This window comes from Myotis daubentonii, chromosome 5, assembly GCF_963259705.1.
Source record: "Myotis daubentonii chromosome 5, mMyoDau2.1, whole genome shotgun sequence".
Classification (NCBI taxonomy): domain Eukaryota; kingdom Metazoa; phylum Chordata; class Mammalia; order Chiroptera; family Vespertilionidae; genus Myotis; species Myotis daubentonii.
The window spans coordinates 10,986,153-11,223,557 of record NC_081844.1 but is presented as its reverse complement, the minus strand read 5'-3'; the positions used below and the strand labels follow the sequence as shown (position 1 = coordinate 11,223,557).

The 237,405-nt window shown below is 49.4% G+C and overlaps 10 protein-coding genes and 3 pseudogenes across 33 annotated transcripts; 5 read left to right on the top strand and 8 right to left on the bottom strand.

Annotated features, from left to right (window-relative positions):
* Positions 1 to 5,306: 5,306 nt before the first annotated feature.
* Positions 5,307 to 9,181, bottom strand: CCL25 (C-C motif chemokine ligand 25). Of its 2 annotated transcripts, none has more exons than XM_059695884.1 (6): positions 9,037 to 9,181; positions 8,749 to 8,850; positions 6,578 to 6,695; positions 6,362 to 6,480; positions 5,936 to 6,055; positions 5,307 to 5,819 (listed from the first exon to the last, which is right to left on the bottom strand). In XM_059695884.1, the coding sequence occupies exons 2-6, from the start codon at positions 8,819 to 8,821 to the stop codon at positions 5,791 to 5,793; spliced, it is 459 nt and encodes a 152-aa protein (XP_059551867.1). In that variant the 5' UTR covers positions 8,822 to 8,850; positions 9,037 to 9,181; the 3' UTR covers positions 5,307 to 5,790. The 2 variants fall into 2 exon arrangements, with proteins under 2 accessions (XP_059551867.1, XP_059551869.1); XM_059695886.1 differs by having other exon boundaries at positions 5,307 to 5,790.
* A 7,759-nt stretch (positions 9,182 to 16,940) lies between these two features.
* Positions 16,941 to 46,391, bottom strand: LOC132234670 (small ribosomal subunit protein uS5-like; annotated as a pseudogene).
* LOC132234088 (26S proteasome regulatory subunit 4-like) lies at positions 30,255 to 31,757 on the top strand (annotated as a pseudogene).
* A 129-nt stretch (positions 46,392 to 46,520) lies between the features above and the next one.
* Positions 46,521 to 88,491, top strand: ELAVL1 (ELAV like RNA binding protein 1). The gene is made up of 6 exons (XM_059695883.1): positions 46,521 to 46,666; positions 59,963 to 60,150; positions 72,865 to 72,968; positions 74,571 to 74,724; positions 80,548 to 80,773; positions 83,628 to 88,491. Exons 2-6 carry the CDS (start codon positions 59,979 to 59,981, stop codon positions 83,950 to 83,952), a joined length of 981 nt encoding a protein of 326 aa, XP_059551866.1. The 5' UTR covers positions 46,521 to 46,666; positions 59,963 to 59,978; the 3' UTR covers positions 83,953 to 88,491.
* A 35,917-nt stretch (positions 88,492 to 124,408) lies between these two features.
* On the top strand, positions 124,409 to 141,662 carry TIMM44 (translocase of inner mitochondrial membrane 44). Of its 5 annotated transcripts, none has more exons than XM_059695879.1 (13): positions 124,409 to 124,562; positions 128,498 to 128,599; positions 130,944 to 131,114; positions 132,052 to 132,132; positions 132,876 to 133,004; positions 134,529 to 134,668; positions 134,954 to 135,039; positions 135,708 to 135,800; positions 135,908 to 136,032; positions 137,469 to 137,519; positions 139,764 to 139,853; positions 140,643 to 140,753; positions 141,112 to 141,662. In XM_059695879.1, exons 1-13 carry the CDS (start codon positions 124,518 to 124,520, stop codon positions 141,229 to 141,231), a joined length of 1,344 nt encoding a protein of 447 aa, XP_059551862.1. In that variant the 5' UTR covers positions 124,409 to 124,517; the 3' UTR covers positions 141,232 to 141,662. The 5 variants fall into 5 exon arrangements, with proteins under 5 accessions (XP_059551862.1, XP_059551859.1, XP_059551863.1 ...); XM_059695876.1 differs by having other exon boundaries at positions 141,086 to 141,662; XM_059695880.1 differs by lacking the exon at positions 140,643 to 140,753.
* Positions 141,663 to 141,801: 139 nt separating this feature from the next.
* Positions 141,802 to 143,681, top strand: CTXN1 (cortexin 1). The gene is made up of 2 exons (XM_059695882.1): positions 141,802 to 142,238; positions 142,577 to 143,681. Exon 2 carries the CDS (start codon positions 142,597 to 142,599, stop codon positions 142,843 to 142,845), a length of 249 nt encoding a protein of 82 aa, XP_059551865.1. The 5' UTR covers positions 141,802 to 142,238; positions 142,577 to 142,596; the 3' UTR covers positions 142,846 to 143,681.
* A 2,400-nt stretch (positions 143,682 to 146,081) lies between these two features.
* Positions 146,082 to 148,552, bottom strand: SNAPC2 (small nuclear RNA activating complex polypeptide 2). 2 transcript variants are annotated; one of them, XM_059695872.1, is made up of 5 exons: positions 148,172 to 148,552; positions 147,585 to 147,704; positions 147,382 to 147,450; positions 146,824 to 147,082; positions 146,082 to 146,732 (listed from the first exon to the last, which is right to left on the bottom strand). In XM_059695872.1, exons 1-5 carry the CDS (start codon positions 148,544 to 148,546, stop codon positions 146,401 to 146,403), a joined length of 1,155 nt encoding a protein of 384 aa, XP_059551855.1. In that variant the 5' UTR covers positions 148,547 to 148,552; the 3' UTR covers positions 146,082 to 146,400. The 2 variants fall into 2 exon arrangements, with proteins under 2 accessions (XP_059551855.1, XP_059551856.1); XM_059695873.1 differs by lacking the exon at positions 147,382 to 147,450.
* A 318-nt stretch (positions 148,553 to 148,870) lies between these two features.
* On the bottom strand, positions 148,871 to 152,836 carry TGFBR3L (transforming growth factor beta receptor 3 like). 2 transcript variants are annotated; one of them, XM_059695875.1, is made up of 7 exons: positions 152,467 to 152,836; positions 151,503 to 151,639; positions 151,127 to 151,423; positions 150,380 to 150,500; positions 150,121 to 150,279; positions 149,841 to 149,991; positions 148,871 to 148,976 (listed from the first exon to the last, which is right to left on the bottom strand). In XM_059695875.1, exons 1-6 carry the CDS (start codon positions 152,534 to 152,536, stop codon positions 149,846 to 149,848), a joined length of 930 nt encoding a protein of 309 aa, XP_059551858.1. In that variant the 5' UTR covers positions 152,537 to 152,836; the 3' UTR covers positions 148,871 to 148,976; positions 149,841 to 149,845. The 2 variants fall into 2 exon arrangements, with proteins under 2 accessions (XP_059551858.1, XP_059551857.1); XM_059695874.1 differs by lacking the exon at positions 148,871 to 148,976 and adding an exon at positions 149,169 to 149,435.
* A 142-nt stretch (positions 152,837 to 152,978) lies between these two features.
* MAP2K7 (mitogen-activated protein kinase kinase 7) lies at positions 152,979 to 164,894 on the bottom strand. 3 transcript variants are annotated; one of them, XM_059695869.1, is made up of 13 exons: positions 164,664 to 164,894; positions 162,777 to 162,824; positions 157,903 to 158,044; positions 157,662 to 157,728; positions 157,439 to 157,552; positions 157,212 to 157,331; positions 156,674 to 156,781; positions 156,419 to 156,598; positions 156,237 to 156,317; positions 155,982 to 156,124; positions 155,390 to 155,435; positions 155,142 to 155,272; positions 152,979 to 155,063 (listed from the first exon to the last, which is right to left on the bottom strand). In XM_059695869.1, the coding sequence occupies exons 1-13, from the start codon at positions 164,785 to 164,787 to the stop codon at positions 155,009 to 155,011; spliced, it is 1,359 nt and encodes a 452-aa protein (XP_059551852.1). In that variant the 5' UTR covers positions 164,788 to 164,894; the 3' UTR covers positions 152,979 to 155,008. The 3 variants fall into 3 exon arrangements, with proteins under 3 accessions (XP_059551852.1, XP_059551853.1, XP_059551854.1); XM_059695870.1 differs by having other exon boundaries at positions 152,979 to 155,272; positions 164,664 to 164,893; XM_059695871.1 differs by lacking the exon at positions 162,777 to 162,824 and having other exon boundaries at positions 152,979 to 155,272; positions 164,664 to 164,892.
* Positions 164,895 to 166,242: 1,348 nt separating this feature from the next.
* Positions 166,243 to 174,351, bottom strand: LRRC8E (leucine rich repeat containing 8 VRAC subunit E). 5 transcript variants are annotated; one of them, XM_059695864.1, is made up of 3 exons: positions 174,239 to 174,351; positions 170,912 to 171,054; positions 166,243 to 169,383 (listed from the first exon to the last, which is right to left on the bottom strand). In XM_059695864.1, exons 2-3 carry the CDS (start codon positions 171,047 to 171,049, stop codon positions 167,140 to 167,142), a joined length of 2,382 nt encoding a protein of 793 aa, XP_059551847.1. In that variant the 5' UTR covers positions 171,050 to 171,054; positions 174,239 to 174,351; the 3' UTR covers positions 166,243 to 167,139. The 5 variants fall into 5 exon arrangements, with proteins under 5 accessions (XP_059551847.1, XP_059551850.1, XP_059551848.1 ...); XM_059695867.1 differs by having other exon boundaries at positions 170,912 to 171,050; positions 174,239 to 174,291; XM_059695865.1 differs by lacking the exon at positions 174,239 to 174,351 and adding an exon at positions 171,383 to 173,957.
* A 4,794-nt stretch (positions 174,352 to 179,145) lies between these two features.
* On the top strand, positions 179,146 to 184,393 carry PRR36 (proline rich 36). 2 transcript variants are annotated; one of them, XM_059695863.1, is made up of 6 exons: positions 179,146 to 180,135; positions 180,676 to 180,932; positions 181,049 to 181,148; positions 181,432 to 181,544; positions 181,638 to 183,434; positions 183,601 to 183,960. In XM_059695863.1, the coding sequence occupies exons 1-6, from the start codon at positions 180,113 to 180,115 to the stop codon at positions 183,807 to 183,809; spliced, it is 2,499 nt and encodes an 832-aa protein (XP_059551846.1). In that variant the 5' UTR covers positions 179,146 to 180,112; the 3' UTR covers positions 183,810 to 183,960. The 2 variants fall into 2 exon arrangements, with proteins under 2 accessions (XP_059551846.1, XP_059551845.1); XM_059695862.1 differs by having other exon boundaries at positions 179,155 to 180,135; positions 183,621 to 184,393.
* A 2,258-nt stretch (positions 184,394 to 186,651) lies between these two features.
* EVI5L (ecotropic viral integration site 5 like) lies at positions 186,652 to 219,795 on the bottom strand. Of its 10 annotated transcripts, XM_059695861.1 has the most exons (21): positions 219,633 to 219,792; positions 208,252 to 208,435; positions 205,629 to 205,704; positions 203,642 to 203,831; positions 202,985 to 203,209; positions 202,795 to 202,869; positions 202,008 to 202,133; positions 200,431 to 200,574; positions 200,221 to 200,310; positions 199,025 to 199,122; positions 198,881 to 198,941; positions 194,880 to 194,933; positions 193,982 to 194,014; positions 192,805 to 192,945; positions 190,908 to 191,036; positions 189,079 to 189,276; positions 188,823 to 188,978; positions 188,584 to 188,730; positions 188,406 to 188,501; positions 188,233 to 188,328; positions 186,652 to 188,096 (listed from the first exon to the last, which is right to left on the bottom strand). In XM_059695861.1, coding segments are annotated over exons 3-21 (2,340 nt in total). In that variant the 5' UTR covers positions 205,631 to 205,704; positions 208,252 to 208,435; positions 219,633 to 219,792; the 3' UTR covers positions 186,652 to 187,817. The 10 variants fall into 10 exon arrangements, with proteins under 10 accessions (XP_059551844.1, XP_059551834.1, XP_059551836.1 ...); XM_059695851.1 differs by lacking the exon at positions 205,629 to 205,704 and having other exon boundaries at positions 208,252 to 208,431; positions 219,586 to 219,795; XM_059695853.1 differs by lacking the exon at positions 205,629 to 205,704 and having other exon boundaries at positions 189,079 to 189,219; positions 208,252 to 208,431; positions 219,586 to 219,795.
* A 5,071-nt stretch (positions 219,796 to 224,866) lies between these two features.
* Positions 224,867 to 225,410, bottom strand: LOC132234087 (large ribosomal subunit protein eL36-like; annotated as a pseudogene).
* Between the last annotated feature and the right edge of the window lie 11,995 nt (positions 225,411 to 237,405).

Below are 237,405 nucleotides of genomic sequence, written 5' to 3'. Positions count from 1 at the left end.
GTGCATTCATATATCCAACATGCATGTGTACAAGCACACGTTGACATCCCAGCATGCATGCAGACTTGCACATGCACTCGCCCCTGGGTACACTCAGGTACATTCATATACTCTGAGTGCATGCAGGTTCACATGTCTCCGCCCAGTTAAGCCAACGATGCATGTTCCCATGTGTACACACACACACACACACACACACACACACACACACACACACGTGCATGCCTGGAGAGGTTCACACATAGCCACACTGACACATTTGCATGACACCACTTGTGCCCAGGGACACTATGGCTACAGATGAATTATGGGGGTGGCAGGGGAGGCCTGCTGCCTCCACCTCCATCCTGGTGTAGGCACTGTGTCTTCCGCCTGAGCTTCAGCCCCAGATCTCAGAACACTCTGGATGAGGAGAGCTGCTCTCACCTAAGCCTGCTATGAGTGTAAGATCAAGGGCCTCCCCAGCCATAGCACAGCATGCACAGGGACCACCAGGTGCCATGGAGAATGCACTAGGTGTGGCAGTACAGTCAGTGGCGGGGACAGTCGGAGGATGTGCCAAAGGTGGAAACACCAGACTGTCCAGCTTGTCCCTGCGTTGTGGTACCTGCCTAGGCCTTCCTCCACTTCCTCAGCTCCTGGATTTCCCTTGGGCTCTCTGAGGTAAACAAGCCCCACAAGCGCCCCACTTCACTCCTGGTAATGAGTCAGGTACCTCCCACATAGACTCTGGCCAGGCGTGTTGCCCCTCATGATCCCTTCCATGGCACTTGGATGCCCCCCAACCTTATTTGTACCCCAGAACTTGTCACCCCTCACCTCGTTGCTGGCAAAACCTTCCCTCAGAGATCCTCTGAATTTAGCACCAATGGGGCCCAGAGTAGCCAGCTTAATCCCTTTGTTCATTCATAGGCTAGTGGTCCTCCATCACTCCTCTCCTCTCCCCCTTCAAACCCTCCTCCTCTGTACCTCTTTCCTGCATCTTTGATGCTTGGGACTCTTGAGCCCACCTCAGCTCTAGAAATCATCCCCATACTCTCAGGGACAGCAGAGCACCTGGAGCTTTGTCCCGCTTGTCCTCTGGGGCCACTCCAGCCATAACCCTGACCCCAGGTTGTGTAGAACAGTGATTTTTGTCCCTGAGGCCACTGCTGGCCAGCCTTGCCACCATCCCCCAAAGGATCTGAAGCTAAACATTTATTAAGTGCCTGCTGGATGCACACACTACTCCAAGCACTCTGCATTCATGGCCTCTCAATGTTTACAACAGTCTTGAGAGGTGGAGATGCCACTATCCCCATTTTACCAATGAGGAAACTGAGGCACAAAGAAGTTAGGTCACATTGCAGATCTGCTCACATTGCAGAACTTAACAGCGGCAGAGCAGGGGATTCCAGAGCAATATCACATGGCCTTTTCTTTACAAGCAGCCTTGGTCTTCACAACCAGGCATCCTAGGCCCCTCTGCAGTCATTACCCTCCGAGACCATCACTTTATGTTATTTCAAAAAATCATTGAGCACAGAGGCCATTACCCACATCTGGGACCAAACGTCTTCACTCCAAAGATTTTTCTGAACACTTACTGTGCACTGGGAACTGTAATGGAGCCACAGTAAACAGCAAAAAAGTCTCTGCCCCCATGGGGCTGATACTCTAAAAATAGGGAGACAGGTAAGAAACAAGTAAAACATTGTATTTTATAACACATGATAAATTATGATACATGATAAATGCTGGGGAAACAATGAAGGCAGAACTAGGATAGGAATTGGATCTGAGGGGCTTTTAATATTAGATTAAATATGAGTGGATTATTTTGCCCTGTTTTTTCCCTTTTGTTTTTTTTTTTAACCTCTTGCTGGAAAAAAAAGTGACTGTAAATGTTATCCCATTGGTACCATTATTTTCTGTAAGCTTTGCAAGGGCAGGGCCATGTGTCTGTAGGGTTTGCCACTGTGTCACCAGCCCTTGATCCTCTCAGAAGGGTGTTTGGGTTCTGTGACTTTGCCTGCAATACCCACAGACTGCCAGTAGGTGCTGGTAGGAGCACATGTCTGCAACACTTAATGGGAAGGACTGAAATCTCCAGAACTCAGGGGTTAGGAAACAGGAACAGCTTTCACTTTTAATGCAACAGCAAAAACACCCCAGCAGCATATCAATTAGGCAAAACAAACACAGCATTGCCCAGAGCAAAGGAGAAGAAAACAGTTAACCTCCTGTGTGACTGGATATGGCATTCAGCCCTGGTTAGTCTGCCATGGCGGCTGGCTGACTTACTCAGAGCCCTATCTGGCTGCCAGGACCAGGAACACACTCACAGGAGCTCAGATAAAGCAGAGTTTGTCATCCGCACACAGGGGGCTCTCAAAAAGCCCAGATGCAGAAAGTGCAGCGGGCCTCCAGGAACCGGAAAGCTATCTGGCAACTCCTCTCGAGTCCAGCCAGATCTTGTGTTTCTCTCACTGTGTTGGGTCTGGCATCCTCTCTTAGGCTGGCTTCTGCTACAAGGCCCTTGGTCATAATTCCAGCCACCCCATCCACCTTTGGCATCTGATGCTGTCTGAGTCTTATATAGGACTCTTAGGTCATATCCTCAATCCCCTCTGCCAGACTGGCAGGAATCTCACGAAAGCCCCTCTGCTGAGATTCGGGGTCTGGAGTAAGTGTGTAAAATTGGTTGCCTACCTTCCCTCTTTGCTTTCCATCTGAGAACCAGCCTCTTATGTCATGCCTCCATCTATAGCCCATGTGCTGTCCATTGACCTTGTGGATGGAGGGCTAGGACAGAGGCTGTTCTGTGTTTTCTTCCTCCTTAGAGATTGGCTAAAACCTACCCTTGGCCATGACTCCATGGCCCCCTATTTACCGCATTCCAGTTCTGCCAGCCTCTAACCATCATCCACTTGGTTTTTTCTCCCCAGGTGAGCCTAGCCAGCTTTGATGTGGAGATCCCGCTGACCTTGGACTTGAACCTCTCATGCCTAGGCTGGGCCGAGCACATCCTGGCGCTGCAGCTAGTGATGGAGAGTTTAAGAGGCCAGGTCCACTATGTTATTGTCCCCAGCAATAATCAGCTTCCTCCGCATGCATCACCTCTGTGGTCGCAGGTCCCTGCGGCTGCGGCGTCAGAGGCGAGAGCCTGGAACCTACCAGCTGGAGGTGGTGAGCATGGCAGGCGCCTGGTGCATTTGTGCAGAGGGACAGCCAGGGCCAAGGGTCCAGGCCTCGCGGCTGAAGGTTTGGCTACAGCTACTATAGCCTGGTCCCAGGCCCCTCCTGCAGCCCCCTGTCCAGACTCACCGCCTGGGCACCACCCAGCCCCAGCCTCATTCCATGGGTTTTGGGGAAAACTGATGAAACTCTGCTCGCTACACACTGCAGGGAGACCCTGGTGACGAGCTGGGGCCTTACTAAGGCCTCCATGCCTCCTCCTCTCCAGAGACAGGATATTTTGGAACTGTTGAGAATCCATCCCTGGTTGCAATGGCTGACCAGGTGGAACCCCGAAACTCAGGAAGAGTGACATGCTACGTTATTACCTCAGGCGAGATGAGTCTCTCCCCAGCAGTCTTTCCTGGAGACAACTGGAAGTTGTGGCCTGCACCTCCACCTCCCACATTAGGGTCAAGCAGGGCCCTGTGATTCACTGTATCTGGTCAATCTCAGGCTAAACTTCTGCACTGCACCAGAGGTGGGCATAGGGCTCATCCCTCCAAGCAGAAGGGCCCACAGGGCCCCAGCCAGAGCTGGTGTTACACAGCCATGTTCATGCCCCCTAAGGTTCCAAGGATGCCTTATATCAGAAGTGGAAAAACAATAGTTATTTTCGGGTTACGCCTGCCTCCTTAGCACGTTCTTGAGGTAAGTAGACACTGAGGGGCTACATGAAGAATCGGAGACCCTAGGAGGGCAGAAGCTATGGGGTGGGGGATGAGCTACAGTGCAGGGCTCTGAGCAGAAAGCATATAGGTGAGAGGTGGGTGGAGACACCTTCCACCTGGTGCTGGAGACACAGTCCTGGGCTACATACAGGCTCTGCCAATTCTCAGGCTTGTGTGTTTGGCATCAACTGAGCCCTCATGGGTTCACTCCATACTGATAAAAATGGCCTGGCTGTCGTGGCTCCATGGTTGAGCATCAACCTATGAACCAGGAGGTTGGGGTTTGATTCCCAGTCAGGGCACATGGCTGGGCAGCCTATCAATGATTCTCTCTCATCATTGATGTCTCTCTCTCTCTCTCTCCCTTCCTCTCTGAAATCAATAAAAAGTATATTTTTTAAAATATTGATGAAAATGGCTCACATTTCCAGACCACATACTACATATCAGACACCATTCTAAATATTTTCCAATTATTGACCCATTTGTTACTACAGCCTCATGGAATAGAGACTGCTATCCTCGTCCTTTCAATCATATTGCAGATTGAAAAACTGAAGCTCAGGGAGGTCAAGCAACTTACTAAGGTGACTCCAGGTTGGAGGCAGCAGAACTGGGTTCAAAGTCAGACAGCTGTGCCGTCACCTGCCTGGCCCTAGGTTGGGCCAGATCTACCGAGTTTGATGGCTGAGATTCTCATCCTGTTAACATGTAGTCAGTATGTGTGTGTCTACAACACAGATAGGAAATATTTAGTCCCCACAAACTTGTATGAGGCAGGCAGTGCTATCACTACATTTTATAGATGGGGTGGGGTGGGGGACTGAGGTTTAGAGAGTTTGTGGAATCTGCCTGGATCACAATAGCATAGTGAGGCCTGGATGTGACCCCGTTTCCTCCAAGTCTGGCTCCTGGCCCCAAACTACCTCTTCTCCTCTAAAGATGGTACACTTGCTTTCATTCAGAACATTCTTTGTCATGGATATGAGCTGCCTGAGGGCAGCACATTTGGTTACATTGAGTTTGAGTGGTGACCTGGACCCTGAAACTTGCCCCTTCCTCCTCCTGCAGAGCAGTCACTGAACTCTGTCCTAGCTGGGGTCGGGTTCACCCAAACTATCAGGAGCTTCTGGGCACCCATCAGCGCTTACAGAGGCTTCATCCATTAGCCGGTTATGACAACCCAGGGACCTGGGCAAAGCAAGCATGTGACCCCACTTTATAAACCAGGAAGGAGGCAGCAAGAGAGTGGCGCGGTTTGCTCAAGGTCACCAGCTGAACATGCACCCGGTCCTAGATCTAGCAATCCAGTGCTCGGGCCCCCGGAGATGTCTGCTATCCTGGAGTGAGAGGGGACCATGTGGAATTCAGCACAGGTTGGGACTGGCACTCCATAATGAAACGTGACAGAGACAGGAATGATGTCCCACCAAAGTTTTATTTTTAAAAGCACAGCTCAAGAGGGGTGTCCGTGGATGGACTAGAGCTTTGCAAGGGCCCAGAGGGACATAGGCAGGTGTGGCCCCAGAGTAGATGACAAAAGACTGCAAATGGGTGGTGATCCTTGATGATTGTCCATCAGAACCATTGGCCAGGGCAGGCTCTGGTTCTCAAAGAAAACAAAGGGCTCCCTCCTTACAGCTGCCTAAGGAGCAGGAGGTGGCGGGGTGAGAGACCAATGCAGACTTGGGTACAGGCTTGGAGAGTTGGCTTGAAGGATAGAGCAATTGGGGGGCTGCAAGGCAACAGTCACGGTGGAGAAACTCCAGCCCATCTTGAGTTGATTGATCCTGGAGATGTGGTCTCACAGTCCTGCAGGAGAGATTGGAGAGGACTGGAGAGGACGGTAGGTGACAGAGTGGAGTGGAGCTGAAGTTTCCTGGGCTGGGTCAGTTGTGGACACCTAGGACGCTCTCATGTGAACCTGTGGGGCTGACCACCGAACCAACCCTCCTTGGTCCTGCTGATGAGTCCTCGACCCAATCTGGGCTCATTATGAGCCCTCATCATGATGAGCCCAGAGATGGTAACATGATCCAAGTCCTTACCTGGATTAGCTATTGTTGGGAGGGAGGCATTCCTCTTGCTGCTTCCGATGCCACCTCTAAACAAGGAGTGGGGAACCCTGTAGGTTCCAGAGCTCAGCTTCTTCCCAATAGTGTGAGAGCCTGTCAGAAAGATGGAAATAGAAACAGATAATAGATTCATCAATTCCCTTTGAGCACCTGGATCCAGCCAAGCCTGAAGCCATTAGCTGGTCATTTGAACTGATGAGTTTCCCATTTGCTTGACTTTCCCATCTCTGGCAATTGAAAGTGTTTTGACTAAAAGAATTGCTCATTCACTCAGTCTCCCACTCCCCAGCAACTGGCTTTCTTTGGGGTGTGGGCAGCTGTCAGCGTGCTAGGCTGCAATCCCCTCCTTTGGGGGTTGAGAAGCTCAGTAGCCTGCAGCTGGGCTGGGGTCTCACCCACCTTGGAAGTTTCCCGAGGTGCCTTGGTGATGCTTTTTCCGATGATTCAGTAACCTCATCCCTTCTTGTACCCACTTGGCCTTTGGGTTCCCACATACCATCTTGCGAGGGAAGTGGAATCTGTGCAAGTGGGAGTGAAGTGCAAGGTTAATGTGTAAGTGGGAAGCAAAGTTATGTGTGAGCTCCCACCCACCTTAGCCCCCATTGTCCCACTCACATCACAGCGGGTAGGTTACAGCTCCCACTCACATCCTGGTGATGGTAACTATGGGCCCGCCGGAGCACAGTCTGCTTGATGTAGGGATGGTAAGCCAGGCAGCAGTCCTCAAAGACACCTGCAATCACACAGTCACCCAGGCTCACTTTTCTTTTTTGTATTTTTATTTTTGTGGTTAATCCTCACCTGAAGATATTTTTTCCATTGATTTTTGGAGAGGGAGGAAGGGAGGAAGGGTGGGAGGAAGCAAGGAGAGAAACATCAAGTTGAGAGAGACATTGGTTGCTTTCCCGCATGTGCCTGCAACCCAGGTATGTGCCCTTGACCTGAAATTGGTGCACAGGCCATTGAGTGACACAGCCACGGCCAGGCTCAGTTTTCTATGTATCTGTGTGGCTGCATTTGCACTGGGTGTGCAGGCACAGCCACCGATGTAGGCGCCCTCAAACATATCATGACTGTCCCAGGCCCTATGGAGGCTGAGGGACAGCCCAGGTGATAAGGAAGCCGTTAGGCTCACCTTTGGTCCTTGATATGGGGACAGCTGGCAGGGGTTGGAGAGGGCCTGAGACCCTGGCTAGGAAGGGCCCAGGACCTCAAAATGAATGGGAGACCAAGGCCATTTCTACTCCTGCTCTGGGACAGAGGGCAAGGAGGGCAGATGCAGTACCCTGAGGAGGGGCCAGGGGCCACCACTGCCATCTGGGTCCCTCTTCCTAAAATGAGTGGGCTGGCCTGCTGTTCCTGATGCCTGGTTCCTGCTCCAGATTGGCCTTTCCCCACCTAGGTCTACCTCAGGTACCTCCTCTCTGTTCCCATCAGAGTCACCTTTCTGAGTCACCTGACCAGAAACCAGGAGGTCTCTGTTCATTTACCCTTTAGTTGAATAAAAGCATTTAGAGTTCCTACTCAGAGCCAAATGTCTGGATAAACAGAAGGGAATTGGACCTAGTGTTGTCACCGGGGATGTCCTGGCCTAGCAGGAAGACCAGTAAATTGATCTATGCTGGGAGGGGGAAGTTCAGAAGGGGAGGCACTCAGAGGAGGAGGTGCTGGTGCCAGAGGGTCTGGAAGCAAAGGATGAATTGATGCAAAAGATGGTACAGAGGCCTTCAAGGGATCTGTCCCTCTACTGGCCCTTGGAGTGACCATGACTAAGCCCTGGCAGAGTGAAGCCAGAAGGAGGGGTAAAGGAGAGGGCAAGAATGGTCCCAGAGAGCAAGGGGCAGTGGAGTCAAATGGATCCTGGGGCACAGTGTCAGGCAAGCAGTTCCTCAGGCTGGGGGCCAGGATCAAAGGGCCTGGGCTTGCCTGCCTGCTGGAATGGACCTCTGATACCAGGGCAATGGAAACTAAGCCCAGCCCCCTCTGGGGCAAAGGCTAAGATCTGCTGGGGGACAGGAGAGAGCTAGTAAGGGGTGGGTGGGGCAGGTGGACCTCGACCCTGCCCCGCCAGCTGCTGGGGTTCGGTTGGCTCCCCTGGGCCCACTGCGATGGAGGGCACCGTGGCGGGTTCCTCTCCTGGGGTATTGCATGCCCAGAACTGGCTTTTAGTCGCCAAAATCCTCAAGTGCCTAATCTAGGGAGAGGAGGGAAGATATTTCCCAATAATAACAGTAATTACTGTTGGTGCTGCAGGCACTGGGCCAAGCGTTTTGCAGGCATTAGTCCGTTGGATCTTCATGGCCCCTCTCTCTACAGGGGGAATTTGGAGCCCCACTTTGCACATGAGGAAACTGAGGCCCATAAAGGCTGAGTAGTGACCCTCAGCCTGACCATCCAGTTAGCCCGGGTTGGGGGAAGCTGGGAAGAGGACCCTTTCCTGCTAGTCTCTGGGGCCCTACAGGGTGAGATCACTGCAGTGTGTCCCTGGTGACAAGGGGCTAGGCCACTATGGGAGCCACCCTCTGCTTCCCACACTCCCTGGGCTGACTGGAGTCCCTGCAGGAAAGACTCGGGTCATGGGCTTTGGTGGAGGCACCACAGGGACTGCACAGATGCCAGGAGTTTCCGCATGCCTGGGGATGGGGTAGCTGTCAGAGAATCTGATGGTGGAAATCAGCTCAGACTTTTAGAGGAGGGGATAGGCAAATGGGAGGGGGGCAGACGGATGGATGGATGGGAAGGGGGGGACGTGGGGGGAGGAGAGTAGGTATGGCCCCAGACAGTACCTTGAGCTTGGACAGCAGGGGCCCAGGTGCCTATGAAGCAGGTCATTAGGCAGGCCAGGAGCCACAAGTTCATGGTGCAGATTTGTTCTCCTCCTCCTGATCCTTGAGGGATAACAGGGGAGGTGGGAGGGGGGTAAGGACACCAAATGGACAGTAGCAGGCACTGGGATCACCCCCCTCCCATCTCAAGCCAGGACCCTCTGCAAGGGAGGCAGGCAGCACAGGATCGGGCCCAGTGGTTCCTGGGAGATCAGCTGCTGGTCTCGGTTGCAGCGAGGGGACACTTACCAAAGCCTACGGGGCTCCTGGTGCCTCTGGAGTATGTGGCAAGCTCTCCTGCCCACTAGCCAGCAGGCGTTCTCGCTTTATAGATGGAGCCCCACCCTGCCCCACCTGTCCTCCACCCTCTTCCTCCTCCTCACCTGTTCTCCCACTCCACCTCCAGGCTTCTCTCTCCTGCCCCGCCCTCCTCTCTTCTGTTTCTCTTTCTAGCTCCTTTCTCCGAGGTCAGGACACATATGGAGGGAGTTGGGGGCAACTGGGGATGAGAGGATCCAAATCAGGAAACAATGACTCCCTCAACTAACTACTCAGAGGTGGAACCGACAGAGGTTTGGCTTCCTTGGCAATAAGAGGCTGAAGATGCATGCAGATGGACAGCCCAGCCCTGCCAGGCCACTTGAAGGCTGGCTACCCTGTGACCCCCCACGACTTCCTTCCCTATCCCAGGCCTCTCAGCCAGCACCCTGCTTTCTCCCTGAAGGACCCTTTCTCCTCCTCCTATTCCCTCTCCTCTCAAACACCTGGGTGGCTTCTTGGGGACAGGTGTCAGGCTGCCTAGAGCCCAGGAAACAGACTTCACCTCTGCTCCCCACTCCCAAGCCACCTGTTCTCTTGGGACCCTGACTTCACATGGCTTTTCTCTCCTTCCACACAACGGGGTGACTAATGTCACAGAAATGATCTGGTGTTGAGAACAGGAAAATCTATAGAAACAGAAAGTAAAATTAGTGGTTGCCATGGGCTGGGAGGAGGGGAGACTGAGTGACTGCCAACGGGTTGTTGGTGGTGTGTTGTTTTTTTGTTTGTTCTGAAATTAGACAGTGGTGAGCCCCCAGCGACTGAGAATACAGTAAACATTACAGAATGGGCCACTTGCAATGGGTGCAACATACATATGTGAATTTTATCGAATATTCTTGAAAATAATCTCAATAAAACTATTAACTACAACAAATAGATGTTCTGGTTTTGGAAGAAAAGTCAGGAGCCCCATGTAGCCACACCACCAGGAGTAAACGCCACACTAGCAGTGTTACAGAAGACCGGGAAAACCAAGCAATGCCTAAGAAATGGAGTTACACTGTTTTACTATGCCTGTGGTCTTAGTGGAGTCACCTCCAAAAAAAATCTGAGCCAAAAACATGGAGGAAGCTTTACCTTTTTATATCTTTCCAGCCCTTTGCCTCCCAAATAAGAGTTTTTCCAGACCTTCTGCAGACTTTACAAAGAGCTCTATGTAAGTTATTTTTGCAGGCAGTTTGTAATCTTGAGCACAGCACAACTTAGTAGATAACTAACAGGCACCTGGTATGGGGGTGGGTAGAAACAGCAGCAGAGCGGCTTGCAAGGCCAGACAGTTGAATTCCTAGAACAAGACTATTTATGCAAAGTGGAAAATTCAAACAGCAGTTTTTACAAATAGAGGTTAATATATTATAGAGAGCATTAGCCTTTAGCCTTCTCAGTAGGCATCTCTTCTTTCCCTGGGTTCTATGGCCCAGCTGAAATAGGGATGCGGGTGAGGGAGGGAAGATGGGGTGCAGGTAGGGGAAAGGGAGCTCTGCAGAGCACTCACAACTGATCGCTTTTAACTTTTTAAAAAATGTTTTTATTGATTTTAGAGAGAAAAAGAAATAGAAACATCAATGAGAGAGAAACATCAACATGAGAGAGAAACATGAATTGGCTGCCTCCTGAATGCCCCCTACCAGGGATCGAACCCACAATCCGGGCATGTGCCCTGACAGGGAATCAACCCGATGACCTCTTGGTGCATGGGTCGATGCTTAACCACTGAGCCACAAGGCCCGGCTGCTTTTAACTTTTAGTTTCCGGCATTATTAGCTGTAGACCACTCTGGGTATTTATAACAGCCTGCACCCCTTTTTCATTTCTCCTGCTCCACCGGAGTCCGTGGTGGGGCAGCTCCTCGCCCCTGCCCTAGCTGAGTCGAAGCTGGCTGGTTGGGGCTTGGCGTGGGGCGGGCCTTGATGAAGGCGCTGGACTAGGGGCAGAGCTTTCTGGGTGGGGCTTACACCTCAGGGCGGAGCCGACAGCCCTGCCCCGTCCCATCCCGGTGCCGCAGTCCCGGGTGGGTGAGGCTGGGCCCCGCCGCGGCTCCCGCGTGGCTGCGGGCGTGGGGACGCGGCGTGGCGAGCCCGGGCCAGCCTCCGGCCCACTGCCCCTGCCTTCCCCGCTCGTGGGCAGCGGCCAAGACGTGTAGTTTTCCAGACTTAGCCCAGGTCCCGGGCGAGCGAGTCCCTCTTCCCGCCCACTCTCAGTTTGTTCCAGCGCAGCCTTCACAGGAGGGCGGAGAAGTGAGGACCCAGAACGCCTATCAGACCGGGATTTGCGCGGTCTTGGACTTGGCTCAGGACCCAGGTGTCTGGGCAGGAGACAAGATGTTCGGAAGCCCTGAATGAAAACCCCCAGTTCTAAGGACCACAGCTGCCGAATGTGAGGAGGACCACACATTCAGGTCAAGGCTCAACCGGCCTCTTCCGTCGTCCAGAGACCTTCTTCCTCATCAGGTGTGAAATGAGTGCAGCTGGGAGACAAAAGCATCCCCCTGCTTCCTGGTCACCAGTTCTGACCATGGAAGCCGATGGGGGTGTCTCCAGCCTGGAGCTGAGCCAAACTCGGGGACTGATTACACCCCAGGGCCTGCAGGGTAGGCTGCAGTACAAGGGTGGTGGGCAGGGCCCCTGTGAAAAGCACCCTAGTGGGTATACACAGGTGGCCCTGCTGCAGAGCTGGGTGGGCAGTGGGTCTGTGAGGAGAAATACCAACTGCTCCCTCTGGAGCAAACGCCTCTTCAGCTGAGTAATTCTTACTTCCCTGCTGGAGGATCTTCCCGGGGGCTCAACATTGGCCCACTTTATGGAGGAGGTGGTGGAGGGTCTAGGAGGCCAGTCATTTGCCTCTTTTTGGCCAGGAAAATTAACTTTTCTTAAATACTCTGAAGGAACGGGGACAATCCCCTCCCTAATGGCAGAGAGCCATGAGCAGAGGCCTAGGGGCCATCAGGAAAGATACTGGAGAAGTATCACCAGCTGAAGTGGGGGTCCTTCTGCAGTTGCTTTTGCATATCAAATCCCCCTCATCCCCAGGTGCTGCCTACAGTTTTCTGAACCTCTGGTGCCTCAAGGTCCCACCAGTTCAGGTGGCCTCCGAGAGAAGCAGCTAGGGACCATTCTCTCTCCTCCTCCCCAGGTCATGCAGCTCTTGGGGAGACGGGTGTCCTGTCTGCTGGGCCTGAACTCCTGTTATGCCGAGTTGCCTCTTGCTCTGGTCCAGAGCCACAATGGTTGCCAAGCAACTAGAGGTAGGTGGGGAGGAGGGAGGGGGAGATGTCTTGCCAGCCTGACCTGACTTCCAGGGACTTGGTTTACAGATTGTTCTGTGTGTTCCCAATATGGTTGGCCCTGGTCCCTTCTGCAAGTCCAGCTTTGAGGGGCTTCCATCCCCAGGCTAACCAGCTACCTTTGTGTTCCAGAGGGCAGCCACACTGATGGCCAGGGTGAGGGAACTCAGGCTACTGGCACTGGTCTCAGTCTTGGCCTCAGTTCTTATGCTTCTCCTGCTCTTACTGCATTTGTGGGGGCCAGGTGAGGCTGGGGCTGGGGTAGGGGTGGCTTCAGAAGGGAGAGTGGTGGGTCCTGAGGAGAGGATCTTATCCTATCCCAAGAACCTCTAGAAGCTGCTAAGCTCTATTCACCCCTTCCACAGAATTTTTTGGGGTACCTCTTACATACCAGCCCCTGGGGCGACGGCAGTAAGGAAGCATATATGTCCCTAACATGAAAGATGACAAGGATGTCACTGATCCTCACTGGACACCTATGTTGGGGCCACTTGCTATCTCATTCATTCTTCACTGAGCAAGCAGCACTTTCTATATGCCAGGCACTGAGCTTGTTGCTGGGTCAAGCAGTGAAAAAGACAGACAGTCCCAGTGTAGAGCAGACAAGACAAGCAGCAAAACAACAAAGCAACAAACTAGGACTGAAGGGTCCTGGGTTCGATTCCAGCCAAGGGCACATGCCCAAGTTGTGGGCTTGATCACCAGTAGGGGGTGTGCAGGAGGCAGCCGATCAATAATTCTCTCTCATCATTGTTGTTTCTATCTCTCTCCCTCTCCCTTCCTCCCTGAAATCAATAAAAATATATTTAAAAAAACAAAAATGAAGCAAGATGCTGTGAGGTTAGAATCACTGCCTCTAATCCTGAGTAACAGGGAGATGCTAGGGATGAACTTCCCTCCCCTCACCTCCCCTCCCCTCCTCCTCTTCCCTTCCCTTCCCTTCTCAGGTGTAATTGGAAGCTGCTGCAGATCGAGAGACAGGGCCAGCTTTTATTTTGTGTAATTGGCGGGGAGCTGAGGAAAGGGAGAAGAAAAACAGACCCACTTTAGACCTGCTAAGAGTGGGGAAACTATGGACATTCAAAGAGAAACACTCTAGGGCCAAGGGCAGAATCCTGGATCTGCCCAAAGAGCCGTGGCCATTGGGGCATGGAATCACAGCCATGATCCATGTTTTATGTTGGAGGGAGGTGCCCCCGCCAATCCCACCAAGCTGAATTTCTTTAAAGAGAGCGGTTTGAATTAACAATAACCCTAGAGCAGTGGTCGGCAAACCGCGGCTCTCGAGCCACATGCGGCTCTTTGCCCCCTTGAGTGTGGCTCTTCCCCAAAATACCATGTGCGGGCGCGCACATACAGTGCGATTGAAACTTCGTGGCCCATGCGCAGAAGTCGTTTTTCGGCCTGGGCGAGTCTATTTTGAAGAAGTGCGTTAGAAGAAGTGGGGGGTGTCGGTCCGGTGATGGGAGACACAGCGCAGGCGGGCCACGGGGAGACGCAGCGCGGGGGAGGTACATTGTTTTGAGGAGCGTTCGCTGAGGTCGACCCCTTCCAACTCTCCCATCCACACTCGTCTATCTGAAACAAGCATACAAGACGAGTGTGGATGGGAGAGTTGGAAGGGGTCGACCTCAGCGAACGTACCTCAATCAGATTGAGGACGTTTTTAGCAAAGGCCAGCTTAGGAGTCCCCTAATTAAGTTAATAACAATGTACCTACCTATATAGTTTAAGTTTAAAAAATTTGGCTCTCAAAAGAAATTTCAATCATTGTACTGTTGATATTGGCTCTGTTGACTAATGAGTTTGCTGACCACTGCCCTAGAGGATTGCTATTTATTCCCATGTTATAGGAAAAAAACAATCAACTGAGGCCCAGAGAGGTTAAGTTGCCTGACCAAGTAAGTGGGGTACAGATTCCAAGCTTAGGTCTGACTGCTTCATTCCACATATACATACTATTGAGTGCTGTATTAAACATGTCCTTTAAAAAATCTTAATAATGTAGCCCTGGCCAATGTGGCTCAGTTGGTTGGGTGTTGTCTGTGCACCCAAAGTTTGCCGATTTGACTCCAGGTCAGGGCACATGCCTGGGTTGCGGGCTTCATCCCCCATGGAGAGCATGCAGGAGGCAGCTGATCAATATTTCACTCTGGCATCAGTGTTTCTCTCCCCCGACCCCTTCCTCTCTCCCTAAAAATCAATTTCTTAAATTCTTTAAAATTTTTTTAATAATGTATTTTGTTTAACCCTATCTATCATGTTGAAATTATAATACAGGGGTGGGTAAAAGTAGGCTATAGTTGTGAGTACGCAATACTTTTTTCTTGTATTATTATTATTAATTAATTTATTATGTATTACTAACCTACTTTTGCCCACCCCTGTATTATCATTTCAACATGTAACCAAATAAAAATGACTGAGATATTTTCCTTTTTGCATAGTAAGTCTTCAAAACGTGGTTTTTGGTACACCTGCAACTCATTTCAAGTGCCAAATAGCCACATGTGGCTGGTGTTCACCTTACTGAACAGTGCAGTTCTAGCCACAGATAATGGTCAGCTCATAATTTTTTGTTGTTCCTTTTTTATTGACTGTTTTTTAAAATATGGTTTCATTAATTTTAGAGAGAGGGAGAGGGAGGGAGACCCTTTGATGTGAGAAACATCAATAGGCTACCTCCTGCGTGCACCATGAGCCTGCAACCTGGGCATGTGCCCCAACCAGGAGTCAACTGGTGATCCTTTCAGTATGAGGGGCAATGCTCAACCAACTGAGTCATACCTGCCACTGAAAGACTGTTTTTTATTATTTTTAAAATATATTTTTATTGATTTCATAGAGGAAGGAGAGGGAGAGAGAGATAGAAACATGAGTGATGAGAGAGAATCATTGATTGACTGCCTCCTGCATAGCCCACACTGGGGATCAAGCCCACAGCCTGGGCATGGGCCCTGATCAGGAATGTGCCCTGACCAGGAATAGAACCATGACCTCCTGCTTCATAGGCTGATGCTCAACCACTGAGCCACGCCAGCTGTGCAACTGTTTGGTTTTGTTTGTTTGTTTGTTTGTTTGTTTGTTTGTTTGTTTTAGAGCAGTTTAATTTTCCCAGCAAAATTGAGAGGAAGGACAGAGTTTCCATATACCCCATCTCCTACACTTACACAGCCTTCCCCATTATCAACATCCCCACCAGAGGGTATATTTGTTGCCACTGATAAACCTACACTGACACATCATCATCACCCAGAGTCTATCGTTTACATTACAGGTCACTCCTGGTGTTGTACATTCTGTGTACAGTACGTGTACCCATCGTTATTTCACTGCCCTATAAACTCTGTGCTCCAACATGTCTTTTTTAAAAATATATTTTTATGGAATTCAAAGAGGGAGAGAGAGAGATAGAAACATCGATGAGAGAGAATCATTGATTGGCTGCCTCCTGCATGCCCCCTACCAGGGATCAAGCCTGAAATCCAGGCATGTGTCTTGACCTGGAATTGAACTGGTGACTTTTTGGTACATGGGACGACACTCAAACAACTGAGCCACATTGGCCAGAGCAGCAAAATGTCTTTTTAAGGGCAACCATCTCCCGACAGGTTGACTTCACCATACTTGCATCATAATAAAATACACACACACACACACACACACACACACACACACACACGCACACACGCTAGGGGCCCAGTGCACAAAATTTGTGCACGGGGGGGGGTGTCCCTCAGCCCAGCCTGCCCCCTCTTACATACTGGGCGCCCTCAGGGGATGTCCTAGTGATGGCTTAGGCCCGCTCCCTGCTCTCCTTGGGGAGTGGGCCTAAGCCACAGTCTGGCCTCCCTTTGTGGGAGGTGACCGGGCTGATCAGGGGAAGGCACCAGCCCCATCACCCCGCTGCTGCAGCCACTGCCAGTCACCGCAGCCAGCAAGGTTTTTTCATCAACATGGACTCCAGTCCCTTCACCACAAAAGAATGACAACTTTATTTAGGCATTTTCAAGATGTGTCTTTCATATAATAATAATTTCTTTATTATTATTTTTTTATCCTCACATGAGGATATGTTTCCATTGATTTTTAGAGAATGTGAAAGAGAAAGGGAAAGAAAGAGAGAAACATCAAAGTGAGAGTAACACTTTGATTGATTGCCTCCTGCATGAGCCCTGACTTGGGTCCCGGCCAGGGAGGAGCCTGCAACCTAGGTACATGCCCTTCGTCAGAATTGAACCCAGACCCTGCCATCAGCAGGCCAAGGCATTATCCACTGAGTCAAACCGGCTAGGGCAGGATATGACATTTCTTAGCCCTCCAGCAGCGGACCTTCGTTTTTTTCACCAGGAGTGTGGTGAAAAACCCTAGATCACCTTTATTGGATTCTTATTACCCAAGTTACTAAGAATATTGCCAGTGGCATACGGGGAGCTTAGCCAATGAGCGGTCAGAAAAGGTGTTTCCTCTGTAGTTCACACCAATCGCCAGTTTGCCCCCCAGGCCCAGGCCTGACACCTCTGGCCCAGGCTTTAGTCCTGGGCAGGGGACCCCCATATCCCCCCGATCACTGGCTCCACCCTCGCCCAGGCCTGACACCTTGGCCAGCGCGTCGACCCCCATCACCCTCCGATCACCTGATCGGCCCCTTGCCCAGGCCTGACACCTTTGCCAGAGGTGTCAGGCCTGGGCAGGGGACCCCCTTCTTCCCTCGATCACTGGCTCTGCCCCCGCCCAGGCATGATGCCTCTGGCCCAGGCGTCAGGCCTGGGCAGGGGACCCCCAGACCCCTCCAATTGCCAGCTCCACCCCCCGCCCAGGCCTGACGCCTCTGCCAGAGGCGTCGACCTCCATTACCCTCCGATTTATGAATCAGCCCCCCGCCCAGGCCTGACGGCTCTGCCAGAGGCGTCGACCTCCATTACCCTCCGATTTATGAATCAGCCCCTTGCCCAGGCATGATGCCTCTGGCCCAGGTGTCAGGCCTGGGCAGGGGACCCCCATCTCCCTCCCGATCACCGGCTTCTGGGGCTTCTGGGGCCAGCCTGCGGCCCAACGGGCGGCAGGCAGGCGGCTTCTGGGGTCACACACGGGGGCCTGGATGGCGGCTCTCACGTTGGCGGTTGTGCTGTCCTGCCCTGCCTGCAGTATGCAAATTAGCCGCCATCTTTGTTGGCAGTTAATTTGCATATCATGCTGATTAGCCAATGGGAGGCGTAGTGAAGGTATGGTCAATTACCATGTTTGTCTATTATTAGATAGGATTTTAGCAGGCTTAATTCACTTTATTTTTCTTGTATAAAATTATGTGGTGGTCACAGCTGGAGCCTGGGCCCTCTGCACAGAAACTCTGGTGTGGGTCTTTACAAGATGGTTAATGAATTCCTGATAGGGAGACTTGGTGAACATAGTCTCTCTTTCCAGAGATCTGGGGTGAGATAGCTATAGGTCTTAGAGATGGCATCGAAGGTGGCCTTGGCAAAGTTGCCCAGGGTGGCAGTGCAGTCCCTGGCCAAGGTATAGCAGTCGTCAATACCAGCCATCATCAGCAACTTCTTAGGCACAGGGGCTAAGACAATGCCAGTACCCCTGGGGGCAGGGATGAGATGACAGCGGCCAGTCACCTTGCAGGAACAGTGTGGGGCTTGCCGATCTTGTTTCTCGGGAACAATAGAGAGCTTGGCCAGGATAATGGTGCCACAGATGGCAGTGGCTACTTCCTTTGAGCACTTAACACCCAGACCAACATGTCCATTGTAGTCCCCAATGGCGACAAATGCCTTGAACCAGGTCCTCTAGCCAGCACGTGTCTGCTTTTGCACAGGCATAATCTTCAAGACCTCATCCTTGAGGGATGCCCCCAAGAAAAAGTCAATGATCTCAGATTCCTTGATGGGCAAGGAGAATAGATAGATTTCCTCTAGGGATGTGATCGTCATGTCCTTGACCAGACGGCCCAGCTTGGTGATGGGGATCCACTCCTTGTCCTCGGCCTTGTCCTCGGCCTTGCTTCCATGAGCTCTGTGGCCTCAGCCCCTGCCCCAACCTGGCCGCGACCCCGGCCCCGCTTCACAATGGGGCTTGAAACCAGTGTGTGGGGGGGGAGGCGATATTCATAGGATGTTGCAAGACTGCATGGTCAGTGTTCTAGAGGAACATCTATACAGAGGCTGTGGGGTACAAAGGGCACCTCACCTGGTCTCTGGAGGAAACAACCACTGAAGACCTGAAAGACATGCAGGTGTCAGTCAGAGGCCAGATCAGCTGAGGATGTCCAAGGGACCTACAGGATGGCCGAGGTGGGATACTGAAAGATGGAAGGGGGACAGGTTACCCAGGGCCTCACATGTGGAACTAAGAAGGGTGACCTTTATCAAGGGCACTAGGGAGCTGCTGAAGGATTTAGCCAAGGGAGAGTAGTAGTCAGGTCTATGTTATAGCTCTGCCAAGGTCATGTGGAAGATGCACTGGAGGGCCATCAGCTCAGGCAAAAGAACATTCAACAATCAACAGTCTCTCTTCCCCGGAGGGCTACAGGGAAGTCCCTTTCCCAGTTCTTTTCCGGCCCTACATCAGCGAGAAATAATTCAGGAAACATTTACTGAGGTCTACTATATGCCAGGTTGGGTAGCCATTTTTATTTTTCTAACAAAGGGGTTATAGTAGCAACTGATGAATGCTGAGAGGACAGAAAACAGAGACCTAGAAGAGAGATAAAAAAATAACTAAGATTAGAAATCAAAGTGGGAACATAACTACCGTCCTTATAGAAATAAATAAAAAGGATTTTAAGAGAATATTGTGAACAATTTTATGCTAACAAATCAGATAATCTATATGAAAGGGGCAAATTGCTAGAAACAAGCTATCAAAACTGACTGGAGAAGAAATAGAAAATCCGAAAAGACCTATGACACATAAGGAGATTGAAGCAGTAATCAAAAATCGTACAACAAAGAAAAGACCAGAATCAGATGGCTTCATTATCAAACATTCCAATAAAAATATAGAAGAGATGGAACACATCTTAGCTCATTCTTTCTAGGAGGTCAGCATTATTCTGATACCAAAGCCAGACACTTACACACACACACACACACACACACACACACACACACACACACACTATTAGAGCTTATGAAATCAGCAGTTTTACTATATACGATTAAACAAAAAATAGTTGCATTTCCATAAAACAGCAATGAGCAATCTAAAAAGGAAATTTAAAAACAATTCCATTTACAATAGCATCAAAAATAATAAAATACAGCCCTGGCCAATGTGGATCAGTTGGTTTAGCATCATCCCATGCACCAATAGGTGTCAGGCTCAATTCCAGGTGAGGGCACATACTCAGGTTGCAGGTTCAATCCCTGGTTGGGATATCTCTCTCTCCAACTCCTCTCCTTCTCTTCCTCCTCCTTCTCCTCCTCCTCCTTCCTCTCTTAAAAACAATTTAAAAATTTTAAATATAATGATACATATGCATGCTAAATAACATGGTGCTAAACAATGAATGGGTTAACAATGAGATCAAGGAAGAAATAGAAAGACATCTTGAGAACACAACAATCCAAAATCTGTGGGACACAGAAAAAACATTCCTAAGAAGGAAATTCAGAGCATTACAGTTCTATCCCAAGAAACAAGAAAAAGCTCAAGTAAACAATCTAACTTTACACTGAAAGGAACTTGAAAAAGAACAACAAAGTCCAAAGTGAGTAGAAGGAAGGACATAATAAAGATCAGAGCAGAAATAAATGAAATGGAGTCTAAAAAAATCCAAAAAAATCAATGAAACCAAGAGCTGTTTCTTTGCAAAAATAAACAAGATTGACAAACTTTCGTCCAGACTCATCAAGAAAAAGAGAGGACACATATAAATAAAATCAGAAATGAAAGAGGAGACGGAACTGATACAAAATAAAATAAAATACAATACAATACAATACAATACAAAGCATTGTAAGAAAATATTACGAACAATTACATTCCAACAAATTGGACAATCTGGAAGAAATGGATAAATTCCTAGAAACATACAACCTTCCAAAACTAAATGAGGAAGAATCAGAGCATCTGAATACACAAATTACAACTAGATTGAAGAAATAATAAAATTTTTTTAAAAAAACCTTCTACAAACAAAAGCCCTGCACCAGATGGCTTCACAGGTGAATTTTACCAAACTTAAAAGAACTAACACCTATTCTTCTCAAATGATTCCAAAAAATTCAAGAGGAGGAAAGACATTTATGAGTTCAGCATTATCCTAATTCCAAAACCAGACAAAGACACTACAAAGAAAGAAAATTATAGGCCAATATCCCTGATGAACATAGATGCTAAAATCCTCAACAAAATATTACCAAACTGAATCCAGCAATATATTAAAAAGATCACACACCATGATCAAGTGGGGTTTATTCTGGGGGTGCAAGGTTGGTACAATATCTGCAAAACAATAAACGTGATATATCACATAAACAAGTTGAGGGATTAAAACTACATGATCATTATCAATAGATGCAGAAAAAGCATTTGATAAAATCCAGCACATATTTATGATAAAAACTCTCAGCAATGTGGGACTAGAGCAGCGGTTCTCAACTTGTGGGTCGCGACCCCTTTGGGGGTCGAACGACTCTTTCACAGGGGTCGCCTAAATACATCCTGCATATCAGATATTTACATTACGATTCATAACAGTAGCAAAATTACAGTTATGAAGTAGCAACGAAAATAATTTTATGGTTGGGATTCACCACAACATGAGGAACTGTATTAAAGGGTCGAGGCATTAGGAAGGTTGAGAACCACTGGACTAGAGGGAACATACCTCAATGTAATAAAGGCCATATATGACAAATCCACAGCCAACATCATACTCAATGGGCAAAAACTACAAGTGTCCCCCTTAAGACTAGGAATAAGACAGGGATGTCTGCTTTCACCACTCTTATTCAACATAGTACTGGGAGTCCTAGCCACAGCAATTGGACAAAAAGAAGAAATAAAAGGCATTCAAATTGGAAAGGAAGAAGTAAAAATGGTCATATTTGCAGATGACATGATATTGTATATAGAGAACCCTAAAGAATCCACCAAAAACTACTAGAACTGATAAATGAATTCAGTCAAGTACAGAACACAAAATAAATATCCAGAAATCAGATGCACTTTTTAAAAAAATCCTCACCCGAGGATATTTTTCCACTGATTTTCATAGAGAGTGGAAGACAGAGAGAAATACTGATGAGAGAGAAACACATAAATTTGTTGCCTTCTGCATGAGCCCTAACCAGGGCCCGATATGGGGAGGAGCCTGCAACCAAGGTACATGCCCTTAACCGAAATCGAACCCAGGACTCTTCAGTCCGCAGGCCAATGTTCTATCCACTGAGCCAAATTATCTAGGGCTCAGTTGCATTTTTACACACCAATAATGAGAAACTAAAACTAAATACACAATCCCATTTACAATTGTTTCAAAAAGAATAAAATACCTAGAAATGAATTTAACCAATGATGTAAAAAAAATGTTCTTAGAAAATTATAAGACACTGAAGAAAGAAACTGAGTAAGATAAAAATAAGTGGAAACATATACGGTGTTCGTGGATAGGAAGAATTAACATTAAAATGTCCATACTATCCAAAGCAATCTACATAATCAACACAATTCATATCAAGGTACCAATGGCATATTTCACAGAACTAGAACAGATCTTTCAAAAATTTACATGTAACCACAAAAGACCCCAAATCGCAACAGCAGTCCTTTTTAAAAAATATATGTTTTTATTGATTTTAGAGAGAGAGGAAGGAAGAGGGATAGATAGAAATCAATGAGAGAGAGACATATCCTGTGCACCCTGCACTGAGGATAGAGCTTGCAACCAGGGCACGTGCCCTGACAGGGAATTGAACCAGGGACCTCTTGGTTCATGGGTAATGCTCAGCGACTGAGCAACACTGGCCAGGCACCAACAGCAGTCTTGAGAAAGAAGAACAAAGTTGGAGGAATCATGCTGCCTGATATCAAACTATACTACAAGGACACAGTAATCAAAACAGCATGGTACTGGCATAAAAACAGACATATAGACCAAGGAACAGACTAGAGAGCCCAGAAATAAACCACGCCTTTACAGTCCATTAATATTAGATAGAGGGGGCAAAAACATACAATGGACTAAAGACAGTCTCTTCAATAAATGGTGTGGGGGAAACTGGACAGATACATGCAAAAAAATGAAACTAGACCATCGTCTTACACTGCACACAAGAATAAACTCATAAAAATCCTAGAAGAAAATGCAGTAAAATCTCGGACATTTTCTGTAGCAGTATTTTCTGATATATCTCCTCAGGCCAGGGAAACAAAATAAAAAATGTAAAAATGGGACTCATAAACTAAAGAGTTTCTGCACAGCAAAGGAAATCATCAACGAAATTGAAAGACAACCCACTGAATGATACGTCTGATAAGAGGTTAATATCCAAAATTCATAAAGAACTTACAAAACACAACACCAAAAAACTCAAACAATGCAATTAAAAAATGGACGAAGGACATGAATAGACACTTCTCCAAAGAGGACATACAGATGGCCAATAGACATATGAAAAGATGCTCACTAATCATTAAATACAAATCAAAACCACAATTAGATATCACATCACACCTGTCAGAATGGTTATCATCAATAAATTAACAAGCATTTGTGAGGATGTGGAGAAAAGGGAACCCTTTTGCAGTATTGGTGGGAATGCAGATTGGTGTGGCCACTGTGGGAAACAGTATGGAGTTACCTCAAAAAATTAACATGGAACTGCCTTATGACCCAGCGATTCCACCTGGGAATTTATCCAAAGAAACCTGAAACACTAATTTAAAAGAATATATGTATCCCTATGTTCATTGCAATGATATTTGCAATAACCAAGATCTGGAAGCAGCCCAAGTGTCCATCAGTAGATGAGTGGATACAAAAGCTGTGGTACATTTATACAATGGATACCGTTCTGCTGTAAAAAGGAAGAAAATGTTACCCTTTGCAACAGCATGGATGGACCTGGAGAACATTATGCTAAGTGAAATAAGACAGTCAAAGAAAGACTAGTACCATATGATTTCACTCATATGTGGAATTTATTGAACAAATTGAACTACCAAGCAAAATAGAGACAGACTCAGAGAGCAGGCAGACAGCGCTAGTGGTGGTGGGCTTGTTGGAGGGGTGGTGCGGGGGAGGGGATTGAGTAAAAAAGAAAAAAAAAAGAGAGAGAGAGATAGAACTCATAGACATGGACAACAATGTGGTGATTGGGAGGGTGGAGGTGGAAGAGGGTATAGCAGGGATAAACAGTGATGGAAAAAATAAAATAAGTTAAAAACAAAAAATAAAAAAAAACAATAATAAAGTACATAGTAATAAATGTTAACTAAGGAAATGTAAAACTTACAGACTAAAAACTATAAAACATTGCTGGAAAGAATTCAAGAAAAGCTAAATAAATGGAAAGACAATCCATGTTAATAGATTGGAAGACTTAACATTGGTAAGACAGCAATACTGCCCTGGCTGGTGTGGTTCAGTTGGTTGAGCGTTGTTCCATGCACCGAAAGGTTGCCGGTTTGATTCCAGGTCAGGACACCTACCCAGGTTGTGGGTTTGAGACACCAATCCACCTCTCTCTCTCTCTCTCTCTCTCTCTCTCTCTCCTCTCTCTCCTCTCTCTCTTTCCCTCTCTCCCTCTCTCTCTGTCCCTCCCTCCCCCTTCCTCTCTCTCAAATCAATAAAAACACATTTTTAAAAAAAAAGATGGTAATACTCCCCAAAGTGATCTATAGATTGATTCAATGAAATTCCTATCAGAATACCAATTACCTTTTTTGCAGAAATGGAAATGCAGATCCTAAAATTCATATAAACTTACAGGGAACCCTCAATAGCCAATCAAACAGGAGCCCATGCTAACTAAGAGTGGGACCAGCCCTTTTCCTCCTTCAGAGCCACAGTGAAGGCCTGCCCAGCCCGGCAGGGCTTTTGTCAGAAACAGCAGCTCCCTCTGGCTGCCACAATTGGATATGTCCTCCCTCAAAGCAGGCCCAGCCAGGCACTGCCCCTCACTCAATCAGCCCGAGTCCTCATGTCTCCACCTCACCAGATTCTTCTTCACAGGATTATCAAGGTCAAATCCAAGGGTATTCAACTCTTTAAGAAATTCTGGGGGGGAAAAAGAAAAAAAAAGAAATTCTGTGCAGAATCTTTCATACCCCGCAACAGAAAACAAATGAAAATATAGTTGACCTTTGAATAACACAGGGGTTAGGGTGGAAACTCCCCTCCCCCGCTGATGCAGTAAAAAATTTGCATATAGCCCTGGCCAGTGCTGCTCGGTGAAGAGAGCCTCAGCCCTTGAATCAAAGGGTCGTGGGTTTGATTCCCAGTCAAGGGCACATACCTGGGGTACAGGTTTGTGTTAGGTCGGAGAGAGCCCAGGATCAGACACATGCAGACATATGATGAGACAATGGACTTCCCCTGGAATTTCTCACAGATGAACGTGCCAGACACAGATACCGGCTTCTTCTCCCTGAATCCACAACGACCCCCACACAGATACTGACCCATTCCTGAATACCTGGCTGACCCCTGAAGCTGAAACTTCCTCAACTGAATACCTCAGCTCATGTCCCGCCCCTTACCCAACTGCAGTATAAAAAAAGCGCCCCCCTCCCTGTTGGTGTGAATCCACGTGCCCTGTCCTTGGGGTACGTGGGTCTCCCGGGGACGCAGAAATAAACCTTTTCCTTTCCTTTCTTTTCTGATTCACTGGACTCTCTATTTCTTGCGCCGCCTCCTGAGCCACCTAACCTAACAGTTTGATCTCCTTTGATCCCCATATGCAAGAGGCAACCAATAGATGTGTCTCTCTCACATCGCTGTTTCTCTCTTCCCTTCCTCCCTTCCTCTCTCTCTAAAAAATATCCTCATGTGAGGATTAACAACAAAAATCTGCATGTAATTTTTGACTCCACCAAAATTTAACTGCAGTGACCCCTCAGTATCCACAGAGGATTGGCTCTAGGACACCCCTCAGATACCAAAATCCTCTCATGCTTAAGTCCCTCATATAAAATGGCATAGAACAATGTATACAGTTGGCTCTCTGCATCCATGGATTCCCCACTGTGGATCAAAACTACTGTTTTTAATGTGCAGTTGGTTGAATCAGCGAATGTGAAACCTAGGGACACGGAGGACCAATTGTATATTTATTGAACAAAAACCACATAAGTGGACCCACACAGTTCAAACCCATTGTTCAAGGGTAAACTGTAAATAGAGCTGTGTGGTTCAACCAGGACCTGGGGGCTTGAAAGCACTCCCACCTCATCATCCCCATCCACTCCAGATACGTGGAAACCCTTGGGCCTCTGAAAATACTTTGAAAACCGTCTGTTTAGAGAGAAAAGTAAAACCACAGAACTTGGATTTTTCTATTTTCTTCTTGAATCAGTTTTGGTAGTTTGTTTCTCTGAATTTGTTAACTTCATATAGGTTATCTAATTTGTTGCCATACAATTGTTCATAGTTACTCTTATAAACCTTTGTATTTCTGTAAGGTATTGGTTTTTTCTTTCTCAGTCTAGGTAAAGCTGTCAATTTTATTAATCTTCAAAACACCAACTGTTGGTTTTTTGATGCTCTGTATTATTTTTCTATTCTCTATTCCACTTATTTCCACTAAAATTTTTATTATTTCCTTCTTGGTGGTAGCTTTAGGTTTAGCTTACTCTTCTTTGTTTAGTTCCTTAAGGTAGATCTTCCTTCTTTTTTAATGTAGGCATTTACAACTATAAATTTCTCTCTGAACACTACTTTTGCTGCATCCCATAGATTTTTATATGTTGTGTTTTTGTTTTTATTCATCTCAAGGTATTTTAAAATTTCCTTTTTGATTTCTTCTTTGACCCATACATCCATTGGTTATTTAAGAGTATGCTGTTTTCCAGTTTTCCCTCTGTGATTGATTTATAGCTTCATTCCATTTTGTTCAGAGAAGATACCTTACATGATTTCAATCTTTTGAAATCTATTGAGATTTGTTCTGTGGCCTAGCATGTGGTCTATACTGGGGAATGTATTATATGCATTTGAGAAAAATGTGTATTCTACTGTTATTGGGTAAATTTTTTTTAATATCAGTTAAGTTACAGCAATATTGAAAGTGGAATATTAAAGTCTCCAACTATATTGTAGAACTGTCAATTATGCCAGTGTTTGATTTACATATTTTGGGGCTCTGTAGTTTATTTAGTACATATATGTTTGTAATTAGTATATCCTCTAGATAGATTGACCCTTTATCCTTCATTGTTTCTTTTAACAACTTTTAACTTTAAATCTTTTTTTGTCTGATATTAGTATAGCTATTCCAGCTCTTTTTTCGTTAATATTTGCATAGAATATATTTTCCTGCCAGGGGAGGGGAGCAGGGGATGGGTAGAGGTAGGCAAAGGTGGGGGGGAAATGGAGGACATCTGTAATAGTGTCAACAATAAAAAGATATTCTTTTCCCACTCTTTCGTTTCAAACTTTTTGGATCTAAAATGAGTCCCTTTTAGACCTGGAGAGTATCATGCTAAGTGAAATAAGTCAGTCAGAGAAAGACAAGTATCACATGATCTCACTCATATATGGAATCTAAGTAATAAAATAAACTGATTAATGGAGTCGATCCAGAGACATGGAAGCATGGAACAGAGTGCGGAATCTTGGAGGGAAGGCAGGGGAAGATGGGTGAGTGGGAGGTAATCAACCAAAGACCTTGTATGCATATATGTATAACCCATGGACACAAACAATAGGGTGGTGAAGGCCTAGGGTGGGGGGTTAGGGGTGAGCTGAAGGGGGTCAATGGGGGGGAAAGGGGGACATATGTAATACTTTCAATAATAAAGAATTATTAATAAAACTAGAGGCCCGGTGCACAAAAATTTGTGCACTTGGGTGGGGGGAAATCCCTCAGCCCGGCCTGTGCCCTCTCACAGTCTGGGACCCCTCAGGGGATGACCACTTGCTGGCTTAGGCCTGCTCCCCAGGGAATTGGGCCTAAGATGGCAATCAGACATCCCTCTGGCAGCCCGGCAGCCCTCGGGGGATGTCCACTTGCCAGCGGGGAACAGGCAAAACTGCAGTCGGACATCCTTAGCACTGCTGAGGAGGCAGGAGAGGCTCCCACCACCACTGCTGTACTGGCAGCCATCAGCCTGGCTTGTGGCTGAGCAGAGCTCCTCCCATGTGAGAGTGCCCTGACCACCAAAGGGCAGCTCCTGCATTAAGCGTCTGCCCCCTGGTGGTCAGTGTGTGTCATAGTGACCAGTCATTCCCAGTCCTTCTGCTGTTAGGGTCAGTTTGCATATTACCCTTTTACTATATAGGATAGAGGCCTGGTGCACGGGTGGGTGCCCGCTTGTTTGCCCTGAAGGGTGTTCCGGATCAGGGTGGGGGTCCTGCTTGGGTGCCTGGCCAGCCTGGATGACGGGATGATGGCTGTTTGCAGCTGGTCACACCCCCTTCAGGGTGGGGGTCCCCACTGGGGTGCCTGGCCAGCCTGGGTGAGGGCCTGAGGGCCGTTTTCAGGCTGGAGGGCGACTGAAGCTCCCAACCTCTCCTTTTTTTCTTTTTTTTTTATTCTGGGATTTATTTACCTTCTATAGCTGTCACTGGAGCTGAGAGCCGGCTCCAGCTGTGAGGGCTCAAAGCAGGTTTCTGGGTCTGTTTGGCCTCTATAATTGAAACTCTGTTGCCATCACAGCAGCTCTAAGCTCTAAGGCCGAAGCTGGCTGAAAGCAGGTCTCTGGAGCTTGTTTAGCTTCTATAATTGAAACATTGTTTCTTAGAGTGTAGCTTAGAGCAGGCCGGCAGGCCGGAACGTTGGCTTCCTCCGTCACTGGAGCAAGCAAGCCTCCTGTTTGCTTTAGCTGCTTGGCTGCCGGCTGCCATCTTGGTTGGCAGTTAATTTGCATATCCTGCTGATTAGCCAATAGGAAGTGTGTCAGGGGTATGGTCAATTTGCATGTTTCTCTTTTATTAGATAGGATAAGTTCCTTTTAGACAGCATATAGTTGTCACATTTTTTACCCATTCTGTCAGTCTCTGCTTTAAACTTATTTGGAGAGTTTAATCCTTTTACACTTAAAGTAATTACGATAAGGAAAAACTTACTTCTTACTACTTGTTTTAAAGGAATATCTTATACCTTTATTGTTTCTCAATTTGTCCACTACCACCTTCTTTTGTGTTTACTTGATTTTTTAAAAAATATATGTTTTTATTGATTTTAGAGAGAGGAAGGGAGAGGGATAGAGAGATAGAAACATCGATGAGAGAGAAACATCTATGGGTTGCCTCTTGCACATCCTCTACTAGGGATTGAGCTTGCAACCCGTGCATGTGCCCTGACTGGGAATCAAACCAGCAACCTCTTGGTTCATGGGTTGATGCTCAACTACTGAGCCACACTGGCCGGGCCGTTTGATTTTTTAGTGTACTATTTGATCCCCTTATTGTTTCCTTTTCTGTATATTTTTAGTTATTTTTTTACTGGTTACCTGGGGATTACAGTTAATGTCTTCAATTTGTAACAATCTAGTTTGAATTAATACCTACTTAACTTCAATAGTATATAAACTCTGCTCATATACAGCTTCATTCCTTCTTCTTTGTGTTATCACAAATTACATCCTTATATGTTGTATTACCATTAAAATAGCTCTATAATTATTGTTCCATGCCTTGTCTTTTCAATCATATAGGGAAAAAAGAGGAGTTACAAACCAGCAATACAATAATACTGTCTTTTGTACTTACTTATGTAGTTACCTTTACCAGTGTTCTTTATTTCTTCATATGGCTTTGAGTTGCTATCTAGTATCCTTTCATTTCTCCTAAAAAAAAGAAAGACACCTCTTAGCATTTCTTGTAGGGAAGGTCTACTAGCCACAAACTCTCTTAACTTTCGTTTATCTGAGAATATCTAAGCTTCATTTTTGCACATCTGTTTTACCAGATACAGAACTCCTGGTTGACGTTTTTTTTCTTTCAGCACTTTAAATATCATTCAGTGTTTGCTGGCCTCCATGATATCTGATAAAAAATTGGCTGTTAATCTTTTTGGAGATCTCTTGTTTGTGATGAGTTACTTCTCTCTTGCTGCTTTTAAGATTGTCTTTATCTTACAATCTGATTATAATGTTTCTTTGAGTTATCCTGCTTAGAGTTTGTTGAGCTTCTTGGATGTATAGACCCATGACTGTTATCTGGGAAGTTTTCAGCTATTATTTTTTCAAATAGTTTTTCTCTTTGCCTCTTATTCATCTGGGACTCCCATTACCTGTATGTTTTACACTTGATAGTATCCCAAAGGAGTCTCATGTTCTGGCATGTATCTTCATTGTTTTTCTTTTGACTTCTCAAATTGGATAATTTTAATTGACTTTACTGCAAGGTAAGCATATTTGAAATTGGCTAGTGTGAATAATTTTAGCAGGCTCTGGGGCATAGGTGCTGTCCCTAATTGCCTGATACCTGGCCCTGGGGTGAGTAGGGCAAGGGGATATTGCCTCCTGGAGTGTGAGAGCCTAATAAAGAAGGTGGTTGGAGTGTGAGTTCTAGAGTGTGAACTCTGGATTGGTTGTTTGAAAAGCCCAGTCCCAGGAGAGTCATTTGCTATCTCTAGGAATTAACTAGCCTTGGGGCAGTCAGTCCCAGATCAGCAAGGCCTCAAGATGTTGAAGAAACATAAAATACTGAAAGTAAAAAACACGATTGAGCAGCTGAGTCAAGATGGACCAACGTCAGAGTGATGGTCATGGTCTTCGAGGTGGCAAGAAAGATGACAGGACAATAAAAACACACACGAACCTCCTGCCCTAGCTGGTGTGGCTCAGTTGATTGGAGCACCGTCCTGTATACCAAGAAGTTGCAGATTTGATCCCCAGTTGGGGCACATATGGAAGTCAGCCAATTGATGTTCTCTCTCTCTCTCTCTCTCTCTCTCTCTCTCTCTCTCCTTTCCCCTCTCTCTAAAATCAATAAGCATATCTTCCAGTGAAGATTTAAAAAATAATAACCTCCCGTACCAACTAGTAGGGTAAAAGAAGAAAACAAAGGGACCAGATGCTGCCAGCAAACTGCCACTGGTGATACCTCACATTCAGTGCTGGTTAAAATTATTTAAGTTAGAATTAAACACTATCTTCTCATGGAGGAAGAATTCATTAGAAATCAAGAACAAAGGAAGCATTTAGAAGAAGAGCAAGAGGAGGAAAGAGCAAAGATAGATGATCTGAGGGGGACCCCAATGTCAGTTGGAACTTTAGAAGAGATCATAGATGACAATCACACCATACTGTCTACATCTGTGGGCTCAGAACACTACATTAACATTCTTCCATTTGTAGACAAGGATCTGCTGAAACCGGGCTGCTCTGTCTTGTTGAACCACAAGGTGCCTGCCATGATAGGGGTGCTGATGGATCACACAGATCCCTTGGTCACAGTGATGAAGGTGGAAAAGGCCCTGATGATGACATTTGGTTGAACAACCAAATCCAGGAAATTAAGAAATCTGGAACTTCCTTTCACTCACCCTGAATATTATGAAGAGATGGGTTTAAAGCCCCCTTCGGGGATCATTCTCTATGGTCCACCTGGCACAGGCAAAACCTTATTAGCCAAAGCAGTAGCAAACCAAATCTCGGCCACTTTCTTGAGTGAGGCTGGCTCTGAACTTATTTAGAACTATGTAGGCAATGGGCCTAACTCATTTTGAAATTGTTTAGAGTTGCTGAATGCACCATCCACTGTTGTTTATTGATGAAATTGATGCCACTGGGACAAAAAGCTATGACTCAAATTCTAGTGGTGAGAGAGAAATTCAGCATACAGTGTTGGAATAGTTGGAACTGTTGGAGAGTTGGGTGGATTTGATGTAAGGGGAGATGTAAAAGTTTTCATGGCCACAAACCAAATAAAAACTTTTGATCCAGCACTTATCAGACCAGGCCATATTGACAGGAAGATCGAGTTCCCCCACCCAGTGAAAAGAACAAGAAGCGCATCTTTTAGATCTGAACAGGCAGAATGATGCTGGCTGATGATGTAACACTGGACAACTTCATCATGGCTAAATACAACTTCTCTGGTGCTGACATCAAGGCAATCTGTACAAAAGCTGGTCTGATGGCCTTGAAAGACAGAATAAAAGTAACAAATGAAGACTTCAAAAAAATCTAAAGAAAATGTTCTGTATAAAAAACAAGAACCCTTGAGGGGCTCTATCTCTAGCAAACCACAGTTGCCTTCAAGGAAATGGTTGGGAGCACTTTGACCCCTTGGAGGTTGGAGAATACGGGTGGGGAAGTTGCCCAGAGGAACCAACGTTACTGTTGATCATTAGCAAAATATCCTGTATACTATGTACCTTTCTCAGCATGATGTGTAGAATGCCCATCATGCAGTGCTCTCTTCTCATTAAAGTGTGCTCTTTCTAAAAACACACACACACACACACAAAAAATTACAAAGACGCAAACATGATTAATATGCTCATCAGCACTCTTCTCTCACCACGCATCTCTTTTCCCTGTTTCCACAGTCACCCCTTTTGGCAATGGATAAATGCCAAGAACAGCTCTCAAGTCTCCCCAACCCCAAGAAACCCAGAATCTCTGATCCCTTCTTGCCTTACTCCCCGCCCCTCTTTCCCTGTCACCTCCCACTCCTGAACTCCTGCACTGGCTCCAGATTGAAACCTAACAGCAGCCCGTCACCTCAGCCTCCCTAGCATTCCTTCCATTAGGCTCTCTCCTCCACTGTTTCAGAGATACAGCCCCTTTCTGTCCTGTTCCCTCTACACACACACTTTTCATCATCTGTGAGACAAGGACATTTTTTCAAGGTTCAGTTCCTGATCCCTTTCTCTTGGATCAGGCAGAGACCACACAAAACCTCCTGTGGTATTTTAGCCACTGGTGAAAGGTTTGAAGATGCTTCATATATTGTATCCATTTGACAGTGAATTTCTGCAACAAAAAACTCATTTTCCCTTTAACGTTGGCTATAAAAATCAAAGATGTCTTCTCTTGGGGGAGGGAGGTAATTGGCCCAGGGCATGTTGAATGTGGGAAGCTTCAAAGTCATCTATGTGAAGCAACAATTGGGGCTTTTTGGTCTTTATAAGCATAACTTTAAAAAATTGCTTCTCTTTCTAAGCCTAGGAAGTCTGGTTCACTCAAATCCTGACCTCCAACCTTTATACATTGAGTCCTCCCCACCTAGTGGGAGACAGCACCACTGTGCACCATAGCTCATGCCAAGAGAGGCAAATCCATCCTGACCACCTAGCAGCTCTTCCTGACTCAGAGTTTCAGAGTAGATACCTGTATGAATTCCCTGCATTTGCTGTAACAAATTACCACAACTTTAGTAGTTTAAAACATCACAAACTTATTATCTTACAGTCTCGGAGGGCATAAGTCCTATAATTGAGGTATTGGCGGTGCTATCTTCCTTCTGGAGGCTCTAAGCAGTGGTTCTCAACCTTCCTAATGCCGCGACCCTTTAAAACAGTTCCTCATGTTGTGGTGACCCCCAACCATAAATTATTTTCGTTGCTACTTCATAACTTTAATTTTGCTACTGTTATGAATCGTAATGTAAACATCTGATATGCAGGATGTATTTTCAGGGGTCGCGACCCACAGGTTGAGAACCGCTGCAAGGGGCAATCCATGTCCATGCCTTTTCCGGCTTCTAGAGGCCATCAGCATGCCTTGGCTCACAGCCTTTTTCTCCATCTTCAAAGTGAACAGTGTAACATCTTCTAACTTCTTTCTCTGACTCTGCTTCCATCCTCACATCTCCTCTAACCTGAACCCTCCTGCCTCCATCTCATAAAGACTCTTGTGATAATACTGGGCCCACCTAGAAAATCCAGGAAAATATCCCCATCTCCACTGCCTTAACTTAACCACACCTGCAAGGTCATACTCCCAAGTCCTTGGGGTCAGAACATGGACATCTTGTGTGCGGGGGGACATGCATTATTCAGCCTGCCACAGCACCAATGAGGCCACGTTCCTCATATGGGAGCCCTTTGGGAGGAGCAATGTGTGGGCTTGGTTCTGGAAGATGGCAGGTGGGGCTTTGGGTTAGGGGACAGAAAATGAATACCTGAATGGATGTGACCTGAATGTGAGGCTATTAACCTCAGCACAAGGACCAGTGCAAGGGAGAACCTGCCCTTTCCAGGCTCGGTTCTGCAAAGTGGGGGTTCTTCCATGGGTCACTTTTGCCCCCAGGGGACACCTGGCAAAGTGTGAAGACATTTCTGGCTGTCATAGCTGGGGAGGGGTGGCCAGAGATGCTGCTAAATAACCTACAATGCATAATATTGTCCTCACCACAAAGAATCCTCCTGCCCAAAGGTCAGTGGCATTGAGAGTGAGAAGCCCTGCTTATAGTCACTTTCTGGCTGTTTCTCCAGACCCAGAGGGACTTCCCCACTCCTTCATGGAGGGTTTCTGCTCAGTGACCTTTAGCCTTTCTGCCCCATTCTGCCTTTCTTGGCAAAAGCTGTTTCTAGTGACCCTTGGCCTGCCTTTGTGGAGGTTGATAGCTCCTACCTCTGGAGTGTGAAGGCTGGGCTCACATGGGCCCCATGAAGATGGATCTAAGAATAGTGTTTCCTCCCCACCATCCCTGCCCTGGGCCTGACCAGCTCTGACCTCTGTGTCCCTGCACTGGGCAGGTGAGTGAGGCAGATGGTGTGCCTGTTGAGACTGTGCCAATCACTGGGTGGGGAAAGTTTGGGGAACTCAAATTCACTGGGAAGCAGGTGGCAGGGCCCCTGACAGCAGGAGGACGTGATTGGGTTGGGGCATTCCCTTTCAGCTCATTCCCACAGTGCTCCTGTCAGTGGTGTCCCTGCAGTTAGACATGTTCTCCTTGGCCCAGGGCAGGAGTGGGGTGCCCACCTCACCCACAATGGAAGGTACCCCAGCCTGGGTGGCCTGACCCAGTGTGTGTAGTGGGGAACAGGGTAGGCTCTGTCAGGATGTGATAAATCCCAGCTAGTGTCTTACTGCTGTTGGTCCCTGCAAGAAGGTTCTGCTGCTTGTCTATTTGGTCAGCAAACTATTGACGCCTATAGGCTCCATGCTTTGCGCTGGGGATGCAAAGATGGACAGGACCAGCTGTCCCCTCTAGGAACTCACTGCGACTGGGGAAAGCAGGGCTCATGATGGCTGACTGTTTAACCAAGAACCAGCCCCTGTATTGGGTGTGCCTCATCTCTCAGTAGGAGCAGAACAGCTACATTTCTGGAGGAAGCAATGGGGGTAAGGGTCGGAAAGAGGTCAGCAGGGATATGGGTAGAGAAAGCCCTGATGCAACTCAGAGAGGAGGAGGAAGGTGAACATGTGTCCAGTGGGACTTCCCTGGGGTAAGCCCAGGAAAAACCCTGCTCCTGGGAGTGGGAGGGCTGGTCTGGGGAGATGGCCTATCCTGACTACTACAGGCTCCTGAATTGCCCCCTCACTGCCCCTGTGCTGGTTGTAGCTGCTTGGCTAGCCTCTGTGCATTTCCAGGAAGCCCCTCACTAAGTCAAAGCCCTTGGTGTATGGTACTGTCCTCCTGTTGGGGTCCAATGTCAGCCCTAGGTGCCAGAGAATGGGGTGTCCAAACCTCAGAATCCTGGCTCCTTGACCTATGGAAGGCCAGGCAGTACCCTCAGGTGGCCAGGGTCACCTGAGCTCCTCTACTCAGCCCTGCTGATACCCAGTGGGCTGCAGCAGAATCACATATTCCCCCAGTGTTATATGTGGGCTGCATTGTGTCCTCCCCAAATTTGTATGTTGAAGTCCTAAACCCCAGGACCTCAGAACATGACTACATTTTAGCTCGCAACTCAAAGCAAAAAATCGGCCAAGAGACGGCTCGTATCTTGAAAAACTCGTTAGTCGGGACACTCGTAAGTCAAGGCCTCACTGTATTTAGAAATCGGGCCTGTAAGAGGTAGTCAAGTTAAAATTAGGTCATTAGGGTGGGCCCTGATCCAACCTGACTGGTGTTCTTATAATAAGGGGAAATTAGGACACACACACACAGAGGGAAGATCATGTGAGGACATGGAAAAGATGGCCAAGGAAGGGGGCCATAGAAGGAACCAACCCTGCCAACATCTTGATCTTGGAGTTCTCACCTCCAGAACCGTGAGACTAAATTTCTGTTGTTCATAAGTCACCCAGTCTATGCTTTGCTATGGCAGCCCTAGTGAATTCATACACCCAGGATACACCTGAGTAAGACGGCAGCACATCTGGAAGTGGGAAGGTACAAAGATGAAGGCAAACCTTTCTCCAAGCCTTCGTATTTTCTCTCCCCCATGTGGATCTGAAGCCATCACTTGAACTGCACTACTGAGGCAACACCTTCCCTCAAACTCAAGCATCTTAAGCCACTGGGCGCTGGTTAGGTGGGGGAGTGGAAATAACACCCACAGATGCCACCACAGACAAAAGACTCCCACCAGGCTGTGCCTTCCGAGTGGTCCATGTAAATCTCCTTCCCGCTCCCACCAACCCCTCCTCTCTCCCAGGCCCCCACCACCTCTTATCCAAATACTGCTTAGTCCTTTCTCCTGCCCATTGGTCCTAGGGCTGGGCCTCCCTCAGCACTTGCTGGCCCATCTCTTCCCTTTCTCTGTCCCCCCACACCTGTCCAGCCATAGGTGGGAGACCCTCAGAGGATAGGTACAACTCTAGATCCTACACTTATCTCTTAAATCATGAGCACTTTAGCATCAAGGTTCCATGCATGAATTCTGCGTTCCATTGATCCTGGCCCTTGGCCCCTTTCTGCCCCTCTTCTAGGAGTGTGTGACCTTGGGCCCACTTGATCCTTCTATAAAATGAGGCTAATAGGACCCAACTCACAGGCTCACCATGAAGATTAAACTGCATCCCCAGAGCTCAGCCTAAGGAGCTACTCTTACTCTATATGGTTAGGGGCCTCCTACTGTCATTTTTAGTGCATGAACAATTCACCAAGCTAGGTTCATCGCTGGGTGTTTGGACTGTTGCCAACCCAAGGGTACCTTATTAAAAATTGTAAGAAATGTCTTACTTTGGATACACCTTCCCTGGGTGATGCAGGATAATTTCAGTGGTATAACCACAAGGTCAGACTATGAGCCCTTTCATATGCTGGCAAGGATCTTCCACAGGGTCTTTCAGATGAATATGACCCCGCCCCTGAGGAAAGCTGATGTTGGGGTCCTGGCAGCACTGCGATAATCTTCACCTTGACCAGCCCCTGCCCATGGCCTCACTGTTATAACTCTGTGCAGACACTGATGTTTGTTGACTCTCTTCCCCATCCTGTGAAGTGTCTATTTCTGATCTTTTCCCCTTTGGTTCTTATCAATTTGTGTGAGTTTTTAGTAGATAACAACTGACTTAATCATCTCAGGAAATTCACAGCACATGATCAGAGTTTAGTATGCCTGGAGGCTCTGAGTAATGCTGCTGAGTGTGATTTTGGATCTTCAGTCTGGGAGGCTGGGAGGTTTGAGGGTTTTGTAATACAGGGAGTTATGGGAGTTGCCAGGATCAGGCAGAAGCTGGGAATGGGAACACCCATCCTTGGTGCTCCTATCTTAGCACATAGTGAGCAAGTGAGAGGCACCTCACAGGGAGAGCTGGCAAATCTGTAGGCCTCTGGCCTGTTTCTCTTGGGATGCTGGACCAGGAGCAAGGCTGGAGAATCGTCACAGTAAATTGACCACCTGCCTTCAATAAGCATGAAACCTCTCTCTCATTCATAAAGAAAATATTGGGGGAACAGTGATCAGCTATACTCAGTGAAAGAAGCCAGAAACAAAGGGCCACATATTGTAAGATCCCACTTCTATAAAGCAATCAGAAGAAACATATCCATGGAGTCAGAAAGATTCGAAATTCCCAGGGGCAAGCATGTGACTACTTATGAGCAGGGGGTTTATTTTGGGGGTGATAAAAATGTTCTGGAATGATACAGTGCTGATGTTTGTACAACTTTGTAAATATACTAGAAACCACTGAATTTCTGCTTAAAACTTTTTTTGTTTGTTTGTTAATCCTCACCTGAGGATATTTTTTCCATTGTTTTTCAGAGAGAGTGGAAAGTAGGGGTGAGGAGAGAGAGAAACATTGATGTGAGAGAGACATCAATGTTGCCTCTAGCACATGCCCCGACTGGTGGTGGAGAGTGAACCTGCAGCCCAGGTACATGCCCTTGACTAGGAATTGAACCCAAGACCCTTCAGTCCACAGGCCGACTCTAACCACTGGGAAACCAGCTAGGGCTGAATTTCTGCTTTAAAATTTTTTTAAAGCATTGCAAAAAGCCCAACAAATACATGTAAAATATTTAGAGACAAAGCAGAAAAGAGAATGTATATGGCATGAAAAAGAACAGTTGGATAAAAAAAAAATCTTTATTTTTTTTTTTTTTAAAAGAAGGTAATTTTATTTTATTTTTATTTATTTATTTTAATATATTTTATTGATTTTTCACAGAGAGGAAGGGAGAGAGATAGAGAGTTAGAAACACCGATGAGAGAGAAACATCGATCAGCTGCCTCCTGCACATCTCCCACTGGGGATGTGCCCACAACCCAGGTACATGCCCTTGACCGGAATCAAACCTGGGACCTTTCAGTCCGCAGGCCAACGCTCTATCCACTGAGCCAAACCGGTTTTGGCTAGAAAAAAACACAAATCTTTAAAAAAAAAAAAAAGTGATACTGGCTACTATGAGTCACTGGTAGGAATGAGGAGGGTGACAAAGTGACAGACAGCACCTGGAAGGGAAAGTGGTCACCATCCATAGTGCTCTGGGACAAAAGGAGCAACCAGGCCACTCTGTGACCCTGGGAATCAGAGTTGTGAAGCCTCTTCTGATCTTTGACCCTATGGGAGATAAAATGCCCACTGCTGTTCTTGCCAGAAAGATACTGGAATCAAAGGGTAATGGGTCAGATCCAGGAAGATAATTCTGGAAAACAAAACTTGCCAAACTCGTTCAGGCCAGTGCTCCATGTTATCTCACGAGGTGGTGTTCAGGTAGCCGTGATTCTAAGACAAGAAGCAGAGCCCTTCCCGCTCTCTGGGGCATTAACCACAGAACTTTCTTTATGGGCCTACTGATACAACGGTAATCCTGACGTGTTAGATGTTCTGCTCAGTGCCTGCTTTACTCATGTTGCCAAGGTGGTAGTGCCACATGCCTTTTGCAAACAAGCAAAACTTTGCAGAGATTCAAGAAAGTTATTAGTACAGCAGTTCCTGGAGGGCAGCCTTGCACTGCTGTGCCCCTCCAGGGCCAGGCTTTCTGGGTCAGAAATAGGAACCATAGGTGACCCCTGCCCTGAAGGAGCCACTACTTTTATAGCTCCAATTCTGAACTAATCAGGGGCATGAATTCCAAACTGTTGCTAACCTGAAAATAAACTCAGCTGCCTAAGAAAAAAATAAAGCTTCCTGGTTTTCTATATGACTGACATACTTGGCACTTGAGGTGGAATCAGACTGAAGTAGGGTCCCCAAAACACTCGAGTGCCAGAAGATTCTTTTGGCTTGTTTGGGCCTGCCCAGCTTCTGTTCTCAGAATGAGGGTTCCACTTTGATGCCTCAGCTCTGTTAGGGACTTAAACCCATTTCTTATGTCCACAAAATAAACCCGCCCACATATGAAGCCCCGTAAATGGTTCAGATATCATGGCTTTCCACCACATCAGATGTCAGCATGGCTACAGTCCTTGTTGGAGGCTCTAGAAGAGAATGTTTCCTTGCCTTTTCAAGCTTCTAGACCAGGGGTGGGCAAACTTTTTGACTCGAGGGCCACAATGGGTTCTTAAACTGGACCGGAGGGCCGGAACAAAAGCATGGATGGAGTGTTTGTGTGAACTAATATAAATTCAAAGTAAACATCATTACATAAAAGGGTACGGTCTTTTTTTTCAATAGTTTTATTAATTTCAAACGGGCCGGATCCGGCCCGCAGGCCGTAGTTTGCCCACGTCTGTTCTAGACTGCCTGCCATCTGTGGCTGGTGGCGCTTTCCTCCATCATCAAAGCCAGCAATGGCATTACTGACCTCTGCTTCCATTGTCACATCTCCTTCTCTGACTCTGACCTTCCTGCCTCAGTCTTATAAAAACCCTTGTGACCACGGGCCTCATGCAGGTAATCCAGGATAATCTCCCCATCTTGATACTTAACGTATCTGATCTGCAAAGTCCTTCTGCTAAGTAAGGTACATAATCACAGGTTCCGAGAGATTAGGACATGGACATCTTTGGGCTGCTATTATTCTGCCCACCACAGGAGGACCAGCCTACACTTTCTGAAAAGGGCTAGTCATTGTGGAGCTGCCCTCTTAAACTGGTCCCCATAAGCTGTAACTTCCGTGGGGGCAGATACACAACTGGCATGGTCACTATTGTATCCACAGGGCCGAACACCTGAACTGGGTGTGTTGTGGGCAATTAAAAAGGATTGATGACCTAAAAGAAACAACAAGCACTCCTAGTGCTCACATCTTAGTTTCCAACACCATCTATATTATAAAAGGCCTGTGGCCCTAACGCCTTAATGACCAAAGACCAGTGCAGGTGGATGGGGCGTGAGCGGGTGGGTGAGGCCACACGATTTCGCACACTGGGCTTCTAGTTGTCTAATAAAAGGAACCAGTCTCAAAGAAATGGCTGACTTTAAGACTGGGGAGGAAATACACGAGACGAGCCTGATATCTTATAGTACCATAGAAAAGGAAGTGCTCCAAAGAAAACAAAATGAAAAAAGCCAAAATACATAGATGGGGGGGGTGGGTGTCAAGGGGCCACAGGAGCCAACTGGAAGAGATCCCAATGGCTAAAGTCAGAACAATTTGAGCAATGAAAGAAATAAAGTTAAAACCCAGAGTATAAAATATGCAGGAGGCCATAGGGATATAATTAAATGACTAGATAAACTTATAAATGGGGGAGAAAAGAGAAATCTCCCATGCAGAATTCTAAATAATTTAAGTAGTTTTCCATCCTTAAGGAGGAGGAATATAACTCTCTGCTCTTCAAATGTGGGCACATAGTGAATTCCTTCCAAAGTATGGTGGGGGGGGGGGGGGAGGTTGCAATGAAGCCAGGGGTTCAAGGCCAACATCAACAGGCATAGATAATGTGCCCTTGACAGGATGTGATGGGATGACCACTTTACCTCTGTGGTCTTCCTCCTCTAAACCCATCATCCCAGTCTTATCATGAGGAAAACATCAGACAAATTCCAATAGAGGGACATCCTACGAAATATCTGACCAGTTCTCAAAACCGCCAAGGTGATCAAAAACACGGCAAGTCTGAGAATCTGCCACAACCAAGAGAAGCCTAAAGAGACAGGGCAGCCCTAGCCGGTCCAGTCAAGGGCACAGACCTTGGTTGCTGGCTCCTCTCCAGCCCAGGCCCTGGTCAGGGTTCATGCAGGAGGCAACCAATCAATGTGGTTCTCTCACATCAATGTTTCTCTCTCTCTCTCTCTCTCTCTCTCTCTCTCTCTCTCTCTCTCTCCCCCACCCTCCCTAAAAATCAATGGAAAAATATCCTTGGTTGATACAAAAGAGAGAGAGAAGGGGGCAGGGAGAAGAGATCAACCAAAGAACTTATATGCATACTAGAGGCCCAGTGCACGAATTCGTGCATGGGTGGGGTCCGGCCGGTGGCCCCGATCAGGCAGGGTGGGCCAGGGGGAGGGGACACAGGAGGTTGGCCAGCCAGCCCCGCCCCCAATCGGGGTGATGAACTCCTTTAGCTTTTTCTTGTCTGTGAAGCTCTTTATGTGGCCTTCAATTCTAAATGAGCTTTGCTGGGTAGAGAAGGGCGTGACAAGAAATATTCAAAGTGCCGAAGAGCAAGGACCCGCAACCAGGGTGACCTTCCTTTTGAAAGGACACAGCTTCTCCAGGGGCGAGGGTTCGGTCTCCATGAAACCCGGGTCAGTCTTTGCATTGGGCAAGTGGAATTGCTGAGGCCTATTTGAGAGTCGCCAAAGCTGAGAGCGTGATCTCAGAACAGTTAAAAACACATTTGTGAGGGGATGTCATGGGTTCTCTCTCATCAAAAAGCCCACATGTGTCTGTGCTACACTAACAGGGTTACTTTAACACTGAAGCCTCCATCCGTAAGCCCACCCCCCTCCAGGAGCTGGCGGGAGGTTGAAAGTGGCCGTGTGGGGCCAGGCGACCTGGCAGGTGCCAGTGGAGGATTTGACAGCTTCGGCAGGGGCTTCAGAGCTTGTTGCTATTTTGTTTTATTTTTTATCTCCTTTTCCCTTTAAACCTCTCCAGACTGTGTGCGTTCGAGAGAGGAGCAGCCTTTGCAGCCTCCTTGGTGGAGAGCACACCTTCGATCTGGGTTCACACACAGCCGGACAGAGTCCTGTTTAGAAAAAGTGTGAGTCTTGCATTATTTGTGCTATTACCGATAAAGAGGTGTTTAGATTCTGGCACATAAATATGTTTCCTGCTTATCCATAAGGGCAAGAGGCCGAGTGCAGCCACAGGCACAGCCACAGTTCTTCACTCACTCACAGGCTTCCATCCAAGGGCAACGATGCAGGCGCTTTGCACACAGAGGGGGCAGGGGAGCAGAGTCGGGCAGCAAACGCAGAACACGGCCATCTGCAGCCCTGCTTTTCCCAGACCTTCTGTCTTAGTCCCGATCGGCCTGCTCTGGGTCTGTAGTGTCTTATTCTTGAGGCAGATTCAGGCATCTGCGGGACATGATGTTTATCACACAGTTTCTCCGTGTGGGTGGTCAGCACGGGGGTCCTGAATCAGGCTACCTCAGCATTGTGGTGGTGGTGGGGGGACAGCATGAAGGTGTGAACACAATCCATGCAGACTCCTCACTGAGCGCCTTCCGTATACCTTCTGTATACCTGGCGGGCGTCTCCCGTCAGAAGGGGTGCCAATAGCTCAATCACGTGTTCCCTGTGCCCGCGACCAGCAGGTGGGGGGGGGGCTGAACAGGGGTGAGGCCAGCAGACGGGAGGGGCTGCGGGAGATTAGGGGGGGCCGCGGGAGGTTGGGGGGTGCCAATCAGGGCTGGATCAGACTGGTTGGCTGCTGCAATGCACGTCATGGCCACCAGTAGTTCCAGTTGTTCTGGTCGTTCCACCTTAATGGTCGCTGGACTTTTATATATATAGACTAGAGACCCGGTGCATGAAATTCTTGCACTGGGAGGGGGTCCCTCAGTCTGGCCTCACCCTCTAACAGTCCGGTACCCCTTGCTCCTTACTGCCCGCCTGCTTGCTGCTCCTTAGCACTGCCGCAGAGGCGGGAGAGGCTCCTGCCACCACCGCTGTGCTCACCAGCCGTGAGCCCGGCTTCTGGCTGAGCAGCGCTCCCACTGTGGGAGCACACTGACTACCAGGGGGCAGCTCCTGCATTGAGTGTCTACCCCCTGGTGGTCAGTGTGCATCATAGCAATTGGTCGTTCTGTCATAATGGTTGCTTAGGCTTTTATTATATACTAGTACCGTGGTCGGCAAACTGAGGCTCGCGAGCCACATGCGGCTCTTTGGCCCCGTGAATGTGACTCTTCCTAAACCTTAGGAGTACCCTAATTAAGTTCATAACAATGTACCTACCTATATAGTTTAAGTTTAAAAAATTTGGCTCTCAAAAGAAATGTCAATCGTTGTACTGTTGATATTTGGCTCTGTTGACTAATTAGTTTGCCGACCACTGTACTAGTAGATATGCATAACCCATGGACACAGACAATAGTAGGGTAAAGGCCTGGGGAGGGGGTGGGAATGGGGAAGAAGGGGGGGTCAATGAGGGAAAAATGGGACATCTATAATACTTTAATAAAGATAAAATTTTTAAAAATTCTCATCACAAGAACAAAAAAATTATAACTAGGTGTGGTGATGGATGTTAGTATGTTAGTTAAATTCATTGTGGTGACTATTTTGCAATATATAGATATATCAAATCATTATGTTACACAGCTAAAACTAATATAATGTTATATGTCAAGTATTTTTTAAAAAAAGAGAAAGATGGGGGAGGGGAGAATAACTAAATGTAATATGATATCCTGGATGGGATTCTGGAAGAGAAAAAGAACATTATGTAAAAACAAAGGAAATTAAATTAACTATGAACTTTGGTTGATAATGCTGTATCAATTTTGGTTCATTAGTTATAACAAACTAGGGGCCCGGTGCATGAAATTCGTGCACTGGGTGTGGGGGGGGGGCGCGGGGGGGGGAGTGTCCCTCAGCCCAGCCTGCCCCCTCTCACATACTGGGAAGCCCTCAGGCGTTGACCCCCATCACCCTCCAATCGCAGGATCGGCCCCTTGCCCAGGCCTGACGCCTCTGGCCTAGGCGTCCGGCCCCGGCAGCGGGGACCTGCAGTGGCAGTGGGGGGTGCCGCGATCACGCAGGCTCTGCCCCTGCCCCTGCAGGAAGCCTCTGGCTGAGGCATCCGGCCCGGGCAGCGGGGACCCACAGCTGCAGCGGCCCCGCGATCGTGGGCTTCGCTTTAGGCCCAGGCAAGGGACCCCTAGCTCCCGGGACTGCCAGCTTCGACCGTGCCCAGCTCCCATCGCTGGCTCCACCCCTACTTCCTGCTATCACTGGCCAGGGCGGCAAAGGCACCTGATTCTCCGATCATGGTTGGGGGGCAGGGCAAAGGCGGCCCCAGGGCCGCCTTTGCCCTGCCCCCCAGCTCTTAGCTCCCCCCTGGGTTTCAGATCACTGTCAGTGGCAGGGGGCTTCTTCCTGCTTTCCCTTTCGCCTCCCTGCATTGTGCCTACATATGCAAATTAACCGCCATCTTGTTGGCAGTTAACTGCCAATCTTAGTTGGCAGTTAATTTGCATATAGCCCTGATTAGCCAATGAAAAGGGTATCGTCGTACGCCAATTACCATTTTTCTCTTTTATTAGTGTTGATGTATCATACTAATAAGAGATGTAATAGGGGAAACTGGGTGTGGGGAAAATGGTAGCTCTGTACTTTCTTTGTAATAGTTCCATAAATCTAAAACTGTTCTAAAAGATAGTTTATTAATACCAACAATAAAGTATAGATGAGTAAATGAAGGACTTCATTTTTCATGGTGACAATGATCATTGCTCCCTTCTCACAGAGATGTTTCAAGAATTATACGGGAGAACCTGCAAAAGCATTTAGCACACAGTACATGCTCAATTCAGAACACTTGCCACCATTCTCATAAATCTATGTCATCTGCTATGGAAGCCATTGGCCCTATTGTGATTATTTAAATTTCAATTAAGTAAAAATTAAAAATATTAAAAATTCAGTTCTTTTCTTTTTTTTTTTTTACATGCCCTTAACCGGAATTGAACCTGGGACATTTTAGTTTGCAGGCCAATGCTCTGTCCACTGAGCCAAATCAGTCAGGGCAAAAATTGTTCTTTAGTGTAATCAGCTACATGTCAAATGCTCAAAAACCACATGGAGCTAGTAGCTACTAAATTCGTGCTGATAAAACACATGCCCATCAGCATAGAAAGTTCTACTGGACCAACACTGCACTAAACAATGAATACCATAGTTCTTTGTTCAGTCTTTTCAACTCCTTCCAGTCCTTGTGCAAATGCCATCTTCTCAACCATCCTGACCACTATCTTTCAAATTGCTACCCCACATTTCCCCTGCCCTTCCCCAATTTATTTTTCTCTTTACCACTTTTCACCACTTGATGTGGAACCCCCTTGATTTCTTTTCTGCCTCCCCTACATAGCACTGCAAGGTCAAACACAGTAGCACTGGCAACATGTGGCTGTTGAGCCCTTAAAAAGTAGCCAATCCAACTGTAAATGGGCTGTGAGTGTTCAAAGAATGTGTGAAGGGAAAAAAAAGTAAAAGATCTCATAACCTTTTTTTTTAATCCTTACCTGAGAATATTTTTTCCATTAATTTTTTGAGAGAGAAGGGAAGGAAAGAAAGAGGGAGAGAAAGAAATATCAATGCTAGAGAAGACACATCAATTGGTGGCCTCCTGCATGCGCCCGGACTGAGGCAGGGGATGAACCTGCAACCCCAGGTACGTGCCCTTGACCAGGAATCGAACCCCGATCCTTTGGTGGGCAGGATGACGCTCTAACCACTGAACCACAGTGGCCAGGCATCTTAACTTTTTATATCGGTTACACGTTAAAATAACATTTTGGACATAAATTGGGTTAAATAAAACACATTATTAAAATTAACATCACTTGTTTCATTTTATTTTTCCCTTTAACATGGCTACTAGAAAATTTAAATTATGCATGTGGCCAACATTTGTAACTTCCTTACATTTATTTCTACTGGAAAGCGCTGGTCTAAAATGTGAGCCCAGTAAGGGCAGATATTTTTGTCTATTCAGTGCCTGGCATATAGTAGATGCTCAATAACATTTTAATGAATGAATGTTGGGCTGAGCTTCTGGGAACCCAAGAGCTATAATAGTCAACACTGTTGAAATGCTGACACGTCCATGTCCCGCCTCCACACCACACCAGATAAGGAAACTGAGGCCCATCGAGATGATGACATCAAGCCTTGTCCAACCGCGCGTAGTGCGGAAACGTCGGGGCCAGGATTCGAACACGGGTTCTGTCCCCATAGCCCAGACGCGCTGACCGTTCCTACCTCATAGGGCGGTGGACGCCGGGGACATGACAGACAGGGGCGGGCACACAACATGCGCTCCACAAGGTGCGTGGCTCTTCTACCACCGCCTTCAGGTGGCCTCCGTGATCCGGCCACCACCTGGACCATACCGCAGCCATCGCTGCCCACCCGGGTCTCACCTGCCTTCTAGCCCTTCGTAGGCAGCGCCAGACGGAAATCCCTCCTCCACCGCGCGCCTCAGGACGCCGCGACAGCCACGCTGGCCAATGAGAAGCGCGCCGTGGCGAACGCCGGCCAATGGGTGCGCGCGCCGAGGGGGCGTGTCCGGGCCGCGGGCCGGAGCGAGTCGTGCGCGCCGAGGAGGAGCTGCCGCCGCCTCCGTCGCCGTAGCCGCTGCCGGTGCCTCCGCCACCGCTAGCGAGGCCGAGCGGAGCCGTTAGCGCCGCGCCGCCGCCCCTCGCCCACCTCGGAGCAGCCCTGGGCCCGCCCGCCCGTGTCCAGGTGAGGCTGGGGCCTTCGGTGGTGCTGGACTAGGTAGGCCGCGGCAGGCCAGAGCTCGCCTCGCCGGGCCGCGGGCGTCCGCGGGCCTGCACCGGCCGAGGCCCAGGCCGCGCAGAGCCGGTCGGAGACGCGCGCGTCCGCGGCTGGCGGGCGGGTGCTGGCGGGTGAGGGCGCGGGCGACAGGCCCCGGACCGGATTCCTCGGCCGCCGCGAGGAGCGGGCGAAGGGGACCCAGCGTGGGCACGCGCCTGCCGGGCGGGCTCCACGACTCGGGCCTGGACAGTCTTGGAAGCCAGGGATCCGGGGGCAGGAGATCGAAGCCAGAGGCGAGGTAGTGGGGTCAGCGCCTTCAGCACCCAGAGGTTACGGCCCGGGGCTCCGTCCCTGGAAATCCCGCAGGTTCTTTTGTGGTCGTTGTCAGATGACCGCGGCTAACCTGAGGTCCTTTGAGAAGTGTGCAAACCCTTCAGTACGAATGGGAGCCCTAGAAAAGTATATGTTTTTTGCACGCCATCTCTAACAAGGCTCTTTAGGGGGCGGGGGACATTTGGATTTGTAAAGAGTGTGTGTGTGTGTGTGTGTGTGTGTGTGTGTGTGTGTGTGTGTAAAAGACAAACTGCAGGCAGTTGAACAATGGGGGATGGATACTCTTCCTTTCTTTTTTGGAGTCCGTTCTGCTAGGCTCGTTTAAAACCTACTCTGTGCACAGCAGGTGGGGAAGAACTGCTTGCGCTGCCGCAGGGGCGAGAGTAGAACCCCTTTACCCAAAGTGTCCATGTGGGATCCAGGTGGCCAGTGCTCCAGAAGTGGGAAGATGGGGAGGATGATTGCACAGGAGAAGGGTTCTCAGCCTTGGCATTACTAACATTTGGGCCTGATCACTCTTGGTTTCGGCTGTCCTGTGCATTGTAGAATGTTGAATAGCATTCCTGGCCTCTACCCACTAGATGCGGACACCCCCCCTTGTGAATATAAAAAATGTCTCACATTGCCAAAAATCTGTCTTTCTGTCTGTCTGTCTCTCTCTCTCTCTCTGTCTCTCTCTCTCTCTCTCTCTCTCTCTCACACACACACACACACACACTCACTCACTCACTCACTCACTCACGTGCGAGAGCCGCCACTGGACTAAGTAATCTTACACTAAAGATTCCTCCAGCCCTATCTCTGACACCTTGAGATCTAAGACCCCAAAGACCTTCAACAAACTCATCTGTGGGGGGGCCTTAGATCTTCTTATATGTAAACTAGGGTTGACAGCAATATTGCTGTGCAGACTTAAGAGTGTGGGAAGCCCCTAGCATCGTGCATGGCCTGTGAATGGCCGGCACTGAATAACTGATGTTATAAAGTGTCAACAGTTTTTATTGAGGATTCATTTTATGCTTGACACTTAACAGACATTTATCTCTAGCCCTTGAGGTAGGTACTGTTACAGTGTTCATTTTATTTTATTTATTTGTTTCATTATTTTTAGTCCTCACCCGAGGATGTTTTTCCATTTATTTTTGGAGAGAGTGGAAGAGAGAGGGAAAGACAGAGAGAAATGTCTATGTGAGAGAAACACACTGATTGGTTGCCTCCTGAACGTGCCCCCAACCAGGGCCCAGGCAGGAGAGGAGCATGCAACCGAGGTACATGCCCTTGACTGGAATAGAATCTGGGACCCTTTGATCCACAGGCCGATGTTCTATCCACTGAGCCAAACTGGCTAGGGCTACAGTGTTAATTTTAAGGACAAAGAAACTGAGGCTTCGAAGGGTCACTTGATATGACCAGCATCACACCATAAAGTGGCTGGAGCAGGATTTGAACTCAGACCCTCTTACTCAGAGTCCTTATTGCTCTTAACCACAGGGTTCTACTGCTCTTATCATTTCAAAAGTCCAGGAGACCCCTGAGGAATTCCATTCAGTTGCCATTGAGCATCTCTGTGTGCAAAGCCCTATGCTGAGATCTATTATAAAACTCTGCAACTTCAAGATCCTGAAATATATGAACATCTCAAAATGTGGACATAAATGTTTATGTTGAAACACTGGTTTTGACGGGGCAGAATTATGAAAATAGCATCTTCCTAATGCTTGCTTTGTTGCTTCCCTTAATCCCTGCCTCCCATTTTGTTTGTTTGTTAATCCTCACCCAAGGATATTTTTTCCATTGATTTTTAGAGAGTGGAAGAAGGGAGAGAGAAAAACAGAAACATCGATGTGAAAGAGACACACTGATTAGTTGCCTCCAGCACCTGTCCCAACTGGGGCCAGGGATGCAACCCAGGTACATGCCCTTGATTGGGAATCAAATCTGAGACCCTTTGGCACGCAGATTGATGCTCTAACCACTGAGCCATGCCGGCCAGGGCTGCCTCCCATTTTTTATCCTTTTTCCTCACTCTAGCAAGAGTTGTCATAAACAGCCCTAGTGGTATGGCTCAGTGGAGTCGGGTTCAATTTTGGTCAAGGGCACATACCTCAGTTGCAGGCTCCTCCCCAGCCCAGGCCCTGGTCAGGGCTCATGCAGGAGACAACCAATCATTGTGTTTCTCTCACATTGATATTTCTGTCTGTCTTTCCCTTTTCCACTCTCTCTAAAAATCAATGGAAAAATATCCTTGGGTGAGGATTTAAAAAAAAAAGTTGTCGTAAACACAGATCTGATCATGTCACTCCTGATTTAAAGTCTTTGGGCAGATAAAAAAAAAATTTAATTTTTTAAACCTCTTTAGGTGGCTTAAACGCTAAAGTTTGGGATTCCAGATCTTGCATATTCTAACCCTTCCTTTGTGATTTCACCTGCACAAACTCCAACCCTCTCTCTGCCTGTTTCCCCCACTGCCTGGAATGCTGTTCTCCTCTTGCTGTGTGGCCCAGACCAGAGCTCATTCACCACTTGAAGCCTCTGACTGCCTGCCAGAATCAACTGTTCCTAGTTTGTGTCCTCCCTATCCATTCAATATATTGAATCAAATTACCAGTAAATGGTGAATGGTGAGAGGTGCAGTTACTGTCTTCTCCCCTAGGTGGCAATATGAAGCAGCCAGGCCGACCTCTGGCTTTGGGTCAGGGAAAGATGGGAGGAAGCCAGCCTAGGAAGGGAATTGAGTCTTGCTTCCCTCCTTTAACCAACTCTCCCTGCTGTGTCCCAGGGCCTGAGCAAGGCTCTGGGGAAGCATTGGTGGTTATATCCTGTGCGGAGATCGTTTTGGCCCACTCTGGTTAGTGCATTGATGATTGTAAATGGTTGCTGTGAAAGCACCAAAGGGGACACTGTAACCAATGACAGAGTGTTTCCTGAAGGAGGTAAATTTGTGCTGGGGAGGAATTATCCAGGTAAAGACCTGGGGAAGGTCTTTGCAGGATGCAGGAACAGTATTGGCAAGGGTACAGAGGTGGAAACATTTAGGTTTGTTCAGGAACCACATGGGGTCTGGTACTTCAGGGGCAAGAAAGGTGAAGTGAGTAGTGGCCAAAGAACTCACGTGGCTCGTGTGCAGAGGGTTTGGGTGTTGTCCTGTAGCCGCCAGCGTGGCTATTAGGCAGTTTTAGTCTACAAAGTGAGGGAGTCAGATCTGTACAGAGGAGGAAGAGTTGGAGGGGGATAATGCTGAAGGTCAGCAACCCAGTGAGAAAGTGATTCCTTTCCCTTCGATAAGGAAAATTGGGAATATGACCCTGGAATGTAGTAATATGACCCTGGAATGTAGTAATAGGGAAAAAAGAGGGGGTGGGTTTGAGATGTGATTAGGAGCTAAAAGATACAGAACTCAGTGGGTATTTAGATGTGGGACATGAGCAAGAGATGAATGATTCCGGGTCTCTGCCTGAGTGACCGGTAGATGAACAGAGGAAAAGAGAGAAAGTGGGAGTAGCTGTTTAGAATGTGGACATCAAAGGGAAAGCAAATCACTCAGGTAGAATGCGTGTGCATGGGTACACAGACAGTGAAACAAAGGTAGCAGAAAGCAATCTCTTTGTTCCTAGGTGTTGGGGGGATTCACTTATATGATCATTGTCCATCCCCACGCAACCTAGAGAGCCTCCATGTACTGGTATATTGGCCAAGTTCATGATCACACTTTTATAGCCTGAAAACATGAAGCATAACTGTCCAATGTCACAGGGAATGGGGAGAAGTGGAAGAATTTGCCTCCTCAAGAAACTTAGAACCTGCCCTACCCAGTTTGGCTCAGTGGATAGAGCATCAGCCTGTGGACTGAAGGGTCCAGGTTCAATTCCAGTCAAGGGCACGTGCCCAGGTTGTGGGCTTGATCCCCAGAAGGGGGTGTGCAGGAGGCAGCCGATCAATAATTCTCTCTTATCGGTGTTCCTATCTCTCCTTCTCCCTCACTCTGTGAAATAAAAATATATTAAAAAACACACACACACACAAAACAACAACAACTTAACAACCTGAGCTAGGGAAAGTAGAGTGTGTGAAATTCAACAACGAAAAGTTGAAGCAGCAGGTCATGACGGTATTGAGAAAGTGTGGAAAGAAATGATTGCCCGTTTTTTGGTTTTAGGTTTTGATGAAAGCATTGGTGTCCAAACTGTGTCTTGTGATTAGAGAGTTGTTGGCAGGAGTTTCCAAGTGCAGCCAGAGGACTGAGTGAATAAGAAAGGAGAGTACAAGGAGGTTCAGAAGCCCAAGTGGACTGGTTTGGGCAGGCAGAGGTTCAGAAGGTGAGCTTGGAGATAAATCTGGAAAAGCATGCCAAGGTCTGGTGATAGAGGCACAGTCGAGGTGATCTTGGAATATTGCTTTTCTAGGGAAGAGATAAGGATGGATTGACTGGTCAAGAGGCTTTTGCAGTACTGAGGTGGCCTGGTAATGGCCTGAACTTGAAGGTTAGTGTTGCACCTGATCTGCTTATGTCCCAGGCATCTCAGCCTGGCAGATACAGATTTGCCATGACTTAGCTGGAGCCACCCCAGCCAGGCGACTTTCCCCTCTATGAGCTGTGGGAAGGGGAGAATAAGAAAACATGTACTGTGTCCACTTAAGCCTTTATCTCGCATACCAGTTTTAATTGGGTCAGGAGATACATTCAGGGTTTGGGGGTTGTTTTTTTTCCTTTTCTGGCACCAGAGTATTTCCTGGGGGACCTTATATTCCTAAGACTTTTACCCTGAAGAACTCCAAATTTTACATCAGGAATAATTGATTCCTGGTCTCTCTACATGATATATGAAGTATCAAGATTGAGCCTGCAGATATATTTGATTGTTCTAGTTTTCTTCTTAAGTAGCTTAGAAAGTCTGCTCTGTAACCATAAAATGAGACAGATTCTAAGGGGTACCCAGCAGAAACCAGTCTTACTGCTTTATGTATGTACCACCTATGTATATTTTTTTGTTTGTTTGTTTGTTTTAATATATTTTTTTATTGAGTTTTTACAGAGAGAAAGGGAGAGAGATAGAGAGCCAGAAACATCGATGAGAGAGAAACATCAATCAGCTGCCTCTTGCACATCTCCCACTGGGGATGTGCCCGCAACCCAGGCACATGCCCCTGACCGGAATCGAACCCGGGACCCTTCAGTCCGCAGGCCGACGCTCCATCCACTGAGCCAAACCGGTTTCTGCCCTATGTATATTTTGATGTCATTTCTATACATATCTCTCCCTTATACATGCAGTAGGTATACTACTGATGTGAACAACATTGCTGAAGTCACACAGACAACCAAGACTGTTTAAAATACTCAATGGGGCTGAAAACCCTCAGATCATCTCAAGAAGACATCTTCTGGATACATTCAGTTTATGGAAATGTTTTTAAATCAGCAGAAGTCATTTTGATAAACTCAAAATCTATTTTTTGTTCCTTGCAATTGACTTTGATGCTGTGGGATAGGACGGTACTTATTGATAATCCTAAAAAAGATACTGAATGTGTTAACAAGCTGTCAGGACAATTGCCAACTGCCCTTCTTTAATATAAAAGAATGCAACAAATGTACATGATTCCTGGGTGAATTGAGACCCAGTGTCTGTCCCACCTCTGCTACTGTGTGTACCTGTGTGATGGACCTATAGTTTGCTAAGTACCCTGGGTTTGCTTGGCGATCCTTAGGTGATAGTGATGTAGCCTGGCCCCCAAGACTTTCACCAATGATATAAGTGAAAAACAATATAAGTCAGAGTGATTCATGCAGTGATAAAGGTTTATACCAGTGGTGTATGGGCACAGAACAAGAGCAACCTATTGTCCTGGGGGATTTTTTTAAAGATAAATGAGGAGATGATGGAGAGGTGTACCATCTGCAGAGGGAGCAGCTATGATAGAGACATGGGGCTATGAAGGTCTGTGATATCCTGGGGGAGAAGCTAATGAGGGAAGTAAGGACTGGAGCCGCAGGCCAGCCCCAAGATGAAGGGCCTTATGTTTCATCCTTGCTCTGTGACAAGCTTGAGACCTGACTCTGCCACTTTGTAACAGTGTGATACCTGACCACAAGCAATGAAATCTCTGAGCCTCGGTGAGTGTTGACACCATGGAGGGGAAGGGCTAGCTTGGTGAGGCTGAACGTGCTGACTTGGAGGGGTCTCCAGGACATCTGCATGGAGAGACACACTAAGTGAGAAGAGACAGGGTCAGGTGAGCTGAGACAGCCAGAGATGGTCACAACTTGGAAGTCATTGATTGTCAGGTTGAAATGAAGGCCGGTTGTGGTTGGAGATTGTGGGGACAGAAGCTGGTTTGGAACAGGTTAGGGGAAGGGACCCAGAGAGCAGGATGGAGTGGCCACAAAGCACCAAGGAATTGTGCCAGCCATGGGCAAACTACGGCCCGCTGGCCGGATCCGGCCCGTTTGAAATGAATAAAACTAAAAAAAAAAAAAAAAGACCGTACCTTTTTATGTAATGATGTTTACTTTGAATTTATATTAGTTCACACAAACACTCCATCCATGCTTTTGTTCCGGCTCCAGTCCAGTTTAAGAACCCATTGTGTGGCCCTCGAGTCAAAAAGTTTGCCCACCCCTGAATTGTACTCTTGGGATTTTAGTGTCTACCTTGTTGCCAATTGACCAAGAACTGGGCCTGGTGGGAGCTGCTCAGTCCCAACTGGGCATCAGAAAGAGCTAGCATGCTGGGGAACAGGGCTGCAAAGCAGAGTGCACTTTTTTATATACATATATATATAGGTATATATATTTATATAGATATATATATTTATTTATATTTATTTATATATAAATTTATGTATATTTTATTTATATATATTTATTTATATTTTAATAAAACACATACAGTGGGGATTTACTTTTTATATATTTATTTTTTTTTTAATCTATTTCATAGGAGAAGGGAGAGGGGAGCAAGATAGAAACATCCATGATGAGAGAGAATCACTGATTGGCTGCCTCCTGCATGCCCCCTACTGGGGATCGAGCCTGCAACCCGGGCATGTGCCCTTGACTGGAATCGAACCCAGGACCCTTCAGTCCACAGGCCAACTCACTATCTACTAAGCCAAACCAAGCAGGGCAGAAGATGCACTTTTTAAACCTTCAAATTTTATTTTTAATTCACTCTCTTTGGTGTAGTTTTTTGAGTTTTGACAAATGTAGAGTCAAGTGACTACCACCATGATCAAGATATCAAAAAGTTCCGTCATCTTGCCCTGACCAGTTTGGCTCAGAGGATAGAGCGTCAGCCTGCGGACTGAAGGGTCCCAGGTTCAATTCTGGTCAAGGGCATGTACCTTGGTTGCTGGCACAACCCCAATGGGAGTGTGCAGGAGGCAGCTGATCGATGTGTCTCTCTCATCGATGTTTCTAACTCTCTATCCCTCTCCCTTCCTCTCTATAAAAAAATTAATAAAATATATATTTTTTAAAAAGTTCCGTCATCCAAGAAACAAAAATACAGTTGACAATGAGGGGGTCAGGTGTACCAACCACTTGTGCAATCAAATCCTCATGTAACTAAAGTAGGCCCTACATATACGTGGATTTCCAACTGTGGATCAAAAATACTTATTCCTCAGTGTTCCCCCTGTGTAGTCAACTCTTATGCTTTCTGCCCCTGGCAACCACTGATCTAACACCCTGATTTTGCCTTTTCCAGAATGAAATCATGTACGTGTCTCAAAATCGTACAGCAAAAACACTCAGCAAAATGTTTTTGAGATACATACAAGTTGCATGAATTAGTAGCACCTTTTTATTGCTGAGCAGTATTCCATTGTGTGGTAGTTTATCCACTAACAGCTTGAAGGACATTTGGGTTCCAGTTTTTGGTGGTTATGAATAAAGCTGCTATAAACACTTGTGTATAGGTTTTTATATGAACACTAGAGGCCCAGTGCACAAATTCGTGCACGGGTAGGGTCCAGCCAGACCAGCCCAAATCGGGGCGGATCGGTGCTGGGCCTGTCAGGAGGAGGATATGGTGGGAGGTTGGCCAATAGGCCCTGCTCCTGATTGAGGCGGGAGGGGGGGGGGCGCGATTGGGGGCCAGCAGCCTCAAGGAGGGGCCATGGATGGTTGGCCAACGGGCCCTGCCCCTGATGGGAGTGGGGAGGCTGGCTGTGGGGAGGGGCCGCAGGCCGATCAGGGTGGTGGGGGCCCATCGGGGGTGGGGCCAGGTGGGAGGAGGGGCTGCAGGAGGTTGGCCAGCTGGCCCTGTCCCCTATTGGGGTAGGGGGAGTAATCAGGGGCAGGGCTGGCTGGGGGAGGGGCCGATTGGGGTGGTGGGGGCCCATTGGGGGCGGGGCGGCTGGGAGGAGGGACTGCAGGAGGTTGGCTGGCCCCACCCCCTATTGGGGTGGGGGGGGCCATCAGGAGAGGGCCAGGGGGGAGGGGCTGCAGGCTGATCAGGATGGTGGGGGGCTGGTCAGGGGAAGGGGCTGCATGAGGTTGGCCAGCTGGCCCTACCCCCTATTGGGGTGAGGGGGGATCAGAGGTAGGGCCAGCCAGGGAGGGGCCTCGGTAGGTTGGCTGGCAGCCCCAACCCCGGATCCTGCTGGTTCGCTGGCCACAGTGGGCGTCATAGCAACCAACTGGTCATTCTGGTCATTCCAGCGGTCCAGTCGCTGGCTTTTTTTTTTTTTTTTTAATATATTTTATTGATTTTTTACAGAGAGGAAGGGAGAGAGATAGAGAGCTAGAAACATCGATGAGAGAGAAACATCAATCAGCTGCCTCCTGCACATCCCCTACTGGGGATGTGCCTGCAACCCAGGTACGTGCCCTTGACCGGAATCGAACCTGGGACCTTTCAGTCCACAGGCCGACGCTCTATCCACTGAGCCAAACCGGTTTTGGCCAGTCGCTGGCTTTTTATATATATATAGATCACTTTCATTTCTCTTGTATGAAGACTAGGAATAGGAACTGCTAGTCTGTTTTCCAAAGTGGCTGTAGCATTTTTACATTTCCAACAGCAATGTATGAAAGTTTTGATTTCTCCACATCTTCACCAGAAGTTGATATTGTCTGTTTTGTTGTTTGCTTGCTTTTGTTTGTGTGTTTTATTAAAATATAGTTGACATACAATATTATATTAGTTTCAGGGATAGTTTGCTTTTGTTTTATTTTGTTTTAGCCTTTCTAAATGGGTAATAGTATCTCGATTCTCACCCTAAATGCGGAGAGGTTTTAATTTGCATTTCCCTAATTAATGACATTGAGCATCTTTTCACATGTTTATTTGCCATCCATATATCTTCTTTTGCCATTTTTTAAATTGGGTTGTTAAGTTTGGACAGTTTTGAAAAATATATGTTCTAGATTCAAGTACTTTTGCAAATATGTGATTTGCAAATATTTTCTTCCAGCCTATGGATTGTAATTTTCCAGCAGCGTCTTTTCACAGAGCAAAAGTTTTAACATTTGGTAGTATCCAGTTTCAATTTCCAGTTTATCAATTTCCAGTTTCAATCCAGTTTATCAATTTCTTTTATATGGATTGGTCTTTTGGTGTGGTGTCTAAGAAATCTTTGCCTCATCTAATGTCACAAAGATTTTCTCCTAGAAATGTTCTGTTTTTACATTTTGGAATAGAGGTCAGCACACTTTTTCTGTAAAGAGCCAGAAGGTAAATATTTTCAGCTTTGTCACAATTACTCAACTATGTAGCTATAGGGCAAAAGCAGCCCAGACAATACATAAACAAATTAGAGTAGCTGTGTGCCAATAAAACTTTATTTATAAAAACAGGCAGTGGGTCAAATTTGGCCCCCAGGTCATAGTTTGCCGACCACTGTTTTAGAAAGTTAACTTTTACCAGGGGTAGAAAATACACCACACCTCTCTGGATAATGAGAATGAGTAATTATTGTTCATCCATGAAGGCAGGCTGAAGGAGAAGGCAGAAGAATAGATGCCTAACACAAAACAAGAGTGAAGAGAGGGAGTGATAAAGAAAATAGAGGAAAGAAGAAAAATGTTAGAATCCCATTTGGAGCAAACTTCAGTGTGTTTTTTTATCTTTATCTTTAAAAAAAAATTTTTTTCAGAGTGCATTTTAATTTCTTAGAGTTTACCCTTGCACTTTGGTTCAGGTTTCAGCAGATGTTTTTGTTTGCTTTTGAGCTAATGATCTCAAAGTCTCCTGGTCACCAGACAGTTTAACGGGTTTGTGGAGTTTTTCATAGTTAAACCTGTTAATGCTGGTGGTCCTGTGCTTTTTACTGAATGTTGGTATTATCTAACCATTCCCCAATAATGCATATTTAAATTATATTCAGTGTTTTACTTTTACCAGCCAGGGGGTTATGTGTTCTTATGCATGTTCCCCTACACATGTGTGTTTATTTCCCTAGAACAGACTCCTACAGTTCTGAGTTGGAGGGTAGTATTCACATAAAAAATCTTGGTAGGCACTACCAAGTTATCCTTTAAAAAGGCGATAGGTACCATGTCACACTCATATCAACAGTCTATAAGGGTATTTCCCCTTTATCTTTAAACTGGATTTATTCCCGCTAACAAGCAAAAGGTAGCATCTCTTATTTCACATTTCCTTCATTATTCTCGAACTTGAGCTTCTTTCCATAGTTTCCTAGCCATTTGAATTGCTGGCATCTATTAGTTGCAGTTAATATCCTTTGATCACTTGTCTGTTAGTGATATATATATATATATATATTTTTTAATTAATTTGTAGATGTTCTAAATGGACTTTTCTCAGCCGCAGCAGTATTGACATTTGGGGGCTGGATAGATCTCGGTAGGGACTGTCCTGTGCCTTGTGGAATGTTCAGCAGCATCCCTGGCCTCTGCCCACTAAATGCCAGTGGCACGTGCACACACACACCCCACCCCCCAGTAGTGATAATCAGAATTGTCTCCAGACATTGCCCAGTGTCCCCTGGCGGCAGAATCACCCAGGTGAGAACCACCAATCTAAGTAATATAATAGGTAGCAAATACAGTTGACCCTTGAACAACATGGGAATTAAAGGTGCTGATACCCTATGTTAGGGGTCCTCAAACTGCGGCCCGCAGGCCACATGCAAATACAAATATTGTATTTGTTCCCGTTTTGTTTTTTTACTTCAAAATAAGATATGTGCAGTGTGCATAGGAATTTGTTCATAGTTTTTTTTTAAACTATAGTCCGGCCCTCCAACGGTCTGAGGGACAGTGAACTGGCCCCCTGTTTAAAAAGTTTGAGGACCCCTGCCCTATGTAATCAAAAATCCACCTTATAGCCCTAGCTGGTTTGGCTCAGTAGATAGAGCTTAAGCCTGTAGACTAAAGGGTCCCAGGTTCGATTCCAGCCAAGGGCACATGCCTGTGTTGCAGGCTCGATCCCCAGCAGGTGGCGTGCAGGAGGCAGCCAATCAATGATTCTTTCTCATCATTGATGTTTCTATCTCTCCCTCTCCCTCCCTCTCTGAAATCAATATATATATATATATATATGTATGTATATGTATATATATATATATATATATATATACATATATATATATATATATATATATATATATATATATATATTCTTTTCTTTTTTTAAATCTACCTTATAAAAATGCAGTTGGCCCTGACCGGTTTGGCTCAGTGGATAGAGTGTCGGCCTGCAGACTGAAGGGTCCCAGGTTCAATTCCAGTCAAGGGCATGTACCTTGGTTGTGGGCACATCCCCAGTAGGGGGTGTGTAGGAAGCAGCTGATCGATGTTTCTCTCTCATCGATATTTCTAACTCTCTATCCCTCTCCCTCCTCTCTGTAAAAAATCAATAAAATATATTTTTTTAAAAATGCAGTTGACCTGTGAACAACAGATTGGAACTATGTGGGTCCACTAAAGGCATTCCAAAGCCTGCATGCTTTCAGTTCTGTGTTAAGGTCAGCTGTATTTTCTCCCAGTCTCCTGCTTGTCTGTTTCTGATGCCTTTGGCATGCAAAGTTTTGAACCTTACGAAGTCTAACTTTCTAATCTCTTTTTTTTGGCTTTTGATGCCAAACTACTTTATAAAGAGCAAGGAACAGAACATTTGCAAATAAGTAAAAGAAATGCTGGGAGATTGGACTAATGTTGCACATTGTATATGGAACTTAAATGATGGTGCTGAAATTGTATGTGTCTTTTTTGAAGCCCTCTTAGTAAGTGGAAATGGTTGAACTTGGAATTGTTTTGTTTTAACAGACTTTTTTAGAGTAGTTTTAGGTTTACAGAAAGATTGCAAAGAAAGTACAAAGTGAGTTTCCATATACCTCTCCTCGAACACAAAGTTTCCCCTATTATTAGCATTTCACATTAGTATGAACCATTATTGATACATATTATCTGAAGCCCGTAGTTGCTTTAGGGTTCCCTCTTGGTGGTGTACATTCCATGGGTTTGGACGAATGTAGAAAGACATGTATCCACCATTATAGTATCACACAGAATAGCTTCACTGCCCTAAAAAATCCTCTGTGCTTCATCTATTCATCCCTCTCCCAAAATTCCAGCAACCTCTCATCTTTTTATTGTCTCCATTGTTTTACCTTTTCCACAGTGTTGTATAATTGGAATCGTATAATATGTAGCCTTTCAAGCTGTTTTCTTTCACTTAGTGGTGTGCATTTAAGGCTCCTCCATGTCTCTATGGCTTCATGGCTCATTTCTTTTTATTCCTGAATAATACTCCCGTGTGTAGGTGTTTTTTTCTCCATTTACCTACTGAAGGACGTCGTGGTTTCTCCCAGTTTGGGGGCTGCTATAAACATCCATGTGCAGGTTTTTGTGTGGACATATGTTGAAGAGAAAACTAAGTGCTAATGCAGTCATTAGTTTCGTTTCACATTCTGCAATATGGACATTAGGAATTTACTTGATTTTTTTTCCCCCTGCAGATTTTTAAAAAATACAATGTCTAATGGTTATGAAGACCACATGGCCGAAGACTGCAGGGATGACATCGGGAGAACAAATTTAATAGTCAACTACCTCCCTCAGAACATGACCCAGGATGAGTTGCGAAGTCTGTTCAGCAGTATTGGTGAAGTCGAGTCTGCAAAACTTATTCGGGATAAAGTTGCAGGTAAAGAAACCAAGACGTTTTTGTAGAGGGAGTGCTTTTGGCTGTTTTGTTAAGCACTGTCTTTTTTACCTGTGACTCTGCAGCATTCCTCAGTGTAGAAGAGCTGCAGCCTTGCAATGATACTTTTAAAGTTTCATTTTTATCTCAGACTCTACTCTGCCACCGCCGTGGTATAAGATTGGATGTAGGGCCAAAACCGGTTTGGCTCAGTGGATAGAGCGTCGGCCTGCGGACTGAAGGGTCCCAGGTTCGATTCCGGTCAAGGGCGTGTGCCTGGGTTGCAGGCACATCCCCAGTAGGAGATGTACAGGAGGCAGCTGATCGATGTTTCTCTCTCATCGATGTTTCTGGCTCTCTATCTCTCTCCCTTCCTCTCCGTAAAAAATCAATAAAATATATTTAAAAAAAAAAAAAGATTGGATGTAGGTTCCCAAAAGAGGTAAAAACCAACATTAGACAGAGAGCATGTCCAAAATAAGATGGTGGAAGGGGAGGAAAAATGAGGAGACACCAGAAACTAGGTCTGCTCTTAAGAGCTGGAAGGTGCCAAAGGACAGCCTGGCCTGCTGTGGGCTCAACTATGGAAGGGACTCTGACCAGCGCCCTGCTCCAGGCAGGCCCATTCATCTTCCCAGGCTCCCACTCAGTGGGTCAGGCCCACTGAGTCCCCAATGAGTGGCTCCTCATTAGGTTTGGGTGACCTTGACTGTTGTCACTCCATCAACCTGAACATCTGAAACACATTGAACTTGACCTCTGTGTGGGAATGGGAGCATGGCAGTGGTTCAAAAGGCTGGATGTGGGGTTGGTAGGCTGGTTCAAAGCCCTGCTCTCCACTCCCTCAAAGTATGACTTGTAGCCTCAGTGTCTCCATTCATAATATGGGTATGGTGGTGCCTACCTCCTGATGCTACCTACCTCATAAGGGTTTGAGGAAGGCCCAGTAGTACCTGGTAAGGTTGTCATTCTGAGAGCATGGTTTCAAGGACTCTGGAGAAAAATATGGAAAGACCAGGTACTAGGATTCTTTTCTCCCCAGGGAAGAACACTGTTTTAGAGAGCTCTCCCCCTCTTTGTCCTCCTCCTCTCTTCCTCATCCTCCACATCTTTCTCCCCCACCTTTTCCTCTTTCTCCTGTCCCTTCTCTTCTTCCTCCTCTTCATCCTTCTTCTCCTCCCCCTCCCCTTCCTCCTCTCTGCTCTGGTGAGCTGAGGAATGGACAGTCTTCCCAGGATGGCTTTGGCTGCCACCTGGGTTGTGGGACTATGTATGATTCCCTACACTGAAACTAATTTTAAAGTAAAACAGCCCTGGCCAGTGTGGTTCAGTTGATTGGGCATCGTCCCATGCACCAGAAGGGTGCTGGTTCAATACCCAGGTTGTGGGCTCAATCCCCAATGTGGAGCGTACAGGAGGCAGCTGATCGATGTTCCACTTTCTCTTTCTCTCCCTTTTTCTCTCTCTAAGTTTTAATAAAAAATATATTTTTTAAAGTAAAACAGTATTTTTATTATAGAAATACAATAATATTTAAATTTACATGACAGTAGCCTAGCCAAAGTGGCTCAATTGGTTGAGCATCCTCCTGTGCACCAAAAAGTTGCTGGTTTGATTCTTAGTCAGGGCACATACCTGGGTTGCAGGTTCAATATCCCCAGAGGGGGCATTTATGGAAGGCAACCAATTGATGTATTCTCTGATACATCAATGTTTCTCCTTCTCCCCCTTCCCCTTCCTCTCTCTAAGCATGTCCTTGGGTGAGGACTTAAAAATTTTTTTTTCATAACAGTAGAGTAAGATATTGAACCACATGTACCCATTGTCAACTCTCAGCATTTGCAAGAGATGGGACGATGCCCATGACTGGATAACTCCTGGAGAGGCTGGCTGACCCCGTATAAGGAATTGGTTTGTCAGAGGAGGGCTTGGAACTCAAAGTATTTTTAATTAATTAATTTATTTTTTAAATATATTTTTATTGATTTCAGAGAGGATGGGAGAGGGAGAGATAGAAACATCAATGATGAGAGCGAATCATTGATCGCCTGCCTCCTGTACTCCCCCTACTGGGGATTGAGCCCGCAACCCAGGCACATGCCCTGACTGGGAATGGAACTGTGATCTGGTTCATGGGTTGACGCTTAATCACTGAACCACACCGGCCAGCAGTCTCTGCTCGTTTAAAAAATCCTTGCTAGCCCTGGCCAGTGTGGCTCAGTTGGTTAGAGCAGCAGTTGCCATTGGTGGTCCATGAGATCTGAAAGGTTGGCAACTGCTGGGTTAGAGTGTGTCCCATAAAGGGTCACAGGTTCAATTCCCAGACAGGACACATACCCAGGTTGCAGGTTTGATCCCTGGTTGGGATGAATAGGAAGCAATCAATCAATGTTTCTCTCCCTCTCCCTCTGCCTGCCTCTCTAGAATCAATGAAAAACATATCCTTGGGTGAGGAGTAAAAAAAAATCCTTGCTAAAATTCGCCAACTTCCTGTAGCTCAGGTTTTCTCAGCTTGAGCACTATCGCTATTGGGGACGGGATAATTCTTGGGGGGGGGGGCATCCTGTGTGTTGTAGGATGTTGAACAGCATCCCTGATCTTCACCCACTAGATACCAGTGGCAGTTTCAGAATTGTGATAACCAAAAAAAATGTCCCCAGACATTGCCAAATATTTCCGAGGGGGTAGAATCACTCACAATTGAAAACCACTATTCTAGCTATTGTTCTCCTGTTCACAGACACAGCGAATTACTGTCTCCTCTTCCTTCGAGAAGCCTCTTCCCTTGGCTTCTGTGAACCTCCACCCTGGTTCTCTTCCAACCCTGAGGCCTTGCTCTGCCTCCCTTGCAGCCCCTTCTGAGCTATTAACTTCAGCGGTCCTCAGGGTTACTCCCGAGCCTCTTCTTTGTAAGTCTGTATGGTGGTAAGTGGATGCACCTGCAGCTTAGCTTCCCCTTTAGTTTGCCACTTCTCTTTCAGCCACAAAGCTCCTCTAAGCTTCAGACCCCTCAACTGCTCAAATTCAGTGTTTTCCAAATTGAACTTGACTTTCCTGCAAGCCAAGGAAAGTGCACCACCCATTGTAACCGATGGCACCACTGTCCACTCATTGGCTCTGCTCAGAAATATAAACATGACCTTTGACATGTATCCCTGACTTTTCCTTTTGGATGCTTCCATCTCTTTTCTTCCATCTCCCCTGCCTTCATACTAGACCAGGCCACATCATCCTCTGCCTACAATAGTGCTCTTGCCTCTTAACTGGTCACCCATGCTCCCTCCAGACCATTCCCACTGCAGCAAAGGAATCTCTTTAACACTCCATATCTTACTCTGTCACTCAGTTTCTTTAAAACCCCTCCCATGTCCTTTAGGATGCTTTCCCTGGCCCAACCCGGTCAATTTTAGATGCCTCACTTCTGGGTTCCCATAACATCAGGGCAGACCTGCAACATGGGTTTCCACAATACACTGAAGTTGGAACTTTATTGTCCATTAGGTCCATATAGTTCTTGGAAGCAGGGACCCTATTCATCTCTGTATCCCTGGAGGTAGTCATAGTCTGTTGAAGGAATGAATAAATAAAAGGGTCTGGGGATTGGAGGAGAATGCATATCAGCATGGACATTCATTCACCCTGCAAATATTTATTGAGTGCTGACCATGGGCCAGGCCCTGATGACAGGAGGAATGAGGGACAGGATGGTCACTGGGATCTGAGAATGTTTCACTTGGTGACTTCAATATTCAAAATATTTCTGGCCAGCCAGGCTCCAGCCCCACATGGGGACATGCATTTGTTGTTGCTTGTTCCATCCACAGTCACCAGCTAGCCTTACTGTGCAGCCCTGCCCTGCTCTCTGTTCTGGTGTTTGGTCCTTCTGCAGATGCCATATGGCCCATGGGGGACCAGGAACCAGCCTCTATCCTCCTGGACTGTTTGTCATACTGGCCACTTGGTCTTCAGCCTCTAGTGCAGTTTTGCTCAGCTTCTGTCTTATTGCTGTGCACCTCTGGTCAGGATAAAGCCCTTACCCCTGCCTGCAGTTCACAAGTCTCCCGGGGACCTCTCCCCTCATCCCAGCCACTGCACCCCACACACACTTTCCTCTCGGATTGAAATGAGCTACTTGTCATTCCCTAGACATGCCCACGATTGCACACTTGTGATTTCATAAAGACTGTTCCCTCAGCAGGAATGTTCTTACACATCTAGTCAGCCTGATCACTTTTTTTCTCCTTAATGCAAAATAATCTTTGTTCCTTATAGAAAAAGATTTCACGTGAGATAAGAAAAGTTTAAATTACCCATAATCTCACAATTGTGGTTCATGTCCTTCTCAACCTGTGGGTCGCGACCCCTTTGGGGGTCGAACGACCCTTTCACAGGGGTTGCCTAAGACCATCGGAAAACACATATAAAATTGCATATTGTTTTTGTGATTAATCACTATGCTTTAATTATGTTCAATTTGTAACAATGGAAATACATCCTGCATATCAGATATTTACATTACGATTCATAACAGTAGCAAAATTACAGTTATGTAGTAGCAACGAAAATAATTTTATGGTTGGGGGTCACGACAACATGAGGAACTATATAAAGGGTCGCGGCATTAGGAAGGTTGAAAACCACTGTTCTAGACTTATTTCTTTATTCCTTGTTGTAAGCAATTGTGTTCTTTTACAAAATGGGCTTGCACCACCCAAACTATGTGGAAACTTTTCTTCTGATATTTGTGGAGATTTTTCTCTGCCATTGAACATAGCTATCTCCTCATCATAATGGTTACATAGTATTCTGCTGTATGGAGGTTCTGAGTTTATACAACAGGTTACTGTAGCTGTTTTTCTCTATTTATTAACCTCACTGAGATAAATATCCTGGCACAAATCTTTGCTCTCTGGTTATTTCCATAGGAAGTCTTTTTAGAAGTGAACCAACAGATGCGATAGTGTATATAGTCGTCCCCCTTGTCTGTGGTTTTGCTTTCCATGGTTTCAGTTACCCATGGTCAACCACTGTCCAAAAATATTAAATGGAAAATTTTGGAAATAATAACTTTCAGATTGCACATTGTCCTGAGTAGCGTGATGAAATCTCTTATCCCCCTGTGTCCCACCGGGAATGTGACATTCCTTTGTCCAGCATCTCCACGACACATGTGCTCCTTGCCAGTGAGTGACTTAGTAGCCGTGGCGGTTATCAGATCAGCTGTTGTGGTATCTCAGTGCTTGTGTTCAATTGACCCTATTTTACTTCATAATGGTCCTAAAGCATAAGAGTAGTGATGCTGGCAGCTCGGACATGCCAAAGAGGAGCTGTAAATGCTTCCTTTAAGTGAAAGGTATGTATGTATAAAAAGAAACATAATATATGTAGGGTTCAGTGCTGTGCTGGGTTTCCAGCATCCACTGGGGGTCTTGGAGGTAATACCCTGAGGATAAGGGAGGATTACTGTACTTTCTAAAACCCCTTGACCCATATTGCCAGCTTGCCCTCCAGTTTACACTCCCTTCCCCCACCAGCCCTTCCACCCCCTGATGTGGCAGGGTTTCTCATCTTTGCCAGCCAGCCTAAGTGAAGAATGGCATCTAATCCTGGTGGTAATTTGCATTTCTAGGAAAATTTATCTGTTTTCCTGTACTTACTGGCTGTTTGTACTCTTATAAAACACCTTTCTTATCCTTTGACTGCTTTCTTTCTTTGGGGGCATTTGTTGTTTATTTATTGCCTGCTTAGTTCACTCATCCCCCCAAGACCCAGTCTCTCCTTCAGTGAAGTCTTCCTTTGAGCCCCCATGGAAGTTTTAAGGAGGACTTGACTGCTCCTGCACTCTGATGTTGCAGGGAAGGCCTCGTCCACAGGGCACTCACCTACCTCAGCCATGGACTCCAGGTCAATTTGAGAAACACTAGGGGATTAAAATAAATCTGGCTGCTCTTGTCTGCAAATAGAAGATGAAATGCTCTGTAATTATCTATTAGTTTTAACCCTTGCCCAAAGAGAGAGGAAGTATGTTTGGAAATGGAAAAGCACTTGCCCAAGGTAGTCTGACAGGGCATGAAGAGTGCTCCATGAGTAGGCAAGTAGGCTTGCTTTTCTACAGGCAGTGGCTCTTGGAGCACTGGATCCTGACCAGCAGCAGAACATGGTGTCAAGGAAGAGAGGGTTGGACACGGACCCCAGCCTCTGGCCCCACCCAGATGCACTGAATCAGCCAGACTTGGTATTTGAACATCTGACATTTAACCTTCCTGGAGGGAGAACAATGCTAGGGCCATGGCAAATCTGAAAACCAGAGCTGAGCCCAAGCTGGTTTGGCTCAGTGGTTAGAGTGTCAGCCCAAGTACTGAAAGATTTTGGGTTTGCTTCCAGTCAGGAGCACATACCTGGGTTGCAGGCTTGTTTCTCAGCCTGGTCTAGGCTCGTGTGGGAGGCAGCTAATCAATGTGTCTCTCACATTGATGTTTCTGTTTCCCCCCCTGCTCCCTTCCACTGTCTTTGAAGGATCAATGGAAAAAAGTATCCTCTGGTGAGAATTAACAAACAAAAAAAGAAAGCCAGAACTCAGAAGCACTGGGCCTGTTGGTGGCACTTTTCCTACAACATGGGAAGTGAGAGATGGGAGGAGTGCTGAACTCTGGGACATCCTTTGACCTCAGACCCAAGGTTTATTTATGCTTTATCCCTGTCCCTTCTCCCTCTTCTCTTTCTTTCCCTCATCTTCTGCCCCCCTCCCCTGTCCACCACATCTCCCCTCCAGGGCTCTGGTGGCCCTCATCCCCAGCCCAAAGTCCAGGCAGGCCCTGTTCTTCTCAAGCCCTAAGCACCCTATGTAGGATCCTTGCCCTACCCACGCTCTGACACTGAGCATCCCTGCTCCTCCAGCCAGACCTCAGAATTCTCTCATTTGGGGCTGGTCTTCCATCATCCTGAAGGGCAAATAGGCCTTGATGGCACTGAGTCTAGCAGGCTCACTGTCTCTAGGAGGAGGAGAATCATCTGTAAGGAGCTGAGAAGCATAGATTCCCATGCCTGCCTGACATCCTGAGTCCCTGGACTCTGAAGGCTTCTAGGGAGCTGCATCATTACCTGCATGACTTGTGGACCCTATTAGAGAAACAGTAACTTAGAGACTGGTTTGGGAAGTGAGGGTCTTCCCCCAGGTGCCTGGGATTCCTCTGTATAACCATGAGAAATCCTGCTCTCTGGGGCTCCCCACCTGCACTTCAAGCATCAGCTCTCAACCTGTGCTTGTTGGAATCTTACTGAAGCCACCCCACTCCTGCTCCACTCCACTCCCATTCCAATTTCATTGCTCTGGGATATGGCTTGGGTAGTGATCATCTTTTAGAAGCTTCCCTGGTGATTCTAATGGGAAGCCAAAGATGAAAGTGATTGGTTCATGGTGAAGGTAAGAGTGGAGGTTGGTGCTCAGCACTGTGTTAAGCACTTTGCTCTACAGCAGTGATGGCGAACCTTTTGAGCTCGGCGTGTCAGCATTTTGAAAAACCCTAACTTAACTCTGGTGCCGTGTCACATATAGAAATTTTTTGATATTTGCAACCATAGTAAAACAAAGATTTATATATATATATTTTTTTTTTTTAAATATATTTTATTGACCTTTTACAGAGAGGAAGGGAGAGAGATAGTTAGAAACATCAATGAGAGAGAAACATCGATCAGCTGCCTCCTGCACACTCCCCACCGGGGATGTGCCCGCAACCAAGGTACATGCCCTTGACCGGAATCGAACCTGGGACCTTTCAGTCCGCAGGCCGACGCTCTATCCGCTGAGCCAAACCGGTTTCGGCAAAGATTTATATTTTTGATATTTTATATATTTAAATGCCATTTAACCAAGAAAAATCAACCAAAAAAATGAGTTCGCATGTCATAGGTTCGCCATCACTGCTCTACAGCATCATCAATTGGGTGAAAGCCAGGGACTCCCATTTGTTCCTCCACCGCCTTTCTTCTTGCTGCACACAGGTGCCAACCACAGAGGGTAGAACAGATTGAGGGGACAGAGCCAGCCCTGGGGATGGGTATGCAGAGATCCCTCCCCACCTGGCCCCAGAAGGCTCAGCCCATCCCAGGAGTGCTGGCACTTTAGGCTCCTCTGAAGCTCTCTCCGGCATCAGCCTATCTGCAGGTCTTCTCTGTGGGTCTTCCTTCTGCTGCCCCCTCTCTGGTGCATACTGCTCAAGCTTACAGACTCCACAGAATCCTAGCTTGACCTACTGCATCTGCTTTCCAACTAGCAGCCACCTCTGGTCCATTCCCCCATTTCCTGGAACATACTCATTGTCTCTACCTCAGAGACTTGGAACTTGCTCTTCTGTCTGGAATGCTTGTCCTCAGCTATCCAGAGGTCTTCCTTCAGATATTACCTCTTCAAAGGGTGCTCCTGTTCACCCTGTCTACTGAGGGCCCATCCTGTCAGCCTCTCACCACCAGAAAGATTCTCCTCCTAGCACCTATGCAGTGGTTTGTTTCTTGCTGGTTTGTTGTCCAATTTGCCCACCGGGATATGAGTTTTATAAAGGTAGAAGCTTCCTCCTTTCTGATCATCATCAAAACCCCACCGCACCCAGCCAACCTGGCCTGGAATCTGGCACATACTAGGTGCTCAGTTATTATTGGTGGACTCATTCAGGAAAACTGGAGTGGGTGTAGGAACAGGAAAGGGAGGCAGTGGCCATCTAAGGCTGTGCAACTTCCTAGGTGACATTAGAAGGTACAGGCACACAGGTGGTCAGAGAGGTCACCCAGGAAGACTGATGGAGATAAAGGACCAAAGGCAGAGCCTTGGGGACCATCTTGATGAAATTGGCAGAGGAAGAACCTGAAGAGAGACAGCTGGAGAGAAAGAAAACTTGGCACTGTTGTCACATCCTGGAGGAGGTGGCACTTCAAGCTGAGAGCTCAGGGAGCTGGGTCCTGAAACTGTCCATGGGCAGCACCCAAGGGCCATGGACAGCCTTGGTAAGGGTAGTGCTTGCAGTCAGCAGTGTCCACTCTAGGGAGCCAGCCAGGGCCACCAAGCACTGAGGTGGGGCAAGGCCCATGTTTATATGCTGAGAGGAGCCGTTGTAGTTGAAGACACAGGAACAGGGCCTGGGTGAGTCTTCACTGGTGTTTGGTTTCTCCAGCATTGCTTAGACCACTTGAGGCACCAGTAGGGAAGAAGACTGGTGATACTGGGTGGAATTGGCCTTGTGGGAGGAGCAGAAAGACAAGGAAACCAGTGTGCAGGTGCTGCTGATCAGGGAGGAGTGGAGGAGCCTGTCCAAGGCTGGGTCAGAAAGGACAGACTCTTGGCCTGGCTACAGTGAGAGACTGACAGAGTGAGGTTGAAGAGCAAGCGTTTGGGCATAAAAATCCCAGGCAGGCTGGAGTTTGGTTGGGAATCTACCACAGACCTCCTCTGCATCTTCAGCTCTCACATTTGTGGTCTGGAATGTTTGCAGGGACCCTAAGTCCCTGATCTGGAGCTGATTGTAATTTTCTGAGTTGTGCTATGACTCTCCTGCTAGATGGGCCTGGACCCCACAGCCCTCCTCTCCAGGGTCCTCACTGTTCAGGCTCAGGAGCTGAGTCTCTGAGGTCCATGGGGTTTTGTTAAAAATATGGGTCTGGAGGTCAGATTTTGTTTTTGTTTCTTTAAAAAGGAAAGTGCTGTATAAATAATTTCTATAGCTACTCTACCCTGAAGGAGGCAGAGTGGAATTCCACAAGGTATTCCCTAAGTGTGGGCTGTGCCGTGACTTCCTTCCAAAGCCTATTGTTTGGGGTTGGGGGATGACCTTACAGTGGAGAAGAATCCTGCCAAACGGACTGCTCTGCCGGGAGATGAAGGTCAACATCATCTGTGATAAGTCACATTGACAGCATGCACCCCTGATATCATGAGAAGGACATTCATTGCACTATGTGATCTTCCTCCCCAAAATCCATCATGCCAACCTAACCATGAGAAAAAGCATCTGACAAGCCCAGATTGAGAGGGATTCTACAACGTTCCTGACCAGCCCTCCTCAAAACTGTCAAGGTCTTCACAAGCAAGGAAGGTCTGAGAAATTGTCTCAGCCAAGAGGAGCCTAAGGAGACATGATAACTAAATGTTACGGGGGATTCCGAATGGCATCCTGGAACAGAAAAGAACATTAGGGAAAGACAAATACTATGGAAATCAAATATGGACTGCAGTTAATAATAATGTATCGTCTGGCTGGTTTGGCTCAGTGGATAGAGTATCAGCCTGCCAACTGAAGGGTCCCGGGTTTGATTCTGGTCAAAGGCACATGCCAGGGTTGCAGGCTCGATCCCCAGTAGGGGGCATGCAGGAGGCAGCTGATAGTGATTCTCTCTCATCATTGATGGTTCTATCTCTCTCTCTCCCTCTCTATCCTCACTCTCTGAAATCAATACAAATATAGTTTTTAAAAAATAATGTATCACTGCTGGTTTATTACTTGTAAACAAGTGTTCTATCCATTCTACTATAAGTTGTTACTAATGGGAAACTGGGTGTGGGGTATATGGGAATTCTACGTTATCTTTGTAATTTTTCTTTAAATTTAAAAATAATTATTTTTTTTTAAGTGGCAAAACTGAGTTAAGCTGTCCTCTGGGTTGCAAGTCTCATCACAGAAATGGGCCTGGGTTCCTCTGGCATCTCAGGTTGAGTCAGCATAGCTGCAATGTGGATCTCCATCTCTGTGTGGCTCAGGGCCTGGTTGTATTTTTCATTTATTAATTTTTTTTAAATATATTTTATTGATTTTTTATAGAAAGGAAGGGAGAGAGATAGAGAGTTAGAAACATCGATGAGAGAGAAACATCGATCAGCTGCCTCCTGCACACCCCCTACTGGGGATGTGCCTGCAACCCAGGTACATGCCCTTGACCGGAATCGAACCTGGGACCTTTCAGTCCGCAGGCCGACGCTCTATCCACTGAGCCAAACCGGTTTCGGCATTATTAATTTTTTTAATCCTCACCTGAGGACATGCTTAGAAAGAGGAAGGGAAGGAGGGAAAGAAAGAGAAACATTGATCAGTTGCTTTTTAAAATATATATATTTTTATTTATTTTAGAGAGGAAGGGAAAGGGAGAAACAGAAACATCAATGATGAGACAGAATCATTGATCGGCTGCCTTCTGCACATTCCACGCTGGGGATTGAGTCCACAATCCAGGCATATGCCCTGACCGGGAATCAAACCGTGACCTCCTGGTTCATAGGTCGATGCTCAACCATTGAGCCATGCTGACCGGGTGATCAGTTGCCTTCTGTATATTCCCCAACTGGGAATCAAACCCACAACCTAGGTAGGTACCCTGAACGGGAATCAAACCCATAACCTTTTGGTGCACAGGATGATGTTCAATCAACTGAGCCACTCCGGCCAGTCGGGCGCCCTGGTTGTATTTTTTACCTGCTTATTGTAACCCTCTGCCAACTGGAGGAATGGAACAAAACTCAGTGAAGGTGGTCCTTGGTCTTACACACAGCTCTATTTTTGCTCAGGGCAGTGCCTGTGTGTAGTGGGTGCCCCCTAATGTGGCATGTGCATGGGTCAGATGTGGGCACATTGGTGGTTCTCTTCCTTGCGTATCCTCCTGCTCCCCCTGTTGTGAAGGTGTAAGGCTCCTTCCACCTCTGACCCTCAGCCTTTGCTCCTCTCTGGCTTCCTGGGAACCCACAGAGCCTCGCCTTCTATGCTGAGTCCCTTGTGGGTATCCAATTGGTGGTCACTCCCACTTCTAAAAGTTTCATAAAGAGCTGGAACATATTACCTGTAACCTTGGATCTCTTTGGAAAGAACTCAGGTTCTTGGGGCCCTGCAAGCTTGGCCAAGGCTGTGAAGGTGGCACAGGGGCTGCCCAGCAGGGCTAGAACTTCTCTAAGTGCTGTCTTCTCCCTGTGCTTCCCACTGGGTTGCAGATTTGGGAAAGTAAGAGAACTGACACTGGGTGGCACCAGAGCCCAGCAAGCTTTCCCTGCTTTGGGGTATGAAGTGGTAGAGAAATGCCTGTCTACCTATCTGCTGCCTGTAACCGTCCTTCTCCCCTTCTCAGACCCAGGCCCCTCAGAACCCCACAGAGTAGTCATCACTAGTGGGACCAATCATTGTCATTGCTTTAGTGATGGGTTCCCCAGGATGTAGTCAGTAGCACAGTTTTTCATTTTAAATAACTTTTTTAAATTACAGAAGTAACATTTGTTCTTTGCAGAAAATGTATAAGTTTGCCAAAGAAGTGTACCAAATAAACCATTAATATAGCCGGGCGGGCCAGCATGGCTCAGTGGTTAAGCATCAACCTATGAACCAGGAGGTAATGGTTCAATTCCTGGTCAGGACACATGCCCGGGTTGTGGGCTTGATCCCTGGTGAGGGTTGCACAGGAAGCAGCCAGTCAATGATTATCTCTCATCATTGATGTTTCTGTCTATCTCTCCCCTCTCCCTTCCTCTGTGAAATCAATAAAATATATATTAAAAAACAGTAATAAATAAACCATTAATATAAATTATAAACACATTTCCTACAGATCCTGGCTCTTAAGGTTCCTGTGTTTTTTGTCTTTTCTCTGACCTTATTCTTTTGAGCCCAGCGAGACATAGGAGGGCATAGTCCTTTTCATCCTCTTGGTCTCTCTTGGTTGGTTTACCAGTGTGCACATGTTCTCCCACAGGACACAGCTTGGGCTATGGCTTTGTGAACTATGTGACTGCAAAGGACGCGGAGAAAGCAATAAACACACTGAATGGCCTGCGGCTCCAGTCCAAAACCATTAAGGTAAAGAGTGGTGAGCACCACCTCATTCATTCCTGTCCTGAGCTGGAATCTGTGCCAAACCTGACTTACCTCACCATCACTGTCACAGGCACCATTAGCATCTCAGAAACCTGGTTCTTCCAGGGCCTCTGGGGAGCCTCCTGACTGCCCCAAATTGAGGTATTGGCATCTCACATGTGTGTTGAGTGGTGACCATTCCAGGCCTCATGCCGTGGCTCATGGCATCCTCGCCCCACCAGTAAAAGGAGGTTCCCCATGAAGAGCATGTAGAGAGGTGAGCCCCCTTCTCGGCCCAGGCCTCCCCTTCCTGTCTCATGTCTGGCTGTGACATTCCTATTCTTGTGCACCCCCATTTTCATGCCCTGCTTTCCCCACTCCTGGCATACTGTAGTGGCACAGCATTGTCGCCCTTCCAGCCCCATCACAGCCACTTCGTTCGACATTCACTTAGCACATGTTTATTGAACACCTACTATGTTGAACAAATCAGACAAACATGCCCTCATAGAGCTGGGAGGGGAGTGTTCTTGGCACATAGAACTACACTCCTGCCCTTCCTAGCAGGACTGAGCATTCTGGTAAGAACACACCTTTTGTCCATGCCCTCATGCTGCCCAGTGACACAAGAGTTTATACTTGAAATTAAAAAAAAAAAAAGAGTTCATATTTGCTCCTGTGTTATGGTTTCAGGCTCCTCGTCACATCAATTTTGTGACCCTCAGAAAGTTCTGCACATTCCCCACCTTCTGGAGCACACGGTTCTCTTGTTTCCTTCCCTTCCATCTCTGTCTCTCAGCCTCCTCACTCAGTTCTGACTATGTTGGGTGTGACTGAGTCCCATTTCCCTAGATTGCCCCTTTGTGGGCAGAAGCCTTCCTCCAAGCTGCCCTTTTCCAGTGAGACCTTGGTCCCTCCTTGTGGCCTGCAGGGTCCACACAGCTGTCACTTTTTCTTCAGTAACCTTTTCTTTGAAGAAAGGATCAAAGACCTTTTCTTATATCAGCCCCTGCAGCCTCTCACCACCTCTAGTACATACATGCCATTTTCTCTAAGCCACTACAAAAGTTCCTTTTAGGCTTTCTTCAAGTTTGCAAAACATAAGCCCAAAATGCCTAGAGTCATTTAATATTGAACAGTTGTGTGTGGAACTCAGGGCTCCCCTAGCACTCACGTCCCCATCTGGGCTCCTGTGGTGAGCTTGCCTATTGGCAGATGAATGTTGCATTCCCAGCAGCACCCAGCTTTCTTGCCCACCACTCCTCATAGGCAGGTCTTGTTCCCAGCCCAGCTCATCATCCAGAGAGGGATAAGGCCTTGCTTGGTAAGTGCCCAGGTAACAGGGTTCAGTCCCTGCTCTGCCACCAACAAATTGTGGATCTTCAGTTACTTACTTTATAAAACAGGAATAATGTTCCCTTCATTGAAATGTGAAAATGCTGCTATCAGCTCATTGCCTGGTCAATGGGGAGCTGCCTCAGGTGATGAGTGTTTGCGTGTTCTCCCACCATAGATTGGCTTTTTCTCACCCCAAAATTTAACACCCTTCCTTGATGCTTTGGCCACACACCTGTCCTAACCCCCGAAAGTGGTTTTATTTTCAAGGTGTCATATGCTCGCCCAAGCTCAGAGGTCATCAAAGACGCTAACTTGTACATCAGCGGGCTCCCCAGGACCATGACCCAGAAGGATGTGGAGGACATGTTCTCTCGATTCGGGCGAATCATCAACTCCCGAGTCCTTGTGGACCAGACGACAGGTACGGAGGTGGCCTGGGATGCACGGTGAGGTTTTCCTCTAGGCCAGGGGCTGGGTTTTCTAGGGAAGACAGATCATGTTTGATTTTAAATGTCATTAGTTGTTCCACCAATGAAAACAGAATCAAAATGAGACGACATTGGCATTTGTTCTGTGAGACTGGGGAGATAAAGTGGCATGAAAGAGCCCCTGAGTCAGGCTGGCATTTTATGGTGAAAACACCAAGACATTGTGGCACCAAGACACACCTTCCCTTAGGCACCCAAATGTCCCAGCCTGGCCTATGGATGGGTTACAAAGATTTGCTGCTATTCTTATTGCAGGCATACAATGTGTGATGTGACCATCTTTACTCTTGGTCCAGGCCTTTCTGTCCCAAAGCTACAAGGGTGACTGTTTCTGATGATTTAGATGCCCCGCCCACAGAACTCAGCAGTGAATTTTCTCACTGATTATCCTGGCCCCTCTCAGGTCATCTCAGTTCAGGACATTAGCTGCTTGGGCTCTGGGCGTTGCTGAATCAGCCTTGGGCAGACAGACTCGCAGGAAGCTGGGTTCTGGCCCTGACTGTGGCTCTCATCCCCTGCTGGCCTGGGAACTGGGATCAGGATATCCCTCGCCAATTCCTATGCATGCCTCCAGCTGGGGAGCAGAGAGCTTGGGCCATGCCTTCTTTTCGACCCCTCAGAACTGTTCCTGCCAGGAGTGGGAATCTGCTGACAAACTAAAAAGGACGCTTCTTGCCTCCGGAGCTCAGTGAAGCCAGTAGAATTGTCTCCATTTGGTTTTTATGTTCTTCCTACACAGAGTATTCACCACTCCCTTGGCTGTGGTATTAAAACTAATATTGGGTAATTAGGGCACAGGAAGTCATAGCTCTGAGATGACCTCCCCTTTGCAGAGCAAACCCTGGAGAGCAGGTAGGTGGGGTCACACACATTTTTTCGCGTTCCCCCCAAGCTGTGTGCTTTGGGGCATCTGGCCTTGTCCCCTGCTCTCCTTTCTCTAGCCCCAACTGTGGAAGCTGAGATTGGTGCCTGCTGGAGCCTGGCCTTGAGAGGAGTGGGCAGCTTGATTGCTCCAGGGGCCTGAGGAGGAGAAGTGGCTTGTGGAGTATAGTCTGCAGGCTCAGGTCACTGGCGTTTCATGGGAGCTCTGGGTATATCCCTAGTCTGGCACAGACACCAGGGTATGCTGGAGTGACCCCTTCTGACCCTTTGCTGGAGGGTAGGGGGTGGGCATAGGGTGAGGATTCCATTTATTTGGGACAAAACCCCCTGGCCTGTACCAGATTAGTTTCCTAAAGCCCCCATTGAGAGAAAACAATGCAGTCAGCTGGTCAGTGCATGTATTTATTCCCAGCTCCACCTGCATAGGAGTGTCTGAATGGGCTGCCTGGGGACCCACCTTCCTGCTTCCATGGCCCTGCTTTTCTAGATTGCACAATGACTGCTTTGCCTCAGCTGATCTCTGTCCAGCACTGCTGAATGGGGCCTTGCTCTCTGGAGCCCAGCGACCTTGAGAACATACCCCTGGCCATGTAGCGTTTGTTTCACTTCTGTAGATAGCTCCCTCAGCCCTTTGCTGGGGATTTTGCCTCCTTTCTGTCTGCAAGGCTTTTATCTCCTAGTGTTGGGGGCCCCTCAGGGTTGCTCCCAGGCTCAGCTGTGACCTTAGGGTGGTGTACTAGACCCTCACTCTCCCTCAGGCCTCCCTGCCAGCTACTTCAAGGAAGGAACTGGGGCCCCCACCCCACACCTTTTCTGTTATGGTGTCCTTGCAAGAGGACAGGAGGGAAGGGAGAGATGAGGGGCTCCTGGACTCCCTCTCTCAGCCCTGCTTCCTGACCTGGGGCTAGAATTAGCAAAAATGTGAGTCCCCAGGGGCTGAGGGCTCCCTTCTTCCCCTTGCTCTAGTGGAGGCTACCCACCCAGGGCCCCTCTACTGGGATCCCATGGAGCCCACAAGGAAATGAGGTAGAGAACGGCATGGCAGACAGGTTTGACTTCATGTGATATGCTTTTTAGTGTTGAAGAAATAGGAAGCTCTCTTAAGAAACCTTTACATCCTGAGCTAACAGAACTTAATTTTTTAATTTTTCTTTGCTTCTTTATCCATTTTAATTGTAAACTTTATGATTTACTCATTTGGAGATTGTGCCATTTATTGGTCTCTGCTCTTAATTCTAAAAAACACTAGTAGAAAAGAAGGATCTCTTACCCTTTGAGACAGCATGGAGGGACCTGGCGAGTATTATGCTAAGTGAAATAAGCCAGTCAGAGAAAGACAAGTATCACATGATCTCACTCATATGTAGGATATAATGATCAAAATAAACTGATGAACAAAATAGATCCAGAGACATAGCATAGAACAGACTGTGGAATCTCAGAGGGAAGGTGGGGGTGGGGGAAGTGATCAACCAAAGAACTTGCATGCATATGTGCATAACCCATGGACACAGACAATAGGGTGGTAAAGGCCTGGGTCAGGGGTGGGAGCAGGTTGGAAGGGGCAGTGGAGGAAAAGGGGGGACATATGAAATACTTTTAACAATAAAGATTTAATTACATTTTTAAAAAATAAATCCTATCTAATAATGAGGTAATATGCAAATTGACCATCACTCCAACACACAAGATGGCCGCCCCCATGTGGACACAAGATGGCCAGCAGGGGAGGGCAGTTGGGAGGGACCAGGCCTGAAAGGGAGGGCACTTGGAGGCGATCAGGCCTGCAGGGGAGGGCAGTTAGGGGTGACCAGACCTGCAGGGGGGGGCAGTTAGGGGTGACCAGCCCTGCAGGGGAGGGCAGTTAGGGGCAATCGGGCCATCAGGGGAACAGTTAGGCGTCTATCAGGCTGGCAGGGGAGTGGTTAGGGGGTGATCAGGCAGGCAGGCGAGCGGTTGGGAGCCAGTAATCCTGGATTGTGAGAGGGATCCCAGATTGGAGAGGGTGTAGGCTGGGCTGAGGGACACACACACACACACACACACACACACACACACACACAGTGCATGAATATCGTGCACCAGGCCTCTAGTACATAAAATAAAAAACACTAGAGGGAATTTTTTTGAAGATAGCTCTATTTTTTCCCTCTAGTGTAGATTTATCACATTAGTGAATTAACATTTTCTTGCACTAAATAACATTTTCTTTCTCGGGTTTTGTTCATTGCATCGGGAAATTTTCATTTGAAAGTCATTTTACAAAATCAAACAGGAAATCCCACTTGCATACACACTCTCTCTGCTTGATCTTAAGGTCTTTATAAATAGAATAAAACCATCTCCCAGAAAGCAGCTTCCTATAGGAGCCTGCCAGCTCAGCGTTATTTATCTAAAGTTAGATTTTGTTCAGGTTTCCATCTGTCTAAGCTATTATTCATGCCTTTTAAGAGTGAATAAATCAATACTTTCAGGTGTTCTTTTGAACTGAAATAAAAAAAATAAGCTCAGGTTCTAGATTTTCCTGGGGCATACATGTGATTGCTAGGTCTGATCTCACTAATTCAGTGAGTGTCTCTGGCTGTGTGAATTTTAAAGAGTCATGAAGCCAACGTGGGGGCAGCCTTCAGGCCGCTAGGAGCTTCTGTATGATCTCCCAGGGCACTGTGCAGGGGAAAGGGGTAAGCTGGGACAGGGAGCTTCCTAGTTGGAGTGTTGTGTGCTTTAAGACCCAGCATGGGTTGTCCCCAATATGTTACAGTTGTAAACAAAGAATCCTTGGCCTGAGGGTCCCTGACTATTCATCGTGTGCTTCAGTGGGGCCCACAGTATCACATCCAAGTCAGGCCTCAACATGGGATTCTAGACACAGAGAGGTGTCAACCATGCCTTGCAGTGACACTTGTCATCTGATGTGCCTGAGTCTCTCTGTGCCCCTCCAGGGCCTCAGGACCAGCCAGGGAGACTCATGCCCCATGCCCACCATGGGGGAGGCAGTTGGTAGGAGGGACCCTGTGGGAAATGGTAAGGAAAGGTACTGGAACATGGGAGCTGAACGGGGGGACATCTGGTGTGTTCAGTTAGCTGGTGGCCCTGTGAATGGCAGGTGATATGAGAGTGTCTAGGATAGGGCTATTGACCACAGCCATCCCACCAGTTACACCTGTGACTCCAGCCCAGCAATGTCACCCTCAGACTGGCCCTTGCTGTCACCTCTCCACTACACTCGAACCTTCACTGTGTATGTTTTTGTTTTGTTTTTGACACCCTGTTTCTTCTCAGGAGAAGGAGCCAGCCTCTTCTGTGACTCTAAATTCCCTCACCCCAGCCCCACCCCATTCCTTGAGTTCTTCAAGGGCCAAGATCTCCTCATCATCCCCCCAGACCCAGAATGTGGATAGACAGGGTTTGGGGGCAGCTGAACCCTCTGCTATCTGGTTTGCTCAGGTCTCACACTCATGCCAACTGACCAGACACTGCCTATAGCAGTTGGGCAGATCTCAGGCAGCCTGGTCCTGTATCGCGTTCCTGCTCTGTTGAGGGACTCAGCTTACCTACAGGGGCCTCAGTCTAGGTAGCAAGAGAAGATACCCACCTCGAGGCAGATGGAGGCCACGACGGGGTCCCTGGCCCATCCCATGCAGGGAGAGATGAGGGGCTCCTGGGAACAAGACCAGGTATGGAGTAGGCCTAAGGCAGGGTCTCTTAACCTACCAGGCGGTCTATGGGGGACTGTCAGCACTGTTGTGTGTGCCTGGTCAGTTTAGGGGGAAAGAGTGAGTGGCATCACTTGATTCTGAGGGCAGATTGGGGTCCACAGGAGGTCCCAGGACTTTCAAGTAGTGAATGAGCTGATGGCAGCAGGAGAGTGCTGTTAGGGTGAGGTTTAGTTACTGGGACTCCACGCCCTTCTGCGATGAAGGAGAAGGCTGAGCTGGGCACCTAGTAACCAGGGATTCTGTTGGGCCCACTAGAAAGGCAGCAGGCTGCAAAAGCCTGTCCGGGCTATGCGGCCAGGTTGCTCCTTATTCACTATAGGCCCTCAGAGGCACCACTGCTCCTCAGGCACACTGGGAGGATAGGGCAGGCATGGCGGGGGGGTGGGGGGGGGGAGGCGGGTCCAGAGCCCGGGGAGACTTCTCAGACCCAGCCCTGCCAATTGGTTGCCTTCCCACCCCAGCCCATCTAGCACCCACACCACAGTGGGTACCTAGTGTCAAAATAGTGATGGGAGGTAGGGGGTGTGATTGCTTCTAATGTGGCTGTCTGTCACCAAAATACCTTTTGGCACTGAATAACTCAGAAGAAAGTCTGAAACCTTAATATTTTATTAGTCATTGTTGGGTTTTTTTAATTCATTTTTTTTTAGATAATCATAGAACTATTTTTAATTGGATTATAAATGCCCCTTCATTCTTTTTTCTTTTTTTTATCCTCACCCAAGGACGTACTTAGAAAGAGGAAGAGAGGAGGAAAGAGAGGGAGGGAGCGAGGGAGGGACATCGATCAGCTGCTTTCCATATATATTTTGATGAGGGCTCGAACTCGAAACCCAGGTATGTGTTCTCACCAGGAATTGAACCGGCAACATTGCTGTGCACAGGACCATGCTCAACCAACTGAACCACTCCGGCTGTGTTGTCCCTTTATTCTTAATTTAAACATGTTTAGCATTTCCAAATTCACTTCACACAGAATAATGAAACCTTGACCCAGGTGGCTTGAGCATATTTAGGTTTAATTTTTGTCTATCTCATTAAGTAAGCATCCAATTTGAAGCGCAGTAGACTGACTTGCTTGATTTTTGTTTTTCAGTTTTAAAAAATCCTTGCATTTTTTCCCCCTAACTCCATTTTTGTTGGTTTGTTAAAAAGGTTTGTCCAGAGGGGTTGCGTTTATCCGGTTTGACAAACGGTCGGAAGCAGAAGAGGCAATTACCAGTTTCAATGGTCATAAACCCCCAGGTTCCTCTGAACCCATTACAGTGAAGTTCGCAGCCAATCCCAACCAGAACAAAAATGTGGCGCTGCTCTCCCAGCTGTACCACTCGCCAGCTAGACGGTTTGGAGGCCCCGTGCATCACCAGGCACAGAGATTCAGGTGGGTCAGGAGGGCAGTGCTCTCATCTACCTACCCAGTCTCTTCCCATCATGGCTGGCAGTGCTTTGAAGGCTGTTAGAGCCTCACTTGCTGGGTAACCACATACAGTGGGAAGCACTGGGCATGCCAGGCTGCTCACATCAGAAGGTTGTACTCAGAATCATTTCATGTCTCCATGTCCCACCTCCATTATAAAAGTGTCTGTATGAAAGCCATCTCTTTCCAATTGAGTGTTGTCTTTAATTAGAATTAAAAAGATGATGCCAGTTCCAAACAGGTACTGAGAGAGCAGGTGATAGCACTCCAGTATATAGTTTCTAGAGAGATGAGAGTATAGCTGTGAGTTTAAAAGATCATTCCAAAAAAACCATGTATATATAACACAGACACAGACAATTATGTGGTAATAGCCAGAGGGAAAGGGGGGTGGGAGCTAGGTGTAGGTGGGCAACGAGGGGGAAATGAGGAAGGAAAGAGACATTGCTTGGGATGATGGGCGCATGGATGTAGTGTGTAGATGATCTTTTATTGAGTTGTGCACTTGAAACCTGTATGGTTTTGTGAACCAGTGTCACCCCAATAAATTCAATTTAAAAAAAAAAAAAGAAAATACTCTAAAAATATGTATCATTCAACTCCGTAAGAAAAGGATGCAGCTGTAGGTATGTTCAGTGAGAGCTGTTCTCCTTCCTGAGTTTTTAAACAGGTTTTAGACATTTGGTCATTAGGCCTAAAGCAACCCTTTCTCACATACCTGTGGAGTTATTTTGATATCTAAATACTAAATGCCTTCTGTTGAAAAGCCCTGTCCAAAGTTCTCAACCATGTCAGGTTCTAAAGCTGGCTCTCCTAGTTACTAGACAAAGGCAGGGGAAGTGCCTTCAGACAGAAGCAAGTAGGGAAGTAAATCCAATGTGGAAGTCAGATAACATAGATCACCTCACTACTGATCAGGATGAGTGGATGGCAGTGTTCACTGAGTTATGGTAACTGGAAAACCAGGGACGGCTGGAGGAGGAGAAGGGGGCCTTGCTCACAGCAACAAGAAGTAGAAAAGAAAGTGGAGACCAGAGGAGCCAAACAGCTGGTTAGGCGGGAAAGGAACATGATGGCCAGAGGAACAAAGCAAAAAGATGGAAGGAAGTAGTGAGTGGAAGAGACAGGAGGAAAGATTTACCACCAGAAGGCAGACTAAGATAAGAATAAGAGAAAGACCCGGAAGAGAAGAAAGTGCCTCTGTTGTTACCATATTGGGGAAAGGAGAGTCAGCTCTCCTTTTGTGCCATAAGAGAAAGGAGTTAGGGGTGGGTTTCCTGACTGTCAGGATGAAAGAAATCAGCTCCAATTGGCAGGAGAAAAACCTTAACAATAATTCATAAGAATGAGAATTATGTCAATAAAAGGCAATGAAGTATTTCTTCAGATTATTTGTAGTATAATAGCTACATAAGAAGTTTAACTATAATAAGTCATGTCCATATTGGGTACCTATAAAACTTGGAGAAAAGTAGGTCCTTTTAAGGGGTCCTTTTAAAAGTGGGAATCCCTTTCCAGTTCTCATTGAGAACCAGCTGGGTGCCTTTTCTCACCCCCATTTCAATGCTGTTATGGTCTCACTGTCATCCCAACAGACTCAAGATCACTGACAAGCCACAAGTCATGTAACCAACTCGGGTGTTCTGATGTAGGCTGTTTAAAATTATTCTTGAGAAGTCAAAGCCATGGCAAATAATGTGTCTGGATTCTTCCATACCTGTGTTGAATACAATCCTTGGATCAGTGGCCTATACCTCGGGGGCTGGTCACCCTGCCTGGGGTCATGTCTGTGAAAAAGTGAATTTGTTTAATGGCCCCTTGAAGGCACCCACCTACCTCTCTGTCAGCCCCACAGCTCGAAGCCCGATTTTATTTTGGAGATATAATACTTCTCCATTTGCATGGTGTGGCTTCACGGATATTGTATCACAGTCAGATCTTTTTAAATTGACCTGAAACCATGACTTTTTAATTTGTGAACCATCTAGAGGGCCACATGGCTTCAGTTACAACTTTATTATCTCCCTTAATGCTTATTGCAATGGCTACACATTGGTAGAAGGCTTAGTTTTGATGCAATTAAAAGTGTCACTTTTAATTACATCAAAATGTTCCACATTTTTGGTACAGTTCAGTGACCCTGCAGTATGGCCTCTGGCCCTTTTGGGATGTTATGAGCCAGCAACGGAAGGTTACCCAGAGCTTTGGGAAGGAGTTCCCTTGTGCCGGCAGTGGCCCTTCACCGGAGCATGTGTAACCTGGACACCACTTGGTTGTGGATCCTTAGAGATGGCAGGTCATGACCAGGGGAAGGTACAAAATTTAGAAAAAGAAGAAAAAAGTACAGGCCTCCCCAAAAGACATACATGCAGTATGAGGAAAGCGTTTCCTCCAGGGCAATTTGAGGGTGTAAGAGCACCTCAGAGGATATGGAGAGGCTTTCATCATTTAAAATGTGAGAAGCACAGAAATGGCGAACAGGAACCACACACACACAGTGGGAAGAGTGGAGGAAGTGGTTGGACAGCCACTAACAGACCATCATTCTGAGTGAAATCAGTTGAGGCTCTGAACTTCCACAGGCAACAAGTGTCTCAGGGGCAACTCCCTTCCTCTGCCACCATATTGAATTCCTCTCAGTTAAAAAAAAAAAATCTTGCTTGTGACTGGTGGGGTGTGGCAGCCTTGAGAACTCCACCCCTGGCTGATGGGAGAGGGAAGGGCCTGAGCCAATCCCGCCTGTTCCCCCAATAGTGTTGGCATGCTCGCCAACACTGACCTTGACCTTGACCTGAATGCTGTGCTCTCTGTTTGCTAGGTTCTCCCCTATGGGTGTAGATCACATGAGTGGGCTTTCTGGTGTCAATGTCCCAGGAAACGCGTCTTCAGGCTGGTGCATCTTCATCTACAACCTTGGTCAAGATGCCGATGAGGGAATCCTCTGGCAGATGTTTGGCCCCTTTGGCGCAGTCACCAATGTGAAAGTGATTCGCGACTTCAACACCAACAAGTGCAAAGGCTTTGGTTTTGTGACCATGACAAACTATGAAGAAGCCGCGATGGCCATAGCAAGTCTGAACGGCTACCGCCTGGGGGACAAAATCTTACAGGTTTCCTTCAAAACCAACAAGTCCCACAAATAACTCACTCATGCTTTTTTGTACGGAATAGATAATTCAGAGTGAAGAAGTTGAAACTTTTTTGTTAGTGTACAACTCATTTTGCGCCAATTTTCACAAGTGTTTGTCTTAGTCTAAATGAGAAGTGAAAAGGTTTTTATACTCTGAGATGCAACCAACATGTTCAAATGTTTGAAATCCCACAATGTTAGACCAACTTTAAGTTTCTTAAGTTATTTCCTTTAAAATATATATTAAACAGAAATCTAAGTAGACTGCATTGACTAACCAGTCCCTCGGGATGGTGGTGAAACTGAAGCATGCTTTAACTTCTAAGACTGTCTAACACCCACTTCATTCGGTGTCTCCACAAACTGGATAAAAAAATGACCTTTTAATTTTCGTTTTTAAACTAAAGATGTTAGACAGATGCTGAGTGTGCGTTTTCTCAACTGCTTCAACATTTTAAGCAGTTTCTGCTTTGGTTGACATGAAATTGCTTCCCCAAGCAGGTCCCATTGCCACCTTCTGGTCACTCAGTCCTGGGTTCTGCCAAGTAGTCCTGACAGTGGCCGAGGGCCACCACTGGGGACAGGGCCACAAGCTGGGTCAGGCCCTCTAAAGGAGGACACAATGTTTTCTAAGCCCAGACGTCAATGGGAACGGACCAAAGAGTTTCAGGGAAACTCCATATATTCCTGAATCAGATCTAAGCCCCAGGCACTCCTGAAGATGTGTAGCTACTCTGACATTCTGAGTTCCTGTCCACACATTGCATGCACAGTGCCCCACACATCAGATATTGTTGTTCTAGCCATTTCTCCAGTTTCCAAAAGCATTTAACATAGCTCGAATGCATAAGATAGCTCTATTTTTAATAACATGAACATTTGAGCATTATATTTCTCATATCCCTTGTGAGTGCTAGACTTTTTTCTACTTTAGTCGGATTTTGTTTTGAAACTTTGCTTTCATATGAACACTCAGCAGGAAAGTACTTACTTCTTGCCAATTATCTATTAACGAAAAAAAGAAAACCTTTGATTTGTAGTTTTAAAGATTAACCCTCAAAAAAGTTCTCTTCATTATTGCTTTGACATTTTGGGTTGTTCTGTTAATTTTCTTTTGCTTTTTTGTGTTTTTTGTTTGTTTTTACTTTTGCATTTAAGACCATTAAATTTGATTTTGTTTTGCTCAAATTTTGTTTTGTTTTTTATTTTACCTTTTCTTTCTTTTTGGCTAGGCAAGATACAGACGGCCCAGCATTCAGGGAGGATATATAAGAGCTTAAGGAACAAATACTTGCCTCAAGACAAAGCATTTACAAATCTGTCGTATAGGAATGTGCAGTCACAGATGGTGTGTTTTTAAAATGGGGAGCCAGTAGGGAGAATCTGACAGGGCCTGCGAAGTAGCCAGGACTAGATCTCCGGGCAATTCCTAAGGAGCATGATCCGATTTTTATAAATATCTAGTGTACAGTGAGAATAAAAAACAGAATAACTTAGTACCAGCAGTTTTTAACTTTGACACAAGACTAAACGTAATAATAGGCTGTTTTTTAGTTATTGAGATCATGGAATTGCAGCATTATTTATCTATTAGTCTATTTATTTATTTACGTGGGGGAGGGGAAAGGCCGATGGGCACAGCCTTCTCCAAAAAAAAGATCAGTGTTCTGAGAAGCCCATGAAAAAATTTTGAGGCTATTACTCTCATACTTTCGTGAGGGGCTACCAGCTGCTTGCATTATTCTCCCAAATTTAAGATGTTGCCATGTTCTTTTCCCATACAAGGCCAAGTTCATACCTTGAGGCCTTGTCTCATAAATTGCCATGGAGGGCCTCCTCCCTCCAGCAGAATTTCCCAGATCCTAAGTCAAAGCCAGCTTGCGTGCCTCCTAGAACCCCAAACATAGAGATTGTCCCCGCTCTGTTGCCCCAGAGTGTTCTTCACCCTGGGACTGGCATGTTTTTCTGGAAAAATAAGCCTTTCGGGTCGTGCAACCTTGGGCCAACATTTTCTCAGAGATAAGATTCCCAATTCTAAAACCAACCCTTAAATCTCTTTGACACACATTCCTGTCAGCCCTCACTCATGCTCATTTTATTACAAGGATAATATAAATGCAAACGAGATGATGGTGGGCTGGCACCCAGCACCGCAACTTCTTTCCTCCCCTCCCTTTTATTTGAACCAGATTGATTGTTCTGATGTTAGGTCAGATGAAGAGGAGATGTAGAGTACATATGAGCCTTTGAAGGTTGAGTTTCTCAGGTCATTAAAATTCTCCTGTTACATGGTCACCTCACCCCTCTTTGAATAGCCTTCTAACTAAAAACCCCAATGTGTTTCTTTGGGAGTTTTGATGTACAGGTGTGTGGAACGATTCTATTTTTGACATATTCCTCCTGAAAAGCAATTGTCACTCCCATCCAGGTACCAGATGCTGGCCCCGTGTCTATGAAGTTCGTTACATCTCTAGGCTTGTTTGCAAAAGGAAGATTTATTTTTTAAAAGTCACAATCCAAAAGAAACCATTTTTCAAAATTTACATTTTTATTTATATTTGTATTTTGCAAAATGAGTGATCTTATTTGGGAATTTTGATGGGAAAAATAAGAGTAGATAAAGTTAATTTATCACAAGTTTGGTTTGGTACATAAATACCAAAGAAGCCTTGGTTGAATTCTCTTTTGTCCTGTGTAACTACCCTAACAACTGTTTGCTAAACAGCTCCCAACTTGTGGACCTGGTTCCAGTTGAGTTCTCTTATTTTTAACCCTTGACTTCTGGAGCTTTTCAGTGGAATATGCTAGGCCATGATCTTCTGCGCCACTATGCCTCTTACCAGCAGGTAGGGCTGGGTTGGTCTGTCATCTTTGTTCAGAAGGTGAGTTTTTCCCTTGCCAAAGGCAGCTGACTTAACCTTGGAGAGTCTGCACTTGGTGTTAATGCTAGAAACCCAGCATCCGGGGTCTGCACCAGGCTGCTGCAGGAGTTGGTGCCTCTGAGCTGGCAACTGAGCGGTCCCTACTGGATCAGACAAGTAGAAGAATCCTATGAAAGTTATTGGCAATAACGTATTCTGGTTGGCCTCCAAACTAGGGCCATTGTAGGGCCATTGACTGACCTGAGTCCACTGTTGGGCTTGAAAATCAAAGTTAGCATCACCCAGCTAGCTGTTCCATTTTACATCTGATGCAGCCTGATTTTTTTCTCTCTACTTATTGCAGCCTTCCTGTGTTGGATAAAAAAGAATAAGAATAAGCTGCCCCACCCTCACCCCCTACCCCAGTCCTCCACCAGAAATTCTTCCCATCTTCCCAAGACCTAAGGCACCTACTTCCCTCCCATTCATCAGATTTCCAGGCCAGCCACCAACTACGGTTGCAAGTGCTTTGTGTTGAGTGGCATTGATAATTGACCCTTTCTTACAATAGCAGTAGAACTTGAATCCCAGATCTTCAGTGGGGTTCAAGGTTCTAAACCTTTTGATTTGCCTCTGACTTCTAATGATTGTATTGTATATTTTCCCACAACCTTTTGGTGACATAGTTCAGTTTTCTGCTTGGTTGTTTTTTAAAAAAAGAAAATTTACTTGTAAGTCACCACCAGGACCTATGTTAGGCTAACCAGTGGTCTGAGCAGTGATTTTGAGAGGACTATATTTCACTTCCCCCTACCCCCAGAAGAGAAAGCTTGTCCATTGGTTGGGACCACCTCGTTACCATGTAATGTTCTGTTTATAGTGACTTGCTCTGGGGGAGGGGGACTTTCCTGACCGGTCCCCTTGTTGTACAGTAGATGAGTAGACATTTTGTATATTAGTGTTTTAAGTTACTGATTTGTTTTATATAAAATAATTTATTTTTCAGATACCATTTTTCATTTTAACTTTGTTTTTACATGGGTTTGTTTTCAATAAAGTATGACACTGCTGTCCAAAGTCAACAATAAAATGAATCCCATTGTGTTATTTTGAGGATGCTTATGTAACTAGCTTATTATTATTATTATTATTATTATTATTATTAATTTTCAAGGGGGAAAAAAGCCCTCAGTTTTCCATCTTCCTATTTCCCTTTTTATCCTTGTGAATAAATGTTCTTTAGTGTTTTAAGAGGAAAAAGCAAACCTAGATTTTGATAATACAGAAGATTTCAGATTAATAAAGAAGCTTTGAAAGAAGACCATTTTTCAAAATTTTAGTGAAGTATGAATATTTTTTGTCAATGGCTTTCTCAAAGAGAATGAAACTTTTGCACCATTTTCAGAGTTTTTATAGAGATGCCAAATTGATATATTTACATGTAATGGAAACATGAAAAAGTTTTATTAAACAATTGTTCATAGCTGTGTAGACATTTTAATTCAGTTTCCAAAGCTCTCAAAGCGTATTTTTGGAGTACGGAGTGATAACAGTTTGGGATATGATTCCAAACATTTGATTGTCCAAATACTTAGTTCTTTCCACAGGTATCAGGTTTGTGTTAAACACTGTATGTGAACTATGACTGGAATTCTGTGATATTTTGGTAATAAATGAAGTGGGATCATTGAGATGTGGTGGTGTAGGGTGATGGTGTGTAACTTATAAGCAGTGAACACTGCCAAAGCGCCAGCTGGGGTTGCAGGTGACTTCCTCCTAGTTATACTTGGGCTGCCCTCTTGTATACAAGCTCTCCCTATATGCCAGGGATGGCCTTGACCCATGTGAGGAGGTAGGAGACCCTCGGACAGCCAGCTTGGGGTATTGAGGGAAAGGCACCAGGATGTGCTCTGTGACCAGATCCCCCACAACCCTCTGCTACACAGATTTTGCCCCCTCCCCTGGACACGCAAGCCAGTTCCCTCCCCTCAGAGACTCAGAGGCCCCTCTTCTCCAGGTTCAATGATCTTGGGCTTTCTGCGTTGTCCCTGAGCGTTTCCTGCCCGTCTGCTCCTCACTCCTGAGCCCTGTGGCCATTCTAAGTGTCCTGACATTAATCTTGGTGACGGGAAAGCAAATTCTGACTGAGAGGCAGGATGGAGCACAAGGATCTTAGGTTTGAATCCTGGCTTGGCCCTCTCCCCAGTGTGCATTGGGGGCAAGACACTGACTTTCCAAGCTTCAGTGTCCCCATCTGTGAAATGGGATCCATAACACTCACCCCATAGGATTCTTAGAAAAGAGAAATAGATCAAATAGGTACTGCACTTACCACAGCTGTTCTGAATCCAGAAAGCATCAGAATTGAGGCTGGTGTCAGCAGAGAAGAGCAAGCCCCCACGCTGCCCAACAGCCAGTGGGCTCCACTGCAGCCTACAGATGGGCCTCTTCTAAAGTCTCTGATTTTTCGTGTGTGTGTGTGTGTGTGTGTGTGTGTGTGTGTGTGTGTGTGTGTGTCTTGGAGTTCTGTGTTCATCTTCCTCTTTTCTAGATGTGGCTAAACAGTCCCATCACTTCTGAAAATACCTCAGAATATCCAGCCCCGGTCTGCCATAGGAGGGCATCTGGGGAAGAAGGAGCACACTCCAGCAGGAGGTGGTTCAGGGTGTCCCCTGCACGCTCAGACCAGAGGCCAGTGCAGGGCCTCCAGCAGGGCTCCTTGGATGGACTGTTCCAGGCGTCTGCACTGTGCACTGACGAGAAGGGACCTGGGTGTCAGCCCTTTCCAGTGCATCAGAGAGTAGAGCTTCTTGGCCTGGAGTGCATCCTCCTTCCCCAGGGGCCCTGTTTAAAAGCATATTCACCATCAGCAGGTGTGGGGTAAGCCTGAGATTGTGCATTCCTAACAAGCCCAGGTGATGCTCACACTCCAGGAACCCACTTTGAGAAGCAAGAGGTTTAAGAAGGTGCCTTAAGTGGGGGTATGTTTTAACAAAATCTTACTGGCCCCATCTCCACTCTGGTGCCAAGAAAGCCGATTCCCTCTCACCCAGAATTCAGAGCCCTGTGAGGCTGAACCCATGTGCAAGGCAGGAGAGTTCTTGCCACCAGACTGACTGCCCAGCACAGGCTGTTTTCATGTTCAAGGCTCTGACGGCCTAACATCTACATCCCTATGTCCTTAGGTGTTTTTTTTTTATTGGTTTAACTTCAATAACTTCTTAGCACAATTTAAGAGGATTTCAGGAAGAGCAGGGAGAAAATCATAGTCACCAGTGTTTTCCCAGAGAACCTGTTTGTGTTTAGTAATAAACAGGACCAAGTTGCAATGTGTTTACTGGGGTGGTGGAGGGAGGAAGGGCACGGTGAACATATCCCTTGTCCTCTTAGCCTGGTGCCCCCAATGAGCAGGACAGTAGTGGTGGCATGGGATTGCCATCCTCTGACAAGTGGCAGCCTGGACTTGCCACCCCATCAGCTCCAGGAAGCCACACAGAAGTCCTGCAGCAGAACTAAAGTTAGCCAGGGAGCATCTGTTCCAAGTCAGGGGCCGCTTTGCCCATCTGCCTCATCTGGCGATGGTTAGTACATTTTATCGCACACAGGGGTCAAAGGGAACAGACCAAAGACCCCTTACCCCATGAGGAGGGGGTGGGGAAGCAGGGTGTCCCAGGGGCTGGCATTGTCAGGGTTTAACAGGAGAGAGTTAAAGGAGCTAGAGAGAGTGGTGGGAAAGGTGCTGTTAGCTGTGAGCTGTGCTTTGCTCTTTACAAAGTACTTTTCTCACATTACAGTTGTGTCAGCCCTATGAGGAATGTGTCACTGTTACTGTTGTTCATATACCCACTTTACAAATGATATGCCAAAGCTTAGTCCGCTGGAAAACAGGCTACTTAGTGCTGTTGCTCTTACCCCCAGGTATAGAACATCCTGGGTTTGGGCTCCCTTTTAGTTTTGTGCCTCTGAACTGCACATTTTGGGGTTCAGTTTGTGATGGAACGTTTGGATGCAGAGGAGGTTTGGTGGTTCCTGCAGGCGTGACCAAACAGGGATGAGAAGGGGCTCAGGTGCCTGACGGTACATGCCATGGCCCGGAGCTGACCCCAAGTTCTCCCTGGGTCTTTACGCCACCCCAGAGCAATTGAGGCCACCTCTTGAGTAGTTAGCCAGCTCCTACCCGCTGGGACCTCCTGGGACAGTGCCCTCTGAAGGCGTCTCATAACCTGCCAGCAGAACTGGCACAGAATCTGCAGGGCCTCTTGTTCAGAAAGCATTAAGAACGCCATGGCCAGTGTGGCTCAGTGTTGAGCATTGACCTATGAATCAAGAGGTTACTGCTCGATTCTTGGTCAGGGCACATGTCAGGGTTGGCAGGCTCCATCCCCAGTACAGGGCATACAGGAGGCAGCCAGTCAATGATTCTCTCTCATCATTGATGTTTCTATCTCCCTCTCCCTTTCTCTCTGAAATCAGTAAAAATACTAAAAGTAAAAAAAAAAAAAAAAAAAAGAATGCCCTGGCCAGTGTGGCTCAGTTGGTTGAGCGTAGTTCCATGCACCAAAAGGTCGTCAGTTCAGTTGCCCGTTAGGGTACGTGCCCAGGTTGGGGGCTCAACCCCCAGTACAGAGTGTGCAGGAAGCAGCCCATTGACTTTTTTCCTCTCAAAAAAAAATCAATAAAAGCATACACACACACACACACACATTCTGAGTGGCCAGATTATTACGACCACCTGATGTTTGTAGGCAAATTAGCTATAATTTCACGCTGAAGTTGCTAAAGGACCAGACCCATTATATATAGGGAAGCAGGTTGTTTACCACAACAGAAGTTATTTTTTTTCTGAAGATATGGGTAAACAACGCGATTTAACAGCCTTTGAACGTGGGATATATATACACACACACACATACACATACATACACACACATACATACACTGAGGGGCCAGATTATTATGACCACCCCATCAGTACTTTGTTGGGCCACGTTTTGCCTTCAATACTGTGGCGATTCTTCTTGGCATTGACTCCACAAGATGTTGAAAGGTGATGCGAGGAATCTGACACCATGCCTGATGAATAGCACTGTCCAGTTCTGTGAGATTTGATGGTTGTGGAGCCAGCTTCCTGATGGCTCTTTTAACTTCGTCTCACAAATGCTCAATTGGATTGAGATCTGGTGATTGTGGGGGCCACCTAAGCAAGGTAAAGTCTCTCTCATGTTCTTGAAACCACTCCTGCACAATACGAGCACCGTGGCATGGTGCATTGTCTTGTTGGAAGAAGCCCTCTCCATTGGGATATGCCATCAACATGATAGGATGAACTTGATCAGCAACGATACTTGGGTATGTTGTGCTATTCAGACATTGTTCCACACGAATTAAAGGGCCTAAATCATGCCAGGAAAACATGCCCCAAAACATTACACTGTCCCCACCAGCTTGAAGGGTTGTACTCATGCATGTGGGGTGCATGCTTTCATGCTGTTTCCGCCAAATTCTCACTCTGCCATCTGCATGATGCAACTGGAAATGTGATTCATCGGACCACATGACTTTTTTCCAATGCTTGACTGTCCAATCCTTGTGTTACTGTGCGAATTGGAGACATTTTATCTTGGTAACTGCAGACAGCAAAGGTGTTCGAACAGGCCTTCAGCTTCCATTTCCCATATGGTGCAGTTTATGGCTAATTTGCCTATAAACGTCAGGTGGTCATAATAATCTGGCCACTCTATATATATATATATATATATATATATATATATATATATATATATATATATATATATATATATATATTCGCTTTAAAGAAAAGCATTAAGAATTTCAAAACAGCAACACCAGAGCATTAAGCTGAGCACAGGGCCCTCTGAGTGTGGAATCCTATGTGCCTGCATGGGTAGCATGCCCACAACACCAGCTCTGCCTGCCACCTGTCTCTATTCAGAAGTTTTCAAGTTGTCTTGGGGCTTCTTGGAGACTATGGAATTTTTAAATTTACCTTTTACCTTTATTCCAAGGACTACATTCTGTCCAGTTGGTTTTCTCAAGTTGAAGGAGTTGATGCAGGGCCTAAAAACTCAGTGTGGCAGCATCTGGGGCCTGGTTGTTTACCACAACAGAAGTTATTCCACAACAGAGGAAACTGCAGCTTAGAGGGCCACTGCTTAGGGGAGGGGGTGGCCGGACTGGGATAGACCGCTGAAAGGTCCTTTTCAGTTGGAGGAATCCAGAACAAGAGATGGGGGTGGGGACAGAACAGCAGGGAGCTGTTCTGGTGGCACAGGCATAAAGACCCTTTTCTCTCTCTGTCAAGTGAAGCCCCATGGAGAGGCCTTGCTGGGCAACAGTGTAAAACACCCCCCCCAGGCCTACACCAAAGAGATGGCCACTGGAAAGGGCATACGGTATGGGGAGAGTGAGGCCCCAGAAACAGTCTGTGCAGGGACTGGAGCCCCAAAACCACCAGGGGCCCCTCAGAAGAGACTTTGGAGTTGAGGGGTGGAGTCCAGAGCATATAGCCCCAGCTAAAGCAGTTGTTTTTAAGATATCAAGGAATCCCAGCCTCGTTCTTTTCTTTCTTTCTTTCTTTCTTTCTTTCTTTCTTTCTTTCTTTCTTTCTTTCTTTTTTTTTTTTTTTGAGAGAGAAAGAAAAAACATCTATTTGTTGTTCTGCTTATTTATGCATTTATTGGTTGACTCTTGTATGTCCCCTAACTGGGGATCAAATCCACAACCTTGGGGTATCTGGACGAAGCTCTAACCCACTGAACTACATAGCCAGGGCCCAAGCCAGTTTTTACTTACAAATAAATGTAAGTTTTCTCCTGCATGCAAGTAAATAAAATGGCTGTATCCCAGGAAAACAGGAACATTGAGTGATGGGGATGGTCTGCCTTGACACAGAATATATGGCAACCAGGAAATTCACATGGGGACCCCTCAGAGAGTCAGAGTGCCTACATGCAGGCCACAGGCTTTCTAAAAAGAGCCATGGATGCTGGAACCAGAATCTCAGGGCAGATGCTCTGAAGGCAGGTGTATATGTGTAGGCCTTTCCCAGGGAGGGAGGCAGCGGAATATGTGTCTCTCAAAGATGTACAAATCCCCCCAACAGGCTGGGCTGAGGAATGCAGTGGGAGGCCTTGAAAGCTAAGGTCACACCAGAGGTGAAGGGGAACTAGTCTTCATTTCTTTGGATGCCAGACCCTTGTCAGTGCTGTTTTCCCTGCTGGGAGTGGCTTTTCACCTTGATCATTCCCTCTGCTTAAATTTCACCCACTGGGCTGCCATCTCTCATTGGTTGTGTGGACTGGGCTGGGGCCAGGAGGGGGGGCAATGACATTTAAAAGGTTTTTACAGGGTATCTGGTAATGATATGTGGCCTGCTGGAGAAGGCAGGGGTGGGGGTGATGAGCAAAATGACAACAATGCAACTATTTAAAGTTGATAATTAAAAATGAATAAATAAGGGAAACTTAGAAAGGGATGTGTCAAAGATGGAGGGTAGCAAGGTCTGCGCATTGCATGGAGAGTGAAGATAAAATAAGGTGGAAGATAAAATAAGTTGTGAAGGCACCTGGGGCCCAGACCCTCAGAAAAATAAGCATAAACCTTTGTAAATAGGCTTTCTGATTTTATTTTGGTAAATTTTTATTTATTTATTTTTTAAATTAAATCTTTATTGTTCCGATTATTACATTTGTTCCTCTTTTTCCCCCCATAACTCCCCTCCTCCCAGTTCCCACCCCACCCTCCGCCCTCACTCCCCACCCACTGTCCTCATCCAGAGGTGCACGATTTTTGTCCAGTCTCTTCCCGCATCCCCCACACCCCTTTCCCCCCCAAGAATAATCAGTCCATTCCCTTTCTATGTCCCTGATTCTATTATAATCACCAGTTCACTATGTTCATCAGATGATTTATTCACTTGATTCTTAGATTCACTTGTTGATAGATGCGTATTTGTTGTTCATAATTTGTATCTTTACCTTTTTCTTCCTCTTCCTCTTCTTAAAGGATATCTTTCAGCATTTCATATAATACTGGTTTGGTGGTGATGAACTCCTTTAGCTTTTCCTTATCTGTGAAGCTCTTTTTTTTTTTTAATATATTTTATTGATTTTTTACAGAGTACAGAGAGGAAGGGAGAAAGACAGAGAGTTAGAAACATCGATGAGAGAGAAACATCGATCAGCTGCCTCCCGCACATCTCCCACTGGGGATGTGCCCGCAACCCAGGTACATGCCCTCGACCGGAATCGAACCTGGGACCCTTCAGTCTGCAAGCCGACGCTCCATCCACTGAGCCAAACCAGTTTTGGCCTGTGAAGCTCTTTATCTGACCTTCAATTCTGAATGATAGCTTTGCTGGATAAAGTAATCTTGGTTGTAGGTTCTTGGTCTTCATCACTTTGAATATTTCTTGCCACTCCCTTCTGGCCTGCAAAGTTTCTGTTGAGAAATCAGCTGACAGTCGTATGGGTATTCCCTTGTAGGTAACTGAGTTTCTTTCTCTTGCTGCTTTTTTTTTTTTTTTTTTTTTTAAACCCCATGGTCTGCCTCAAGTTTTAGCTTTCTTTTTTTTTTTTTAATATTTTATTGATTTTTTACAGACAGGAAGGGAGAGAGATAGAGAGTCAGAAACATCGATGGGAGAGAAACATCGATCAGCTGCCTCCTGCACATCTCCCACTGGGGACGTGCCCGCAACCCAGGTACATGCCCTTGACCGGAATCGAACCTGGGACCTTTCAGTCCGCAGGCCGACGCTCCATCCACTGAGCCAAACCGGTTTTGGCTCTCTTGCTGCTTTTAAGATTCTCTCTTTGTCTTTTGGTCTTGGCATTTTAATTATGATGTGTCTTGGTGTGGTCCTCTTTGGATTCCTCTTGTTTGGGGTTCTCTGTGTTTCTTGGACTTATAAGTCTATTTTTTTCACCAGGTAGGGGAAGTTTTCTGTCAATATTTCTTCAAATATGTTTTCAATATCTTGCTCTCTCTCTTCTTCTGGAACCCCCATAATTCGGATGTTGGTATGTTGTCCCAGAAGCTCCTTACACTATCTTCATATTTTTGGATTCTTTTTTCTTTTTGTTTTTCCAGTTGAGTGTTTTTTGCTTCTTCGTATTTCAAATCTTTGACTTGATTCTTGGGATCCTCTCATCTGCTGTTGGATCTCTGTATATTATTCTTTATTTCAGTCAGTGTATGCTTAATTTCTGCTTGGTCCTTTTTCATATCCTTGAGGGTCTCACTATATTTCTCAGAGGTTTCTAAAATATTCTTGAGTAACCTTATAACTGTGGTTTTGAATTCTATATCCAGTAGTTTGCTTTCATCCATTTCTTTCATTTGTGACTTGTTTCTTTGTCTCTGCATTTTGGCTGCTTCCTTGTTTGTTTCTATGTACTGGGTAGCTGCTAAGTCTCCTTGAGTTGATAGAGTGGACTTGTGTGGTTAGTGTCCTATAGGGCCCAGTGGTTCAGCCTCCCCAGTCACCTGAGGTGGATGTTCTTGGTGCACCCCTTTGTGGGATGTTTTCACAGTCTTGTTGTAGTTAACCCTTGATTGCTGTTGGTATCACTGGGAGGAATTGATCTCCAGGCCAAATGGCTGTGGTGACCAGCTGTGTCTACACTGGAAGATCTGTTGCGCAGCAGACACCCTTATGGGGCAGGACTTGCTTCAGTAGGGCTTTGGTGCTCACTGAGTCTTCCCCTTGAGTGTGTCTCTTATGGATGTGAAGAGTTGTAATCTGTTATCATCTCCAAGGAGGTGCAAGGTCAGCCACTGTCTGGGGCCGCCCAGCAGGAGTGACAGAGACATCTGCAGATTCCTCCTCTTTGTATGGGGTTTGGAAGTGCCCAGAGGAGGCCCAGCTGTGAAGCAAGGCTGCTGCTGCTGCCAGGTATTGGACCTTCTTTTGGAACCTCTGGAGCTCTCTGACCCAGCTGCAGTTTGTTTTAGGCGAAAGGACAGGCCATTCATAGGCAAAAGCCGATGCCCACAGCTTGGGTGGGGTTGTAAATTGGGTGGGGTGGCGTCTCTGGGAATCACCAGGGCGGAGCAAACAGCAATTGCTTCCCTGAACCGGAGAACTCCCTGGTTCTCCGCGTCCTGCACACCCATGCAGGAACAATGAATGCTGCGAGCACCTCTAAGAGTAAGCCACCCTCACATTCCTGTCCCAATGCCAGACAGTCCAGTTTCTCCCCGTATATGTCTGGGTCCCCCAGAGTCTTGCCCGTAACTGGAACTCAGAGCAAGCGGGAGCTTATATCTCCCTCCCGGTTTAAAGAACGGCACATCCAGGTGCCAGCACTTTCCCCGCCTCCGCACCTCTTACCGGTCTCAGTGCGCTTTCTTCACCTCTCTAGTTGTAGAATTTCCACTCAGCCAGCTTTCCCGTGGTTCTGAGTGGTAGTTGTTCTGCTGTTTAGTTGTAATTTTGATGTGGTTGTGGGAGGCAGCAAGTATAGGTGATTACCTATGCCGCCATCTTGGTTTCTCCCTAGAATTTTTTTTTTTTATTGATTGATTTTTTTTTTAGAGAGAGGAGAAGGGAAAGAGAGAGAAACATCTGTTTGTTCTCCACTTATTTATGCAGTCATTGGTTGATTTTTGTATGTGCCCTGACCAGAGATCGAACTCACAACTTGGGGTATTGGGATGACGCTTTTTAAAAAAATATATTTTATTGATTTTTTTATAGAGAGGAAGGGAGAGTAATAGAGTCAGAAACATCGATGGGAGAGAAACATTGATCAGCTGCCTCCTGCACACCTTCTACTGGGGATGTGCCCGCAACCAAAGTACATGCCCTTGACCGGAATCGAACCTGAGACCCTTGAGTCCACAGGCCGATGCTCTATCCACTGAGCCAAACCGGTTAGGGCTGGGATGGTGCTTTAACAAATTGAACTACCTAGCCAGGCCACCAGATTAGAAATTTTAAAAAGAGGCAAAACCTAAAACCTGATCCTTCACTACAAACTGTTAGAGAAGGTCTTGTGGAAAAGTTAGATGTCCATTAATAACTGAATGTACCAGCCAGGAGGACAAGGCAGAGACAGAGCCCTAGCAGTGTGGCACTATTGGCCTGAACCCCAAGCTGAGTCTTGACAATTCCCTCAACCCCTCCATTCCAGACAAGGCTCAAAGGCAGAGGGCATGAAAGAGATACAAGATGGTTCCTCAACCTCCTACCTGATTTGTATCTTAGAATCTGCCATTTCCCGTTGGGATGGTGACTTCCAGCCCCCAGTCCTGTTCCAGCTTTCTTGTCTGAGCCTTGGCAATGCTGCTCCTTCTCTTTGCTTGTTAATCATATCTTTTATTTTCTATATTCGGATGCTTTGATATCTGGGGTCTTGCTGCCCAGTTCCTAGAGACATGCCAAGTAGCAGGCCTTTCATGTGCAGACCAACCAAACCAGAGCTGATCCTCCTAACCACCTCTGTCATCAGACTCACACACCATTCCTTGGCCTTGATCACCCCAGGGCCAGGTGCTAGATAACCAGAGACAGAACCTGTGCCCCAGAGCATGCTGAAACTATTCACATGAGCCAGGCTTCCCCTCTCTCTGGTTTCCTATCCATCCAGCTCTCCTCCCTCATGCTGCCTATGTATGTCCCTCCAGAAATACACTGTCATTCAAGTAAATCTACTACTCTATATCATAAAGGGAATGAGGCCTTCAGATCTGTGTTTAAAGCCCACCCAGATGCTAAGAGGAGAAAGGCTTTCTGTACATAGAGCTTCATGCATTTCAGAAATGAAATTATTGGCTTGGCCCTCGCCAAGTAGCTCAATTGATTAGAGCATCATCTCTATAACCAATGTTGCGGGTTTGATACCTCGTAAGGGCACATACAAGAAGCAATCAATGAATACATAAATAAGTGGAACAAAAAAAATGATGTTTCTCTCCCTTCTCTCTCTAAAATCAATTTTTGTTTTTAACAGCTTTATTTAAAATCAATTAAATTTTTTAAAAGAAATTGTTGCCCTGGCCAGTTGGCTCAGTAGATAGAGCGACGGCCCTTGGACTGAAGGGTTCTGGGTTCAATTCTGGTTAAGGGCATGTACCTTGATTGCAGACTCAATCCCCTGCCCCAGTCTGGGCATGTGTGGAAGGCAATCAATCTATGTGTCTTTCTCACATTGATGTTTCTCTCTCTGTGTTTCTCCCCCTCCCTTTCACTCTCTCTAAAAAAAATCAATGGAAAAAAATATACTTGGGTAAGGATTAACCAAAAAAAGAAAGAAAGAAAGAAAGAAAGAAAGGAAGGAAGGAAGGAAGGAAGGAAGGAAGGAAGGAAGGAAGGAAGGAAGGAAGGAAGGAAGGAAGGAAGGAAGGAAGGAAGAAAGAAAGAAAGAAAGAAAGAAAGAAAGAAAGAAAGAAAGAAAGAAAGAAAGAAAGAAAGAAAGAAAGAAAGAAAGAAAGAAAGAAAGAAAGAAAGAAAGAAAGAAAGAGGTTAATTGTTGGTTTATTTCACTTAGCAAATGTTTTCAGGTTCATCCATGTTGTAACATGTATCAGAACTTCGTTCCCAAGGGCTTCCAGTCAAGATGGCAGTGTAGGTAAACACGGTACTCAAATACTCTCACAACCACATCAGAAATATAACTAATCTTCAGAATAACCATCAGTCAAAACCTCTTGAAATCTAGATGAATGGGAGTCCTACAACTAGGGAATTGAAGAAGCCACATTCAGACTGGTAGGAGGGGTAGAGGCATGGCACAGGCTGGTCCCACACCCACATGTAGACATTTTTAATCAAGAGGGATATTTTGGCTGTGGAGGTCCCCCCTGAGGAGCAAGTGGTCCCACCTCGATACCAGACCCTTTAGCCCAGGGTTTCAGTGCTGGGAAGAGAAAGCCCATAACCGTGGGCTGTAAAAACCAGCGTGGATTGAGGCTGAAAGAGATGGAGGGCTGGTAGGGTTGCAGCCAGTTCCTCTTAAAGGGCCCACACATGGACTTACTCGAACTCACTCCCGCTGAGCTCCAGCTTGAGGCAACAGCCTGAAAGGAACCTGGGACATTTGGGGAGGAACTAACTTGTCTTGCATCAGGGCAAGAGCTGGGAGGCAGCTTTTTCCTAGACAAAAGTGCTGGGAGAGGCCATTGTTCCTTTGCGGAGCTCTTCCCCCCAGAGAGACAACAAGTGGGTGCCATATCTAAGTCTCCATCAACCTCACTCACACTGTTTGCCCCACCCTGGTGATTCCCTGAGACCTAGCCCCACCCAACTTTCGGGCTCATCTAAGTCCCCAGTGGCTTTTCCATACAACTGGCCTCTATTGCCTCTGGGTTTTCCTAAAGTATCTCGAACAAGCAGCATCTGGCTTTAGCATGCCTTATACCTCTCCATAAGTGGCCCCAGGCCCAGCACTAGCAGCAGCCCACCTTGGTTCACAGTTGGCTTCTCCTGGCACCTCCAAGCCCAACGCAAGTGGCAGTCATCTTCAGATATCTCTGTAGCTTGTGCTAGGTGACCCTAGGGAGGCTGGCTTTACATCTCCCAGGAGGCCCCAGAGCCAGTGCACCCAGTGGACAGCTTCAGACCATGTCACATTACAACCCTACCACCTCCACCAGTAACACACTCAAGGGCTGGACTCAATGAGCACCAAAAAACCCACTGAATCAAATCCTGTTCCATAGGGTCAACCCCTGCACAGCAGCTCTTCCACTGTAGTCGCAACTGGTCTTCACAGCCAATTGGCCTGGGGGCCAATCCCTCCCAATGATGCCAACAGCAGTCAAGGCTCATCTATAAGAGGACAGTGCACACAGCCTGCACAGGGGCACACCTGGAGCGCCCAGCTCAGGTGACTGGGGAGGCTGTACCACTGGTGCTACAGAATACCTATTACACTAAGGCCACTCTACCAAGACCAGGAGACATAGCAGTTCTACCTAATACATAGAAACAAACACATGTTAGCAGCCAAATTACGGAGGTAAATAAACATATTCCAAATGAAAAATGAGGAGAAATCTCCAGAAAAAGAACTAGATAAAATGGAAGCAAACAAACTACCAGATGCAGAGTTCAAAACAATGGCTATAAGGATGCTCACTGAACTTAGTGAGAACTTCAATAGCCTGAAAAAGGACAGGAACCATAAAAAAGAACCAGTATAAAATGAAGGATACACTAAATGAAATAATTTACAAGGAATCAAAAGTAGAGTCCTAGCCAGTTTGGCTCAGTGGATACAGTTTGGCTCAGCATCGGCCTATGGACTTAAGGGTTTCTGGTTCAATTCCAGTCAAGGGCACATGCCTGGGTTATGGGCTTGATCCCCAGCAGGGGGCATGCAGGAGGCAGCTGATCAATAATTCTCTCTCATCATTGATGTTTCCCTTTCCCTTCCTCTCTGAAATCAATAAAAAAAATATATTTTAAAAATAAAGTAGACTAGACCAGCGGTCACCAACCTTTCAAACCTCCCAGACCACCAGTCATCCGTGGACCACCAGTTGGTGACCGTTGCTCCAAAGATTTCCTTAAACCAGTGGTTACCAACCTTTCGGACCTCATGGACCACCAGTGGTCTGTGCACCACCAGTTGGCGACTGCTGGAATAGAGGACCATGAATCAAATAAGCTATTTGGAACATAAGGAAGCAAAAAATACCCAACCAGAACAGCAAAAAGAAAAAAGAATCCAAAAATATGAAGATAGTGTAAGTAGTCCTTGGGACAACTTCAAGCATGCCAACATTCGCATCATGAAGGTGCCTGAAAGAGAATAGAGGAAGCAAAAAAATGTGAACCTATTTCAAAAACAGCAATGAGGTATCATCTCACACCTGTCAGAATGGCTATCATCAACAAATCAACAAATGCCAAGTGCTGGTGAGGATGCGGGGGAAAGGAACCCTCTTGCACTGCTGGTGAATGCATACTGGTGCATCCAATGTGGAAAACAGTATGGAGTTTCCTCAAAAAATTAAAAATATAACTTCCATTTGACCCAGTAATCCCACTTCTAGGAATATATCCCAAGAAACCAGAAACACCAATCAGAAAGGATATATGCACCCCTATGTTCATAGCAGCACAATTTACAATAGCTAAGATTTGGAAACAGCCTAAATGCCTGTCATCAGATGAGTGGATTAGAAAACTGTGGTACAGCTACACAATGGAATACTACGCTGTTGTGAAAAAGAAGGAATTCTTACCATTTGCAACAGCATGGATGGAACTGGAGAGCATTATGCTAAGTGAAATAAGCCAGTCAGAGAAAGATAAATATCACATGATCTCACTCATTTGTGGAATATAATGAATAACATAAACTGATGAACAAAAATAGAACCAGAGATATAGAAGCATTGAACAGACTGTCCAACCTATGAGGGAAGGCAGGGGAGTGAGAGAGTAAGAGATCAACCAAAGGATTTGTATGCATGCATGTGAGCCTAACCAATGGACACAGACAGTAGGGGGTTGAGGGCATGTGCTGTGGGGTGGGAATGGCCAAGGAGAGATCAATGGGGGAAAAATGAGACTCGTGTAATATTTTAAATAATAACGAATTGAATTTTTTTAAAAAAGAAACCTATTTGAAAAAATAATGACAGAAAACTTCCCTTGCCTGGTGAAAGAAATAGACATACAAATCCAGGAAGCACAGAGAGTCTCAAATAAGATGAACCCAAGAGGCTCACACTAAGACACATCATAATTAAAATGCCAAAGGTTAAAGACAAAGAGAGTCTAGCGGGTGTGGCTTAGCAGTTGGGCATTGGCCCAGGAACCAAGAGGTTGCCAGTTTGATTCCCAGTCAGGCATATGCCCAGGTTGTAGACTCCATCCCCAGTAAGGGCATGCAGGAGGCAATCAATGATTGTTATTATTGATGTTTCTTTCCCTCCCTCACCCTTCCTCTCTGAGATCAATAAGAAAATATTATGACAAAATGACGGAGTAGGTGGAAGTTCACGACATACTCCTAGGACCAAACTGGAATTATAATTAGAATACAAAAACACCCTAAATAATTAACTGAAGACTAGCTGGAGAGAACACTGGTATCCAAGGATGGAAAGTAGAGACCTCATAGAGACTGGTAGGAAGAGTGGAGTTACAAAAGGCTGGGCTCCCATAGATAGCTGCTGAAGTTCTGGAGTGATATCTCAGCTGTGGGGGGTTGCCACTGAGAACTCTGGGGTCTAATCCTCAAGCTGGGCCCCCCAGCAGAGAGCACCACAACTGAGAAAGGTCCCCACATAATATATGGCTTGAAAAACAGCAGGGTTGCTGTCTGCTAGGGAGAGACAGCTGGAAATGCAGGCACCCCCTTAAAGGGCTAACACACAAAATTTTGAGTGCAGCCACTCACCTTGGGCTCTGGCAGGGGGAGGGCAAAGTGGACTGGAGCTGTGTAAGAATAAGCAAGGGTTGGGGAACTTGGGATTAGAGGTCAGAAGGCAGACCTCAGGTTCTTGTGCTGAGTCATACCCTTATGCTGCAGAGGTCATCATTCTCAGGCAAACCTTTGCTATACAGGCAGTTTTTGCCTTGGGGGAAGACAGTTGACCCACCCTATTGGAAAATCCACCTGAGGATGATTGCTTAAGGCTACTCTAGACAGAATCCAATCAGTCTGCATGCAGAGGAGGGTATCTGGAGCCTTTGAGTCTTCACCTGATCTAATTAGTCAGAAAAAGCAGTTTGGGTCACTGCAGACACCATCTCAGATGCTCAGTAAGACAAAAGCCAGCATGACTCCAAGTGCCTGCAGCTGACACCTGAAGGACCAGCTCCATAGGGGAATGGAGTACAGCTGAGAACAGGGACAATTGGTGCGAGACTCAAGGCAGACCCAGCCTCTGGGCTAAGGAATCCCCAACCACTGGACTTTAGGGGATTCAATTTCTCAGACCTCAGTCAGGTTGCCCAGGGCCAGAAAGGGACTCACATTCACTGCACTAGAGAAGCTCCCAGGAGGCCCAGGATAGACACACCAAAGGACCAGATTTACCAATATCTGAACAAAATTGAGCAAACTCTACAAATGGTGGACGCAAAGCAACTGTATAACAGCTGTTATGAGGTCATTGGGGTTGAGCCTCACTCATAGTATGTTGGAGGGAAGAACCCTCCTATGAATGGGACATCAACAATCAAGTCCCAGTTACAACAGGAGAGCCCAAACAACACACACAAGGGGCATTCCTAGAACATCCAGCTCAAATGAACAAGGAGACTACACCACTGGACCCTTCAAGACACTTTCTACATAAGGCCATCCCACAAATACCAGGAGGCATAGCAGTTCTATCTAATACATAGAAGCAAATACAAAGAGACTGCTAAAGTGGGGAAACAAAGAAACAACCCCAAATGAGAGAAAAGAAGGAATCTCCAGAAAAAGAACTAAATGAGATAGAAGCAAGCAACCTATCAGACATAGACTTCAAAGCAATGGTAATAAAGATGCTTAAAGAACTTAGTGCAAATTACAACAGCATGAAAAGAGAAATAGAGGCCATAAACAAAGAACCAGCCAGAAATGAAGAATGATATATCTGACATCAAGAGCACACTGGAAGTTGTTAAAAGTAGATTGGATGAAACAGAGGATCAAATCAGTGATTTGGAAGACAAAGTAGAAATAAATACCCAATTAGAGCAGCAAATAGAAAAAAAGAATTAAAAAACAGGAAATAGCTTAAGGGACCTCTGGGACAACATGAAACATAACAACATCCACATTATAGGAATACCAGAAGGGGAAGAGAGTGAGCAAGGAACAGAGAACCTGTTTAAAGAAATAATTACAGAAAATTTCCCAACCTGGGGAAGGATAATATCACAGAAATTCAGGAGACACAAGAGAGTCCCAATCAAGATGAACTCAAAGAGACAGACACCTAGACACATCATAATTAAAATGGCAAATATTGCCCAACCAACGTGGCTCAGTGTTTGAGCATCAACCTATGAACCAGTAGGTCACAGTTCAATCCCTGGTCAGGGCACATGCCCAGGTTGTGGGCTCAGTCCACAGTAGGGGGCATGCAGGAAGCAGCCGATCAATGATTCTCTCTCCTCGTTGATGTCTCTATCTCTTTCTGCCTTCCTCTCTGAAATCAATAAAAATATATTTTATAAAAATAAAAAGGCAAATGTTAAAGACAATGGAAGACTCTTAAAGGCAACAAGAAAGAGACAGAATATTACCTACAAATGAGTTCCCATTTGAATTTCAGCTGACTTTTCAATAGAAACATTTTAGTCCAGAAGGGAGTGGCATGAAGTACTCAAGGTAATGAAAAGCAACGGCCTAAATCCAAGACTACTGTATCCAGTGAGACTATCATTTAAAATTGAAGGTGAACGACAACCAAGATGGTGGCATAGGTAAACACCCGAACTTGCGGCCTCGCACAACCACATTAAAACTACAACTAAAAGACAAAACGAATATCATCCAGAACCACAGGAAGGCTGGCTCTGTGGAAATTCTACAACTAGAAGGAAAAGAGTAAAGTGCATTGAGTCCGGTAGGAGGTACAGAGGTGCGGAAGTGTGGAGGTACAGAGGCACGCGCGAAAGGTACTGGCAGCTGGGTATGCTGTTGTCTTTTTCAATCAGGTGGGAGATACAAGCTCCCGACTGCTCTGAACTCCAGTTCCAGGTGAGAATTTGGGGACTCAGACTCATACTGAAAGAAACTGGACTGTCTAGCATTGGGCCAGAATGTGAGGGCGGCTTTCTCGCAGAGGGGCTTGCAGCGTTCACTGTTCCTGCATGTGGCGTGGGACACAGACCCTGGGACCGCTCCAAGGCAGAGCAGGCTGGCAGCCATTGCTGTTTGCTCCACCCTGGTGATTCCCCGAGACCCCACCCCACCCAATTTACAACCCCATCCAAGCTGTGCTCAGAGGCTTTTGCATACGAATGGCCCAGCCTTTGCATACAAATGGCTTGGCTTTTCTCTGCCTAAAAACCTGTCAAACTGTAGCTGGGTTAGAGAACCCTAGAGCTTCCAAAAGAAGACCCAAGGCTCATCAGCAGCCTGGATTACTTCACAGCTGAGCCTCATCTGGGCACCTCCAAACCCCAAACAAAGAGGAGGAATCTGAAGATCTCTCTGTAGCTCCTGCTGGGTGGCCTCAGGCAGTGGCTGACTTTGCACCTCCTTGGAAATCCAAGAGCCAGTCTACCCAGTAGTCAGAGTGAGACTATCCAGATTACACCTCTTCACATCCATAAGAGACACACTCAGTGGGCAGACTCAGTGAGCGCCAAAGCCCCACTGAAGCAAGTCCTGCCACATAAGGTGTCTCCAGCACAGAAGTTCTCCTATTATAGACACAACTGGTCCTCACAGCCAACTGACCTGAAGGTCAATTCCTCCCAGTGATACCAACAGCAATCAAGGCTTAACTAAAACAAGACTGTGCACACAGCCCACAAAGGGATGCACCAAGAGTGTTCACCTCAGGTAATTAGGGAGGCTGAGCCACTGGGCCCTATAGGACCCCCTAGCACACAGAGTCACTCTATCAACACAGGGAAGAAGACAAAATGCAGAGACAAAGAAACAGGTCACAAATGAAAGAAATGGAGGAAAGCAAACTACTGGATATAGAGTTCAAAACCACACTTATAAGGTTACTCAAGAATCTTCTAGAAACCTCCAAGAAATATAGTGAGACCCTCAAGGACATGAAAAAGGACCAAGCAGAAATTAAGCATACACTGACTGAAATAAAGAATAATATACAGAGATCCAACAGCAGATGAGAGGATCCCAAGAATCAAGTCAAAGATTTGAAATACGAAGAAGCAAAAAACACCCAACTGGAAAAACAAAAAGAAAAAAGACTCCAAAAATATGAAGATAGTGTAAGGAGCCCCTGGGACAATTTCAAGCATACCAACATCCGAATTATGGGGGTGCCAGAAGAAGAGAGAGAGCAAGATATTGAAAACCTATTTGAAGAAATAATGACAGAAAACTTCCCCTACCTGGTGAAATAAATAGACTTACAAGTCCAGGAAGCACAGAGAACCCCAAATAAAAGGAATCCAAAGAAGACCACACTAGGACACATCATAATTAAAATGCCAAGGGCAAAAGACAAGAGAATCTTAAAAGCAGCAAGAGAAAAACAGTTAGTTAACTGCAAGGAAGTACCCATACGACTATCAGCTGATTTCTCAATAGAAACTATGCAGGCCAGAAGGGAGTGGCAAGAAATATTCAAAGTGATGAATACCAAGAACCTACAACCAAGATTACTTTATCCAGCAAAGCTATCATTCAGAATTGAAGGTCAGATAAAGAGCTTCACAGACAAGAAAAAGCTAAAGGAGTTCATCACCACCAAACCAGTATTATATGAAATGCTGAAAGGTATCCTTTAAGAAGAGGAAGAAGAAGAAAAAGGTAAAGATAAAAATTGAACAACAGCCGTAACCGGTTTGGCTCAGTGGATAGAGCATCAGCCTGCGGGCTGAAAGGTCCCAGGTTCGATTCCAGTCAAGGGCATGTACCTTGGTTGCGGGCACATCCCCAGTGGGGGGTGTGCAGGAGGCAGCTGATCGATGTTTCTCTCTCATCGATGTTTCTGACTATCCCTTTCCCTTCCTCTCTGTAAAAAATCAATAAAATATATTTTTTTAAAAAATTGAACAACAAATACATATCTATCAAAAAGTGAATCTAAAAATCAAGTGAATAAATAATTTGATGAACAGAATAAACTGGTGAATATAATAGAATCAGGGGCATAGAAAGGGAGTGGACTGACAATCCTCAGGAGGGAAGGGGTGTGGGAGGTGCGGGAAGATACTGGACAAAAATCATACACCTATGGATGAGGACAGTGGGGGTGGGTAAGGACAGAGGGTGGGGTGGGAACGGGGTGAAGGGGAGCTATGGGGGAAAAAAGAGGAACAACTGTAATAATCTGAACAATAAAGATTTAATTTTTTAAAAAAGACACTACAAAGAAAACATTCGACAAAAACCACCCATCCTATCTAATAAAGAGGGAATATGCTAATTGACCCTCACACTGGCGCAAAGATGGTGGCACCCACAGCCAATAAGGAGGGAATATGCTAATTGACTGTCCCGCCCTCAAAGATGGCAGCACCTACAGCCACAAGATGGCAGCGCCCAGTCCCCTCAGCCCCCTGGAGCACACCGGCCACTCCGCACAGCTGCCTCTGGAGTCCCTCAGTCTCCTCAGCCCCCCCAACTGCCCAGGCCCAGCCCAAGGCACAGGCAAGACTCGGATGGCAGCTGCCCAGCCACCCAAGGCTCAGGTAAGCAGAGCCAGCCGAGGCTTGCGCTGCCAGCAGTGGCAGCAGCAGAGTTGTGATGGGGCGTCGCCTTCCCCTGATCACAGGTTCCCCACCTGCCCCTGAGGGCTCCCAGACTGTGAGAGCGGGCAGGCTGGGCTGAGGGACCCTCCCTCCAATGCATGAATTTTCATGCACTGGGCCTCTAGTTTTTGATAAAAAGCAAAGTTGAAATAGAGGGAGCATATCTCAAAATGATAAAGGCCATATATGACAAATCTACAGCCAACACAAAACTAAAAGCATTTCCCTTAAGGACAGGAACAAGACAAGGATGTCCACTTTTGCCACTAGTACTGGAAATCCTAGCCAATGCAGTCAGACAAAAAGAAGAAATAAGAGGCATCCAAATTAGAAAGGAGGAAGTAAAACTGTCGTTATTTGAAGATGACATGATATTGTTCATAGAAAACCCTAAATACGCCACCAGGCAACTACTAGACTTAATAATGAATTCGGCAAGGTAGCAGGACACAAAATCAACATCCACAAATCGGCATTTTTTACAAATATATCTTATTGATTTTTTACAGAGAGGAAGGGAGAGGGAGAGAGAACTAGAAACATCAATGAGAGAGAAACATCGATCAGCTGCCTCCTGCACACTCCCTACTGGATATGTGCCCGCAACCAAGGTACATGCCCCCGACCCGAATCGAACCTCGGACCCTTCAGTTCACAGGCTGACGCTCTATCCACTGAGCCAAACTGGCCAGGGCTCGATGGCATTTTTATATACCAATAATGAACTCTCAAAAAGAGAAACAAAAAAAGCAATTCCATTTACATTGCAACAACAACAGAAAGACACCTAGGAATAAACTTAACCAAGATGGTAAAAGACCTGTACTTGGAAAACTATAGGACATTGGTAAAAGAAATAGAGGAAGATACAAACAAGTGAAAGTGTATACCATGTTCATGGATTGGAAGAAGGAAGATCATTAAAATGTCTATACTACCCAAAACAATCTACAGGTTCAACAAAATCCCTATTAAAATTCCAATGGCATACTTCACAGAGCTAGAACAAATACTCCAAAAACTTATATGGAACAATAACAGACCCCGAATAGACGCAGCAATGTTGAGAAAGAAGAATGAAGTAGGAAGGATCACAATACCAGATATCAAATTATACTACAAAGCCATTATAATCAAAACAGCCTGGTACTAGCACAAGAACAGGCATATAGACCATTGGATCAGAACAGAGACCCCAGAAATCAACCCAAGCCATTATGCTCAATTAATATTTAACAAAGGAGGCAAGAACATAAAATAGAGTAAAGACAGTCTTTTCAACAAATGGTGCTGGGAAAACTGGACAGATACAAGCAAAAAGATGAAACTAGACCACCAACTTACACCATACACAAGAATAAACTCAAGGTGGATAAAAGACATAAATGTAAGGCATGAGACCATAAAAATCTTAGAGGAGAACATAGGCAGTAAAATCTCAGACATCTCATGTAGCAATATGTTTATGGATACATCTCCTAGGAAAAAGGAAACTAAGGAGAAAATAAACAAACTAGACTACATCAAAATAGAAAGCTTCTGCATAGTAAAAGAAACCACCATCAAAATGAAAATAGAACCCACTGTATGGGAGAACATATTTGCCAATGATACATCTGATAAGGGATTAATATCCAAAATATATTAGGTTGCATTGGTGGTATAGTGGTGAGCATAGCTGCCTTCCAAAATATATAAAGTACTCATTCAACTCGACAAAAAATCCAATTAAAAAAATGGGCAGAATACCTAAATAGACATTTCTCCAAAGAGGACATACAAATGGCCAAGAGACATATAAAAAAATGCTCAAAGTCACTAATAATCAGCAAAATGCAAATTAAAATCACAATGAGATATCACCTCACACCTGTCAGAATGGCTATCATAAAAAAATCAACAAACAACAAGTGCTGGCAAGGATGTGGAGAAAAGGGAATACTAGTTCACTGCTGGTGGGAATGCAGATTGATGCAGCCACTATGGAAAACAGTATGGAGTTTACTCAAAATGGAACTTCCGTTTGACCCAGTGATCCCACTTCTGGGAATTTATCCTGAAAAATCCCAAAACATCAATCAGAAAGAATATATGCACCCTTGTGTTCATAGCAGTATTATTTATAATACCTAAGATTTGGAAACAGTCCAAGTGCCCATCAGTAAAGGAATGGATAAAAAAGCTGTGGGACATTTACACTATGGAATACTATGCAGCTGTAAAAAAATTTAAAAAAGAGGGATCTCTTACCCTTTGAGACAGCATGGAATAGACCTGGAAAATATTATGCTAAGTGAAATAAGACAAGCTGAGAAAGACAAATATCACAAGATCTCATTTATTTGTGGAATCTAATGAACAAAATGAATTGACCAACAAAATAAGATCTGAAGCAGGGGGGCATGGAACAGACTGACATACTTTGATGTGGGGTTGGGGAGACAAGAAGAGATAAACCAAAGAACTTATATACTTACTAGAGGCCCGGTGCACGAGTTCGTGCACAGGTGGGGTCCAGCAGGCCCACCCTAATGGGGGCCGATAGGGGCCAATGGGGGCTGGGCCAGCCAGGGGGAGGGGCTGCAGGAGGTTGGCCAGCCCCCACTCCGATGGGATCCAAAGGGATCCAAAGGGGGCGGGGCCAGCAGGGGGGCCGCAGGAGGTTGGGGGGGCCGGTCGGGGTCCCTATTGGGCTGGTTGGCCACTGCAGTGCACGTCTTAGTGACCAGTTGTTCCAGTTGTTCCGTCGTTCTGGTCACTTGGCTTTTTTTTTTTTTTTTTTTAGATTTTTAAAAATACATATGTTTTATTGATTTTTTACAGAGAGGGAAGGGAGAGGGGATAGAGAGTTAGAAACATCAATCAGCTGCTTCCTGCACACCCCCTACTGGGGATGTGCCCACAACCAAGGTACATGCCCTTGACCGGAATCAAACCTGGGACCTTTCAGTCTGCAGGCTGACGCTCTAGCCACTGAGCCAAACCGGTTAGGGCTGGTCGCTTGGCTTTTACATATATAGATATGCATAGCCCATGGACACAAGTGATAGGGAGGTGAAGGGGGGGAATGGGAGACATCTGTAATACTATCAACAATAAAAATGCATTTTAAAAATATTGTGAGAAGGAATTTAGACGAATGACAGAACAGTGTTGAAACAATGCAAGCAAATATTTACTAAGGAAGGAAAGCAAGAATTTATTAAGAGTGTACTTGGCACAGAGAGTAGCGGGGTGAGGGCATGTGCTGGGGGCAGGATTGGTCAGGGAGAGGTCAATGGGGGGAAAAGGAGACATATGTAATACTTTCAACAATGAAGATTTAAATTAAATAATAAAAAAATTTTAAAAATGTACGTGGTGTAAAGCACAAATGGAAAACTCAGCTAGTCTGAGTGCCCCCACCTAGTGGGGGTTCAAGGTGTTTTATACACTTTCCCTCTTTAGGTTTTAAGGTTCCCCTGCCAGATATCTTAGCTAGCAGACTAGGTTTCAAAATCCCCTTCTACATTGTTGTGGCTTATCTTGGAATGTTTGTTCATGCATCAGGTCATCTTGTTTGGCAAGTCTTAAGATGGTTGACTTCTTTGTTAAGTGGGTGAAATAAACTCCACCTTCTTTCCCCCTTCCCTAGTAGCTATCTATTCTACCTAACAGAAGGACTAATCAAATTCATCTTAAAAGAGTCTGGAATCCAGGTATCTTTTATTTAAGGGAAGGGAGGAGGGTCAAGGCAAAAGGTGGGTGCTGGCCATAGACAGGTAGGTTTTGAAAGGGATCCAAAGAGGAGTGTGAACTTTCTCAATCCCTTTGTTCCCTCCTGGTTGGTCTGCTGACCCCTGGTGATCTGTGTCCAGTTATGGAGACTACTGTGAATCTCTGAGAAACCGTCATTACTTTGTAGGCAGTCCCCCACCTCTTTGCTTACAAAGGGGCTGCTCAAGCCACAAGCAGAATTCCTCTAGTTCAAGCATGTCAAAGTCAAATGGTAACACAGGCCAAATAAGCAAGGTTTAAGTTTATGTGGCCACAAAAAACAAAAGGTTCAATTTTCATAGAAATGTAGGTTTATTTCTATAGAGACATGCTGAATACAAAGAGCTGAAATAAATGAGTAATCGTTAATGTAAAATAATAGAACATTTTAATAAAAATTAATATTTTTTCTTGAATATTAACTTACCAGACACTGAATAACTACACAAATTAATAAATTTAACGCAAATAAACCTATTTTTCTTGTTCTCCAAAAGTGAAATATTTCCTGTTGCGCACACCAAACAAGTCAGTACAAGACTAATGACGTGGCAATCAGCTGCTAAAATATTCACTGCTAGTATTAGTGGAGAGAAATGGTGTACCTGTGCGTAAGGGAAATGAATGCAACACGATTATAGTAATCAGTCATTAGTGAATGTTGTAGTTTGCTATTAATAACTATGTATAACAGGATATTGTAAAAATTAAGTTACAAAATTTTAATTAAAACATTTCTTACATACCGTTATATTGGCTGGGCCACAAAAATATTCTTTGTGGGCCACATGTGGCCCATGGGCCCCGAGTTTGACATGCTTGCTCTAGATAATTACATATCTATAGCAGGAGTGATTAGCCTGCAGGCCATTAGAGAGAGGAAGCATTCCATTCTGTTATATCATGGTTCCTTGAAAGTTCAGATTGTCTTAAGAGCCTGTAAGCACAAGAACATTCCTCCCGCTCACCCTGTTTGAGCTCTTCCTTCCTGCATAAAGCCTTGGAGAGTCTAGCTGCCCTTAGAGTGTCTCCGACACTTTGATTTCCCCCATTGCAGCATTTGAATGGCTTAGCCCTTGGAGGCCCTCACCTCCTTGCCTAGAAAATGGGGAATAATGCTGCTGACCTCACAGATTTTAAGAATCCCATGCCTGCCATATGCATAACCTCTGCTTCCATACCATCCTGCCCACACACAGCGTATAGGCCAGGGGTCTGTGCTATCACCTGGGACCAAGGTTCTGCCCTAGCCAGGGCCACCCAGATTCTCTTTTTGTCACTAGCTGTGTGGTGAACAATTTCCTTCCCCTCTGCCAGCTCTGGGTGCTAATAATAGCATCCACCTCAAAGGGGTGTGGGATGGTGCTAAGTAACATACCGCTTCCTGGGGCCCCGAGAGCTCCAGTCTGGAACAGAGGAGGTGTTAACACTAGTGCTAGCCAGTATTATTATACCTCCAGAGGGAGAGCAGAAGATGGAGGAGAGACAACCCAGGAGAAGAGGGAGCAGAGTGGGAAGCCACACAGAAGGCAGACAGATGGCGAGGCCTATGGGCAACAGAAGCTGCAGTGGACAGGGCCTCTGAACCTGCGGGAGAGGCAGAGGACTTGTGATATGAGTTTGCAGGGGCTGCTCTAACTGACTGGGCAGCTTACACAATGGATATGGATTCTTTCACAGCTCTGGAGGCTAGAAGTATAAGATCAAGGTGTTGGCAGGATGGTTTCTTCTGAGGCCTCTCTCCTTGGCTTGTGGATGGCCATCTTCCCCCCGTGTCCTCACATGGTCTTCCCTCTGTGTGTCTGTGTCTTAATATCCTCTTCTTATAAGGACACCAGTCAGACTGGATTACCCTGATCTTATTAACTTGATTATCTCTTTAAATACCCTATCTCCAAATACAGTCACATTCTGAGGTGCTGGGGGTTAGGGCTTCAACACATGAATTTAGGGAGACACCATTCAGCTATTGAGGGTGGCCTTGGAAAAAGGGGAGCAGGAAGAGCATTAGACTGGAGGCAACAAACTTCTTTTTAAAAAAAAAGTTTTTATTGATTTGAGAGAGAGAGGAAGGGAGAGAGAGAGGGGTTGAAGGGAGAGGGAGAGAAGAGGAAGAGGGAGAGAGTGAGAAAGAGAGAGAGAGAAACATTGATTGGTGGCCTCCTACACCGGACATCTAGCCCGCAACCCAGGCATGTGCCCTGGAGGGAAATCAAACCAGTGGCCCTCCAGTGCACAGAAAATGCTCAACCAATTGAGCCACACTGGCTAGGGTGCAACAGACTTCTTTTGCTAAAGATGTAGCTGTGTCTTGATCCAGTCTCCAGTTCTGCCCATGAGGCCTAGCTGCAAAGTTAGATGCCCATCTCTGTCATTCAGGTTTTTTTTTTATAGCTGTTACAAAGGGTCTAACTAAACCAGTATGTGAAGCACTTGGCACACTGCCTGGCCTAGTAAAAGCTAAATAAATTGTAGCTATTATTGTTATAAAAAGTATTTGGGCCCTAGCTGGTTTGGCTCAGTGGATAGAGTGTTAGCCTGTAGACTCAAGGGTCCCAGGTTCGATTCCAGTCAAGGGCACATGCCCCGGTTGCAGGATCAATCCCCAGTAGGGGGTGTGCAGGAGACAGCCAATCAATGATTCTCTCTCATCACTGATGTTTCTAATTCTCTCTCCCTCTCCCTTCCTCTCTGAAATCAATAAAAAAATTTAAAAAAAATTTAAAAAAAGAGTATTTGGTTGGCCCTGGCTGGTGTTCCCAATGGTTAGAGGATCGGCCTATGTACCGAAAAGTCACGTGTTCGATTCCCGATTAAGAGCATGTACCTGCATTGGGCATGTGCTGGAGGCAACCAACCGATGGATGTGTCTCTCTCACATTGATGTTTCTCTCTCTCTCTCTCCTCCTCCTCCTTCTCCTGCTTCCAGTCTCTAAAAGTCAATAGACAAAATATCCTCAGGTGAGGATTAACAAAATAAAACAAGATTATTTGGTGGGAAATATTAATACTAGAAAAAATATATAATTTTGGTCAAACAGAACAGGAACCTGATTATATAATGATAAACACTACAATAAAATTTGATGTGGCTTGATTAAACCTATATGCTTCATAAAATTTAATAACCAGCCCTGACTGGTTTGGCTCAGTGGATAGAGCGTTGGCCTGCGGACTATAGGATCCCAGGTTCGATCCCGGTCTAGGGCATGTACCTTGCTTGCGGGCACATCCCCAGTAGAGGGTGTGCAGGAGGCAGCTGATCGATGTTTCTCTCTCATCGATGTTTCTGACTCTCTATCCCTCTCCCTTCCTTTCTGTGAAAAATCAATAAAATATATTTTTTAAAAATTTAATAACCAAATGAAAAAATTTTGGAATATATCAAATTGACAGAAACATAATTACACTAAGAATTGAACATTATCCTATAGCATACTGAGTGCATAAAAAAAAAAATTGATCCAGCAATCACACTTCTTGATACTTGGTACTTAAATGAAGTGAAAACTTACACAAAAAACCTGCACATGGATGCTTATACAAGCTTTATTCATAATTACCAAAACTTGGAAGCAACCAAAATATTCTTCAACAGTTGAGTGGATAAATAAACTGTGGAACATCCAAACAATGAAATATCATTTAGTGCAAAAAAGAAATTAGCTGTCAGCCATGAAAAGACATAGAAGAAACTTAAATGACATTACTAAGTGAAAGAAGCCAATCTGAAAATCATATTATACTAGAGGCCCAGTGCACAAAAATTTGTGCACTCGGGGGGTCCCTCAGTCCAGCCTATGCCCTCTTGCAGTGTGGGACCCCTCGGAGGATGTCCACCCCAGTGGGGACCCTCACCTCTTGGAGGTTTGGCCAGCCTGGGTGAGGGCTGATGGCTGTTTTCAGGCTGGCTACACCCCCTTTAGGGTGGGGGGTCCCCACTGGGGTACCTGGCCAGTCTGGGTGAGGGGCTGAGGGCTGTTTTCAGACTGGCCAAGCACCCTGGTGACATAAGCTCCCAGCCTCTCCTTTTTTTCTTTTTCTTTTTTATTCTGGGATTTATTTACCTTCTATAATTGAAACTTTGTTACCTTTAGCGGAGGCCTGCGGAAAGCTTGGCTTCCTCCATCGCCAGGGGCAACCCACTCCTGCTCGCTCCAGATCCGTGGCCACAGCTGGCTGAAAGCAGGTATCTGGGGTTTATTTACCTTCTATATTGAAACTTTGTTGCTTTCAGTGGAGCTCAGAACCGGGCCGCGGCAGGTGGGGAACCTTGGCTTCCTCCATCACTGGAGCAAGCAAGCCTCCTGCTCACTCCAGCTCTGTGGCTGCCGGCCGCCATCTTGGTTGGGTTAATTTGCATATAGTCGCTCTGATTGGCTGGTGGGTGTGGCTCAAGGCATAGCAATAGTACGGTCAATTTGCATGTTTGTCTTTTATTAGTATAGGATGATTCCAACTCTATCTCTGACATTCTGGAAAAGGCAAAATAATGAAGACAGTGAAAAGATCAGTGGTTGCCAGGGACTGGATGGTAGAGAAGGATGAACAGGTAAAGCTCAGAGAATTTTTAGGGCAGTAAAACTACTCTGTATGATGGGCATGTCATTAAACATTAGTCAAACCCCATAGAATGTGCAACCTCAAGGTTGACCCCTAGTGTAAACTATGGACTTGGGCTGATAATGACATGTCAACTTGGGTTCCCTCATTATAACAAATGTACCACACTGGTGCTGTGTTGATAGTGGGGGAGGCTAGTGGGGAAGGGGCAAGGGACATATCAGATATCTCTGTACTTTACTACTGTGAACCTAAAACTTTTCTAAAAAATAAACTTTTATATTAAAAAAAGAATAGTCACTAATTGCTTTTTACATTAATGCCTATATTGAGAATCCAAAACTGTTTAGTAAGATGAATACATTAAATTTATGCATCCTATATAATAAAAGGCTAATAAGCAAATTGTCCCCATGAGTGGGAGTTTGACTGACCAGGAGTTAGATGTGCACTGACCACCAGGGAGTGGTGCAAAACATGGCAGGTGTCGGCGATGCAACGATGGCAGCTGGCGGCAGTGGAGGCACTGCCGGCCCGTTGGGCACCGATGAGAACAGGACCGCAGCGGGATGGTGGAGCAGGTGAGCGGGCAGTGCCAGGCCAAGGCAGGTTCAAGCAGAGGCCCTGATGGCCCCGCTGGTCGCCCACAGAAGGCAACCAGCAGCGGGGAGCGGGGCTGATGAGCGGGCAGCGCCAGGCCCAGGTGGGTGTGAGCATGGGCCCTGATTACCCCGCTGGTCGCCCCACAGACAGCGACCAGCGGTGGCAGTGGGGGACGGGGCCAGTGAGTTGACGGTGCCAGGCCAAGGCAGGTGCAAGCAGGGGCCCTGATCACCCTGCCAGTTGCCCCACAGATCAGCCCTGATCACTTGCCAGGCCTAGGGACCCTACCCGCGCATGACTTTCATTCACCAGGCCTCTAGTCTATTCATAAAAAATCATGACACAAAGATGTAAATGTTATGATTAATTTGTATACCAAAAGTTATACCTTACAAATAATAAGTAGGTCTTTTAAAAAATAAACTTTTGCCTGGTCGGTGTGGCTCAATTGGTTGAATATCAACTCATGTACCAAGGGGTCACCAGTTTGATTCCCATCAGGCACATGCCTGGCTTGCAGCTTGATCCCCAAGCAGCTGGTGTTTCTCTCTCAGAAGGATGTTTCTTTCTCTCTCTCTCTCTCTCTCTCTCTCTCTCTCTCTCTCCTTCCTCTCTAAAATCAATAAAAACATTTTAAAAAATAAATAAACTTTTTATTTTAGAGCAGTTAGATTTACAGAAAAATTACAAACATGTTAGGTCGTAATCTTTTGATAATAAATCTGGTACTATTATGAAGACCCAATTTACTATTAAGATTTCTCAATAGCATGATGATTGCACCACTTTCAATTTTAATTTATGACACAGCATTCCTGAAGGAGTAATAATATTAAGAAATTCGATGGCAAAATTTTCCTTTTCAGCATCATCTGTGGAATCAATGGTATCATCACTCAAATATGTGTGAAAATCTCCATCGAGTACATCCAAAATGTCTTCATTTAATTTTTGAATGTGCTTATTTTTTTTGGACAAAGAATTTCATGTTTAGATATATTTTTTTTCTTTTATTGCTTAAAGTATTACAAAGGGTATTACATATGTTAGATATATTTTTAATATTATCTATAGATATACTATTTCCAAAGGTAGCTTCAATAATAGATCCATTACAAATCATTTCACAGGGGATTTCAATAATATCCATTCCTAAATGAAAACTGCTATCAAGTTTGCCATCTCCAACTTTTACTAACTATTCACTATAAGCAGAATCCTCTGATCTCATATTTGTTTTAAGAGACAATTTATTGAAACATCCCCAAACATTACAGTACTTTAAACTCGTTTGCACTATGGCCGATCCCATAGCATGCGGTACAATACTGAGACATTGTCGAAAATCCTCTCCAAGAAGGAGAACTTTCCCACCAAATACAACATTCAAATTCATAATTTCTCTTAGTAATCTGTCTATGGCATTTATAGCATGACTGGATGCCATGATGCATTCATCAATGAGAAGTTGGGCCTTTTTAATAGTTTTAGCAACTTCACTGTTTATATTGAGTCTAGAAATTGAAGTTTCATTTAATGGAATTGGTCATTTATATTGGGAATGAAAGGTTCTTCCACCGAGAAGTAAATTTGCAGCAATTCCTGTAGACGCTGTGGGTAAAACAGTACCACCACAACCTCTAATATAATGTATTAAAACTTTATTGTGGGGAGCTGCTACAGTGTTTTGGACAGGTTCAAGCCTTGGACTGATGAGAGGGCACAGTCCTCTCATTGCCACATGTAAGTCCCAGCTTGGAGGGCAGGGCCCTCCCAGTACAATTATAACCAACAGCTATAGTTGTAAGCCTGAACCTATGTTCCAAACACGTGGCTCCATGTGCCTGAGTGATGTGGGCTTGATAGAGTTCAGGTTCATGTAGTTGAGTAGGATTGAAACCCAGGAGAATGTTGTAAACATCTTGGTCATGCCCTTACTTTGCCTCTTAGCATCTTCTATAAAATAAAGGCATGGCTGTGGGGGTGGTCGCTGTCTCTTAGAGAAGCAGTGTCCTACCGAGACCCAGATTTCATTCTCTTGTCTGTCTTTTCTAAGCCTTTCAGCTGCCCCCACTCAGGTTCACCCTTGGCCGTGCTTGCGAGGCACACTTTATAAAGATATGCCTCCACGCTCCGAGGGCAGGTTCCTGCCTCAAACCCCACCCTTACAGGAAACAGCTTGGGGGAGGGCGCAGCCGTTTCCAAGACAACCCCTGCAGGACTGACTTCCTTCCACTTGGTCGCGCTTCTGGCCGTGATGTTACACCCAGGGTTTTTATATAAGAAGATGCTTAAGCAACTGACTGACCTGTCAACCCATCACTATGATGCGCACTGACCACCAGGGGGCAGATGCTCAATGCAGGAGCTGCCCCCTGGTGATCAGTGCGCTCCCACAGTCAACCTCCTGCACTGGCCAACCTCCTGCAATCCCTCCCCCGGCCAGCCAGCCCCAGTTGGCCCCAATCAGGACTGGATGAGATGGCCCTGATCAGTCCCAATCACCAGCCAGGCCTCGGGACCCCACTGGTGCACAAATTCGTGCACCAGGCCTCTAGTAACAAATAAACCTGGAGTTATCCCTGAGTCCCGAGTTTCACAAGCCCCGGACCATATAATCAAATCACTCTAACACTTATGAAGAGTGTGAGTGGGGCCCTGGCAGGTTTAGCTCAGTGAACAGCGCATTGGCCTGAGGACTGAAGGGTCCTGGGTTTGATCCTGGTCAAGGGCATATACCTCAGTTGCAGGCTTGCTCCTGGATGGGGAGCAACCAGTTGATGTGTCCCTCTCACGTTGATGTTTTTCTTTTTCTGTCTCTCCCCCTCTCTTCCACTCTCTCTAAAAATCAATGGAAAAATATCCTTGGATGAGGATTAACAACAATAACAACAAAAGAGTATGAGTGGGGGTCAGCCCCCACTCCTATATTCATGCTCTTGTCTGATCCTGTATCCTTGAGTGTAGTCAAGGCCTAGTGAGTCCAGCCCTGCCAGCACGCTCAGTAATTGAGTGTAGACCTATGAACCAGGAGGTCAGGGTTCAATTCCTAGTCAGGGCACATGCCCGGGTTGCGGGCTTGATCCCCCATATGGGGTGTGCAGGAGGCAGCCCATCAATGATTCTCTCTCATCATTGATGTTTCTATCTCTCTCTCTTCCTTTGCCTTTTGCTCCAAAATCAATTTTATACACACACACACACACACACACACACACACACACACACACACACACACACCTAGTGAGTCCATTTTAACTAACAAAATATGACCATTGTGATAGGTTGTCACATCTGAGATTAGATTACAGAAGACTGACTCTGTCTTGCTGGTCACCTCTTACACCCCTAATGGAAGCCAGCTGCCATGTTGGAAGCTGCTGGATGCCTGTGTGGCAAAGACTGAGGAGGGCCACTGGCTAACAGTCAATGAGAAAATGAGGCCTTCGTGCAACAACCAGCAAGGAACTGAATACTGTAATGGTCAAATGAGTGATCATGGAACAGAACCTCCCCCAGTTGGGCCTTGAGAAAATTACAACCTCACTTGACACCTTGATTGCAAACTTGTAGGACACCATGAACCAGAGGACCAGCTGGATGGCACCCAGATTCCTGACACACAGAAAGTAGGAGAACACACATACTTATTTTAAACGATTATGTTTTCTGGATACTTTTTAAAAGAAATATATATATTTCTATTTCAGAGAGGAAGGGAGGAGAAAGAGACCAAAACATCAATGATGAGAATCATTGATGGGCTGCCTCCTGCATACCCCCTACTGGGGATCAAGCTCGCAACCTGGGCATGTGCCCTGACCAGGAATCAAACTCTGACCTCCTGGTTCATAAGTCGACGCTCAACCATGGAGCCACACAGGCCAAGCCTGGATGCTACTTACAAACGTGCTCCAAGTGCCCCAAAGAGACCCCTTGCCTCTTCCACCATGTGAGGTTTATTGAGGATAATTGATATACAAAAACTGCATTTAATACATTTGTATGCATATTTAATGTATACTATTGTATACAATTTTATGTATATATTTAAACATATACAATTTGATGAATTTGGACATATGCCATAATCAAGGTAATAAACATATCACCTCCAAAATTTCCTCCTATCCCTTTGTTCCTTGGATTTTTTGTGGGGGGCGGTAAGGAGGGGTAAAGAAGACCTGACAGAAGGTCTACCCTCTTAACCATTTCCAAGTGCACAATGCAGTGTTGTTAACTATGGGCACTACATTGCACAACAGAGCTCTAGAACTGGTGCATCTTGCATATCTGAAACCTCTACCTATTGAACATCACTTATGGAACATTTTTGGCAAAATTTGAAACTAATTATGCTATACCAATCAGCCAACTTCAGAATGTGGGATAGTTTTACAAGACAACAGGACTTCAAAATCATCAGTCTTGCAAGACTACCCATTCTCCCAATAAAAATAAAGGAGACTTTTCTAGAGTAAAGAAAACTGAAAGAGAGATGATAACCAAATGTAACAAGTAAAGCTTGATTGAAGTCTACATTTTGTTTTAAAAAGTTATAAAGAGAAAATTGGGGAATGGATCACGGTTTTATCTGATAGAATGTGAATTATTTAATCAATGATAATAACTGTCTTGTTAATTATTTAATTAATGATAATAATGGCATTGTGGTCTTGTAGAGGATGCCCTTCGGTGATACATGCTTAAATATTGGAGGGGAAGAATTATGATGTCCACAACTCTCTTCCAAATGGTTTAGCAAAACAAACATTTTTTGTATAGATGTTCCTCGATTTATGATGGGGTTAATGTTCTGGTAAATCCATCATAAATTAAAAATATCATAAGTCAAAAATGAACTTAATATAACCTAACATACCTAACATCACCGCTTAGCCCAGCCCACTGTGACCATGCTCAGAACACTTACGTTAGCCTCTGGTTGGGCAAGATCCTCTCGCTGCCACTGCCCAGCACCACGGGAGAATATCACTAGCCCGGGACAAGATCAAATTCAAAATTCAAAGTATGTAAAAAAATTTTTTTCAAAGTATGCATATCGCTTTTGCACCCTCATAAAGTCAAAAAAGTGTAAGTTGAACCATCATAAGTCAGGAACTATCTGTATATATTTCTATAAATATATCTATTTGTATATATATGTATAATAAAGAATGCTAAAGCATGTGTGGTTAAATGAATCTAGGTGAAGATATATGAATGTGTATTATATTATTCTTGCAACTTTTTTGTAGCTTATAAACTTTTCAAAATAAAAAGGTGGGAAAAACAAACCACTCTCATGCCTCCATATATGTTTCTCAAGCTGTCATTTAATCTTCTACTCACAGCAAAGATTCCTCAAAGGAGTATATGCACACTCCATGTGCTGATTAAATGTTTAATAACTGGCCCTGCAAACAAACCAAAAGGTTTCTGATCTGTAGTCTCTGTTAATTCCTATGGTGTAAATACTCCCACCATGGCCAATTTCGAACTACTAATGTGGTGTCATTAGACACAGAATTGGTAAGCAGTGCAGCAGCACACATCACATAGTGTTTCCAGCACGCAGATGTGATATATATAAATAACCTCAGCAGCACAGATAGTAACATGTAGTCAAATAATTAGGAAGTGTTGAGTTTTGAATATTTCTTATCTTTGTCTTAATATAACCCATTTGATCATAAGTTTACATATTCAATTTAAAAATAATGGCTGTGTTTAGCAATTGGCTCCAAATTTTTTTTTCCTTTATTGATTTTTAGAGAGAGAGGAAGGGAGAGGGATAGAGAGATGGAAATATCGATGAGAGAAACATCATCGATTGGCTGTCTCCTGGACACCCCCCACTGGGGATCAAGCTCACAAGCGGGGCATGTGCTCTGACCAGGAATCAAACCAGTGACCTCTTGGTTCCTGGATTGATACTCAACCACTGAGCCACACAAGCTGAGCCAAAATTTCTAAAAATGTGACAGTTGGCTCTCACCAGCCAGTACACACTGGCTTCAGCACACCCCTGTAAAAAATAATAATAATAAAAATAAATAAATAAATAAAACTTAACCCACTGAACTCTGGTTTCCACAGCCACCACTTAACCAAAACCCTCTTGCTCAATTCACCAAGGACCTCCATATTGTACAAGTTAAAGGATGATGGATAGAGTTCTGGCCTGGTCTGCTTTGCCTGCATTCTCTGCAGCATTCACTACTGCTTACCCCATCTGCCTTCTCCAAGGCCCTCCAGGTTCTCCTCCTACCTGTTGAGCAGTCCTGCCCTGTCTCCTATAAGGGCTCTTCTTCCTCCATTTTACCTTTAGGCCTTGGATATGCCTGTTGGACACATTCTCCTTGTGTGCCCTTGTCCGGCTCCAGGATCCCAAATCCAGCTAAAAGCGCAAACCTTCTTCTTAGCTAGTCTGCTCCTCTTGGAATGAAAACATTTCAAAGCCAGAGTGGCGCACACGTATCTCTTGCTCCCACCCCTAGGTGGGGCCCCTGAGGGACAGCCAATACAGGTCAGCCCAACCCTGAAGCAGGGAGTGTATGTGCGCTCTTTCAAGTTCCATACACCTTAACACTATTTAATTATGCAAAAAGCTTCAAATAGGACAAACGCAGCATACATTAACTCCCCAAGACACCCTCCCTGCCTCTCTCCCCGGCCTCAAATAGCTTGGTGGCGGCATTCTCTAAATGGGAAATAGCAGCTGGCTTGAGCTTCTTCAGGGCAAGGTGTCTCAGTTCACACTGAATCGATGGAGGGGTGACCCACACCAGCCTGGTCTCGTCTGTCCTGGGCCAAAATCGCCAGGAGCCTTCCCAAAGTGCGATACAAAAGTGGGCTCGTTCGCTCTCGCTCTTGGAGCAACTCAACTGCCCATCTGGCGTCACTGTCAGTCAACCAGTCATTGTCGGTGAGAGCCAGGCAATCCCTATCCGGCTGGTCCGCTGGCCAATCAGTCGGATTCCAACTGGATCGGTGCCTGTAGTCGGTCATCGGCCCCTGTGTCCTTCCGGCCGCTGGAACCCAGCGAGTTTAGGGGGACGCGCGCCGGACAGAACCCCAGCCTCAGGCTCCGCCCCTTCGCAGTCTTGCCCGCCCCTCGGCCTTTGCCTCCCAGGAGCTCCCGCCCCCGACCACACCCAGCGGCAGGCCCCGCTCTTCCGAAATTCTGTCCTAACGGAGGCCTCTCTTCAGGAATGCCGCCCCCTGTTAGGCCTCGCCCCTATCGGAGACCTACCTCCGAGGCCCGCCTCCCCGGCGTTCTATCCAATCAGAGTCATCTTCTCGCCTCCACGTCGCTCTCAGGGCCGCTTGTCCCAGGCCCTGGGCGTTCCAGGCCGACGCGACGGATGACACCATCAAGCCGCGCGGAGAGAAGGTCACACGGGGTCCTCCAATATGGCGGCGGCGACGCTGCGGAGAGGCTGGTGCCGCTGCCCGCGGGTGAGCAGACCTGCGGGGCCTGGGGGGAGGGAGCTGGGGATGGCTGACCTTAGGAAGCTCCCGGCCCACGACCTCTAGGGTCCCCTTCTCTTCGGGCCTTTGTCCCCCTCGGCCTTTCGCTGGCCTCCGCGAGAGGCGGGGGGTTGGATCGTGGGTCCGCTGAGGCCGGGGACGGGCGCCGGAGCTGGGCCTGAGTGCGGGCGCCGCGCGTGCCGGGCGGGAGCGGATCGCCGTCCTCGCCTCCTGGCCGGCCCCCACGGGGTTGGCGCCTAGGAGAGAAGCAGCGGGAAGGCAAAAGCCCGTGGCTGTGTGCCCCCCGTTTACATGCCAGGGCCTCCACCGAGGGCACCTCCCGCGTGCCGCCTGGCCGTCCGAGGGCGAGGAGGAGCTTGGCCTTGCTAAGAACTTTGTCCCAGGAGTTGCGGTGGGGTCAGCGCGTGTAAAATCCACTCCGAAAATGGAACTTGATGGTGCTGTGGCTTACCGCTGTTTACGGCTTAGCACACGGGCCACCTGGCTAAGCAGCCTGCCTCCGTCTGAGCTTGTGGGGCGGACCCGTCCAGGTGCTACCCATGGGGCTTCCCGGTGGGGCCGCGGTTCTTCTCGTCCTTCCGTCCACGCAGAAAAGATTTTAAGGTCCGCAAAAATGAAAGAAAGCCAAGTGGGATTTCTTGAAGATACACCCCAAGAGAGCAGCGAGGAGCCGGCCAGCTGAGAGGGACAATGGCCCCGAACTCCTGGGTTATGTGGTTTAAACCAAAAAGATGTTACCGGGCAGATGAGGAGAGGAGCCCTCAGTGCTTCTTGAGGGAAAGGTTTCCGTCCAGAAACAACGTGTACGCCGAGACCGGTTTGGCTCAGTGGATAGAGCGTCGGCCTGCGGACTGGGGGGTCCCGGGTTCGATTCCGGTCAGGGGCATGTACCTGGGTTGCGGGCACATCCCCAGTGGGAGATGTGCAGGAGGCGGCTGATCGATGTTTCTCTTTCATCGATGTTTCTGACTCTCTATCTCTCTCCCTTTCTCTGTGGAAAATCAATAAAATATTAAAAAGAAAAGAAAAGAAAGTGTAGAGCCCTAGCGGGTTTGGCTCAGTGGCTAGAGCCCCGCCCCCAGGGCCGGGGGTCTATTCCCGTCACAGGCTCAGACCTCAGTTGCTGGTAGTGCAGGAGGCAACCAATCCATGTGTTTCTCTCCCATGGATGTTTTTCTCTGTCTTTCCCTCTCTCTTCCACTCTCTAAAAATCAGTGGAAAAATATCCTCGGGTGAGGATTAAAAAACAAAACAAAATGAGACAAAGTATAGAAAAGCAAGCAAAAGTTTATTGACCGCAGCAAAAATATACTTAGGAGAGTGCAACAAGGAAGGGTACAGAAGAAGTAATAGGAGAGCCGAGGCCGGGCTGCTCTGGCTCCCTGGGAAGTCAGAGAAAAGAGGGGGTAAGGGAGCGTGGAGGAGCTCCCGCTGCCCATGAAGTCCCTCAGAGGTGAGGGGATACATGAGGGGGGGGGGTGTGAGGGGTGCTGAAGGGGAAGGGGAAGGGAATGAGTGGCACTGGGGTGCTTCCTGGACTTTCATTTGCAGGGCTTTTAAAGGCTGGGCCTTTAGGGGAGATTTTAGGGGTACATCAGTAAAATATTCATCAGCTTTTGCTGATGTACCAAAATGAGATTTATTCTCTTAATTTATCTGTCCTTGGGTGTGGTTGGCAAATGGCACTTAATTGGATTTCTAGTAAGGTGATTTAAGCTATTTACCCTCTGGCTGGGAAAGAGAAGTGTAAACTGTTTACTCTTACATGTCCTAGTTTTAGGAGATAGGATTTACTAGATCAGTGGTTCTCAACCTGGGGGTCGAACGACCCTTTCACAGGGGTCGCCTAAGACCATCGGAAAACACATATATAATTACATATTGTTTTTGTGATTAATCACTATGCTTTAGTTATGTTCAATTTGTAACAATGAAAACACATCCCACATATCAGGTATTTACATTACGATTCATAACAGTAGCAAAATTACAGTTATGAAGTAGCAACGAAAGTAATTTTATAGTTGGGGGGTCACCACAACGTGAGGAACTGTATTAAAGGGTCACGGCATGAAGAAGGTTGAGAACCACTGCACTAGATGGACACAAACTGCTGTTTAACTGTCTCAGTTTCCCTATTCTGCTTCTCCTGGAATTTTCCTAGCTTTTACTATGCTATAACATAAAGCCGAGGTCATTCTGACTCCAGAGCCAGATTCTGGAGGAAGGAAAATATTCCATTGGAATCTGAGTGCCGGAGAAAGAAGTTGTCTTGGACTGATTTTTTTCATTGGCTTTGTCTTTTGAATCAGGGTTTAGAGCAGTGGCCCTGGAGAGTATTGTACTAAGTGAAATAAGTCAGTCAGAGAAAGATAAGTATCACATGATCTCACTCATGTGGAGTCTAACAAAATAAACTGATTAACGGAGTGGATTCAGAGACATGGAAATATGGAACAGAGTGCGGAATCTTGGAGGGAAGGCAGGAGATGGGTGGGTGGGTGGGAGATAATCAACCAAAGACCTTGTATGCATATATATGCATAACCCATGGACACAGATAATAGGGTGGTGAAGGCCTGGGGTTGGGGACAGGGGTGGGCTGGAGGGGGGCAATGGGGGAAAAAAGGGAACATAAGTAATACTTTCAACAATAAAGATTTATTTAAAAAAAAACGAAGAAGAAAGTTTGGTTCTGTCGGGCTATTGATATCAATGTGCCCGGCTCCATGCTGGGTTCTGGGATACAACACTGAACAGGACCTGCATAAGCCCTTAGGTTAGCAGCATCTTTGCCAAAGTGACTCCCTAAGTTGCCTGCTTATAGCCCGATCCTGGACCAGGACATGGTAGGTTTATTCCAGGGTTGTGCCTGGTACAGTAAGTTATCAGTGTTTAGCTCTTTTTAAAAATTTATTTTAGAGAGAGAAACATCTATTTGTTGTTCCACTTATTTTATGCATTCATTGGTTGATTCTTGTATATGCCCTGACTAGGGATCAAACCTACAACTCTGGCATATTGGGACAATGTTCTTCTAACCACCTGAGCTACTTAGCCAGGGCTATCAGTGTTTACCTCTTAATGCCCAGGTCTCTGGTCTTACAAGGCCAGCAGAAGTGGGTGGGCTTGTGAGAAAAGACTGCTTGCCATCAACATTGAGACTCAGCCTGCCTATTGTCAGACTAAGGGATTAAGTTGGGGACTTAGCCTTGTTCCACCATAAATTGGCATTTCCTAGGACAGGGGTGGGCAAACTTTTTGACTCGAGGGCCACAGTGGGTTCTTAAACTGGACCGAAGGGCCGGAACAAAAGCATGGATGGAGTGTTTGTGTGAACTAATATAAATTCAAAGTAAACATCATTACATAAAAGGGTACGGTCTTTTTTTTTTTTTAGTTTTATTAGTTTGCCCACGGCTGTCCTAGGACCAATCTGGTTTCCCCTAGGTTCAGAGGTGGGAAGGTAGATATGACCCCTGGTGATGGAGATCCAGTGTTTTCTCTTCCCAACGGATTCTACTGGCTTCTCAGAATTTGGGAAGATTGTGGAGCGTTTAGCAAGTGGCAGTCATGGGATAAAAATTGGAGAACGAGCCCTAGCTGGTTTAGCTCAGTGGCTAGAGCATTATCCTGCAGACTGAAGGGTCCCTGGTTTGATTCCGCTCAAGTGCATATGCCTGGGTTGCGGGCTCGACCCCCACTGGGGGGCGTGCAGGAGGCGGCTGATTGGTGATTTTCATTATTGATGTTTCTCTTCCTTTCTGAAATCAATAAAAATACATATTTTTTTAAAAATTGGCAAATGAGTCTTAGGCAACTCCTGCTTTTTTAGTGTGGCCTATTTACTTCCTAGTTACCCTCTTATCTGAATGGATCTTTCTCTTTTCTCCCCCAATTAGAGATGCCTCGGCAGTGGTGTCCAGTTTCTGTCCAGCCACAATCTAGTGCCACTACCCCGTGGTACCTATCAGATACGCAGGCCAAATGGAGAGCTGCCCCTGGTGAGTAACTCAGATCAAGCAGACAGAGGGGGAGGCCTGAAAAATCAGAGCTAGCTGACAACAAAGAGGGCTCCAGGATGTTGCCCATGTTGCCAGGCATTCCATATCTAAAGCCTTGGGAGTTACAGAGCCTAAATGCCTAGTCTTCTCCATATCCCTAGAAGTGCTCAACATTGTCAGGGCTAGAACCCTGCCTCACAAAGTAGCACAATGTGTCAACTGATGGCTAGAAAGGCGTCCTTTGTGGTTTCTACCAGTGGGTCCTTCACTGCGCAAGGCTATTCCATTTCTAGGTGACAGCCTTATAAGCATTTGAGCAACTCCAGAGTGTCAACCATCATATCCTGGAGCTTAGTTTCTCCAGGCTACATCTCCCCCATCCTTTATGTTGTTCTTCACATTAGCATTTTCTAGAGCTTTGCCCTCCCTGTCACTCCCCTTCAACCACACTTCTGTTGGTGCCTCACGGCCAGGGAGCAAAGCCCCAAACCTGACATTCTACCCCAGTCTGCATTGGGCAGCCCACTCTGCTTTCCAGGCTCATCTCAGCTGTTTCCATGCAGACAGCTTGTTTCCTGCGTCTGCCTTGCTCAGGCTTTATCTCCCTGATCCTCTCCTGGTGCTGTTACAGGCATGGGACAGGCCCTGTGGCCCTTCCCTTTACTTGTCCAATCCCAACTGCAGTTTGTAGCCACTGAGCGAGTGTCAGGGCTGCTGCAAGGTGGCATAGTCCCTGATGTTTTTATAACTTGGAGTCCTGTGGAGAGAAAGGCTGGTCAGGGTGCATCTAGACAAGACAGCAGCCTGCCAGGGTGCATCTAGACAAGGCCAGGCCGCCTTTCCTGTGGAGTAGCCCTGAGCTTGTCAAAACTTTCCCTGGGGCTTGATGGGCCGGAGAGGCAGTTGCTCTTGAAATCGGTGAAGTGAGCCCCCAACCATGGCAGCATACCCAACACATTGTGGAAGTGGAAGGAGCAGCTGAGCACACTCAGCCACTTCACTATGACTTGACTCTCACAATCATTCTTTAAGCATTCTCTTTTCTGAGCGTGCTCTTAGTTACATAAGTGCCAAAGCAGGGATCTAAACCTGGTTCTGTCTGACCCTGTGTCTTAAGCAGTGTACAACACTGTGGCTTGTTCCTAGAGCAGGGCCTCTTTTAGAGTCTGGCCTCTGGATGTGTTGGGTGGAGGAGAATTTTGAGCTTGAGCTCTCGGTGACTGTGATCCTGTGGGCCAAGAGAGGGAGATTTGGACCAGTGTGCAGGCCTTTGGGTGACATGTAAGTCCCAGATGGGAACTTGGGAGTGGCCCCAAATGAAGAAGTTACCTGGCCCCAAAAGCCCGGAGAGCAGGGCCCTGTGCCAGCCCCATTTGAGACTAGGGGCCACAGAATTCTTCAAATTCAGTTTTGGGTCATGAGCCCCTTTGGTGTTCACCTTGGCCTGGGGTGAGCATGTTTGAATCCCCAGGAGGATTCCAAGCTGCTCCTGTTTCTTTTCCAGTGTTTCCTCTGTTGGAGAAGGAGCCTGGCATTATGTTTTATTTTTAATAGACTTTTTTTTTTTTTAAACAGTTTTAGATTCACAGAAAAATTGAGCAGGAAGTACAGAGAGTTCACATATACCTCCTCTCCCGCTCAGCACAGTTTCCCTGTTATTCACATCTTGTATCAGGGTGGGACATTTGTTACAACTGGTGAGCTGATATGGATACATTATTATTAACTGAAGTCTATAGATTACATTAGGATCACTCTGTGTTGTACATTCTATGAGTTTTGGCAAATATAATAATTTGTATTCATCATTATAGTATTATACAGAATAATTTCTACTGCCCTAATAATCCTGTGTCCTGTCTGTTTATCCCAAACCCAAAGTTTTGCCTTTTCCAGAATTTCATAGAGTTGGAATCAGACTGGCTTCTTTAATTTAATAACATGCTTTTAAGTTTCCTTTAGGTCTTTTTATGGCTTGATAGCTCACTTCTTTTTGTTGCTAAACTAGAGGCCTGGTGCATGAAATTCGTGCATGGGTAGGGTCCCCCGCTGGCACCCACCTTGGCTGGCCTGGCCTGCCCACACCACCATGGCTGGTCGGGGCCAGCAGGCTGGGGGCAGCTCCTGCATTGAGCATCTGCCCCTTGGTGGTCAGTGCGTGTCATAGTGACCGGTCGTTCTGCCAGTCATTCTGCTGTTCGATTTGCATACTAGGCTTTTATTATATAGGATAATACTTTGTTGTCTGGATGTCTGGACTTTTTAAATTTGTCTTGTATTGTTAAACCTGCATAAACAAAAAGGAGAAAATTAAAAATCCTTTATTCCTTTTACATCTTTCCAGTTCAAATCCTATTCTTCTGGAAACCGAAAAGGCTTTCTCTCCGGCTTGCTAGATAATATCAAACAAGAGTTAGCCAAAAACAAAGAAATGAAAGAAAGTATAAAAAAATTCCGAGATGAGGCCCGGAAGTTGGAAGAGTCAGATGCGCTCCAGGAAGCCAGAAGGAAATATGTGAGTCCCTTTGCTTGTGTCTCCCTCAGTGGGCACTTACTTTCAGAGCCAGGATTTTCCTGGTCCCAGACAGTGCAGGTGTGATTGGGGGAAGAGCAGCTTTTGTGGAGCTGAGTTCACCTCAGTGATGATAGCTGCCTAGGGGACAAGAATGGATCATCCAGCTTTCCAGTTCTGTAGTGACATAGTACAGCATTGGCTTCTGGGAGCTGGTGAGAAATGCAGGACCCTCTCTACCTGCTGGGTTAGAATCTCCAGCTCCGAAGACCCCTTGTGACCCCTCAAGCACTGGGTTTGAGGTGAACTGCTCCTAAGAGCCTCGTGATCATACGTCCTCCGAGTGAAATGGATAGAATGTGCCTCAGGGTGCTTGTATAATTACTAATTACCATTTCCACCTCTTAACAAGTAGCTGCACTGAGTGGGGGTGCACTGCCCCAGGCCCCCTCCCAAGCCGTGTACAAGCCCTGTTCCCTCTGAGTGTCCCCCCAAATCTCACAAATAGATGTGACTACCTGTGTGGGGACTCAACCCAAGGGAAGAACACCCTTTTCATTAAAGTCGGGGTTGGGCTGAGGAGTCCTTTGGGGGCAGAGCAGGCTAAGGTTGGGTGGGGTGGCTGGGGTGTGGGAAATGCTGCAGTGACTGGTGACTGGGTGGGGGGCAAAGTGGGGAAGGAGAATACTGACAAGCTGACAGGCAAAACCAGCCCCTGCCACCCAGAGAAAGATTCATGACCAAGGCCTCCTGTGCTCATGAGGGTCCCAGTTGGCCTTCAGCTGCTGAGACCCACGGACCAGGCAGTGGGGTGGGTTAGAGGCGGATGGAGAGGTGAAGTTTGGGGAAGGTGGGGGCTGCTGAGAAAATGTTTCTTTGGTCTTTTGGCTCTCTGGTAACTGCTATATAGTAACAAAAGGAAACAACATCCTTTCTATAGAAAACCATTGAATCCGAAACCGTGCGGACAAGTGAGGTGATCAAGAAGAAGTTGGGGGCTATCACCGGCACTGTGAAGGAGGTAATGGCCTCTGGGTCCCTCACTTTCCTGCCATAGCCCCCATGGCCCATCTGTGCCTCACCATGGGGTCATGCAGACATGACTCGGGAGCTGGGCAGCTAACAAGGGGAGAGCCAGCCTGGCATGGTGGCTTCCAGAGTTCAAATACACAACACCCCTCAAGAAGGAAGGGAAGTCACACTTGCCCACCTGCCAGGCAGTTTACTACTTAAGTTAGAAGTGAATGGTCCACCAGCCAGGACATGAGGGTAAAATAAAGGTTTTATTCCGCCTGCCTAAAAACAGAAGGGGAGGGGGTAGTTTGCCTCCAGGGGAGAGTAGATACGAGGTTGGGATTCCCTGCCTTCCCCCCCATGGTGTGGGGTTTCTTCTTATTGGTTCTGTTGTGGGCAGGAGAGGGGAGGCAGGACTTTGCAGGTTCTAGGCCCAATACTGGGCACACCCTCACTTTCTTTCTCACTCCCTCTCCCTGGACTGCTGCTCTTGTGGCATTCTATGAAGACTTGGGGCTCCTTCCCATTCTGGGAAAAGGCCAGTTGACCCAAGGGAACAGCACCCCGGAAATTGTAGGCAGTGTTCTCAGATGTGTGTGTCTAAGTCTTGGTGCTGAGGAGCCAGATGAGTTCAGAGTGCCTGTTCCCACCCACCCTTTGGAGGTTAAGGACTGGCCTTGGTTCCAGGGGCACCCCTGTGGGTCTCCAAGGGTACTGCGCTGACACCCTCTCCCTTTTCTGTCTCAGTAGAGTCTTGACGAAGTCAGTAAAAGTGACCTTGGCCGGAAAATCAAGGAGGGTGTGGAGGAAGCAGCCAAGACTGCCAAGCAGTCTGCTGAGTCGGTGTCCAAGGGTGGGGCCTTCAAAGCCCTCTCCCAGGTGAGTTAGATGCTGGGGCCTGCGTGGGCTCTGGCCCTCTCTGAAGCTGAGAGCCAGGGTTCCCACCTCAGAGCTCAACCCCAGAAAAGGCTGGCTGCACTGAAGGGAGTGCAGTGGGATTGGTGAGGAGAGCCCACTTGAGGTTTTAGGCCCTGCTGCCTCCTGGCTGGGTGACTTTCGGCAAGTCACAGCCCCTATGGAGCTGCAGGTTAATGCACTGAGAGCCTCTCGCACACTCTCAGCTGCTAACACCCTAAGCAGTGTCCATAACCCAGAGTTCTGTTGCACTGGGGGTGACTGAGGTCCTGAATTCATTCCAGTAACAGTTATTGAACCGTACCACATGCCAGGGCCTCTGTTGGCCACGGGAGCCACAGAAGACAAAGTCCGAGTTCCGACTCTCGAAGGGTTTGGGGGGACAGAAAAGGGGACAGGCAGTTCCTGAGTGACATGTGACAGAGAAACACACAGGGAAGGTTGTAGACAGAGGGAGCAGGTCCTGTGGAGGGGTGCAAGTACAGTCTGCTTGGTATATCCCTCGCCACCTGGCATAGTCAGAGCAAATGCAGGGGTCTCAGAGGGAGGCCAAGGGAAAGCAGAGACCATTGGAACGGTCCTGCAGGCCACCCAGAGGACTTGAGGTTTTCTCCAGAAAGTGACAAGGAACCAAAGAAGAATATAGGTACACCTCATAGATAGTGTAGGATTGGTTCTAGACCATTGACTAAAGTGAATATCACAATAAAGCCAGCCATAGAAGTGGTGTGGTTTCCCAGTGCATTCAAAAGTTACGTTACACTGTACTGTAATCTGTTACATGTGCTATAGCATTGTGTCTCAAATCACAATGTATAGACCTTAATTTTTTATTGCTAAAAGAAATACCATTATCTGAGCCTTCAGCAAGTTGTAATCTTTTTACTGGTAGAGGGTCTTACCTTTAATTTATAAAAAAACAATATGTGTGAAGTGCAATAAACTGAAGTATGACTATTGGATGTGGAAGAGGCACAGCTTTCCAGTCTGGACTCTGGTACCGTCACAGAGGAGTCCTGAGAGTGTCTTGGGAGGCCTTGATGGAGCTGCCCTTGGGGTGGAGGAGGGGAAATGGGTTCGAGAGATTTGGGGAGGTGGACCCACAGACTTTGGGTCTGCTTGAAACGGGAGAGTGGGGCAGAGGCAGAACTTAGGATGCCCGCCTGGTTCCAGGGAGGGTGGGGTATGGGTCTCAGAATCTGAGGGTCATCTGGGTGCGGGGGAAGGCGTGTCTGCTGCTCCTGGAAGGGGAGGGGGCAGAAGTCAGCCCTTGGAGTTTCAGGCATGTTGTTGTTAGGCCAGGTGGATGATGTGGGCCAGGTGACCAAAAGACCTGGGGAAGGGGAGGCCCCAGGGTACCATCGGGCCTGAGGTTGGGGTTCACAGCATACACTCCCTGACTTTAGACACAACTGTACACCGACTGAGACTGATCTGTGGGTGTCAGGAAGGTCCCCAGTACCCACCCCAAGCTTTACTCTCCTCCAGGGGGTGGAGTCAGTGAAAAAGGAGATCGATGAAAGTGTCCTGGGCCAGACCGGGCCCTACCGCAGGCCCGAACGGCTCAGGAAAAGGAAGGAGTTTGCTGGAGAGAAGTTCAAGGAAGAGAAAGTGTTTGAGCCCAATGAGTAGGTACCAGGCCGCCTGGCCCGGGATTCTCCTCACTGCCTCCCCTTCAGGCTCACAAAAGTTCCACAGGAGTCAGTTATTGAGTTGTTTTCTACTCCAGGTTCTCTGGCTCCCTTGAGAGAATTTGTGGGAGGGTAGGAGGTGGGAAGGGGAATGGAGAAGGAAGCTGAGGGATGAGGATGGGGTCACCAAAGCCCCTGAGCTTGGGCCCTCCTCCCCACAGCAATGGGCCTGGGCCCAGTGACTCCCCAGCAACTGCTCACCAACCACCCCATCTTCTCCAGGGATGCCCTGGGAGTCGTGCTGCACAAGGACTCCAAGTGGTATCAGCAGTGGAAGGACTTCAGGGACAACAATGTGGTGTTCAACCGTGAGTGTTCCTGTCACCAACACATGGCTGACAGCAAGGCTGTGACGGGACGGCACTCCGCAGGCTTGGCACAGCTGCCCCCCATTTTACAGAGGAGGGGACTGGAGTCAGAGGACCACTGATTTCTGCAGGGTTACTCAGTGAATGAGCAGTGCGGCACTGGCCTCGAGGTGGCCAGTGGGCAGGGACATCGCCATTAGGGCTGGGTCACCCTTTTGGCCATTGTCAGAGCAAGGTGACTAGGCACAACGTCCTCCCTGATGATGTAGCTGTGGGTACTGAGAGGCACTTCATCATTAGGAAGGCCAGAAGGCCAGGCACCCTGGTGCAGATAGAGCCCAAGCCCACTCGGGGCCCTGGAGTTACCTGCTCTTGCTGGCGCATGGAGCTTCCCAGATGCTGACAGTGGGGCCACACCATCCTAGAGGCCGTGTTTCCTTGTTTGCATCCGCCACCCCCACCCCCAGGCCCACAGCTGAGTGGTCTCTGCAGCCCCTGAGGTAGGTTGGCTGCCCAGTCTGCATAGCTGAGGAAGCAAGCTCAGAGTGGTCTTCTCATTTACCCCGCCTGTGCCTGGAGCAGTCACACAGACCACGAGGCGCTCCCAGAAGTCAGGCCGAGGCATATGTTTCTGGAAGGGAGCCCTGACCCCTGACCCGTCTCCTCAGGGTTCTTCGAGATGAAGATGAGGTATGACGAGAGTGACAACACACTCATCCGGGCCTCCCGTGCACTGACAGATAAGGTCACAGACTTGCTTGGTGAGTGGGTGGCTTCAGGACCATCTTGCCCCATCCTCACACCGCAAGGCTGACAGCAGGGAGGGGTTCCCAGCACCCCTACTTACTCCAGGCTTGGCTGCCCCCAGGGGGTCTGTTTTCGAAGACAGAGATGTCCGAGGTGCTCACGGAGATCCTGCGTGTGGATCCGGCCTTTGACAAGGAGCGGTTCCTGCAGCAGTGCGAGAATGACATCATCCCCAACGTCCTGGAGGTGGGTGCCCAACCCTGAAGGCCGGTCCTCAGGTGTCCTGTCCTCACTGCCCTGCCTTTGGTGTACCACCAACCTGAGACCAGATCAGAAAGTTCCCCCAGGGATGTTTAGCTAAGGAGAGTGTTTTCTCAGCAGAGATGAGGCTTCAGTCTTCAGAGCCTGAGCACCCCCACTCCCAGGCCTTGTCCATCAAATACCTCTGAGAAGGCATCTGTTGCCCATAGCCCCCTCTGGTCCTAGTGGTGGTGGCCCTGACCCATGGTGTGTGTCTGCCTCTAGGACTCAGTCTCCCTTTCCATTTCGTTTCCCTCATGCTCTCTGCCTGAAGCTATTCCCTTGTGGCTGTCAGGGGTCAGGTGTTTATCTTCCAGATGCTAGAGGCCTTTCAGGAGTCAGGGAGAAGCTGGCTGCTGGCTCTTGGGGTGAGCCATGAGGAGGGCTTGGAGGGATGCATGTGAGCTCCAATCAGATCCTCAAGACATGGAGGCCAGACCAGGGCTACTGTGGCAGCAGGGGGCTCTCTTCCCTCTTCCTGTAGGTCTCCCTAGGAATCCTGAATCCCATTTTCTGCTCCCCTTGCACCTCCTTTTGCCTCAGAAGTGAGGATGGGGTGGCTTGCTCAAAGTCCCACCCTCCATGAGGCCCCTGTCCTGTCAGCTGCCTTTTCTCTACCTATTGACAGCCCCCAACCTCTAGCCCAGCCAAACCAGGCCTTTGGGAGGCCCCTAGTAGGATGAAAGAAAAGCCCTCACTTCATGTGGATGCCTGTCCTCTCTGCCTGTCACCTCCCTCGCACCAGCCTCCATGTGGTCCCCTCTCCGTCCTCTGATTGCCCAGGTCCCTCATGCCACTTTGGGCTGGGCTGGGCTGGGCTGGGCTTGGCAGAGATGGGAGTGGGGTGATTCCTGAAAGCAGCAGTCCAAGCTCAGGCAGCTTCTTCCACGGTAAGGATGGCTCAGCACTCGGCCTACCTACAGTTTCCCACAGGCACCTGGCCCCCCCCCCCCCCTCCCTTTTCTGGGCTCCTCCCAGCCCTGATTCCAGGTTCCTGTGGAAGCAGCCCCTACTCCCCCCTCCCTATATGAGCCTCACCATCCAAAGCTTTATCCCCAGGGGAAGCAGAAAGCAGCTTCTCACCTCCTTGGTTCAGTTTCCCTGCCAGGGTGAGAGCCTGGCATACTGCCACCTTCCTCTTCCTTCTACCAGGTCTTTGGAGACCCACCCTGGGCCACATGCAGAGGCTCTGCTCCCAAGGGCCTGGGGAGATGGCACCCCTTGCTGCAGCCTGACTTAACTTCCCCATCCTTCCTCAACCAGACCCCACCACAAAGGGGTCTGCTGAGGAAAGGATCTCATTGGAGAACATCCTTCAATATTCTCCTGCCTCAAAAGCCCACTCTCATTCTCTTACTTTTTTTTTGTCTTTTCCTTTTTAGGCCATGATTTCTGGAGAGCTTGACATTCTCAAAGACTGGTGCTATGAAGCTGTGAGTACTTTTCTTTTTCTCTATTTAGGCCTAAACAGAAATCACAGTTTGGAGGAGATCTGCTAAGCAGCTGGTCTGGAAAAGGCATGACAGGGCCTGGTGTCCTGGCTAAAGGGAGGTTCTTATGTCTGACATGCTCAGAGGCACAGATCCTTCTGTCCCTTATGCACATCATACCACATAACCTGCAAGACTCACTGAGGGCCTGGTGGCTGGTCCTTCTAGAGCAGCGGTTCTCAACCTGTGGGTCGTGACCCCTTTGGCGGTAGAACAACCCTTTCACAGGGGTCGCCTAAGACCATCCTGCATATCAGATATTTACATTACAATGCATAACAGTAGCAACATTACAGTTATGAAGTAGCAACGAAAATAATTTTATGGTTGGGTCACAACATGAGGAACTGTATTTAAAGGGCCAGAAGGTTGAGAACCACTGTTCTAGAGTAAACTAGTCAGGAATGGTCCTTCCAGCTTGCTCTTTCTTCCCTTACTTGGCCTAAGGATGGCCTGGGACTAGGGCAGTCCTCCTGCCTTGTCATCCAGAACCCTTCCTCCATCCTAATTCCAGTTTAAGAAGGCTCACAGGAGAGAAAGGTGATGGTAAGAGAAGCATCTGAGTAACGTGAGTTTTCAGTGTGGCCTATCTGCCCTGTTTTAGGTGGCCCTAAGTGACATGAAGCAAGGTCTCATGGCCAGGATGGCCTGGGGTATAGGCTGGGGGCCCAGGGTTCAGGTGGAAATGGACAATGAATAACTCTGAGCTGCATTAGATGTTCCCCCGGAGCCAATGGGTGCTGGAGAAAGAGCATTTTGGAGGCCCCAATGGCCTCCGTCACCTCCTTTCCTGAGCCAGAGTCACACCGTTGTCCCCGTTCCATGGGGTACAGCTTGAACACAGAAGCAGTGTTCCAGGGTACACAAAGCACCAGATGAGTTCATTAGCTATTCTTGCTTCAAGATCCCAGAACACAGATCAAAATAGACATTGATAAAATTTCTTGCCTGGGGAGGAGCCATGGGTCCTGATGGGTCCCAGGGCCACAGGCAGCGCTAGGCTATGAGAAGGTGGGTCAGGTGTTACACTGTCTGCCCTGTTCCTGGCAACCGCCTCATCTCCTCAGGGTTTCCATCTTCTCCCGCCACCTTGCCTTACCCTGCTCACTTCCTGACCTGTGTCTTCATGGGGTGTTTGCTTCCATTTTCTTTGTATTAAGCAATCCAGAGGCTTTTTTTGGTCGATTCTGTTCTGTGCCAGCTCAAAAACAACTTGGAAAAAGCAGAGAAATTGTTAGATTTTCTTTTTAAACACACCCCTGCATGGTGACTAATCCAGTAGTCAGTACAAGGTGGTTTTTTTTGTTTGTTTATTTGTTTGTTTTTTGTTTTTGCTTTGGAACCATTATGACATGGCGGATTCTCTTTGCCAGAGAGCTGCTTGTGCCCCTGGGAACACAGCTGAGATTATAGCTGCTCATAGTGGTGTTTTTTAAATGTCATCTTTAAGAACCCCATATTTTTCTCCCTATTGGAATGTCTTCTGTTGTGGTTGCCTGTTGTGATATGAGGCTGCACATGTCCCAGAGGCTGTGTTTTGGGTGTGGGAATAGGCACGAGGGGATTAAGAGTGTCACTTTGGGCGCCACTGTCCCCGTAGGGAGAACAGGCTGCCTGCGATGGTCAGCTACCTACAAAGGGCTAGTCAGTGAGAACAAGGCAGTTAGTTTCAAAGCCACCCATGGGTTGGGGCAAATCCTAGAAGCGTTTGATTCCAGGCCAAGACTTGGAGTGAGATAAATGTGGGAGCATTTAAGATCAGCCAAGCAGGCCTCTACTTAACCCTGGAGTGCATTTCAGGTGGCTTTCCAGAGGAGTTACCTACTGCGCTGATTAATACCACTTTCATTTGGTGGTCCTGACAGCTCTGTCCTTATAATAAGAAGGAAGTGTGTGACTTGGGCCAGCAATGGGTGGCTCCAGCCTCTGTACTTGGACCCATGCTCCTGGCATCTGCTGCTCCTGGCGTAGCACACCCAGGTACTGTGGCCATTTCTGGAAGGTGCAAGAGCTGAAATCAGGAAATTCTGTTCGTGAGCCGCCTGCAGGAAGCATGTTCTGGGATGCTGGCACCTGCCCAAGGTGGGCAGGCATTAGCGGTGCACCAGCCCTCTCTTGTGGTGTGGCGCCTTGGTGTGGCTTGGTCTTGGGTGGTCCTCAGATGGGCACGTTGGCCTCTTGTTGCAGACCTACAGCCAGCTGGCTCACCCAATCCAGCAGGCCAAGGCGCTGGGCCTCCAGTTCCACTCCCGTATCTTGGACATTGACAATGTCGACGTAAGTGACTTTCCAGGTGGGCTGGGTGTCCCCTGGGATTGGGAAGGCATACTGATCAGCATGAGGAGTGAGCTCCCCATCCCTGGAGGAGTTCCATCACAGGTGGGCACTTGGATTAAATGATCTCAAGGGTCCCTTGCAGTGAAAGTTTTACATGGTCCTATGGTTGGAATATTCTCAGGAAAGTGGTAGGCATAAGGGCTGCTGCTGCCCAGATGTCCCAGAGTCCCCCAAGGTGATGGTATGCCTGCACCTTCTAGGAAGGGTGGGGGCTTTGTAAGGACTTCTCAGCTGCCAAAGACCTGCTCTGCCACAATCACCCCCATTTCCTCCCTGTTCTGGGCTAAAAGCATGCCAGCGCCAACCTCCCTCCCCCGACCTGTGTATGAGGTACCCAACTCTGAGGTCCTTTTGCGTGTGCTGCCCGCCCACCCCCCCACCCGGCACAGCCCCAGTCTGGGGACCAAGAGGCTGCCAGGGTGTTGGGAGCCCTCATGGGTTCTCAGAAGTTCAGACTCCATCTCACAGTAGAGGGTTTGGATTTGTCCATGGGAAAGGTTTCCTGGGAAATGCCTACACAGAAACAGGCCAGCAGGAGGTGACAGGCTTGGAGTACTGATTGGGGTGGCTCCTCGGAGTCCCGCCAGGGTGATGAGTTGAGATGTTGAGGTGCCCTGCTCCTCCTGGCAGCATCCCAGGACACGGGGGTCTCCATATCAAGGGGAGCAACAGGGAATTGGTGGGGGACTGTTCAGTGATACCCATCCACCCCATTGGCTCCCCCCACAGCTGGCCATGGGCAAGATGATGGAGCAGGGCCCCGTGCTGATTGTCACCTTCCACGCCCAGCTGGTGATGGTGATCAAGAACGCCAAAGGCGAGGTGGTCGAGGGCAACCCGGTGAGTGAGGGAGGGGGCTAGACAGGGCAGACAGCCAGCCCAGGACCAGTTGGATGGCAGTGGCCAGCCACCTACACAGGTGGCAGTTCAGAGCCAGGAAGTTCTGTGGCTGGGAGGGGACAGCAGGATGGCACCTTGAGAAGTCCCAGGGCCAGTTTTGGGTCTGGTGGAGGTCAGAAGGCGACTGACTTGTCCAGTTTTACCAAGTCCTGAGTTTTAGCCTCTGTCCCAGCCTCTGTTCTGGACCCCAGACCCACACTCCAACACCTCTCCCTGGTCCCCCATGTCCTGACCTGGCAGCTTCATTCTGCTGTGCTGCTCTCTGCCTCCAGGCCCATACCCATTCCCACTCCTGCAGGACAAGGTGTTACGCATGCTGTACGTGTGGGCACTGTGCCGGGACCAGGATGAGCTCAACCCTTATGCGGCCTGGCGGCTCCTGGACATCTCCGCTTCCAGTACAGAGCAGGTCCTCTGAGCTTGGCAGCCACGACCGGAGGTTCCAGGCTGTACATCGCAGGGCAGCTGCACAGGGTGGGAATGTCCACCTGTGGCAGTAGACCTCTGGGGACGACTGTCAGCTCTGGACTGCTCTCTGCTAGGGTGGTTGTGGAACCAGCTGGACCGGGAATGGCCAGCAGCTGTAGAGGGCTGCTCCCCACAGTGCCAGCCCCTGACCCCCTCTGCTGCTCGGGCTGCTGGCAGGGAGTCAACACGGCGCACTGGCCAGACAATGCCAAGAGGAAGAGGCTCTGGCCCAGGGACTCCTGGGGACAGGTGGTGGGGCCCACTGGCCATATCATCGAGGCCGTTTTAGCTTCATTTAAAAAAATAAAAATTTAACAGTGCCCTTATTAACCTGTATGACTGAGATTTGGAAGTGATAATAAAACACCAAAGTGCAGGAGAGCAACTTGAGTGGTCTGAGATGTCTCTCACTGGTGTGGCTGAGTGGGCAAGATGGTCACGGGAAGCAGTCAAGGTCACTGAAGAAACTGTGGACCTAGAAGGACCTTGTCTGATTAGGACCCTGCACTCCTGGGGGGTGGGGGTGGGGGGACCAGTGAGAAGAAAAGCGAGGGAGTTTTTCCATGAACTAACTGGGGGTTGGGGTCCCTAGGGCTGAGGGAGTGCAGGGGCTAAGATCTGGGCGGAGCAGCTGGGGTACTTGTAGGGGTGGGGATCCTGGATGCCTGCAGCTGAGCTGGGCCTGAGAAGTGATCCTGAGGCCGGGGCGGGGTCGCTGCCTTGCGCCGCTCCCTGCGCAGCCTCCGCCCCCGTCGCTATGGAAACAGCAGCGGCGCCAGGCTCACTCGCGCCTCGCCCGCCTCGGTCTCTCCCGCTTCTGGAGCGGGTGGGGTGGGCTGAGTCCCGACCGCCACTGCCGTCACCACCGCCTGGGAGAGGCCGAGAGCAGAGTCGGCGCGGGTCCCGGAGGAGAACACGGCTGCCAGGCGCTCGATCCCCATTGCGGTCGAGGCCAGGGTGAGCGGAACGGCAGGGGTGGTGGGGCAACGGAGTCCCCGGGTTGCTGAGAACAATGAGAGCGAGCAGGGCACGGGGAAGGATCCCATGGATCCCATGCCGCGTCCCGGCTGCGCGATTGCACCTGTTGTGTGCTGGCTGGCCAGGTCGGGGCTCCGTCTCCGCTCTCAGCTCCCCAACCTGTGCGGAGTTGGGTCCCCGCGTGGTGATATGTCTACTGCTGGGGCATGGGCATTGCCTGGAGACCGGAGAGGGGGGACGGGCAAGGTGGGTGGAGGAGGGCGATGTGGGAAGGCACAGCCTCATCCCCGCGCCCAGGGCCGATTTCTTGTCCGCAGGACTCGCGGGGATGTGAGCCATGAGCACGACCTGGACGCTGTCCCCCGAGCCGCTGCCGCCGTCGACGGGGCCCCCGGCGGGCGTGGGCCTGGACGCTGAGCAGCGCACAGTGTTCGCCTTCGTGCTCTGCCTGCTCGTGGTGCTGGTGCTGCTGATGGTGCGCTGCGTGCGCATCCTACTCGACCCCTACAGCCGCATGCCCGCCTCGTCCTGGACCGACCACAAGGAGGCGCTCGAGCGTGGCCAATTCGACTACGCGCTGGTCTGAGCCACGGCACCCTTGGGTGGCCCTTTGTCGGCCTGACCGCGCTCGGGATCCCACCCCAGAGCCCAGCCAAAGGAGGAGTGCATGAGAAGTCCCGCCCCTCCCTGCCCAGACACCTTCCATACTCGCAGGCCTCTCCCATCATCCCTCCCAGACAAGCCCGAGCCCCACTTGGTGCCTTTATCCCGCCCTGTCCTCGCCCCAAAACTCACTGACACCCCCCCTCCCACACCCTGCCTAGCGTGTAGGTGGCTTTGCTGTTGTCCAGCCTCCAGCATAAATGGTATGTGCGTTCCTGGATGCGGGGACCCCTCTCTCCCCTCCCATGTCGTCTGGCCATCCCACTACTCCATCCCCCGCCCCTCCCCCATGTTGAACCCCTCCTTGGGGTAGAATATGCCCAGTGCTGCCTGCCCTGAGACCGAGCCTGAAGAGCAACAATGGCTGCTGTGTCCAGGATGTTTGGCACCTTCGGTGGGGGCAAAGCCTGGCAGACTCACTTCCACCCCCCGCCCAGGCCTGTTAGTAATCTGCACACCCCTCCCTCGGTCACCACCTCCGTATGCCAGTCACTGGCAATACTGACACCTACCCCTGATCCCTCCTGCCATGCCCCACACCATCTCCCTGCCCCCTCCCCCCCAATGCCCTCCTCATGCCTTCTTCCTCTTCCTGTCTCTGAGTAGATGGTGATAATAAAAGCTATTGTTGAGTGCTTACTTGAGCCAAGCAGAAAGCTGAGTTAGCATTCCTGCCCAGTGCTACAGACATTTAGACCCATACTTTGGGGGACTGGTGTGTTACCACCTCAATACCCCTGGCTCCAGGCGCAGCCAAGACACCCTCCTCTTTCCCTTGACTTAGGGAGATTCTGGGGAATGGACTTAGCTGAGTGCAGTGGGGAAGGGGTGCCCTCAGCCAGCCCTACAAGAACTGACATGGCCTCCTGCTGTGATGATTACATCTTAAGCTCCAAACCCCTCTGATATTGGTCCCTCCTTGCGATCATCATGTGCCCTTGGGAACCCATGGGTCTGGTGTGTGTGTGGGGGGGGGGGGGGGGAGGGTCCTGATCATGGAGTGGGCTGATTCCACAACCCACCTAGGAAATGTGCTATGTGTCCCAGGAGAGCCGTGTGCAATGTGTGTGGGGAGAAGTGAGGGTTTCTATAAAAGGAAGGCTGAGTGAATGCACAGACTCTTGGAACAGAAAATTTGGGGCTCTCAGAGGACTAGTTAAGCCTGGGGGAATGCCATTCCATGGAAGGACACTGGTTCCTGTCCTGCCCTCCCCTGAACCCACACCCTTGGAGGCTGTAGAGGGGGGACCCCCTTGCAAGGAAACCCAAAAGCACCTCCAGGAATGTGGGGCCTTTGACAACAGGTGGGACTCCAGCTCCCTACTCTACCCAGCTCTGCTCCTCCTCCCTTTGCTTCCCCAAGGCTACCTCAGAAGACCCTCTCTCTAATCTGCAACATGGGAGAGCACACCCCTAACCCTGGGGTCCCTCAGCCTTGGGCAACATCACGAGTTTACTAAGGGCCTAGCTGGTGTGGCTCAGTGGACACAGCGTCGGCATGTGGACTGAAGGACTCCGGTCAAAGGCACATGCCTGGTTGCAGGCTTCATCCCCAGTAGTGTGTGCAGGAGGCAGCTGATCAATGATTCTCATCATTGATGTGTTTTTTTAATGTTTTTATTGATTTAGAGGGAGAGGGATAGAGATATAGAAACGTCGAGAGAGAAACATCATCGATCAGCTGCTTCCTGCACACCCCCTACTGGGGATCAAGCCCACAACCCGGGCATGTGCCCTGATGAGGAAATCGAACAGGTGACTTCTGGGTTCCTGGGTCAATGCTCAACCACTGAGCCACACTGGCCCGGCCGAGGCCCAGCAATTATTTTTTTTTATTGATTTAAGGTATTACATATGTGTCCTTATCCCTCCATTGCCCCCCACCCCACTCTCATTTATGCCCTCACCCCCCTGGTGTCTATGTCCATTGGTTACGCTTATGATGTTTCTATTTCTCCTCCCTTCCTCTCTGAAATAAATATGTATTTTTTAAAGAGTTTATAAGGGAACGCCGAAACCGGTTTGGCTCAGTGGATAGAGCGTCGGCCTGCGGACTGATGGGTCCCAGGTTTGATTCCGGTCAGGGGCATGTACCTTGGTTGCGGGCGCATCCCCGGTGGGGAGTGTGCAGGAGGCAGCTGGTCGATGTTTCTCTCTCATCGATGTTTCTAACTCTCTCTCTCCCTTCCTTTCTGTAAAAACTCAATAAAATATATTTTTTTAAAAAAAAGAGTTTATAAGGGAACTTATGGACAGAAGTGGCTCACACCAGCAGGGGAGGGAGGTGTGATATAGATAGCCAAGTGGCAACAGATCCACTTGTGATGCAAGAACATTCCTTTCAGGTGATATGGGCCCACCCCTTCTGGGGTGAACTGGTGGTCCTGGTGACTGTTTGGGTTAAGTACAAAGATTCATTTTGCCTAACACACCCTCAGCTCACTCTGCTGGTGCCCTCCCCGCCTTCCATCTGTATGATATAAGGTCACCCTGCTCAGAAAACCTTCCCCTGACACCTGTCAAGCTAAGGCTTGTCTTGACCTTCTATACAATCACCACGGGTCCCCTCAGCAAACTGAGGTCACTCTAAGCAGCTTTGGAGCAAGCCTGGCAGTGGTAGCGTTTGGTGATTGCACCCTTCTCCTTGGCATGACCCTCGGTCCCCAGGACCCTAAGCTCTCTCCTACCTCCAACATCTCCCTCTGTACTCTGAGCCACCACTGCCACGTTTTTGTTGCTATTAATTCTCACCTGAGGATATTTTATCTATTGACTTTTAGAGAGAGTGGAAGGGAGAAAGGGAAAGAGACATTAATTGGTTGCTTCCTGCACGTGCCCCAACCAGGGCCTGGGATCGAACCTGCAACCCAGGTATGCACTCTTGACCAGAAATCAAACCCATCACTCTTAGATGCATGGGTCGACACTCTAACCACTGAGAACACCAGCCAGGGCTCTGCTACCTTTAAGTCACAGAAAAAAGAGTGAGACAACCCTTGCTGTGTAGCTCACTTGGTTAGAGTGTCATCCCAATATGCCAAGATTGCGGGTTCGATCCCCAGTCAGGGAACATACAAGAATCAACCAATGAATGCATAAATAAGTGGAACAACAAATCCATGTTTCTCTCCCTATCTAAAATCAACTTTAAAAAAAAGAGACAGATTGACAACTTTATTCAGTTATAGGGCATAAGCAACAGAATGCAGGAGAGGAGGAGAGGCAGTATTTGATGGTGGTTTTATCCCAGCCATCTGGCTGCCCCCACTTAAGATCTGTGGCTGAACTCCTGTACAAATGGGCTTCAATTTCTGAAACCCCTGCTGTTTGGAATGTCCTAAAGGCCACTTGGCACTGCACACTGAGTGAGGGGCTTTCCACCAGGACCAGATCCTCATGAATACCCAGTGCCAGCCCAAGCAGAATTGAAGGCCAGGAGCTCACAGATGTCTGGTGTGTGCTCTGTCTGCTGGGACCCTCACTTTGCAGGGGTAGCTACCTGGCCCAGAAGCTCCAGGGGCACCAGAAATGGGTTCAGGGGGCAAACACCAACAACTTGCCAGGCAGATCTTGGTTTGCTAGGCCTGGCATTCTCAGGGGCCTGGGGGGTGGCCTGACTGGACTCCTCTTGCCCCCTAGAGCCAGTCCCACAAACCTCAGCTCCTGGTCCCAGGTTCCCACCGCTGGGGTCAGACTGGGGGGCCATCAGATGTAGGTATGTATCCATCATATGCTCAACCAGAGCTGCACAGGGCAGGTGAGACAGCTCCTCAGGAAGTGACATGAGCAGGTCAAGGACCACAGCTGACTCTGGTGGTGGATGGCGAGGGGAAGGGTAAGAGGAGGTCAGGACTTGCTGCCTGGACCCCACCACCATAGCTCCCTCCCCCTTTCTTCTCACCAGCTGGGGAAAGCTCAGGGCCATGGCAGCTGTGGGAGATGGATGACAGGTACTTGTAGATCTTTTCAAAATCCACTTCGAGGTCTCCCTCAGCAGAGGGGCCAGCAGCTGCTTCAGGGGTGGGGCCAGCAGTCTCAGGGCCCGGGTTCTCTTGTCTGCTAGCGGTGTTAAGGGGCAGTAGTTTTCCATGTGCCTGCGTAGGCTTGGACGGCTTGGAGTACAGGAGGCTGACGGGCTCCACGGCCATGATGGTGAGCGCCTGACAGGCAGACAGATCAGGAAGGGAAAAGCATAAGTCCTCCCTTCAGTCACCACCCCCGCCCTGCTAACTGTGCTGAGCTCTCCACCCGCTCACCCAAGGAAGGTGTCACATACAGAAGATGGCCTCAGAGGAGGGGTACTGAGGCTCAAGGTGTCCAGTGATTGGCCAGAGCTAGCAAGAGGAAGGGCCCAGGACACAGATCCATCCATACCTTACTTACGCTCTTGTGTGTGTGTGTGTGTGTGTGTGTGTGTGTGTGTGTGTGTGACCTTGGCCTCCCTAGGGGATGGTTGTACCTGTGAGAAAGCCACAGTCAGAGCTTCCTCCAGTGGGCCTGTTATCTTCTTAGCCAGATCCGTCCACACCTTTGTAGGGCAACCAGAAAGTACATGGTCAGCCTAGGGATCAGCTCTTAGGAGTCCCCGCTTCCTGAGGATCCTCTGACCAAGTTATCCTCCCAACTCGCACCCATCTTCCAGGGAGCCTGGCCCTGCCTCACCTCGATGGGAGCTGGGGGCTGCGTTTCCCGACGCCTTTGACCCTTCAGGCCACCTGGATGCACCTTCTGAATGGCTTCCCGGGCCACGCGGTTCTTGAGCTGCTGGAGGAAATCCCGAATCTGGGGAAGAGAAAGGAGACCAAATGGGCTTTCTACAAACCCAAGGCTTGGGTGGAGAGGCCAAAGCCAACGTTAAGGGTTACAGCGACTCTGCCTGGGGTCTGGAGCCCAGACCCAGGGGTGACCTCATAAAAATGTAAAGTCCAGGCCCATCTGGCTCCTCCCTGCAGTCCTACCCTATTCATCTCCGTTTCGTCCACTGCACCACATTTCCTGATTCTTATTTCAACCTCATTCCCGCCTAGCGCCGCTGCACAGTGGGCCACGTGCGCCCAGTCTGGGTCTCCGTTCGGTCCACTCGCAGTGCGTCCCGCCCCTCGGTTTTGCCTCCGCCCCGCCCCCGCCCCGCCCCACGGCTCGCGCTGGCCCTTGCCCACGTCACGCCACTAGTGCTACTCGCGGTGCCCCCTCTCCCCGGACACATCTCAGGTCCGCGTCCAGCCTTCTCCCGTCCGGGATCCCGTCACCTCGGCCTCGCTCCGGCCCGGCAGCTCCCCGGCCAGCTCGGCGACGTCCGGCTCCGGCTGGCCCCGCCGCGCCTGCAGGAGTCGGAGCAGCTGCCGCTTCTCGAGGGCGCTCCAGACGGCGCCGCCGGCCACCTCGCCCCGATAGCGCGCCGGGGCAGCCCGTCGCCGCGGCGGAGGCTTCATGCCGGCGGCGGCGGGGGGGCGGGCCGCCCCTGGGGGCGGGGTTACGGAGGCCGCTGGGGCCGCAAAGCACGCGCGGAAGCAGACGCCGGCAGGGGCGTGGTCTGCGCTGGGCCGTAGAGGGCGGGGTGTGGCTGCGAAATGAGGGGGGCCAGCGTACGAACTGGCGGTGGCGAACGCGGCCCCGGTCCGCATTTATCCCATCTGTACACTGGAGCCACTTAGGTCTCGTGCCCTCCCGCCACTTCTGGACTAAGTCTTGTGACACTCCTGCGGTGTGATTTGCTTCTCGGAGAGGCCGGAAGGGCAGCTGCCCGCCCAGTCGTAGCCAAGACCCTGGGCTGTGGGGTCGCCCCACCCTGGGGACCTTGAGCAACTGATTTAGCTGTACCCGGCCTCCGTTTCCTCATCTGTAAAATGGAGCTAGTCGTTTCGCACTTGTCAATGCCCAGGGGAGCTCGAAGCTCGGGCAGGAAGGATTTAGGGAGCTCTAGACCAGAAGGGAGAGGAGACAGGAGCAGAGGCCGGAGGTCGGGGTCCTAGCGAGGGCAGGGTCCGGGCGGTGCGAGTGGAGAGCGGAGAAGGCCTGGATCTGGGAAGAGCTAAAGGGGCAGGTGGTCCGGTGCTGGGGTGGAGGAAGAAAGCGGGATTTAAAACTTAACCTGTGGGGGTCGGGTGCCCCTTTCTGCCTGGGACAAAACGCCCTTGGGTCTCCCCTGACCCTTATCTGTGTGCAGACTCAAGCATATGGGTGTCTGAGCCCGCCCCCAAGCTCTACCTCTCCAGTCTGGGCCTCTGCCAGCCCGGAGCCCTCCCAAGTCCAGATACAAAGCCTCCGCTTCCTGCTCCACACCCCCAACCCTGCGCACAGCATACTCCAGAGCTCTGCAGGTCAGACCAGATGTTTATTTTGAGTTCAGGTGGGAGGAGTGAGGGGGCGGGGTGCAGGGATCGTGGTCCCGTGGGGTCCGAGGTCGAAGGCTGCGGTCCAGACTGGTGAGTCTGCTCCGACATAAGTCTGGCGGGTGCGTCCCTGGACTCTGCTGGGGGTGCGCCATCCCTTGAAGGGGCGACCCAGGCCACCCTACGGAGAGGACACCAGGAAAGCTACCTCCCTCTCAGCTGATGATGGCTTCCCTCAGTCTGTGTGAGGGGGTGAGGATGGTGCCGTCAGACACAGAGCCCGCAGGCTACCACGGGTGACCCACTGCCTGAGTTTGAATCCCAGCTCCACCAAATTTTGTGACCTTTGATAAATTACTTAACTTCAGAGAGTGCCTCACTTTTCTCTTCTCTAAAATGGGGGTTTTAATAGTATCTACCAAAAGGTTTTTATGAGAATTAAATTAGTAAACATTTAGAAGGCTGCCTGGCACAGAGAAAGCGCTATGAAGAGTCATTATCATCACCTCCCTCCTCCAGCTCTCCTATGGGCCCTATGTTACACACACACACACACACACACACACACACACACACACACACTTACCTGCCTCACTGGGGTCTTCTAGGCTGCGGATCGCTAGGCGAGGCTCTCGGGGGTGGGCTGGGAGATGGGGGCGCTGGAAGTGAGAGGCAGGCTCCGGAGCAGTAGGGGTTGCTGAACGCTGGCCCGGTGCAAGGGCGCCCCCTGGGGGCTGCTACGGGCATAACGGGGGCAGGTCTAAGGATGGTCAGGCTCCGCAAGCTGGGAACGCAGTGACCCCGACCCCAAGGCACTGGAATATTCTGGGGGCGAAGCGAAGATCTGAGCGGGCCAAGCTTGGTACCTGAATGCGCGCACACGAGGCCGAGCCCGGCGACCAGAGCGGCGCCCAACAAGAAGGCGGCCACCACCAGCGCCACCAACGGTGCAGGCTCCAGGGCCACCGGGGCCGGCGCAGGAGGCTCAGGGCGTACGGCTATGCCGGGGACGCCCTTAGGTGGCCCTGTGGGGAGCACAACGCGGAGACTAGGCCCAGGCCCCAGAAGTCCTCCCACCCCAATTTTCCTGCCCCAGGGACCCCCGCAGAGGACTTTCGCGCTCACTGAGGGGCGGCCGTGGCACCGTGACCACGATGGGCTGCGTCAGTGTGTGCAGGTGGGGGCCGTTGGCACCCAGACTCTCGCCGCTGCCACTGCTGGCGCACGCCTCTTCCTGAGGCAGACACTGCAGCGGGGTGGGGGGGAGAGGGAAGGGACAGGGATGTGAGGGCCCGGGATCCAGGAGCTCCTCCCCAGGGCTCCCGAGAGATCTCTTTGCAACCAGGAGTCCCACCACTAGATCCCTGTGAATCCGACCCCTTGGGGGTCCCCAAGCCCAGCCCATTAGATATACAAGCAGCCAGCCGCACAGCTCCCAGACTCCAAATTTCAGCCCCTCAAGGAAGTCACACGACCCGGCTCTCTGAGCACCTAATCGTGGATTCTAACTTTAGGCACCCAGAGATTTGGCCCCTTAGTGCCTTTTATCCAACCACCCAGCCTTGGAGGGGCCGCAGAGGCCCACCCAAGGGGGTTCTGGTGCTATGGCCATGAAGGAATTCAGTGCCTACATTCCCTGCTCACTGAGGAACCCTTGTGCGGAGCCCCTGGGGCCCCTCAAGGCCCCTGTGCCTGGCCTGGGAGAGACCCAGTACCTACCCCCAGCTCCAAGGGACCCGCGCCCCAGGCTCCAAAGCGCCCTGACCCGAAGATTCCCCAAACCCAGAGGCTCCTCCTTCCAATGCTGGAGGTGATCCTGCCCACCCCACACCGGCCTCAGGAGCCCAGACTCCCTGTTCTGCGCCCGCACACCGGCGACTGGGGCGGCAGCGTCAGAGGTTCAGGAGTGCGGTGGGTTCCCCGGAGGCGGAGGCGGCAGCGGCTCAGCTGGCAGTGCAAGAACTGCACAGAGGCATTGAAGACCGGGCGCAGACGGAAGCTGAAGCGGGCGGCCCCAGGGCGTGGTGGCGGGAAGGTGACCGAGGAATCGGCGGGGCAGCCCCCTCGCAGTAGCGCCAGGGTGGGTCCTGAGGCCGGACGTGAGGAGGGCGTCACCCAGCAGCGGTGCAGGGCCAGGCTCCAGCGCGGGGAGGACCGGGCCAGGGCCGCCTGGGGGTGGAGTGTCGCCTTCAGGATCCAGCTGCGCCCACCTGCCCGCCGGCCCGGCTTGCCCCACGTCTGTCCGCACCTGCACGAACACGCGGCTGTCCGCTGGGACCTCGAGCGGCCCTGCGCGGCGGTGGAACGCGTCCTGTGCGTCTGACAGCTCTAGACTGAAAACGGGTCGACGGAGCCACGACCCGGGCGCCAATGGAAAGGGGGGCGCTGGCGGGGCAGAAAGAGTGGCACAGAGGGAGTGCGGGCTCCCCCTTAGGCCCTCAAGCCAATGACTCAATCTCCTAGCCTCTGGACAATGTTGCGGAATTCACTCACGCTAGGCTAGGCTAATCGTTCCGGCAGGTGGGACACCAGCTATGATGTAGTCCCTGGAGACTCACGGGGCATCACAGCCCAGCGAGGCTGTGCACAAAGCTGTGTGCCCCTGGTTGAGGGGCTCCCCTTCTTGGCTTTGCTTTCCTTCCCCACAGTGAGCGAGGGAATTCCAGACTGGGAAGGGGCTGAGGAGCCCAGGAGCTGCAGCAGGGCCAGGAGTGTGGGGCCCCCACCCTTCCCTTTCTAAGAGGAGACAGGTGCTGTCATCAAAGGAAGGGGGGAAAGGAAAGAGGGGTGCTCTCCCACAGCCCTTCTGGCACAGCTCAAGCCCAGCCAGGCCACCAGGCTTTCCGTTTGTCCAGACTCCTGACTCTTAGGTTGAGGGCATCGCAGTAAAGGTAGAGGCACCAGGAACACCAACAGGGGTCTCCTAATCAGTGAGGACATGCACATGCAGTGCATACATGTCTGCTTCATGATGGCCCACATACACATTCCCTAAAAGTATCTGCCCAGACCCCTCCCCTCCCACAGTACTTGGCCTCACGTGGCTGCTGGGAACTTTGAAGTTGGGGATCCCAGAGAACCTGAAAATGGGGGACAGGGGTAGACCCCACTGCCCACCCACACATTTCCCAAGGCAAGATAGATGGAGGTTCAGAAAGGGTGGCGGAGGAATGGGAGCATGAAGGCATATATATTTCCCAATCCCTACATACCAGGAGGCCCACTGGGCAAGGTGGAGATCCCTGGGAGCAGGGCCAGCAGTAGGACCATGGTACCCAGCATGCTGGACTGGCTGCGGTAAGTGTGTGGGGGCCAGAGGCAGAGGCACCAGTCCAGGCAGCACCCAGGCCCAGCAGGTAATCAGGTGTCCCTGTCCTTGGCTGGGCAGCCACTCAGGGAAGCAAAGAGCGGGGGTGGCAGACTGACGGGCTGACACCAGAGCCCTTCCCCAAGGCCTGCTAGGGATTAAGAGCTCTTCTCCAGCAGGACCTCTGGCTATTGGGGGTCGGGTGTCCCTCCATACTGCCTGCTTGATGTTGGGCAAATCACTACAAAGACCACCCTCCAAGCTACAACCCTGCCTCAGTTTCCCTTTTGATGCAGAGACCTTATCCACCAGAATTCACCACTTCCCAGCCCTCCAACCACAAGGTCAGGGCTTGCAGACCCTTCCCACATCTCACGCCATATCCTGCCAAGGCTCAGGTCACACCACAGACTCAGCGGAAGAAAAGGGCGGGGTTTTATTCTCAAGCATCTAAGGATTTACAAACAAGGGTGTTTCATTTTAAAAAGGGAAGGGGCAATACTGGTGGCCTGAGAAGGGGTCATGGGCTGGTGGGCTGGGCCAAGTCGCCCCAGGCTCCTGCCTGCCCGCTCAACCCTCTGCCTGGTCCAGAAGGACGGCTGGTGACTGGAGATAGAGGGAGGAAACAGGGAGAGGCGGGGGGGGGGGGGGGGGGGAGGAGAGGCTTCCTCAGGGCTCCCACTTAACACTGAAGGGGAGGGACAGGCAGACACACACTCATAAACAAAATTAAGTTAAATAAAATAAACCGGGCAGCTGGCCTCTGACCTTTGCTGGCCCTGGAACAAGCCACTTGACCTTCTGGTTATGGGCAAAAGCCCCCGTGGCTGGGACCCCCCCGAGGGTGGAGCCAGGCCTATTGCCCACCTACCTCTACCTTGCCCCATCCAGTCACAAGGGGGATTTGGGCAAGAAAGGTGGTCACCCCAACCCCCTGGGGGGAGCAGAGAGAAGACAAGGAGTACTTTTTAAACATGCGGCCTTTTGTGACTATGTTAAGAGTAACAAGAGTCAATAGGATAGAGAGAGGTTACAGTGATACCTATGCTGAGTCTACATTGCTCCAGCTACATCCAGGGAGTTCATCACCTTTGGCGTTGGTTGGTTGGTGTGTGTGTTTGTCCACTGATTTGCATGCATCACCAACAAAAAAGGAAACACCCCCCTTCCTGCTCTGACTGATGCTGAGGGGTGTCGGGGGGAGAGGGGCCCCATGGCCTATCCGCAAGGTGGGCTGGGGACTGGCCAGCTCTGGGGAAGTTGAGGGATGCTGAGGGGCACTGTGAGGGCATGACTGCCTTCACACCCCCAGCCCAGCCCTAGGCCCGCTCCACTTCTGTCCCTATAACACATCCTCGAACCCCCACATCCATTCCCTATACACTCAATCCCTGCCTCCTTGGGCCTTATGACCCCCACTACTGTCATTCACTCCCTTCTCCTGCCATAGCAGCATTTACTGCCTCCCACCATGCCCCATACCCACCTTCCCTGAAGGCCACCCTGTGTGGCCACAGCCCTGTGGGCTCCTCCACACAGCCTGGGGTCCTCAATTCACCCCAAGCTGTGGCCAGTCTCCAGCCCCAAGGGAGGAGCCCCACCCCCAGCCCCCACCTTTGGGAATAGTCTCTCCAGAACAGGCTGACAAGGCACAGTGGCCCAGGCCCCTACCTGGCTCCAACCCCCCAATGCCCACAGGAGGTGGAGGGCTATACCACAGCAGCTAAACATGACTTTGGTAAAAGTTTCTGAAGGTACTGACCAATCCCATGAGAACAAGCTCTTCCTCCTCCCCCATCCCCCAAACACCCCACCGAGTACAATAAAATACAATAAGTTCCAAAAAGGACCCCCTGAGATCAAAGAGAGAGAGAGAGAGCGAGAGAGAGGGGGGGGGGGGAAGAGAGAGAGAGCGCGAGCTGCGCACACAAGCGCCAGAGCCCCCACAGCCTGGTCAGCTGCAGTCATAATGCCCAGCCTGCCTTCCTGGGACGAGGATGCCAGCCAAAGGACTCACTGCTCACCACAGACCTAAGTGGACCGAGGAGTCCTGCTGTGGGTAACAGAGCCTGGGCTTGGGCCAGGAGAGAGGCAGATACAGGAAGGGAGACAGGGAAAACCAGAGAGGCATCAAGGGAGGTGACAGAGGTAAGTAGAGACAGGGAGCATGTGTACCACAAAGGTGGAAGGGACAGACAGCATGGGGAGGATACAAGAAGGGTGACTCTCTCCTGGCCCCTGGTGGCCACCCCAGCCCAGGGGTTGCAACTGAATAAATAGCGAGTCTGCTCATGGCCTGCTGCTGTCTTCTGTTCACAGTGTCTGTTGGGGGGACTTGTACAGCCGGCTGACCCCAGGACTGGAAGGGCTAGGGCCTGGTGGGCCCATCTGTCCATGGCTGCTGGGTAGGGAGTCGAGGTTGGGTTGGCATCCCCTACTTTCTGTCCTCAGCCCTCGGCGGCCATCCAGTTCCCAGGTCTCCCGTGGTGGGCAGCTGGGTGGCTGAGTAGGGAAGAGGGGACCTGTGGCCACTTCTCTGGCCCCCACCCCGAGTGGGGCTGGCCACCGCCACGCAGCTACCTGAAGAAGGGCAGGTGGTGTTGGCTTAGGACTCCACTAGTCCTCGGTGACTCGGTCTTCGCCATGACATCCTTGAACCAGGACGCCACGTCCACCTCCAGCGTCTCATAACGCTTAATGAAGCTGTGTTCCTGCAGGGCCGGAGGGGGGAGCTTAGAACACGGGCAGCTGCTGGCCTCACCCAGGCCCTGGGTGTCCAGACGAGTAGGCGGTAGGGTGCGCGGGTAGGGAGGGCCTCAGGTACTCACAAGTAGCTTATTATACTTTGGTCTCTTCCTGTGATCTTTAGTAAGGCTGGAGGAAGAAGGGAGGAAAGGGAAGTGAGAGCCTGGAGGGGCTCCGCTGGTCTACCTGCTCAGCCAGCGGTCTGCAAAACCTGTGGGGAAGAGCTACTGCATCTTCCCTGCCCTGTGACACCAACTGGGATGCCTCAAGGCCTGCACCCACGTAGGACAGGGGCCTGAACCATGTTGTAAGGCGCCAGTAGGAGGGGTTTTCCTGAGGGAGAATCCAATATAAACATCCTGCCTACATAATTCTGCTTGTTGGTGCAGGATGCTCATAGCCCTCTCCCCTCTGCTTGTTTAAAACGTCCTGAGGTGAAGCCCCAGGCCACCCAGCCAAATGCCCTGGGGCCAGCTGTCACCTCAGGCCAAGTCCAAACCCAAGTCATGGCTCCAAGGCTCTGACTCCTCTCTGAGCCCCTTCTGACACACAGCTGTCCCACCCCCATGAGGGCGGGCTTTCCATCCTCCCACCCCAAACGTCCCTGGCTGCCTTGAGTTTGGGGCCACACCTGATCTGCCCCCCTCCTGGAAGGCCTGGGTAGGGGCTCCTCACCAGTCTTTGACGAATGACTGAAAGTCCTCCGAGAAGCCCATGTGACTGGGCAGGAGCGGGGGCTCTTCCTGCAGGACCTTGGTGAGGACCTCGAAGTCCGTCTTACAGTTCTTGTAGGGAAACTGTCCTGTTGCCAGTTCCACCTGAGAAGACATGGGCTGGAGTGGTCGAAAACAGACTCCTGCCCTCCCTGTTGTCCTCCCATACCCCAGAAATGGGTCATCCCAGCCCTCAGGAGGAGGGGTCCCAACTCACCAGAGAGATACCCAGGCTCCACACGTCAGCCCGGATGTCATAGTCTGGCTTTGTGGGGTCCGGGGGGTCAATGCGCTCAGGCTGTAGGGAAGAGGTGTGGGAAGAGTAGACAGGGAAAGGGGAGAATGGACCCTTGTGGCTGGAGCAGGCTCACTGCCCAGGCCACCCGGGCCCCCACTTACTGCCATGTAGGCAGCGCAGCCAGCGCTCCGTGTTTTGGCCTTGGAGTCGACAAGGCGGCCACTGATGCCGAAGTCGCAGAGCTTGATCTGGCCCCGCTCGTCCAGCAGGATGTTGGAGGGTTTGACGTCCCGGTGGATCACACCATGCTTCTCCTTCAGGTAGTAGAGAGCCTTCACAATCTGCGAGGAAAGAGGAGCACTGTGACTGGCGGGGGGAGGTGGGCCTGGGCCTCTTGCCCCAGCCTGGCCACTCACCGCTACCGTCATCTTGCCCAGGATCCGCTCAGGGATGGGACCCTGCATCCGCTTCTTCAGCTTCTCAGCACAGGTGCCCATGAGCTCCATGGCAATGAAGACATCCGTCTGCAAGGGCAGCAGGCATGGCTTGGGGGCGGCCGTACCCTCTTGCCCACCCCAATCAGGGAAAGAAAAGAGGGGCTGGGGGGCACTCCGAGAGCGGCAAGAGAGACGCAAGGGAGTGGGCAGAAAGGGGCCGGGCGGCACACTCTGAGAGCGGCAAGAGAGACGCAAGGGAGTGGGCAGAAAGGGGCCGGGCGGCACACTCAGAGAGCGGCAAGAGAGACGCAAGGGAGTGGGCAGAAAGGGGCCGGGCGGCACACTCAGAGAGCGGCAAGAGAGACGCAAGGGAGTGGGCAGAAAGGGGCCGGGCCGCACACTCAGAGAGCGGCAAGAGAGACGCAAGGGAGTGGGCAGAAAGGGGCCGGCCGCACACTCAGAGAGCGGCAAGAGAGACGCAAGGGAGCGGGCAGAAAGGGGCGGGTGCTGGGCGCACGTTGGTGATGAAGGTCCCGAAGCACTGCACGATGTAGGGGCAGTCATGGCTCTTGAGCACCACATCCAGGTCCATGAGGATGCGCTTATTCTCCTCCTTGTTCCCCGAGCGTCGCATTTGCTGCCCAGGACAGTGCGGGGAGGGGAGGAGAGGAGAGGAGAGGAGAGGCGATCCTTAGCACCGGAGCTGAGAGGCATGGGACACACCTGGGCGGGGCGGGTGCTCACCTTGACAGCGATAACGTGGCCTGTCTTCCGGAAGCGCATCTTCCATACCTGGCCGCAAGTGCCACTGCCCATCTCCCCCAGATTCTCCAGGTCATTGATTTCTGCCTGGTAGCGCTGGTGAAGAGAATCAGGACTGAGGATCTGCCCGGCCTCTGCCCTACCATGTAGACCTAGCCCCACTGTGTCCTCCCCCACTGCCCAGGGGCTGGGGGAAGGGTAGTACCTGGCCCCCAATAGTCAGGTAGCCTGTCTGCTTCATGATTTCCTGCAGCTTCTGGTCAATCTCGATACTGGAGGAACAGGGTGAGGGTGTGAGTGTAGGGGGGTCCTGACCAACCTGAGACCACCCCAGCTCCCAACACACAGGGGTTTCCCACATATTTCACCACCTCCTCCCTGGGGCTAGCCCAGCAGCCCTCCAAGCTGACCTCCCAAAGGTCAGTGGCCCCATTCTGAAGGCTCACCTCTCCATGCTTCGGGGTATGAACAAGGTGGATGGGAGCCCCAGCATGTGACGGGGCCGGGCAGGGGGCGTGGGTTGCTGCGGGGAACTCTCAGAAGATGGTGAACGGCTACCGCCATCGTTGGCCAGTGGGAGCTGGAGGGCTGGGAGGAGGGGGGGGGGGTGAGAGGCAGGGGCATGGAGAGGGTTGGCATGCAGCTGGTCCCACCTCCAATGCTGGCATCTGGGGGCTAGGGACAATGATTTCCCCTCCCAGGAATCCTCACATAGGCTAGCACAGCTGCCTGACCTGCTGGGTGGGAGGAGCTGGCGCCTCACCCATGGAACCACTTTCAGGGTATCTCTCCCATCTCCCTCCCCTGGAAGGAGATGGAGAGGGCTGGCTGGGAATCGTGGTCCCCAGAGGCCAACGGTTCATCCCCAAGTCAATGCTGTCAGAAAAATGAGTCCTGGAGGCTGATGGCATCCCTCAGACAGGCGTCCTCCCTGGCATGTCCCTTTCCTCCCCACGTCTACCCAGGAAGCAGGCCCAGGGCCACAGCACCCATGCTCAGGACCATGTTCAGGAGGATTGCCAGCCAGGATCAGCCTGCGCTCTGGTCCTGTGGGCTGCAATGAACTTGGTCTAACAAGAGTGAGGCAGACCATCCTGGGGAGACAATGGGCGAGGGACCCAGGGTTCCCCTACCCCGTGTTCTGTTCCAGAGTAAGGAAAAGCCACCCTCTGGCCAGCAGGCTCATCTGTGAGCCTCCCAGCCTGGCTTGCACAGCTGGGGCCAACAGGGACAGTGGCAGGGACAGGACCCCAGCTGGGCCTGTGTCCTGCTGATGAGGGGTTCCGGCTGGCACAGCCCCTACAGGACTGGTGGAATTTGGAGGGGGTGCTAGGCCAGGCAGGGGTTTGGTTCTTTCCAGCAGCCTGCATGCAGATGGCTTTGAACATGCTGCAGGCAGGCAGGCAGCGGACAGGCAGCGGACAGCCCAGGACAGGCAGGCAGCGTTAGGGGATGGGAGGGCAGGAGACAGACGGGAGCCAAGACCAGAGCCCAGCTACCCAAGAGTTGGGGTGCTGCAGAGACAGGCCAGAGAGGGGCCTGGACAGGAGAGTAGGTTCACTGAGGGGGTGGGAGCCTCCCCTGGCTGGGTTGGCAACAGGTTGGAGGAGCAGAGGCTGTTGTGGCCCCCGGAAGAGACACACAATCCTCCATTGAACCCTTATACCTGAGAGGCCCTGGCACTCTGGAAGGGGCTCCTTGGCTTGGGAGGGCACTGGCTACAAGCATCCTCCCAGGTTCACCTTCCCATGGGGCCTGCTTCCAGCTGATGTCCCTCCTCTCCCCACGCCTCCTACTGAAGCCCACCTTTTCTTCCCACAGTTCTGTGAGCATCTATTACCCGGGCCCAGGGACCAATGGATACGTTTGAGTTGCTGGTGTCTGAGCACTTTCCTTGCCCTGTTGACCCAGGACCCTGCTGTGAGGGAGCCAGAGTGAGGGAACAAGTATGTGACCCTGGCCTGCAGTTCTAGAAGGGGTACAGGTCCTGCTAGGGCCTGGCAGGAATAGAGATAGAGTTCTGGAGACTCCGGAGACATAGTCAAGCCCAGAATCCTCGACTTCCATGCCCCCCGATCCTGCCCCAGCTTTGTAGCATCCTTATACCTCTGCTCTGCCATGGCCTGAACCAGGGTCGTAAGCCTTCCCTCTCTGGCTCAACAACCTCGCTTTGTACTCCCCCTGCACATGGAGTCTCCTGAGTCAGTGTCAGGTTCTCATCCCCGGAGAAGTACCTGGATCCTTTTTCTGCCCTGCACTGTCAGCTCTCTGCGGAGAGGACCACATCTCTGCCCTCTCCACATTTTTTGGTGCCCCATGAGCCCCCTCCCTCACATAGGCCACTGGGCCTTTGAGCTGCCCCAGAGCCTCAGGAAACAGGCTTCCACCAGCCCCCCAAACTGAAGCACAGGGGGACCTGAAGTGGAGGTGGGGAGGGGGAGCTACATAAAGTCCCAGCGTGGTCAGCGAGCTCTGAGGTGGTGATGAGCCATGAAGCAGGTCAGGAGGACAGAGGGAGATCATGAAATTGAAAGAGAGAGAGAGAGAGTGAGAGAGAGAGAGAGAGAGAAAGTGAGAGAGAGAGATATGAATGAATTAGAGAGAATAAGAGACCATGGGGGCATGCGGCTGTCAGGAATCATAGATGTACCAGGCTGTCAGCCAGTGCTCACGCACGCGCGTGTACACACACACACACACACACACACACACACACACACGAGGTGGAACACATACAACTGCCTAATCCGGTCCCACTTACTCACAAGGGCCAACAGGACAGGCCTCCAGCCTGGTCTCACACCCACACCCACACCCACACCCACACCCACACCGGGCCTGTGCTATACACATCCAGTCCCAGACCCACACCCACACCCACACCCACACCCACACCGGGCCTGTGCTATACACATCCAGTCCCACACCCACACCCACACCCACACCCACACCGGGCCTGTGCGATACACATCCAGACCCACACCCACACCCACACCCACACCGGGCCTGTGCTATACACATCCAGTCCCAGACCCACACCCACACCCACACCGGGCCTGTGCTATACACATCCAGTCCCAGACCCACACCCACACCCACACCGGGCCTGTGCTATACACATCCAGTCCCAGACCCACACCCACACCCACACCCACACCCACACCCACACCCACACCGGGCCTGTGCGATACACATCCAGTCCCAGACCCACACCCACACCCACACCCACACCCACACCGGGCCTGTGCTATACACATCCAGACCCACACCCACACCCACACCCACACCGGGCCTGTGCTATACACATCCAGTCCCAGACCCACACCCACACCCACACCGGGCCTGTGCTATACACATCCAGTCCCAGACCCACACCCACACCCACACCGGGCCTGTGCTATACACATCCAGTCCCAGACCCAGACCCAGACCCACACCCACACCCACACCCACACCCACACCGGGCCTGTGCGATACACATCCAGTCCCACACCCACACCCACACCCACACCCACACCCACACCGGGCCTGTGCGATACACATCCAGTCCCACACCCACACCCACACCCACACCCACACCGGGCCTGTGCGATACACATCCAGTCCCAGACCCACACCCACACCCACACCCACACCCACACCCACACCCACACCGGGCCTGTGCGATACACATCCAGTCCCAGACCCACACCCACACCCACACCCACACCCACACCCACACCCACACCGGGCCTGTGCGATACACATCCAGTCCCACACCCACACCCACACCCACACCCACACCGGGCCTGTGCGACACACATCCAGTCCCAGACCCACTGGCACCTACACTAAGGCCTTGGCAGAGCCATTCTACCTCCATTCGACTGCTCCCCCCACCTCCCACAAGACTTTGTTTCCAGAACCAATCATTTTACAGTCTCCCCAGTGACGGGCAGTTGGAACCATGCACAAGACACCAAAAATAATGGACAGCCCGCCACCAAGGTATAACCTGAGGCTCTCCATGTATTTTCATTGAGTAAAATAGAAGTGGTTTTGTTTATCATCATGTATCCAGGAACAGAGAAATCCTCCATGACATGGTGGGGCTTGTCATCTATAATCCTGTGCTGGTGGAACTTACTTTTCTGATCATTTAAAAAAAAAAAATTGTTATTGCCCTAACTGGTTTGGCTCAGTGGATGGAGCGTCGGCCTGCGGACTGAAGGGTCTCGGGTTCGATTCTGGTCAAGGGCATGTACCTTGGTTGTGGGCACATCCCCAGTAGGAGGTGTGCAGGAGGCAGCTGATCGATGTTTCTCTCTCATTGATGTTTCTAACTCTCTATCCGTCTCCTTCCTCTCTGTAAAAAATCAATAAAATATATTTAAAAAATTGTTAATTTTAGAGAGAAAGGAAGGGAGAGGGAGAGGAACATCTACGTGAGAGCACATCGATCAGCTGCCTCCTGCATGCTCTCTACCAGGATGCAGTCCACAACTCAGGCATGTGCCCTTGACTAGGAATGGAACCAGCAGCCTCCTGGTGCATGGGACGATGCCCAACCAGCTGAGCCACACCTGCCAGGGCGAGCATGCTTTGAACTTATAATACAGGTGTGTGTTTTTTAATTGTTAAAAAAATCCTACCTTTCCCAGAGGCTTTCCTCAACCACCCTGCTGCAGAACCCTCATCCCTACTCTACTCTGCCTTTTCTCCACGGTTCATAGCTTTCTCCTGCTCTCCCTGACTAAGAGTTTGCTCATTGTTCATACGCCACCCCATCTCTAGTGGAGCATCAGCTGCACAAGGAGAGGGACTTGGTCCATTTTATTAACTGCTGTGCTCCTGGAGCCTAGAGGAGACATAGCACACAGGGGCCAAAACATGTTCCCTGAATTGTTGAAGTAGATACATAGGCACAGCTGACCCATTGGTCTCACTTCCTCTCCTTTTCACTGATACACACACACTTGCACACACACGTGTGACTCCCTCACAAGTGATATACTTCGTCGGTGAGGGAGCCCAGTTCCTTCTCCAGGGAGTTCAAACCTGCCTCTGAGAGAAAGGGAAGTGGGGGAGGCAGGTGAGAGAACACAGAGGAAGAGGTGGAATGGGCCTGAAGTGGATCTCATGGAGGGAGAAAGACTGAGAATGAGAGAGTTCAAGAAGGTGTGTGCTAGTATGTGCGTGCACGCACACAGACACACGCGTACACACACACACACACACACACACACACGGCATGGGGGGATGAGGGAGGGGTTCTGCAGCTGGGGCAGCAGTTAAGTCCATGGTGCAGATGTCCAAGCAGCGATGATAAAAAGGCTGGTACCTGCTCGTTGGGACGGGGCAGGAGCAGGGCTTAGAGTGATCACAATAACTGGATGGGGAGAAGGAAGAAAAAAACACGACGATAAATCACAACAGAAACAACCCATTTGTCCAAAGGAAAAGAAATCAAATCATAATGAGGAGGGGGAGGTGCAAGGCACCAAACTGCAGAGATGGGTAGAAACTGACAGATGGGCGGACTGGAAGGATGGGATGGAGCTGACACAGACACAGATGCCTAGAGTGAGGCTCCTCAAGGGCCTGCCCGCCTTGGGCCTCGCTGTGCGTCATTCTGCAACTGGGATAGCCACGCCCATAAGGCACCTCAGGCCCCATACCCAACTCTGTCTTGTTCATGCTGAGGGGTCGGGGGCGGGGGGGAGGGGACCGTGCAGCACTGCAGAGCCCAGCAGGGACCCTCCAGTCCTGGCTGGGCTTCCTGCCCCACGCCAGGAGTGTCTAATGCCGCATGGCCGCTTCAAGGCTTTCTCTGGGCCCCCAGGAGACCTTCTCATGGAGGAACCCAAGCTGACCCAGGAAGGGAGGGATGGGGAGTGGGCCCTACACAGGGACTGGGGTGGGTTTCAGGCTGTGAAGGTCAGGCTGGGTGAGTAGCGGGTAGTTGGGAGTACCCGGATATAGGGTGTCTTCCTCTTTCTGTCAGGATGATGACATGGGAGCTACATAAGCTACAAGGGTCATATCAGAGAGGACATTAAAGACGACAAGAAAGACACAGAAAGCGTTGTGGGGTGCTGTTCATTAGGTCTGTGTGAAGAGGGAAACCTGATGCCCTCCAGCTGCGAGAGGATTTGAGGAGGGGTTCTGTGGGACATAACAAGACTAAATGTAACCATGGTGATCCCAGGGCAGGTGGGGGCATTAGAGGGACAACTCTTGATTCCAGGTGACCAGATGCCAGGAAGGTAGGCACTGAGATGGTGGGATCAGAGTAGAGGTATATGAGTGCTGGGATGCTAGATATGACCACACTGGCCTCAGGTGTCCCCAGGCCACGTCAGTATTGGTGTGTGGGGAAGAAGTCATTGAGCCCAAATGACCAAGTCCTCAGACTGGAGGCTGGGTGTGTATTTTGGGGGCTAGATACAGTCACCAAGATGGTGGTAGTGAAACTGGTCAGAGGAGTATGCAGGGGCCTGGTGTGTGTGTATAGTGTGGAAGGGGGCTGCTGAGCCCAATGACAAAGTCCGACTGGGGAGAAGGGATCCCCAGTCACACGGAGGGAGTGGGAGAACCATCAGGTCAGAGGAAAAAGGGGGGTTATCTGTGATCAAGTGACCTCAGGTGTCCCCAGGCCAGGTGTGAGTATGTGAGTGGATCACCCCTTGAAGCTGATGACAAGGACCCAGGAGTGGCGTGGGGGTAGGGTTCTCTGAACAGTCAGAGATGGAGGGAGTGGAACCATCTGGTCAGAAGGGACGAGTGCGAGTTTGCTGGGGACCTGGATGTCGTCACAGTCGCATGGGGTAGAGGAAGCACGGCTCTCAGCAGGTGACAGAGGCTCCGCAGATCACCGTGATGGGGGCAGGTCATCCGGTGGGGTAACATCACCTGGAGCCGGGTACCTAGCCTCAGGCCCCATAGAGGTGCATTCCCCCAGGCTGGGGGAGGACCGTCCGGGAGCCCGCCAGCCCCTAGGCGCGGGGTCACCGTGACCCGCTCCACGCGAGCAGACAGCTGGCGGAGGCAGTGAGGAGAAGCGAACGCGCTCCGGAAAGAGGAGGCGGGGCCTGCAGACGTGGGCGGGGCCTGCAGACGCGAACGGGACCTGCAGACGCGGGCGGGACCTGCACACGTGGGCGGGGCCTGCACACGTGGGCGGGGCCTCCCGCAGAGCGCGCCCCCTCCCCCACGCCGCCGTTCTTACTGGGCCTGGGCCGCTGGGGGCTGATATCCAGGTTGAGGTCGATCCTCCGACGGGCCTCGCGGTTCTCCTGCTTCAGTTTTGCTTCCAGGCGGGACAACTTCTGCTCCAGGGAGGACGCCGCCATCTTCCCCGCCGCCGCCGCCGCGCACCGCCGGCCGCCCGGCCGCCCGACAGCCCGGCAGACAAACACCGCACTGCGCCTGCGTCTGGGTGACCCCGCCGAGCCGCCGTCTCCTCCCGCTTAGCGCATGCCCGCGGTTCCCTGGTGCGGAGCTCCGCGCGCGCGTGCGTGCGTGCGGCGTCACAGCCAAAGAGATGACGCCACCTAGAGCTTGAGGCTGGCAATGTGCAAACCTCCCGCCAAGAAGCTCTGGTGCGAATTCCGAGCGCCCTGGTGAGCCGCGCTGTATGGAAACGACATTCCGCATTCTGCAAGAGCGAATGGGGGGGGCGGGGGAGGTCCGGGGGGACGCGCGAGCGCACACCAGGGGAGATGAGGTCTGCTGTGTAGGCTCTGGCTCTGGCGCTGTCGTGGGTGGTCACCACGGCTGTGTCCTTAGTCTACGCTGTTTCTGGCTGGGCCATTTCTGGCACCCATGCCCTCTCAGAACTCCGTTCTCACTTCGGGCAGATTTCATTATGATCCGTTATGCATAATTGCTGCCTCCTCATAATTAGGCAGCCGTGGGAAGCCCCTTCCATTTCAGCAAGCCCAGGGCAGGAGGAAGAGGCGGGGGTAGGAAGAGATGGGGGCTCTGGGAACCCAGCGGCGTGACCGCTGACCTCAGCGATGGGGCCAAGGTCAAGGCTAGAGTGCCAGGTCAGACTAGCCTGGGACGTTTTAAGACTTTCCCCATCTGTCCGGCCCCCAGAATGTGAGCCCTACTCCTTGACAATGCAGAAGACTGGCCCTGGGGTTAGATGCCTCTGCCTGGTGTCCTTGCTGCCTAAAAATTCCTTCAACTCGTCTGAAGGTGCTGGGAAAATGTCCCCATCTGAAATTATGGGTCCCTGGAGAGTAGCTTGCCTTTTTTCTAGGAGCCAGAAGGAAAATTGCATTTAGCAGACACCTAGGAGGTGGTGGAGCCCAGGAGGTCAGGGTCAGGCAGGCTGAGCCAAGTGCCCTGCTGGTCCAGCCACGGGGACCCCTCTGGTGATGACTGACAGGTGAAGCAGATACAAAAGTATAGAGTCAGCCCTGGCGGAGTAGCTCAGTTGGTTAGAGCATCTTCCTGATACACCAAGGTTGTGGGTTCGATCTCCAGTCAGGGCACATACAAGAAGCAACCAATGGATGCATAAAAGGGTGAAACAGCAAAAGTGATGTTTCTCTTTCTTAAATCAATAAATAAAAATTTAAAAAAAGTATAGAGTCAGGAGAATAACAGGGAAGGTATAAGAAGATGGGTTTTCCAAGAAAAAAGCTAATCAGGAGATGCCACCTAATTTCTCCTGATTACCTGAGGTCTCCAGGACAGAGACACATACCCTTTATTGTGGCACTGTGGCTACCTGCCTATAATTGTTCTCATGAAATGGCTTAGACAAGAGGGATGGACACAGGAAATCAGAATGATAATTCTGATAATTAGTATTATTTATTTTTAAAAATGTACCCATCCACAGCAGGTGTTCTTAACCTGGGGTCTGCAATCCTTAGGACACCCATGAATAGTCCTTGGGGAGTTGACTGCCTGAAATTGTTTACAGAATTGTGTATGTATGTGTACACAGGCATTTTCTTGAGGAAAGAGGTGCCCAGCTTTCATCAGATTCTCAAAGGGTCAAGGGACCTAAAAAGGGTTCAGAATTCCTGCTCTAGATACCTCCTCTGTAGGTCAGCATTTCCCAACATAAATGTCTAGGACCACAGGCATCAGGGTTACCTGGAGCACTTATTGACAGGCAAGTTCCTGGCCTCGAGACAAAGCTCCTGAGTCAGACTTTCAGGGGTGGGACCTGTGATGTTTTCTGGGAATGTTGATTTTGATGCATTGCCAAATAAGAGAAATAACATCAAGTCAGGGCAGTGTGTGCTGGTCCCTTGTGTCTGTGACACCTTGGGAGAGAACCCCAGATGTACGCTTTGGTAAGGGGGAGAAGATTGAAATCCTATCGAGTTGTGTCCTTACCCCCTTTTGTGGCACTGACTGAGCTAGAATGTCCAGGGGGAGGGCAGAAGTTCTGGCCCAGGGCTGAGGCAGGCCAGCCAGCCAAGACACAGATGTGGTTTTGGTCTGAGAATCTATGACTGAGTTAATCTCTCCATGCCATTCCACCCCAAATCCACAACTTCCCATCTCCCCAGATAAACCAGTCCCAATATCTTGCCTGGGCCCCATGGGCTGACATGTCTGCTCCTTCTCTCCTCTCCTGGCCTGGGCTCACCTGGCCACCTCAGTGGCAAAGACAGTGGTAGAGATTTTGGGATGGAAGCATCCAGAAAGCCTCTACTGCAACCTGCCCCTCCCTGGCTTTACTCCTCTTCCATCTTCTCTCGAACCTCTGCTGGCAGGCCCTCATAAAGGCTGTTCTCCACCAGAAGCGCAGCCTTCTTTAGCCCTCTACAGTTGCCCAGTTCTTCTGGCAGAGCCTCCAACCTGTTGCCCTTGAGCTCCAGGCGGATGAGGGACCTGAGGGCCCCCACCTGGGGAGACAGCTGAGTCAGTTGATTGTAGCCCAGCAGTAGCGTCCGAAGCTTACAGCAGAAGAAGAGCTCATCAGGCAGGGTCTCCAGGGCATTGTAGGAGAGAGCCAGGTGTTGCAGGTTCTGCAGGAGGCCCAGCTCAGGTGGCAGGGAGTGTAACCCATTGTGGGTAACATCCAGCAGGCGGAGGCCAGAGCACATGCCCAGTTGGGTGGGCAGGGCCTCCAGCTTATTGTGACTGAGGTAGAGCTGCTCAAGGACCCGCAGCTTACGTACATGTTCGGGGACGTAGGCGATCTGGTTGTGCCATAGCCTGAGCGTGATCAGCTTGCGACAGTGCTGGAAGCTGAGGATCTCCTCAATGGACCGCAGGTGGTTGTCCTTAAGGTCAAGTTCCTGCAGTGCGCCTAGGCTAAAGACTGCATGGGGGATGCGCTCCAGCCCGCAGGCCACCAGCTCCAGCTCCCGTAGCACCGTCAGCTTCTTGAGGCTATTAAGGGCCAGCAGGCGGGCCCCATCATTGTGCAGGCTAAGCCGCTGCAGGTGACCAGCCACATCGGTCACGCTGGCTGGGACCTTGCCGGCATTGCTCCAAAGAGATAGCACCTTGAGCTGCTTCAGCTCTCGGAGGCTCTCAAGGGTAGCTGCCTGAGCCAGCTCTGGGGGAAAGAGCCCCTCAAGGTGCAGCTCTTCCAGGCCACGCAGCCCAAACACCCAGAGAGGCACCTCGCGGAGCTCCTCACACTTGATACGGATGACCTTCAGGCGGTCCCGCAGAAAGATCTGCAAGGAAAAGGGTAGCCTGGCAGGAGAGTGGATGAGGCTGAGTTCCTGCAGGTGCACCAGCTGTGACAGGCCTGGGGGAAAAGTGATATCAGAGATGGCCTCCAGGCGGAGTGCCTCGACCTCACGGAGCTCAAAGACGGTATCAGGCAGTCCTGGGAGCATGCAGAGCGCCAGCTCCAGCCGGCCCTTGGTGTTGTGCTGCAGCTTCTGCCGAAGTTTCTCAGGTGTCCACTCATGGTTGAGGTTGAGCTGCTTCAGGCGGCTCTCGCTGACCTCGGAGAGGAAGACAGCGAAGCGCTTGGAGTACAGTGGGTCATACTGGTCGATGAGGTGCAGCATAAAGGCAAAGTCATTCTTGACATCGGGAATGTCACCCATGCCGGTCTCCTCCCGAACAGAGCGGAAGGAGTATTCCTTGAGGGGTCGGTGGAAGAGCCAATAGAGTGTATAGAGGCAGGTGATCCCATAGACACACACAAAGGAGATGTAGCAGAAAGCCAGCTTGGAGAAGAGGTGGGCCTTGGTGTGGTTGCAACAGAAGCTGGCATAGCCCGTGAACCTTGAAGTCTCCACTGTGCAGGCCACCACGAAGCTTATCTTCTCCACATAGATGAGGTTGTAGACCAGGATGGCAAAGAACTTGCAGACTTTGAGCACCATCTGCCTGATGTACATGGTGTATAAAATGTCCCCCTCTTCCACGTGCACACGGAACTTCTTGACCTTCTCAAACAGGGCTTTGGCCTGTTCCCCCTCCTTCTTGTCCAGCAGGGTAACAGCTGGTGGTTCAGTCACCACCTTCTCGGGCTCTGTCAGCACCTTCTCTGTTTCACCCTCCCCCACCTTCCCTGGCCCTGCCTCAGCAGCCACAGTTGCTGTTGCCTGTCCAGTGGCATGGCCCTTACGGTTCTCCCCCGAGACCTCAGACAGAGCCCTTGTGGTCCATGGTGAATCGAAACACTTGCCCAGGATAGAGGTGAAGTGTTCGATCTTGGAGCTTGTGCCAGGGAACTTGAACCAGAAGCTAGTGCAGACCATAAAGATGAGTGTGTGAATGACAACCAGGTAGGGAAAGTACTTGGGGTACCAATGAAGGGCCTTCTCATAGCAGAGCTGGTTAATGAAGCTGTACTGCTGCAGGTCCAGGTTATTTTTGAGGCCGCTCACTTCCTGGAGACCCTCCATCTGCTCAGGGACCCCCTGCAACAACAGTTGCTGACACGGGGCCTCAGATAAGTTCTCCCGGGGTTCATGACTGGGCAGACAGATGATCTTGTCCTGTGTCACCTATGGATTAGGGAAGAGGGTGAAAGAGGGTGAGGGATCTGGGGAATCGGGAGAGAAGTAGGCTGAGGTGGAAGGCCCTGGTCCCCAACTGTCCTCAGCTGGCTCTGATGACTTTAGAAGAGTCATGAAACCTGAGCATCAGTCTTTGTCTGAAAAAAAGAGTTAGGTTGAATTGTGTCCTCCAAAAAGATGTTGGAGTCCTAATCCTCAATACCCATGAATGTGGCAGTGTTTCCAGAGCAGATGGAGTCAAGATGAGGTCATTAGGGTGGGCCCTACACCAATATGACTGCCTTTATTTATTGATTGATGGATTTATTAAACATATACTTTTAGCCCTAACCGGTTTGGCTCGGTGGATAGAGCGTTGGCCTGCAGACTGAAGGGTCCCAGGTTCGATTCCGGTCAAGGGCATGTACCTTGGTTGTGGGCACAACCCCCCGGTGGGGAGTGTGCAGGAGGCAGCTGGTCGATGTTTCTCTCTCATCGATGTTTCTAACTCTCTATCCCTCTCCCTTCCTCTCTGTAAAAAATCAATAAAAATATATTTTAAAAAATATATATACTTTTATTGATTTCAAAGAGGAAGAGAGAGATAGAAATATCAATTTTGAGAGAGAATTATTGATTGTCTGCCTCCTGTATGCCTCACACTGGGGATTGGGCCTACAACCTGGGCATGTGCCCTGACTGGGAATCAAACCGTGACCTCCTGGTTTGTAGGTTGATGCTCAACCACTGAGCCACGCCAGCCAGGGTGACTGTGTCCTTTTAAAAAGGGGGAATCTGGACATAGACACACACACGTAGAGGGAAGATGCTATGAAGATATAGGGAGACTATCATCTATAAATCAAGCCCCCAGAACCTAGGAAAGAGGCGTGGGACATATTCTCTGTGACAGCCCTGGGAAGAAACCAACCATGTTGACACTTTGATTTCAGACTTCTAGTCTTAAGAACTGTAAGATAAAAATTTTCTGTTTAAGCTACCCAGTTCATGATAGTTTGTTATGACAGCCCTAGCAAAGTAATAAGGTAACTGCAGTTCTTACTAGGTTCTAGGGACAAAGTATTATAAAAATATGGACTACCAAAGCTATGGGCAGGACTTTGGTGCTGCTGCTAGTGATGGAGAAAATGGGAAGGCTTCAGAATTGGTCTGTAAGTATAGGGGGCTCTGGTTTCCCCTTCCTTGGATAAGAGGAAGATTTCCGAAATTCCCCAGGCCACACCCTCTAGAGCACCGGTTCTCAACCTGTGGGTCGCGACCCCTTTGGCGGTCGAACGACCCTTTCACAGGGGTCGCCTAAGACCATCCTGCATATCAGATATTTACATTACGATTCATGACAGTAGCAACATTACAGTTATGAAGTAGCAACGAAAATAATTTTATGGTGGGGTCACAACATGAAGAACTGTATTTAAAGGGCCAGAAGGTTGAGAACCACTGCTCTAGAGCCCCGCCCCTATATAGACTCCTCTCCTACCCCCTCATTCAGGCCCCGCCCTGCCCCTTCCCTTACCTGGAGGGTGCAGCCAAAGACCCCGATCATGAGCATAGCCACTGTGAGGTATTCGGCCAGTACGTCCCACCAGGGTTTGAGCAACTTGAAGGCAGGCTGCTGCTCTGAGAACTGCTTGAACTCGGCCACTGGAATCATCCTGCCTGTGAGAGAGGAGGAGGTGTGGTGCGGAGACCTCAGGCAGTGGCATCTGCTGGTGGGGCCCCCTAGGAGCCAGACGCTGCTCCGGATCTGCACTCTACCTGCCGAAATCTGGCAGAACCCAGGAGCTGTGCGTCCCCGTTCCCTCTCCCCCAGACCTCACCTCCTTCCTGGAGTCAAGCAACTAATGTTCTCACTACTTCTGCTCCCTGGGACCTCTGCACCAATCTGAACCTGCCTGCCCTTTCAGGGCTCAGGAGGGCTGTCCCCGGCGCCACTGTCCCCCAGCTAGCCTGTGTGTCCTTCTTTCAGAACCAGGGCGTCTCCTACCCTTAACTATGAGCCAGGCAAAAGTCCCTCTGCTGCTCTTTTGACTCCAGACCCTGGGTGTCTGAGTGTCAGGACTGGCTCTCCACCACTGGACGAGAGGATGGCTCAAGGCACAGGACTTCCGGGGCGTGGGCCCTGCCACCCCCTTGAGGGGAGCTCCGGGCACCACCTCCAAACTCCAACCGGAAAAGCCGGCTGGAGCCTGGCTCCGATTACAGGCCCCAGGGACAGGGAGTGGCAAAACTGAAGGCTGGTCAGCCCTTGGGGTGTGTGGCTAGGACACCTGGGTTTATAGAGGGAATGTATCCAGAATCTGAGGCAGAAAAAGACACTTAGGCTCCGAAAGTGTAGGGCAGGGGGTGCCAGGGTGAGTGAGGCTGTGGCAGAGAATCAGGAAGTGAAAAATTTGGGGAGAGAGCCAGTGTGACATCTATGACAGACAGGACTGGGCGGCCAGCCCACTGCCTGTCCCTGGGTTTCATTTTAGACCAAGGTATCCTTATTCCAGATACAGATGGCCAGGTGCAAGTCACACAAAAGCCACAAGCCTGGACCAGGAGCCCCCCTCTTCTCTCCCTGAGGCTGGAGGTGGGAGGAGAGGGAGGTAGCAAGGCCACCACTGCCTCTGAGGGGGCTCCTAGGCCACCCACCTCTCCCAGCATCCATGGTTCCCAATATATAGGCCTCATTTTCTCCCAATGGGTTCCTGGAGCCTGCTCGACTCATCCTGATAGCTTCACTGGTGCAGGCTGGGCAAGGAAGGTAGCATCTGGGCCACCAGCTGGTCCTCCAGCCCTTCACCCATCTTCAGGGGGAACCTGACCCAGTCCCACACCTGCACCAAAGGCTCTGACACCTCCCTTTCCCATCCCCTCATCCCTTGAAAGCCTTGGGGATTTAGTGGGTGGAGATAGAGGATACAGGCCCCACCCACTTAATCCCATTAGAGGTTCCTACCACTGTACCAAGATGGGGATAGGCTAGCAAGATGGGTACATGTCTGCTCACACCCAGACTCTTGGGCTCCCTGACTCAAGCCCTGACTCATGCAGCACCAGGCACATGCAAGGAAGTGCACAAAGAACACAAGATCCCTTATGCAATGGCTCATTCCTCATACTCAGTTTTATACCATCCTAAACAAAAAGCCAAGTAAAAATGCCCCAGTGCATCCCAGTCAGTCTTGGTCACCAAGGGATCTGATAGAAACATACCCAGGGCATCTTAACAGCCCCAAACACCCAAAAGTACATTGCAGCCACCAAAAGGGTCACTTGGGGGCATTTTGAAGTGTGCACATTTGTGCATGGGCCTAAGTGCACAAACACTGAACTGAGGGGAGACCTCTAGGACCAGGGAGACACCACACATCTTTTTCCAGTCCCTGCCACTTATGGTTCCCCCTGCCCTGGCTACCTGTCCCTGCAAGAGACACTGCTCAGTTGCTTAACTTAAAAATAGGAACTCTGGGGGCTGCAGCAGGGGACTTCCTACCTGAGTTCCTGCCACATTTCAGGATCCATCTCACAATGGCAGAAGTTCACTTCTGGGGTCCACAATCAGGCAAAAAGAGACCCCTAAGGTCCCCAGCAGATTGCTCCGTGGTTCCCATGGAACAAGGTGCATATACAGCACCATCAGAGGCAGACACGAGGGGTTGTCATTATGTGTCTCCATGACTCAGACTGGATTGTGGAACCTGCCATTAAGCTTCCACAGACAGTGCCCCCCCTTTGTCTGAGCAGGGCCAGTGGGAGGGTCCAGAGAAGAGGACTTTCGGGATGGGGGAAACCCTAAGAAAAACAACAATGGGGCCACACACACAACTTACAGCCACCATGTCTCAGTGAGCATGGGTGTTGAAACTCTTTTTCCAGCCTCAAAGGGAGAGAAATAATTTGCGCAAGTTTTCACAGCTACAAATCCATTCTGTTCCATTTTGAGAGAAAACCTCTGGCAGAGACTAGTATCTTTGCCAAAAGAACTTCAGTAGGGGAATGTGGAGGTGAGATGGTGGGATGGCTGCTCTGCATGCCAGATTGAAGAAGGGGTCTCTGTCAGCCTAGGATAGGTACATGCCCCCTACCCAGTCTTAGCTCCACCCATCCACACTTGACCCTTAGGCTTCTCCTCTCTTAGGCCCTCCCCAATCCTCTAACCTGCCTCCAAAAACACGTGGTGGGGAGGACTCCTGATCTAGCCCCTATCCCCACCCACAGTCCATGCTAAGAGTAAAGGAAAACAGCAGCAGTTGTCAGCGCTGGAGCAGGCCTTGGAGGGCACAAGGTCCAACCTTTTGACTTTTACATAAGGGAGAAACTGAGGCCTTGGTGGGGGAGGATGGGACTTAGTAGCAGATGGTGGGGGCGGGGGGGGGGGGGCGGCGGTCACACCTGGGAACTCCCAACCTAGTACTTTTCCAAGGTGCCCTGCCAGGACTTGGGGGGTCTAGGTTCAAGAGTCCCAGAGAGGGCAGCCTGGTGAAGAACCCAAGTGGTGGTTCTGGGGCCTTATGGAGCTCAGAGATGAGTTGTTGCTGTTGTCTCAGAGGCCAAGAAGGGGGAAACATCATGAAGACCCCTTCTCCCCTCCCCCTCCACCCCCACCCTAGGTCACCCACAGCCTGTTGATCTTCACTCTGTCCTTGGCCAGGTCTGCCTGCCCTCCTGCCCTGAACCCTTGGCCTGAGCAGGGCCTACCCTCTTTCTGCCCCCACCTTTCCTCAGCTGCCCTGTGCCCCAGGCGGTGGCGGTGGGCTCAGGCCACTGTGCCAGCCATATTTGGGGCAGTCCTCCTGTGGGCCCGACCCCCACCCAGCAACCTGGTTCCCAGCGGTGGAGAGAACCACCTACTCACCGCTCAGGGTGGAGCTGGGCCCAACTCCTGGGTCCCTGCTCCGGCAGAGTTAGTTCCCGGGCCAGGCTGGGTGAATCAGGGCGGGCGGGACCGTAACCAGGAGCCGCCCCGCCCCGCCCACCTGACGTCTCAGCCCTGCCTCCCTCCGGGTGCTTCCAGGTGGCCCCTGACTCCTGGCGCCCGGGATCGCAGAAAAGGGTGACCTGCTCTCCCCAAGGTGGTCCAGCGGCCGGCCTTTGGAGCAGGGGCCCTGACCTCTGGGCTCGGCTGCCATTGGCTTGGACCTGGCCTGGGGCATACTGATGAGGATCGAGGCATTGCGCACCCGCGGGGGCGCTCTCCTTGGAACCAAACTGTACAGATGGAGTCAGAAAAAGAGGAAGGGTCTCCTCCTTCGCCCACCGCAAGGTGCAGCCACCTGGCTTTGAGGCCCAACCAAGGAACCAGTGATCAAGGTCCAGAGAAGAGAAAGGGGGCTCCCACTTCCTGCTCTGACCATCCAGTCAAGGAGCTGAGTAGAATGGGGGTGCTTAAATGTTTGACCCTGCCCAGCCTTGAGGTTGGCCCTCCACTGGGGTAAGACAGGGAGCACACTGCTGCCAGGTCCTTGGGTGGTCCGTGGATAGGTGCAGGGGGGGTCAGAGGGCTCTGGGAGCTGGGGCTGGAGTCCAGCCTGGGAGGCCAGCTTCTAGGATGACTCTGTCTCCCCATGCCCACCCTTTCCTTCCCACAGGGAGGCCTGGGTTGGGTCTTAGACTAGCCCGGTGGTCGGCAAACTGCGGCTCACGAGCCACATGCAGCTCTTTGGCCCCTTGAGTGTGGCTCTTCCTAAGCCTTAGGAGTACCCTAATTAAGTTAATAACAATGTACCTACCTATATAGTTTAAGTTTAAAAAATTTGGCTCTCAAAAGAAATTTCAATGGTTGTACTGTTGATATTTGGCTCTGTTGACTAATAAGTTTGCCGACCACTGGACTAGCCAATTGCCCAATTCAGCCTGGGGGTATAGGCAGTTGAACCTTGATCTGCTTTGACTACAAAAACAACCAAGGGGCCCTGGCTGGTTTGGCTCAGTGGATAGAGCGTCGGCCAGTGGACTGAAGGGTCCCAGGTTCGATTCCGGTCAAGGGCATGTACCTGGGTTGCGGGCACATCCCCAGTTGGGGGTGTGCAGGAGGCAGCTGATCAATGTTTCTCTCTCATCGATGTTTCTGCCTCTCTATCCCTCTCCCTTCCTCTCTGTAAAATATCAATAAAATATATATTTTTAAAAAACCCCAAGGGAATCTAGACTAGAATGGGGAGTGGTCTAACTTGGGACAAAGAAGCCCCGGAGTTCACCATGTTAGGCTTCCTGAGACCCTGAAACCTGGAAGCTTGGGACTCCCATAGCTTAGATTCCTCTGTGAAACCCTATAATGCATTCCACCCTCTGGTACTCCACCTCTGTTAAGTCTTGGGCTGCCTCTGAGGAGCCATTTGAAACTAAGTACTTTCTCCCTCTTCCTCAGTGGCCTTTTCCTGCCTCCCGAGAAGCTCCTTGATATCTATGCCCTGGGGTTTGTTCCCAACTTTGTTCTGGAATAAGCATCCAGCTTGGCACACTTATGCAAGGGTCTGAGGTCACTGGGCTGGAAGCCCCATTAGCTCCAGGCAGGGGTCTCTGCTGCTCCCTCAGTGTCCCCAGCACTTGGAATGGAGCCAGGCACACAGTGGTGTGCATTCAGTTAATGATGAGTGGGTGGACGATTGAGCTGTTATCTTAATTCGGGCTCTTCTAGTTGCAGACTGTGAGACAAGGAATTGGATGTAAGTAGCTTATCTGAGAAGTGATCCCAACAAGCACTAATGGTGAGACAGTGGGGAGATGAAAGTGGGAAGGGAGGGAAGCCAGTAAGCTTTAATGAGGGTACATCAATGAGGATGAATGAGCAGGTTGACACTGTGGGCAACCATGGCTCCATTCTTCGGGGGGACTCTGGGAGATTGTGGAAGACACCCAGTTGTTGAAGTTGAAGTACTAATATATCAGATCCTGTTTGTCTTGGCTGAGGGCTGCTCTGCAGAAGGGAAATGGAGGGGCATTAATTCCCTGGTACTTTTGACTTTCCTGGTATGTGGGAACCATGGGTGCCCAGGAGATATGGAGGGGGCTTTAGGCACCTGCTGCACGGACTGACGCTTGAGTGGGATGGATGGGTCATAGGACACACATACAGTCTTTCCAGTTGTTCTCCAGAAAGACTACTCACTTTATGTTCCCATTGAGAATGGGTGAAATTTTCCCACATCAATAACACCCAACTTTTAAAGAAAGGTGATAACAGAACTTACCATCTTAACTATTTTTAAGTGTACAGTTCAGTGGCGTTAAGTACATTCGCAGTGTTCTGCAAATATCCCCACCATCCATTTCTAAAACTCTCCCAAACTGACACTCTATCCCCATTAAACATTTACTCCTCTTCCCCCTCCCCCAGGCCCTGGCACCCAGGATCTGCTTTCTGTCTCTGTGGATCTGAGTCCTCTAGGGACCGCATGTAAGTGGAATCTCGCAGGACTTGTTCTTTTGTGACTGGCTTATTTCACTGAGCATAATGTCTTCAAGTTACATCCATATCTTAGTCTGTGTCAGAATATCCTTCCTTTTTATGGCTAAATAATCTTCCATTGTATGGATGGACCACATTTTGTTTAACCATTCACCATCAAGAAACCCTTGGGTTGCTTCCATCTTTTGCCCATTGTGAATAATCACACACAAGTGTGTAAATATCTCTTGGAGTTCCTGCTTTCAATTCTTTTGGGTGGAATTGGTGGATTACATGGAAATTCTCTGTTTACTTTTTTGAGGACCATCCATATTGTCTTTCACAACAGCCACATCATTTTGCATTCCCACCAACAGTACACATGATTGCCCATTTCTCCACATTTTCACCAACACTTGTACTTAATACCCAGCTTCTAAGGTTTCGTGAACCTGAGGTAGTTAGCTAGTTCTGCATAACAAATTACCCCCCAAAACCTAGCAGCTTAAAACAAGCATTTACTGTCTTGCAGTTTCTGAGGGTCAGGAATCTGAGAGTGGCTACATGGGGTGGTCCAATAGTCTCCCTCTCCCACCAGCTCCCAGCAACTACTGTTTTGTTTTCTGTCACTATAGATTAGCTTTCATTTTTCAGAATGTTCTGTAAATGGAATCATACAGTGAAGTCTGTGTGTGTGTGTGTGTGTGTGTGTGTGTGTGTGTGTGTGTGTGTGTGGTTTCTTTTGGTCAGCAGAATGTTTTTGAGATTTGCCTCTATTTTGAGTGTCTTGGTAGTTTTTTGTTTTTTTGTTTTGTTTGTTTTATTGCTGAAGAGTATTCCATTGTAGGGATTGCAGGGTATGTTTTGGTTTGTGTAATCCATCCCCTTGTTGATGGACCAAATTTGGGGAATGGTCTTATATGAGGGCAGAATCCAGATCTCAATTAGATGCAGGATGGAGTCAGTTTAGCCTTGGAGGGACCCTTGCACCAAAGAAGACAGCAGAGCAGGGCTCTGGGCAGGCAGCTATGACTCAGGAGGGCACTGCTGGTGAATGGATAATCAGGCAGGCAGGGGAACCAGGCTGCTGTACTGCCAGAAAGTATTCATTCACACAAGTGATCCTCAATAGACCTGGGGATGAAGAGAGGCCTAGAATGATCCAATCCAGAGGGCAGTGCTCTGGGGGCCAGGGGGGGGGGGGGGAGGGGAGGGAGTGATGAGGAGGGGTGTTTGAGGAGCACCTCTCCAGGCTGAAGGGAGGGTTCATTGCAAGGATGGGTTCTGAAGATAGGCTTTCACCAGCCAAAGCAGGGTATTCAGTTCTGAGCCTGGCTTCTCTCTTTTTTCTTCCATTTCCTGAACCTCAACTGTGGACACAACTACTGAAGCAAGAAAATGCAAGCCTCTGCTTCCGACCAGGCTAATATGTTTTTATTGATTTTAGAGAGAAAAGGAGGGAAGAAGAGAGAGAAAAACAATAATGAGAGCTCCGCGGGTGTGACTTAGTGGTTGAGCGTCAACCTATGAGCCAGGAGGTTGCGGTTCCATTCCCAGTCAGGGCACGTGCGCAGGTTGTGGGCTTGATCCCCAATAGGGGTCGTGTAGGAGGTGGCTGATCAATGATTCTCTCACATTATTTATGTTTCTATTCCCTCTCCCTGCTTCTCTATGAAATTAATAAAAAAACATTTAAAAAGCAAGAAATATCGACGAGAGAAACATCCATAGGCTGTCTCCTGCATGCCCTCTACTTGGTATCAAGCCCACAACCTGAGCATATGCCTTGACCCAGAATCAAATCTGCAATCTCAGTGCATTGGACAACGTTCAACCAACTGAGCTACACCAGCCAGGGCAGGCCTGGGGTTCTTTTTATTGGGGTAGAGGGTGGTGCCTAGGGTTTCATGAGCTCACTCTTTATTGGTGAATTCAAAGCATGGAAAGGAAAAAAAATGGCTCAAATGGTCAACCAAAATCTCTAAAACAAAGGACCCTTAGTGGGGAAGACAGCCTGGCTCTTCATCTACTAGGCTGGCAGTGTGTTTATTGGAGATGGCCATCCTTGAGGTGGCTGCCTCTACAATGAAAGTTTAATCAGGCCCTTGCATTACAAAAAATTTAAAAACCCAACTTTCATGGCTCACATACATCATCTTCCCCTCCCCCCATGAGAGGTTCACCCTGGTGTCAAGTGCCACCCTTCTTGGTCCTGTGCTTGGAAGCCTCCTAAGTCCCAGGCAAGTATGAGCTGCTTCTGTAATCAGTGTGTGTGTGTGGGGGGGTGGGGTGGGGAGCACACTTGCATGTGATGGGGAAAGGAATGGAGCCGAGGGAGCTGGTTCTTTGGGATGGGGCAAGGGGGAGAAAGCACAGGATGTGGGGGGAACACAGAGGTGTGGAGGCACATGGCATCAGTTGGGCAGCACAGGACCCCTGAGGTCGGCGGTCTCCCTCTTCATACTCCTATGCCTTCCATGCCACAGTCCCCTACCAAGTTCCTCTACTGAGACCACTTGCACGAGTTGATGAAGTCACCAGAATGACACCTCCTACCAGCTGGGCAACCTTGGACAGGATTTTCTCAGCTCCTTCATGTACTTGTTTTGACACTTCATAACCTCCCATAATCTTGACCCCCCCCCCCCCCCCCAAATCCTATCTCTGTCAGGAAGCCTTTCCTGACCTCACCGCTTCATGTGATTTAGGTGGGTGTGGAGGTTGGGGGTGCCTTGTCCTGCAGAAGGCTGGGCCACCTCTCACCATATTCATTTCTCTCTCCCTCTTGACCTCCCTTCCTTTCTTCCCCCAAATTCAGGATTTGTCCCTAAATTCCCAGGGCTGCGTTCTCCCAGTAGTCCTCTCCACCACTAGGTAGGGATTTTCCTGGGGTCTGGGAAAGCCTTTGGATATGACAGGGGCGGATGCCTCTAGGGACCCAGCGGGGCCTTGCCTCGTAGGTCCCAAAGGCCAGGCCAGGGACCAGGGACACTGAACTGCCGGATTGGTCCATGGGGCCGGAGGTGCGGTCCGGCCCCCTGGTTGCCAGGGCCCTGTGCGTGTTGTGGTGGGGAGGCCAGATGCGTGACCTCGAGGGATTCCCGCCTCCCTTCCCCATCCCCTCGGGTTCGGTCTCGCGTGCTCCTGCGCCTCCCCTTCCTCCAATGCGCGCCTCTCCCTAACCCGAAGCGCGCTCCCGCCACCTTCCTGGGCTGGATCTGGCGCGTGCGCCCCTCGTCTTCTGAGCCCGCGGTCGAGGGGCGGGCCCGGCTCCGGGCGCCACCGCCCCGCAGCCCCCTTTCCTCGCTGCCATACAACCCCACCCCAGGCGACCCTGCGTGGATGTGCGGGAGGCCGAGTCGGAGGTGAGTGCGGCACTAGCAGGTGGAGTGGGCGGCGCGGACTCAGCCCGGCTGGGCGAGGGCATCTCGCTCCGGACGCGGTTCTTTGTCTCTCCGAGGTGGTGCGCGGGCGGCTGGGGCCGCTCCTCCTCCCGGCAGGTGCTGGCGTCCCTCGAGGCTGGCGAGGGGACCCGGGTGTGCGCTCCCGTCCCCCCACCCCATCTGGAGCCTGTGGGATTCCCCTGTCCCAGAGGCTGGTCGTCTGGGCCCCTAGGGAGCGAGGGGTAGGGGCGTGGATCTCGGGTTCTGAAAGGGAGCCGAGACAGGACAAGGGGGATGGGCTGGGGTAGGCAGGGCCTGGAGGAGGGTGATGGGGGTGGGACTTGGGGGCAACCTTGAGCAGCTGGGCTGGTGAGTGGGTGGTTGGGTGGGAGGGAAGTGGATCGAGGCCGAGGTGTGCGTACCCGTGGGTGGCGACGCTGGGGAAGGGTCAGCGAGGTGCCAGAAGCCAGGTTCCTGCAGGCTGCATAATGGTCCAAGACCGGGACGCCGTCTTTCCATCAGGTGCGGGATGGACAAGAGAGACAAGGCCAGGGCAGGGGCCGCTGCGCGGACGACGGCTTCTCACCCTCCGGGACGTCGGAAAACCCCCAGACCCCCAGCGTCTCCTCGACCCCCTCCACCAGTAATCCCCACGGCCCTCAGAGTTCTGGGAGCAGGGGGAGCTGCGGAGCGAGGGCCCCTGGCCGAGCGAGGGGCCGGCGTAGCTACTTCCGCGGTGGAACCCACGCGGAGCACCGGGACAAGCCCCAGCAGCCCAGGTATCCTAGCCTCTTTCTCCGAGTTCGATCCCATCTCCCTGTACCTCTTTCCTTCTGAGTTATCAGACTTCCTCTACTTCCCGGGGCGCTCTGTTAACTAGGCCTTCTCCGGGCAGCCACGAGGCTCTCAGCGGCGGGGAGAGCGGAGCGGACCCCGGCCAAGATCCCTGGCCCAGGCTCTATCTCTAACCCTGGACGAGCCAGCGGTACCACCAGGTAACTCCCCTATCCACCGACCCCTCCTCTCCCCCCCCCCCCCTTGCCTCCCTAGGTAAGGGTCAGTGTCACTCTCTGGAATCATTTTACATATGAATTGGGATGTGGGAACACTTGCAGATGACTGGGTGCAAATTGGGTGAAAGCCATTCTAAGGCTGCAAAGGGTCCATGTGTCCCATTTCACAGATGAAGAAAATGTGAACTTTGGAGGTCAAAAAGGAAAGGGGGAGCATGGGGTGGGGAAGTGGGCTCTGCCCTGAGCATGCCCTCCCCACCCTCAGGCTAGGCCCTCTTGGGCAGAAAGGACTCCGGCTCCCAGCTGAGGAACCTAGGGGCAGAGGAAAAACCCCAGAAACTCCCAGAATGAGTGCCCTGAGTGTGGAGACACGGAGAGGTTCGTGATCTGGGGAGGAGTGGGGCTCCTGGGCAGTGAGGGGGACCAGCCTGTAAGTATCGATGACCCCTTTGCCTTCTGCTTTGTCCCTAGACTCTTCCGGTCCCACCCCAGGCGCTCCTTTCCCAGCCATCTCCCATCGGTCTCGGGGTGGGGGTGCTGATGTGGGACTCCCTCGGGCAGCTTCCAATGCCCGGCCACGACCCCTGGCGGAAGCCCCCAGGAAATCAGTGAGCAATGCCCCGGAGCGCAGCACCGTGGAGCCGAGCCCTGCTGCCAGGAGACGACCCAGCTCCTGCGGGGGCCTCCAGAGGCCAGCCTCACGCCTCCTGGGCTCTAGCGCCACCCCTTTGTCCTCCCCAGCCCGCTCCCCGGCCTCGCTGGGTGGAACACCCCGGGCTCTGGGGCACTCCTCGCAGGCCAAGTCGAAAGGGCTGCAGGCTCTGCGCCCCCCACAGGCCGCACCCTCAAGGAAGGGCGCAGCCACCCTGCAGAGCCTTTCTCCCCCTTTGGCCACTTCATCTCCACGGATTCAGACCGCACAACTGGCACCGCCTGTCCTTATCACAGCCACTACTCTGCGGGACACACCCCTTACATCTCCACCCGCCACGCCTCCTTCGCAGGCCCTTACGGGTCCTCTGGCCACGTCCTTTCCACTAGCTCCTCCTCCCTCTGCTTCAACCTCTCTGCAGAACCTCCCCTCTCCGCCAGCCACACTCCCTTTACAAACTCCACTCATACACCTGAGTACATCCTTTCCAGAGGCACCCGGCTCTCCCACGGCCACTCTTCTAGCTCCAGTCTCTCCTTCAGGTTCACCTCCTCTGCAGAGTACGTCCCCTACCCAGGTTTCTCCGGCTTTGCCCTCTCTTCCGACTCTCCCCTCTCCCTTGACCACACCACCTTCGTCAGCTGGTCTGCCACCAGCCACGCCCCCTCCACGAGTCCCTCTTTCTCAGTCAAGGTCTCTGCGGAACTTACCCTCTCCCTTAGCCACAGCCCCTCTGCAGGACTTTTCTGCGCTGACCACTCCCCCCGCACTGGCCAGCCCTCTGTCTCCGCCCCATCTTCAGCCCTCGGCCTATACACTGGCCTTACCTCCCACGCAGGACCCTCTTCTGGCCATAGCCCCTCCGCAGGCTCCTCCTCCTTCACTGGCCACGCCCCCAATGCAGACCCCACCTCTGACCACGCCCCCTCTTCAGGCCGCTCCCTCTTTGGTCCCGCCTCTTCTACGGGCCCCACCTGTTCTGGCCTCACCAGCTTTGCGAGCCCCTGCCCTGGACACGCCCCCTCCACAGAGTCCATCTTCTCTGGACACACTTTCTCTACAGGTCTCTCCCTCTTCTCAGACCCTGTCCCCTCTACAGGTCTCGCTTTCTCTGGCCTCACCACCTTTGCAGGCTACTCCTGTTCCGTCCAATCCTTTCCTGGCTATGGCCCCTGTGCAAACCCAAACTCTGGCCTCGCCTTCTCTGCAAGACCCTCCCCCTCCAATGGCCACGCCCCCTCCTCCGGCTCCACCTTCTCTAGTTTTGTCCCCTCTGCAGGCTCTTCCCTCTCCCCCTGCCTCACCCCCTCTTCAGACTCCACGCCGCCCCCCAACCCCGGGTCCCGATGCCCCGATCCCGGGCCCACGGTTGACCCTGGCGCTGGCGTCGGCCCCGCCGCCACCGCCCTCGCGCAGCCCGTCCAGTACTCTGAGCGGCCCGGACCTGGCGGGCCACAGCAGCAGCGCCACGAGCACCCCGGAGGAGCTGCGCGGCTACGACAGCGGGCCGGAGGGCGCCGCAGCCTCCCCACCCGCCGACGCGGAGCTCGCCGCCTGCCATCCGGCCGCCTGGAGCCGAGGGCCCGCTCCGCCGCTGGCCGCCCGCCGCACCCCGGGTGAGCAGCCTCCGGGACCTGGCGGAGCCGTGGGCGGGGCCAGGCGCTGGAACGTAGACGGACGGGTGGAAGGCGAGGCTTCGCCGCTCGGGGCGGGCAGTCGGGGCCGGGGCGGAGCTGAGGGACGGGGCGGGGCGGGGCGGGGCTTATCGCTCCCTCTGGCTAGTTTGGCTCTTCTCGCTGCAGGAGTGCCCCTGCCTTGGCCTCCAGCTGCCGGGCCTGGCTCTGCTGACGGCCTGTGCACAATCTACGAGGCTGAAAGGCCTGAGCCGGCGACCGCCGCCCAAGGAGCGCTGGATCCCGGGTCCGGACCCGGCGCGGGTGGTGGGAAGGTGGCGGCCGGGACAGGGACGCGGGTGGCCTCGCGCGGCGTGAAGCCAGCGCGCCTGGGCGAGCTGCCACTGGGGGCTCTGCAGGCGAGCGTCGTGCAGCACCTGCTGAGCCGGACGCTGCTGTTAGCGGCGACGGAAGGTGCCCCTGGCGACAGCGGCTGTGGCCCCGGGAGCGCTGGGGGTGGTGGCAGCGCGGGCGGCGCCCGGACTGCGCTCAGCGATGCTGAACTGGGTCGCTGGGCCGAACTGTTGTCTCCTCTGGACGAGTCCCGCGCCAGTATCACTTCTGTCACCAGCTTCTCCCCGGACGACGTGGCTTCTCCGCAGGGTGACTGGACCGTCGTGGAGGTGGAGACCTTCCACTGAGTCAGATTCTTCTAACTCCGCCCACCACACGCCACCCCCGCCTTAGCATCCGACCCTCCCGTTACACCTCTTGGTCCCTGGCCTCCTCCTTCTGGAATCCAGGTCTCCGTAGAATTTTGGCCCAAATTCGCGACCCACCCACACCTTTTGCCAAGGCCGTCCCCTCGAGCTTCGCCCCTTTGGCCTGGGACACGCTCCCCAGGAGCCCCGCTTCCTCCCCCATCCCATGTGTATAGTTTGCAATAAAGCCGGGACACTGCCGCCTGTGCATCTTTGTCTTTGCTGGAGGGGGGGGACGAGGCTGAGGCTGCGGTGGGACTGGGCGATGCCAAGCGTGGTCTAGCCAGGCACACCCACCCATGTGCGTGAATGTAGGTTTTTTCCCCATCTGACTTCTGTTGGAAACTTTAGGAGGGTCCCAATGGGTGAACTAGTGCGTTCAAGCTCTTCCCACACTGGGCCAGGGGAGCCAGCAACTCCTGGGAGAGGGAGAAGACACGTGGGAGGGGCTCGCTGGGGGTCGGAGGGCCCCTCCTCCCAGTGTGCACCCCCTTACCTTGCATGCCCCAGTGTGTTGGAGGGAGAGGGGGATTGCTCTGTTTCCTCTGGGGACTCCCTACTCAGGGCACACTGCCCTCTGCTTACCCAGGAGGCTGCAGTGCAGGGGCCTCCTCAAAAGGACCTCCTATAGGGAGCAGGACCGTCCTGGGACAGTATGGGGAGGTGCCTGTAGGGCAACTTCTTCCAACGCTGGGTGGGAGACCATGGAGTCTTCACCGTGCCCCTTTATGGCTCACAACCCAGGGACCTCACTTATCCTCCCAACTTAGGGTATTCTCCCCAAACCAGGGGTCCTCACTAGAGCCAACCAATATCTTCATTTGTCTCCCCTGATCATAATTCCTTGCCCTTCCTCCCATAACCCAGTCACCCTGACCCTGGATTCCTCAAGCCCCAGCCCAGGCCCTTCTTTCCTAAGTGCTCCTTCAGGAAACACTCCCAGGCCTTTCCTCCCTCCATAAGGGTTTCCTGCTTCACACCAAGAATGATGGAGGCCTGGCAAGGACCACAATCCCCAGGGCAGGTAAAAGGACAGAGCAGGACTCGTTGGGTCCTCAGCCCGTTTTGTGCCCATAGACCCAGTCCTCATAGCCCACCCTGCAGCCAGGCTCCTGTCAGACACAGATCACCCAGTTCTGCCTGTCCCCACCCCAGATATGGTGACCTCCCAACCTAGGGTCTGAGGAGAAATTGGCCCTATCCCAGCAGGACCCTACCACCTCCACCCCGAGAGTCAACATGTTGAGGGCACACAGCATGCTCCCTCATTCAAGGTCGAGTTCCATGGCAAAACAGAGGTTCTCTTTCTAGCTGAGCCCTGGCAAGGACCCATGAGTCTTTCCTTCCAGAATGTGAGACAAACTCAAAGGTGGGTGCTGGCTCCTTACCTACTGTGCAGTCAGGACCTCAGGGCCAGCCCCAAGAGGGAGCAGGGCAGAACCTCAGTTTCCCCTGGGGCCCTACCCCACCTGGGAAGCCAGTGGGGTGGAATTACCCTATGAAAGCAGGAAACAGAGTAACTGTTGGGGGTCTCAGTGTTAATTCTGTATGTTGGGAATGGTGCATGGGCCCACAGGAGCTGTTTGTTAAGTGATGGGACAATATACGGAACTTGGCTGTCCCAGTGCATCACAGCATCCTGCCCTGCTGCTCAGCAGTCCTGGTTCCTTGAGGGGAGCTCGTATTCTCTCTCCCCACTGACTGGCTCAGTTTGGTCTTTGTCCTGGCCTCCTCACTGAACCCCAACACTATGGTCCATCTGATGGTGTTCCCCTCACCTAAGCTCTCCATAGCTCCCCACTGCCCTCAGTTCAAATAGCAAACTTGGCTTCTGACTAGAGAAACCACTTCCTGGTCTGGCCATGCCAACTCTCTCCTGTTCCTTCTATCATGTGCTTCCTGCTGGTCCCTGCCATGTCTTGCCTTTATGCTTAAGCCTTCCCTGATCTTCCTGCTCATTCATCTACTGATCACTTGTCACATCAGCATGAAGGCTCAACTCCTTCTCCCACACCAGTGTTTGTCACCTCCACTACCCTGGGGATCCCTTAGAGCCAGACACGGGGCAGGGCACCAGGAGGGCCTCAGGAAGAAATATGGCTTAATGAACACGATCAGATTCCGAGACCCCAAAGTGCTCCACATCTCTCAGGGGAGGCCCAAGCTGGGTCACCCAGGAGAGAAATCATGCCCCTTGTCCTCACCATCTTGAGCCACCCTTGTGAAAATATCAGGCTATCAAGGTCCATCTGTGAGCCTGACATCCAAGTTCTCTGTGACCTGTTCCCCCATACTAACCATCTCTTCCAAACCTCACACAGTTGCTCACTCTGAACCAGCAAATGCTCCTTCCTCTTCATGCTGCACCCCTGCTATCCTGCTATAACCTCTACCTTTCTGGGAGGCTTCCAAGGATAGCCTGCTCCTCTCCCTATTGCAGTCCCCTTACTCAGTGTCCCTTGTTTGTGACTGTGTAAATACACTTTATTTTCTATCCCCACCTGGGCGACATGTGGAGTGTGAACAGGCAGTGTGCAAAATGGTGGTGGGCAGTGTGAGAGGCACATGGAAGAGCCCCGCGATGCCCACCCTGGTCCCCAGGCTTTGTAACACTGAGAAGTGGGCAAGTGGGAAGGGGTGGGGGGCTGAGCATGAATCCCCATTCCAGGAGGCGCTGAGGAGGCCGCTGCAGGCTCCAGGAGCCCCAAGAGTCAAAAGGCCCTGACAGGGAAGGGGTCCGGGGGAGCATTGTTGGACTTTGGCACCATTCGTGGCTCTGACTGCAGAGACCACAGGGCCACCACGAGGAAGGGGGCATGGGGATGCCACTCCTCTGGGCAGCCTCCTCTCCTGGGGCTTGGCCCTGGCGAAAGGGTGGGGCTGGGGAACCCAGGGAAGGAAGGGAAGTGGAGGCTGGGGGCCCCTGGAGAGGAGGCTAGTCTGGGTGGCGGAGCCCTTCCATCACTGGTCAAGATGGGGTGATGAGGTGCTTCACAGAGGAAGATGTAGGGGCACTGGGGACCTGGGTCTCATGACATCCTTGCAGCTGCTCTGGCCCCCCTGCTCCCAAGAAGCAGGGACAGGCACTGCCCTGGCCTGGTTCCTGCTGGCTGTGCACACCCCAGGTGACCCTGTACACAGTAAGGGGGACTTTGGTTTCTGCTTGGGCCATGAGGCCTGCATCAGGCAGGAAAGCCCAGCTTGGCCATCTGTCCCTGGAAGCCAGGGATCCCCAGGAACATTGTGAGGTGTTGACATCCAGCCCAGAGTGGCCCCTTCTTCCTCAGGCCTCCTCCAGCTCGTTGGCCCTTCCCAGCAGGGCTACCCTCCTGTTACCCAGGCCTGGTGGGAGGAGGGAGCTTTCTGTTACCAGTCCTGGGACCTCTGTGTCCTCTCGTGCCCTTTCTGTTAAGAGGGGCAGATTTCCAGGCAACTGGGCCTAGAGGGGTACTGACCAAGATGGTTAAACAGTGCTGGGGAGGGTGGGTATGACAGGTACCCTGAGGATCCTCAGGCTCCAGCTCTACCCTCTGCATCCTGCTGTGTCCCTTGGAGTGGGTTTGGAGTTTAAGTGTGGCCCTGGAGGCCCTCTTCCACCCCCAGCTCTAGGCTCAAGGGCAGGGCCTCAGTTGTCCAGGCCCTGACTATAGGGTGTGGCCAGCTCCTCCGCATCGCTGTCTGAGCTGCCTTCACTGTCCTTGGCTGGCCGCTCCAGACTGCGGAGGAAGCGAGCGTCTTGGGGGGACAGCGGGTAGAGTGTATCCTGCAGTGCTGCGCCCACGCCCATGCCCAGCAGCTCCTCATCGGACGATGGCAGTGAGTCCTCATCCAGGTGCCGGGCCAGATGTAGCCCGTCAAAGGCCAGTGGGTCCTCGAAGGATGGTGGGCCTTTCAGTAGTCGCACCTGGGGCAGGACGGCAACTGGATGTGTGGACCCACCTGTCCCTGGGCACCCTCCTCTCCCGCACCCCAGGCAGACACTGACTTCTGGCTGGACACCAAATGAGGACACGCAGGGCTCTCAGGTCCCTCCGGCTCACCTCGGCCTTCAGCTCCTCTATCTGGTCCTTGAGCTCCCGGATGTACTGCGAAGAGTCTGAGTGGTTCAGCTGGCCCTGGATGCGGCCCTCCTCCCTCTGTGGGTGAGCCAGGTTACAGGGGGTCAGACAGCATCCACGCCTGGAGCACGCTTCACCCCACCCCACCCCCTCACCTGGATCTCCAGCTCTGCAATGCGTTGCCGCATTTCAGCCACCGCAGCCATGCTGTCCGCCTCTCGCAGGCGCACCGCCATCACCTCCTCCTTGCTCTGAGGGCAGTGGGAAGAAGGCTGGTCAAGAGCGAGGCAGGCAGGGGTTGGGGTGGGAAGGCGGGATCCGGGAAGGGGGCACCTTGCACTCGGCCTCTGCCTGCTTGCGGCGGCTTTCACTCAGCTGTGTCTGCAGCCCCTTGTTCTGCGCAGCCAAATACTGCAGCTTCTCTTGCAGCGCCGCGCGTTCTGCCTCTACGCGGTTCAGAAGGTTGCGGTGGATGTGGTCCTGGAGGAGGGAGGACATGCGGGCGGGGGTCATGGCCTACCCAAGGAAGCAGCCGTGAACACCAAGACCCTGAGAGGGCGGCTGCGGCCCACCTGCGTCTCGAGTTCCACCACGCGCTGCCGCAGCTCTCGGCCCTCGGCCAGAGCCTGGGCCTCGCGCAGACGGACGCTCATCAGTTCGTCCTGCAGCTCGCCCAGGACCAGCTTCCGTGGGGACTCCTTCCAGCGGCCCCCGCGGGACAGATGGGCCTGCCAAGAGAGGCCGGTGGTCAGCCAGGGGCTCTTAAGCATGGAGGGTGGCCGGCCTCCTGGTTGTACCGCAGTTTCCTGTCCATTGGGAGGGCCTCACCTGCCAGGTGTCCGAGAGCTCCTGCAGCTGCAGCTTCAGCTCCCTTGCAGAGGCCACCGCCTGGCCCTCCCGCACCTTGAGTGCCTTTAGCTCCTCCTGTAGCTGGGCCACATTGTTCTCATCAGGCAGTGAACTGTTCCTCTGAGGGGGACAGGAGTGGTCAGAGCCTAGGGCAGCTGGTAGCCATGCATCCCCTTCCTGTAGGCCAAGATGCCTTCCCTTATTTCTTGTGGGCTCTGCTTGGGGTAGCCCAGCTGGGAGAGGCCCATGGGAACAGATCCACCTCTGTGGCCCCAGCTGTAGATTCTCACCTATAAAATGGCTGCCAGAGCCCTGGCCGGTGTGGCTCCTTTGGTTGGAGCATCATCCCGTACACCAAAAGGTGGTGGGTTCGATTCCCGGTCAGGGCACATACCCAGGTTGCAGATCCAACCCCAGTTGGGGTACATGCAACAGATTGATCTTTCTTTTTTAAAAGTGTTACGGATGTTCCCCCTTTTTTCCTCATTGACTCCCTCCACCCTGCACCCCTCATAGATTTTTCTCTTATGGCAATGTTTGTCTCTCTCTCTCCCCACCTTCCTCTCTCTAAAATCAATAAAAATAAAATGGCTATAAAAACAGTACCTGTTCTCTCACAGGACTGGCTTAGGGCAACACCATAAATCTTACTGCTGAGGACACCAGGCAGGCTGGGTTTGGGACCAGTGCCTTCCCACCTGGGAATCTGCGATCCACTCCTATGGGGCCAGAGCCAGGACCTGCCCCAGCAGAAGCTGAGAAGACTGGACTTTGGCACCTTGTACCCACTCCTTCCCAGGTAGCCCCTCTTCCTGGGAACCCACTTAGGGTCAGCCTAGGCCCTGTCTTGGCTTCCCAAGGGTCAGGGATGAGAGATTTGTGTCCTGGCCTTTGGGAACAAAATCCAGTTTGCCACCCTGGGACCTCACTGACCCTTATTTGGGTCAGAATCAGGGGAGAGAGCCAGGATCTACTGGGTACGCATTTCCCTCCAATGTGGAGGGAAGCCCAGCTCTTGGGTAGCTGATGGGGATTGAGGGCTGTGGCAGAGACACCTGGGAGGCACCAGAGTAGTGCAGGCTCCAGGTGGGTGGGCGGCTTCTGCCAGAGTGACTATGTCCTGCTGCCTGCCCTCTTTTGGCAGCTTTGTAGAAGCTGAGTCAATAGTCAGTGTGAAAGCAGCTGGGGATTGACCCAGGAGGCCTGGGGTCCCCTTTAGGGCTGCAGGCAGTAGAGGGTGGACCCTAATTTCCCCCTTGGTGAAGTCTCCATGGAGGTTCAGGTGGGGTGAGCAGCTCTGCTGGACCTGGGATTTCCCTTCCCTTCCTTCCCTCCTGGAACCTAGAGCCTGGCGGGGTGGGGGTGGGGTGGGCGGGGGGGGGGGGGGCAGCGGGGGCAGGGTGGAGAGACACACAGGTAGGACAGACTGTCCAGGAAGCCCATGAAAGCCAGTACACTGCTTTCTCTACCTGGTGCATGATGGTGGGTGTGCCCTGATATGTGTGTGTGTGTGTGTGTGTGTGTGTGTGTGTGTGTGTGTGTGTGTGTCTTTAGGACTTGGGAAGGTCCTAGGGGTGAGCGGTCCACTTCCTATCTGCCCAGACCCTCCCGTAGAGACCATGGGGGAAGCAATCTTGGGTTCCCTGAGACTGCTGAAGCAGGAGGATCTGATCCCAGGACACTCCCCCATGGTTCCCCTGGCAGCCCCTTTTCCTTGTTCAGGACTGATTATGTACCTCCTTAAGGGCATGCATCACCCCACCTTCCCTCCCCCAGAGTCTCCCAAACACCGGATTGCCCAGCTGCACCTTCTCCATGTCTAGAACCTTGTCCTGCATCTCCCGTAGGGCCCCTAGTGTCTCCATCTCCCGCAGCCTTGACTGTTCCAGCTCAGTCTCCAGGTGGGCCACAAAGTCCTCGGTGAGGCGAGGGTTACCCTGGGGACAGATGGAGAGCTGCATCAGTTCCCAGGCTGCAGCTGGAGGGTGGGCAGCCTTCCTGCCAGCTGGCTGTGAGCTCAGGACTTGCCTCCTACTCTCCAGAGCCCCAGGGCTGGGAGGGGGCTCAGCTCAGGCTGTGGGTAAAGTGAGGAATCAGGAGAAAAACTGGATCCTCTTCCTGTGCCTTCTGCCTTCATGGGAGGAGAGTGGAACCCCATCATGGGGACCCTGGTGACCAGGCCTAGTGTCCTTCCTGAGAAAGTCACACAGAGGGAGCCCACTGAAGGGGACCTTCCATGGTCTCAGGATACTCCCAGAGGGGTGCTAATGGCTGGTTCCCAGGATTGCTGGGGTGGGTGTGGAGAGGGTGGGGCTCAGGGCTATGGCACTCTGGGCCCTCTTTCTTCACCTCTCTCCTCTCTCTTCCCCCATATCTAAACAGGAAAGGATGGGAAAAGAGTTTGCTGGGTCCCCATTTCACTGCCCTGGTGGCCTGGCAGGGCATTCTCTGGAAGGTGGCCCCTGTCCTCTACTACCACCTCCCCCCCCTCCACTGGCCTCCTGTCCAGCTACCCAGGCCTGCTTGCTGCCCTCGACCACTTTGGGCCTCTGACATCCAAGGGTGCCAGTGGCCCTCCCTTGGCCCAGGTGGGCTTTAGGCCTCATACCAAGCTCCAGCCCTGCCAGGCTGACCCTCTGCTCACACCCAAGGAGATTGTGCTCAAGGGCCAGTGTCTATGGCACTACCTGCCTCACCCATTTCTGCATCCCCTAAAGGACAGAGTTCAGGAGTGGCAGGTGTCTCTTTAGCCTGAAAGAGGGCACATGCCAGTGGTGGGATGAGTCCAGCCCCAGTTTCCCCATTGGCCCAGCTGCTTCAGAGCAAGTTGGGGGCCACAGCAGTGGCAGGTGAGGGGTGGGAGGTGGACACAGGTGAGAAATGGCGAAGCTCCTTGTCCCTGTCTCCAGGGACAAAGAATCAACTTAAATTCCTGAACTAAAGCCTGAGCCAAGGTCTCCAGGCCTGGGTGAGAGGTCCTCCCAGGGAACTACCCTTCCTTCTCTCCATCCATTGTTTCTTGACACCTGAGGTTTCTCCAAATCAGGGAGCCCACTTCATTGCCAGGCTTTGTTGGGATCAGGTCTGGATTGTAGTGTAGGGACCCATCTTTCTCTGTCTGTCCAGGGCATGTGTGCACATGTGCATTCTGAACTTGGGGGCTGCAGCCGTTGGCAGGTCAATAGATAAGGAAGAAGCCTGCTGGGTAAATCTGAAGGAAGGTTCTGCAGATCTTTTCACAGTGCTCTAGCTTGTGAGTCCTTCCCACCACTGAGTTCAAGACTCCATAACAGACTTGCACTGCCCACTCATGCCAACCCTGCCAGTTCAGCGTAGTGGGCATAGACCAGACTCTCCTCCGAGAGGGCAAAGTCCTGGGTACTGGAGAAGGGAGCCCCCTCCCTTGTCCCTCATCCTAGCTCCTACCCTTCATGGTTGACCCCTGGGGAAGTCCAATATCTCCGAAGACCTTGGGGAGACACCAAGGAATCACAGGCCCATCAGTCAAGGTTGAATGCCTATGCCAGGAAGAGGGCCCTGCCAAGCACCCCCGAGGGTGGTGGAACATGGAAACCGTATTCTCCCTCGGGTCAGGGGTTGATTGTTGAGGGTGGGGCTGGGGGAGAGTATGCACTGAGCTCTGGGTGCTCTCCCCACCCAAGCGGGGGGTTGGAGTGTGGCCTCACCACGGTGGCCTGCTGGTACCTGCTGCTCCTGCAGCTGCCGGATGGTGCTCTGCGCTTTCTGCAGGTCTTCTGCTGCTGAGCTGCACTGCTGCCGCACCACCGCCAGCTCCCGCTTGATGACATAATTTTCCTCAGCCTCCTGCGCCCGTGTCACCTGTCCCTGAGCCGATGGAGGATAGGGCATGACCCTCTGCTCACACGCCAGGCCCTGCCTCAGGCCCACCTTACAGGGAGTCCCAAGGAGGGCAGAGGAGTAGTGGGAGAGGGGTGAGGCCTCCTTCACTCAGAGTCTGGGATGGGGCGCCCACGGGACCTTGGAACAAGGGTGAGGGGTAGGCAGGTACAGGACACCAGGAGGAGCCTGGAGGACACTGGTTCTCAACCCCGGGGTCCAAGCTCTGTGGCGCTTAAATGAAGATGGAGCCACAGGCTGGGGCTGCTGACAGCTTTGTCCCCTCCTGACTTCTGGCTGTTGACCTCTGTCCCAGGGGAGGAGAAGCAAGTCCTTACCCAGGGTGATGGTACACCAGAGCTCAGGCTCTGCTGGTGAGGGTGGGGCAGCTGAGGCCTGGCTCCCCAGGGCAGGGTTGGGAGGTGGAGTATGCCTCTCCCCTGGCCTTCCTCAGTTCTGATCTACCCCACCCAGCCTCATCCCCTCACCCCATCCAATGTGGGCCCCCCTCATTCCATGCTTGGAGCCACCAGGTGGCAGGCGGAAGCTTCCAGATAAAGCCATTCAAGATAAGGCAGCAGCAGAAGCAGGTGAATGAGAGGAGATGGCAGGCCTTGCAGGTGGAAGCAGAGAGTGTGAAAGGCCGGAAGGGATGGTGTGTATGTGTGGGTGGGGGAGGCTCAGCAGTGCACACACTAAGGCCTGCTGTTGATGCACCCTCAGGCTCCCTGAGCCCTCCTAGGCCCCCACCTGTATCTCCTGGAGGGAGGAAACTTTGTGTCCCTGTGTGTGTACACACACTCACAGACACAGAGACATACCCTCAGTTGCCACGTTTGCACACGCACAGCCACCTCCTCTAGATGGAACCTCTGTTTTCCTGAGAAGCAGTCCCCAGCCACCCCCATGCATAGTGCCAGGCCTGTCCCCCTCACCCATGGCAGCAACCAGGGAGGAGGCAGTATTGGCTGTCATGTGTAGAGACTAGGATGGAAACGGAGAGTCAGAAGAAAAGCTACAGTACCTGGATTAACCTATCAGCCAGAGCAGCGCTCTCCTACCCGGCGAGGGAGTTCCCAGCAACAGGGGGAGGAGGCAGAGCAGAAGGTGCGGGGACAGGAGAGGGGGAGAGACAGACAAGAACCACTTGTCACTAACGCAATGAACTATGTCTAGAAGCAGGGGAGACAGGAGTGAAACCTGAGAACCAGAAAACCAGCATGACAGGACCTGGAGGAAGACCAAAGCCAGAGCCAGTTCCTTCCAGGAGAGGGGTCTGTGTGTGAGCTGAGTGGGAAGTCAGCTGGGCTCACGACTGGGGCCAACTAAGGCCAACTGGGAAAACTCAGCAACTTTGATTTGGAGGCTGAACAAGAATGGAGGCTTTGGGGCAAGGGCAATAAAATCCTGTGGACAACCTGTGGTCCATGCAGGGTCAAGTGAAAATGAGGGTAGAGCAGAAAGAGGGGCCTCCAACTCTACTTTCATTTTTAAAAACAAGATTGGGGCCACGGTCAAGGTTGTGGCACCCCATCATGGATCCAGTGGCAAGACCACCCCCTATTCCTTTACTCCCATCTCCTGCCTTTTGAGGGCAAGGCTTTCAAATTATAGGGTGGGGTGTCTTGTGGCCCAGTTCCAGGCACCTCAGTCAAAGTAGCAGTTCTACCTCCTCCTCTCCACCCAGACAGCCCTGGAGGGCACCTGACACAAAGGGGTTGGGGTGATTGCACTTAACTAGGTTATCACTCAACCTCCAGCTCCAAGCTAATTTTCCCCATGGTCAGATTATATGGCAGCTCAAATATCAGTGGGGTTCATGGTAAGACCTAGGGCAGGAGGCTTGCTGGCCCTCTGGCTGTTGAGTCCTGCTTGGAGCCTGGAGAGTTCAGTGTCTGACAGGCAGGTGGCATACCCCTCACCTTCTCCAGAGTCTCAATCCGCTGTTTCAGAAGTCGGTTCTCTGTTCGAAGCCTCTATGTGGGGAGAGGGGAGAGCATATCAGATCCTGCCTTCCACTTCTATACAGAGGTCTATCCCTCAAGGGGCCAGGCCAACTCCTAGAAGGACAGAGCTAGAGGCTTACATTTTGGGTCAGTGATCCCAAAAAACAGGGCCAATTCCCATTCAGAACGGCCCATTAAATTTTTTAAAAAATATATTTTTACTGATTCAGAAAGGGAGAGGGAGAGAGAGATAGAAACATCAGTGATGAGAGAGAATCACTGATCGGCTGTCTCCTGCACGCTCCCGCAATGGGGACTGAGTCCACAACCTGGGCATGTGCCCTGACTGGGAATCGAACTGTGACCTCCTGGTTCATAGGTCGATGCTCAACCACTGAGCCATGCCAGTTGGGCCGGTTTTTTGTTTTTTTTAAATAAGCCTTAGTTCAGTAAAAATAATGCGAGCACTTTTGTGGATACACAATGTGTGTGAGCTGGGTGGTCTGTACCCATGCCCTCCTTGGGAATCTGCTAGTACTCCATGCTCGGGCCTGTCCACTTCCCACAGGGCAAAGGCTTCTGCATTTTGGGGGAAGCTGCTATCAGACAGGCCCCATCCTTCACTACTTTGCCTCCAGCCTCAGAGTTCAATTTTCAGTTGACAAACTCCTCTCAGAATTTGGGTCCAGGGTAGGAGGTCTTGCTGAACACGCATACTTCCTTCGGCTCGGCAACCACATCTTTGTGACCCGCTGACAGCCAGCCAGCTGTGCCCAACAATCGTTACTTCCCCCAAGCCAGGGGCAGGCCATCTCCTTTGCTTTTGTCTTCCATCCTGTGCTCATGGATTCTGGTTAGATATTTGTGGTTTTAGGTTTTCCTATGAAGCAACTGCTCGGAGAGATGGCAGACTTGATTGATGACCTTTGATTTATATCATGGATAGGGAAACTGAGCTGGAATGAGTCAGTGTTTTGCCTGAGCCTCCCAAGCTGTTTCAGAGGGCAGGTCTCTGTCCCTCAAAGTGATCTGGAACCCAGAGTCTTGACCCATGACCTTTGGATTTCTTTGGCATAAACACAGCCATCCTTGGAGGAGCTGAATGTGCCCTGCAGACAACTCACCTCTCTCCTGCTTACTCCAAAGGGAAAGTGTGTGTGTGTGTGTGTGTGTGTGTGTGTGTGTGTGTGTGTGAGAGAGAGAGAGAGAGAGAGAGAGAGAGAGAGAGAGAGAGAGAAAGAGAAAGCGCAAAAACTTGGGGGGCTATGTACTAGCAAGGGCGTAACATTTTTTTTTCTGTATTTTTGATGCTTGGACATCCTGAGACCTTGCTAATCCTGGAGAGACTGCCCCTCCCAGGATTTAGCTAATTCCTACAGATAGTAAACAACCTGCTTGACAAGGCAAACCAGCCAATCCACACACAGTGTGCCCCCTTCCCACCCCTCCACACACACACCTTTCTTATCTAATTCTCACATATAAGCCAATATTTCCCTTCTGAAATTGTCACAGGACAGCTAGGGACCACTCCTATAGCCCCTGAAATTATTCAAACTAGTCAATCCTAAACTTGCTCAAACGTGCCCACCCTGCTTTGCCCATTCCTTTGCTTGAAAACCACAATAAAGGCTCTGGCCCCTATTTCCCCCCTTGATCTCTCTGCCTCCTGACCAACTCTGATGCTTCCCCATATGGCCTTTCATGGCCTGGTGTGCCCAGCCTCTTTGAAACTGTAATAAACTCTTCTTTCAAAGGCAGTTAAAACAAATCTCAGGTATATTTTAAAACAGGCTAAAGGTGAAAGAGCAAAAGACAGGGCTAAGGGAGAAGGCACCTGCCTGAATCCTTTAAGACCTCCTCTCATGGGAAATTTCCAAGCTGAACATGTGGTCCAATGGTCTGCTGTATACCTACCTAATGCTGAGCCCTCATAGTCACCAGATGGGAGCAGGCCTTGTCTGTGTATGAGTAAGACACCACACACACACACACACACACACACACACACACACACAGCTTGGACTAGTGCATCAGTCAGGGTGCCACTTCTGAGAAACAGAGATGCTAAAAAATTCAAGACACAAAACTATTTCTGGCAATCCTACAACCAGGGACAGAACAATGATGCGCTCTTTCCCACTCAGGAATGGGTGGCAGGACTGGATTCTAATCTAGGTTTTGCCTTTGCCTTTCTAGAGGACGTGGTGATGAGGGGATGATGATGATAGTGGTGGTGGTGGTGATAATAATAAATTGAACAGCAGAGTAAGTATCTTTTCCATTTTGCAGAAGGGGACACTGAAAGGATCAGAGAGGTGAATTCATTTTCCCGGGTCACACAGCTGGTCGGTGGTAGAGCTGGCATTTGAACCCTGGTCTGCGGGACTCCAGTCTCAGCCACTGTGGTAGTCTGCCAGTCTATAGACAGAGGACAGAGCCAGGCTGTGTTGCGGTTTGTGTTTATGTCTGTCCCCCTACCCCCACTGGACTGAGGACCCTCACTCTCTGCTGTGATTGGCACAAAGTAGGTGCTCAATAAATTTTTGTTGAATGAATAACTAAAATCATGTGTGGAGGGATGAAAGCAGGGGGAGAGGAGGGAAGACTGGGTTCAGAGACTCTGCACACTCAAAAAACCCCTTGTGATATGATTTATAGTAAAAAATATATATTTGGTCTTCCATCCAGTCCTGGCACAGAGCACCTAAAACCCTGGGAATTTTCTAAGTGAGGAGAGAGATACAGGTGTCTTTTGTTATGTTAATGAGGACTTTTGGAAGGTCCCTTGGCCACCTAAGGATGGGGGCTGGTTCCCAGGGAACCCAACCATGTGTCAGAGAGTTGGAACTTTCCGTCCTATCCCCAGATCTCTAGGGAGAAGAGATGGGTTGGAGGTTGAATAAATTGCTGATGGCAAATGATGTAATCAATCATGCCTGTGTAATGAAATCCCATAAAACCCCACAGTATGGGGTTTGGAGAGCTTCCAGGTTGATGAATGGTTGGAGGTTCTGTGAGTGTGGTATAAATGGAAAGGGCAGGGAGCTCTGTGCCCTGTCCCCAAACCTGTTCCTATGCATCTCTTCCATCTGGCTGTTCTTGAGCTAAATCCTTTATAACAAACCAGTGATCTAGTAGTAATATTTCTCTGAATTCTGTGAGCCACTCTAGCAAATTAATCGAACCCGAGAAGGGAATCACAGGAACCTGTGAACTACAGCCAGCTGGCCAGAAGCATAGGTGACAATCTGGACTTGAGACTGGCTTCTGAAGGGGGGAGTGGCAGTCTTGTGAGACAATGCCCTTAACCTGTAGGATCTGACATCATCTCCAAGTAGTTGGTGTCAGAATTGAGCTGAATTGTAGGACACCCAGCTGGCTTTGGAAAATTGCTTGGTGGTGTGGGGAATAACCCCACATATTGGAGTTGGTGACAGAATTGTACCCCCAAACCTAGTAGGGCTGGCTGGCCAGGCACCAGGGGGAGCCAGGGGCCATGAGTGCAGTACACTGGCCTATCCTCCCTGCATATGGCCCCCGCCTACCTCGGGGCTCCCCCTTACTCCTGACCTCGGGGCTCCCACCACTGAGGGCAGCATTCCTGATGTTCCTCTAGCCCCGCAGGCTTGCGGCTGCTTGGGCCTTTAGCACTCAGTTCCCTGGACCTGCAGCAATCTCCCCTACACATTTTATCCAGAGTTCTTTCTAGAGTTCATACTCTATACTTATTGGTTCACTGACTGTCTTCTCACTGCAATGGGAGCCCCATAAGGCCAGGTCCACCTTGTCGAGCTCTGTGTCCCCAGCGCCAGGTGAGCCCTCGCTCACACAGAGTCAATCCCTCAGAGCCTAAGGGCAGTCTGGTGTGCCTCATGTGCTGGGCAGGGCTGCCCCCTAGTGGCCACCCACTTCTTGCCTTGGGATGGAAGCTCCCAAGGGCCTCTGGTCCCTGTCCCCCTTCCCTAGGAACTCACTTTGATTTCGATCTGCTCCTCCATCTCTTTACTCTTCATGGCTGCGTATTCCTTTTCGAGCCTGCAGAGGAGAAGGCTGACACGGTCACTATCCCACCACCAGGGACCTCTTTTCCACCAGCACCCTGGCTGCTGGGTACTGACCTCTTCATCTTCTTAGGGTTGTACTTGACCTGGTAAGCCTTGAGGATCAGCTTATCTGGGCAGCTGTCGAACTGATGGGGTATCACCTTTTGGAAGTACTGTGGGAACACAGGCAGTCACTGATTATAAGGGTGTGTAGGGGGGCACCTGAGCCCCTCTGTGCCTGCTGTGCTCATTGCCCTGAAGGAGGGAGGGAGGGAGGGCAGAAGCAGCTCTGCCTGGGATGTCACCATGTACCCAGTGCAGTGCCTGGCCTGCCTGTTGTGGGTGCTCCATCATTGTGGAGCAAGTGAGTGAGTGTGAGAAGGCATCTGGAGAGAAGCTGCCAGCAGCCAGGACTTCAGTTTGCAGGGGGAAAGCAGGCTGCAGGAGCTCCTGAGGGCAAAGGCCTGGGGGTGGGTTGAGGTAGGGTCTGAGCACAGCGCACCTTCTTAGAGGAAGGGGGAGGCGTGCTGCACCCAGGGCGGTGAGAGGATACTGAAAAGGTTGTAGAATTGGGACAGCCAGGAGCAACCTGGAGGGAAGACCCCTCAGTGGGTCTGCTCGCCTGGGGCCTCTATAAAGGGTTAAGTGTGAGCCACTGGCGGACACAGCTTGCTATTGGTTGGGGCCAGGCTGGCTCCTGCTCCCCAGCCCAGCTGGCCTGCTCTAGCAGCTGCAGACAATGAACATTCGTGTCTGTGGACACAACTGTGGCCTTTGTGTATTCTTCTCTGAAGTACCAGCTGGAGGACACTGGGAGGGGGCAGGGGCCTGCATGGTGGGGACATGGCAGTGAGAAGCAGGGAAGCCAGGGTTGGACAGGCCGGTGAGGCTGCCCAGAACCCTCACTCCCTCCTTTGTCCTCACCTGGCCCAGTTCCTATGCCAAAAGCCACACCCAAGGCCCCATGGTTTGGCTAGTATAATTATTTACCACAAAGATTTTGGGGGACACAAAGCTGGGGGCAAGAGAAAGGGGGGGTGAAACCTCCCAGAGCCAGGGCCTGGGCCTTCCTCTCTCCCCACTGTCAAGCTGCTGGCCCTGCACTTTGTCTGGCAGAGCCTGGAGCTCCTTAGTGCCCAGCCTGGTTCTCTAGGGAGGCCTCAGGGGTCACAGGGGATAGAAAAGGATCAGGCTGCTCAGGAACTCCAAGCGTCTCACTTCACCTACCCTGGGTGGGGGGCAATCCCACCCTTCCTGGGCCCCTGGCCCACCTGGGACATGCCCTCCATGTCCAGCTGCATCAGCTCCACCTGGTTCACCTGCAGCAGGGCGAGGCCTACCCGGAACACGATCTCCAGGCCCTGCAAAGGCAGTGGGGACAGTGCTTCTCTGATCCCTCCCCAAACCCTGGCCCTTCCTTGGTTGGAATTTATTTCCAGTGTGGGGCCTCTGGGAGAGCAAGAGGGTGAAGGGGTCCTGACCTCATACATGAAAATGTCGAAGACACGAGTGGCGACAGGCAGTGGGAAGGTGGTCAGGAAGAGAGTGAGGAACCAGGACGAGGCGTACATGGACGTGTGGAAGCTCTGGGAGCGGAAGTGAGTGTTCAGGTCCGGGAGCTGCTCCTGAGGGGTCAGAGGAGGAGGCCCAGCACTGAGAAGGAGCCTGTGGGCACCAGGCACAGCTGTCCATGCCCACAGGCTCCTTCCGCCTGGAAGTGCTGAGTCTCGGTGCTTCTGCCTCCAGGAAGCCTTCTCTGGTCTGCCCTTGGGTCCCTACCTCTGTGTGCCCTCAGCACTGTGTTTGGGTGAGGCTGAAATATTCCAGAACTCTGAGTAGCATGAGGTGGGGACACAGGCAGGGGTGACAGGAATAGCAGCAGCTCATGGGTGCAGGATGTGCACCTTGGGTAGGAAGTGGCCCATCTGCTCTCCTTTTTGCTCATAGGATCCTCATGATCAGCCTGACAGGGAGCTTCTGAGGCTTGGGGTGGGTTTACTTAACTGCTCACGGTCACTCAGAGAGTGAGCGGTGGGGCGCAGTGTAAACCTACTGCTGGTCAACCTGTATTCCTTGACTTGCAAGTCGTTGTGTCTCCCCGCTGCCCCCTCATGATGCTCTGTGCCCAGCAATGCTCAGGGGATGCCGGTCTGATTGGCCTGAACTTCAGGTTGCTGAAAAGTGACAGAAACTGGGGACATAAGCTGAGAAAGTATTAGGACCCCCCTGATGTCATTTTGGAAGAAGGGCCGCTGGCGCCCCTTCCCGCAACCTGCCCTAGGCTTCCTTGCAGACCCAGGAGCTCCCTGGCACTGTCCGGCTACTCTGCTGTAGGGGCTCTCAGCTACCCAGCCTGGGCAGGGCCACTTCTCTGCAGGCCCTGGTCCCCTGCTTGTTGGCACTAGCAGGCCCCCTTGACCAACAGCACCCCCCGGTTTTCCGGGCCTGAGGAATGGGGCTTTTATGACCAGGCTTATCCCAGGGCCTACCTCCCATTTCCCCTTCAACCCTCACCCCCACCTGCTGTGCAGTGTCACAGCCCCACCTGTGACAGACTTCTGGAGCAGGCCGTGTGTGTGTGTGTGTGTGTGTGTGTGTGTGTTCTTCCCTTGCATGCACAGGGAAAGTGTCTGCCAGCCAAGAGTGGCCTCTGTGCCCTGTGGGGACTGCTATTTATAAACAGAAAGGTCTGTGGCTCTCCTGTAATCATCAAAGGCAGGCAGACAACACTTTCCCTCCTTCTGCCATATCACGCTGGGAACAGACAGTGAGGGCGTTATGGGTGTGTCTGGCAAAAGACACCTTGACCCCTCTGCCCTTGGACTCTGGAAGCCCAGAGCTCTCAGGAGCCCCCACTATAAATGCCTGGCTCTGTCCTATCCCTGGAAGTGTGCTTGGGGGCAATGCCACATGGCTCCCTGGGGACTAGAGCCCCTTTCTGAGCTGGGACCTCTGGATATGATTTCTCAGCCCTGGAATTTTCAGTTAAATAGACCCACTGGGATGGCTGTGGGCTGCAGAGGAGTGGGTGGTGATGGGCCACCCCGGCCCCACTCACCTGCAGCATGTACTCAAACTGGTAGATGCAGAGCCCCAGCTCAGCCATACTGGGCTTGAAGAGCTCCCGAAGGCGATACTCCTGCATCAGCCGCACAAACACACAGAAAGCCTCTTCCTCCGGCATCTGAGGGACGGGCAGGTGGGCAGGGGCTGAGTGTGGGCAGGGTGGGAAGGGGACGCTTCCTGCTCTTCTTTTGGACCTGGAATACTGTGCTAGGCCTGTTTCTGCTCTATTTAAGTTTAATGAACGTGGACTGTGTGGGTTGTCTGAACTCTCACAATGAACCTCTGGTCACTCTTGTTTACTGATGGAAAATCTCCTGAGGCTGAAATCACCTACCAAAGGCCAACTGGCAGTACTTGATCCCCAGGTCTGGCCACCTCCAGAGCCCATGGTTGGGACACCAGCTGGTCCACTCTCAGTGTCTCTGTTCTCCTCTTCCTAAGCCTGCTGAATTCTCTGGACAAAACCCCAGCCCCACGAACTCTACACTGGCTAACTTAAGCTCCCTGTTGGGATTCCCTGTCCAACCCTGGGAGGTGACCGAGGAGGACGGCCTGCCCCTCTAGACCCTGGACAGTACAGTGGACAGAACAGGCAGCCAGCCCCTCTGTGCGCACCCACTGGGGCTTGGCCTGGGGACTGTCAGAGGTCACAGTGGGACGCAGGGGTAGGCTCTGACAGTGGAGCACTGGATAGGGGGTTACATTCTGCTTTGTCCACCTCCTGGAAGCACAGCTTAGATGGGCTGGGTCCTGCCAAAGCCTGGCCCCAGGCCACCTACCTGCATCAGGAGCAGGCCCACGATGAAGGCACTGCCCTGGCAGTAGCCCACCTCCCGGTCCACCAGAGAGTATGCCTGTAAGGGAACGTGAGTGTCAGGGCAGGGACCTGCCAGGCTCAGTGACAGCAGGCCACTGTGGACAGTGCTTCTTCATGTAGGGTTGGGGGGTCCTCAGCAGTGGGGGCCTCACCTTCATGACATTGAAGAGGACCTCCTGGCCTAGGCTGTCCTGGCCCTTGAAGAACTCGTGCTCTGGGTAGGTGCGGGCGATGTCCCTGCGGATCAGCTTCTCGCATGGCGAGGACATCTTGAGCAGCTCTGAGTACTGGTTCTTGACTGGCATGTTTGTAGCACTGCACAGGAGCTGCCACACAATGGCCCGGAAGTGGTGCGGGATGCCCTTGTGGATAAGCTCCTGGGGACAGGGTGGGCAGCAGGAGGCCAGACTGGATGCTGTCCCAGTGCAGTCTCCCCAGGGTTACCTAGTCTAGCCCCCAAGATGGGGCTTGCCTATGCCATACATGTGGCTCAGAGCTCTGCAGAGCCTTTGCACTGCAGATGGAGTCCACACTGCTTTAATGTACTTTCCCCAGTTTGTCACAGAACATAGTGGGGCAGGAAACAAATAGGTGCCTGAGACGTCAGTGTGACAGCTACTTACCTGGCCAGCCCCATTCACACTCTCTTCCCTCCCTCCCCCTGCCCTGGCAAGGCCCCCTGAAAGTGCCTGCACAACTACACTTCCGTCCCTTTGCCCGTGCTGGGGCCCTGGTGCTGGTGGAGTGTGACCTGCTGTCTGTCCCTGCTGGCCCTCCCACCGCCCACCCACCTCCACCATCCCTGCCACCTTAAGCAGCTTTTCCTTCCTACGCCGCCACTCTTCCCACTCATTGGCGATTCGGCCCCATAGGATCCATGTGTCCTCCTCCAGGTGGCTCAAGTTAGAGGAGGCGGAGGAGCTGGATACGAGAGAGGAGCCGCTGTTCCGCCGGGAGCCATTCATGGAGCGCATTGATTTGGAGTCGGCTTCCAGGAGCCTAGGTAGGGAGGGCAGGTAGAGGCAGTTCTGGGCTGCAGGCATTGCCCACCCTGGTCCCTGGGCTTCAGTGACTCCTTGGGAACAGGTAGCTGCTGAGGAGCCTGGCACCTCTTCTCAGGGATTCCAGAGGCCACCAGGGATTTGGTCTAAATGTTCTTGCCGAGTGACCTCGGCCAGAGCCCTAACCTCTCTGAGCTATGGTCCATCTCCCTGGGTCACTGCAGAGGCTGCATTTGTTTGTCTCAATCTGTGCCCTGTACTGGGCTGAGAAGCATACGGATTAGCTCACTGAGTCTTGTACCACCCATGAAGGGCAGGTTTTGTGAAGAATCATGTTTTATGGATGAGGGTCAGAGAGGGTGAGCAGGTGGCTGGGAGTACTCAGCCAATGAGAAGCTTTATGAAACCTGGGTTTCTGATGCTTTGACAGCAAGGTCCTGGCTGACTCTAGAGGGCCTGTCCCTCCCAGGCCTAGCTAATTCCTAGAGATAGTGAAGGACTCACCTGTTAGTGCATCTTTCATGTGCAAATCAATGAATCCAGAACCCACAAACCCACCACCTCTCCATTACCAGGCTCTCACACTCAGGGCTACTATGTGTCCTGATCGCCACAGGCCACCCCTATGCCCCAAAGCAGGCTGAAATTATTCAAACTAGCCCAACACAGGCCTGCTTACCCTGCCTTGCCCATTCCTTCTTTCAGAAACCACAGTAGAAGTACTTGCCTGCATTTCCCCCTGGCTCCCTCTGCCTCCTGACTGACCCTCGTGCCTCCCTGAGTGGCCCTGCATGGTGTGCCCTGCCTCCTGCTTCTGTCTTCTCAGTGGCAGTCCTCTCATGATCTGTTGGCTTTGTCATAGCTGAATGATAATAAATCTACATTTTATTTTTTAATAGTATTTGAAAAATATTTTTTTAAAATTCAAAGCTATACTTCTGGAAAAAAGGGGTAAGTTTTAAAAATAAGAAAACATAACTGATTAAAATTTCAATCACAATTAAATTAATACAGTAACTTTTTTACAAACTTATCTTGTTATAAAACATTGTTGCCCTGGCTGATTTGGGCTCAGTGATTATAGCATTAGTCTGTGAACTAAAGGGTCTTTTGTTCAATTCCCAGTCAAAGGCACATACTTGGGTTGTAGGTTTGATCCCTGGCTGGGTCAGGGCGCATGCAGGAGGCAACCAATCGATACGTTTCTCTCCCATCGATGTTTCTCTCTCTCTCTCTCTCTCTCTCTCTCTCTCTCTCTCTCTCTCTCTCTCTCTCTTTCTCCTCCCTCCCTCATTCCCTCTCTTCCACACTCTAAAAATCAATGGAAGAAATATCCTCTGGTAAGGGTTAACAGCAACAACAAAAAAGACATCGTTTATGAAAAAGGAGAGGTCAGCCCTGGCCAATGTGGCTCAGTTGGTTGGGTGTTGTCCTATGGACCAAAAGGTTGCTGGCTCAATTCTCGATCAGGGCACATACCCAGGTTGTGGGCTTGATCCCAGGGAGGGGGCATGCAGGAGGCAGCTGATTGATGTTTTACTATCATATTGATGTTTCTCTCTCTAAAAATCAATAAAAAAATCTTAAAAAGAAGTAATATAACAGGTTCACTTCAAAAGCTCAAGAACCATTATTTAAAAGTAGTTTCAATTGTTGCCTCTGTTCCAGAAAAGTTCACTAAGCACACACTGAGAAAGTGTTACTATTTTTAGTCACCTTTCATTTAATAAATACTCATACTCATGAATGTAATTATTCTTCTTCTACAACTCTATGGAAAATTAAAAGTACTTACATGTCAAAGGAGGAAAGCCAGAGCAGATTTAAAGGGCTTCAAGGAGTACTTGTCTGCTAAGCATCAATTTGACTCCCTTTTTAAAAAATTTTTATTTTTTCAATTACAGTTTATATTCAACATTATTTTATATTAATTTCAGGTGTACAGCATAGTGATTAGACAATCATATACTTTAGAAAGTGTATGGCTGGTGTGGCTCAGCAGTTGAGAATTGACCTAGGAACCAAGAGGTCACCTGTTAGATTCCTGGTCAGGGCACATACCCGGGTTGTGGGCTCAGTCCCCAGTAGGGGCCATGTAGGAGGCAGCTGATTGAAGATGTTCCTCTCTCATTGATGTTTCTATCTCTCTATCCCTCTCCCTTCCTCTTTCTCTGAAAACAATAAAAACATATTTAAAAATGAGTTTATTTATTTTTAATTTTTTTCTTTATTAAGGTATTACATATGTGTCTTTATCCCCCCATCCCCCCCCAATAGCTTTTTTTAAAAAAGAGTGTTCCCACCAATATTTCCAGTACCCACCTGGTACCATACATAGTTATTACAATACTAGAGGCCAGGTGCACGACATTCGTGCACTGGGGGTTGTGGGGGTCCCTCAGTCCGAACCCGCACCCTCTCCAATCTGGGAGCCCTCAGGGAAGTCCTCTCCAATCCTGGAGTTTCTGTCTGTCTTTGCAATCATATGAGAATTGTCTGAGACCCCAACTCAGTTTGTTTTGTTGCTCACAGAATAATAGAGGCATGTTTTTTTCCTTTGCTTCATTGGTGGAGATTTCCTGGAAGTTTTAGGATAGCTTCCCTTTAATTTTTCCTAGACACTCTGATTTTACTTATGTCTCTCACCTTTGCTTTTCCTCCATCCCCCACCACAATAGTAACTTGCTCCAGGCTCACTTTGTTCTAGTGCAGTGGTTCTCAACCTGTGGGTCGCGACCCCTTTGGGGATCGAACGACCCTTTCACAGGGGTCGCCTAAGACCATCGGAAAACACATATATAATTACATATTGTTTTTGTGATTAATCACTATGCTTTAATTATGTTCAATTTGTAACAATGAAAATACATCCTGCATATCAGACATTTATATTACGATTCATAACAGTAGCAAAATTACAGTTATGAAGTAGCAACGAAAATAATTTTATGGTTGGGGGTCACCACAACATGAGAAACTGTATTAAAGGGTCGCGGCATTAGGAAGGTTGAGAACCACTGCTCTAGTGTCTAGGAGATCCATCTGCCACCAGAACTATGATTCCCAGCATTCCTGGTGTTCCCCATGTTCTGGGCTTCCGCTTTTGGTCCTGGGGCTGCCACTAAAACTACTATTCCCAGAATTCCTGGTGCTCCCCGCAATCTTGGTTTTCCCTTCCTGCTCTGTCTCGGTCCCATGGCCTCCCACTCTGCCAAGCTCTCCCTCTCTGCTCTCTGTCTGGCAGCTTGGGGAGCCAATTTCCCCAAGTGGCTCCACTCTCCGCCGGCTCTCCTGCTCTGCTCTCCACCTGGTGCCTGTGTATGCAAATTAACCTGTCATCTTTGTCAGGTTAATTTGCATACCCACTCCTGATTGGCTGGTGAGTGTCGTGGAGGGGTGGTCAATTTACATGTTTCTCTTTTATAATATAGGATTATTGACCCAAATCCTTATGCTATACTTTACATCCCCATGACTATTTTGTAACGATCAATCTGTGCTTCTCAATCCTTTTACCTTTTTCACCCAGTCCCCATTCCCCTACCTATAGTAACCATCAGTCTGTTTTCTGTATCTATGAGTCTGTTTCTGTTTTGTTTGTTTACATTGTTCTTCAGATTCCACATATAAGTGAAATCATATGGTATTTGTCTTTTTCTGATTAACTTTAATTTCACTTAGCATAATACCCTCTAGGTCCATCCATGCTATTGAAAATGGTAAGGTTTCATTCTTTTTATATGTATCACAGCTTTTTAAAAATACACATTTTCATAGAGGAATGGAGAGGGAGAGAGACAGAAACATCAATGAGAGAGAATCATTTATCGGCTGCCTCCTGCACGCCCCCTACTGGGGATAGAGCCCGCAACCTGGGTATGTGCCCTTGACCAGAATCGAACCCAGGACCCTTCAGTCCGCAGGCCGATGCTCTATCCACTGAGCTAAGCCGGCTGAGACATGCATCGCAGCTTTTTTATCCACTTGTCTATTGATGGGCACTTGAGTTGCTTCCATGTCTTGGCTATTGTAAATAACCATGCAATGAACATAGGGGTGTATATATTCTTTCCAATTAGTAGGGAATAAACCTACATTTTAAACAAGGGGAGGGCCAGAAAAAAAAGGTGGGAAGGCCTGACTCCAGAGTCAGAGGCTTTACTCTTCTGTCTAACAATGGCTTGAGAAACACAGCCAGGTTCCAAGATTCACTCTGCTTCTAGAATCCTTGGTCTTCTCATCTGAATGGGGAACTGTCTGTTCACTCAGGGTTAGGAGGATGACATTGCCTCTGGTGGGAGCTATTACTTTGCCCAGGACCAGACTCAGGCATGAGTGTGAGGGAGCATCCAGGAGCTTCTGTTTGGGGCCCAAGCTGTACCCTGCACACCCTCCTCCTACGCCAGGCCCCAACTCACCGGTTCTGCTCTTCCAGCTTGGCTAGTAGCTCCAGCTCATTGGGGCTGAGGTTCTCAGAGTCGGAGGTGGGGGAGCAGGTAGGGGCTGACAGGGCCTCCTGGGATGAGGAGTCAGGGCTCAGAGTGGGGCTTGCCATGGTGGGCAGGCTCATCAACTGCAAGCAGGGCCAGGTCACAGCTCTGTCTGGGGGCCGGAGACACACATGGTTAGCATTGGGTTGAGTTTCCACCTCATTCTGCCAGCTCTGAGTCAGCTGAGCCTGCTGTTCACCTGTGCACATTTCCTCACTCTGGGCTCCCACTTCTGCTCTGTACACTTGGTGTACCCCTCATCCCCATGCACCCCAGCTCAGGTGATGGCCACGCCAGCACCTTCTATTCCAGATGCTGACTACCAGGATCCCTGCCAGTGTGCTCCAGATGCCTGGACAGATACAATAGGACCACAGCAGGGCCCAAGCTGTCCTGTTGTCCATGGGCATGAAGGCCAAGGCTCATCTCCACACCCCAGAGTCTTCAGCAGAGCCTGAGGCCAAGACTTCCGTCACTCAAGACCCCTGCTGAGACCTTGAGGTGCAGAAGCCCCTACTTTGGTGGCCCTTTCTGATAGCCTTGGTCCTTGTCTCCTGCTGTGGTCTGCCCTGGGAGGCCTGCCTCAGCATCTGATCTTCCCTGTCTCATCAACCAAAGTGGTCTGCTAGCACAGCCAGAAGCAATTATTCTTTACTGTTAATTGTCTGGTGCTGCCAATTGCCAGAAGAGTTAACTACACTTGGGCTGGGAAGCCAGGGATGCATCGAAGTTCTGGGAGTCTGTGCTGTGGTGGATACAGAGTGAGAGCCGTAAGTTCTGATGGGTATCCTGATCTTGGCTTGCCGTGTGCCATGCAGGTGTCAGGTCATCTCTCCTATTTTTCCTGGGGATGGTCTGGCCCCACCCTCCTGGGGGGGTCCAAGGCCATTGGCCTCTCACCTTCTGCCAGTGTCATGAGAGGCAGCTCAGCACCATACCCAAAGCTATGGCTCCAGACTCAGATAGACCTGTGCCTAAAGCGTGGCACCCTCTTAACCAGCTGTGTAGGCGTCTCTGAGTCTCACAGGCCTCAGAGGGTGACTGTGAGAACTGAGTATGCTATGCACGTGGTGTGTGAGAACAGTGCCTGATACTTAGTGATCATTCCATAAACATTCTATTATTATCTATCCTTGGGCCAAGGTTGAGGGCTAGCTGGGAACCAGGGCTTCGGGGTTTCGCTATGCCTGTTGTGGGACATCTGTGGGGGTTGGCATCACCTTGTAGGAGGTTCTAGTCATCAGTAATGGCTAGGAAAGGGAAGGCTGCTAGGAGCAGGGGATAGTGTTCCTTCTACTCAGTCATTCTGCTTCTGGTGAGCCCAGGTTAGCTCAAAGGGTCTAAGAAGAGAGTGATCCCCAGGGTCATGGTGACAGGAAGAAAATCCTGCTCCCCTACTGCCACTGTGGGCAGTCCCTTCATGCCCACCCATTCTCCTGCATGCTCTGTACCAGGAGTCCACTATGTGCCCTTGGACCCCACCTGACCTGGCTCTGACAGCTCTGCTTGCATAGGGGCCCTTGCCTGGTCTCTGGAGAGGTGGGAACTGGTCCCCTAGGCAGCAGGGGGATAGTGACAGAATGAACTATCACACCTACCTGGCCACCTCAGGTCACTGGGCACCTTCCTGCAGCCTAAGCTTAGCCCCCAGCCAATACCCAAGGGCTCAGGGGTTGGCTGGACTTGATCCTAGCCATGCACTTGATTCTGGCTGCCTTCCCTCATGCTGCCCTGTCACGGGGGTACTATTCTGCTTTCACCTTAAGGGGGTGGGCAAGAACCCTCCCTCCCCAAGACTCTGAGACTCCCCAGGGCCACTGGTTCTGCCTCTGGTTCCTGAGAGCTCTCCTAGTCTGTTGGGTACTAAGGGCTCTGGCTTTTGGTGAGTGGTATGAACTCTAGGTCCTGGTAGAACCGGCTGGCCAGGGACCACCTGTTCCAAAGATCAAGCAACATGCACCACTTAGCTAGGAGTTAATCATTCCTGACAGAGGAACAGTGGGGGCTGCACCAAGGCCTCCTGCAGAGTCAAAGTCGGTGTACAAGAAGTGCTGACCTAGAAGGATCTCTCTGTGAAGGAAGGGGCTGGGAAGGCTGCATGGGTTTCCCAGCTTCAGAGTTGGGAGATAGGGAGGAGCCTCAAAAGCACACCTGGATTTAAGGAGCAGTGGGGGCCACAAAGAAAGAGACTACATATAGCTAGGGTCATACCCTGGGACACTCTCTCAGTCATGCCTCTTCCTTGCTGAGCCCAGAGCATAGTTGGCCCACCCTCTCCCCTAAAGAGCCTGAGAAAATGATTCAGATCTGAGTTTCCGTTAATAAATAAAAACCACACCAGGAACCATCCACTAGGAGAGTGTGTTCAGCAATTTATCATATAGTAATGTGTATTTCATTCAGAAAATAAAGTTGACTCAATGCATAGGGCTGAAATTTGCAGTCCGAAAGGTAGAAACTAATGATCCCTCAGGAACTTTCTTTTGACTCATCCCTGGACTCTCTAAACACTGCTTTGCCCTGGAAGCCATCTCCTGGTGAATGTACATACACACACTCAGACACATACTCATACAGGCAGATATACACACTCACACACAATTTCACACTTATATGTAACTCACACTTGATATACAGGTAGACACACACTCATACACATTCACTTTCACATGCACACACTATCTCAGACCCATGCATACTCTTGCATGCACACAGGCATGCATGCTTTCTGCACTGACAAGACCTTGCAACCCTTGGAACTGAGTAGATTCAGATGGACACTGGCTTGCTGCCATCTTAGCTTTGTGAGCAACCTCACCTCCCTCCCCAGAGTGCCATGACTCTTACTGTTTCAACCATTCCTTTCCTGGCACTTACTGAGGGCCAGGCGCTATTCTAGGCATTGAGTGGAACAAGGTGACGAGAATACAACTCTACAGGGTATGCAGCCATGTCTACCTTGCTAAATGGGCTCAGAGATGCAGAGACAAGGCAGGTCCACTCTAGGGCCAAGGGGCCATACCTCTAAAATCCACACACAGGTTCCCTCTAGGTCTGGGGTCCCAACTTCAATGCCATTTGCCCCTACTCTAACTCAGCCACCTGAAGGGGGATCCTGGCTCCTGCAGAGTAGGCAATGAGCCCCCTAACCCTGCTCCTGCTGGCACCACCATCCACCTCGCTCCCATGGCTTAGAAAGCTGAGCCAAGCAAGAGGGGTGGGAAGAAGACTCTGTTGGTGAGCTGGGCAGGGAGCCTGGGGACAGAGAAGTCCAGATGCCAGACATCTCCCACCTTCTGTTCTCTCTCCCTCTTAGGGAATTTTGGACACTGTCAGTCATGCCTCTTCCTTCTTGAAGTCCTCTCCCATCTAGTTCCCAGAGGCTGGGCTCCTGGGTCTCCTGCTTCTTTGCCCGTTTTAGCCTCCCACATGGTGCCTCTTCCTCCATAGGCTCTGCCGGGGCCCTTGTCCCTTCATGTTGTTGGTGATCTCACTCTTACGGCTTAAATGACTGAATATATATATGTCAGTGATTGTGACACCTCCATTCCCAGATTTTCCTTTCTCTTGATAACCAGCCAGATTGCCAAATGACTCCTGAACATCTCCATCAGACCCCTGGCCAGGGCAGGAATTGTCATTGTCTGGGTCCCTGCTACTGCAGTGTCCCCTGCTGGACGTGGCACAACCTAAGAGTTGATAAATATTTGAGGAATTGAACCAACCTGCTCAACCACCAATATTTACTGGATGTCTACCAGGTGCTATGTACTATGCTGAGGACTGAAGGCTGGTGGGCAAAGAGACACAGCCCCTGCCAGAGCATTCAGGGGGAGAGACTAAGAAACGGTCACCCAAACTTCCTACTACAGATGGAGACAAATGCTTGGAATAAAAGATAAGGTAGACTGGAAAACAGTCTGGCAGTTCCTCAAAAAGTTCAACAAGAGTTACCACATGACCCAGCAATTCTACTCCTAGACACACATCCACATGTGAACTTGTCCATGACTATTCATAGCAGCATTATTCATAATAGCCAACAAGTGGAAATAATCCAAGTGTCCATTGGCAGATGAATGGATATGTAAAATGTGGTCCATCCATATAATGGAATATTAAAAGAAAGGAAGCTCTGATACGTATGAACATCAAAGACATGATGCAGAGTGAAAGAAGTCAGACACAAAAGATCACAAGTGACATGATGCCATTTATATGAAATGTCCAGAATAGGTAAATCCTTAGAGACAGAAAGTCAATTAGTGGTTGCCAGGAACTAGAGCCCAGGAGTGGGAGGAATGGGGTGGGGAAGAAACTGTTTATGGGACTTGTTTTGGGTAATGAAATGTTCTAGAATTAGTGGTAGAGGTTGCACAACTTTGTGAATATACTAAGATCCATTGAATTATTCATTTTAAAAGGGTGCATTTTATGATATGTGAATTATACTCCAGTTAAGAGAAGGTAAGGGATGGGGTGGGCTGGCAGAGGGACCTGGTGCAGAAGCAGTGGGAGAGGGGTGGGTGCAACTCAAGAAGGGACTAGGCAGGGGCCAGAACCCCACAGGGCATTGTGGGCCAAGGCAGCAACCTGACTGGGTTGGCACTTTAGGAAATCTCTCCTGACCTGCAGTGTGAAGATGCTCCTCCAAGCCAACTCTCTCCTAACTAAAGCCAGCCCCTCCTCCTGCTGCAGGTTGGCCTACCTGGGTTCCTGATGCTGCCACCCACTGGCTCAGGCAAGGCCTGGTACTACCCTCCTGGTGCTTGCTCTAAACCCTTTAGCCACTCCCTACTATGACTTGGAATCTTGGAATCCCAACATTTTTGCATGGTGCACACACCCCTGCCAACCTCACCTCCTCCCATATCGCAGTCCCTCCACACACTTAACCCACAAGGAGCACCTACTTCTTCCTGCCTGTCTTTGCACATGCTGTTCCCTTTGACTGGAAAGGAATTCTCCAAGACTTGGTTTGAGTTTTTTTTCTGTGAAATATTTCCTGCCAACACCCCACCTCTAGTGTCCTGGTTCATCTCTCTCTTTTCTCTCCCTGAAAATACCTACTCCCTACACCCCAGCCCAAGACATATTCTATGGCAATTACTTCTATATATGCCTGCCTGCTCTACTGGGTCATTCTGAGTATAAGGCCTGTTTTCTTAATTTTCTACTCCAAGCCCACAATGCAGCAACTGACATTTAGTTAGGTGCTCAATAAAGGTCTGCTGAATAAATGAAGATAAAAATATCTGTGCTGTTCAGGCAGGAGATCAAGGTCAACATCAACAGTAATAAGTCATGTTAAGAACATGTACCCTTGATATAATGAGATGAGAAGGGCACTTCACCCCTATGTCTTTCTCCCCAGAAAACATCACCCAATTTAACTATGAGAAAAACCGATGGCATATCCTGATTAGGGGACATTTTAGAAAATTCTAACTAGTCCTCAAAATTTTCAAGGTCATAAAAAACAAGGGAAGTCTGAGAAAGTGTTCCAGCCAGGAGAAGCCTAAGATATGATGATGAAATGTGCGGGATCCAGGATAGGGTTCTGGAACAGAAAAAGGATATTAGGAAAAAACTAAGGAGATCTGAATAAAGTGTGGGGTATAGTTAATGATAATGAATCAATATCGGTCCATTAATTATAACAAAGGTACCAGACTAACCTGGGATGTCACTAATAGGGGAAACTGGGTATGGAGTCTTCAGGAACTCTCTGGACTATCTTCTGACTTTTCTTTAAATCTTGAACTGTTCTAAAATATAAAGTCTATTTTAAAGATAAAGAAGTGACTATATACCAGTGTAGACAGAAAAGTAAAGGACAGGTCTAACACATGAGAGGTGTCACCTTGAGCAGAAGGTCACTCAAAAGGTCCCTTAACTAGGCTGTAGGGGAAGAAAAATTCACACTTGGATTTCTGACTCCCGAGCCTCTGCCCTATATTGATCTGCTGTGCTGCCAATCTCTCCGCATTCTTTTACTTTAGAAATAATATACATGAAACACTGAGTGTAGTGGGCACTCAGTCAATGGCAGTAATTATTATTACTACTACAGGCCCGGTGCATGAAAATTCGTGCACTCAGGAGTCCCTTAGCCTGGCCTGCACCCTCTCACAATCCGGGACTCCTTGGGTAGGGTCCCTAGGCCTGGCCTGAGATCAGGGCCTATCAGGGCTTTCCTTCCCCCGGCTGCAGGCAGCTGGCCCCACCCCCGCCACTGTCACTGCTTGCCATCTGTGCAGCGCTGCTCCCCCCTCCCCTGCCACTGGTGGCCTCCCTCTGCAAGCGACAGGCAAGGGGTGTGATGGCTTGCCTGGCCTGGGCCTCCTTCTGCCGGGCAATCGATCGCTGACCAGCCACACACCTGCCACAGTTGCTGCCACTGGTGGCCTGGGCCTCCCTCTTTCTTTGCTGGGGGGCGGGGCCAGCCCTGCAAGGGGATGTCTGCCTACCTGATTGCCCCTGCTTGTTGGGGGCGGGGCCAGCCCTGTGAGGGGCCGTAGTGGTTCTGGTCTCTGGTCATTCTGGTTGTTATGCTTTTGGTGGCTGGCCTTTTATTACATAGGATTACTGGTTTTGTTAATCCTCACCTGAGGATATTTTTCCATTGATTTTTAGGGAGAGTGGAAGAGAGAGGGAAAAACAGAGAGAAACATCAATGTGAGAGAAACACATCAACTGGTTGCCTCCTGCATACGCCCCAGCCAGGGCCCTGGCCAGGGAGGAATCTGCAACCAAGAATACATGCCTTTGACTGGAATTGAACCCAGGATCTTTTTTTAAAGATTCAATCTTTCTTTTTATTGATTTCAGAGAGGGAGGGAGAGAGAGAGAAAGAGAGAGAGAGACAGAGGGAGAGAAATGATGAGAGAGAATCATGGATTGGCTGCCTCCTGCACACCCCCTACTGGGGTTGGAGACCGCAACCTGGGCATGTGCCCTTGTCTGCAATCGAACCTGGAACCCTTCAGTCCACAGAGCAATCATAGTCTATCTACTGAGCCAAACTGGCCAGGGCCACAGTCACTACTTTTTAACAGGGAAAGCTACTGAGTGTGTATGCGCCATCTTTCAGAGGTTGGTATTTTCAGAGGCAGGATAAAGGCCTCAAGTGTCCTTTAATTTTGGCTCCCTTTTCCTCTCCCCCTGGCTCTGATCCTCCACCTCTAATGATTATGGGGACACAAAATCATTTCTGAATCTGAAGCCTTGAAAGATGACAGCTGACTCCATTTGTCCAGCAGACCATCATGGCCCTGCCTGGCTCTAACTTTGGGGAAAATGTCCTGGTGTCTCAGGTCCTATTCCTTGGCAAGGAGTAGGCAACTGATGGGCCAGCTGCCCCCCTAGGTAACATGGAGAGTAGCTGGAATTCAAAAGCAAGTGAGTAGAAGAATGACAGCTCTAAACCAACCAGTCACTTACTGAGTATCTGCTATGTGCCCTAGAATCACCTGGAACTCAACTGTGAGCAAATACGAGCCCTGCTCTTGTGGGTCTCATGGGCTGGTATGGGAGACAGACACAGATGAAACAATCTCACAAACATATGTAAAGTGGAAGAAAAGTGTAGTGAGTCATGCCAACAGGGCCTTGGAAATCTTCCCAGTAGGGTTCAATCTCTTCCTAGCTCTGGTGGGTTAGTTCTCCTATCTAAACCTCCTTCCTTCCACTGTCTTCGTTTGGCTTCTAGAGCATGTGTACTGCAGGCTCCCCCAGGCAGGTGGACTTTGCTGCCTTTCCGATTCTTCCAACTACGATTGCTCTGACCAGGGAGTTTCCATAGTGTGTGTCTCATGGATCACCTTTGAAACATGAAGGCTTATAGGATGAGGCCCACCAAACGAGGTACGCTTCCCTGAATGCATCATGTTTGCTCCTGCTTCCTGGGCCTCCGTCCAAGCACTCTGGCTGCCTAGAATGCTCCATACATCATACTTGCTCCACCTTCCCTAACACCCCAGAAATGCTCAGGGCCCTTTTCTGCACTCCCCCAGCAGCACGCCGTACATAATTCTGTCTCAAGTTTCCACACAGGAGATAGCAGGATGTGATGTTAAGGGCATAGTGCCGGAATCCCAGTTTCTCCAGGTTGCCTGGAAGATTAAATGAGATACTACGTAAATGGCGCTTGGCACAGGGCCTAGGACAGTGATGGCAAACCTTTTGAGCTCGGCGTGTCAGCATTTTGAAAAACCCTAACTTAACTCTGGTGCCGTGTCGCATATAGAAATTTTTTGATATTTGCAACCATAGTAAAACAAAGACATATTTTTGATATTTATTTTATATATTTAAATGCCATTTAACAAAGAAAAATTAACCAAAAAAATGAGTTCGCGTGTCACCTCTGACACGCGTGTCATAGGTTGGCCATCACTGGCCTAGGACATGGCATGGGCGTGATCAGTGTGCACTAGTGGTTCTACCTCTTGTCTTGAGATGTGGAGAGGGTCTTTAGATGCAGAGCAGGGACACCTTTGACATTCCTCCAGACCCCAATATCTGACTCAACTTCCAGGATGGGGCTTCCCCCAGAATGATCAGTATCTATATTCTGTACAAGAAAGTTGAGATCATGTTCCCCCTTGGCCCCTGAACCCATCAAAGCACATACACAAAAACATAGACCTGTATTCCAGTCTAGGGTAAAAGTGCATTGCTCTTGTCCACAAGCCCTCCCTGGGAGCCTTCTGACCTCACTGCCTCCACACAAGGTCCCACCTTGGGGAGCCTGTGGGGTTCATTTCTTGTGTACCTCATGACCTTCAGCTGTCTTTTCATTCACTTTCTCCCTTCAGCAAGTGGGTAGAACAAACCTCTCCCTACCCAGCATCAGGGATCCATGTAGGGGGTGGGGGTGGGCACTGCCAGCAAGCAGGCCTCCTACTGCCCTCTGTCCCCCAACACAGTAGACTATTTCTCAGTCCAGATTCAAGCTGGCTTCCTGAGGGGCAGCATGGCCACAGAGATATTCATTAGTGAGGCATCAACTAATTACAACCAGGAAACCAGGGTGGCTAGTGCTTCTGCTAGCACTCATAGATGGGTGACTGCCCTCCTGAACTCCATTGACTCCTTCCACACCGCGCCCAGAGACAGTCAACACCACATCCTAACCTCACTGGCTCCCTTGCAGTACAAACTACTGTTCTAAGGATTTATCCCCCCGTTTTCCAGGTGGAGAAGTTGAAGTCCCAAGCCAAGATGTGCTTTTTTCTAGGCCATCCAGAATACACTGGAGAACACCCACAAAGAAGCCTGGTCCTGTTTACTTGGGATTGTCTAGGAATGCTTGTGTAGCTTGAAGGAGCCTAGATGGGCAATGCTAGGGCTGGACTGATCTGGAAATCTGCATGGGGCGAGGCCCGGGTCTCCTCCTTACTCCCTGCAGTCTGGCCATGCCAGCTTGCCAGTTCTGTAATCTCCTGTCTTCTCTATCTCACCTCATTCTTGTGCCAGGGCCAAGCCACCTGCAGTTTTGTCAAACCACCAGCAGTTAACTGCAGAAGCTCAGGGGAACCCACAGGTTGGACCCAAGGGCGAGGGTGGTGGGGTGGCAGAACAGACAGGAAGAGACAATACAACCCAGAAAGACACAGGCACAGGGGCTTTTAGCTCCATCACAGCCTAGCTGAGGAAAAAAACAGCCCATTTTTCCCCTTCTGAAAATATTCCTTAACAAAGAGCTGTCTGATTCTGACAGGACCAAACCAGACACGCGGGGTCCCAGATGCCAGGAGAGGAGGAAGCTGTTTCATTTTGGCATAACATACTGGTTGTGGGTGAAAGAACTCACAGGGACTGTCCATCTCCTACTCTCAGCACTCCTGGGGTTCTGTGGGTGAAAGAACTCACAGGGACCGTCAGGGGCTGGGCTGCCCCTGGGCACCAGCACTGGCCCTGCCATCTGAGTTGGTGGGTGTGATGGGGTCAGCATGCTGGTCCTACCAGTCTGGTCAGACTTCAGGACCAGGGCCAGGAGCAGTCTGAACTCCTCTTCCTCGCCAGGGGGTGGAGGGGCATAAATTAGGGGCCAGGCAGCGGTTCTTTTAGGGGGATGGGTGTAGGAGAGAGTGTGAATGTCCTTTCCTTGGAAGAAGGGCAAAGTGGGGAGAGGTAGATAAAGGGGAAGAAGCCTGCAGCAGGTGTCCACTGGGTTGGGAGATTCTGGGTCACCCAACCACCGCCAGGGTTCCAGTGGGGATGCTGCCTCAGGTAGGTTGGTGTGGCTGGACAGACTGGCTGCCTGGGGCAGGGCAGTCAGCTCACACATCTGAGTCTCTGCCAGACCTGGGAGCACTGGGGACTCCAGGAGGACCTGCGAAGGTAAGGTCTGAGCAGGGGTGTTGAAGAGCCCTGTGTGAGAGTGTGTGTGTGTGTGTGTGGTACCAATTGCCTGGTCTGTGTTGGAGGTCTGAGTTTCTCTATGTATGTTGGGGATCCAAGTGTCTGATGTGTGCCTGAGTGTTTTTTGGGGGGTGGGTGGGAGGGGTTTCATGGGTATTCTCTGTTTGGGAACTGCTGGCAGTATGTGTGTGCTGTGCGGGGCTTTCAGAACACCTGGGGGGTAGTGCTGAGCATGAGATGAGGGTGGACGTCCAGGAAACAGGGATCAAGACGACTCAAGATCAGGGGTATGTGTGGAGCTCCTGGAGTGTGCAGGGAGGACCCCAGGACTGCTGAGAGTAGGAGATGGCCAGCAGGCTGAGGTGAGGCCTGTGGGCAGGAATCCTAATTTACAGAGGCTAGGCAAGGGTCAGAGGGAAGGGCAGGGAGGACTCTGAGGCTGGTGTCCCTGAGGATGGGGGTAGGTCTAGGCCCAGAGAGAGGATGGGAAGTGAGAGGAGGGACAGGGTGGTAAGGGGCCTGCAGATGGAGAGAGCCGAAGGGGTGGGTGGTGTCCTGGGCGCGCAGGGGGAAGGTCTACGGGGTCGGGGCTGGGGAGGCCCTGCGAGGTCCTGGGAGGGGTCCTGAAGGTCAGTAAAGAGGGTGGGCGGGGGTCACGGGCCCGGGGGGCACTCCCTGGGCGGGGCGGGTGGAAGTGGGAGGCGCCCGAAAGGGTCCGAGGAAGGGCCCTGAGAAGTCGGGAAGCGTCGGGAACGAGAGTGGGTGGAGGTCCGGCCCAAGGCTGACAGCCAGGGTCCGTGCTGGGAGTGCAGAGGGTTCCCAGCGCGGCTTCCGGGGCGAGGCAGCCCGACTCCCGGTCTTGCCTGGCCCCGGCGGGCCGCAGCGAGAAGCCACTTGCCTGTGAAGGGGCCCGGGAGGCCCGGGCCACGCCGCCTCCCTACCTGCGCCGAGCGCGCCGCCATCGCCGTGCCGAGCCTTGCCGTCCCGTTAGCCCCACAGCTGCCAGCCCCGCAGCCCTGGCCCAGCTCCCTTAGCCGCCCCCCGGGACCGCTGCCCCGGCCGGCTCGCCGCTGCCATTTCACCCGCTGACAGGAGCCGCTGCCCCGCCCCCAAAGCCCAGTCAACCAATTCACCGCCCCCAGTTACCATGGCTCCGCCCGCAGGCCAGGAGTGACGGGATATTTGGCCATTCCGTAAGGAAGGCCCTGACTACGGCCAGGAGGTTGCCGCCTCTGAGGAGAGAAGCGAATCGAAATTAGGGAAGTAGTGAAGGATGGGTGCTTTTGCCTATCGGAATGTGTAATCCTGTTGACCAACACCTGTCGTGGCCAATAGCGAGGAAAGAGGGGTGTGTCTCTGAGAGAAGGCTGTGGCCCGGAGGAACCCCCTACTGAGGCAGTCAAGCTTTTGGCACTAAGCCCCGCCCATAACCGGCTTTCGCCCAATAAAGAGACGCCCTGATATGTCCATTATCGTCTGTCCCTCAATCCAAGCCTTAGCAACTGTTGGGACTATATAAAGAAGATTGACAACTGAAGGAAGGCGATGAAGTAACACTCTGTGGCCAATGGGATCGCGAGATTGGTGTGCGGTTAACCTCTGGGCTGTGGGACTTGAAACCTACATTGAATGACATAGGGGAGGGACTTGGGGGCGTGGCCTAGACGGCAATGGGGCGGGGCCAGATAAGGGAGAGGCTAATGGGTTGCGTCTGAGGAGAGGCGTTGCCCGAAATCCCTGAAGGGGAGATGATGGGACGCATCTTCCGAGCCCGACTCTGTGCTGGGGGCGGTTCGGTAGGGGGTGGGTCACACGAAAGATTCAGGTTGGTCCCCTGCCCTAGTCTATTTTGGCCGGGTCGAGTATCTTCTCTGAGGCTCATACTGCCTTGTGTTCCCCCAGGCTGTGCTATCACTGCTGCACTCCTCCCATCCCCCACCCTCCCCCGTCTGATGGCTGCGGGGGTTGGGGGGGGGGCGATTAGGGGACATGTAGGGCCTAAGTCAGGTCTCACTGTTGAGCAGGGGCCTGGCACATGGGAACTGCTTATAAATGTTTGATGAATGAATGATTAAATGAATAGTGGTCCCAAGACTCTTTAACAGGGAAGGGAAGAGCGGGGGTGGGGTGGGGGTGGGAGGGATCACTCGGCTGGGGAGGATATGTAGGGACAGTCACTGACAGAAGGCAAGACTTAGCAAAAAGGACATATTTTTCACCCCAAGATGCAGGGATGGGCCTTGCAAGGGTGAGGCAGGGAATGACCCTGTCACAAGAGGGTGACATCATAAATTCAGAATGGAGACTGATAATTGGAAACAGGAGGACTGGGACTAGAGTGGGACGTTCCAGGACCTTCTAAGGTCTAGATCTCAACCTTCTAAATAGTAGGAAGTTCTGTCTGGTTTGGGGAGCAATGACTGACATCCTTTGCTCCCTGTCCCTGGCCATCTTTCTACACTCTGTCCCATCTACATTTTGTTTCTGTCTACACTTTCTCTGCTGCTGTCTCTACTCTCCCTTTGCCTCTTTATACCTTTCCTGTCTCTCTCTCTCTTACTACCTACATTGTATCTATGAAAATTCTGGAACTGTTAAGAAAAGCCCCAAAACATATTTCTAAAAACTCAGGTGGTAAAAATAAATATGCATTCTGTCTCCCTCATAAGCCCATAGCTCCCTCCCTCATTTTCTTTCTTCTTCTTCCTCCCCCCGCCCCGCCCCCCCCCCCCCCCCCAAAGAACAGATCTTTACCTCCTTCCTTTAAAAGTCAGCTTTTGTGTTGGGCATTCTATAGTCCTGACAGTTACAAGGTGACTTTGGATTTAGTGAGTTTGAAGTTGAAATGAATTTATGGACATTGTCTCCTGATTTCTGGGTGGGCCTAGGAGAGGGGGTCACAGATCCCCATGGACATGGTTGGAGATGGGACAAGGGTGTTGAGTCAGGAGGGCAAGGGTGACATCAGGATGTGGTGGGGGCCAAGTTACTAGGGAAGGACAATCCCTGAGCGTGGAAGACTGAGGAGCCATCATGAGGGCCAAAGTCTCAGGGTTTGCCCTTGTTCCCAAAGGTTGTCTCTCAGGAAAGAACAGTTTGGTATGAGACACAACTTCAGAGGAACAGAGAAACCTGGACTGGTAGCCAAGATGTGGGAGCCACAGAGGTACAAGGGCCCCCCAGAAAGAGGTCATAACCAGTTTGTTCTGGGGCCTTGCCTGGAAGATAGGGACATCTAGTGGCTAGGAGATAAAATCAAACACCAGCCTGGCTGGTGTGGCTCAATGGTTGAGTGTCAACCTATGAAATAGGAGGTCACAGTTAGATTTCTGGTGGGGTTACCCGGGTTGTGTTCTCAATCCCATGGGTGTGCAGGAGGCAGCCCATCAATGAATCTCTCTCATCATTGATGTTTCTATCTCTCTCTTTCTCTCTGAAATCAATAAAAATATATTTTGAAAAGTCGAACACCAGGAAGATGCACAGGATATTTAACCCTCTCATTTTTATACTGCCATTTCCACACAAAGGATAGTTTAATTCTGGGGACAATTTGATTCCAGTTTTATAAGCATAATGGAAAAAAAAATCCAACAAATTTTTGTTGGAAAATACTTTTGAATCATAAATTGCACTTAGCCAATTAGATTCCTAGATCACTTTTCTATTCAGTGCAGTTAAACCCTTCCCAAATTTTTCTCAAAGTTCATTTTTACTTGATTGAAATAATTTTATGAGGAACATTTTTTTCATGTGATTTTTTTTTTTTTGAATCAGAAAGAAAAAGGAGAAGTTTATTTGCGTTCTCGGGCGAGACCCACTGACCCAAAAGGTGGGGCCAGTGAATTTCGCCTTTCATGTGATTTTTTAAGTAAACATTTGATTCATCAAACAGTCTCTTTTGTCCAATTTTTACCAACTGTTGATTCTATCACTGTGATTTTTTGTGTAATTGTCATTTCTTCAGAGTCAAGTTTTGCATATTTAAATTTATTGAAATACTTTCTCTCTCTCTCAGTATTCAGCCATAACAAATTTTAGCACAATCAAAAATTTTTTCTGGATTAAACTTTCTGGACTCAAAATTCATTTGTTGTAAATATTGATTAATGTGAGTTGCACCTCATACTTGTCACATAGAGAGCAAATTAGGCTATAATTTAAAAATATATATATATTTTTAAATATATTTTATTGATTTTTTACAGAGAGGAAGGGAGAGAGATAGAGAGTTAGAAACATCGATGAGAGAGAAACATCGATCAGCCGCCTCCTGCACCCCCCCCACTGGGGATGTGCCCGCAGCCCAGGTACATGCCCTTGACCGGAATCGAACCCGGGACCCTTCAGTCCGCAGGCCGATGCTCTATCCACTGAGCCAAACCGGTTTCGGCTAAAAAATATATTTTTATTGATTTCAGAGAGGAAGGGAGAGAGAGAAAGAGAGAGAGAGAGAGAGAGAGAGAGAGAGAGAGAAACATCAATGATGACAGAGAATCATTGATCAGCTGCTTCCCTCACACCTTCTATTGGGGATCAAGCCCACAGCCCCTGCATGTGCCCTGACTGATAGTTGAACTTTGACCTCCTGGTTCATAGGTCGATGCTCAACCACTGAGCCACGCTGGCCAGGTCATTTTGAATTTTTTGAGATAATTCCATATTGCTTTCCACAGTGCCTGTATCAATCTGCATTCCCACCAAGACAGTTCCCCTTTCTCCATGTCCTGGACAACACTTGTTATTTGTTAATTTATTGATAATAGTCATTCTGACAGGTGTGGGATGATATTATTGTGGTTTTGATTTGCATTTCTCTGATGATTAGGGACATTGAACATCTTCTCATATATTTATTGGCCATCTGTCTGTCCTCTTTGGAGAAGTGTCTATTTAGTTCCTTTGCCCATTTTAAAAATTGGATTGTTTGTTTTTTGGTGTTGAGTTTTATAAGTTCTTTATAAATTGTGGATAGTAATCCTTTATCAGAAGTATCATTGGCAAATATGTTCTCCCAGTCAGTGGGTTGGTTGTCTCTTCATTTTGTTCATAGTTTCCTTGGCTGTGCCAAAACTTCTTAGTTTGATGTAGTCTCATTTTTTTCATGTTTTCTTTTGTTTCACTTGACCAGGAAGATATATCAGAAAAAATATTGCTATAAGAAATGTCCAAGATTTTACTCTCTCTCCCTCCCTCTCTCCCTTCCTCTCTCTCTCTCTCTGTCTCTCTCTCTCTCTGTCTCTCTCTCTCTCTGTCTCTCTCTCTCTCTCTCTCTCTCTCTCTCTCTATATATATATATATATTTTTTTTTTCTTGAAATTGGAAAGTGTGAGTTCTCTGACTTTGTTTTTCTTTTTTTTAAGAAATATGATGTTAGCTGTCAGGCAGAACAGCCTGTGAAAGAGGTGGAGCAGGAGCAGCCTGGAAGGTAGGAAGAGTCCTAGGTGAGAGTAGGGCTCAAGCAAGGAGAAGGGAATGGCTATCCCTATCAGGATAGGACCAAGACAAAAATGGATCTGTTGGTTTGCTCAGGGGGAAGGTAAATTCTGTCATTGGTCATTTTTGGAGAGTGGTGGGAGGTAAAGCAGCCAGGAGAAGGAAAGAGAGAGGAGGTGATGGCAGGAATGAGGACAACCCTTTTCTGAGATGTTTGGTGACACCTAGAGGACTGGGGAGGTTTTTCCCCAAAGATGAGAGAAGCATAACCAAGTTCCTAGAAGTCTCCTTGTTCCAGTACGCGGGGCACAGTGCATCTGCAACACCAGGAATGGAGCCTTTGGGGCTGAAAACAGCAGCTGACCCAGGAGCCAACGACTGCAGCAGGTGTCTGGGCATACCCTCCTTCCCAGGGCTCTCCAGGGCAACCGTGACCAGGAGGGGCTAAGGAGCAAGGTGAGGGAAATGAGCAAATCTGGAGGACCGTGAACTCTCAAGAACAGGTAAAATGTCGGAGAGGTGGGGGAAGGGCGGCATGCCAGGCAGAGGTTCTAGCGGACTCTAGCCAGAGCTAAGGCAAGGAGGTAGGAAAGTTTGGTATCTGTTCTGTAAACATGTGTTGAAGCCACCTCAAACCTCTGGGTGGCGCTGTCTAGCCTGGCGAGACACCCGAACAGGCTGCCTGTTTTTAAATTTATTTTTCCTGAACAGGTTTTATTACACACAGAGGGGATGGGGCTCAGTCCTTCTTGGTTGCTGCTTTCCTCATGGCAAGGACATTGCTCAGCTCCTCTCTTTCTCTTGACATAGATGTGTGTCCCCTTTTCTTTCTTTCTTTTTTTTAAAAAATTTTATTTCAGAGCAGAAGGGAGAGGGAGAGAGAGAAGAAACCTCATTGATGAGAAAGAATCATTGATTGGATGCTGCCTGCACGCCCCACTGGGGATTGAGCCGGCAATCAGGGCATATGCCCTGACTGGGAATTGAACCTTGATCTCCTGGTTCATAGGTCGATGCTCAACCAGTGAGCTTTGCCTGTAGGGCATGTGTCCCCTTTTCCTGACACATTTCAGGGCTCTCTTGTCCTTAACCTTGAGCAGCTCCATAGTGTGCCTATCATGGGGGGCAAAGTCACACACACACACCTCTTGGATCATTTCCTGCACCAACTTGGAGTGTTTGGTGAGGTGCGTGCAGTGGCAGCTGTGCCTCAGCTTGCTCATGTTTTTGGTCACCATGTGGCCTTTGTTGAGGCCCAAGGCCATTGGGTATCACAAAGCCATGGCTTCTGCTCCTCAATGGCTGCCACAGTGAAAGGGCTGGCACTGCTGCTGTCCTGTTTTTTGATTCCTGTGCACAGGCCCATGGGGGTCTCTTTCTGATCAGTGGATGTTAGCTGAGGTTCTGTAATTCCATTGTGGGCAAGTTTCTGAGAGGCCAGCCCAGCTTGGCTCACATTTCAAAGAAGGAGAGACATATCTCTAAAGGAGCAGGTGGCTTGTGTCTAAGAATTGAGGAGTTAAGTGGGGTCTTGTAACCAGATAACCGAGGAGTTCAGACTGCCTGTCACTACCTGAGCCAATTACGCAGAGTCAGGGTTGAATGATATATGAGCGTTTATTCCAATAATGCTGGCAGTATGGGAGAGCAGCAGGTCATCCACAAAAATCTGCTCTGCCTCTCCCTGTAAGCCAGATGGTTGTATTGGGTAGAAGTACAATGATTACACAGGAAAGTAGGAATTACAGGCATGGGAAAGTAGGCACAGTATAATCATTACAGGTAACAAGCCATGTGGGCTGGTGGGTGTCGCAGAGGGCAGGCACCTCTGGGACTAGATCAGCCGTGGGCAAACTACGGCCCGCGGGCCGGATCCGGCCCGTTTGAAATGAATAAAACGAAAAAAAAAAAAAAAAGACCGTACCCTTTTATGTAATGATGTTTACTTTGAATTTATATTAGTTCACACAAACACTCCATCCATGCTTTTGTTCCGGCCCTCCGGTCCAGTTTAAGAACCCATTGTGGCCCTCGAGTCAAAACGTTTGCCCACCCCTGGACTAGACTGTTTCAGCCATGAGGTTGTAAGTCTCTCCATAATGATAGGCAGTTCTTGGGACAGGAGGATGGACTGTATTCTGATGTTAGCTCCCATGTCCCAGGGCGTACAACTCTCAACCAGGTGAGAATGTGCTTTCCCTAATCAGAACAGAACCATCATGGTTAATAGAGCATGATTAATATTTCTTATAATTATAGTTAGTCCCCAATAGTCTATTTCTGCCCTTAACAGTTTGACTTGGGGAAAAACTCCTGCTGCCAATCAAAGTTTACAGGGTGTGACAGAGTCTGTGCAGCTCAACTAGTTTGGAAAAGAACTCCAAGTGGATAGGGAAGGAAGCCTTTCTGGAGGAGGTGGTATTAAAATATGTGTCTGGGCCATGGCCAGGTAGCCCAGTTGGTTTGATCCTTGGTCCGTGCACATGCAAGAATCAATCAATGGATGCATAAATAAGTGGAACAACAAAAAATTTGATTTTTTTCCTTTCTCTTCCTTTCTCTCTCTCTCTCAAATCAATAAATAAAAAAATTAAAAAAAGATGTGTCTGTATATAATGTAGAAGTTAACTGGACAGTGGAATGAGCCAACATTTGCTCACTCACTTCATTTGTTCACTAGACTTTTGTTGAACTCAGTCTCTCCATGTGGAACCCACAGTCTAGAGGGGGAGATAGATGTAAAGCATGGGGTTTCGTTCTTTTTTAAAAAAAATATATTTTTATTGATTTCAGAGAGGAAGGGAGAGGGAGAGAAAGATAGAAACATCAATGATGAGAGAGAATCATTGACCGATTGCCTCCTGCACAACCCACACTGGGAATTGAGCCCGCAATCTGGGCATGTGCCCTGACCAGGAATCAAACTGTGACCTGGTTCATAGGTTGACATTCAACCACTGAGCCACACTGACTGGGCATAAGAAGTCTCTTTTGATCACACCAGAGTTTATGCTAATGAGATAACTCAGAGTAGGGCCACTTTATAGTCTTAGGTTGGTCAAGTAATTACAGGGTTGGAGATTAAGCTCTACAAAAACTCTTGAAATATGAGTTGATGAGCTGGCTGGTGAGGCATCCCAGTTCCACAGACACAGAGCTCTTGTGCTTGGGATCCTTCTGGACCTCATCCTATGTACCTCTTCATCTGGCTGTTTATCTGTATTCTTTAGCATGTCCTTTGTAATAAACTAGTAAGCCTGGCTGGTGTGGCTCAGTGGTTGAGTGTTGACCTATGAGCCAGGAAGTCATGTTTCGATTCCCAGTCAGGACGCGTGCCGGGGTTTTGGACTCAATCCCCAGTAAGGAGTGTGAGGAGGCAGTCAAGCAATGATTCTCTCTCATTGATGTTTCTAGCTCTCTTCCTCTCTGAAATAAATAAAAATACATTAAAAAACAAAAGAAGTAAGACCAATTATTTGCCCGGCCGATGTGGTTCAGTGGATTGCACTTGGTCATCCCACGCACCAAGAGATCACTGGTTTGATTCTGGGTCAGGGCACGTGCCGGGGTTTAGGGCTTGAGCCCCAGTAGGGGACATGCAGGATGGATGTTTATCTCTCATTGATGTTTCTATCTCTCCCTCTCCCTTCCTCTCTACCTAAAAATCAATTAAAAACATTAAAAAAAACACCCTAGTAAACATAAGTTTAGTTAATGTTTCCTGGAGTTTTATGAGTTGTTCTAACAAATTATTGGACTGAGGAGGGTGATATGACAACCTCTGATTTATAGCCAGTCCATCGGAAATATGGGTGGCCTGGACTTTCAATTGGTGTCTGAAATTGGGGACAGTCTTGTGGGACTGAGGGATCTGTTAAAAACAAGACAACAGACCCCAAATGGAATCGCTTATGCTAAGCTCTATGTCACGAAACTGAGACTTGAGTTAATGACAGTTTCGTCTCTCCCAGAAATGGAATCTTAACTAAGAATTGCCTGATCAGCACTAGCCATCCCCTGTAGGGAAAGTAACCTTGCAATAACCAACCCACTTTTTCTGCATTGTACAACTTCCTTGTTTCTGTTCCCCTCTCTCTAAAATCTCTTGCTTTGCATAGCTCTTCAGAGCTCTAACTGCTAGATTAGATGCCATTTGATTCACAAATCATTGAATAAAGCCAATAAGATCATTAAAATTCACTCAGTGGAACTTTTTTTTTTTTTAATCCTTACTCGAGGACATTTTTCCATTGATTTTTAGAGAGAGTGGGAGAGGAAAAGACAGAGAGAAATATTGATGTGAAAGAAACACATCGATTGGTTGCCTCCTGCATGTGCCCTGACCAGGACCCAGGCCATGGAGAAGCCTGCAACCAAGGTACATGCCCTTGACCAGAATCGAACCTGGTGTCCTTCAGTCCACAGGTTGACACTCTATCCACTGAGCCAAACCGGATAGGGCTCAGTTAAATTTTTAAAATAGCTCTGATGCTATAACCAGGTTGATAATGTCAGAATTGACTTAAATTTGTAGGACATCCAGTCAGTGATGGCCGAGAATTTTAGAATTGCTTGGTGATATAGGAAAACATGCCAGAACTTCCAGAAGGTTACATTCTAGGGTAAGGGTTACATTCTGAAGAATGAAGTGTTGAAATGGGGTGGAGGAAGGAGTGTTTCTGTTAGAGTGGTCAGCACCTGCAAAGATTAGGAAATGAAAGAGAATGTGACTCCCTAGAGGAACTGAAAGTTTTCAGCAGGACTCTAGGGCCTTAGGAAGAAAAACTAGATGGCTAGTTTGGGATCTAATTACAAGGTATGGAATACCAGGCAGAAGGGTTAATAATGAATTTGGTAGGAATAGTACACCCAAGAGAGAGTGTCATCTTTGGCCTTCCTGAGGGATTATTTACTTATTTTTTTTAATTAAATCTTTATTGTTCAGATTATTACATTAGTTACTCTTTTTTCCCACCATAACTCCCCTCCACCCAGTTCCCACCCCACCCTCCTCCCTCACTCCCCACCCACTGTTCTCATCCATAGGTGCACGATTATTGTCCAATCTCTTCCCTCACCCCACACCCCTTTCCCCCCCCCCGCAAGAATAGTCCATTCCCATTCTATGTCCCTGATTCTATTACAATCGCCAGTTCATACTGTTCATCAGATTATTTATTCCCTTGATTTTTAGATTCACTTGTTAATAGATGTGTATTTGTTGTTCATAATTTGTATCTTTACCTTCTTCTTCTTCTTCCTCTTCTTAAAGGATACCTTTCAGCATTTCATATAAGACTGGTTTGGTGGTGATGAACTCCTTTAGCTTTTTCTTATCTGTGAAGCTCTTGATCTGCCTTCAATTCTGAATGATAGTTTTGCTGGATAAAGTAGTCTTGGTTGTAGGTTCTTGGTATTCATCACTTTGAATATTTCCTGCCACTCCCTTCTGGCCTGCAAAGTTTCTGTTGAGAAATCAGCTGACAGTCGTATGGGTACTCCCTTGTAGGTAACTGATTTTCTTTCTCTTGCTGCTTTTAAGATTCTCTCTTTGTCTTTTGCTCTTGGCATTTTAATTATGATGTGTCTTGGTGTGGTCCTCTTTGGATTCCTTTTGTTTGGGGTTCTCTGCGCTTCCTGGACCTGTAAGTCTATTTCTTTGACCAGGTATGGAAAGTTTTCTGTCATTATTTCTTCAAATAGGTTTTCAATGTCTTGCTCTCTCTCTTCTTCTGGCACCCCTATAATTTGGATGTTGGTACGCTTGAAGCTGTCCCAGAGGCTCCTTACACTATCTTCGTATTTTTGGATTCTTTTTTCATTTTGCTTTTCCGGTTGGGTGCTTTTTGTTTCTTCGTATTTCAAATCTTTGACTTGATTCTTGCGATCCTCTGGTCTGTTGTTGGGAGTCTGTATAATGTTCTTTATTTCAGTCAGTGTATGCTTAATTTCTAGTTGGTCCTTTATCACAACATCGAGGGTCTCATTAGATTTCTTGAGGATCTCACTACATTTATTGGTGGTCTCACCAGTCTTCTTGAAGATCTCACTACATTTATCAACAGTCTCACCAGTCTTTTTGAGGGCCTTATTAAGTTTATCGGCGGCTTCTAGACAGTTCTTTAAAGACCTTAAAAGTGTGGTTTTGAACTCTATATCCAGCAGTTTGCTTTCCTCCCATTCTGTCGTTTGTGTCCTGTTTCTTTGTCTCGGCATTTTTTATGCTTCGCTGTGTCGATAGAGTTCCTTTCTGTGCTAAGTGTCCCAATTACCTGAGGTAGACACTCTTGGTGCACCCCCTTGTGGGCTTTGTGCACAGTCTTGTTGTAATTAAGCCTTGATTGTTGTAGTTATCACTGTGAGGAATTGACCTCCAGGCCAATTGGCTGTGAGAATCAGCTGTGTCTGCAGTAGGAGAACTTCTGTGCTGGAAACACCACTCTTGGGCTAGACTTGCTTCAATGGGGCTTTGGTGCTCACTGAGTCTTCCCCCTGAGTGTGTCTTTTATGGTTCCACAGAGCTGCAAACTGGATGGTCCCACTCTGACCTCTAGGCTTCCTGGCTCCTGGATCTCTAGGGAGGTGCTAATCTAGCCTTTGCCTGAGGCTATCCAGCAAAAGTCTCCCTGCAGGGCTTGGGCGGTGCAGGTCCCACAGGATCAACAGGGCGGGGTTAGCAATTATGGCTGCTCTCAGTTTTGCCCTCAGAGGCTCTGCTTCTCAGTGTCCCAGTAATTGCTGCAAGCCCCACGGAGAGAAAGCTGCCCTAGGGTTCTGAGCGATGCCAGACAGTCCCACTTCTCCCGTATGAGTCTGGGTCCCTAGAGACTCGCCGGGAGCTGGAGCTCAGAGTCTGAGACTCCCTCCCGATTGAAAACAACAACCACGCCCTCAGCTGCCAGCCCGCTCCGCATACACTCCACACCTTAGTATTTTACTTCAGCACTGCGCCTCCTCTGAGTCTCGGTATGTTTTACTCTTTTCTCCTAGTTGTAGAACTTCCACTCAGCCAGCCTTCCTGTTGTTCTGGATGATGTCCGTTCCGTCCTTTAGTTGTATTTTTGAAGTGGTTGTTCGAGGCAGCAAACTCTGGTGTTTACCTATGCCGCCATCTTGGTTTCTCAGAAAATTGTTAAATAAAAATGCTTCCTGAGGGATTGATGTTCCAGTTTTGCTAATGTGCCTCTGGAGATAGAAAAGCCACCACCACCTCAGGAAGTTCAGCCAAGCACAAAGAGTATGCCAAATCAGACAGACCTGGCTGGGGACTCTAGCTCTGCCTCAAGCCATGCAGCCAAGAGCAGGTCTTCTCAACTCTCTAAGCCTTAGTTTCCCCAATGTGATATGGGACACAGACTGTCTTAATCCATTCAGGCTGCTATAACAAAATACCACAGACTAGGTGGCTTAAATAACCAATATTTAGTCTTTACAGTTTTGGAGGTTGCAAGTCTGAGATTAAGGCACTGGCAGATTCCATTTGTGATGAGAATCCTCTTCCTGGCTCATAGACAGCCATCGCATTCATTACCTAGTCACTTCCAAATGCCCCACCCCCAAATACTATCACATTGGGGATTAGGTTTCATCATAGGAATTCTGGGAGGACACAAACATTTAGTCTTTGGCATAAAACTACCTCACAGGGCTGTCATGAGAAAGAACAGGTCCTTAGCACCAAACAGATGCCAAATAAAAATTGTTTCTTTCCCTCTTCTTAAAGGAATAAAACTCCTCCAGAAGACCTGTAACATATTTCCAAGTTGGATCTTGCACTGTCTGTTCAACAAATCCACCAGCACCACTCACTCTGGTCATGTCACCTCTTCTCCACCAAGAACATACAAACAAAAGTAATTCGTTTATTCATTTAACAAACACTGACGGAGTGCCTACTACGTGGTGGGCAGTGTTCTTTACATTGGGGGTATAGCAGTGAAGAAAATAGACTCAGTCTCTTCCTTCTGAACAGCCAGTCCCCAGCTCTTTTTATAAAAACAGTTGATCCTTGAACAACACAGAGGTTAAGGGTGCTGACACCCTACATAGTCAAAATCCACGGGTAACTTTGACTTTCCCAAAACTTCTAAGTTGCACCTAGATATCCATGGGGTTGGTTTCAAGATCCTTTGTGGGTACCAAAATCCACAGATCCTCTAGTCTCTTATATAAAACTAGAGGCCCAGTGCATGAAATTTGTGCACAGGTGTGTGTGTGTGTGTGTGTGTGTGTGTGTGTGTGTGTGTGTGTGTGTCCCAGCCTGACCTGCACCCTGTCCAATCTGGGAGCCCTCAGGGGATGTCCTACTGATGGCTTAGGCCTGCTCCCAGTGGTTCTCTGCTCTCTGCGGGGCCTGTCTGCTCCACACTACAGCGACTGCCAAGCAGGCCATGCTGGGTGCTGCCTGCAGTCGGTGCTTGCCTGCTCCCGGGCCATCACAGCAATGGCCAAGCAGGCTGTGCTTGGAGCTGCCTGTGGGCTGCAGCGACGGCCAAGCAGGCAGTGCAGTGCTGGGAGGTGCCTCCTCCCTGCTGTCAGTCTCCACAGAGGCGATGAGGTTAATTTGCATACTCACTCCTGATGGGCTGGTGGGCATCATGAAGGTACGGTCAATTTGCATCTTTCTCTTTTATTAGGGTAGATGACATAGATCACCCTGGCCAGTGTGGCTTAGTCTGTGGGAGCATTACCTGATTCACCAAAAGGTGGTAGGTTTGGTTCCTGGTTAGGGCACATACCCAGGTTTTGGATTCAATCCCTGGTCAGGGCACATTTGGGAGGCAACTGATTGTGTTGTATTGAAATTCAGCAAGATGCCACAGCCAGAGGGTCAAATTTGGGAGCTTTTATTTCAAAACTGACACGCCGGGACCACAAAGGGCTTTTTGCCACTCTAAACCTCGCGGTCCCAAACAGAAGTTAGGGGTAAGCTTATAAAGGCAAAAAGAGGAAAAAAACTCTAGGATTTGTGCTGTGAGATCCTATCTCAAGGCCTGGCCTGGTGCCAGCCCTGACAACTCTGTCTGGGAGAATTTTAGCTTATGGCCTTTTCAATATGGTTAAGCAAACAGGTCCTCCAATATAGACAATTTAAGAGGGAGCAGTGAGCAGACCATAAACTGATAAGAATGTACACCAAATTCCTGCCACAGGCTCAGATTTCCAGCCCCCCTCCCTTTTATTTTCCCATTATTCAAGCAAGCATATTTACAGAAGCTAGAAATAGCTTAGTTACTTATCTGGTTTAGCTATACCCTGGAATTAACAGGTTAATGGACCATCTGTGCCTGAAAGTCAGTCCTAACAAAATTTATGGGAATAAAATGGAATGTTTATGGTTTAGATAGAGGGCAAGGGGATGGGGCGGAGTCAGTTCTTTCAAGGCCCATTCTTCAATTGATTCTCTCTCTCTCTCTCTCTCTCTCTCTCTTCATTCCTCTCTCTAAAATCAATTAAAAAATGACCTAATAAAAATAATGGCATAGATCATTGCATACTGTCATTCCTCTGCCCCTGTGAACTCCCAACTGTTGATAAAAAACAGTACAGGTATTTATTGAAAAAAAAAAAATCCATGTGTAAGTGGACCCATGCAGTCAAGCCCGAATTATTCAAGGGCCAACTGTAATTTAGTGAAACATACCCCTGTTCATTCACTGATATATCATCCGTGGTGTTTTCATGTTATAGTGGCATAGTTGAGTAGATGTGGCAGAAACTGTATGGCCCACAAGGCCAAAAAAAAATATATATATATATATTTTCTTTATAAATTTTATTTTATTTTATTTTATTTACTATTTTTTTTATTGCTTAAAGTATTACAAAGGGTATTACATATGTGTCCATTTTTTCCCCCCGCCCTAGACAGTCCCCTAGCCTCCCCTATCCCCCGGTGTCTTATGTCCATTGGTTATGCTTATATGCATGCATACAAGTCCTTTGGTTGATCTCTTACCCCCCTCCCTCCTGCCCCCCAACCCTCCCCGGCCTTCCCGCTGCAGTTTGACAATCTGTTTGAGGCAGCTCTGCCTCTGTATCTATTATTGTTCAAAAGTTTATAATGGTCTCTATTGTCCATGAATGAGTGAGATCATGTGGTATTTTTCCTTTATTGACTGGCTTATTTCACTTAGCATAATGCTCTCCAGTTCCATCCATGACGTTGCAAATGGTAAGAGTTCCTTCCTTTTTACAGCAGCATAGTATTCCATCGTGTAGATGTACCACCGTTTTCTAATCCATTCATCTACTGATGGGCACTTAGGCTGTTTCCAGATCTTAGCTATGGTGAATTGTGCTGCTATGAACATAGGGGTGCATATATCCTTTCTGATTGGTGTTTCTGGTTTCTTGGGATATATTCCTAGAAGTGGCATCACAGGGTCAAATGGGAGTTCCATTTTCAGTTTTTTGAGGAAACTCCATACTGTCTTCCATAGTGGCTGCACCAGTCTGCATTCCCACCAGCAGTGCACAAGTGTTCCTTTTTCTCCACATCCTCTCCAGCACTTGTCGTTTGTTGATTTGTTGATGATAGCCAGTCTGACAGGTGTGAGATGGTACCTCATTGTTGTTTTGATTTGCATCTCTCGGATGATTAGTGACTTTGAGCATGTTTTCATATGTCTCTTGGCTTTCTGAATGTCCTCTTTTGAAAGGTGTCTATTTAGGTCCTTTGCCCATTTTTTGATTGGATTGTTTATCTTCCTTTTGTTAAGTTGTATGAGTTCCCTATAAATTTTGGAGATTAGGCCCTTATCAGATATGTCATTGGCAAATATGTTTTCCCACACACTGGGTTTTCTCGTTGTTTTGTTGATGGTTTCTTTTGCTGTGCAGAAGCTTTTTATTTTGATGTAGTCCCATTTGTTCATTTTTTCTTTCGTTTCAAGTGCCCTAGGAGCTGTATCAGTGAAGAAATTGCTTCGGCATATGTCTGAGATTTTGTTGCCTTTGGATTCTTCTAGAATTTTTATGGTTTCCTGTCGTACATTTAAGTCCTTTATCCATTTTGAGTTTATTTTTGTGTATGGTGTAAGTTGGTGGTCTAGTTTCATTTTCTTGCATATATCTGTCCAATTTTCCCAACACCATTTATTGAAGAGACTATCTTGGCTCCATTGTATGTTCTTGCCTCCTTTGTCAAATATTAATTGAGCATATTGGTTCGGGCCGATTTCTGGGCTCTCTATTCTATTCCATTGATCTATATGCCTATTCTTGTGCCAGTACCAGGCAGTTTTGAGAACAGTGGCTTTGTATTACATCTTGATATCTTGTATTGAGATCCCACCTACTTTGTTCTTTTTCAGGATTGCTGCAGCTATTCGGGGTCTTTTTTTTTTTTTATTCCAGATGAATTTTTGGAGAGTTCGTTCTAGATCCAAAAAATATTTGTTATCTGGTTCTTTTCAGAAAATGTTTGTCAACCCTTGGTCTAGACCAGTGATCGGCAAACTCATTAGTCAACAGAGCCAAATATCAACAGTACAACGATTGACATTTCTTTTGAGAGCCAAATTTTTTTAAACTTAAACTATATAGGTAGGTACATTGTTATTAACTTAATTAGGGTACTCCTAAGGCTTAGGAAGAGCCACACTCAAGGGGCTAAAGAGCCGCATGTGGCTCGTCTAGACCCCCATGGGTCTAGACGGTTGCACTGTGGGGGACAGATAGTAAACAGATAAATTTTAAGCCTGAATTTGGGCCCTTCCCTCTCTTTCTTGGACTTCCCAAATATGAGAGGCAATACTATCAGCCTCTACCCCCACTTTATTTTGAGCTGGTCTGAGTTGGGGGCAGAGAGGTGAATGAAAGACAATGTGCTTTCATGGTTTGAATCCATCTGTAGCAGGGACCATGGGCAGGTGAAGTAATCTTTGAGCCTGTTTGCTCATAGGTACAATGAGGACACTAATAGCTGTGTTATGGGGATTAACTGAAATCATGTCCAAAAAACATTCAGCACAAAAGAAGTGCTCTAGGAATTTCTGCCTCTGGTGAGAATGTAGAAGGACCCCAAAGACCCTCACTTCCATGGTGACAAGTAGAAAAAACCAGAGGAAAATCCATACTTTACATCAGGGCTAGTTAAGATGATGAATGCAAGGAAGCCTTAATGAGATGGATTTCAGAGATAAAATGAGCCAAGAACAGTGGCAGCTTCCATACCAAGAAACAGGCAGACTCTGGCTCTGAGTATGGGTGGGCTTGCATGGATGGAGAGACCATTAGGGTTAGAGTAAATAAGTGTTCACAATGGTATTGGAGTCCAGTTCTTGTGAGGAGAGCATCCACTTGAGAGGATGGCCTACTACTATGGGCTGTGAGATCACAAATGAGGTAAGAAGGAGAATAGTATGGGGGTCGTCTGCCTAGTGGGAGAGCTCAATGTCCAAGCACAGTGAGGTGGTATCCACACAAGGTAGGGGATGGTGATGAAAAACGAGATTGGTTATATACAGGGGGATTGATTCAGGATTTTCAACATCAGAGAAGGATGTTACAAAGATGAATAGAGAAAAAATTACAATGAACTCTATTGTATTTAATTGAAAGTGTTGGTGTAAACTCATGCTCTTAAACATATATATAGAGATAACTAATGAAATTGAAGCAGTAATAAAAAAAACTCCCAGCAAACAAAAGTTCTGCATCAGATGGATTTACAGGAAAGTTTTACCAAACATTCAAAGAAGAGCTAACACCTATCTTCCTCAAACTATTAAAAAATCCAAGCTCTTTTTAGGAGGCCAGCATTATCCTAATTCCAAAACCAGATGAAGATACTACAAAGAAAGAGAATTACAGACCAATATCCCTGATGAACATAGATGCTAAAATCCTCAACCAAATATTAGCAAATCATATCCAGCAATATATGAAAAAGATCATATACCATGACCAAGTGGGATTTATTCTGAGAATGCAAGGCTGGTGCAATATTCACAAATCAATAAATGTGATACATCACATAAACAAAATGAAGGATAAAAGTCACATGATAATATCAATAGATGTAGAAAAAGCATTTGACAAAATCCAATACCCATTTTTTATAAAAACTTTCAGCCAAGTGGAAACAGAGGGATCAACATAATGACAAACCTACAGCCAACATCATACTCAATGGGCAAAAACTAAAACAATTACCCCTAAGAACAGGAACAAGAGAGGAATGTCCACTTTCATCACTCTTATTCAACATAGTACTGGATGTTCTAGCCACAGTGATCAGATAAGAAAAAAACATAAAAGGCATCCAAATTGAAA

Coding starts and splice junctions, on each gene's coding strand:
- CCL25 (XM_059695884.1), bottom strand. CDS start 8,821: ATGAACTTGTGGCTCCTGGCCTGCCTAATGACCTGCTTCATAGGCACC. Junction 6,696..8,748: donor CCCTGCTGTCCAAGCTCAAG/GTACTGTCTGGG, acceptor GTGTGATTGCAG/GTGTCTTTGAGGACTGCTGC. Junction 6,481..6,577: donor TGTAACCTACCCGCTGTGAT/GTGAGTGGGACA, acceptor CCACTTGCACAG/ATTCCACTTCCCTCGCAAGA.
- ELAVL1 (XM_059695883.1), top strand. CDS start 59,979: ATGTCTAATGGTTATGAAGACCACATGGCCGAAGACTGCAGGGATGAC. Junction 74,725..80,547: donor CCTTGTGGACCAGACGACAG/GTACGGAGGTGG, acceptor TTTGTTAAAAAG/GTTTGTCCAGAGGGGTTGCG. Junction 80,774..83,627: donor CACCAGGCACAGAGATTCAG/GTGGGTCAGGAG, acceptor TCTGTTTGCTAG/GTTCTCCCCTATGGGTGTAG.
- TIMM44 (XM_059695876.1), top strand. CDS start 124,518: ATGGCGGCGGCGACGCTGCGGAGAGGCTGGTGCCGCTGCCCGCGG. Junction 135,801..135,907: donor TAAGGTCACAGACTTGCTTG/GTGAGTGGGTGG, acceptor GGCTGCCCCCAG/GGGGTCTGTTTTCGAAGACA. Junction 139,854..140,642: donor TGGACATTGACAATGTCGAC/GTAAGTGACTTT, acceptor CTCCCCCCACAG/CTGGCCATGGGCAAGATGAT.
- CTXN1 (XM_059695882.1), top strand. CDS start 142,597: ATGAGCACGACCTGGACGCTGTCCCCCGAGCCGCTGCCGCCGTCGACG.
- SNAPC2 (XM_059695872.1), bottom strand. CDS start 148,546: ATGCGGACCGGGGCCGCGTTCGCCACCGCCAGTTCGTACGCTGGCCCC. Junction 147,451..147,584: donor AGCCCCCAGCTCCCATCGAG/GTGAGGCAGGGC, acceptor TGCCCTACAAAG/GTGTGGACGGATCTGGCTAA. Junction 147,083..147,381: donor TGACTGTGGCTTTCTCACAG/GTACAACCATCC, acceptor TCTGCCTGTCAG/GCGCTCACCATCATGGCCGT.
- TGFBR3L (XM_059695875.1), bottom strand. CDS start 152,536: ATGCTGGGTACCATGGTCCTACTGCTGGCCCTGCTCCCAGGGATCTCC. Junction 150,501..151,126: donor CGCTGCCGCCCCAGTCGCCG/GTGTGCGGGCGC, acceptor ACCCCGCTGCAG/TGTCTGCCTCAGGAAGAGGC. Junction 150,280..150,379: donor GGTGCCACGGCCGCCCCTCA/GTGAGCGCGAAA, acceptor TGCTCCCCACAG/GGCCACCTAAGGGCGTCCCC.
- MAP2K7 (XM_059695869.1), bottom strand. CDS start 164,787: ATGGCGGCGTCCTCCCTGGAGCAGAAGTTGTCCCGCCTGGAAGCAAAA. Junction 156,125..156,236: donor GGAGCCTGGGTATCTCTCTG/GTGAGTTGGGAC, acceptor ATGTCTTCTCAG/GTGGAACTGGCAACAGGACA. Junction 155,273..155,389: donor CAAAGTATAATAAGCTACTT/GTGAGTACCTGA, acceptor CCGGCCCTGCAG/GAACACAGCTTCATTAAGCG.
- LRRC8E (XM_059695864.1), bottom strand. CDS start 171,049: ATGATTCCAGTGGCCGAGTTCAAGCAGTTCTCAGAGCAGCAGCCTGCC. Junction 169,384..170,911: donor TCTTTGGCTGCACCCTCCAG/GTAAGGGAAGGG, acceptor CCTAATCCATAG/GTGACACAGGACAAGATCAT.
- PRR36 (XM_059695862.1), top strand. CDS start 180,113: ATGTGCGGGAGGCCGAGTCGGAG. Junction 181,545..181,637: donor GAGTGTGGAGACACGGAGAG/GTTCGTGATCTG, acceptor CTTTGTCCCTAG/ACTCTTCCGGTCCCACCCCA. Junction 183,435..183,620: donor GGCCGCCCGCCGCACCCCGG/GTGAGCAGCCTC, acceptor TTCTCGCTGCAG/GAGTGCCCCTGCCTTGGCCT.
- EVI5L (XM_059695851.1), bottom strand. CDS start 219,653: ATGGCGGCGCGCTCGGCGCAGGTAGGGAGGCGGCGTGGCCCGGGCCTC. Junction 202,870..202,984: donor TCCTCTTCAATGTCATGAAG/GTGAGGCCCCCA, acceptor GTTCCCTTACAG/GCATACTCTCTGGTGGACCG. Junction 188,502..188,583: donor AGGCAGAGGCCGAGTGCAAG/GTGCCCCCTTCC, acceptor CACTGCCCTCAG/AGCAAGGAGGAGGTGATGGC.